General features: G+C 37.7%; 2 protein-coding genes across 2 annotated transcripts; both read left to right on the top strand.

Moving 5' to 3' along the window:
* Positions 1-73,661: 73,661 nt before the first annotated feature.
* Positions 73,662-264,979, top strand: ZDHHC15 (zinc finger DHHC-type palmitoyltransferase 15). The gene is made up of 12 exons (XM_004779927.3): positions 73,662-74,039; positions 121,957-121,983; positions 143,820-143,914; positions 178,574-178,694; positions 181,587-181,656; positions 186,235-186,267; positions 187,017-187,137; positions 192,096-192,228; positions 193,809-193,935; positions 195,625-195,728; positions 250,027-250,101; positions 260,627-264,979. Exons 1-11 carry the CDS (start codon positions 73,904-73,906, stop codon positions 250,071-250,073), a joined length of 1,014 nt encoding a protein of 337 aa, XP_004779984.1. The 5' UTR covers positions 73,662-73,903; the 3' UTR covers positions 250,074-250,101; positions 260,627-264,979.
* On the top strand, positions 174,145-174,866 carry LOC101676308 (60S ribosomal protein L15-like). The gene has a single exon (XM_045087340.1). It carries the CDS (start codon positions 174,193-174,195, stop codon positions 174,805-174,807), a length of 615 nt encoding a protein of 204 aa, XP_044943275.1. The 5' UTR covers positions 174,145-174,192; the 3' UTR covers positions 174,808-174,866.
* Positions 264,980-288,358: the final 23,379 nt, after the last annotated feature.

Here is a 288,358-nt window from a genome sequence, read left to right as displayed (position 1 = left end):
GACACTATATTATACTTAAAGGGTGTGTCCAACAAGAAGATCTAACAATTTTAAATATCTATGCCCCTAATATGGGAGCAACCAATTATATAAACCAATCAATTATATAAACCAATCAATAACAACATCAAAGAAATACATCAACAATATTACAATAATAATATGGGACTTACACCCCCCTGACTGAAATGGACAGATCATCTAAGCAAAAGATCAACAAGGAAATAAAGGCTTTAAATGACACACTGGATCAGATGTACATCACAGATATATTCAGAACATTCCATCCTAAAGTAACAGAATATACATTCTTCTCTAGTGCACATGGAACATTCTCCAGAATAGATCACATCCTGGGTCACAAATCAGGTCTCAACTGGTATGAAAAGATTGGGATAATTTCCTGCATATTTTCAGACCACTATGCTTAGAAACTAGACCTCAATCACAAGAGGAAAGTTGGAAAGAACTCAAATACATGGAGGCTAAGAGCATTCTACTAAAGAATGAATAGGTCAACCAAGAAATTAAAGAATAATTGAAAAAAAATCATGGAAGCAAATGAAAATGAAAACACTATTGTTTAAAATCTTTGGGACACAGGAAAGGCAGTCCTGAGAAGAAAGTATATAGCAATACAAGCCTTTCTCAAGAAACAAGAGAAATCTCAAGTACAGAACCTAACCCTACACCTAAAGGAGCTGGATAAAGAACAACAAAGAAAGCATAAACCCAACAGAAAAGATAAATAATAAAAATCAGATCAGAAATCAATGAAATAGAAACCAAAAGAAGAGTAGAACTGATCAATGAAACTAGGAGCTGGTTCTTTGAAAGAATTAATGATATGGATGAACCCCTGGACAGACTTCTCAAAAAGAAAAGAGAAAGTATCCAAATAAATAAAATCATGAATGAAAGAGGAGAGATTACAACCAACACCAAAGAAATACAAACAATTACAAGAACATATTATGAGCAAGTACACACCAGCAAATTTGACAATCTGGAAGAAAGAGATGCATTCTTAGAGACATATAAACTACCAAAACTGAACCAGGAAGAAATAGAAAACCTGAACAGACCCATAACCAGCGAGGAGACTGAAGCAGTCATCAAAGATCTCAAAAAAAAAAAAAAAAAAAAAAAAAAGAAAGAAAGAAAAGAAAAGAAGGCAAGAGCCCAGGGCCAGACGGCTTCCCAGTGGAATTCTACCAAACACTTAAAGAATTAATACCTATTCTCCTCAAACTGTTCCAAAAAATACAAGTGGAAGGAAAACTTTCCAAACTCATTTTGTGAGGCCAGCATTACCTTGATCCCAACATCAAAGACAGACCCCATCAAAAAGGAGAATTACAGACCAATATCCTTGATGAACACAAATACAAAAAATCTTACCAAAATACTAGCCTATAGGATCCAACAGTGCATTAAATGGATTATTCAGCACGAGCAAGTGGGATTTATTCCTGGGCTGCAAGTTTGGCTCAACATCCACAAATCAATCAATGTGATACAATGCATTCATAAAAGAAATAACAAGAACCATATGGTACTCTCAATAGACACTGAAAAAGCATTTGAAAAAGCATCCTTTTTGGATCAAAACTCTTCAAAGTGTAAGGATGGGGGTATATAACTGAATACCATAAAGCCATCTATGTAAACCCACAGTGAATATCATTCTCAATGGGGAAAAACTGAGAGCTTTTCCTTTAAGGTCAGGAACATTGACAGGTCTGTCCATTATCACCACTGTTATTCAACAAAGTACTAGAAGTCCTAGCCTCAGCAATCAGACAACAGAAAGAAATAAAAGGCATCTGAATTGGCAAAGAAGTTAATCTCTCACTCTTTGCAGATGATATGATACTTTATGTGGAAAACCCAAAATATTACATTCCAAAACTGCTAGAACTCATACAGGAATTCAGTAAAGTGTCAGGATATAAAATTAATGCACAGACATCACCACATTTCTATTCACCAACAGCAAAACAGAAGAATGATAAATAAAGGAGTCAATTCCATCTACAGTTGCATCCCAAACCATAAGATACCTAGGAATAAACCTAACCAAAGACGCAAAGAATCTGTATTCAGAAAACTATGACATACTCATGAAAGAAATTGAGGAAGACACAAAGAAATGGAAAAACGTCCCATGCTCCTGGATTGGAAGAACAAATATTGTGAAAATGTCTATGCTACCTAGAGCAATCTATACATTTAATGCAATCCCTTTCCAAATACCATCAATTGCTTTTCAAAGAAATGGAACACATAATCCTAAAATTTATATGCACCAGAAAAGACCCCAAATAGCCAGAATAATGTTGAAAAAGAAAACCACAGTTGGTGGCATCACAATTCCAGACTTCAAGCTCTATTACAAAGATTTAATCATCAAAATAGTATGGTACTGGCACAAAAACAGACACATAGGCGTTGGAACAGAATAGAGAGCTCAGAAATGGACTCTCTTAACTCAATCAACTCTATGGTGAACTGCTCTTCAACAAAGCAGGAAAGAATGTCCAATGGAAAAAAGACAGTCTCTTCAACAAATGGTGTTGGGAAAATTGGACAACCACATGCAGAAGAATGAAATGGACCATTTCTTTATACCACACAGAAAAATTGACTCCAAATGGATGAAAGACCTCAATGTGAGACAAGAATCCATCAAAATCCTTGAGGAGCACACAGGCAGCAACCTCTTTGACCTCAGCCACAGCAACTTTTTCCTAGAAACTTCACCAAAGGCAAGGGAAGTAAGGGTAAAAATGAACTCTTGGAACTTCATCAAGATGAAAAGCTTTTACACAGCAAAGGAAACGGCCAAAAAAAAAAAAAAAAAAAAAAAAAAAGACAACCTACAGAATGGGGGAAGATATTCACAAATGATGTATCAGACAAAGGGCTAGTATCCAAAATCTATAAAGAGCTTATCAAATCCAACACCCAAAGAAAAAATAATCCAACCAAGAAATGGGCAGAAGACATGAACAGTCAGAATGACTAAAATTAACAAGTTGGGGAACGACAATGTTGGTGAGGATGCGGAGAAAGTGGAATCCGCCTTCACTGTTGATGGGGATGCAAGCTGGTGCAGCCACTCTTTAAAACAGTATAGAGGTTCCTCAAAAAGTTGAAAATAGAACTACCCTATGACCCAGAAATCACACTACTGGGTATTTACTGTAAAGATACAAATGTAGGAATCCGAAGGGGCATGTGCACCCGTTTATAGCAGCCATGTCCACAATAGCCAAACTATGGAAAGAACCTAGATGTCCATCAACAGATGAATGGATAAAGGCATATGCTAAGTGAAATAGGTCAGAAAAAGACAATTATCAGAGAAAGACAATTATCATATTATCTCTCTGATATGAGGAATTTGAGAGGAAGGGTGGGGGTCGTGGGGGTTAGGGATGGAAAAAAATGAAACAAGATGGCATCGGGAGGGAGACAAACCATAAGAGACTCTTAATCTCAGGAAATAAACTGAGGGTTGCTGGGGGTGGAGGGGAAGGGATAAGGTAGCTGGGTGATGGACATTGGGGAGGGTACCTGCTATGGTGAGTGCTGTGAATTGTGTAAGACTGATGAATCACAGACCTGTACCCTTGGGGCAAATAATACATTATATGTTAACAAAAAATGTAAAAAAATAATCAATAATGAGGAGATATCTATATAATTTCCAAATATTAAGAAATTTAGTAACATACATTGAAATAACAAAGGGTCAAGGAAGAAATCCCAAGGGAAATAAAATATTTCACACTAAATGATAATGAAAAAAAAGTCAGAATCTGATGTCACTGTAGTAGCTCCTAGAGGAAAAAGTATAGCTATCATTCATATACTGGAAAGGGAAAAATGTTTAAAATCAAAGAACTAGGCTACCTCCATAAGAAGGTGAAAAAAAGAACAAATAAGTAGAATGAAAATTTGAGGTGGAAATACTTAAAATGTAAAGAAACGTTCCAAAAAATCAACAAACTCATAGAAGTAGAGAAAGTTATCCTCATCAAGCTGTTTCTTACATATCACAGCAGCCACCATGATGGCCTGATATTTGATCATTTTTAGTTATTTCATCCTAGGAGATTCCATATTGTGCCATGGGCCTACCAGTCAGGTCCTGAAACTTAAATATTTTCACAGGATAGCCTAGCCATACAGAATTGTCTAATAAGAAAAACTCAAAAATTTTTCCAGAATTGGGCTCTACCTGCAGTAGAGGTGGAAGTAATTCATGCAAAAAAAACATTAGAGTAACATGCATGGAATTTTTCTCCATGTTTTCTCTTTCTGAATTCTTTCTATTGATGGCTCTAGCAGTCACCCATTCACCTCTTTTTGTGGGAGATTAAACCCCACGTCCTCAAAACCCAAACATCAGGCTAGTTTTATAAAACTCCTATGAAACTAGTAACTCTCTAATTGACTGACCAGTGTCTGATTTTACTGATTTAATCAGATCATCCCCTTGTCACTTCCTGAAGAAGAATGTCCTTATGCTTTCTGCACAAAATCCCAAACTCTCAAAAAAATAATTCCAAGCTTTCAGGCCACTAACAGCTTCCTGCCAAATGCTGATCTATCCAAACTACTATAATTCAGGGTGCTTATTTTTCAGTGTTCTCTGAAGAACAGGTGATTGTCACTCCAAATTCAACATTCTCACCTTCACCTGCTTGTATTTCTTCAACCTTTAGATCCAGTTTATATTTAATATCCTCCAAAAAGCCTTCTTTGAACACGTAAATCCATCAGATAAGTTGCCCTCTTCACGTGCTCCCACTACACCATCTTCCACTAAAACAATATCTGAATTTAAGTGGGCTAGTTAACTTCTCAATGTCTCATTTTTGTAGATTCCATGGGAATTTCTATATAGATAATAATGTCATCTGTTACATGATTTATATTTACCTTTCTAATATTTATGCATTTTACCTCCTTTTATTGCTCATTATATGGGTAGGACCTAGAATACAAAAGAGAATAGAGAGGATATTTCTGCTTTATCCTAATTTTACTGGAAAGATGTTCAAGTTTTCAACATGTTAGGTTTGATATTAGTTGCAGGTTTTTCATAAATAACCTTTATTGGGTGAAGAATATTTTCTTATATTTCTAATTTGCTGAGAGTTTTTGTTATGAATGGTTATTAGATATTGTCAAATACTTAATGTGTATCAATTGAGATAATCATATGGTTTTCACTTTTAGTTTCTTAATATGGTGAGTTATATTATTTATCTAATGTTAAACCAACCTTGGAACTCTGGGATAAACCACACCTAGTCATGAGTAATTTCCTTTTTATTTATTTCTGGATAGGACTTACTAATATTTGTTAATGATTTTGGTATCAATATTCTTGGTGTATATTGATAAGTACTTTTTTGTAATATTTTTGGCATTAGGTTAGTGCTAATCTCAAAAAATCAGTTAGGGAGGATTATTCCTAGAAAAAAATTCATGTAGAATTTTATTTCTTCCTTAATGTTTTATAGAAGTCAGCAGCAAAGGCATGGGGTTTGTTTTCTTTCTGTGAAACTTACTGTTAATTACATTTTCCTTAGATATATGGCTTTTCAGATTATTTATTGAGGAATTTTTGATGGTACATGTCTTTCAAAAAATCCTATTTCATCTAAGTACTATAATACATTGATATAAAGCTGTTAATAACAACCCCTTATTATCTTTCTAATATCACTATTCTATATAGTGATGTCCAATTCTTCATTCCCCTTATTGGTAATTTGTGTCTTCCTCTTTTTCGTTATCAGTCTGTTTAGATGTTTATCAATTTTAGCGACAATTACAATAACCTCTGTTTAGCATTAAAGGATTTCTCTCAATGTCTCAGTTTTTAAACTGTGAAATGGGAATGAAAACAATATGACATCATAATTTTGTGAGGAATATAAAATGAGAAAATCCATTTAAAGCACTTAGCTCCTGACACCTATGTAGCATTTAATAAATATTATTTAATATTATTAGAATGTATAGGTTACTGTTTTTTTAAGTTTTTACTTATTTTTTAAATTTATTTTAAGCATTCCAGAATTCATTGTTTATGCACCACACTAGAGCTCCATGCAACACCTGCCCTCCATAATACCCAAAACCAGGCTCACCCAACCTCTCTCCCCTGCCCCTCCAAAATCCTCAGATTGTTTTTCAGAGTCCACAGTCTCTCATGGTTCATCTTCCCCTCCAATTTCCACCAACTCCCTTCTCCTCTCCAGCTCCCCATGTTCTCCATGTTATTTTTGTCTTTTTAATATGTTATTTATTTATTTGAGAGAAAGAGACAGTGAGAGAGAGCATGAGAGGCGAGAAGGTCAGAGGGAGAAGCAGAGTCCCTGTGGAGATGGGAGCCCCATTTGGGACTTCATCCTGGGATTCCAGGATTGTGACCTGAGCTGAAGGCAGTTGCTTAACCAACTGAGCCACCCAGGCGCCCCTCCGTGTTATTTCTTGAGCTCGACAAATAAGCGAAACCATATGATAATTGACTTTCTCTGCTTGACTTTTTCACTCAGCATAATCTCTTCCAGTCCTGTCCATATTGATCAAAAAGTTGGGTATTCATCCTTTCTGATGGAGGCATGATACTCCATAGTATATATGAACTATATCTTCCTTATCCATTTGACCATTGAAGGGCATCTTGGTTCTTTGACAGTTTGGTGACCGTGGCCACTGCTGCTATAAACATTGAGTTACAGATGGCCCTTCTTTTCACTACATCTGTATCTTTGGGGCAAATACCCAGTAGTGCAATTGCAGGGTCATAGGGAACCTCTATTTTTAATTTCTTAAGGAATCTCCACACCGTTTTCCACATTGGCTGCACCAACTTGCATTCCTACCAACAGTGTAAGAGGGTTCCCCTTTCTCCACATCCTCTCCAACACACACTGTTTCCTGTCTTGCTAATTTTGGCCATTCTAACTGGTGTAAGGTGGTATCTCAATGTGGTCTTAATTTAATCTCCCTGATGGCTAGTGATGATGAACATTTTTTCATGTCTGATAGCCATTTGTATGTCTTCATTGGAGAAGTGTTTGTTCATGGCTTCTGCCCATTTTTTGACATGATTATCTGTTTTGTGTGTGTTGAGTTTGAGAAGTTCTTTATACATCCTGGATATCAGCTCTTTGTCTGTATTGTCATTTGCAAATATCTTCTCCCATTCCATGGGTTGCCTCTTTGTTTTCTTGACTGTTTCCTTTGCTATGCAGAAGCTTTTGATCTTGAAGAAGTCCCAAAAATGCATTTTCGCTTTTGTTTCCTTTGCTTTGGAGACATATCTTGAAAGAAGCTGATGTGGCTGATGCCGAAGAGGCTCCTGCCTATGTTCTCCTCTAGGACTCTAATGGATTCCTGCCTCATGTTGAGGTCTTTTATCCATTGTGAGTTTATCTTTGTGTATGGTGTAAGAGAATGGTCAAGTTCCATTCTTCCACACATAGCAGTCCAATTTCCCCAGCACCATTTATTGAAGAGACTGTCTTTTTTCTACTGTATTTTTTTCCTGCTTTGTTGAAGATTATTTGACCATAGATTTGAGGGCCCATATCTGGGGTCTCTACTCTGTATCACTGGTCTATGTGTCTGTTTTTATGCCAGTACCCTGCTGTCTTGGTGATCACAGCTTTGAAGTAAAGCTTGAAATCAGGCAATGTGATGCCCCCAGTTGTATTTTTGTTTTTCAACATTTCCTTAGCAATTCGGTGTCTCTTCTGATTCCATACAAATTTAGGATTGTTTGCTCCAGCTCTTTGAAAAATGCTGGTGGAATTTTGACCAGCATGGCAATGAAAGTATAGCTTGCTCTAGGCAGTATAGACATTTTAACAATATTTATTCTTCCAATTCATGAGCATGGAACGGTCTTCCTTCTTTTTGTGTCTTCTTCAATTTCTTTCATGAGTGTTCTGTAGTTCCTTGAGTACAGATCCTTTACCTCTTTGGTTAGGTTTATTCCCAGGTATCTTATGGTTCTTGGTGCTATAGTAAATGGAATCAATTCTCTAATTTCCCTTTCTGTATTTTCATTGTTAGTGTATAAGAAAGAAACTGATTTCTGTACATTAATTTTGTATCCTGCCACATTACTGAATTGCTGAATGAGTTCTAGTAGTTGGGGGTGGAGTCTTTTGGGTTGTCCATATAAAGTATTATGTCATCTGAGAAGAGAGTGAGAGTTTGACTTCTTCTGGGCCTATTTGGATATCTTTTATTTCTCTTTGTTGTCTGATTGCTGTTGCTAGGACTTCTAATACTATGTTGAACAGGAGTGGTGAGAGTGGGCATCCTTGTCGTGTTCCTGATCTCAAAGGGAAGGCTGTCAGCTTTTTCCTATTGAGGATGATATTCACTGTGTGTGTTCAATAGATAGATTTTATGAAGTTGAGGAATATTCCCTCTATCCCTGTACTTTGAAGTGTTTTAATCAGGAACAGATGCTGGATTTGTCAAATGCTTTTTCTGCATCCATTGAGAGGACCATATGGTTCTTTTCTCTTCTCTTATTGATTTGTTCTATCATATTGATTAATTTGCAAATGTTGAACCACCCTTGCAACCCAGGGATAAATCCCACCTGGTCGTGGTGGATAATCTTTTTAATATACTGTTGGATCATGTCAGCTAGGATACTGTTGAGAATCTTAGCATCCATATTCATGAGGAATATTGAAATTCTCCTTTTCGTGGGGTCTTTGTCTGGTTTGGGGATCACGGTAATGCTGGTTTCATAAATAGAGTCTGGAAATTTTCCTTCTGCTTCAGTTTTTTGAAAAAGCTTCAGGAGGATAGGCATTATTTCATCTCTGAATGTTTGGTAGAATTCCCCAGGGAATCCATCAGGTCCTGGGCTCTTGTTTTTGGGGAGGTTTTTGATCACCACTTCAATCTCGTTACTAGATATTGGTCTACTCAGGTTGTCCATTTCTTCCTGATTAAGTTTTGGAAGTTTATAGTTTTCGAGGAATACATCCATTTCATCTAGGTTGCTTAACTTATTGGCATATAACTGTTGATAATAATTTCTGATGATTGTTTCTATTTCCTTAGTGTTAGTTGTGATCTCTCCCTTTTCATTTATAATTTTATTAACTTGGGTCTTCTTTCTTTTCCTTTGGATTAGTTTGGTCAATGATTTATTGATCTTATTGATTCTTTCAAAAAACCAGCTTCCAGTTTCATTGATGTGTTCTACTGTGTCTCTAGTTTCTATCTCATTGATCTCTGCTCTAATCTTGATCATTTCCCTTCTTGTGTGTGGAGTTGGTTTGATTTGTTGTTGATTCTACAGTTCTTTAAGGTGTAGCGACAGCTGGTGTATTCTGGATTTTCAATTTTTTTGAGGGAGGCTTAGATGGCTATGTATTTCCCTCATAGGACTATCTTTGCTGTATGTCATAGGTTTTGGACGGAAGTGTCTTCATTCTCATTGGTTTCCATGAATTAAGTTCTTTGATTTCATGGTTGGTCCAAGCATTCTTAAGCAAGGTGGTCTTTAGCTTCCAGGTATTTGAATTTCTTCCAAACTTTTCCTTGTGGTTGAGCTCCAGTTTCAAAGCATTGTTATCTGATAATATGCAGGGAATAATCTCAATCTTTTGGTATCAGTTGAGCCCTGATTTGTGACCCAGTATGTGGTCTATTCTGGAGAAGGTTCCATGTGCACTTGAGAAGAATGAGTATTTTGTTGTTTTAGGGTGGAATGTTCTGTATATATCTATGAGGTCCATCTGGTCCAATGTGTCATTCAATGCTCTTGTTTCTTTATTGATTTTCTGCTTCGATGATCTATTTCTGAGAGAGGTGTGTTAAGATCTCCTATTATTAATGTATTCATATCAGTATGACTCTTCATCTTGATTAAGAGTTCTCTTATGTAATTGGCTGCTCCCATATTGGGGGCATGCATATTTACAACTGTTAGGTCTTCTTGGTGGACAGACCATTTAAGAATGATGTAGTGTCCTTCTGTATCTCTGACTACAGTCTTTAGTTTAAAATCTAATTTATCTGATATTAGAATTACTATGCCAGCCTTCTTTTGAAGCCCACTGCCATGAAAGATGCTTCTCCATCCCTTCACTTTCAGGATGGATGTATTCTTAGGTTCAACATGGGTCTCTTGTAGACAACATATGAATGGGTCCTGTTGTTTTATCCAATCTGCAACCCAGTGTCATTTTATGGGTGCATTTAGGCCATTCACATTGGGAGTGTTTATTGAGAGATAATTTTTTATTGACATTGTGTTACCTGTGAAGTCTTTGTTTCTATAGATTGCCTCCATAAATTTCAGTTCAAGGATATTCTTAGGATTTTTCCTCTTTTATAGAACCCCCCATTAATATTTCTTGTAGTTCCGTCTTGGTGGTCACATAATGTTTTAAAACTTGTCAGCCTTGGAAGCTCTTTATCTCTCCATCCATTTTGAATGTCAGTCTTGCTGGGTAAAGTATTCTTGGCTGCATGTTCTTCTCAGTAAGTGCCCTGAATATATCTTGCCAGCCCTTTCTGGCTTGTCAGCTTTCTGTAGACAGGTGTGACATTCTGATGGGTTCAGTAGGTAAGGAATCTCTTCCCCCTAACTGCTCTCAAGAGCTTCTGTCTAAAATTATGATTCATCATTTTCACAATCAGGTGTCTGGAGGTCTTCCTAGATTCTATGATCTTGGGGGGATACCCTTCTGTCTCTAGGACACAAACGCTGGTTCCATTTGCCAGATTGGGAAAATTTTCATGGAGAATTTGTTCAGCTATATACTCTATTCTTCTTTCTTTCACCTGCCCCTCAGGGGTTCTGATAATTCTGACGTTGGAATGCTTCATGGCATCATTTATTTCCCTAATTCTGTTTTCATGGCTTCTAAGCTATTTGTTCCAGGCTTCCTTCTGATCCTTTTTCTCTATCAGTTTTTCCTCTAGATCACCAATTCTTTCTTCTGCCCCAGTTATCCTAGCTGTTAGAGAATTTAGATTATATTGGAACTCATTGAGAGCATTGTTAACATCATCCCTAGTGGCTTCCACTTCTGCCGTAATGAATTCCATTTTGTCATTAAAGGCTTCCTCCAACCTAGCCATTGCCTGGATAATTGTTAGCCTAAATTCCCTTTCTGACATACTGTTTATGTTCATATCCAATAGCTCTGATGGAGAGGGCACAGTTTCTGGATTTTTCCTCTGTTGGGCATTCCTCCTCCTAGTCATTTTGGTGAGAGATGGCTGAGGTAATGTGTAGCTGAATTTATCAACCGTGGTGCAGGCAAGGTGCACTCTGGAATGCTTCTGAGCAACTGGGAGTCCCCCCCTCCCCAAAATGAAAGAAAAAAGAAAAGAAAGAGAGAGAGAGAGAGGAAAAAGAATAAAAAAAGAAAAATAAAAAAGAAGACCCATCCCAAATGGGCCCCAAAGGTAATATTTATAAAGTATACAAACAAAAGTGACCAAGGCCTGGCTTCTTTGCTGCACTCTCTGTGGCTCATCGTCAGTGGTGGCCATACTGGTTTTGTGGTCTTAAGCCCCTGTCACTAACCACCTGATTCCACCAATTTCCCCTTAAGATCTTTTGCTCTTTTGGGGTACTTTCAACCAGACTCCAGGTTAATGCTGGTCCCCAATCATAGGGCACTCTTGTATTGGGGTATTACTTTCCAATGTGTCACTTCTGGTGGCTCCCTCCCCCTTTTGTTTATCTTCCCATATCATTCCAATGTTCCCACTCTACTTTACTGTCCACTGGTATCTTCTGCCCCCATAGAGATCCAGATATGTGTAATTCTAATCTTAGGCTGATTTCATGGGTGATCACAGTTCTTTGGTAGATAATCAGTTCACTTTAGGGGACCGGTTGAAACAGTGCCTCCTACTCTGCCATCTTGTCTCCCCCTAGGTTACTGTGTGTTAAAAATACTTTTGACTCTCCCTCTCCACAAGTTAATGTCCGTGAAATGATAAATTGTCTTATATTTAATGACAGTATCTAACATAAAACTTTGTAGAATTAATGAATAAAACATATAAATAAGTAATTAATATAGCCCTCTTTTGTAGAACCACCCTATATTCTCACACTCTATGCATCAGTCTTCCCAAACCACTGAATATGCAACAATAGTCCCTGCCCTTAGTGTCTACTCCAGATTTCCTCCTCATAGTATCTGCAACATATGAGATGATTTTCCCCAGCTTTCCCTAGAGTTTATTGTCTGGACCACCTGTCATTCTCCTTGTAGGCACAACATGTTCATAATAGGACCCAGAGAACAAACAATCTAGGGGTCTTGAGGCTTGAGAGGAATGGGTGATGGGTGCAGGTGGTGATCAAATAAATAACTGAACCCACTGAGTCTAGAATGAAGGAGCAAGCCTCAAGAAGAAAAAAATTACCTAATTTATACTCCTTAGGAACCTTTCCTCAGAAGTTCTAGCCTACATAAAAGGAATTGTGCTGTGGACACAGACTAGGAAGTTTATAGACAGTGGGGAAATTTGAAAAGGGTGAGAGAAGAAATCAGAAAAAAAAAGAGAACATCAAACTCCTTTAAAATCCTTTAATTCCCTTATAAACACTTAAAGTTAGAGGAGTTACAATGGCAGTATAGGAGGAGAATCCTAAGCCACTAAGCTCTTCTTGTTCCTCAAGCACAACTAAATAAATATTAAGTCATCCTGAACACCCCAGAAATCAACTGGAAAACTGACAGAACTAACTCCATGACTAAAGGGAGAGAAGGAGCCACATCGAAGAAGAAGGAAGGACAGAGAGTGTTTGGGGTAGAAACAGATCACAGGTCCTGTGGAGGGAAGGGAGTCATGGTGGCAGAGAAATGCACTAGAGAGATAAGCACATAAGGGAATGCACAAGGAGAAACAAAGCCATTGGCTGGTAAAATGAGAGGGGCTGATTTTCCTGAGTTCTTGCAACCAGTAGGGCTTAATAATAGAGTTTTAAAGGTTGGTAGGCTTGGCTGGGATAGAGCCTTGAGTGCACTGCCCTGCTCCTGGAAAGAAGGCAAGCAAATAAGCCAGGGGCAGATAGCATGGAAACAGCTTTCTGAAGAACCCCTGGGGCACACAGGGACAAGATTGGTCACTTTTCTGGGAGTGCATCCCTGAGAGGTAGCTTTCACAGAGACACAGCTCCAGGGACAAAGGACCTGGCTGGCAACATTACCCTCCCCCAACCCTCAGCATAAATGCAGAGTCGCTTGCAGAAAGCTGCTCAGCCACCCCCAAATGGCTGCCTAATTACGCCAAGTCCCACATGTCTGTCCTCTGGCAGACTGCACTTCTAGGTCAAACCTGCCTAAGTCTCAGCATGGTGAGAACCTCCTCCAGGAGAACAGCACAGGCCCCTGGAATACCAACTCCCTAAAGCCTGGAGTTTTAAAAGTCACTAGTCATGGCTGGGATAGGACCTGGAGGGCACTGTGTTACTCCTGGAAAGGAAGCAGGCAAACAATGCAGACAGAGACAGTGTGGAAACACCAATCTGAAAAATGCTTGGGAAACACAGGGGGGAGATTATTCCATCTTCTCAGAGTGCCTTACTGAAAGCAGCATGCAAGGAGACCACTCTCTGGGGACAAAGGTGGTGGCTGGTGCCATTTCACTTCCCTGTCCATCAGCATAAACACAGAATAACCTGCAGTAAACAGCACACACCAACACTACCTGCCTAACCAGCTCAAAAAAGGTTCAACACCCTTGCCTTTCTTGGTCAAGTGTGCCTCGGGCCCAGCTTGGGGATCCCATCCCCTAGATAAGACCAGCAGAAATCCATGCCCACACCACATAAACTGACCAGCAAGTTCTGCAGGGCTACAGTTCTAGTGGAAATAATATCAAGTCTCATTTGACAAGCAGGCAGGAGAACACCTAGTTAAAAACTCACCACATTCTGGCCAACCATCAAACACTGAATGGGTTAACCAGAAAATGTAAAAGAAGAAACAAAAAATACATGGAAGCAAACTAAAATGAAAACACAATAGTCTAAAACCTTTGGAACCAGTAAATGCCGTCCTAAGAAGGAAGTATATAGCAATATAGGCCTTCCTCAAGAAGCAAGAAAAGTGTCAAACACATAACCTAACCTACACCTAAAGGAGCTGGAAAAATAGAAGCAAATAAAGCCTAAACCAGCAGAAGAAGGGAAACAGTTACATTTAGAGCAGAAAAAAATGACATAGGAAAAAAAAACAGTAGAACAGATCAATGAAACTAGGAGCTGGTTCTTTGAATTAATAAAATTGTTAAGCCCCTAGCCAGACTTAGCCAAGAGAAAAGAAAGGACCAAATAAATAAAATCACCATGAACGAGGAGAGATCACAACCAACACTATAGAAAGACAAACAATTATAAGATAATATTATGAGCAAGTATATGCCAATTAAATAGGCAATCTGGAAGAAATGGATGCATTCCTAGAAACATATAAACTACCAAAACTGAAACGGGAAGAAATAGAAAATTTGAATAAACCCATAACCAGCAAAGAAACTGAATCAGTAATCAAAAATCTCCCAGCAGGGGCATCTGGGTGGTTCAGTCAGTTAAACACCTGACTTTGGCTCCCATGTTGGGCTCAATCTCTCTAATAAATAAAATCCTTTAAAAAAAACTCCCAAAAACCAATAATCCAGGGTCAGATGGCTTCCCAGGGGAATTTTACAAAACATTCAGAAAAGAATTCATATCTACTCTTCTCAAGCTGTTCCAAAAAATATGTAAATGCAAGGAAATCTTCCAAGCTCATTCTATGAGGCCAGCATTACCTTGATTCCAAACAAGTAAGACCCCACTAAATATCAGACTTATAGACCAATATCCCTGATGAACATGGATGTAAAAATTCTCACCAAGATACTAGCTAATTGACTCCAACAGTAAATTAAAAGGGTTATTTACCATATCAAGTGGGATTTATTCCTGGGCTGCAGGTGTCGTCAATATGCAAAATCAATCAATGTGATACACCACATTAAGAAGAGAAGGATAAAAAAAGTGATCCTCTCAACTGTTGCAGCAAAAGCATTTGACAAAATACAGCAACATTTCTTGTTAAAAACCCTTGAGAAAGTAGAGATACAAGGAACATACTTCAATCATAAAGGCCATATATAAACGACCCACAGCTAATATCAGCCTCAATCAGAAAAACTGAGAGCTTTTCCCCTAAGGTTAGGAACATGACAGGGATGTTCTCTCTCACCACTGTTGTTAAACAGTACTGGAAGTCCTAGCTTCAGCAATCAGACAACAAAAAGAAACAAAAGGCATCCAAATTGGCAAGGAAGAAGTCAAACTCACTCTTTGCAGACAAAATTCTCCTCTGTGTAGAAAGCCTGAAAGTCTCCACCAAAAAAATTGCTGGAACTGATCCATGAATTCAGCAAAGTCATGGAATATAAAATCAATGTACAGAGAACTGTTGCATTTCTATACAACAATAGTGAAGCAGCAGAAAGAGACATTTACAATTGTACCAAAATGTATAAGATACCTAGGAGTAAACCTAACCAAAGAGGTAGAAGATCTGCACTCCGAAAACTATATAACACTTACAAAAGAAACTGAAGAGGACACAAAGAAATGGAAAAACATTCCATGCTCATGGGTTAGGAGAACACAACATTGTTAAAATGTCTATACTACCCAAAGCAATCTACACATTAATAAAATTCCCATCAAAATACCATCAGGATTTTTCATGGAGCTAGAACAAACAATTCTTAAAAGTTTGTTTGGACCACAGAAGACCCCTAACAGCCAAAGTAATCCTGAAAAAGGAAAGCAAAGCTGAAGGCATCACGATTCTGGACTTCAAGTTATATTACAAAGATGTAGTAATCAAGACAGTATGGTACTGGCACAAAAACAGGCACATAGACCAATGGAACAGAATAGAAAACCCAGAAATGGACCCACAACTATGTTTTTGACAAAACAGGAAAGAATATCCAATGGAAAAGAGACAGTTTCTTCAATAAACGGTGCTCAGTAAAGTGGATAGCAATATGCAGAAGAATGAAACTGGACCAGTTTCTTCCATCATACACAAAAATAAATTCAAAATGGATGAAAGACCAAATTGTAAGATAGGAAACCATCAAAACCCTAGAGGAGAACACAGGCAGTAACCTCTTTAACCTTGGCTGCAGCAACTACTTATTAAATACATCTTTGGAGGCAAGAGAAACACAAGCAAAAATAAACCATTGGGACCTTATCAAGATAAAAAGGTTTTGCACAGTGAAGGAAACAATCAACAAAACTAAAAGGCAACTGATGGAATAGGAAAAGGTATTTTCAAATTACATATCAGATAAAGGAATAGTATCTAGAATCTATAAAGAACTCATGAAAACCAACACCCCTAAAATAAATAATCCTGTTAAGAAATGGGCAGAAGACTTGAACAGACATTTCTCCAAAGAAGATAATACAAATGGCTAACAGATACATGAAAAATTGCTCAATATCACTCAGCATCAGGAAAATATAAATCAAAATCGCAGTGAGATACCACCTCACACCTGTCAGAATGGCTAAAATTAACAAGTCAGGAAACAGCAGATGTTGGCAAGGATCTGGGGAAAGGGCAACACTTTTGCACTGTTGGTAGGAATGCAAACTGGTGCAGCCACACTGGAAAACAGTATGGAGGTTCCTCAAGAAGCTAAAAATACACAATGGAATACTATGCAGCCATCAAAAGAAATGAAATCTTGCCATTTGCGACAACATGGATGGAACTAGAGCATATCATGCTTACTGAAATAAGTCAAGCGGAGAAAGACAACTATCATATGATCTCCCTGATATGAGGAAGTGGTGATGCAACATGGGGTGTCAAGGGGGTAGGAGAAGAATAAATGAAACAAGATGGGATTGGGAGGGAGACAAACCACAAATGACTCTTAATCTCACAAAAGAAACTGAGGGTTGCTGGGCGGAGGGGGGTTGGAGAGGGGGGTGGGGTTATGGACATTGGGGAGGGTATGTGCTATGATGAGTGATGTGAAGTGTGTAAACCTGGCAATTCACAGACCTGTACCCCTGGGGATAAAAATATATGTTTATAAAAAATTAAAAATTAAAAAAAAGAAGAAGCTAAAAATAGAAGTATCCTACAACCTAGCAATTGCACTACTGGGTATTTATCTAAAGATACAAAAATGCTGATTAGAAGGGCCACATTCACCCTAATGTTTATAGCAGCACTGTTAAAAAGAGTGAAATTGTGGAAAGAGCCCAAATGTCCATTGACTGAGAAATGGATAAACATGATTCGGTATAGAGATCTACAATGGAATATTACTCAGCCATGAAAAAAATGAAATCTTGCCATTTGTAAGAACCTGGATGGGGCTAGAGTGTATTATGCTAAATCAAAAGAAAGGCAAATATTATATAATTTTACTCATGTGTGAAATTTAAGAAATGCACAAATGAACATAGGGAAAGGGAAGGAAAAATAAAGATAAAAACAGAGAGGGAGACAAACCATAAGTGACTCTTAACTATAGAGAACAAACTGAGGGTTGCCAGAGATGAGGTGGGTGGCGGATGGGTTAAATGGTGATGGGCAGCAAAAAGGGCACTTGTGATGAGTACTGGGTGTTGTTATATGTTATATGATGAATCACTAAATTCTACTCCTGAAACCAGTACTACACTATATGTTAACTAACTTGAATTTTAAAAATAATTTGTCATTCTACTATCAAGTAACTCCCTAAAAACTTCAGTAAGCATAAAAAAACTTTAGTAAGCATAAAATCATATAGAGAGCTTATTATTTAATATATATTTTTATGCTTAAATCATGCACCTCAAAACTCTTCTAGCCTCTATCCATTTCCCAGTTCCAAAACCACTACCACATTTTTAGGTACTTGTTACAGCAGCATCCCACTTCTCAGTACCAGTTTTTGTCTTAATCAGTTCAGGTTGTAGCAACAAAAATACCATAGAATAGGTTACTTAAACAAACCTTTCTCACAGTTCTGTAGACTGGGAAATACAAGATCAAGGCAACATTAGATCTGTTTTTTGGTGAGGGTACTCTTCTGGTGTGCTAATGGCTATCTTCTCATATTCTCCCACGGCAGAGAAAGCAGAGGGAGACAGCAAGGTCTCTGGTATCCATTCTTATAAGGGCATTAATTCATTCATGAGGGTTCTATCCTTATGACCTAATTACCTTTCAAAGGCCCTACCTCTTTTTTTAAAAAAAAAGATATTATTTATTTATTTGACAGAGAGAGAGAGAGAGATCACAAGTAGGCAGAGAGGCAGAAAGAGGGGGGAAGCAGGCTCCTTGTTAAGCAGAGAGCCCGATGTGGGGCTCGATTCCAGGACTCTGAGACCATGACCTGAGCTGAAGGCAGAGCCTTAACCCACTGAGCCACCCAGGCACCCCAAGTCCCTACCTCTTAATGATTAGGATTTAAACCTATGAACTGTGGGGCAGAGGGAGGGGGACACAAAATTCAGTCAGTAACATTAAATTCCCAATTGCAGAATAAAATACATGATGAAGTGACCTTTGTTTAAAATATTTGTTTATATCTTGATCATGATGCCAATAGACGCCTTAAGCAATAGCAAGTCCACTTCTGACAGCGCATGGTAGGCACTTCATTTGCTCACATGGTCACTGGCTTTCTCAGGTTCCAGACACCTTCCCTCATTGTGAAGAGCAGAGAGAGTGTGGTCTAACAATATATAAGCCCTCACTAGAAGTCCTGGAGAAGGTTTATGGAATAGGTCTAAAGGTATAGTAGGGAAGAAAGTGGCCCATGGGACAAATCTTGGAACAATGGGAAGGTGGTTTTTACCACTTTCTCCCCTTTCTACTGACCCTCATTCTCTTTCTCCTTCTCCTCAACCACAGTTTCTTCTTCTGTAAGACAAACTTCCTTTTCATCAGTCACTGAGGCTGGATGCCATCTATCACACTCCACTCCTATCCAATATCGTTGTATAATACTGAAATAAAGTTCTCAGACACCAGTCTGAGCGGCGGTGCAGGGCTGCCTCTGTAAGGGAGAGCAGCAGCAGCTGAATCCTGCACATAGCTTTTATTTTGTTTTGTTTTTACCAGAAAAGCAAGGACAGATGTCTCCAAGCGTGGGAAAGGAGTACAAAGAAATGGCAAATATCTTGAAGCAGGCTTGCATATTCCCCTACATGTAGGCACGCAGGGAGGCAGTCATGGGATAAGGGAAGGGCAGGATGTTTGGTCTGGCAGTCTCCAGATGCAGAAAGGGGAGACTGAGGGTTACATTCTTTTATAGCTCCTCACTTATGCCCTGTCCCTGGGGATCATGGGATCCTGCTCCTACAGGCACATTGGGTTTAACAGCCTGAGAGCAGGAATGCTGGTGACGTTTTGACTGCTTCCATAGTTACTCCTTGGGGCTTATAATATTTTTTCTAAGAATAATTCCACATCCAATTCTACATTTTTAACCTCTGGAAGGCAACCCCATGCTGTCCATCCTTTATTCACATGGCTCCTCTCCTGGTGTAATCCCTTATGTGTGTCAATTAGATTGCCAGGTGAGACTCACAAATGACCCACACATCACCAATCTCTCTTCTCTTAATTCATCTGCAAGGTTTTATCACTCCTGGAATAATCTGTCTAGTGTACAAATATGAACTCTCTCTTATTCCACTATTCCAAATCTCAATCGTTCATTTAAGAATTATTTATTAATGTCTATTATGAGCCAGGCATTCTTCTGGGAAGTTGAGAAAATTGTTTTATCTTCTCCAACATAAACTTAAAGCCCTTTAATTAAACAGATCAGAACCATCAAGGTCTGGCTTTTGCTTGCTTTCTAGGCCAAAGACATCCCTATCACATATGTTCCAGGTACAGCTGATTCTTGAATCTAACCCACAAAAAGAACTTACAGATTCTTCGATTACTTACTAATCTCCTTCCATTATTTCACCATTCAAGATAATGTTCATCATTCAACACCACCTTGAAGCAAGCTTGAAATTTTTTTATCTCCCTCCACCCCATCCCACCATTCTATCACTGAAGTTAATAATTTCATTATAGCACAGATCACTCACTGGCTTTCTATATATTAAGATCATCTGCACATATATGGGCTTTACTTTTTTATGTAGTATTCCAAGATTCATGGTTTATGTACAACACCCAGTGCTCCATGCAATACATGTCCTTCTTAATACCCATGACTAGGCTCATCCATCCGCCCACTCCCCTCCCCCTCTAAAACCTTCAGTTTGTTTCTCAGAGTTCACAGTCTCTCATGGTTTGTCTCCTCCTCCGATTTCCCCTAACTCACATTTCCTTTCCTTCTCCAAATGTCCTCCATGTTATTCCTTATGTTCCACAAGTAAGTGAAATCATATAATAATTGACTTTCTCTGCTTGACTTATTTCACTCAGCATAATATCCCCTGGAGGGTAGCAACAGTGGCCCCCCTTTTTTTCATTTTTTTAAAATTTCTTTTCAGAGTAACAGTATTCATTGTTTTTGCACCACACCCAGTGCTCCATGCAATACGTGCCCTCCTTAATACCCACCACCTGGCTCCCCCAACCTCCCACCCCCGCCCCTTCAAAACCCTAAGATTGTTTTTCAGAGTCCATAGTCTTTCATGGTTCACCTTCCCTTCCAATTTCCCTCAACTCCCTTCTCCTCTCCAGCTCCCCATGTCCTCCATGTTATTTGTTGTGCTCCACAAATAAGTGAAACCATATGATAATTGGCTCTCTCAGCTTGACTTATTTCACTCAGCATAATCTCTTCCAGTCCTGTCCATGTTGCTACAAAAGTTGGGTATTCATCCTTTCTGATGGAGGCATAATACTCCATAGCATATATGGACCACATCTTCTTTATCCATTCGTCCTTTGAAGGGCATCTTGGTTCTTTCTACAGTTTGGTGACCGTGGCCAGTGCTGCTATGAACACTGGGGTACAGATGGCCCTTCTTTTCACTACATCTGTATCTTTGGGGTAAATTCCCAGTAGTGCAATTGCAGGGTCATAGGGAAGCTCTATTTTTAATTTCCTGAGGAATCTCCACACTGTTCTCCAAAGTGGCTGCACCAACTTGCATTCCCACCAACAGTGTAAGAGGGTTCCCCTTTCTCCACATCCACTCCAACACACGTTGTTTCCTGTCTTGCTAATTTTGGCCATTCTAACTGGTGTAAGGTGGTATCTCAATGTAGTTTTAATTCAAATCTCCCTGATGGCTAGTGATGATGAACATTTTTTTATGTGTCTGTTAGCCATTTGTATATCTCCATTGGGGAAATGTCTGTTCATATCTTCTGCCCATTTTTTGATATGATTATCTGTTTTGTGTGTGTTGAGTTTGAGAAGTTTTTTATAGATCCTGGATATCAACCTTTTGTCTGTATTGTCATTTGCAAATATCTTCTCCCATTCCATGGGTTGCTTCTGTCAACAAAACAAAGAGGGAACCCCCCCTTTTCTTAAAAGATTTACTGATTTATTTTAGAGAGAGAGAGAGCATGAGTGGGGGAGGGAGCAGAAGGACAGGGAGAGTGAGATAGAAGCAGACTCCCCACTCAGTGTGGAGACTAATGCAGGACTCAAACTCATGACCCTGAGATCATGAACTGGATGCTTAACCAACTGAGCCACCCAGGCAACCCACAACAGTGCCTTTTTTACCCACGCATTCCCTACAGTACAAAGGATACTGCCTTGCACAAAATAAGGACTCAAAACATGTTCATGGACAAAATGGTTAGAAATGGGAAAACAAGATCTGAGAGTCCAGTAGTCCTTCTAAGTTGTGCATGTTATACATTATACTAGGTATTGGGGTTTAAAGTAGTGTAGTGCCAGAGGCAGGGAAAAAGGAGACAATAATCTTTCTTTCACCAGTGTCCTGAAATCCTCAGCCTTTTTTCCAGATCTGGTTATGGAGCTGAAAGTCCACAGGCTGTTTGCTTGAGCACATTCAAACTACTCCTGGTTTATCCAGTCCCTAGTAAAGGTCCCATGATGATTCTTCATCCTTTAAATTCTGAATGAAAAAGGAGAATGAACAAAAAACAGAGGGGATGAGGGCATTGTAGTTGTTTTGGTTTTTTTGTTTTGTTTTATTTTCTGATTACAAACACGCTCACAATGCAGTCCCCTTATTTAGCTAATTTCAAGGTTTACCTTGGGTTAAGAACAAGATTTCTTCTAGCCCTGGGAATAGAGTTAAAATGTGTACCTGGGAAATAAAGTCCTATGTTACCTATTTCATGATGGAGAACTGTGGTCATTTCCTAATTAGTGGTAGTGGTGGGATATTAAAAAGCCACTGAGGATCAGGATATCTAGCATCCTGAATGATGGGGGTTAAAAAGCCAGGGCAGAATGGTCCCTTAGCATCTTTCTTATCTCCATCCCCCTACATAGGGCACAGCCATGTTGCCATGGGATTTCAAGAGGAACATACCAGTGCCTACTTTATTTCATGCTCATATTATAAATTACCCAAGAGATTACAGGGTGCATTGACTTCTGTTAGTGAAGGTTTTCCCTTTGATGGAAGGATGGCAAAGAACAAATATGATAAACTGGGAGGAGGCAAATCCAGAAGAAGGACAGATTACCTCAACAGTTTCTGACCTGGTCTATTCAAAATTTGAAGTTCAAGACAGACTCAATACATTTGTGTGGTAATAGGCCAAGTCCATGTGAATGAGTTTCTCAAGCATGAAAACAAACAAACAAAAGCCACTTTTTCTCACTGAATGTGTTCTTCACTCCATTATTTTGTGTTAAATACAGACAATGTGGAAAGAGATATGGTGGTTAAAGTACACCATCTTAAATAAAAGCACCCAGATTCTCTAGGCTTTCTAGTATTACCTATCAGGGAATAAAAAGTCCTAGGCAAACTTTCTGGAAATACTAAAGTAAGAAGAGAATTCACCTTGTCTCAAATAGAAATTTGTAGTTACAGAAAGGGTTTTTTCCCACTCGCTTCCCTTCACTAACTTTATTGTGCACATATCTTATTTCATCCATTATAAAATGTACATTTCCCCCCAGAGTTTAACATCTATTAAATCAGGATGAGTCTTGGGATACCTGGGTGGATCAGTCGGTTAATTGTCTGACTCTTGGTTTTGGCTCAGGTCATGATCTCAGTGTTGTTAGACCAAATTCTGCATTAGGCTCCTCACTCAGCAGGGTGTCTGCTTGAGATTCTCTCTCTTCACCTCCTACCCCTCCCCTAATTCTCTTTCTCTCTCTCTCAAATAAATAAATATAAGTCTTTAAATCAGGATGAGTCTTATGTTTAATGGTAAGATACAGTTCAATTGGCAAAGTTTTTAATTTCCTGTTATTCCATGAAGTAAGGGTGTAATTGATAGCATCTTAGACAGGGTGGTAAATGCTATGTTGAGTAACTCCTATAGATTCTAAAGACCATATATTAGATATTTCATCTCTAAATAATGACCCATACTTTTGGTTCCTACCAGCATTATCTAGACCACACTTTGTCCTCTCCCATATGTAGTCTTAAAATAACTTTCTGTCTGGTTCCTAGCTCTAACTTCTATCTTCAATAATACCTACAAGAAACTCTATCTATAGAAAGGTTTTCCTAGTCTCCAAGCATGTCTCTGTACAGAAACATTACCACGATACATTGTTCTAAGAACTTTATATATGTGAACTCACGTAATCTTAATAAATTACCATTTATCCTCAATTTTAAAGATGATAAAACTGAGGCTTTGAGAAGTTAAGTAGCATTCCCAAGATGGTATAGCTGCTAAGTGGTAGAGCTTGGATTAAAACCCAGGGAGTCCTGCTCCAAAGCTTGTTTCTCTAATGATTCAAGACTCAAACTCAAACATCTAAAACTGAAATCATTTACCCCTATATTCAAATCATGCTCAGTTATCACCTTGTACTAGAGGCCTCCCCAGATATCATAGGTTAGAATTAACTCCTCTCTTCCCTCCTCTCTCATTGAGCCATCTCTGCTCATTAGAGACCTTATCACGAGGCCTCTGCTCATCAACCCTCCTATCTTCCTCTTTCTTCCTTTTCCTTTATTGTAAACCCTAAAAGATATCTCTGTATCTTTTCAGAGAAATATTGGGAGCTGCAAACAAATGTGTTCATGGATTCGAAGGCATCTTAAATGGATTTTGGGTAACCTAGAGTTCATCTGATTCTACCTCTTAATAAAGATGAGAAAATTAGAGATCAGACACATTAAGCAATGGGTCCCAAGCCATTCAGATACTTAATTATAAAGCCATAGCTCCGGGTCTAGAAGAATCTTTTCATAACTCTTGTTGTAGAATTATTTCTAATCTACATGTCATTCCAGATTACACCGGTGATAGTGTTACAAGATTGACAGGACTCCAGTTCAGGAAAGAAAGAGAAAAGGAAATAGTGAAAACAGAAACAAAGGAAGTGGGAAGAGCAATCTCACTTGCTACTCCCCAGTACCTTAGAATTTGTGACCTCTTTAGGAAATTTCTAGGCAGGGCCAGAAGCTAGTGCCCTTCTGAGTAATAAGACCATAAAATCTGTGCTTGAGCATGTGCAACCTACAACAAACACAATGACATTATTACAACTAGTCATTTACTCTAATTGTACCATGCCAAAATAATTGGTGACTGAGAGTAAAACAAAGGTCATAGCAGACTTGCCCCATTATACTCTTTTCATTTACACTTTCAGTTTAGTTCTGTGATGCACAGGCCATGGCTGTCTGCCATTCCTGTCTTCTTGAGGCTGGTTGCAATAGAGTCAAGTCTCCCCCAACAAGGTGTAATGGAGGACTATGTACTTAATTGATAGTTCATGGAGGGGAGTAAAATCTTATGATTGGGAATTACAGTCATCCCCTGGAGGGAAAAGGATTGTCCTAGGGACTAAGACACATAACCTTTTTTGTAATAGGGGTGGTGCTTTGCATAGCCAGATTTGAATACTGACTTGGCATATTTTTCTGATTTTACATCTTCATAGAGCTTCAGCAGGAAGGAAGCAACCCTCTGTAAGATGGCAAGTTGGGAGAGTGCATGAATTCAGTAGTTTCTGCCCACAACTACCCAAAACAAATGACCTTCAAAATTTCTTAAGGTGTTTTTCTTAGTCCATGGTCTTATAGATATGGTAGAACTTGAGGAAGTTTCTTAAGAATAGATAATAGTATTTTTATATTTTATATTTACATGAATTTTTCTCACAAGGGAAAAAAAAGACACATCCTTCACAGCTTCTCTCAATAAGCAGATTTTAACAATGTATTTCTACTGAGAGTACATCTGGCTAATATATCAATTTTGATAAAAAAAAAAAAGGAAAAACTGAATAATGTGATCTTTGTAATTAGTCCTGATATATCATTTTAATCCCTGGTCAAGTAAGCTTCACAATTCCTTCATACGAATGATAGCACAATGCAGCCATGTAAAACAATAAGGCCAATGTTGCCTAAAAGATACAGGCTTGGAAAACCAGACCTATAGAAATTTTCTAGAAATTTGGGGCGCCTGGGTGGTTCAGTAGGTTAAGCCTCTGCCTTCAGCTCAGGTCATGATCTTAGGGTCCTGGGATCGAGCCCCACATCAGGCTCTCTGCTCAGCAGGGAGCCTGCTTCCCCCTTTCTCTCTGCCTGCCTCTCTGCCTACTTGTGATCTCTTTGTCAAATAAATAAATAAAATCTTTAAAAAAAAAGAAATTTTCTAAAAATCTTTCTGCAGCAAGGAATATAGTGGACACTTCAGATACAAATTAAAGAAATAGGAGGGTATTTTTCTCTCTGCCTGTTTTTATATTGTCTTTCTCTCTCTGTCCTCTTTTTTGCTCAGAATAAAGACACTTCCTCCCCAACAGACACATGCACACATAGACACACACAGACATACCCACACTTCAACTAAATTCTGGAGAACTTATCTCTATTGGCATCTCTAAAAGCTGATAACTTTTATCTGTTTACACTAAGCCTTCCCTAGTTCTTTCTAATCCTGTTTTGTTAACTTCCTTTCTGGTGCCTGCATCTAGTTTCTTCCTCTAAATGTTCCCAGATGTCTTTATTTAAGACAGATTTAATCTTGGAGCGCCTGGGTGGCTCAGTCAGTTAAGCATCTGCCTTCATCTCAGGTCATGATCCCAGGGTCCTGGGACTGAGCCCCACATTGGGCTCCCTGCTTAGCAAGGAGCCTGCATTTCTCTCCTGCTCCCCGTGCTTATGTTCTCTCTCTCTGTCAAATAAATAAATAGAATCTTTAAAAAATAAATAAAATATAGATTTAATCTTAGTATTTCCCTACACAAAAATCTCCAATCACTCAGGATGTTCCATCCTTTATACCAGGAGTTGGCAAATGTTTTTTCTAAAGGGCCAGATAGCAGATATTTTAGGTTTTATAAGCCATATGATCTCTATTGTAATGACTCAACTCTGTTGTAGTATAAAAGCAGTTATAGACAAAACATAAATAAATGGGCATGGCTAGGTTTCAATAAAATTTTACCTATGAAAGCAGATAATAGCTAGATTTGACCTGCTGGCTGTGGTTTGTTTGACCCACTACTAACATGCACAGCCTCCTTTTAGCAAAATTTGTTCCCTCCTCCTGGCTCCCTGATATCTGCCTGTGCTTAAGATAAGACTTCCGTATTCTACATGCTTGTGAACTGACTCAGAATGCAGGCCTATTCAGTTTATTCCAGTAGTCCCTCAGCCCCACCTACTTTCTGCCTTAAAACACAGAGTTGCCTATCAAGGTAAACTAGGAAAAAGACTCACCAAGAGTCACCAAATACCTACAATATTTACACCAAAATATCTACAATAGAGACAAGGAAATGAACTACCAGGAAGAGTTTTTCTACCAAGTGACTGTGAGGGAACTGATTATAGGGCAGTAATATTTTATGATAGAAAAAGGGAAGAAAAATAACAATAATAGTTTTCTCAGAAAGAAGAAACAATTAGAGGGAAGCTGTCAAGGCAGAAAAAGCAACCAAAGAGGTTCTCTCTTTCTGTTCACCTGCTTTTAAGGATCTCTGGCAAGTATAACATTCAAGAAATTGGGCCTTACATCAGGCTGCCTACATTTCAAATACTGGCTCAATCACTTATTTTCTGTGTGAATTATAAGCAGGTCTGGGTCATATTTTTACATGCTGAAACAGAGAATGATAATTGTACATTTTTAAAAAAAATTTATTTTTTATAAACATATATATTTTTTAATTTTTAAAAATTTTTTAAATTTATTTTTTAAATTCAGGTATAATTAATAAACATATATTTCTATCCCCAGGGGTACAGGTCTGTGAATTGCCAGGTTTAAACACTTCACAGCACATACCCTCCCCAATGTCCATAACCCTACCCTCCTTCTCCCAACCCCCCTCCCCCCAGCAACCCTCAGTTTGTTTTGTGAGATTAAGAGTCACTTATGGTTTGTCTCCCTCCCAATCCCATCTTGTTTCATTGATTCTTCTCCTACCCCCTCAACCCCCCATGTTGCATCACCACTTCCTCATATCAGGGAGATCATATGATAGTTGTCTTTCTCCGCTTGACTTATTTCGCTAGTCATGATATGCTCTAGTTCCATCCATGTTGTCACAAATGGCAAGATTTCATTTTTTTGATGGCTGCATAGTATTCCATTGTGTATATATGCCACATCTTCTTGATCCATTCATCTGTTGATGGACATCTAGGTTCTTTCCATAGTTTGGCTATTGTGGACATTGCTGCTATAAACATTCGGGTGCACGTGCCCCTTTGGATCACTACGTTTGTATCTTTAGGGTAAATACCCAGTAGTGCAATTGCTGGGTCATAGGGCAGTTCTATTTTCAACATTTTGAGGAACCTCCATGCTGTTGTCCAGAGTGGTTGCACCAGCTTGCATTCCCACCAACAGTGTAGGAGGGTTCCCCTTTCTCCACATCCTCGCCAGCATCTGTCATTTCCTGACTTGTTGATTTTAGCCATTCTGACTGGTGTGAGGTGATATCTCATTGTGGTTTTGATTTGTATTTCCCTGATGCCGAGTGATATGGAGCACTTTTTCATGTGTCTGTTGGCCATCTGGATGTCTTCTTTGCAGAAATGTCTGTTCATGTCCTCTGCCCATTTCTTGATTGAATTATTTGTTCTTTGGGTGTTGAGTTTGCTAAGTTCTTTATAGATTTTGGACACTAGTCCTTTATCTGATATGTCGTTTGCAAATATCTTCTTCCATTCTGTCAGTTGTCTTTTGGTTTTGTTAACTGTTTCCTTTGCTGTGCAAAAGCTTTTGGTCTTGATGAAATCCCAATAGTTCATTTTTGCCCTTGCTTCCCTTGCCGTTGGCGATGTTCCTAGAAAGATGTTGCTGCGGCTGAGGTCGATGAGGTTGCTGCCTGTGTTCTCCTCAAGGATTTTGATGGATTGCTTTCTCACATTGAGGTCCTTCATCCATTTTGAGTCTATTTTCGTGTGTGGTGTAAGGAAATGGCCCAATTTCATTTTTCTGCATGTGGCTGTCCAATTTTCCCAACACCATTTATTGAAGAGGCTGTCTTTTTTCCATTGGACATTCTTTCCTGCTTTGTCGAAGATTAGTTGACCATAGAGTTGAGGGTCTATTTCTGGATTCTCTATTCTGTTCCATTGATCTATGTGTCTGTTTTTGTGCCGGTACCATGCTGTCTTGATGATGACAGCTTTGTAATAGAGCTTGAGGTCCGGAATTGTGATGCCACCAACTTTGGCTTTCTTTTTCAATATTCTTTTGGCTATTCGAGGTCTTTTCTGGTTCCATATGAATTTTAGGATTATTTGTTACACTTCTTTGAAAAAAATGGGTGGGATTTTGATGGGGTTGCTTTAAATATGTATATTGCTTTAGGTAGCATAGACATTTTCACAATATTTGTTCTTCCAATCCAGGAGCATGGAACATTTTTCCATGTCTTTGTTTCTTCCTCAATTTCTTTCATGAGTGCTTTATAGTTTTCTGAGTATAGATTCTTTGCCTCTTTGGTTATGTTTATTCCTAGGTATCTTATAGTTTTGGGTGCAACTGTAAATGGGATAGACTCCTTAATTTCTCTTTTTTCTGTATTGCTGTTGGTGTAGAGAAATGAAACTGATTTCTATGCATTGATTTTATATCCTGACACTTTACTGAATTCCTGTACAAGTTCTAGCAGTTTTGGAGTGGAGTCTTTTGGGTTTTCCACATATAGGATCATATCATCTGCGAAGAGTGATAGTTTGACTTCTTCTTTGCCTATTTGAATGCCTTTATTTTCCTTCTGTTGTCTGATTGCTGAAGCTAGGACTTCTAGTACGATGTTGAATAGCAGTGGTGATCATGGACATCCATGCCATGTTCCTGACCTTAGTGGAAAAGTTTTCAGTTTTTCTCCATTGAGAATGATATTTGCAGTGGGTTTTTCATAGATGGCTTTGATGATATTGAGGCATGTGCCCTCTATTTCTACACTTTGAAGAGTTTTGATCAGGAAGGGATGCTGTACTTTGTCAAATGCTTTTTTGGGATCTATTGAAAGTATCATATGGTTCTTGTTCTTTCTTTTATTGATGTGTTGTATCACATTGATTTGCAGATGTTGAACCAACCTTGCAGCCCTGGAATAAATCCCACTTGGTTGTGGTGAGTAATCTTTTTAATGTACTATTGAATCCTATTGGCTAGTATTTTGGTGAGAATTTTCGCATCTGTGTTCATCAAGGATATTGGTCTTTAGTTCTCTTTTATGTTGGGATCCTTGGTCTGGTTTTGGGATCAAGGTGATCCTGGCCTCATGAAATGAGTTTGGAAGTTTTCCTTCCATTTCTATATTTGGAACATTTTCAGGAGAATAGGAATTAGTTCTTCTTTAAATGTTTGGTAGAATTCCCCCGGGAAGCCGTCTGGCCCTGGACTTTTGTTTGTTTGGAGATTTTTGATGACTGTTTTGATCTCGATTATGGGTCTGTTCAGGTTTTCTATTTCTTCCTGGTTCAGTTGTGGTAGTTAATATGTGTCTAGGAATGCATCCATTTCTTCCAGATTGTCAAATTTGTTGGCGTCGAGTTGCTCATAGTATGTTCTTATAATTGTATATCTTTGGTGTTAGTTGTGATCTCTCCTCTTTCATTCATGATTTTATTTATTTGGGTCCTTTCTCTTTTCTTTTTGATAAGTCTGGCCAGAAGTTTATCAATCTTATTTCAAAGAAACAGCTCCTAGTTTCGTTGATTTGATCTATTGGTTTTTTTTTGGTTACTATTTCATTGATTTCTGCTCTGATCTTTATGATTTCTCTTCTCCTGCTGGGCTTAGGGTTTCTTTCTTGTTCTTTCTCCAGCTCCTTTAGGTGTAGGGTTAGGTTGTGTACCTGAGACCTTTCTTGTTTCTTGAGAAAGGCTTGTGCTGCTATATATTTTCCTCTCAGGACTGCCTTTGCTGTGTCCCACAGATTTTGTACCATTGTGTTTTCATTATCATTTGTTTCCATGAATTTTTTCAATTCTTCTTTAATTTCCTGGTTGACCCATTCATTCTTTAGAAGGATGCTGTTTAATCTCCATGTATTTGGGTTCTCTCCAAATTTCCTCTTGTAATTGAGTTCTAGCTTCAGAGCATTGTGGTCTGAAAATATACAGGGAATTATCCCAATCTTTTGATACCTGTGAGACCTGATTTAGGACCGAGGATGTGATCTATTCTGGAGAATGTTCCATGTGCACCAGAGAAGAATTTGTATTCTGTTGCTTTGGGTCAAATGTACTGATTTGTCTGCGATGTCCATCTTGTCCAGTGTGTCATTTAAGGCCTTTATTTCCTTGTTGATCTTTTGCTTGGATGATCTGTCCATTTCAGTGAGGGGAGTGTTAAAGTCCCCTACTATTATTGTATTATTGCTGATGTGTTCCTTTGGTTTTGTTATTAACTGGTCTATATAGTTGGCTGCTTCCATGTTAGGGGAATAGATATGTAAAATTGTTAGGTCTTTTTGTTGGACAGATCCTTTGAGTATGATATAGTGTCCTTCCTCATCTCTTATTATAGTCTTTGGCTTAAAATCTAATTGATCTGATATAAAGATTGCCACCCCTGCTTTCTTCTGATGTCCATTGGCATGGTAAATTGTTTTCGACCCCATCACTTTAAATCTGGAGGTGTCTTTGGTTCTAAAATGAGTTTCCTGTAAGCAACATATAGATGGTTTTTTTTTTTTTTTATCCATTCTGATACCCTGTATCTTTTGATTGGGACATTCAGCCAATTAACATTCAGGGTAACTATTGAGAGAGATGAATTTAGTGCCATTGTATTTCCTGTAAGATGACTGTTACAGTATATTGTCTCTGTTCCTTTCTGGTCTACTACTTTTAGGCTCTCTCTTTGCTTAGAGGACTCCTTACAATATTTCCTGTAGAGCTGGTTTGCTGTTTGCAAATTCTTTCAGTTTTTGTTTGTCCTGGAAGCTTTTTATCTCTCCTCCTATTTTCAATGATAGCCTAGGTGGAGATAGTATTCTTGGCTGCATGTTTTTCTCGTTTAGTGCTCTGAATATACAATGCCAGCTCTTTATGGCCTGCCAGGTCTCTGTGGATAAGTCTACTGCCAATCTAATATTTTTTCCATTGTATGTTACAGACTTCTTTTCCAGGGCTGCTTTCAGGATTTTCTCTTTGTCACTAAGACTTGTAAATTTAATAAGGTGACGGGGTGTGGAACTATACTTGTTGATTTTGAGGGGGGTTCTCTGCACCTCCTGGATTTTAATGCTCGTTCCCTTTGCCATATTGGGGAGATTTTCTCCAATAATTCTCTGTATTATACATTCTGCTCCCCTCTGTCTTTCTTCTTCTTCTGGAATCCCAATTATTCTAATGTTGTTTCGTCTTATGGTGTCACTTATCTCTCGAATCTCCCCTCGTGGTCCAATAGCTGTTTGTCCCTCTTTTGCTCAGCTTCTTTATTCTCTGTCATTTGGTCTTCTATATCAGGAATTCTTTCTTCTGCCTCATTTATCCTAGCAGTCAGAGCCTCAAATTTTGATTGCACCTCATTAATAGCTTTTTTGATTTCAACTTGGTTAAATTTTAGTTCTTTTATTTTTCCAGAAAGTGCTTTTAGCTCTCTGGAGAGGGTTTCTCTAATATCTTCCATGCCTTTTTCGAGCCCGACTAGAACCTTGAGACTCGTCAATCTGAAGTCTAGAGGTGACATATTACTAATGTCTGTATTGATTAGGTCCCTAGCCTTCAGTACTGCCTCTTGTTCTTTTTTTGTGGTGAATTTTTCTGCTTTGTCATTTTTCCAGATAAGAGTATATGAAGAAGCAAGTAAAATAGTAAAAGGGTGGCAAAGACCCCAGGAAAATACACTTTAACCAAATCAGACGAGACCCCAAATTGGGGGGGGGGGGAGAAAGGGGATAAAAAGAGGTTCAGAAAAAAAAAGAAACAATTCAAAAAAGAAAACAAATAAAGAAGAAATATAAAAAAGAAAAAAATATATATATATTATAAACTAGTTAAGAAACGCTAAAAAAGAAAAGGTAAAACTTAAAAAAAATTATCAACAGAATAAAAAAAATTGAAAAAAAATTAAATTAACTGCAAGACTGAAAAAGCATGGGGCGAAAGCCATGAGTTCCGTGCTTTGCTTTCTTCTCCTCCAGAATTCCGGTGCTCTCCTTGTATTGAACCTGAACTCCTTGGTAGGTGAACTAGGTCCTGGCTGGATTTCCTGTTGATCTTCTCGGGGAGGGGCCTTTTGTAGTGACTCTCAAGTGTCTTTGCCCCAGGCAGAATCGCACCACCCTTACCAAGGGCCAGGCTGATTAATCCGCTGTGGTTTGCTTTCAGGAGGTTTTGTTCCCTGAAGAGTTCTGGAAGACGGTAATGAAATCCCGGCCTCCTGGTTTCCATCCCAGAGGAGCCAAGAGCTCGGGGCCCCACTCCTCAGTGCGCCCTCAGAGAACAGTCCTGATTTAGGGGGAGGAGTCAAGATGGCGGAGACTAATTCAGCTAGAAGGAGATCAGCTAGATAGCTTATCTAAAGATGGCAAACACCTGCAAATCCATCGGCAGATCGAAGAGAAGAACAGCAATTCTAGAAACAAAAAAAACAACCACTTTCTGAAAGGTAGGACTGGCGGAGAAGTGAATCCAAAGCGACGGGAAGATAGACCCTGGAGGGAGGGGCCGGCTCCCGGCAAGCGGAGGAGCAACGGAGCACAAAATCAGGACTTTAAAAAGTCTGTTCCGCTGAGGGACATCTCTCCAGAGGCTAAACCGGGTGAAGCCCACACGGGGTCAGCGTGGCCTTAGGTCCCGCAGGGTCACAGAAGGATCGGGGGTGTCTGAGTGTCACAGAGCTTATAGGTATTAGAACGGGGAAGCCAGCTACAGACACAGAGCTGTGAGTGAGCTCACAGCTCGGGTATACCTTGAACCAGTCGCAGGCTTGGTGAGCTCAGAGCGCGCCCGGAGGTCAGGCAGACAGGAGTTACTGGGCGCTGTTCTCTGAGGGCGCACTGAGGAGTGGGGCCCCAGGCTTTCAGCTCCTCCGGCCAGAGCTCAGGAGGCCGCCATTTGTATCCCTGTCCTCCGGAACTCTACAGAAAGCGCTCAGGGAACAAAAGCTCCTGAAAGCAAACCCGAGCGGAATACTCACCCCGGCCCCAGGTAAGGGCGGTGTAACTCCGCCTGGGGCAGACACTTGAGAATCACTACAACAGGCCCCTCCCCCAGAAGATCAACATGAAATCCAGCCAAGACCAAGTTCACCTACCAAGGAGTGTGGTTTCAATACCAAGGAGAGCAGCAGAATTCCAGAGGAGGAGAAAGCAAAGCACAGAACTCATGGCTTTCTCCCTGTGATTTTTTAGTCTTGCAGTTAATTTATTTTTTTTCTTTTTCATTTTTTTTTCTCTTCTTCTGCTGAATTTTTTTTTAACTTTTACCCTTTTCTTTATTAACGTTTTTTAACTAGTTTAATATATATATTTTCTTTTTTAATACTTTTCTTTATTCGTTTTCATTTTTAATTCTTTTCTTTTTCTTTCTTTCTTTTTTTCTTTCTCTCTTTTTGTACCTCTTTTTATCCCCTTTCTCCCCCCTCAGGATTTGGGATATCTTCTGATTTAGTTAAAGCACATTTTCCTGGGGTTGTTGCCACTCTTTTAGTATTTTACTTGCTCCTTCATATACTCTTACCTGGACAAAATGACAAGGCAGAAAAATTCAACCACAAAAAAAGAACAAGAGGCAGTACTGAAGGCTAAGGACCTAATCAATAAAGACATTGGTAATATGTCAGATCTAGAGTTCAGAATGACAATTCTCAAGGTTCTAGCCGGGCTCGAAAAAGGCATGGAAGATATTAGAGAAACTCTCTCGGGAGATATAAAAGCCCTTTCTGGAGAAATAAAAGAACTAAAATCTAACCAAGTTGAAATTAAAAAAGCTATTAATGAGGTGCAATCAAAATTTGAGGCTCTGACTGCTAGGATAAATGAGGCAGAAGAAAGAATTAGTGATATAGAAGACCAAATGACAGAGAATAAAGAAGCTGAGCAAAAGAGGGACAAACAGCTACTGGGCCACGAGGGGAGAATTCGAGAGATAAGTGACACCATAAGACGAAACAACATTAGAATAATTGGGATTCCAGAAGAAGAAGAAGGAGAGAGGGGAGCAGAAGGTACACTGGAGCGAATTATTGGCGGGAATTTCCCCAATATGCCAAAGGCAATGAGCATCAAAATTCAGGAGGTTCAGAGAATGCCCCTCAAAATCAATAAGAATAGGCCCACAGCCTGTCACCTAATAGTAAAATTTACAAGTCTTAGTGACAAAGAGAAAATCCTGAAAGCAGCCCTTGAAAAGAAGTCTGTAACATACAATGGTAAAAATATTAGATTGGCAGCTGACTTATCCACAGAGACCTGGCAGGCCAGAAAGAGCTGGCATGATATTTTCAGAGCACTAAACGAGAAAAACATGCAGCCAAGAATACGATATCCAGCTAGGCTATCATTGAAAATAGAAGGAGAGATTAAAAGCTTCCAGGACAAACAAAAACTGAAAGAATTTGCAAACAGCAAACCAGCTCTACAGGAAATATTGTAAGGCGTCCTCTAAGCAAAGAGAGAGTCTACAAGTAGTTGATCAGAAAGGAACAGAAACAATATACAGTAATCACCTTACAGGCAATACGATGGCACTAAATTCATATCTCTCCATAGTTTCCCTGAATGTTAATGGGCTAAATGCCTCAATCAAGAGACACGGGGTATCAGACTGGATAAAGAAACAAAAGCCATCTATATGTTGCCTACAAGAAACTCATTTTAAAGACACCTCCAGATTTAAAGTGAGGGGGTGGAAAAGAATTTACCATGCTAATGGGCATCAGAAGAAAGTGGGAGTGGCAATCCTTATATCAGATCAATTAGATTTTAAGCCAAAGATTATAATAAGAGATGAGGAAGGACACTATATCATACTCAAAGGGTCTGTCCAACAAGAAGATCTAACAATTTTAATATCTATGCCCCCAACGTGGGAGTAGCCAACTATATAAACCAATTAATAACAAAATCAAAGAAACACATCAACAATAATACAATAATAGTAAGGGACTTTAACACTCCCCTCACTGAAATGGACAGATCATCCAAGCAAAAGATCAACAAGGAAATAAGGGCCTTAACGACACACTGGACCAGATGGACATCACAGACATATTCAGAACATTTCATCCTAAAGCAACAGAATACAAATTCTTTTCCGGTGCACATGGAACATTCTCCAGAGTAGATCACATCCTCGGTCCTAAATCAGGACTCAACTGTTTTCAAAAGATTGGGATCATTCCCTACATATTTTCAGACTACAATGCTCTGAAGCTAGAACTCAATCACAAGAGGAAGTTGGGAAAGAACCCAAATACATGGAGACTAAACAGCATTCTTCTAAAGAATGAATGGGTCAACCGGGAAATTAAAGAGGAATTGAAATAAATCATGGAAACAAATGATAATGAAAATACAACGGATCAAAATCTGTGGGACACAGCAAAGGCAGTCCTGAGAGGAAAATATATAGCAGTACAAGCCTTTCTCAAGAAACAAGAAAGGTCTCATGTACACAACCTAACCCTACACCTAAAGGAGCTGGAGAAAAAACAAGAAAGAAACCCTAAGCCCAGCAGGAGAAGAGAAATCATAAAGATCAGAGCAGAAATCAATGAAATAGAAACCAAAAAAACAATAGAACAAATCAACGAAACAAGGAGGTGCTTCTTTGAAAGAATTAGTAAGATTGATAATCCCCTAGCCAGAATTATCAAAAAGAAAAGAGAAAGGACCCAAATAAATAAAATCATGAATGAAAGAGGAGAGATCACACTAACACCAAGAAATACAAACTATTATAAGAACATACTATGAGCAACTCGACGCCAACAAATTTGACAATCTGGAAGAAAAGGATGTATTCCTAGAAACATATAAACTACCACAACTGAACCAGGAAGAAATAGAAAGCCTGAACAGACCCATAACCAGTAAGGAGATTGAAACAGTCATTAAAAATCTCCAAACAAACAAAAGCCCAGGGCCAGACAGCTTCCCGGGGGGAATTCTACCAAACATTTAAAGAAGAACTAATTCCCATTCTCCTGTAACTGTTCCAAAAAATAGAAATGGAAGGAAAACATCCAAATTAATTTTATGAGGACAGCATCACCTTGATCCCAAAACCAGACAAGGATCCCATCAAGAAAGAGAGCTATAGACCAATATCCTTGATGAACACAGATGCGAAAATTCTCACCAAAATACTAGCCAATAGGATTCAACAGTACATTAAAAGGATTATTCACCACTACCAAGTGGGATTTATTCCAGGGCTGCAAGGTTGGTTCAACATCCGCAAATCAGTCAATGTGATACAACACATCAATAAAAGAAAGAACAAGAACCATATGATACTCTCAATAGAAGTTGAAAAAGCATTTGACAAAGTACAGCATCCCTTCCTGATCAAAACTCTTCAACGTGTAGGAATAGAGGGCACATACCTCAATATCATCAAAGCCATCTATGAAAAACCCACCGCAAATATCATTCTGAATGGAGAAAAACTGAAAGCTTTTCCGCTAAGGTCAGGAACACAGCAGGGACGTCCATGATCACCACTGCTATTCAACATAGTACTAGAAGTTCTAGCCTCAGCAATCAGACAACAAAAGGAAATTAAAGGCATCCAAATTGGCAAAGAAGAAGTCAAATTATCACTCTTCGCAGATGATATGATCCTATATGTGGAAAACCCAAAAGACTCCACTCCAAAACTGCTAGAACTTGTACAGGAATTCAGTAAAGTGTCAGGATATAAAATCAATGCACAGAAATCAGTTGCATTTCTCTACACCAATTACAAGACAGAAGAAAGAGAAATTAAGGAGTCTATACCATTTACAATTGCACCCCAAACCGTAAGATACTAGGAATAAACATAACCAAAGAGGCTAAGAATCTATACTCAGAAAACTATCAAGTACTCATGAAAGAAATGGAGGAAGACACAAAGAAATGGAAAAATGATCCATGCTCCTGGATTGGATGAATAAATATTGTGAAAATGTCTATGCTACCTAAAGCAATCTACATATTTAATGCAATTCCTATCAAAGTACCATCCATCTTTTTCAAAGAAATGGAACAAAGAAACCTAAAATTTATATGGAACCAGAAAAGACCTCGAATAGCCACAGGAATACTGAAAAAGAAAGCCAAAGTTGGTGGCATCACAATTCTGGACTTCAAGCTCTATTACAAAGCTGACATAATCAAGACAGCATGGTACTGGCACAAAAGCAGACACAGATATAAATGGAATAGAATAGAGAGCCCAGAAACTAACTCTATGGTTAACTAATCTTCGACAAAGCATGAAAGAATGTCCAATGGAAAAAAGACAGCCTCTTCAATAAATGGTGTTGGGAAAATTGGACAGCCACATTCAGAAAAATGAAATTGGACCATTTCCTTACACCACACAACAAAATAGACTCAAAATGGTTGAAGGACCTCAGTGTGAAAAAGGAAATCATCAAAATCCTTGAGGAGAACACAGGCAGCAACCTCTTTGACCTCAGCCGCAGCAACATCTTTCTAGGAACATCGCCAAAGGCGAGGGAAGCAAGGGCAAAAATGAACTATTGGGATTTCATCAAGACCAAAAGCTTTTGCACAGCAAAGGAAACAGTTAACAAAACCAAAAGACAACTGACAGAATGGAAGAAGATATTTGCAAACGACATATCAGATAAAGGACTAGTGTCCAAAATCTATAAAGAACTTAGCAAACTCAACACCCAAAGGACAAATAATCCAATCAAGAAATGGGCAGAGGACATGAACAGACATTTCTGCAAAGCAGACATTCAGATGGCCAACAGACACATGAAAAAGTGCTCCGTATCACTCGGCATCAGGGAAATACAAATCAAAACCACAATGAGATATCACCTCACACCAGTCAGAATGGCTGAAATCAACAAGTCAGGAAATGACAGATGCTGGCGAGGATGCGGAGAAAGGGGAACCCTCCTACACTGTTGGTGGGAATGCAAGCTCGTGCAACCACTCTGGAAAACAGCATGGAGGTTCCTCTAAATGTTGAAAATAGAACTACCCTATGACCCAGCCATTGCACTATTGGGTATTTACCCTAAAGATACAAACGTAGTGATCGGAGGGGCACATGCACCCAATGTTTATAGCAGCAATGTCTACAATAGCCAAACTATGGAAAGAACCTAGATGTCCATCAACAGATGAATGGATCAAGAAGATGTAGTATACATACACAATGGAATATTATGCAGCCATCAAAAAATGTAATCTTGCCATTTGCGACAACAGTAATGGGACTAGAGCGTATCATGACTAGCGAAATAAGTCAAGCGGAGAAAGACAACTATCATATGATCTCCCTGATATGAGGAAATGGTGATGCAAAATGGGGGGTTAAGTGGGTAGGAGAAGAATCAATGAAACAAGATGGGATTGGGAGCGAGACAAACCATAAGTGACTCTTAATCTCACAACACAAACTGAGGGTTGCTGGGGGGAGGGGCGTTGGGAGAAGGGGGGTGGGGTTATGGACATTGGGTTGGGTATGTGCTTTAGTGAGTTTTGTGAAGTGTTTAAACCTGGCGATTCACAGACCTGTACCCCTGGGGATAAAAATATATGTTTATTAAAAAAAAAAGTCCTGATTTAGTGCTCCGTTGCTTCACCGCTTGCCAGGAGCCGGCCCCTACCTTCACAGTCTATGTTCCCATCCGTTTGGATTCACTTCTCTGCTAGTCCTACCTTTCAGAATGTGGTTGATTTTCTGTTTCTAGAATTGCTGTTCTTCTCTTCGATCTCCCGCTGGATTTGTAGGTGTTTGCAATCTTTAGATAAGCTATCTAGCTGATCTCCTGCTACCTGAAGCAGTCTCAGCCTGTTACTTCTCAGCCATCTTGACTCCTCCCCCCCCATTCTAACAATTCTATGTATGTATTTATTTTAAGAATATAACAGCTTGGGGAGCCTGGGTGGCTCAGTTGGCTGAGTGTCTGCCTTTGGTTCAGGTTGTGATTTCAGGGTCCTAGGATCGAGCCCTGCATCAGGCTCTCCCCTTAGTAGGGAGTCTGCCTCTCTCTCTCAAATAAATAAATCTTTAAGAATATAAAAATAAACTAAAAACTACTGCTTTATTGAGGTATAATTCATATTTCATATAATTTACCTACTTAAAATGTACAAATCAGTTTTTTTTTTTTTTTTTTGTTTTTAGTAAAGTCACAATATTGAACGACCGTACTACAATCAATTTTGGATCATTTTCACCACCCCAAATAGAAATTCCACACACATTAACAGTCACTCCTCATTTCCCCTCATAGCACTCCTCACCTCTAGCCCTACACCATCACTAATATCTAATTTTTTTTGTAGATAGCAAAAAGGTATATATGGGATAGAAGATTGAACATTTACAGAAATAATGGGAAGAATACTGAACTTGCCTAGGTTGTGAAATTCAGGATTCAAGATACATTTACCTAAATTTCCAAGGAAAAGGTAATTCTGAGAGATATCTGTATTAAAAGTGAATAACACTATTGATTTACACCAAGTATAGCCCTACCACCACTAAGTTAAACCTGCTTTCAAATCCTGAAGGAGCAGTTTTTGAACTATGTTGAGTCAAGGTATTCACATGATTTCAGGAAAAATTTCACAAGTTCTGTACTGAGAAACCCTCCAGATAATCAAGGAAATTTAGCAGTTCCTACAGTTTCTGGATATTATTGATAGTTTCTCTATCATCATTGCATAATGATTACTTTACTAAATGACTTATCCAGGAAAGGAAAAAGTTATACAGAACAGCCACATTTTAGGAGATAAACTATTTCTTCCATAATATTGGCTAAAGAGATCCATCCATTTACCCTGGCAAACTCCTCCTCTCCCTCTAATTCTCAAAAAAAGGCTGGTCGTGGACAAAGGCAGCTACCCAATATAAGAAAAAAGACATGGATACACTACCTTATAGGATCCCAAAATTTCATGGAAGTCTAATGTAATCATCACAATTCAGAACAGTAGATACCAGAAAAACTGTCTATGCTAATGAAAGTAGAATCTCTTTTACCAAGATTTTAACTTATCCTTTTCCTACGACCCTAGAGACCAAACAGCCATGAATATCAGAGAAGTGGCAGAGGACTCCTGTCCTGCAAGATTATCTGGCTTGGGATTATTCTGGTATCAATGTCAGTTGGAACACAGTAGATGGGTACTGTGCAGAAAAGAGTTAATGTAGGAGATCGGAGATTGGTATTCTTAGAAAAAGTCTACTTACCAGGTCGGCCTTTGGCTGGCATCTGATAACTTGGTTTTTTGAAGTACTTCCAGTCAATAATTAACTGATTAGGGTTGATCATGGTGCCTAGACTATTTGTGCAAGCAATGTCGTTTAAGCCTAAACATCTTCTTTCCTTTTTGGAGGCTGGAGTTTTGGTATGTGCTAAAAAGAGAGTGCTTATGTGACTAGATTCCAATATAAATCTTGGGCACTGAGTCTCTAATGGGTGTTTATAGTAGACAATATTTCACATATGTTGTTGCAGTTTTGTTGAGTGAAGAGTGCAACTCTGTGTGACTCCTCATAGGCAGAAAAGAGCATATGGAAGCCCACACAAGGATTCATCCAGATTCCACCTGTGTCTTTTTCTTTTATGGTTTGTGTATCCTTACTGCATCACTGTAATAAATCTTAACCACAAATAAAACTATATATTGAGTCCTGTGAGCTTTTCTACCAAACTGCCAAACCTGAAGATAGTTTTGAGGATCTCTGCCATATAACACTTATTCATCTAGCCACTCACAGGTAACACCGATGGTCAAAGAGTGGTCTAAGTCTTGGGGAAGTGGCCTCTACTTCAGGTATGTGGTTCTTCCATACTACCCTAAAGGGCCATGGTAACCCATTCAAAACTCTATGTCTAGTAAGTTAATAATTCATTTATGGAACAAATACTTATTGAGTACTTATTGTATGCCAGGTACTACAGTCTCAGACGGAGGACAGGACTGGAAGGGCCAAATTATTACTATATCCTATGCTGACCATCAGATTCTTCATGTAATACCATTTTATTGGACATTAACATGGATTTTTCTCCTTCCTGAAGTTTTTTAAAAATTATTTATTTATTCATTTATTTATTTGAGAGAGAAAGTGAGCAAGCGAGCACAGGGTGGTAAATCAATAAGCATGCTTTATACAAGTTCTGGAAATGCATGCACACTGTTACACATCCTCAAACAATATGACTAATTCTACTCTGCTACACTCATTTTCTTTATAATAATTCATTACATTGTTCACCCAAACACCTATCCACAACTGTGGTTTTCACCCCACACCTTCCCAATGTCATTAAGCAAATACCACAACCCTGGCAGTCTGCTTAATATCAGAAAAGGTAAAGGCAACTCAAGAAGATCTATGAGACAGAATGAGGAATAGCTCCAGGAGAAATATAAAAGTGTGACATGTTGTCTTCTTGTCTTTCAGACACATCAGCATCACCCCAGCCCTATAAATAATAACTGTAGCTATTTAAGACCATGCTAGCCTTTTAATTTCCAATTGCTTTCCACCCAAACATTCTTTTAATTTTTTCAAATTATTTATTTTCAGAAAAACATTATTCATCATTTTTTCACCTCACCCAGTGCTCCATGCAATCCATGCCCTCTATAATACCCACCACCCGGTACCCCAACCTCCCACACCCCCGCCACTTCAAACCCCTCAGATTGATTTTCAGAGTCCATAGTCTCTTGTGATTCACCTCCCCTTCCAATTTACCCCAACTCCCTTCTCCTCTCTAACACCCCTTGTCCTCCATGATATTTGTTATGCTCCACAAATAAGTGAAACCATATGATAATTGACTCTCTCTGCTTGACTTATTTCACTCAGCATAATCTCTTCCAATCCAGTCCATGTTGCTACAAAAGTTGGGTATTCATCCTTTCTGATGAATATGAATACTCCATAGGGTATATGGACCACATCTTCCTTATCCATTCGTCCGTTGAAGGGCATCGTGGTTCTTTCCACAGTTTGGCGACCGTGGCCATTGCTGCTATAAACACTAGGGTACAGATGGCCCTTCTTTTCACTACATCTGTATCCTTGGGGTAAATACCCAGGAGTGCAATGGCAGGGTCATAGGGAAGCTCTATCTTTTTTTTTAAAGATTATTTATTTATTTATTTGACAGAGAGAGATGACAAGCAGGCAGTGAGGCAGGCAGAGAGAGAGGAGGAAGCAGGCTCCCCGCTGAGCAGAGAGCCTGATGTGGGGCTCGATCCCAGGACCCTGGGATCATGACCTGAGCCGAAGGCAGCGGCTTAACCCACTGAGCCACCCAGGCGCCCCGGGAAGCTCTATTTTTAATTTCTTGAGGAATCTCCACACTGTTCTCCAAAGAGGCTGCACCAACTTGCATTCCCACCAAAAGTGTAATAGGGTTCCCCTTTCTCCACATCCTCTCCAACACATGTTGATTCCTGTTTTGTTAATTTTGGCCATTCTAACTGGTGTAAGGTGATATCTCAATGTGGTTTTAATTTGAATCTCCCTGAGGGCTAGTGACGATGAACATTTTTTCATGTGTCTGATAGCCATTTGTATGTCTTCATTGGAGAAGTGTCTGTTCATATCTTCTGCCCATTTTTTGATATGTTTGCCTGTTTTGTGTGGGTTGAGTTTGAGGAGTTCATTATAGATCCTGGATATCAACCTTTTGTCTGTACTGTCATTTGCAAATATCTTCTCCCATTCCGTGGGTTGCCTCTTTGTTTTCTTGACTGTTTCCTTTGCTGTGCAGAAGCTTTGGATTTTGATGAAGTCCCAAAAGTTTATTTTCGCTTTTGTTTCCTTTGCCTTTGGAGACATATCTTGAAAGAAGGTGCTGTGGCTGATATCGAAGAGGTTACTGCCTATGATCTCCTCTAGGATTCTGATGGATTCCTGTCTCACTTTGAGGTCTTTTATCCATTTTGAGTTGATCTTTGTGTACGGTGTAAGAGAATGGTTGAGTTTCATTCTCCTACATATAGCTGCCCAGTTTTCCCAGCACCATTTATTGAAGAGACTGTCTTTTTTCCACTGTATATTTTTCCCTGCTTTGTCGAAGATTGTTTGACCATAGAGTTGAAGGTCCATATCTGGCAGCTTGAATTCTACCACTGAACCACCCATGCGAGGGTCCATATCTGGGCTCTCTACTCTGTTCCACTGGTCTATGTGTCTGTTTTTATGCCAGTACCATGCTGTCTTGGTGATCACAGCTTTGTAATAAAGCTTGAAATCAGGTAACGTGATGCCCCCAGCTTTATTTTTGTTTTTGAACATTTCCTTAGCGATTCGGGGTCTCTTCTGATTCCATACAAATTTTTGGATTATTTGTTCCAGCTCTTTGAAGAATACCAGTGGAATTTTGATCAGAATGGCATTAAAAGTATAGATTGCTCTAGGTAGTATAGACATTTTAACAATGTTTATTCTTCCGATCCAAGAGCATGGAATGGTCTTCCATCTATTTGTGTCTTCTTCAATTTCTTTCATGAGTGTTCTGTACTTCCTCAAGTACAGATCCTTTAGCTCTTTGGTTAGGTTTATTCCCAGGTATCTTATGGTTCTTGGTGCTATAGTAAATGGAATCGATTCTCTAATTTCCCTTTCTATATTTTCATTGTTAGTGTATAAGAAAGCCACTGATTTCTGCACATTGACTTTGTATCCTGCCACGTTGCTGAATTGCTGTATGAGTTCTAGTAGTTTGGGGGTGGAGTCTTTTGGGTTTTCCAAATAAAGAATCATGTCATCTGCAAATAGAGAGAGTTTGACTTCTTCTGGGCCTATTTGGATACCTTTTATTTCTCTTTGTTGTCTGATGTCTGTTGCTAGGACTTCTAATACTATGTTGAACAACAGTGGTGAAAGTGGGCATCCTTGTCTTGTTCCTGATCTCAATGGGAAGGCTGCAAGATTTTTCCCATTGAGGATGACATTTGCTGTGGGTCTTCCATAGATAGATTTGAGGAGGTTCAGGAATGTTCCCTCTATCCCTATACTTTGCAGTGTTTTGATCAGGAACGGATGCTCGATTTTGTCAAATGCTTTTTCTGCATCAATTGAGAGGACCATGTGGTTCTTCTCTCTTCTCTTATTAATTTGTTTCATCACATTGATTGATTTGCGAATGTTTAACCATCCTTGTAGCCCAGGGATGAGTCCCACCTGATCATGGTGGATAATCTTTTTAATGTGCTGTTGGATCCTGTTGGCTAGGATCTTGGTGAGAATCTTAGCATCCATATTCATCAGTGATATTGGTCTAAAATTCTCCTTTTTGGTAGGGTCTTTGCCTGGTTTGGGGATCAGGGTAATGCTGGCTTCATAGAAAGAGTCTGGATGTTTTCCTTCGGCTTCAATTTTTTGAAACAGCTTCAGTAGAATAGGTGTTATTTCCTCTTTAAAGGTTTGGTAGAATTCCCCAGGGAATCCGTCATGTTCTGGGCTCTTGTTTTTTGGGAGGTTTTAGATCACTGCTTCAATCTCGTTATTAGATATCGGTCTATTTGGGTTGTCGATTTCTTCCTGGTTCAATTTTGGTAGTTTATATTTTTCCAGGAATGCATCCATTTCATCTAGGTTGCTAAGCTTATTGGCATATAACTGTTGATAATAACTTCTGATGATTGTTTCTACTTCCTTGGTGTTCGTTGTGATCTCTCCATTTTCATTCATAATTTTATGAATTTGGGCTATCTCTCCCTTTTCATTCATAATTTTATGAATTTGGGCTTTCTCTCTTTTCTTTTGGATTAGTGTGGCCAATGGTTTATCAATCTTATTGATTCTTTCAAAAAACCAGCGTCTAGTTTCATTGATACGTTCTACTGTATCTGTGGTTTCTACTTCATTGATCTCAGCTCTAATCTTGATGATTTCCCTTCTTATGTGTGGAGTTGGTTTGTTGTTTGGAGTTGTTGATTCTCCAGTTCTTTAAGGTGTAGAGACAGCTGGTGTGTTCTGGATTTTTCAATTTTTTTGAGGGAGGCTTGGATGGCTATGTATTTTCCCCTTAGGACCGCCTTTGCTGTATCCCATAGGTTTTGGACCGAAGTGTCTTCATTCTCATTGGTTTCCATGAAGTGTTTCAGTTCTTCTTTGATCTCCTGGTTGATACAAGCATTCTTAAGCAAGGTGGTCTTTAGCTTCCAGGTGTTTAAGTTCCTTCTGAACTTTTCTTTGTGATTGAGCTCCAGTTTCAAAGCATTGTGATCTGAGAATATGCAGGGCATACTCTCAGTCTTTTGGTATCGGTTGAATCCTGATTTGGGACCCAGTATGTGGTCTATTCTGGAGAAAGTTCCATATGCACTTGAGAAGAATGAGTATTTTGCTGTTTTAGGGTGGAATGTTCTGTATATATCTATGAGGTCCATCTGGTCCAATGTGTCATTCAATGCTCTTGTTTCTTTACTGATTTTCTGCTTCCATGATCTGTTTCTGAAAGAGGCATGTTAAGATCTCCTACGATTAGTGTATTCATATCAATATGACTCTTTATCTTGATTAACAATTTTCTTAAGTGATTGGCTGCTCCCATATTGGGAGCATAGATATTTACAATTGTTAGATCATCTTGGTGGATAGTCCCTTTAAGGATTATGCAGTGTCCTTCTGTATCCCTGACTACAGTCTTTAGTTTAAAGTCTAATTTATCTGATATGAGAATCGCTACCCCAGCCTACCTTTGAGGCCCATTGGCACGAAAGATGCTTCTCCATCCCTTCACTTTCAGTCTGCGTGTATCTTTAGGTTCAAAATGGGTCTCTTGTAGACAACATATGGATGGGTCTTGTCGTTTTATCCAATCTGCAACCCTGTGCCATTTTATGGGTGCATTTAGGCCCTTCACATTGAAAGTGATTATTGATAGATACGTTTTTTTGCCATCGAGTTGCCTTTGAAGTCTTTCTTTTTGAAGACTGTCTCTATATTTCTGTTCAATGCTATTCTTGGGATTTTTCCTCTTTTATAGAACCCCCCTTAATATTTCCTGCAGTGTCGGCTTGGTGGTTGCATAGTCTTTTAAGCCTTGCCGGTCTTGAAAACTCTTTATCTCTCCATCCATTTCGAATGTCAGTCTTGCTGGATAAAGTATTCTTGGCTGCATGTTCTTCTCATTTAGTGCCCTGAATATATCTTGCCATCCTCTTCTGGCTTGCCAGGTCTCTGTGGACAGGTCTCACGTTATTCTGATGGGCTTCCCTCTGTAAGTATGGAGCCTCTTTGCCCTGGCAGCTTTCAAGAGATTATACCTACAATTATAATTCCTCAATTTGACTATCAGGTGTTGTGATTTTTTTTGGAATGTATAATCTTGGGTGGAGACCGTTCAGCCTCTAGACATGAACGCTGGTTCCATTCGCAAGATTGGGAAAATTTTCATGAAGGACTTGTTCTACTATATCTTCTAGACTTCTTTCTTTCTCCTCTCCTTCAGGGATTCCAATAATTCTGATGTTGGAACGCTTCATGGCATCATTTATTTCCCTGATTCTGTTTTAGTGGTTTCTAAGCTGGGTGTTCCAGGCTTCCTCCTGATCCTTTCTCTCTGTTTGTCTTTCAGATCACTAATTCTATCTTCTGTCTCAGTTACCCTAGCTTTGAGAGAGTTTAGATTAGATTGGAACTGATTGAGAGAATTGTGAACCTCCTCCCTGGTAGCTTTAAGCTCCGCCCTAACATTGTGAACATTCTGTCTGGTCGCTTCCAGTTCGGCCCTAATCAATTCTGTTTGGTCATCCATGGCTTTTTCCAACCTAGCTATTGCCTGGATAATTGTTAGCCTGAATTCTCTTTCTGACATATTGTCCATGTTGATAGCCATTAGCTCTGTTGTAAAAGGTCCATCCTCTGTATTTTTCTTCTGTTGGGCATTCCTCCTCCTAGTCATTTTGGTGGGAGATGACTGAACAGATGTAGCTGGATGTATCAACTGTGGTGCAGTCAAGGTGCACCCTGGAACACTTCTGAGCAATCAGGATTCCCCACCCAAACGAGAGACAAAAGAAAAGAAAAAGAAAAAGAAAAGAAGAAAAAAAAGAGAGAGAGAGACAGGAAAGAAAGGGAAGATCAAAAAGAAGGTTCAGCCCAGATGGGCCCCAAGGTAAGATTTATGAAGTAGGCAAACAAAAAGAGATAAAAAGACTGATACAAGTATTTGACAAGAGAAAAAAATATATATGCAAATAAAGAAAGTACCTCGTCAAAAAGAACCACAAGTGTAAAATTTATATGCTATCAGGACAAACATAAAAAACACTGAAACACTGGTGGAAGAAAATGGGAGAGTTCTTATAAATTCTCACTGTGTGCGAGGAAGGTTGTTTTGATTCTTCCTGGATGTATCTTGATATCTTTGTTAAAGGACTCAACTTCCCTAAGATAAAGGGTATTAAAAATTGGTTTACTGGGACACCTGGGTGGCTCAGTGTGTTAAAGCCTCTGCCTTTGGCTCAGGTCATGATCCCAGGGTCCTGGGATCGAGTCCCACATCGGGCTCTCTGCTTGGCAGGGAGCCTGCCTCCTCCTCTCTCTCTGCCTGCCTCTCTGCCTCCTTGTGATTTCTGTCTGTCAAATAAATAAATAAATCTTTAAAAAAATTTGGTTTACCTATAGGGGTTGTACTGATTGGGGAAAGGGGATAACTTTGAATTTTAACTCTATATGAATACTAGAGGATAAAAATAAAAAGGAATAAACTAGACTAAACTAAAATTTAAAAAACGGAATTCAAAAAATAAAAATGCAAAAGAAAAACATAGGTGTATGTATCAAAAAGTTCAGGTTAGGAAGGTATTATGGAATTTGGTGTACTGTACAACTCGCTGTGATGGTAAATAGGTTAAAAAAATTACCTATGTGTAAAAAAAAAAAAAATGAACCAGAATAGTGGGAATGAGTGAACAATACAAGTTTTCCTTAGTTGTGGTTGATCTCTTGTAGTCCTTTTTTTTTTTTTCTTGGTTTGTTTTCTGGGGGATGGGCCTGCCACGTGGGTTGTCAATGATGTTTCCTGAGTTAAGTCCTCCAGCCCCCCTTAAGGGGGTGGGCTCTGAGGAAACTGTTTTTTTTCAGGCTTTTGTTCTCTGGCAGTTTTTATGCTTGTTCACTTTTTTTTTTCTCTCACCTTGACTGCCTTTGATGGTTTTTGTAGTTTTAGAGGAAAACAAACCACACCCTGATCTCCTTCCCAGAGAGAAGCCTCAGTCTGGGTGCAGAGCCTAAATAAGTTTCCCCTTGGCCGCTGGCAGAGCAGGCCCCAAGTTGCAGACCCTGGGGGCGCAGGATCTTTTGCTGGTACCCAAAGCCAAGGCAGTGGCAGCTGTCTTGGAGCTCCGGACCACCAGAGAGGTTCCAAGCAGCAATTGCACACTGAGATTTTGCTGCTGGCCCGGGCTGGGAGTGCCCGGCTTGCGCGCACCTCTTTCAGGGGCGGCTATGGGTCAGGCGCACGTCTCTGGCACTGAGAACGGGGCGCTGGTCCTTAAGCACCAGGCTGGGCTTTTGCGCACCTCTGTCAGGGGAGCGTTTGGGGCGCGCGGCTTAGGCTTTGAAACAATGGCGCGGGTCAAAGAGTGCTGGCCGGGCCTTTGTAACTCAGGGGAGCTTGAGGGACTCGCGCGCAGATCTCAAGCTTTGTGGTGGGGCTCGCGCGTTCTGCCAACCGGGCGCACTGGCGGCTTAGGGACCAAGAGCTGGTTTCTCTGCCGCACTCCCTCTGCCTCAGCGCCAGGGAGGCTGTCCTGGGACCGGGGACCCAAGCCCCTATCCCTAGCCGCCCCGATTCCCACAATTTCCCCCCCGTGATCCTTTGCTCTTTTGGAGTGCTTGCAACCAGTCTCCAAGTTAATGCTGGTCCCCAGACGCAGGGCACTCTCGCTCGTATTGGGGTATTACTTTCCATCTGGTCGCCTCTGGTGGTTCCCTCCCCCTTTTGTTTATCTTCCAATATCAGTCCGCCGTTCCCATTCCGCTTTACCTGCCCACTGGCATCTTCTGCCCCTGTAGAGATCCAGATGTGTATAATTCTGATCTCAGGCTGATTTCATGGGTGATCGGAGTTCTTTGGTAGGTAATCAGCTCACTTTGGGGTACTGGCTGAAAAGGCGCCTCCTCCTACTCCCCCGCCGTCTTGTCCCCCCCACCCAAACAGTTTTAATATCTCTTTCCTCACTCCCTGCTAGGTCCAGCACATCAGAGCCATCCCATGCCTCTCCACCTGCTTGGGAAACTCCATATGGGAACCAAAATGCATGGTAAAACAATAACTAGACTCCCACTGTTAGTAATAAGCCCCAATACTTGGTACAATTGGATGGGTATCAGCTAGAAGAGCAGTTGTAGGAGCTTTCTTGTCAACATAAAACATTCCACAAGGGTGCCTGGACAGCTCAGTCAGTTAAGTGTCTGACTCTTGATTTTGGCTCATGTCATGATCTCAGGGTGGTAAATCAAGCCCCATATTAAGCTCCACACTCAGCATGGAGTCTGCTTGAGATCCCCTCCCTCTGCCCGCTCCCAACCGCTCATGTTCTAAATACATACATACATACATGCACTCTAGAATATGTCATAAGTTTCCCTCAGGCAAACCTGGGAACAATGTGCCCAAACCCAGGAAAAAGTAATATCTATTCTGCCATTGTTCCTTTATCCTGACTGATACACCAAAGTATCACACCTCAACCAACTCCTAAAACCAAGCTACAAACACTAACAGGTGTTTTATCAATCACCTTAGTCTTCCCTCACTACTTCTCAAAACACACTGTAATTTTGACATTCTTTTTCTCTACCCCATTCACCCATCCACCCAACTCCCTGCTGCCATTGATCCCAACTCATTTGTATTTGTTCCTGCTCTCACCGTTTAATGTCTTTGGCTCTGGGTGTCTGGTTCTGTTTTGGCTTCAAATTCCTGCCTCTAGCACTCTTTTATTTGAAATAACCTCCAGTCAATTTGCCCTCCTTCTTAGTCCTCATCCTTTATACATTGTTTTTAGCTTGATTTGTCTTCTGGTTTGGGCATCCCAAGATGGTAGTGGGCATCCCTCCTACCACTGGGCCCCATGAAACCCAATAAAACCCAATCTCCACTTATTTCCATATAGAGGCTGGATGTGATTTGGATCTTCTAGTTTTTATGTCTGTAGTTAGACTCGGGTATTTGAACTTTGTCTTTCTCCTAGACCAGTAGATGGCACATATCTTACACAGAGTAAAAACTTCAGACCAATAAATTTTAGGTCATATAATCTCTGTCACAACTACTCAACCATGCTATTATTGTGCAAAAGTAGCCAGAAACTATAGGTTAAAACCATGAATGAGTTCCAATAACAATTTATTTTTAAACAGTCAATAGATTGTCTCTCTGGCTCTTGACCTCCCATGTTACTCTGGATACTATCTATCCCTATCATAAGCCTTCTGCCCCAGGCTATTTGACTGATGCCTAGGCTACCATATGAGAGGAAGACTTATACAAAATTTATCATGTCTAGAAATTAAAGTTATCTTCCCCCACCAAAGCTGTTCTCCTCAGACCCCTAGCATGGTTACTCACAAACACTGTTCATTCAGGCATTGAACTTAGAAATGTGGTAGCTTTGACCTATCCCCTTTCTCACTTGCCAATTTGTCAACAAGTTCTGTTGAGTTTTTCCTCCAAAACACTCTTATATTTGCCCACTCTACTTCCTCCGCACTTCCTCTTTGACCCCTCTTGATTTAGTCCACTGTAATATATTACGGCAAGACCAGATTACTTGCAATATACTGTGATGTTTCACAAATCCCGTACCTACTCCTTTTTTCCTAGAATCCCCTCCGCTTTAACTTCCACCTTTTATATTCTTGGTGAACTTTTATTCAATATTCAAAATGTAGCTCAGACTTTCCCTAATACATGTAACCACTGCCTCTTCAAGTTTACTTGTTTAAATAGCACAATTGATCTAAGAGATATATTCCAAAAGCCAAAATTCTTGAATAATGGAAAATTTAGATTAAGATGGTAGAATAAGAGGTTCTCCACACATATCCCTTTAAAGTGACAATAAATTGATAGCAATCCACACACAGGAGTGCTTTTGAGACAAATTTGACATCCAGGTAAAAGATGCAAAATCCCAGTAGAGTCCAACACTAAGAAGGGTCATTTTGAGAAGGCAGTCATATGCCCACAGGGCAGGTTTGCCAACTGTGGTCTTGGATACAGAAATAGAAACAAACTTATCCCCCTGGGGACTCAGCTACAGCCCCATTTGGCCTTGGTCCTATCTTCTGCACCATCCGCCAAGGGAACCAGGAAAAGATATGCCCACCAATGCCTTAGGTAACAGGCTTACCAACATTGGTCCAACTCTCAACATTGAAGATGCCTTGTGGTTAAGCTCCATCCTCTCTCAGCAATGGTCTGAGAGCAATCCTGTCCACTGAGGGATCTGGCATGTGGCACACCCATCCATAATCCCACAAACAGGTCTAAAGGCTTTGGACCTGGCTGTGGACATAGAAGCAGCACTGTGACTTGGTTCCAGTCCTTCTCAGGTACAGTCCAGAGCCATTCCTGCCCATCCAAGGAACTTCCCAGTAACCTGGTAGGAACTCTCTACAATTTCCAGCAGGAGTTACATCTATCCATATACCTGATAACAGGCCTACCAAGCCCTGAAAAAGAATGTTATCCTAGCCCCAGTCCTACTGAACGAGGACCTGGAGGCAGTCCTACCAGCCCAGGTACTAGGCAGGGTTCACAGCTGCCTAAGCCACTGGTAACAGAACCACCAACCAGTACCCATGATAAACCCAGCATCAGTCACATGACTCACATCAATGCTACTCAACTGAAGTCCCGGATGCAATACTGTCAGTGCAGGGACCCAACAGGAAAAGGTCTAATCTTCCAAAATCAGTCTGTAAAGACTGTAAAAGAGGTTTGGTCCTTTACGTGCACAGATACCAAACAAGGCTGCAAGAATAATGAAGAATCAAGCAAATATGATACCACCAGAGGGAAGTAATAAATCTCTAGAAACTGATCCCAAAGAAATGCATTTCTATAAATTGACTGATAAGGAATTCAAAATATTCATCTTAAAAAAGTCAAACGAGATGCAAGAGAAACAGATAACTAAACAAAATCAGAAATAACTGCATGAAAATGAGAATTTTAATAAAGAAATAGAAACAATTGAAAATGAACCTAAAGCTAATCAATAAAAGATCAAAACTGAAAAATTCAGTATAGTGCTTCAGCAGCAGACTCAATCATGCAGAAATAAGAAAGAGCAAACTTGAAGAGAGGTCTTTTGAAATTAGTAATTAATGGAACAACAACAACAAAAAAGAATGCAAAAGAGTGAAGAAGGCCCACAGGGCCTATATGACAATACAAGGATACAAAGGTTATATACATTATAAAAATCAAAGAAGGAGAAAAGAAAGAGAAAGGGGCAAAAAAGTTTATTTAAAGAAATAATGGTTGAATGCTTCCCAAATTGGGGGATGGATATGGATATCCACATTCATGTAGCTCAAATATCCCCAAATAAGATCAAACCAAAGATTATCCAAAGACACATTATAAACAAATTATAAAAAGTCTAAGACACAAAACTTTGAAGTAGCAAGAGAAAAGCAACTTGTCACATAAAAGGGAACCCCCCATAAGTCTACCAGCAGAGCTCACAGCAGAAACCTTACAGGACGGGGATGCCTCACTTGGTTGAATGTCTGCCTTAGGCTCAGATCATGATCTCAAGGTCCTGGGATTCAGTCCAACTTTAGGCTCTTTGCTCAGCAGGCAGCCTGCTTTGCCCTCTGCCACTCCCCCTGCTTGTGCACTCTCTCTCTCTGACAAACAAACAAATAAACAAATAAATAAAATATCTTAAGGGGAAAAAAAGAAACCTTATAGTACAGGAAGGAGTGGAATGGCATGTTCAAAGTACTCAAGGAAAAAGGTGCCAATCAGAAATACTATATCCAGAAAAGCTATTGCTCAGAAGTGGAGAGATAAAGACATTCTCAGACAATTTAGAGCTGAGGAAGAACATCACTACTAGACCAGCCTTACAACAAATGTTAAAGGGAGTGTTTCAAGTTGAAATGAAAGAAAGCTAAGAAACAACATGAAAACATATGGAATCATAAAGTAAAAGTAAATATATAGTCAAATTCAAAACACTCTAATAATGTAATAGTGGTATGTAAATCACTGAACTCTAGAAAAATGTCAAAAAACAAAAGTATTAAAAATTTACCATGGGGCACCTGGTTGGCTCAACTGGTTAGGCATCCTACTCTTGATATCAGCTCAGGTCAAGATTTCAGGGTTGTGAGATCAAGCCCCATGTGGGACTTGGTGCTTGGTGGGGAGTCTGCTGGAGATTCTCTCTCTCTTCCCCCAACTCATGTTCTCCTCTTTCTCTAAAATAAATAAATAAATCTTTAAAAAATAACTATAGCTACAATAATTGTTAATGGATGCCCAATATAAAAAGATGTGAAGGGTGATATCAATAAAATGTGGGAGAGGAATAAAAGTATTAAGTTCCTTCAAGTGGCTGAAGTTCTTATTAGTTTAAAACAGAAGTGCTATAATTATGTTTTATGTAAGCACCATGGTAACCACAAAATAACCTCTAGTACATACACAAATGATAAAGAAAATTAAAGCATATTACTAGAAAAAATAAAAAAGAAGACAGCAAGAGCAAAGGACAGTCAGAAAACAATGAACAAATTTGCAATAGTAAGTTCTTATCTATTAATAATTACTTTAAGTACAAATGGATTAAATTCCTCAATCCAAAGACACAGAGTGGCTAAATGCATTTTTAAAAGTTCTAATAATATGCTGTCACCAAGAGATTTATATTAGCTTTAGGGGTATAAGAAAAAGCAGGGATGGGGCTCGAGATTCCTAACCCAGAAACTCACAGAAAAAAAAATCACAACAATCCAGTTCTCTAGCCCAGCTTGCAGGTGTTGCTGGACATCAGGAAGCCAGAAGCCACCGGCTCCAAGCAACCCCCGTGGCTAAGGCTACAACCAATTCTGCTCCTGCAAAAACTAGACCAGAGCAGCCTGAGTAACAGTGGACCCCAGCAACTGACCTTTCATCGACTTTTTGCCTGATTATAACGTGAAAAATCATGCCCAGCAGTAGAGATTTAACATGCTAATTAGACATGCAATAGATAATAAAACATGATCTTTAAGTGTGCAGTGTTGATAAGTCCCTCCCTGCAGAGTGAGTCTTAGAAAATATATTATAAGCCCCAAGGAGTGACTGTGGAAGCAGTCAAAGGTCACCAGAATTCCTACTCTAGGGCTGTTGAACTCAACGGCCGGTAGGAGCAGGATTCCAAGATCCCCAGGGGCAGGGCATAAGTGTGGAGCCATGAAAGAATGTGACCCTCAGTCTCCCCTTTCTGCACCTGGTGATTGCCAGCCCAAACACCCACCCCTCCGTTATCCCATGACTGTCTCCCTGCGTGCCTTCACGTAGGGGAAAATGCAAGTCTGCTTCAAGATATTTGCCATCCCTTTGTACTCCTTTCCCATGCTTGGAGGCATCTGTCCTTGCTTTTCTGATAAAAACAAAACAAAATAAAAGCTATGTGCAGGATTCAGCTGCTGCTGCTCTCCCTTGCAGAGGCAGCCCTGCACTGCCATTCAGATTGGTGTCTGAGAACTTTATTTCAGTGTGTGACCACACCTGTCTCTACATGCTTAAACATCACCTTCTTCCCTGCCTAAGCCTCTTTAAAACCTTTCCTACCAGCCAGCCTGAGAACAATTCCCTTTGCGCTTTCTCTCTTGTGCTCAAGCATAAGCCCCAATACCTTTGTCTGGAACTCTCTTTAAGCATCTTGTCAATTTATATTGCTTGGAGAGCCCAAGGGCCCAGTTCAGTAACAGGCACATGTTGGTTGAAAGTGAAGGGATGAAAAAAGTTATTCCATGCAAACAGTAACCAAAACAGAGCAGAAGTGACTGTACTTAGCAGGCAAAATGGGCTTTCACTCAAAATCTGTCACAATAACCAAAGATCACTAGACAGTGATAAAGGAGTCAGTTCATCAAAGGATATAGCAATGTAACTATAAATGCTTTCCATAGTGGAGCACTTGAATATGTAAAAGATATATTAACAGAACTGAAGGGAAAATTAGACAGCAGTTCAACGACAGTACAGGACTTTAATACTTCACCTCAGGGACCTAAAACAAACTAAGACCAGGTTAGCAAAAGGAAGGAAATAATGAAGATTAGAACAGCAAAAACTACTAGAAACTGAATAAACAATAGAAAAGATCAGCAAAACTAATAATTGAGTTTTTGAAAAGATTAAGCAAGCTTGACAAATTTTTAGTTACACTAAAAAAGGAGAGACTTAAATAAACAAACTTATAAATGAAAGAGGAGACATAACAACTGATACCAAGAAATAAAAAGGATCATGACAGATTACTATGAGCAGTTATACACCAACACTTCGGATAACCTAGAAGAAATGGATAAATTTCTAGAAATACACACCCAACTAAGGCAGAATCATGAAGAAATAGAGAATCTCAACCAGTAAAGAGTAAGGATTTTTGAATCAGTAATCTAAATCTGTCAACAAAGAAAAGTCCAGGGCCAGGTGGCATCACTGGTAGATTCTAACAAACATTTAAAAAGTACTATGCCAATTGTTTTCAAATTTTTCTCCAAAAATTGAATAGAAGGGAACACCTCCAACTCATTTTACAAGGCCAACATTACCCTGAATCAAGGCCAAAGGAGGACACTAAAAGAAAAGAGAACTACAGGGTAATATCTCCGATGAACATGGATGCAAAAGTCCTCAGCAAAATACTAGCAAACCAAATTTAACAGCATATAAAAAGGATCACATACTATAATCAAGTAAGATTTATTCCTGGGATGCAAGGATGGTTCAATGTATGCAACTAATAAATGTGATATACTGCAGTAATGGAATAGCAAATAAAAATCATATGGCCATCTCAATAGATGTAGAATATACATTTGACAAAATTCAACATCTTTTCATGATAAAAACTTCTAACACATAAGGTATAATAAAAATTCCTTCAACATAATAAAGACTGTTTATGATAAGCCCACACTTAACATCATAGTCAATGATGAAAATCTAAAAGCTTCTTTAAGAAACAAGACAAAGATGCCCACTTTCACCACTTCTATGCAAAACCGTGCTTAAAGTCCTAGCCAGATCAACTATGCAAGAAACGGAAATAAAAGGCATTCAAATCATAAAGGAAAAAGTAAAATTGTTGTTGTTTGCAGATTACATGGTTTTACATAGAGAAAACTCTAGAGATTCCACCAAAAACCTGTTAGAAGAAATAAATGAATTTAGTAATGTTGCAGGATACAAAATCAACATACAAAATCAGTTGCATCTCTATATACAAATAATAAACTATCTGAAAGGGAAGTTGGGAAAATCGTCTCAATTATAATTGCCTCAAAAAGAAAAATAGAAATAAATTTAACAACAGAAATGAATAATCTATACACTAAAAACTATAGGACATTGGTGAAAGAAATTGGACAAGACACAAATAAATGGTAAGGTATTTAGTGGTCATGAATTGGGAGAATTACTATTGTTAAAATGTCCATATTACTTAGAGTGATCTATAGATTAAATGCAATCTCTATCAAAATTCAAGTGGTATTTTTCATAAAAATAGAAAAATTATAAAAATCATATGAAACCATAGAAGACTGAATAGTCAAAGGAATCTGGGTTAAGAAAAAACTGGAAGCATCACACTGCCAGCTTTCAAAGTCTATACAAAGTTCTTTTAATAGAAAACAGAATGGTACTGGCATAAAAACAGATACATAGGTCAATGGAACAGAATAGAGTCCAGAAATAAACTCATACATATGCAATCTACTAATATTTGACAAAGGTGCTAATAATACATAATGGGAAAGGATAGTCCCTTTAATAAATGGCACTAGGAAATCCAGATATCCACATGCAAAAGAATAAATTTGGAACCTATCTTGCAACATACACAAAAATCAACTCAAAATGGATTAAAGGCTTAAATGTATAATCTTAAACTGTAAAACTTAGAGAAGAAAACATAGGGAAAATGTTCCTAGACACTGATCTTAGCAATGATTTTTCTGGATAGGACACAGAAATCAAATATAACAAAAGCAAAAATAAACATGTGGAATTTTATCAACTAAAAACTCCTCCACAGCAAAGGAAACAATCAACAAAATAAAGCAGCAACCCACAGAATGGGAGGAAAAATACTTGAAAATCAGTATCGAGGTTCCCCTTAATAAGGGACTAGGCTTCCTTGAAAAGGGACTTACCCAATTATTCAATAGCACAAAGTAACCAAAAAATGTAGAAAGGATCTTAATAGTCATTTTTCCAAGGAGGACATACAAATGGCCAAGAAGTATATGAAAAGGTGCTAAGCATCAGGGAAAGCAATCATCAAGGAAATATAAATTAAAACCACAGTGACATATCACCTCACAGACATTATAATAGCTAATATCAAAAAGAAAAGATAACAAGTGTTTCATTTATCTATCCACCCAGCAACAAAGATTTTGAGACTATTTATGAGACTATTACTCTTTTTGTTACTCTTTGTTCTTTTGTTCTATTTTTTAGATTCCACGTGTATGTGAAATCACATGTTATTTGTCTGAATGTCTAACATTCCAATATTGTAATAATTTTATATGGTTACAAATGGTAACTGCACTTATCATCATGAGAACTTCATATTTAAGTAATTATCAAATCAATATGTTGTATATGTAAAACTAATATATTATATGTCAATAATTATATTAATTGAATATATAAAAATATATTCAATTTCAAATTATGTTTTTAATTTAAAATAGATAAATGTTGGCAAGGGTGTGGAGAAGAGGGAACACTTGTCCACTGCTGGTAGGAATGTAAATTGGTAGAGCCATTATGGAAAACAGTACTGAGGTTCCTCAAAAAATTAATGATAGAACAACTATGTGACCCAGCAATCATACTTTTGAGTACATATCCAAAAGAAAAGAAACTTGTATCTCAAAGAGATATCTAAGCTCGTGTGTTCATTGCTGCCTTGCTGACAGTCTTCAATATAAGGAAACTACCTACTGTTTGTTAATGGATACAAAAATATAATGGAATATTTTTCAACCATGGAAAAAAAGAAATACTGTCACTTGCAACAACATGGATGTACTTGTAGGACATTATGCTAAGTGAAATAAGCCAGGCCCAGAAAACATACTATATGATCTCACTTATATGTGGAACAAAAAAGGTAAATTCATAGTAGCAGAGAGTAGAAGGTAGTTGCTATGGGCTGGGGTCCAGGGGAAGGAATAAAGAAATGCTGATGAAAGGGTACAAACATAGTGTCATACGATGAATAAGATATGGAGATCTAATTCACAATATGACTATAAATTAATAATATTGTATACTTGAAATTTACTAAGAGTGTAGAACTTAAGTGTTTTTACTATATATACAGATACACACAATGGTAAGTACAATGACATATCACCTCATACCTGGAAGAATGGCAATCATCAAGTGTTGGAAGAATGTGAAGAAAAGGAGATTATTTATGCACTGTTGGTAGGACTATAAATTGGTTCAGCCACTAAGGAGAATACTATGGAGGTTCTTCAAAAAAATTATAACCTACCATACACTCCAGAAATCCCCCTTTTGGATATATATACAAAGGAAATCAATGGGGTTACCAAAAAGACATACACACTTCCCACGTTTATTGCAGCATTCATAATAGTCAAGAGAGGAAAACAACCTAAGTGCCTGTCAATAGATACATGGATAAATAAGTAAATAAGACTGGATTTTATTAATATATATACATATATGCGTGGGTATGAATATATATGTGTGTGTGTGTGTGTGTGTGTGTGTGTAATACTGTTCAGCCATGAGAAAAAAGAAGTTCTGCCAATTTTAACAACATGGATAGATCTTGAGGATATTATGCTAAGTGAGATAAATCACACAGAAAGACAAATACTATGTAATATCTTTGATATATGAAATCTAAAAGAACTGAAATCATAAAAGCAGAAAGTAAAATGGTAGTTACCAGAGACTGGGAGTGGGGAATAAGAGAGATGTTTAAGGGTACATACTTGCAACTAATAGATAAATAAGTTTCTAAAAACCCAATACACAACACAGCGATTATAGAGGACAAAACTATATTGTAAATACTAAACTTACTAAAAGAATAGACCATAAATGTTCCCATCACTAAAGAATGATAATTATATGATAAGATAGAGGTATTAGCAATGGCAATCAAACTACAATAGGAATGTATCAAATCAATATATTATACACCTTAGGGGTAGAGGAAGATGGTGGTGGAGCAGGAAGACATTAGGCTTGCCTCATTCTACAAAAACAACTAGGTAACTATCAAATCATCCTAAATACTCCAGAAATCAACCTGAAGGCTGAAAGAACAAATTATACAACTAAAGAGAGAGGAGAGGTCACATCAAAGAAGGTGGTTCAGGAAGTGCAGAGACATGCTTTAGGAGGGAGCTCTGGTTGCAGAGAAGGGCAAGAGAGAGAGGAGCCTACAGGAGAATGCATAAGGAGAGCATCTCCCCAAAGCCATATCTTGGAAAACAAGAAAGGCTGAATTTTATTAGTTCTTACAAGCGGCAGGGCTTAAAGTCTGGAGTTTTAAAGGTCAACAGATTTGGCTAGGGTAGAGCCCTGAGGGAACAGCCCTGCTCCCAGAGAAAAGGCAAACAAACACCTGGGGGGCATACAATACAGAAACAGTAATTTGAGGAACCCGTGCTACAAACCAGGGATAGGGGGTGGGGGTAGAGTGGGGAGCAGGGGGGGGTTGGGGGAAGATTATTCTCTCCTCTAGGAGTGCTTCACTGGGAGGTGGCTTTCACAGAGATTCCTCTCTGAGAAGAAATGAACTGGCTGGTACCATTTCTCTCCTCCGCCCTTCAGCATAAACACAGATGCATAGGCAGGAAGCAACCCAGCACCATCATTGTCTGCCTAACTTGCTTACACCAAGACCTGCCCTGCTGAGCTCTGGCTGGACTGCCCTTCTCAGTCATCTCTGCCTCAGTCCCAAAGAGAGAGACATTTCCTTTGGAAGACAGCACACACCCCTGACCCCACAACATATCCCAACCAGAGAGTTCTCCAGGGCCTCAGTTCTCATGGAAGTGGTGTCAGGTCTCATTTCACAAGCAGACCAGAGCACACCTAGTTAAAACTCTTCACAGTCAGTCCAGGGACCAAACACTGCACACAGCAGGCAAGGACAGACTCTATGGACGACTGGCCTGAAGGATAGAGCAGACAAAACACAATAGCAGAGTGCAAACAGCACATACCAGAGACACTCCCTGAAACATGAAGCCCCGGACACTACATGACCTCTTCTTCATAAGGCCATTACTTTCAGGAGCAGGAGACATAACTAGCTTTTCTAACACAGAGAAGAAGGCAGAGACAGACAAAATGTCAAGACGGAGGAATTTATCTCAAATGAAAGAACAAGATAAGGCCATGACCAGAGATGTAACCAAAATAGATGTAACATACCTGATGGAGAACTTAAAGCAACAGTCATAATGTTACTCACTGGCCTGAGGAAAAAAAAATAAGGTATCAGTGAGACCCTTCCCACAGAAATAAAAGTTAAAAAAGACTCAGTCGGAGATGAAGAATGTGATAAACAAGATTGGAAATAGGCTTGATGCAATGAACAGCAGGCTAGAAGAAGCTGGGGAATGAATTAGTGACCTAGAAAACAAAACGATGGAAAATAATGAAGCTGAACAGAAGAGAGAAAGAAGAATTATGTAACATGAGACTAGACTTAGGGAACTCAGTGACTCCATCAGATGTAATAACAATTATATTATAGGAGTCCCAGAAGAAGAAGAGAGAGAAGGGGGGCAGAAAATTTATTTGAAGAAAGAAGACTTGAATATTTCCCTAATCTGGGGAAGGGAACAGACAACCATATCCAGGAGGAACAGAGAACTCCCTTCAAAATCAACAATAGCAGGCCAACATCAAGACATATTATAGTTACATTTTCAAAATACAGTGATAAAGAAAACATCTTAAAAGCAGGAAGACATAAGAACTCCTTAATTTATAAGAGAAGACCCATAAGGCTAGCTGGAGATTTCCCAATAGAAACTTGGCAAACCAGATGGCAGTGGGATGATAAATTCAAAGTGCCAAACAGAAAAAATCTGCAGCCAACAATACTCTATCCACCAAGGTTGTTATTCAGAATAAATTAGAGATAAGGAGTTTCCCAAAGAAAAAACTATAGGAGTTTGTGACCACTAAAGCAGTCCAGCAAAAGATATTAAAGGGGACTCTCTGAGGGCAAAGGAGAGACCAACAGCAACAAAGACAAGAAAGAATCAAAGAAAATCTCCAGAAACAATTACAAAACAAGTAATGAAATGAAAATAAATATATATCTATCAATAATTACTTTGAATGTAAGTGGACCAAGCACTCCAATCAAAAAACATAGGGTTGGTACCTGGGTGGTGTAGTTGGCTGAGTGTCGAACTCATGATTTCAGCTTGGGTCATAATCTTGGGGTCCTGAGATCGAGCTCTGCATTGGGCTCCATGCACAGTGCAGAGTCTCCTTGGAATTGTCTCTCCCTTATCCCTCTGCTCCTCCCCGCTGATCCCTCCCTCTCTCTCTCTCTCTCAAATAAATGAATAAATCTTAAAAAATATATATATATATAGGGTGTCAGAATGGATAAAAAACAAGATCCACCCACATGCTGACTACAAAAGACTCACTGTTGACCTAAAGATATCTTCAGAATGAAAGTGAGGGGGATGGAGAAACATTTATCACTCAGAAGAATTTCAAAAAAAAGCCAGAAGCAGTATTATATTGGACAAACTAGACTGTAAAACAAAGCCTGCAAAAAAGAGACAAAAAGCTGTCATCATCCAGACAGCATGGTACTGGCACAAAAATAGACACATAGATCAATGGAACAGAATAGAGAGCCGAGAAATAGACCCTCAAGTCTATGGTCAACTAATCTTCGACAAAGCAGGAAAGAATGTCCAATGGAAAAAAGACAGCCTCTTCAATAAATGGTGTTGGGAAAATTGGACAGCCACATGCAGAAAAATGAAATTGGACCATTTCCTTATACCACACACAAAAATAGACTCAAAATGGATGAAGGACCTCAATGTACGAAAGGAATCCATCAAAATCCTTGAGGAGAACACGGGCAGCAACCTCTTCGACATCGGCCGCAGCAACATCTTCCTAGGAACAACGCAAAAGGCAAGGGAAGCAAGGGAAAAAATGAACTACTGGGATTTCATCAAGATCAAAAGCTCTTGCACAGCAAAGGAAACAGTGAACAAAATCAAAAGACAACTGACAGAATGGGAGAAGATATTTGCAAACGACATATCAGATAAAGGACTAGTGTCCAGAATCTATAAAGAACTTAGCAAACTCAACACCCAAAGAACAAATAATCCAATCAAGAAATGGGCAGAGGACATGAACAGACATTTCTGCAAAGAAGACATCCAGATGGCGAACAGACACATGAAAAAGTGCTCCATATCACTCGGCATCAGGGAAATACAAATCAAAACCACAATGAGATATCACCTCACACCAGTCAGAATGGCTAAAATCAACAAGTCAGGAAATGACAGATGCTGGCGAGGATGCGGAGAAAGGGGAACCCTCCTACACTGTTGGTGGGAATGCAAGCTGGTGCAGCCACTCTGGAAAACAGCATGGAGGTTCCTAAAAATGTTGAAAATAGAACTGCCCTATGACCCAGCAATTGCACTATTGGGTATTTACCCTAAAGATACAAATGTAGTGATCCAAAGGGGCACATGCACCCGAATGTTTATAGCAGCAATGTCCACAATAGCCAAACTATGGAAAGAACCTAGATGTCCATCAACAGATGAATGGATCAAGAAGATGTGGTATATATACACAATGGAATACTATGCAGCCATCAAAAGAAATGAAATCTTGCCATTTGCAACAACATGGATGGAACTAGAGCGTATCATGTTTAGTGAAATAAGTCAAGTGGAGAAAGACAACTATCATATGATCTCCCTGATATGAGGAAGTGGTGATGCAACATGGGGGGTTGAGGGGGTAGGAGAAGAATCAATGAAACAAGATGGGATTGGGAGGGAGACAAACCATAAGTGACTCTTAATCTCACAAAACAAACTGAGGGTTGCCGGGGGGAGGGGGTTTGGGAGAAGGGGGTGGGATTATGGACATTGGGGAGGGTATGTGATTTGGTGAGTGCTGTGAAGTGTGTAAACCTGGTGATTCCCAGAACTGTACCCCTGGGGATAAAAATATATGTTTATAAAAAATAAAAAATTTAAAAAAAAAAGAGAGACAAAAAGGGCACTATATACTCATAAAGGGAAAATGCAAGAAAATGATATAACAATTGTAAATATGCACCCCATATGGGAGTGCCCAAATATATAAAATAATTAATAACAAACATAAAGGAACTCATTGAAAATAATACAATAATAGTAGGGGAATATAACACCCCATGTATGTTAATGGATAGATCAACTACACAGAAAATGAAAAAGAAAAAAAAAATGGCTTTCAATGACATCCTGAACGAGATGGACTTAATAGATATATTCAGAACACTCCAGACTAAAATAGAAAAATACACATTCTTTCAAGTGCACATGGAAATTTCTGAATAATAGATCATATGTTTGTCAAATGGTTTTGATACACCCATTGAAATAATCATATGGTTATTGTCCTTTCTATTATTAGTGTGGTATATCATGTTTATTGATTTGCAAATATTGAACCACCCTTGTATCCCAGGAATAAATCTCACTTGATTGTGGTGAATGATTTTTTTAAAAATCTATTGTTCTTTCAAAGGCCATCTGTGAAAAATCCACAGCTAATATCATACTCAATGGAGAACAACTGAGAGCTTTTCCTCTACAGTCAGGAAGAAGACAGGGATGTCCACTCTCAACACAGTTATTTAACAGTACTGAAAGTCCTAGCCACAGCAATCAGACAACAGAATGCAACAAAAGGGGAGGAGTCAAGATGGCGGAGAAGTAGCTGGCTGAGACTGCTTCAGCTAGCCGGAGATCAGCTAGATAGCTTATCTAAAGATTGCAAACACCTGAAAATCCATCGGCAGATCGAAGAGAAGAAGAACAGCAATTCTGGAAACAGAAAAACAACCACTTTCTGAAAGGTGTTTTCTTTTTTTAATTCTTTTCTTTTCTTTTTTCTTTTTTCGTTCTTTCTTCCTTTTTGAACCTCTTTTTATCCCCTTTCTCCCCCCTCACGATTTTGGATCTCTTCTAATTTGGTTAAAGCATATGTTCCTGCGGTTGTTGCCACCCTTTTAGTATTTTACTTGCCCCTTCATATACTCTTATCTGGACAAAATTACAAGACGGAAAAATTCAACACAAAAAAAAGAACAAGAGGCAGTACCGAAGGCTAGGGACCTAATCAATACAGACATTGGTAATATGTCAGATCTAGAGTTCAGAATGACAATTCTCAAGGATCTAGCTGGGCTCGAAAAAGGCATGGAAGATATTAGAGAAATATTAGAAAATACAACGGTTCAAAATCTGTGGGACACAACAAAGGCAGTCCTGAGAGGAAAATATATAGCAGTACAAGCCTTTCTCAAGAAACAAGAAAGGTCTCAGGTACACAACCTAACCCTACACCTAAAGGAGCTGGAGAAAGAACAAGAAAGAAACCCTAAGCCCAACAGGAGAAGAGAAATCATAAAGATCAGAGCAGAAATCAATGAAATAGAAACCAAAAAAACAATAGAACAAATCAACGAAACTAGGAGCTGGTTCTTTGAAAGAATTAATAAAATTGATAAACCCCTGGCCAGACTTATCAAAAAGAAAAGAGAAAGGACCCAAATAAATAAAATCATGAATGAAAGAGGAGAGATCACAACTAACACCAAAGAAATACAAACTACTATAAGAACATACTATGAGCAACTCTACGCCAATAAATTTGACAATCTGGAAGAAATGGATGCATTCCTAGAAACATATAAACTACCACAACTGAACCAGGAAGAAATAGAAAGCCTGAACAGACCCATAACCAGTAAGGAGATTGAAACAGTCATTAAAAATCTCCAAACAAACAAAAGCCCAGGGCCAGACGGCTTCCCTGGGGAATTCTACCAAACATTTAAAGAAGAACTAATTCCTATTCTCCTGAAACTGTTCCAAAAAATAGCAATGGAAGGAAAACTTCCAAACTCATTTTATGAGGCCAGCATCACCTTGATCCCCAAAACAGACAAGGATCCCATCAAAAAAGAGAGCTATAGACCAATATCCTTGATGAACACAGATGCGAAAATACTCAACAAAATACTAGCCAATAGTATTCAACAGTACATTAAAAGGATTATTCACCACGACCAAGTGGGATTTATTCCAGGGCTGCAAGGTTGGTTCAACATCCACAAATCAGTCAATGTGATACAACACATCAATAAAAGAAAGAACAAAAACCATATGATACTCTCAATAGATGCTGAAAAAGCATTTGACAAAGTACAGCATCCCTTCCTGATCAAAACTCTTCAAAGTGTAGGGATAGAGGGCACATACCTCAATATCATCAAAGCCATCTATGAAAAACCTACCGCAAATATCATTCTCAATGGAGAAAAACTGAAAGCTTTCTCTACACCAACAGCAAGACAGAAGAAAGAGATATTAAGGAGTCAATCCCATTTACAATTGCATCCAAAATCATAAGATACCTAGGAATAAACCTAACCAAAGAGACACAGAATCTATACTAAGAAAACTATAAAGTACTCATGAAAGAAATTGAGGAAGACACAAAGAAATGGAAAAATGTTCCATGCTCCTGGATTGGAAGAATAAATATTGTAAAAATGTCTATGCTACCTAAAGCAATCTACACATTTAATGCAATTCCTATCAAAGTACCATCCATCTTTTTCAAAGAAATCGATCAAATAATGCTAAAATTTATATGGAACCAGAAAAGACCTCGAATAGCCAAAGGGATATTGAAAAAGAAAGCCAACGTTGGTGGCATCACAATTCCGGACTTCAAGCTCTATTACAAAGCTGTCATCATCAAGACAGCATGGTACTGGCACAAAAACAGACACATAGATCAATGGAACAGAATAGAGAGCCCAGAAATAGACCCTCAACTCTACAGCCAACTAATCTTCGACAAAGCAGGAAAGAATGTCCAATGGAAAAAAGACAGCCTCTTCAATAAATGGTGCTGGGAAAATTGGACAGCCACATTCAGAAAAATGAAATTGGACCATTTCCTTACACCACACACGAAAATAGACTCAAAATGGATGAAGGACCTCAATGTGAGAAAGGAATCCATCAAAATCCTTGAGGAGAACACAGGAAGCAACCTCTTCGAACTCGGCCGCAGCAACATCTTCCTAGGAACAACGCCAAAGGCAAGGGAAGCAAGGGAAAAAATGAACTACTGGGATTTCATCAAGATCAAAAGCTTTTGCACAGCAAAGGAAACAGTTAACAAAATCAAAAGACAACTGACAGAATGGGAGAAGACATTTGCAAACGACATATCAGATAAAGGACTAGTGTCCAGAATCTATAAAGAACTTAATTAGCAAACTCAACATCCAAAGAACAAATAATCCAATCAAGAAATGGGCAGAGGACATGAACAGACATTTCTGCAAAGAAGACATCCAGATGGCCAACAGACACATGAAAAAGTGCTCCGTATCACTCGGCATCAGGGAAATCCAAATCAAAACCACAATGAGATATCACCTCACACCAGTCAGAATGGCTAAAATCAACAAGTCAGGAAATGACAGATGCTGGCGAGGATGCGGAGAAAGGGGAACCCTCCTACACTGTTGGTGGGAATGCAAGCTGGTGCAGCCACTCTGGAAAACAGCATGGAGGTTCCTCAAAATGTTGAAAATAGAACTGCCCTATGACCCAGCCATTGCACTATTGGGCATTTACCCTAAAGATACAGACGTAGTGATCCAAAGGGGCACGTGTACCCGAATGTTTATAGCAGCCATGTCCACAATAGCCAAACTATGGAAAGAACCTAGATGTCCATCAACAGATGAATGGATCAAGAAGAGGTGGTATATATACACAATGGAATACTATGCAGCCATCAAAAGAAATGAAATCTTGCCATTTGTGACAACATGGATGGAACTAGAGCGTATCATGCTTAGCGAAATAAGTCAAGCAGAGAAAGACAACTATCATATGATCTCCCTGATATGAGGAAGTGGTGATGCAACATGGAGGCTTAAGTGGGTAGGAGAAGAATAAATGAAACAAGATGGGATTGGGATGGAGACAAACCATAAGTGACTCTTAATCTCACCAAACAAACTAAGGGTTGGTGGGGGGAGGGGATTTGGGAGAAGGGGGGTGGGGTTATAGACATTGCGGAGGGTATGTGCTTTGGTGAGTGCTGTGAAGTGTGTAAACCTGGTGATTCACACACCTGTACCCCTGGGGATAAAAATATATGTTTATAAAAAATAAAAAATTAATTTAAAAAAATGTAAAGAAAAAAAAAAGAATGCAACAAAAGACATCCAAATCTGCAAGGAAGAAGTCAAACTTCCACTATTTACAAATGATTGATTTGATACTTTATATTGAAAACACAAAGGACTCAACCAATAAACTGTTTGAACTGATACACAATTCAGTAAAGTCACAGGGTACAAAATCAATGTACAGAAATATGTTGCAGCTTTCTATAGCAATAATGGAGCAGCAGTGAGAGTAAATAATGAATCAATCCCATTTACAATTACACCAAAAACAGTAAGATACCTAGGTTTAAACCTAACCAAGAGGTAAGACACCTGTACTCTGAAAACTAGAAAACTCTGATGAAAGAAATTGAAGATGTCACAAAGAAATGGAAAGGTATTCCATGCTCATGGATCAGAAGAACAAATATCTTAGAATGTCTATACTACCCAAAGCAATCTACACGTTTAATGCAATCCTTACCAAAATACCACTAGCATTTTTCACAGAAATAGAAAAAACCGTCCTAAAATTTGTATGGAACCAGAAAAGACTCAGAATAGACAAAGCAACCTTGAAAAAAAAAAAAAGCAAAGCTGGAGGCTTCACAATTCCAAACTTGAAGTTATATTACAAAGCTGTACTAATCAAAACAGTATTGTACTGGCACAAAAGCAGACACATAAAACAAAAGAACAGAAGAGAAAACCTAGAAATGAACCCACAATTATACGGTCAGCTAATTTTTGACAAAGCAGGAAAGAATATCCATTGGATAAAGCACAGTCTCTTTTCAATAAAGGGTGCTCAGAAAACCAGACAGCAACATGCAGAAGAATGAAACTGGACCACTCTTTCTTTTACCATACAGAAAAATAAATTCAAAATGCATTAAAGATCTAAATGTAAGATCAGAAACCATAAAACCCTACAGGAGAACATAGGCAGTAACTTCTTTAACATTGGCTGTAGAAACTTCTTTCTAGATATGTCTCCTGAGGGAAAGGAAACAAAAGCAAAAATAAACTATTGGGACTTTATCAAAATAAAACTACGGGAATGGGAGAAGATATTTGTGATGGCTTATGTGATAAATGGTTAGTAATTCAAATATATAAAGAACTTATGTATAACCCCCAAAATAAATTATCCAATTAAAAATGGGCAGAAGACATAGACATTTTTCCAAAGAAGACAGCCAGATGGCCAACAGACACATGACAAGATGTTCAACATCCCTGATTATAAGGGAAATGGAAATCAAAACTACACTGAGCTATCACCTCACACCTGTCAGAATGGCTAAAATCAATAGCTCAAAACAACAGGACAAAACTGAAAGGGAAACCCTCTTGTGCTGTTGGTGGGAATGCAAACTGGTGCAGCCACACTGGAAAACAGTAGGGAGGTTCCTCAAAAAGTTGAAAATAGAACTACCCTAAGATCCAGCAGTTACCCTACTAGGTGTTTACCCAAAGAATACAATACTAAGTGAAAGGGAGACATGCACCCTAACGTTTTTAGCAGCATTATCCATAATAGCTAAATTACAGAAACAGCACAAGTGTCCATCAACTGATGAATGGATAAAGAAGATTGTATATATTTGTGGTATATATATATATATATATATATATGCACCACATACACATATAATGAAGTATTATTCAGCTATAAAAAATGAAATCTTGCCATTTGCAATGACATGTATGGAACCAGAATATCATGCAAAGGGAAATAAGTCCATCAGAAAATGTCAGACACCCTATGGTTTCATTCATATGTAGAATTTAAGAAACAAAACAAATGAGCAAAGGAAAAAAAAAGAGAGAGAAACAGAGAGACAAACTACAAAACAGACTCTTAACTACAGAAAACAAACTGATTGTTACCAAAATGGAGTTGGGTGGGTGGAATGGTTAAATAGGTGATGGGGATTAAGGAGTGTGCTTGTTATGATGAGCACCTAGTGTTGTATGGAACTGTTGAATCACTACATTGTATACCCGAAACTAATATTACACTATATGTTAAGTAATTGGAATGTAAATAAAACTTCGAAAAATGTACACCTTACATTTACACAATGTTGTATGTAAAATAAATCTCAATAAAAATATTTATCAAAAAATGGTACCTGTTACTGGCATAAAAACAGATACATAGATGAGTGGAACAGAGTAGAGAGCCCAGATATGGACCTTCAACTCTATGGTCAATCTTCGACAAAGCAGGAAAAAACATACAGTAGAAAAAAGACAATCTCTTCAATAAATGGTGTTGGGAAAATTGGACAGTTATATGTAGAAGAAAGAAACTCGACCATTCTCTTACACCGTACACAAAGATAAACTCAAAATGGATAAAAGACCTCAAAGTGAGACAGGAATCCATCAGAATCCTAGAGGAGAACATAGGCAGGAACCTCTTCGATATCAGCCACAGCAACTTCTTTCAAGATATGTCTCCAAAGGCAAAGGAAACAAAAGCGAAAATGCATTTTTTTGGACTTCTTCAAGATCAAAAGCTTCTGCACAGCAAAGCAAACAGTCAACAAAACAAAGAGGCAACCCACAGAATAGGAGAAGATATTTGCAAATGACAGTACAGAGAAAAGGCTGATATCCAGGCTCTATAAAGAACTTCTCAAACTCAACATACACAAAACAGATAATCATGTCAAAAAATGGGCAGAAGCCATGAACAGACACTTCTCCAATGAAGACATACACATGGCTATCAGACATATGACAAAATGTTCATCATCACTAGCCATCAGGGAGATTCAAATTAAAACCACATTGAGATACCACCTTACACCAGTTATAATGGTCAAAATTAGCAAGACAGGAAACAACATCTGTTGGAGTGGATGTGGAGAAAGGGGAACCCTCTTACACTGTTGGTGGCAATCCAAGTTAGTGAAGCCAATTTGGAGAACAGTGTGGAGATTCCTTAAGAAATTGAAAATAGAGGTTCCCTATGACCCTGCAATTGCACTACTGGGAATTTACCCCAAAGATACAGATGCAGTGAAAAGAAGGGCCATCTGTACCCCAATGTTCATAGCAGCAATGGCCACGGTTGCCAAACTGTGGAAAGAACCAAGATGCCCTTCAGCAGACGAATGGATAAAGAAGATGTAGTCCATATACACTATGGAATATTATGCCTCCATCAGAAAGGATGAATACCCAACCTTTGTAGCAACATGGACGGGACTGGAAGAGATTATGCTGAGTGAAATCAGTCAAGCAGAGAGAGTCAATTATCATATGGTTTCACTTATTTGTGGAGCATAAGAAATAACATGGAGGACATGGGGAGCTGGAGAGGAGAAGGGAGTTGAGGGAAATTGGAAGGGGAGATGAACCATGAGAGACTATGGACTCTGAAAAAAAATCTGAGGGTTTTGAAGGGCGGGGGGGGGGGCAGGAGCTGGGAGGTTGGGGGAGCCAGGTGGTGGGTATTAAGGAGGGCACGTATTGCATGGAGCACTGGGTGTGGTGCATAAACAATGAATTCTGTTACACTGAAAAGAAATTAAATAAAAAAATTTAAAAATGGTACCTATGAGATAACAGAGGCATTGATTAGCTTGTCATAATCATTTCATAGTCTATATACCTACCAAATGATCACATTATACACCCTAAATATATGCAATTTTTATTTGTCAACTATACCTCAATAATGATGGAAAATAATATTTAAATATTTATGTCTGAACCTTTGGACTCAAATAATCAATTAACTTATTAAGATAAATACTGCAACCGAAATGAGTCTGTGTTTCACTACATCATTAATTTAGTAGTATCACCATGAACTTGTCTGAAAAGAAACAAGAAAGCTCTTATTGCTTCAGGAAATCACAGCATATATAACCATAAAGAATAGAGCACAACCCTGTTGAAATCCTTGTTCCCACTACAGAATGTGAATAAGGCATGGTCTCAGCAAAATCACAAATTTCTCCATGTCATAGACTTTTAGAAATCATTCAACAGTGAGTTTCAAATCCATAAGTGTCAAAATCTTACTATACTTCCATTATTATGCTTATGTCATTGAACACCTGAAGAGAAGATGAGCTTCATGGGAACAGGCCTCCTGTTTATTCATTCTTTTTATACCAAAGTTGACCTACACAAAGCAACCATCCCAAAGCATTTGTTGAATTAAATTGCTTGCTAACTGGGCTTCCAGGCCGTCCTCCTCTCCCAAATCCTGCCAGTTCTTTCACAAAAATACATCTCCGCTAATGTCATTCCATTGTCCAAACCTTTAATGGCTGTTCATAGTAACCTGCTTTATAGGATTATGTTCACACACCCTGGCAGGGCGTATAAGGACCCTCACACTGTTCCCTCAGCCTCTATTCCCAGTCTCAGTCCAGCCTCTCATCTTCACACACCCTCTCCAGCTATATTAGTTGTTCCTTGGACACTTTTGGATTTTTATGACTCTATGCTTTTGCAAACGTTACTTCCTCTATCTGAAAGATCCTTCCCCTCTCGTCTGACTAGCAAACATTTGCTATTAAAGCTGTTTAAATATTACTACCTTTGCATCTTTCCCTGACCCCTCACAGAATTAAAGTTCCCTTAGTTCGTTTTTCCATACCAAAATGGACGAAGCTAAACTCAGGGGTAAGGGAGGAGAAGGAAGGAGAGAGCGTCCTGTGAACTGACTTACCTAAGCAGTGATTGCGGCACTACGCGTTAAGCACATTGTTCAAGCGGCAGTGGGAGGATGGGGTTGGTTAACCTTTCAGTCTTGAGAGGCTATGGCTGGCATCTTTCGTACAGCGTGTACGTGTGCTCCCGCGTTTGTGTTGGGGGGGGGGGGGGACAGAGAGACCAAAAACAAAACAAACAAACAACAACAACAACAAAACCCAACAACAACAACAAAACCAGAAAGAGATCAGAAAGGAGATGGGGGGTGGGGGGACGCAGTGCAGTAAAAGCGGATGGGCGGACCCAAATTTCTTGCGCTTCACCGTTTTGCAGAGGTCTAGCTCTGCCTGTATCGCTGTGGCAAGGGTGTGGAGAAGGGGGAAAGGGGAGGGGCTGCATTCCCTCCCAGCGTGCCCAGCCTCGACTGCCGGGCGGATCACCTTCCGCTCCAACAAGGCCAGTTCCTCCTCGCCAAGACTCACGCCCGTCGTGCCAGGCAGGGCGCGCTCTGCCCCGCAGCCTTACAGGTGGTATCTGCTCCTTGAGACGGTTCCCGCCAGGCTAGGCAGTGGAGCGCCGCACAGCGTGCCTCCCTGCCTCCCAGCTGTCTGCCGGGCAGTTCAGACTCAGCGCTGGCAGGCCTGCTCGGTCGATCTTCGATCCAAAGATGCGGCGGAGCTGGAAGATGGCTCTGTCCGGGGGGCTACGGTGCTGCCGCCGAGTACTTTCCTGGGTGCCAGTGCTCGTTATTGTCCTCGTTGTGCTTTGGTCCTACTACGCCTACGTCTTTGAACTCTGCCTGGGTAAGTGGAGCTGGGCACCTACGGTGGGGAAATTATGCTCCAACATAATTGTCTGTTGTACCCTTCACACTGGCGTCTCCCTCCCCGTGTTCTTAGCCCTCACGCTGCAGGGCTTTTTTTTTTTTTTTTTTTTTTTTTGAGGGGAGGGGGTTGTTTGTTCTTAGCTCTCGGGAGAACTCCTCGTCTTCAGCCTTGACCTCTCACAGTATTTCTTCACAGTCTTCCCACGAGTGTCCCAGCATGTTGCCATCGCTTCCCACTGAGGGTTTTTTCCCTTATTCCCTGGCCATACCCACAAGAATCTCCTGGCACTTTCCACTAGAGCCCCCTTTTCTCATACAGGACAACCACTTGTGCCTGGTGTTCTCGTTCTGGGGGCTCCCACCCTACAGAATTGAGAAAAAACACCCTGTATCGTTAAACTGCTTGCACTATGAATACCACCAAAGTATCCAACTAGGAGCCCCACATTTTCGCATTCCTTCCTACTAAGGAAGCCCAAAACATTTCCTGTACTCTCTTACTAGCACTCTTTTTTCCAACACTGGAATTCATCCTTTTTCCATGATCCTCTCACACTGGCTGAAGTGCTTCACAGCTTCTCCCACTTAAGACCCCACAGTATGCCTTGTTTTATCCCACTGTCTCCCCTTTTCACAAAATGAAAATGGCCCTTTTATTCTCTTTCCCTGGGGGGTTTACCATTTTGTCATCTTCTCCAGTGGAATGAGAGTCCTACAATACAACTTGTCCTGTCCTCTCACATTAAAGCCCCTGATTTTATCAGAATAAAAGGGGTTCCTTTTAGTCTTCTGCTCTCCTGTTTTGAGGAGCATTCACTCTTTTCCATTAGGGTCCTCACATTATTTTCTCACATCTCATACTAGGCACCCTGCTTTTATCACAATATAGTCATGCCTGTCCACTCTCTTCTCATATTAGTGTCCTCTTTACCTTCCCATAAGACTTTCCACAACATCTCATACAGCCCCCCAAGGGCCACTACTTTTCTAATGATACTCCCCCCTTGTTATCTTTTTTGAAAACTACTCCCCACCTCCTGCAGTTCTCTTTTATTGTTAGCCCCACATTTTGCCATCCTCTTTCTCTAAATTATTATTATTATTATTATTATTATTATTATTTTATCTTATTTCCCTCTAGGGTTGTCTTTCCCCTGTCTTCTCAAACTAGGAAAACACCATCCTTTTCTACTGGGATTTCTAATATATCCTTCCCAGTCCATGGGAGCCTCATGTCTTGTCCTGTTTTATTAGACCATCCCTTTTATAAATCTAGAATTCCTCTTGTACCCTGTCCTGTCACATTATAGAGCGTTCCATCCCCTTATCTAGAAAATGGTTCCCACATCATATCTTGTGCTTTCAAACTTAGAATTCCACAGTATTTCCTGACACTTAACCACAACATCCTATCCTGTATGTTCCCCAGTTGTATCACCCCAGTCACCTATCCTTATCACTAAAGGTTTTATGGTGTTCTTACAAATTCACAATGGAGCTTTTTTTTTTTAAGATTTTATTTATTTATTTGAGAGAGAATGAGTGAGAGAGAACATGCGAGAGGAGAAGGTCAGAGGGAGAAGCAGACTCCCCAAGGAGCTGGGAGCCCGATGCGGGACTCGATCCTGGAAGTCCAGGATCATGACCTGAGCCAAAGGCAGCTGCTCAAACAACTGAGCCACCCAGGTGCCCTGGAGTTTTTATATTATATCCTGTCTCCTCACAACAGACCTTCTCTTTTGCTCAACTGAGATCTCCCCTTGCCTCTATCCTCTCCCACTGAAGAATTTCCATCTCTTCTCAAAGGAGATTCACTAATAGTTATTGTCAATTCAGTATAAGAAATACAACTTCTAACTTCACAATTTGTGTCCTGCAATGATCCCCATTCATTCAGTATGAAGTTCCAACTTATTTCTGGTTCCCTCACACTAGGAATCTTATTTGTCCCATTTGTCATCTATGCACTGTCAAGTCCTTCCACAATATCTTTATTTCTTTATACTAGGCTCTTAACATCTTAAAAATTATGATTAGGGTGTTGTTTTATCCAACCCCAGGACCTGACCCTTCTTACAACTTCCTTCTCTTACATATTTGACAAAATAATAGTTTACTCCACGTAGGTGGAGATTAAGTAGGGAGCCAGGAGTTAACTGTGTTTCCCAGTATAAAAATTTCTTCTAACTGTGCATGGGAGTTTGAATTTTCTATCTCTCCTTCTTAGATTTATTACTGAAAATGTACTGAGGGGCACCTGGGTGGCTCAGTGGGTTAAAGCCTCTGCCTTTGACTCAGGTCATGATCCCAGGGTCCTGGGATCGAGTCCTGGGATCAAGCCCTGCATTGGGCTCTCTGCTCGGCAGAGAGCCTGCTTCCTCCTCTCTCTCTCTGCCTACCTCTCTGCCTACTTGTGATTTCTGTCTGTCAAATAAATAAATAAAATTTTTTTAAAAAAGAAAGAAAATGTACTGAGATGTTAAAAAATAAATTCAATTAGTTGCCTTTATAGATGCAAATTTAGGCTTTTTCCTTTTTATCTCAAAGTTTATTTCAAACTTTACCTCAACAATAAACCTCAGCTTTATTGATGAGTATTAAGTGGGCTATGCAATGGTTGGGAGGTTTTACTGTTCTCAGACTTCACCACTAAGCTTTTTTGAATGATTGACTACTGGGGTAAAATTTCAGCTCCAGTATTATCCTATGGGCTTTGCTTCTTAGGATCAGTGCCATCATGTAAACACTACTAAGCATATTTTAAAGTTGTGCAGTACTGACTTACATGAGCTTAGCCAAGCATTCATTTTAAAAATTAATAATAGTAATGGCTGACAATTACATAGTGCTTAATCCGTTCTAGACAATGTAAATACTGTAGATATCTAATTCTCTCTATATTAAATTACTTAGTCCTGATAATAACCATACAAAGTAGGTACCTTTATTGTCCCCATTTTACAGATGTGCAAACTGAGGCAAATATCAAACTGGAATTAGTGAAAATAGTTAAAGGAAGCTTAGAGCTTTTAAATTTTGCTTTATTTAACATATTTGCATATCGGTTGTTATATGCCAGGTGGTGTTTTAAATGGTGCCTGTGCACGTACACCCGCCCATGCCTCCCCCCCCCACCCGCCGACACACACAAACTCAATTCTCATAACGACCTTCTAAGGTACATTCCCATTTTAAAGACAAGAAAACTAAGGTACAGACAGATGAAAAAGGTTGCCTAGGGTCATAGAGCTAGTAAATGGCCCAACTTGGGTGGCAACCCAGGCAATATGGTTCCATAGTCCATGCTTTAACCACTATAGTGTCCTAACTCTCTGCCTTCTCTTAACAAATAGAGAAGGCAGGGTGCCTGGGTGGCTCAGTGGGTTAAGCCTCTGCCTTTGGCTCAGGTAATGGTCTCAGGGTCCTCGGATTGAGCTCCAAATCAGGCTCTCTGCTCAGTGGGGAGCCTGCCCACCCCCCGCCTACTTGGGCTCTCCCTCTCTGTGTCAAATAAATCTTTAGAAAAAAAACAAATACAGAAGGCAAAACTTGCAACTAGTGGGCCAAATGTCGCCTGCAGATGTATTTTATTTGGTCTGCACAGTGTTTTCTTAACATTTTGCATCAGTTACCATTATTTAAAAACCAGGAGAGTAAGGTAGCCTTCACTTCAAATTCTGGCCCCACCTTCATTCTGTCATCTTCATTTTACAATTTTCTGAAACCTTGGTTTCAGAGAGGTTAAATCAAATCTTCCTAAGTCACTTGTTTAAGAAATAGTGGGGAATTGGGTGTCAAGGCTGTTTAAAACCAAAACAACACAACGAAATTAACAGTTTAAATTTCAATATGACTCAAAAAGTAATATTAAGGACCTTCTTTCTAGAAATAGAACCTGATGTCTTTATCTGTAATTTCAGGTTAGAACTCAAGCCAAAAGTGGTAATTTTGTCTTTCAAAGTTTGAATTCTGCCACTTACTAACTAGGAGATCTGCAGCAATTTGCCTACTCTTTCTCAACCAAGGTTGCCTCACATGGTTCCTTCCTTATATGGTTGTTCATTTATACCACAAATATTTCCTTAGCATCTACTATATGCCATTTAGAGCATTGTTGTGAGAGTTAAAGAATATGATGCATCTGTATATCTTCTTTGAACAATGTCTGTTTATGTCTTTTGCCCATTTTTAAACATTTTTTATTTAAATTTAATTAATTAACATAAAATATATTATTGGTTTCAGAGTTACAGACCTGTGACTCATCAGTCTTATATAATACCCAGTGCTCATTACATCACATGTCCTCCTTAATTTCCATCACCCAGTTACCCCATCTGTGCACCCCCATCCCTTCAGCAATGCTTTTGTTTCCTATCCTTAAGAGTCTCCTATGATTTGTCTCCCTCTCTGGTTTTGTCTTCTTTTATTTTTATTTTTATTTTTTTCTATCTTCCCCTATGATCCCATTTTGTTTCTTAAAGTCCACATACCAGTGAGATCCTATGATAATTGTCTTTCTCTGACTGACTTCTTTTGCTTAGCATAATACCCTCTAGTTCTATCCATGTCATTGCAAATAGCAAGATTCCATTCTTTTTGATGGCTGCCTAATATTCCATGCATGTATGTATATATGTATATATATACACATATATACACATCTTCTTTATCCATTCATCTGTCAGTGGACATCTGGGCTCTTTCCAATTTGGCTATTATGGATAATGATGCTATAAACATTGGGGCGCAAATGCCCCTTGGGATCACTATATTTGTATCTTTGGAATAAATAACCAGTAGTGCAATTGCTGGGTCATAGGGTAGCTCTATTTTAAACTTCTTGAGGAACCTCTGTACTCTTTTCCAAAGTGGCTGCTCCAACTTGCATTCCTACCAACAGTGTAGGAAGGTTCCCTTTTTTCACATCCTTACCAACATCTGTCATTTCCTGACTTTTTAAAAAAATTTTAGCCATTCTGACTGGTGTGAGGTGTCGTCTCATTGTGGTTTTGATTTGTATTTCCCTGATGCCAAGGGGTATTGAGCATTTTTCATGTGTCTGTTAGCCATTTGTATGTATTCTTGGGAGAAATGTCTGTTCATGTCTTCAGACCATTTCTTGACTGGATTATTTGTTCTTTGGTTGTTGAGTTTGATAAGTTCTTTATAGATTTGGGGTACTAGTCCTTGATCTGATATGTCATTTGCAAATATTTTGTCCCATTCTGTTGGTTGTCTTTTGGTTTTGTTGACTGTTTCCTTTGCTGTGTGAAAGCTTTTGATTTTGAAGTCCCAAAGTTCATTTTTGCCTTTTTGTTCCCTTGCCTTTGGAGACATGTCTAGCAAGAAGCTGCTGCTGCAGAGGTTGAAGAGGTTGCTGCCTGTGCTCTCCTCTAGGATTTTGATGGATTGCTGTCTCACATTTAGGACATTCATCCATGTTGAGTCTATTTTTATGTATGGTAGAAGGAAATGGTCCAGTTTCATTCTTCTGCATGTGGCTGTCCAATTTTCCCCAACACTCTTTGTTGAAGAGACTGTCTTTTTTCCTCAGTTATTCTTTCCTGCTTTGTCAAAGATTAATTGAACATAGGGTTGAGGGTCCATTTCTGGATTCTTTCATTCATCTATGTCTGTTTTTGTGCTAGTATTATACTGTCTTGATGATTACAGCTTTGTAAATACAACCTGAAGTCTGGAATTGTGATGCTTCAAATTTTGATTTTCTTTTTCGACATTCTTCTAGCTATTTGGGGTCTTTTCTATTTCCGTACAACTTTTAAGATTGTTTTTTTCCAGGTCTGTGAAAAATGCTGATGGTATTTTCCATCATTCCATCCATTGGAATCATTCCATTTCATCCATTGAATGGATGATTTGTTTTGGGTCGTATAGACATTTTAACATTATTCTTCCAATCCAGGAGCATGGAATGTTTTTCTATTTCTTTGTGTCTTCCTCAATTTCTTTCATAAGTATTCCATAGTTTTCAGAGTACAGATCATTTACCTTTTCGGTTATGTTTATTCCTAGATATCTAAGGGGTTTTGGTGTAATTGTAAATGGGATCAATTCCTTGATTTCTCTTTCTTCTGCCTTATTGTCATTATATAGAAATGCAACTGACTTCTGTGCATTGGTTTTATGCCTTACTAATTTGTGGAATTTCTGTATCAGTTCTAGAAATTTTTGGGTGGAGTCTTCTTGGTTTTCTGCATAGAGCATCACATAGTCTGGGAAGAGAGAAGGTTTGACTTCTTCTTTGCCAATTTAGATGCCTTTAATTTCTTTTTGTTATATGATTGCTAAGGCTAGGCCTTCCAGTACTGTGTTGAACAGCAGTGGTGAGAGTGAACATCCTTGTCATATTCCTGACCTTAAGACAAAACTTTCAGTTTTTCCCCATTGAGGATGATATTCACGGTGGGGTTTCCATATATGGTTTTTATGATATTGAGGTATGCTCCTTCAATCCGTACACTACAGAGGATTTTTTATCAAGAAAGGATTCTGTATTTTGTCAAATGCTTTTTCTGCATCTATTGAGAGGATTATAATGGTATTGTCCTTTCTTTTGTTAATGTGGTGTATCACACTGATGGATTTGTGAATAGTGAACCACCTCTGCAGCCCAGGAGTAGATCCTATTTGGTGGTGGTGAGTAATCCTTTTAGTGTATTATTGGATCCTATTAGCTAGTATCTTTGTAAGAATTTTTACAGCCATGTTCATCAGGGATATTGCTTGTAAATCTCCTTTTTGCTGGGCTCCTTTTTTGGTTTGGGGATCAAGGTAATGCTTCTCTTGTAGAAATTTTCCTTTTTTCTTTTTTTTGAAACAGTTTCAGAAGAAAAGGTATTAATTCTTCTTTAAATGTTTTGTAGAATTCCCCTGGGAGGCCATCTGGCCCTGGACTCTTGTTTATTGGGTGATTTTTGATTACTGTTTCAATTTCTTTTTTTTTAAGATTTTATTTATTTATTTGACAGAAAGATCACAAGTAGGCAGAGAGGCAGAGAGGCGGGGCGGGGAGGGGAGGCAGTTTCCAATGTAGGACTTGATCCCAGGACCCTGAGATCATTACCTGAGCAGAAGGCAGAGGCTTAACCCACTGAGCCACCCAGGCGCCCCCTACTGTTTTAATTTCATAGCTGATTAGAAGTCTGTTCAGGTTTTCTGTATCTTTCTATTTAAGTTTTGGTAATTTGTATGTTTGTAGGAATGCGTCCATTTTTTCCAGATTGCCTAATTTGTTGTCATATAATTGCTCATAATATTCTCTTACAGTTGTATTTCTTCAGTGTTGGTTATGATTTCTCTTCTTTCACTCTTGATTTTATTCATTTGGGTCCTTTCACTTTTCTTTTTGATAAATTTGGCTAAGGGTTTATCTAATTTGAAAGAACTAGCTCCTAGTTTCTTTGATCTGTCCTTTTTTTTTCTTTCTGTATCATTGATTTCTGCTCTAATCTTTGTTATTTCTCTTTTCCACCTGGATTTTGGCTTTATTTGCTGTTCTTTTTCCAGCTCCTTTTTGTATAAGTTTATGTTGTATATTTGAGACTTTTCTTGTTTTTTGAGAAGGGCCTTTATGGCTATTTATTTCCTGCTTAGGACCACCTTTGCTGTATCCCAAAGGTTCTGAACTATCTTGTTTTCATTTTCATTTGTTTACATGTATTTTTTAATTGTTCTTTTATCCCTGGTTGACCCATTCATTCTTTACTAGCATGCTCCTTAACCTCCATGTGGTTTTGTTCTTTCCAATTTTTCTCATGTGATTAAGTTCAAGTTTTAAAGCACTGTGGTCTGAAAATATGCATGGTATGATCTCAGTCTTTTTGTACCAGTTGACATCTGATTTGTGATCTATTCTGTAGGATATTTCATGTGCACTGGAGAAGAATATGTATTCTGTTGTTTTAGGATGAAATGCTCTGACTATATCTGTAAAGTCTATCTGGTCCAGTGTGTCATTTAAAGCCCTTGTTTCCCTGTTGATCTTCTGCTTAGATAATTTGTCCATTGCTGTGAGTGGGGTGTTAAAATCCACTACTAGGATTGTATTATTATCAAAGTATTTTTAAAAATTTTATTAATTGGTTTATACAGTTGGTTGCTCCCTAGTTAGGGACATAACTATTTAAAATTCTTAGATCTTGTTGGATAGACCCTTTTATTATGATATAGTGTCTTTCTTAATTCCCTATTTCAGTCTTTGGTTTGAAATCTAGTTTGTCTGATATAAGTATGGCTACTCCAGCTTTATTTTGATGTCCATTTGAATGATAAATTGTTCTCTACCCCCTTACTTTCAATCTGAAAGTGTCTTTGGTTATAAAATGAGTCTCTTATACAATGCATTTCGATGGGTCTTGTTTTTCAATCCAATCTGATACCCTGTGTTTTTTGATTAGAGCTTTTTGTCCATATTCATTCATAGTAATTATTGAAAGATATGAATTTACTGTCATTTTATGACCTGTAAAGCTGTTTCTGTAGATTGTATCTGTTCCTTTCTGGTCTTTGTTACTTTTGGGCTCTCTCTCTGCTCAGAGGATCTCCTCTAATATTTCTTGCAGGGTTGGTTTAGTGTTCACAAATTCCTTTAGTTTTGTTTTTCCCAGAAACTATCTCTCCTATTCTGAATGACAGGCTTGCTGGATAAAGTATTCTTGGCTGCATAGTTTTCCCACTTAGCCAGTCCTTCCTGGCCTGGCAGGTCTCTTTGGACAGGTTTGCTTCCAGCTTTATCTTTTTACCCTTGTCGGTTAAGGATTTTTTTCCAGAGCTGCTTTCAGGATTTTCTCTTTACTTCTGAAATATTCAAGTTTCACTATTGTATGTCAAGGTGTTGACCTATTTTTATTGATTTTTGAGGGGGGTTCAGTATGCCTCCTGGACTTGAATGCCTGTTTCCTTCCCCAGATTAGGGAAGTTCTCAGTTATAATTTGTTCAAATAAACCTTCTGCCCCCCTTCATCTTCTGGGACCCTTATTATTTGAATATTATTTTGCTTTATGGTATCTCGATTTCTCTCATTCTCCCTTCATGTTCTAATAGCTGTGTTTCTCTCTTTTCTCAGCTTCCTTGTTTTATATATCCCTGACTTCTATATCCCTGACTCTGTCTTCTGTCTCATTTATACTAGCTGTTAGAGCCTCCATTTTTTACTGCATCTCAGGAATTGCATTTTTAATTTCGACCTGATTAGATTTTATTTCTACAGTGAGGGATTTTCTGCTGTCTTCTGTGCTTTTTTCCATCCCAGCCAGTGTCTTTATAATTTTTGTTCTGATTTCTAGTTCTGATGTCTTACTTATAACCATATTGATTAATTCCCAGAAGTGAGTACTTCTACCTGTTCTTTCTTTTGGGTTGAGTTTCTCCATCTCATCAGTATGTCCAGAAATGAATAAAAGAAAGAGAGAGAAAAAGCAAAATTAATAACAACACCAGAAAAATACAAACAAAACTAACCAGAAGAAAATGGAACCAGATCAAAATAATAAAAAAGCCAAAAAAGAAGTAAAGCAAAACAAGACAAACTAGATCCTGGGGGATTTTGGTTTGTTTGGTTTGTTTGATAAAGGAAACTAGACCTCAAAGTAGAAAAGAGAGAAAAACTTATATATACAAAAACACAGTAAAATACAATGAAGGAAACCAAAAATTTTATATATATATGTATATATATATGTATATATATATATATAATGTTAAGATAAACATGAAAAAGGAATTTAAAAAATAAGAAAATAGCTGGAAAAATAAAACTAAAAGACAAAAGATAATAGTAAAAATAGTATATATAGTAATAATAATAGTATATATGTATATATGCTATATATATATAAGAATAATAGTAATAGTGATTAAAAAAGTAATAAAAAATGAATGCTATATTCTGTTTCCCCCAAGTACTGAAGGATTGCCATTCTCTATGATCAGTAAACTTCATGCCAGTGAATTGTTCCTACTGTTCTTGTGGGGGGAGGGACCTGTTACACTGATTCTCAGACGTACATGCCCAGGTAGAATTGCATTCCCATTGCCAGAGGGTGGGCTCAGTGTAAGGAGCTGCAGATTGTACTATGCGGTGCTGTTTTCCTCCCTGAGGGCTTTCAGCACCAAAGGGGGAGATTAAAATGGCAGCACCCAGACCTCTAGCCCCGGAGCTTAAATATTGCTACCTGACTCTTCAGTGAGCCCTCACAGATAAGCAGTCAATCTCTCTTGTCTCCCTGGTTTCTGCTTGAACTCTGTGTTCACCCAGCCTGTGACTGGGCATTTTTATCTCAGGCACATGTCACAGTTTCTAGTCTTCGAACTTTATGGACTCTTGTGGTGTGAACCCACACCATTCCTCCTGGGGGAGGGAGGGGAGTCTCACTGCACTTCTGCCTTTTGCTGGGCCTCTGCCTGGAGAATAGCTTCTTGACCTTGTAGCAGTTTGCAGCTTCTGGCAACACTGAGCAGAAAGTTGGTGCCTAGACCCTCCATTTTCAACTGGTTTCCCCACTCTGAAGCCTGGAAACTGCCACATTCAGTCACCCCTGTTCTTGTGATCCCAGGGATCATGATACCACACTGTCCCACCTGAGATTCTGCTCTGCTTCACCACCTGCTCACCTTTAAGCCATGGATGCTCCACACTGTAGCAGACTTCTAAAAGTTCTGATTTTGCACTCCACTGCTCAAATACTTTGTAGTGGTTTCTTTAAGCTAGCTCCTGCCCCTCTTCTGTATCTTCAGATGTATCACCCCAGATTCATAGCTCCAGACCTCCTACTTTCCAAAAAGTGGTCACTTTTCTATTTGTAGAATTACAGAAATTCTGTTCTCAGATACCTGATTTATTTTACATTTGTTCAGAATGATTTGGTAACTACCTAGCTGAATTACAGGGATCAGGTGAAATTAAGTTTCCTTATTCCTCTGCCATCTTAACTCCTGGGATCTCAATTCAGAATCTTTTTAAAAATTTCCTTTTCTGGGGGCACCTGGGTGGCTCAGTGGGTTAAGCCACTGCCTTCAGCTCAGGTCATGATCTCAGGGTCCCGGGATCGAGCTCCGCATCGGGCTCTCTGCTCAGCAGGGAGCCTGCTTCCTCCTCTCTCTCTCTCTGCCTGCCTCTCTGCCTACTTGTGATCTCTCTCTGTCAAATAAATAAATAAAATCTTTAAAAAAAAATTTCCTTTTCTGATTTTTCTTTGCTATTGCACAGAAATAAAACTATGTACTCTTGATCTTATATTCTGTAATTTCACTGAATTTGCTTATTAGCTCTAAGAGGTTTTTCAGTTGTTCCTTAGAATTATTTATACAGTAGGATCACATCATCTGTGAATAGAAATAATTTCATTCCTTCTTTCCAATTTTTTTTTTTCTTTTTCTTGGTCTTATTGCACTGCCTAAAACTTGAAGTACAACATGAACAGAAGTGGTAAAAACAGGTATCCTTTCCTTGTTTCTTATCTGAAGCAAAAACTTTTTAGTCTTTTTTCATTGAGTATACTGTTAGCTGTGTGTTTTTCATAAATGCCCTTTATCAAGTTAAGAAAGTTCACTTCTATTCCTAATTTCTTTTTTCAAAAACACATTTATTTCTAGTATAGTTAACATGAAATGTTATATTAGTTTCAGGTATACAATATAGCGATTCAATAATTCTATACATTACTCCATGCTCATCATCACACTTGCACTCCTTAATCCCCATCACCTATTTCACCCATTTCTCCCCCCAGCCTACCCTCTGGTAACCATCAGTTTGTTATCTTTAGTTAAGAGTCAAGTTTCTTGGTTTCTCTCTCTCTCTCTTTTTCCAGTGCTTGCTAACTCTGTTTCTTACATTCTACCTATGAGTGAAATCATAAGGTATTTGTTGTCTATCTCTTACGTGTTTTGCTTAGCATTATATTCTCTACCTCTGTCCATTTTGTTGCAAATGGCAATATTTAATTCTTATTTATGGCTGAATAATATTCCATTGAACAAATATATACCATATCTTTAGCTATTCGACTATTGATGAACACTTAGGCTGCTTCCATAGTTTGGCTGTTTTAAATAATGCTGCAATAAACATAGGAATGCATGTATCTTTTTGGATTAGTGTTTTTGCATTTTTGCTGTCAATATCCAGTAGTGTGCTTACTGGATCACAGTGTAGTTCTATTTTAAACTTTTTGAAGAACTTCCATACTAGATTAAAGGCCTAAATGTTTTTGTTTCACTTGCCTTTGGAGACATGTCTTAAAAGGACTTCAACATAAAAAGCTTCAGCACACCAAAGTAAACAGTCAACAAAACTAAGAGGCAGCCCATGGAATGGTAGAGGATATTTGCAAATAACATTACAAAGGGCTGATATCCAAGATCTATAAAGAACTTCTCAAACTCAATACTCAAAAAACTAATAACCCAGTAAAAAAAATGGATAGAAGACATGAACAGACATTTCTCCAAAAAAGACATAGAAATAGCTAACAGACACATGAAAAAATAATCAACATCACTAGCCATCAGGGAGATTCAAATCAAAACCACAATGAGATACCACCTTACACAGATTGGCCAAAATTAACAAAACAGGAAACAGTTAATATTGGTGAAGATATGGAGAAAGGGGAACCCTCTTACACTGTTTGTGGGAATGCAAGCTGGTGTAGCCACTCTTGAAAACAGCATGGAGTTTCCTCAAGATGTTAAATAGAGCTACCCTACGACCCAGCAATTGCACTACTAGGTATTTACCCCAAAGATACAGATGTAGTGAAAAGAAGGGCCATATGCACCCCAATTTCACAGTAGCAATGTCCACAATAGCCAAATTGCAGAAGGAGCCAAGATGCCCTTCAACAGACAAATGGATAAAGAAGATGTGGTCCATATCTACAATGGAATATTACCCAACCTTCAGAAAGGATGAATACCCACCATTTGCATCAACATGGATGGAACTGGAGGGGATTATACTAAGTGAAATAAGTCAAGCAGAGAGAGCCAATTATCCTATGTGGAACATAAGGAATAACATGGAAGACATTAGGAGAAGGAAGGGGAAAATGAAGGGGGGGGGATTCAGAGAGGGAGATGAACCATGAGAGACGATGGATGCTGGGAAACAAACTGAGTCTTTCGGTGGGGGGGTAGGGGGATGGGTTAGCCTAGTGATGGGTATTAAGGAGGGCATGTATTGCATGGAGCACTGGGTGTTATACGCAAACAATGAATCATGGAACACTATATGAAAAACTAATGATGTACTACAGTGACTAACATAACACAATAAGAGAAAAAGAAAAGCCTAAATGTGAGGCCTGAAGCCATAAAAATCCTAGAAGAGAACACAACCAATAATTTCTCTGACATCAACCATGGCAACATTTTTTTAGATCTGTCTCCTGAGGCAATAGAAATAAAAGCAAAAATATGCTATGGGACTATGTCAAAATAAAAAACTTCTGTACAGCAAAGAAAACAACCAACAAAACTAAAAGGCAACCTACTAAATGGGAGAAGATATTTGCAAATGACATATCTGATAAAAGATTAGTATCCAAAACATATAAAGAACTGATACAACTCAACACCCACAAAACAATCCATTTAAAAGACGGGCAGAAGACATGAGGAGACATTTCTCCAAAGAAGACATCCACATGGCCAACAGACACCTGAAAAATGGTCAACATCACTCATCATTAGGGAAATGCAAATCAAAACCACAATGAGATATTACCTCACACCTGTCAGAATAGCTAAAATCAAAAACAGAAGAAACAACAAGCATTGACAAGGATGTGGAGAAAAGAAAACCTCGTGCATTATTCCTAGTTTCTTGACTATTTTTTATCCCTAAAAGTTTGTGGTATCTTGTCAAATACTTTTCTAGCATCAATGGAGATGATTGTATTTTTTTTCCTTTATTCTCTTAATGTAGGGTATTACATGATTGATTTTCATATGTTGAAGTAGACTTACATTTCTTGGATACATCTCACTTGACCATGATGTATAATCCTCTAATAGGCCGCTGAATTTGGTTTGCTGGTAATTTTTCAGTAGTGTTACATCTGTATATTCATGAGATGTTTGTAAGTTGTTTCCTTTTCTTGTGATATCTTTATCCACCACAGGTATAAGGGTAATGCTGGCATTATAGAGTAAGCTAGGAAGTGTTCTGTCTTTGATTTTTTTTTAACAGTTTGAGAAGGATGGATGTTTATTATTCTTTAAGTATTTGGACAATTTACCACTGAATCTATCTGGTCTTGGATTTTTTTTTTGTTGGGAGGTTTTTGATTATTGATTCAATCTTTTTACTTTTTGTGTCTGCTCAGATTTTCTTTCTTCTTAACTCAGTTTTGGTAGTTTCTGTGTTTTCAGGAATTTGTCCATTTCATTTAGGTTACCCAATTTGTTCATGCATAATTGATCCTATTCTATTATAATCCTTTCTATTTATGTAACTTCTCTATTACTATCTCCACTGTATTTCTGATATTAGTAACTCGAGTCCTCTCTCCCGACCTGGCTAGTTGAAGGTTTGTCAATTCTGTTGATTTTTTTCAAGGTCCCAACTTTCAGTTTCATTGATTCTATTGTTTTTGAGTTCTCTATTTTGTTTTTCTCAAGTCTTCATTATATCCTTCCTTCTGCTAGCTTTGAATTTAGTTTTCTCTTCTGTTTTAGTTTCTTAAGGTATAAAGTAAGATGATTGATTTTATATTTTTGCTCTTTAATAATGTAGGCATTTAAAGCCATAAATTTGGGGCACCTGCCTGGCTCATTCGGTCGAGCATCTGCCTTTGGTACAGATCATGACCCAGGGTACTGGGACTGAGCCTTGCATCAGGCTCCTGCTCAGCAGAGGTCTGCTTCTCCCTCTCCCTCTGTGCTCTCTCTCTCTCATGTAAATAAATAAAATCTTTAGAAAAAAAATAAAGCCATAAATTTACCTCTTGAGTACAGCTTTTTACTGTATATCCTGTTAGATTTGGTATGTATGTTGTGTTAATATAGTCATTCATCTCAAAGTATTTTCTTTATCACTTGTCATTTATTCCTCGATCCATTGCTTAATAGTATATTTTTTAGCAAAACATACACTTGTTGAGTCACAATGTATGCCTGCGTCTGATAAAACATTGTGTCAACCATACTCAAATTAAAAAAAATTAAGAATACATGAAGTAAATATAGCAAAATATTAAGACCTTCATACGCTGATTAGATATAAATTTTAAAATGAGCTTATTGTTTAATTTCCCCATATTTTAAATTTTATAGCTTTTACTATTATTCATTTCCAGTTTAATTCCATTGTGTCATAAAAGAAACTTTGTATCATTTCAATTTTTAAATTTATTGAGATTTGTTTTGTATTCTATTATATGGTTTAAAATGGAAAATGTTCCATGTACATTTGAGAAGAATGTGTATTTTTCTGTTGTTGGGTTCAGTGTTTTCAGGTATCTGTTAGACTGATTGGTTTATAATGTTGTTCAAGTCCTCTATTTTCTTACTGATCCTCTCTCTAGTTTTTCTTTAGTCTCAAGGTAAAATTTTAATACAATCTGCTGTTCCCTTAAATTATGTTACATGTTACATTCCTCATCCCAATCACCTATTTATCCCATCCCCTCCCACTTCACCTCTGGTAACCTTTAGTTTCTTCTCTATAGTTAAGAGGCTGTTTCTTGGTTTGCCTCTATATTTTATTCCTCTTTGCTCTTTTGTTTTGTTTTTTAAATTCCACATATGTGTGAAATCATATGGTATTTCTCTTTCTCTGAAAAACTTATTTTGCTTACTGTAATACTCTGTAGTGCTATCCATGTTGTTGCAAATGTCACAGTTTCATTCCTTTTTATGGCTGAATACTATTGCATTATGTATATATACACACCACATCTTCTTTATCCATTCATAAGTTGCTGGACAATTGGGCTGTTTCTATAATTTTCCTATTCTAGATAATGCTGCTATAAACATCAGTGTGCCTATATCCCTTAGAATTAGTATTTTTGTATTTTGGGCATAAACACCTAATAGTGTAATTGTTGGATCTTTGTGTAGAACTATTTTAAATTTTTGAGGAACCTCCTTCTGTTTCCCAGAGTGGGTGCACAAGTTTGCATTTCTACCAGCAGTGCAAGAGGGTTCCCGTTTCTCCACATCCTTGCCAATACCTGTTGTTCCTTGTGTTGTTGATTCTAGCCATTCTGACAGGTGTGACATACACCATTGTCATTTTAATTTTCATTTTCCTGATAATTAGTGATGTAAAGCATCTTTTCATGTATTTGTTGGCCATCTGGATGTCTTCTTTGGAAAAATTTCTGTTCATGTTCTTTGCCCATTTTCTAATTGGATTATTTATTTTTCAGTGTTGGATTTTTTATATATGTTGGATACGCTTTATTACAAATGTCATTTGCAAATATCTTCTCCCCTTCCACAGATTGCCTTTTAGTTTTGTGGATTGTTGCCTTCACTATGCAGAAGCTTTTTATTTTGATGAAGTCCTAATAGTTTATTTTTGCTTTTTTTCCCCTTGCCTTGATTTTAGTCATTCTGAAATGTGTGAAATGGTATCTCATTGTAGTTTTGATATGCATTTTCCTGATGATGAGTGATATTGAGCATCTTTTCATGGGTCTGTTGGTCATCTGTATGTCTTCTTTGGAAAAATGTCTATTCATGTTTTCTGCACATTTTAAAATCAGATTATTTGGTTTTTGGGTGCTGAATTTCCTGAGTTCTTTATATATTTTGGATATTAACCCTTTATCAGATATGTCGTTAGCAAATATTTTCTCTCATTCCATAGGTTGCCTTTTAATTTTGCTGATTATTTCCTTCATGGTGTAGAAGCTTTTTATCTTAATGAAGTCCTGGTAGTTTATTTTTGCTTTTGTTTTCCTTGCCCCAGGAGACATATCTCGAAAGGAATTGCCATGGCCGATATTGAAGACATTACTGCCTGTGTCCCTTTCTAGGATTTTGACGATTTCAGTTTTTTCATTTAGATCTTTAATGAATTTTTAAAAGATTTATTTATATTAGAGAGAAAGAGAGAGCAGGGAGAGGGGCAGATAGAGAGAGTCTTAAGCAGACTCCACCTTGAACATGGAACCCAACATGGGGCTCAGTTTCATGACCCTGAGATCATAACCTGAGACAGATGCTTAACATAACAAGAGTCAAATGATTAACCAACTGAGCCATTCAGGTGCCCTAATCTTTAATGCATTTTGAATTTCTTTTCGTAAATGGTGGGAGAAAGTTGTCCAGTTTCGTTCTTTTGTATGTTGCTGTCCAGTTTTCTCAGCACTATTTGTTGAAGAGACTGTCTTTTTCCCAGTGGATATCTTTTGCTGCTTGGTCAAAGATTAACTGGCCATGGATATGTGGGTTCAATTCTGGTATTTTTATTCTGTTCCATTGATCTATGTGTCTGTTTTTGTGCCAGTACCATACTGTTTTGATCACTACAGCCTTGTAATATAACTTGAAGTCCAGAATTGTTATACCTCCAGCTTTGATTTCCTTTGTCAGGGTTGCTTTGGTTATTCAGGGTCTTTTGTGGTTCTCTGCAAATTTTGAGATTATTTTCTGTATGTCTGTGATAAATATCTTTGGTATTTTAATAGGGATTGCATTGAATGTGTTGATTGCTCTGGGTACTATAGCCATTTTAACAATATTTGTTCTTCTAATCCATGAGCATGGATGTCTTTCCATTTTTTTATGTCATCTTCAATTTCTTTCATCATTGTTTTCTAGTTTTCAGAGTACAGGTATTTTACCTCCTTGGACAAGTTTATTCCTAGGTATTTTATGGTTTTTTGGTACAATTGTAAATGGTATTGATCCTTTGATTTTTCTTTCTGCTCATTCATTATTACTGTATAGAAATGAAACATATTTCTGTATGTTGATTTGGTATTCAATTTTGCTGAATTTGTGTATCAGTTCTAGCAATTTTCTGGTGGAATGTTTTGGGTTTTCTATATAGAGTGTTATGACATTTGAAAATAGTGAAAGTTTCACTGTTTCCTTGCTGATTTAGATACCTTTTATTTATTTTTGTTGTGTGATTGCTGTGGCTATGACTTCCACTACTCTGTTAAACAATAGTGGGGAGAATTGACATCCCTGTTTTCTTCCTGACTATAGAGGAAATGCTCTAAAGTGTTACTCATCGAGCATGATATTAGCTGTGGGTTTTTCATATATGGCCATTCTTTTGTTCTTTTTTTTTTTTAAAACATTTTATTTATTTATTTGACAGACAGAGATCACAAGCAGGCAGTGAGGCAGGCAGAGAGAGAGGGGGAAGCAGGCTCCCCACTGAGCAAAGAGCCCGATGCGGGGCTTGATCCCAGGATGCTGGGATCATGACCCGAGCCAAAGGCAGAGGCTTAACCCACTGAGCCACCCAGGTGCCCCAGTATATGGCCTTTTTATGTTGAAATATGTTTCCACTAAACCTACTTTGTTGAGTATTTTTATCATGAATGGATGTTGTACTTTGTCAGATGCTTTTTCTGCATCTATTGAAATGATCTTATGGTTCTTATCCTTTCTTTTATTAACGTGGTATATCATGTTGATTGATATGTAAATATCAAATATCTAGTCTGACTAGAGGCTTATTAATTGTATTAGCTTTTTTCAAAGAACCAGGTCTTGATTTCATTGATTTTTCTTTTTTTTAAGTTTCTGTATCATTTATTTCTGCTCTAATCTTTACTATGTCCTTCCTTCTGCTAGATTTAGGATTCATTTTTTGCTCTTTCTACCTCCTGTAGGTGAGATGTTTTAAGCTGTTGATTTCAGGTTTTTCTTGCTTCTTGATTTAGGCCTGTATTGCCATATACTTCCCTCTTAGGACTACTTTTTTACATCCCAGATGTTTTGATTGTTGTGTATTCATTTTCATTTGTTTCCACAAACTCTTTAATTCCTTAGTTGATTTCCTGGTTGACCCATTCATTGTTTAGTAGCATGTTGTGTTGCCTCCATGTATTTGTGATATTTCCATAGTTTTTCTTGTGATTGACTTCTAGTTTCAAAGTGCTGTGGTTAGAAAAGATTCATAGTATGATTTCAATCTTTGTATTAGTTGCTGCCTTATTTGTAACCCAATACATGATTTATATGGGAGAATATCCCATAGAGTCTTTAAAAGAATGTGTGTTTTACTGTTTGAGGATAGAATATTGTGAATATATCTGTTAAGACCATTTGGTTTAAAGCCATTATTTCCTTGTTGATCTTCTGTTTAAATGATCTTTCTATTGATATATGTGGGTTGTTAAAGTCCCCTACTCTAATTGTATTACTGTCAGTAACTTTCTTTATGTTTGTTATTAATTGTTTTATATATTCAGGTGCTTCCATGTTGGGTGCATAAATATTTATCATGGTTTGATATTCTTGTTGGATTGTCCCCTTTATTATGACATCATGCCCTTTTTGCTTGCCACTAGATGAAACACAGGACCTTATATTTTTTTATTTATATTGTTATATTTTAGCTATATTGTTCTGGATGTTTTAGATATTGTAATAAGCCAAGAAAAGGAAATATGAGACTTGCATATTGGGAAGGAGAAAAACTCATTATTTGTTATTGCTATATCTGCCATCTTGGAAAAAATCTAAGAAAATCAACTAGAAAACTATGAAACTAAATAAGTTTAATAAAGTGACCTGGTTTCAAAATATCTAGGTGAAATAAAAAATATATATGTATTGACATACATAAATGGAAACACGGGATTTTCTTATTCCCATTACAAAGGCATATCTTTGTAGGATAAGCAAAGATATTCTTATGGTGGGGAGGAGGCCCCTACTTGCCTGGAGTTGAGATTCTGCAGAACCATGAAGTCCAATTTTTATATATCAATTGGGGAATCAGGAACATTTTTGAGATGTAGCAGTCTTTATTTACTGGCTTGTACTGCTTCCCCTTGCCACTCTTGGGGACCTTGGTCCATAGCTCTTTGACATGCTCTGCCACCATGTTGCAGTGCCTGTCACTGCTTTCACATGACCCAGGAGCTTCTTACTGTTATGCCAATTCATGATCACATGAAGAGTGATCACTACTGCATTAGCACAGAGAGTGGATCCATGCTTACTTCTTCCTCCTGCCACTCCTGCAGTGCCTCCATGGTCATCTCAGTTTTGGACTTTTTGAGGAGGCTCATGGTAGTAGAGGCTGTGCCCCCAGATTAGTGCTGTCCCTCCATGTTGCTTCTATTTCTGTCTTCTGTATCTCTTGTTATAGTCTTTCTTTAAAGTCTAGTTTTTCCAAAACAAATATTGCCACTTCCACTTTCTTTTGATGTCCATATGCATAATAAATATATTTCCATCCTCTCATTTTCAATCTGCAGGTGAGTAAATGAGTCTATTATAGGCAGCATATAGCTAGGTCTTGTATTTTATTCATTCTGACACCCTATATATTTTTAAAAAGATTTACTTATTATTTGTGAGAGAGACTGGTAGGAGGGAGGAGAAAAGGGAGAGGGGAGAGAGAAACCCAAGCAGACTCTGTACTGAGCATGGAGCCCAATGCAGGGCTCAATCTCATGACCCCAAGATTATGACCCAAGCTGAAACCATGAGTTGGACACTCAACCAACTACACCACCCAGGTACCAACTCTATGTTTTTTCATTGGAGTGTCTGGTCCACTTACATTCATAATAATTATTGATAGATACATATTTATTTCCATTTCATTACTTCTTTTGTAATTGTTTCTGGAGATTTTCTTTGATCCTTTCTTGTCTTTGTTGCTGTTGGTCTCTCCTTTGCCCTGAGAGAGTCCCCTTTAATATCTTTTGCTGGACTGCTTCAGTGGTCACAAGCTCCTTTAGTTTTTGCTTGTCTGGGAAACTCTTTATCTCTCATTTATTCAGAGTAAGAGCCTTGGTGGATAGAGTATTGTTGGCTGCAGATTTTTTCCATTTGGCACTTTGAATTTATCATCCCACTCCCACCTGGTTTGCCAAGTTTCTGTTGAAAAATCTCCAGCTAGCCTTATGGGTCTTCCCTTTATGTTAAGGAGTTCTTATGTCTTGCTGCTTTTTTTTTTTTTTAAAGATTTTATTTATTTATTTGACAGAGCTCACGAGTAGGCAGAGAGGCAGGTAGAGAGAGAGGAGGAAGCAGGCTCCCTGTGAAGCAGAGAGCCCCATGTGGGGCTCGATCCCAGGACCCTGGGACCATGACCTGAGCCGAAGGCAGAGGCTTAACCCATTGAGCCACCCAGGCGACACTGTCTGGCTGCTTTTAAAATGTTTTCTTTATAACTGTATTTTGAAAATGTAATTATAATATGTCTTGATGTTGGCCTGCTATTGTTGATTTTGATGGGAGTTCTCTGTGCTTCCTGGATGTGGACATCTGTTCCATTCATCAGATTAAGGAAGTTTTCAACTCTTCTTTCTTCAACTAAATTTTCTTTTTTGTTCATAGGATAAGACAAGCCTAGGGTCCTCTTATTCACTGCCATCTTCCCTCTCTCCTCCATCCTTTGTATCAATTTTTAATTTAAAGCTTTTTTTGTCTGATATTAATATAGCTACCATAGATCTTTTTTAGTTTTTATTTACATGGATGTGTTTGAAAAGCTGTCTTCTAAATTGTACCATTTTGCATTCCCACCAGCAATGGGGGAGATTTCCTGTTCCTCCGCATCCTTATCTGCATATAAGTTGTCAGTATTTTAGAGTTTTGTCTTTCTAATATATGTGTAGTGATGGCCTATTTTACTTCACTGTTATTTAGCTACTTTTTATTTTTATTTTTATCTTATTTTTTTAAATTTCTTTTCAGGATAACAGTATTCATTGTTTTTGCACCACACCCAGTGCTCCATGCAATACATGCCCTTCCCAATACCCAACACCTGGTTCTCCCAACCTCCCATCCCCGCCCCTTCAAAACCCTCAGGTTGTTTTTCAGAGTCCATAGTCTTCCATGGTTCATCTCCCCTTCCAATTTCACTCAACTCGCTTCTCCTCTCCATCTCCCCATGTCCTCCATGTTATTTCTTATGCTCCACAAATAAGTGAAACCATATGATAATTGACTCTCTCGCTTGACATATTTCACTCAGCATAATCTCTTCCAGTCCTGTCCATGTTGCTACAAAAGTTGGGTATTCATCCTTTCTGATGGAGGCATAATACTCCATAGTGTAAATGGACAACATCTTCCTTATCCATTCATCCATTGAAGGGCATCTTGGTTCTTTCCACCGTTTGGCGACTGTGGCCATTGCTGCTATAAACACTGGGGTACAGACGGCCCTTCTTTTCACTACATCTGTATCCTTGGGATAAATATCAAGTAGTGCAATTGCAGGGTCATAGGGAATCTCTATTTTTAGAGATTATCCACACCGTTATCCAAATTAGCTGCACCAACTTGCATTCCCACCAACAGTGGAAGAGGGTTCCCCTTTCTCCACATCCTCTCCAACACATGTTGTTTCCTGTCTTGCTAATTTTGGCCATTCTAACTGGTGTAAGGTGGTATCTCAATGTAGTTTTAATTTGAATCTCCCTAATGGCTAGTGATGAACATTTTTTCATGTGTCTGATAGCCATTTGTATGTCTTTATTGGAGAGCTGTCTGTTCATTTCTTCTACCCCTTTTTTTATATGATTGTCTGTTTTGTGTGTGTTGAGTTTGAGAAGTTCTTTATAGATCCTGGATATCAACCTTTTGTCTGTACTGTCATTTGCAAATATCTTCTCCTATTCCGTGGGTTGCCTCTTTGTTTTGTTGACTCTTTCCTTTGCTGTGCAGAAGGGTTTGATCTTGATAAAGTCCCAAAAGCTCATTTTCGCTTTTGTTTCCTTTGCCTTTGGAGACATATCTTGAAAGAAGTTGCTGTGGCTGATATTGAAGAGGTTACTACCTAAGTTCTCCTCTATGATTATGATGGATTCCTGTCTCACATTGAGAAATCTTTTATCCGGGGCGCCTGGGTGGCTCAGTGGGTTAAAGCCTCTGCCTTCAACTCAGGTCATGATCCCAGGGTCCTGGGATCAAGCCCCACATCGGGCTCTCTGCTCAGCGGGAAGCCTGCTTCCTCCTCTCTCTCTGCTTGCCACTCTGCCTACTTGTGATCTCTGCCTATCAAATAAATAAAATCTTAAAAAAAAAAGAGAAATCTTTTATCCATTTTGAGTTTATCATTGGGTATGGTGTAAGAGAATGGTTGAGTTTTATTCTTCTACATATAGCTGTCCAATTTTCCCAGCACCATTTATTGAAGAGACTTTTCCACTGTATATTTTTTCCAACTTTGTCGAAGATTATTTGCCCATAGAGTTGAGGGTCCATATCTGGACTCTCTAATCTGTTCCACTGGTCTATGTGTCTGTTTTTATGCCAGTACCATGCTGTCTTGGTGATCACAGCTTTGTAGTAAAGCTTGAAATCAGGTAACATGTTGCCGCCAGTTTTATTTTTGCTTTTGAACATTTCCTTAGCGATTTGGGGTCCCTTCTGATTCTGTACAAATTTTAGGATTATTTGCTCCAGCTCTTTAAAAAATACCGGTGGAATTTTGATTGGAATGGCATTCAAAGTATAGATTGCTCTAGGCAGTATAGACATTTTAACAATGTTTATTCTTCCGATCCAAGAGCATGGAATGGTCTTCCATCTTTCTGTGTCTTCTTCAGTTGCTTTCATGAGTGTTCTGTAGTTCCTAGAGTATACTTCCTTTACCTCTTTGATTAGGTTTATTCCCAGGTATCTTACGGTTCTTGTTGTTATAGTAAATGGAATCAATTCTCTAATTTCCCTTTCTGTATTTTCATTGTTAGTGTATAAGAAAGCCACTGATTTCTGTACATTGACTTTGTATCCTGCACGTTACTAAATTGCTATGTGAGTTCTGGTAGTTTGGGTGTGGAGTCTTATGGGTTTTCCATATAAAGAATCATGTCATCTGCAAAGAGAGAGATTTTGACTCCTTCCTTAACAATTTGGATACCTTTTATTTCTCTTTGTTGTCTGCTGTTGCTAGTACTTCTAATACTATTTTGAACAAGAGTGGTGAGAGTGGCCATCCTTGTCGTGTTGCTGATCTCACCGGGAAGGCTGCAAGCTTTTTCCCATTTAGGATGGTATTTGCTGTGAGTCTTTCAAAGATAGATTTTATGAAGTTCAGGAATGTTCCCTCTATCCCTATACTTTGAAGCATTTTAATCAGGAACGGATGCTGGATTTTTCAAATGCTTTTTCTGCATCCAGTGAGAGGACCATGTGGTTCTTCTCTCTTCTCTTATTGATTTGTTCTATCACATTGATTGATTTGTGGATGCTAAAACATCCTTATAACCTAGGGATGAATCTCACCTGCTCATGGTGGATAATCTTAATGTGCTGTTGGATCCTGTTTGCTAGGATCTTGTTGAGAATCTTAGCATCCATATTCATCAGGGATATTGGTCTGAAATTCTTTTTGGTGGGGTCTTTGCCTGGTTTGGGGGCCAGGGTAAGGCTGGATTCATAAAAAGAGTCTGGAAGTTTTCCTTCTGCTTCAATTTTTTGAAACAGCTTCAGGAGAATAGGTGTGACTTTTTCTTTGAATGTTTGCTAGAATTCCCCAGGGAATCCATCAGGTCCTGGGCTCTTGTCTTTTGGGAAGTTTTTGATCACTGCTTCAATCTCATTGCTAGATATCGGTCTATTTGGGTCAATTTCTTCCTGGTTCCATTTTCAGAGTTTATAGTTTTCTATGAATGCATCCATTTCATCTAGGTTGCTTAACTTATTGGCATATAACTGTTGATAATAACTTCTGATCATTGTTTCTACTTCCTTGGTGTTCGTTGTGATCTCTCCCTTTTCATTCATAATTTTATGAATTTGGGCTTTCTCTCTTTTCTTTTGGATTAATGTGGCCAATGGTTTATCAATCTTACTGATTCTTTCAAAAAACTAGCTTCTAGTTTATTGATACGTTCTACTGTATCTCTAGTTTCTACCCCACTGATCTCTGCTCTAATCTTGATTATTTCCCTTATGTGTGGAGTTGGTTTGATTTGTTGTTGATTCTCCAGTTCTTTAAGGTGTAGAAACAGCTGGTGTGTTCTGAATTTTTCTTTTTTTTTTTTGAGGGAGGCTTGGATAGCTATGTATTTCCCTCTTAGGACCGCCTTTGCTGTATCCCATAGGTTTTGGACCGAAGTGTCTTCATTCTCATTGGTTTCCATGAATTGTTTCAGTTCTTCTTTGATCTCCTGGTTGATCCAAGCATTCTTAAGTAAGGTGGTCTTTAGCTTCCAGGTGTTTGAGTTCCTTCCAAACTTTTCCTTGTGATTGAGCTCCAGTTTCAAAGCATTGTGATCTGAGAATATGCAGGGAATAATCTCAGTCTTTTGGTTTCGGTTGAGTCCTGATTTGTGACCCAGTATGTGGGAACGTTTGAGAAGGTTCCATGTGCACTTGAGAATAATGAGTATTCTGTTGTTTTAGGGTGGAATGTTTTGTATAAATCTATGAGGTCCATCTGTTCCAATGTGTCATTCAATGCTCTTGTTTCTTTATTGATTTTCTGCTCCGATGATCTGTCTATTACTGAGAGAGGCATGTTAAGATCTCCTACTATTAATGTATTCATATCAATATGACTCTTTATCTTGAGTAATAGTTTTCTTATGTAATTGGCTGCTCCCATGTTGGGGGCATAGATATTTACAATTGTTAGATCATCTTGGTGGATAGTCCCTTTAAGAATGATGTAGTGTCCTTCTGTATCTCTGACTACAGTCTTTAGTTTAAAATCTAATTTATCTGATATGAGAATCACTACCCTGGCCTTCTTTTCAGGCCCATTGGCATGAAAGATGCTTCTCCATCCCTTCTCTTTCAGTCTGGGTGTATCCTTAGGTTCAAAACGGGTCTATTGTAGACAACATATGGATGGGTCCTGTCGTTTTATCCAATCTGCAACCCTGTATCATTTTATGGGCGCATTTAGGCCATTCACATTGAGAGTGATTATTGAGAGATAATGTTTTTATTGACATCATGTTACCTTTGAAGTCTTCCTTTCTGTAGATTGCCTCTATATTTCTGTTCAATTATATTCTTATGATTTTTCCTCTTTTATAGAACCCCCCTTAATATTTTCTGCAGTGTAGTCTTGGTGGTCACATGTTTTTTAAGCCTTGCTGGTTGGAATCTCTTTATCTCTCCAACTATTTTGAATGTCAGTCTTGTAGGATAAAGTATTCTTGGCTGCACGTTCGTCTCATTTAGTACCCTTACTATATCTTGCCAGCCCTTTCTGGCTTGCCAGGTTTCTGTGGACAGGTGGGGCGTTATTTTGATGGGCTTTCCTCTGCATGTAAGGAGCCTCTTTGTCCTAGCAGCTTTCACGAGATTGTATCTCTTCCTTGCCATCTTGTCTCCCTTTATCCTTATTTTTTAATTGATATTTAATGCATCCATTTCAATTTTTTATAATTTCATTATATATGTATATATTTTTTCATAGTGCTTACCCTTGATAATATAATTAACATATTTATAATAATTAAGTTCAAATAATTAATTTGAATCAATACTAGCTTAGTATAACAGTATACGAAACTGTACTACTTTTCAGCTCCAGTCCCCACTTTTAACTCTTCCATATTGTGTCTTCATAAATTGTGTCCCTGTTAACGCAAATTTATTATTATTGTCTTATGGATTTATCTTTTTTAATTACATTGATTTATTTATTTTCAGAAAAACAGTATTCATTATTTTTTCACCACACCCAGTGCTCCATGCAAACTGTGCCCTCTATAATAGCCACCACCTGGTACCCCAACCTCCCACCTGCCCCACCACTTCAAACCCCTCAGATTGTTTTTCAGAGTCCATAGTCTCTCATGATTCATCTCCCCTTCCAATTTCTCCCAACTCCCTTCTCCTAACTCCCCTTGTCCTCCATGCTATTTGTTACGCTCCACAAATAAGTGAAACCATATGATAATTGACTGTCTCTGCTTGACTTATTTCACTCAGCATAATCTCTTCCAATCCTGTCCATGTTGCTACAAAAGTTGGGTATTCATCCTTTCTAATGGAGGCATAATACTCCATAGTGTATATGGACCACATTTTCCTTATCCATTCTTCCGTTGAAGGGCATCTTGGTTCTTTCCATAATCTGGCGACCATGGCCATTGCTGCTATAAACATTGGGGTACAGATGGCCCTTCTTTTCACTACATCTGTATCTTTGGGGTAGATACCCAGGAGTGCAATGGCAGGGTCATAGGGAAGTTCTATTTTTAATTTCTTGAGGAATCTCCACACTGTTCTCCAAAGAGGCTGCACCAACTTGCATTCCCACCAACAGTGGAAGAGGGTTCCCCTTTCTCCACATCCTCTCTAGCACATATTGTTTCCTGTTTTGTTAATTTTGGCCATTCTAACTGGTGTACGGTGATATCTCAATGTGGTTTTAATTTGAATCTCCCTGAGGGCTAGTGATGATGAACATTTTTTCATGTGTCTGATAGCCATTTGTATGTCTTGATTGGAGAAGTGTCTGTTCATATCTTCTGCCCATTTTTTGATATGTTTGCCTGTTTCGTATGTGTTGAGTTTGAGGTCTTTTATCCATTTTGAGTTTATCTTTGTGTACGGTGTAAGAGAATGGTCAAGTTTCATTCTTCTACATATAGCTGCCCAGTTTTCCCAGCACCATTTATTGAAGAGACTGTCTTTTTTCCACTGTATATTTTTTCTTGTTTTGTCGAAGATTAATTGACCATAGAGTTGAGGGTCCATATCTGGATTCTCTACTCTGTTCCACTGGTCTATGTGTCTGTTTTTATGCCAGTACCATGCTATCTTGGTGATCACAGCTTTGTAATAAAGCTTGAAATCAGGTAACGTGATGCCCCCAGCTTTATTTTTGTTTTTGAACATTTCCTTAGCGATTTGGTGTCTCTTCTGATTCCATACAAATTTTTGGATTATTTGCTCCAGCTCTTTGAAGAATACCGGTGGAATTTTGATCAGAATGGCATTAAAAGTATAGACTGCTCTAGGCAGTATAGACATTTTAACAATGTTTATTCTTCCGATCCAAGAGCATGGAATGGTCTTCCATCTATTTGTGTCTTCTTCAGTTTCTTTCATGAGTGTTCTGTAGTTCCTTGAGTACAGATCCTTTACCTCTTTGGTTAGGTTTATTCCCAGGTATCTTATGGTTCTTGGTGCTATGGTAAATGGAATCGATTCTCTAATTTCCCTTTCTGTATTTTCATTGTTAGTGTATAAGAAAGCCACTGATTTCTGTACATTGACTTTGTATCCTGCACGTTACTGAATTGTTATGTGAGTTCTGGTAGTTTGGATGTGGAGTCTTCTGGGTTTTCCATATAAAGAATCATGTCATCTGCGAAGAGAGAGATTTTGACTCCTTCCTTGCCAATTTGGATACCTTTTATTTCTCTTTGTTCTCTGATTGCTGTTGCTAGGACTTCCAATACTATGTTGAACAAGAGTGGTGAAAGTGGGCATCCTTGTCTTGTTCCTGATCTCAACGGGAAGGCTGCAAGCTTTTTCCCATTGAGGATGATATTTGCTGTGGGTCTTTCATAGATAGATTTGATGAGGTTCAGGAATGTTCCCTCTATCCCTATACTTTGAAGCGTTTTAATCAGGAACGGATGCTGGATTTTGCCACATGCTTTTTCTGCATTGATTGATAGGACCATGTGATTCTTCTCTCTTCTCATATTAATTTATTGTTTCACATTGATTGATTTGCGAATGTTGAACCATCCTTGTAGCCCAGGGATGAATCCCACCTGATCATGGTGGATAATCTTTGTAATGTGCTGTTGGATCCTGTTGGCTAGGATCTTGTTGATAATCTTTGCATCCATATTCATCAGTGATATTGGTCTGAAATTCTCCTTTTTGGTAGGGTCTTTGCCTGGTTTGGGGATCAGGGTAATGCTGGCTTCATAGAAAGATTCAGGATGTTTTCCTTCTACTTCAATTTTTTGAAACATCTTCAGTAGAATAGGTGTTATTTCTTCTTTGAAAGTTTTGTAAAATTCCCCAAGGAATCCGTCAGGTCCTGGGCTCTTGTTTGGATTTATCTTTTAAATCACATACTAAATAGAAGTACTATAAACCAAAAATACAATCCTAATAGCTTTTATATTTATATACGTAGTTTCCTTGACCAGTGTTCTTGGTTTCTTTTAATGGTTTCCGTTACAGTTAGTGCCCATTCATTTCTTCCTGCAGAACACTGTCATTTCTTAAAGGACTCTTCTACCAGTGATGAATTCAATGATTTTTTATCTGTGAATGTCTTATTTTATCCTTCACTTTTTGAAGGATAGTGTTTTATGTTATCAGAATCTTGACAGATATTTTTCTTTCTATACATTTTTTTTAATTTTTAAATTTTTTTTTATAACCATATAATGTATTATTAGCCCCAGGGGTACAGGTCTGTGAATTGCCAGGTTTAAACACTTCACAGCACTCACAATAGCTCATACCCTCCCTAATGTCCATAACCCCACCACCCTTTCCCGAGCCCACTCCCCCCGGCAACCCTCATTTAATTTTTTGAGATTAAGAGTCTCTTATGGTTTGTCTCCCTTGTGATCCCATCTTGTTTCATTTATTCTTTTCCTACCCCCCAAATCCCCTACATTGCATCTCCACTTCCTCATATCAGGGATATCATATGATAGTTGTTTTTCTCCAATCGACGTATTTTGCTAAGCATAATACCCTCTAGTTCCATCCACGTCATCACAAATGGCAGGATTTAATTTCTTTTGATGGCTTCATAGTATTCCATTGTATATATATACCATATCTTCTTTATCCTTTCTGTCCATCTCTTGATGGACATCTAGGTTCTTTCCATAGTTTGGCTATTTTGGACATTGCTGCTATAAACATTTGGGTGCACGTGCCCCTTCGGATCACTATGTTTTTATCTTTAGGTTAAATACCCAGTAGTGAAATTGCTGGGTCATTGGGTAGCTCTCTTTTCAACTTTTTGAGGGACCTCCATTCCATTTTCCATAGTGGCTGCACTAGCTTGCATTCCCACCAACGGTGTTGGAGGGTTCCCCTTTCTCTGCTTTCTCGCCAGCATCTGTCATTTCCTGACTTGTTGATTTTAGCCATTCTGACTGGTGTGAGGTGGTATCTCATTGCGGTTTTGATTTGTATTTCCCTGATGCCGAGTGATATGGAGCACTTTTTCATGTGTCTGTTGGCCATCTTGACGTCTTCTTTGCAGAAATGTCTGTCATGTCCTCTGCCCATTTCTTGATTGGATTATTTGTTCTTTGGGTGTTGATTTTGATAACTTATTTATAGATTTTGGCTACTAGCCCTTTATCTGATATGTCATTTGAAAATATCTTCTCCCATTCTGTCAGTTGTCTTTTGGTTGTGTTAGCTGTTTCCTTACTGTGCAACATTTTTCATCTTGATGAAATAATAGTTCATTTTTGCCCATGCTTCCCTAGCCTTTGGCAATGTTCCTAGGAAGAAGTTCCTGCAGCTGAGGTCGAAGAGGTTGCTTCCTGTGTTCTCCTCAAGGATTTTGATGGATTCCTTACTCACATTGAGGTCCTTCATCCATTTTGAGTCTATTTTCGTGTGTGGTGTAAGGAAATGTTCCAATTTCATTTTTCTGCATGTAACTGTCCAATTTTCCCAACACCATTTGTTGAAGAGGCTGTCTTTTTTCCACTGGACATGCCTTTTTCCTTTGTGAAGATTAGTTGACCATAGAATTGAGGGTCTATTTCTGGGCTCTCTATTCTGTTCTAGTGATCTATGTGTTTGTTTTTGTGTCAGTATCATACTGTCTTGATGATGACAGCATTGTAATAGAGCTTGAAGTCTGGAATTGTGATGCCACCAACTTTGGCTTTCTTTTTCAATATTCCTTTTACTATTCGATGTCTTTTCTGGTTCCATATAAATTTTAGGATTATTTGTTCCATTTCCTTGAAATAAATGGATGGGATTTTTATAGGGGTTGCGTTAAATGTGTAGATTGCTTTAGGTAGCATAGACATTTTCACAATATTTGTTCTTCTAATCCTGAAGTAGGAAACACTTTTTCATTTCTTTGTGTCTTCCTCAATTTCTTTCATGAGTACTTCATGGTTTTCTGAGTATAGATTCTCTTCCTCTTTGTTTAGGTTTATTCCTAGGTATTTTATGATTTTCGGTGCAGTTGTAAATGGGATTGACTCCTTAATTTCTCTTTCTTCTGTCTTGTTGGTGAAAAGAAATGCAACGTATTTCTGAGCATTCATTTTATATCCTGACACTTTACTGAATTCCTGTACAAGTTCTAGCAGTTTTGGAGTGGAGTCTTTTGGGTTTTCCACATATAGGATCATATCATCTGCAAAGAGTGATAGTTTGACTTCTTCTTTGCCGATTCGGATGCCTTTAATTTCTTTTTGTCTGATTGCTGAGGCTGGCACTTCTAGTACTATGTTGAATAGCAGTGGTGATAATGGACATCCCTGCCATGTTCCTGACCTTAGCGGAAAAGCTTTCAGTTTTTCTACATCGAGAATGATATTTGCAGTGGGTTTTTCATAGATGGCTTTGATGATATTGAGGTAGGTGCCCTCTATTTCTACACTTTGAAGAGTTTTGATCAGGAAAGAATGCTGCACTTTGTCAAATGCTTTTTCAGGATCCATTGGAAGTATCATATGTTTCTTGTTCTTTCTTTTATTAATGTATTGTATCTTATTGATTGATTGGCAGATGTTGAACCAACCTTGCAGCCCTGGAATAAATCCCCCTTGGCCGTGGTGAATAATCCTTTTAATGTACTGTTGAATCCTATTGGCTAGTATTTTGGTGAGAATTTTCGCATCTGTGTTCATCAAGGATATTGGTCTGTAATTCTCTTTTTTGATAGGATCCTTTTCTCATTTTGGGATCAGGGTGATGCTGGCCTCATAAAATGAGTTTGGAAGTTTTCCTTCCATTTCTGTTTTTTGGAACAGTTTCAGGAAAATAGGAATTAATTCTTTAAATGTTTGGTAGAATTCCCCTGGGATGCTGTCTGCCCCTGGGCTTTTGTTTGCTTGGAGATTTTTGATGACTGTTTCGATCTCCTTACTGGTTTTGGATCTGTTCACGTTTTCTATTTCTTCCTGGTTCAGTTGTGGTAGTTTATATGTCTCTAGGAATGCATTAATTTCTTCCAGATTGTCGAATTTGTTTGCATAGAGTTGCTCATAGTATGTTCTTATAATTGTTTGTTTTCTTTGGTGTTGGTTGTGATCTCTCCTCTTTCATTCATGATTTTATTTATTTGGGTCCTTTCTGTTTTCTTTTTGATAAGTCTTGCCAGGGGTTTATCAATCTTATTAATTCTTTCAAAGAACCAGCTCCTAATTTCGTTAATTTTTTCTCTTGTTTTTATTGGTTTCTATTTCATTGATTTCTGCTCTGATCTTGATGATTTCTCTTCTCCTGCTGGGCTTAGGGTTTCTTTCTTGTTCTTTCTCCAGTTCCTTTAGGTGTAGGGTTAGGTGGTGTATTTGAGACCTCTCTTGTTTCTTGATAAAGGCCTGTACCACTATATATTTTCCTCTCAGGACTGCCTTTGCTGTGTCCCACTGATTTTGAACCATTTTATTTTCATTATCATTTGTTCATGAATTATTTCAATTCTTCTTTAAATTTCTGGTTTACCCATTCATTCTTTAGAAGGATGCTGTTTAGTCTCCATGTATTTGCGTTCTTTCCAAATTTCCTCTTGTGATTGAGTTCTAGCTTCAGAGCATTGTGGTCTGAAAATAGGCAGAGAATGATCCCAATCTTTCCATACTGGTTGAGACCTGATTTATGACCTAGGATGTTATCTTTTCTGGAGAATGTTCCATGTACGCTAGAGAAGAATGTGTATTTTGTTGCTTTAGGATGAAATGTTCAAAATATATCTGTGATGTCCATCTGGTCCAGTGTGTCATTTAAGGCCTTTATTTCCTTGTTGATCTTTTGCTTGGATGATCTGTCCATTTCAGTGAGGGGATTGTTAAAGTCCTTTACTACTATTGTATTATTGTTGATGTGTTTCTTTGTTATGTTATTAATTGGTTTATATAATTGGCTGCTCCCATGTTCGGGGCATAGATATTAAAAATTGTTGGATGTTCTTGTTGGACAGACCCTTTGAGTATGGAACAGTGTCCTTCCTCATCTCTTATTATAGTCTTTGGCATAAAATCTAAGTGATCTGATATAAGGATTGCCACTCCTGCTTTCTTCTGATGTCCATTAGCATGGTATATTGTTTTCCACCCCCTCACTTTAAATTTGGAGGTGTCTTCGAGTCTAAACTGAATTTTTTGCAGGCAGCATATTGAAGGTTTTATTTTTTTTATTCATTCTGATACCCTATGTCTTTTGATTAGGGCATTTAGCCCATTAACATTCAGGGTAACTATTGAAAGATAGAATTTAGTACCACTGTATTGCCTGTAAGGTGACTGTTACTGTATCTTGTCTATGTTCCTTTATGATCTACTACTTGTAGGCGTCTCTCTTTGCTTAGAGGACCCCTTTCAATATTTCCTGTAGCGCTGGCTTGGTGTTTGCAAATTCTTTCAGTTTTTGTTTGTCCTGGAAGCTTTTTATCTCTCCTTCTATTTTTAATGATAGCCTAGCTGGATATAGTATTCTCGGCTGCATGTTTTTCTCATTTAGTGCTCTGAATATATCATGCCAGCTCTTTCTGGCCTGCCATGTCTCTGTGTATAAGTCCGCTGCCAATCTAATGTTTTTACCCTTCTATGTTGCAGACTTCTTTTCCTGGACTGCTTTCAGGATTTTCCCTTTTTCACTAAGACTTGTAAATTTCACTTTTACGTGATGAGGTGTGGACCTATTTTTATTGATTTTGAGAGGCGTTCTTAGCATCTCCTGAATTTTGTTGCTTGTTCCCTTTGTCATATTAGGGAAATTCTCTACAATAATTTTCTCCAATATGCCTTCTGCTCCCCTCTGTCTTCTTCAGGAATCCCAATTATTGTAATATTGTTTTTTCTTTTGGTGTCACTTATTTCTTGAATTCTCCCCTTGTGGTCCAGTAGTTGTTTGTCTCTCTTTTGCTCAGCTTCTTTATTCTCCAGCCTTTGGTCTTCTATATCACTTATTCTTTTTTCTGCCTCATTTATCCTAGCAGTAAGAGCCTCCATTTTTTATTGCACTGCATTAATAGCTTTTTTAATTTCAACTTGGTTAGATTTTAGTTCTTTTATTTCTCCAGAAAAGGCTTTTAGCTCTTTGGAGAGGGTTTCTCTCATATCTTCCATACCCTTTTTGAGCCCAGCTAGAACCTTGAGAATTGTCATTCTGAACTCTAGATCTGACATTTTACCAATGTCAATATTGATTAGGTATGTAGCCTTTGGTACTGCCTCTTTTTTTTTTTTTTTTTTGAGGTAAGTTTTCCTGCCTTGTCATTTTGTTCCGATAAGAATATATGAAGGAGCAAATAAAATACTAAAAGAAAATACTAAAAGGGTGGCAAGGACCCCAGGAAAATGTGCTTTAACCAAATCAGGAGAGACCCCAAATCATGGTGGCGGGGGGAGAAAGGGGATAAAAAGAAGTTCAGGAAAAAAATCAACTAAAAAAAAACAAGTAAAGAAAAAATATAAAAAATATTATATATATATTATATATATATATATATGTGTGTGTGTATGTATGTATGTATTAGACTGGTAACTAGAAAAGGGTCACCCACTTAATTTTGGGTGTATTTTGGTCTTTAGAAGAAACTACCTCCCAATATTTTAAAGAATGGAAAACATATATAAGGGTAAACACAATGAAGGGGTGAAATATGCCTATAAAGATGAACATTTTTTTTTAATTTTTAAAAATGAGTTTATAAATTAAGTTTGTTGGGAGAATAAAGAAAAGGAAGTGGAGAGAATTTGCTCTGGCTGGAAACTAGAACAAGCCCAGAGCTAGATTTAGGGTATATTTTGATATATTAGAAGAAGTTGTATCCCAAAATTTTTAGAAGTAAAAACCCTATGGGTTTGCAAAATATAAAGTTAGATACAATGAACGATATAAGAATTAAGTTTCAAAAAAGATTTTTTTATGAAAGGTATTGTTAAGATAAACTAGTTAAAAAACATTAAAGGAGGAAAGGGTAAACGTTAAAAAAATTAGCATTAGAAAAGAAATAAAATTAAAAAAATTTTATTGCAAGACTGAAGAAAATTTACTGCAAGACTAAAGAATCATGGGGAGAAAGCCATGAATTCCATGCTTTGCTTTCTCCTCCTCTGGAATTCCGCTGTTCTCCTTGGTAAGTCAGCTTGGTCTTTGCTGGATTTCTTGTTGATCGTTTTGGGGAAGGGCTTGTTGTTTTGACTCTCAAGTGTCTTTGTCCGAAGTGGAATTACACCGCCCCTACCAGGGGCCAGGCTATGTAATCCACTCGGGTTCGCTTTTGGGAGCTTTTGTTCCCTGAATGCTTTCCGTAGAGTTCCAGAGGACAGAAATGAATATGGCGGCCTCCCAATCTGCAGCCCCAAGGAGCTGAGAGCTCAGGGCCCCACTACTCAATGCGCCTTCAGAGAAAAGCGCTGAATCACTCCCATCTCTCTGGCCTCTGGCTGCACTTGGGGAAAAATGCTCAATCACTCCTGTCTCACTGCCTCTGACCACGCTCCCAGCTCACCTAGCCTGTTACCAAGCTTCTCTGTCTCTGGCATACAGCTCCAGCTGGAGTCTCCAAACCCCACAGATCCTTGAGCTCTTCCAGGGAGTGTCTCCCCAGATCTTGTGGTGACCCCACTCAAAGAGCAGTGGCCTGTGCCACAGATTACGGTTCAAGGTAACCCTGAGTTGAGAACTCACTCCTTGGCTCTGTCTCTGTAGCTGGCTTCCCCGCTCTAATACCTGCAAGCTCTGCAACACTCAGACACACCCGATCCTTCTGTGACTCCGCGGGACCTGGGGCCATGCTGATCCGGCGTGGGCTTCACCCCGGTTTAGCCTCTGGAGCGATGTCCCTCAGTGGAGCATACTTCTAAAAGTCCTGATTCTGTGCTGTGTTGTTCTGCTGCTTACCAGGAGCTGGCCCCTCCCGCTGTGGTCTATCTTCCTGTCACATTGGATTCACTTCTCTGCCAGTCCTACCTTTCACAAAGTGGTAGATTTTCTGTTTCTAGAGTTGCTGCTCTTCTTCTCTTTGAGCTCCTGTTGTATTTGTAGGTGTTCGCAATGGTTTGATAAGCTATCTAGTTGATCTCCTGCTACCTGATGTAGTCTCAGCCTGCTACTTCTCCACCATCTTGACTCTTCCCCCTCTTTCAATACTTTAAAGATGGCATCTCACTCCCTTCTGGCCTCCATTGTTTCCAAGGAGAAATCAGATGTTAATCTTATTCTTACATGTGGAGTTGCTTATTTTTTCTTGATTTTAAAGATTTTATTTATTTGACAGAGAGATCACAACTCTGTTGTTGTGAGGCAGAGAGGCAGGCAGAGAGAGAGGGGGAAGCAGGCTTCCTGCTGACCAGAGAGCCCGATGCGGGGCTCAATCCCAGGACCCTGAGACCATGACCTGAGACGAAGGCAGAGTCTTTAACCCACTGAGCCACCCAGGCGCCCCCATTTTTTTCCTCCTTTTAAGATGTTTCATTTGTCTTTGATTTGTCAGTTTAATTATAATGTGTCTTATTGTGGATATCCTTTAGTTTATGCTATGTGTAGTTTATTGAGCTTCCTGGATGTTTAGATTCATGTCTTTTAACAAATTTGTGGAGTTTTCAGTCATCATTTCTTCAAAAATTCTTTGTTCTTCCTTTTTCTGCTCTCTTTCTGAACTCCCATTGTGCATGTGATATTATATTTGTTAGTGCACTACAAGTCTAATGGGCTTTGTTCATTTTTCTGTCACTTTCTCAATTTGCTCTTCAGACTGGATAATTTAAGTCAACCTGTCTTCATATTCACCAATTCCTTCTTTTGCCTGCTCAGATGTGCTGTTGGATTCCTCTAGTCAATTTTTTTATTTCATGATTTTCCTTTTCATCTCCAGATTATCTATTCAGTTCCTTTCTCTGTTTTTTAATCTCCTCATTTATATATCTTATTTTCATTCTTCTGATCATTTTAATTTTTTATATGCTGCCACCTCCTGACAGCACATGGGAGAAGAATGAGGTACAAACAAGTCAGCTGCAAGAGAATGGGAACAGGGAGTGACAGTAGAAAAGACTGTCACCCTGAACAACTCCTCAGTCTCATATTTATTAGAAAGTAAGTAACAACCAACAAAGAAGCCATAGTAAATTACACATTGACCATGAGTCTTGTAGATACATTAGAAGAAAGGCAAAATATGCCTGTCACATAGTACATGACCTATAGTGGACAAACCCAAACTAAAGGATTGTCTGACTAACTGCTGATGCTCTCAGGGCAAGGGGAGATAATGGTAAAATGAAGCAGGCAGCATTCCAGCCTGAGCAAGCCGGGTATCCCCAGCTGGTTGACTTCAAGGATGCATATTGTTCTCTCCCACAGAGGCCTGTTGCCAGTGCATGTTTTTCTTAAGGCTATACCTAAGCATCTTGGTAACTAGTATACTTTCTCATAGGTTATATTTTAAGCAGTACATTATTCTGAGGGACAGTTGTAATACACAGTTTCTTTTAGCCCTTTGAGCATCTTTACGACAGTGCATTTAAAGTCTTTGTCTAATAAGTTATTGACTGGGCTTCCTGGACAGTTTCTATTAATTTTTTCCCATTAATAAGCTATACTGTTTTGTTTCTTTGTATGCCCTGTACTTTTTAAAAATATTTTATTTATTTATTTGACAGTGAGAGACACAGCAAGAGAAGGAACAGAAGCAGGGGGAGTGGGAGAAGGAGAAGCAGGCTTCCTGCCAAGCAGGGAGCCCAAGAAGGGCTCAATCCCAGGACCCTGGGATCATGACCTGAGCCAAAGGCAGACATTTAATGACTGAGCCACCCAGGCCCCCCTGCCCAGTAATATTTTGTTGTTGAAAAACATACATTTAGAATATTATAAAGTAGAACTCTAGAAATTAGATTCTCTACCTCTTTATGGTTTGTTTTTGCTACCTGTTGTAAGTTGGTTTTGTTTGCTTCTTTAGTGATTTTTCTAGATTAAGGAATGTATTCTTTGTTATATGTGGTCTCTAAAGTCTTTGTTTCTTAACCTTGTCGTAAGTTAGTTGATAAAGGCTTCATGAGTGTCTGGAGTCAGAAATAGAAAAGAAGAAAAGTATACTTCCCCAGCCTTTGCAGATTAGCTCTGTGTTGGTGCAGTCCTTTACTCTTTCTACTCCTTCCATCCAGTTTACAACTCTACTTTAGTCTTTCCCTACTTTTTAAATGCCTGAAGGCCAGTTAGAAGTGGAAGCTTAAGGTCTTCTCTGGCCTTTTCTGAGCATGCATTCCACCCTGCATGTGTGTACCCTTCTTAATTTTATGGTACACAGTGTAGCTTTTAAATACTTATTCTCCTACCTGTTTTGTTGATCTCTTCATTCCCACGCTTTTTTATTCTGTTAATTGCCTGTCTCAAGTGTTGTCTTTTGCCCCAGGCTGCTGCATTGAATACTTGTGCCTATAAATGCTTTCAACAAAGGCCACCCAAGAAGGTGCCTCAGACCTGGGAATACTCTGAGTTATATATACAGGGAAGCCTTTGTTTTGGCCTTTGAAGGAGCTGTAAGACTCAAAACCATAATTCTTTGATAATAAGGTCTGTATCGCTACTTCTGGCATTTGTAAAACCATACCAGGCTATTCTCACAGCCCCTTCTGATCTTGGATGTGGAGAATGGTAAGAGAAAATTTAAAATGCCACAGCATTCCCTTACCCCAAAGCAACAACTCCTTTCTTTACTAACTGCACCCTCTTGATTGTTGTACATTTTTTATTAAAATTACAGAATTCTGTAAAAATTGATTCTAACAGTGTTTGCCACTTCATTTATAACTTCTTGTTGAAAGACAAAACCCTGGGATTCCCTACTCTACCATTTTTGGTGACCAACAGTGACCATTTTGAGATCTAAAAAGATCCAGAAAATAATTCTTCTGAGAATTAGAAATCCTTCAAAAAGATTCAAAAGAAATGAAAAAATAAGGCAAATAAGGCAAAAAACCCAGAAGGAATATTTCCTGGAAACCAAGTTTCTGAATAAGTAAAAGTTACCCATGTAAGCTTGTGTAAATGCCTATGTCAATAAAGGTATTCTCATATCTAAAATAGTTTTTTGTAAGTCTCCCACATGCAAAACAGTTAAATGTATCACACCTGACTACTAAGATAACAAACCAAACATCTAAAAATAACTCCAATAGTTCTTATACCTAGCTGATAATCAGAATCACCTACTGAGTATTTAAAGTAAAAACTCCTGTAATTTCACCCAGAGATTTGTTATATGAAGAGGACCCTATAATCTATATTTTTATTAGTTCCCTACGTGGGTATTGAAATTATCCATATTTGAAGATAGCTGCCTAAACAAGTAAAAGAATGGCTGGTATGAGTAACTTTTACAGAAGAGTAAATGAAATCTGGTGTGACTAGTTTGCTCTCAACAAGCAGAACACAATGAGAAATATATCTAGGTTCTACATTTTAAATTTTTTTCTCTGTCTACAGTCTAAGAAACATGAAATGGAAAAAGAAGGCATCAAATATATTCACTTTGACATTGAATACATTATTCTAAAACCATAATATGAAACTTTGGGATTGCTATAATAAACAATATTTTTAAATAAGACATTTTTTTTTATCCTGAACTATTCTAAAACCTAGCCTTACTGAAAGGGTTATCTTTCTCAGAAAAATAATAAAGAGCTGACAATAATTAAGTACTTATTATATACCAGACACCTAAGTACTTTACACATATTTTGTCATTTAATTCCTATAACAACCTTATAATGTATATAATTTTATCCTCATTTTACAGGTGAGGAAACTGAGGCCCAGAGAGATTAAATAATTTGTTTAGGGCCACAGAACAAGTAAGTGGCAGAGCCACATTATTAGTACATGCCAAAGTAAATTTAATACTTCACTGCAATAAACTCACCTCCCAAATGAGTCATTAATTAAAAGAGAATTTCATATTGTGAGTGAACATTCATCTCAATAGACTCAATTTTCAACCTTCCCACTTTTCTTTTACAAGTCCTTTTGAGCTTTACTATCTACTTTGGAAGCTACTAGCCACATGTGGCTATTAAACACTTGAAAATGGCCTCTGAATTGAGATGTGCTGAAGCATAATGTATGCAGCAGCTTTCAAAAGCTTCATACAAAAATAAGAATGTAAAATGTTAATAATTTTATGTATATAACATGTTGAAATGATGTTTTTGATATATTGGACTAAATAAAATATTGAAGTTAATTTCACTTGGTATTTTTTCAATGTTTGAAATGTTCTTGTTAGAACAATAAACTACATGGCTTGTATTATATTTTTATTGGCTCGCACCATTGTGGAATTTCTTCCATGTCCTTCCTGCTATGTTTGCTGACCATCTCCATCTAGCCTCAAATTAGGATTACTCTAACATTCCCATTTTGGGAACCCTACAATATGCATCTGCTGAAAGGAAGTTATGAGGTATGCTTTGTTTTTTTTTAACACCAATTATCTGTGATGAAAAGTCCTTACATGTACTCCACATTTCCATATCTTTTCTCCATACCTAGTTGCAAAGAAACAGTAATTAGTTGAAAGAAAAAAGGAGAAACAGTACAAAAATTTATTTGACGATAATTCCAAGTACTTCCCAGTAGTGAGCTAAAATTTGAAGGAAAAAAGCAGGTATATAATTACACATATCACCACATCACTTTACAGTCATGCACAGCAACTTACCCATAGAATGACTAAGTGTACACTTATCCAAGAGATTCATGATAAAAGATTAATTTTGTAAAATTTTATAATGATGTTTTAACATTTTTATTTTATTATTTTTAAACAGCTTTATTAAAGTATAGATTACATGCCTTAAAACCCACCCATTGCAGGTATGTAGTTCAGTGATTTTCATAAATGTATAGTGTTGTACAACCATCAGCTGGTATATTTATAAAACATTTCTATCACCCCCCCCCAAACTTTCTTCATGCCCATTTTCAGTACCTCACTTTTTCAGCTCTAGGCAACTACTGATCTGCTTTCTCTTTTTTTTTTTAATTTTTAAATTTTTTTATAAACATATAATGTACTATTAGCCCCAGGGGTACAGGTCTGTGAATTGCCAGGTTTACACACTTCACAGCACTCACCATAGTACATACCCTCCCCAATGTCCATAACCCCACCCCCCTCGCCTGACCCCCCTCCCCCCAGCCACCCTCAGTTTGTCTTGTGAGATTAAGAGTGTCTTATGGTTTGTCTCCCTCCCAATCCCATCTTGTTTCATTTATTCTTTTCCTACCCCCGAAAACCCCCTATGTTGCATTTCTACTTCCTCATATCAGGGAAATCATATGATAGTTGTCTTTCTCTGATTGACCTATTTCACTAAGCATAATGCCCTCTAGTTCCATCCACATCGTCACAAATGGCAAGATTTCATTGCTTTCTCTTTCTAAAATTTACCATCTTTATAAAAAAAATTAAAAATATAAATAAATAAATAAATTAATTAATTAAAACTTACCTTTTCTAGGCAGTTGTAAAAATGGAATTATACAATATATACAGTCTTCTTTATCTGGCTTCTTCACTGTACATAATATTTTTGAGCTTCATCCATGTTATAACATTCTATTAGAGTTCTTCAAAGAAACAATACCAGTAAAATATGTATAATGATATAGAAAGGGATTTATTACAAGGGCTTAGGCTTATATGATTACTAAGGTTAAGTTCCATGATCTACCTTCTGAAAGCTGGAGGCCCGGGAAAGCCAGTGGTGTAATTTCAGTACAAAGCTGAGGGCCTGAGAACCAGGGGAACCAATGGTGTAAGTTTTAGTCCAAGTCCAAAGGCCTGAGAACCAGGAATACCAATGTCTGATTACAAAAGAAGATAGAGGTTTGAGGTCATTCAGACAACAAATTTGCCTTATTTCTGCATTTTTGTTCTATTCAGGTCCTCAAAGGATTGGATGATGCTCATGCCAAATTGGTGAGGGTAATCTTTACCGTCTGCTGCTTTAAATGCTAATCTATTCCAGAAATACCTTCACCGATGCACTCAGAAATAATGTTTTATCAGCTATCTGGGCATCCCTTAGCCTAGTCAAGTTGACACATAAAATTAAACATCACAAGCAATAATATTTTCATTTTAAATATGACTGACATATTATTAATCTCTTCCTTTAATAGTGAAAAAGGCAATATTACAAAGATCACTAGAGGAAAGGCAAAACTTCCAAGATAAGTGCCCAGTGTTTTATAATAAAGGTCCTTATTTTTTTCTTCAGAAGTATGTAAGTTCCAACAGGGAATTTTGCAAGAAAATATCTTTTCCCTTAGATTTATTGAATCCTTACAGATTCCAGGAATATAAGGAACTTTAAAAGTCAAGTCCACTGTCTAACTAATGTGTAAATGTCCTCTACAACATTTCGAAGTGTGTGTAATGGGAAACTCAGTCCTTTCCAATGCTGCCAATCCTTCATTGTCAGTCATCACTGTCATCATCATCATCATCAGAATCATGATTTTTTTTTCTTATATTGAGCTAAAATGTGTTGACCTGTAGCTTTTAACCATTGATTCTATTTCTGGCCACTGTTCTTGATTGTATGAACTAGTCCCACTTGCACCATGACAGACATAAAATTACTTAAAGATAGCTGCTCTCCACCTGGAAACTTCACTGGTTTCCACTCATTTTTCTGTATACACATTGTCTCGTTCCAACATCTTCAAAGTGCTGAATGATTGCCTTCCCTCACCCACAAGTACTATAGCAAGTGGTCAAGCAAATGGTAGTTAGGACCTTCACTTTTTGCTTACCAGTGATTGTTCAGCCATAGAGATAGAAAGCGATATACCAAATAGCAGTTTGTCAACCACTCTTTAAGATTGGTCTGCAAGCAGCTCTGCTCTCCCCCACTCCATTTTAAGGATATGTTATTTACCCAGTTCAGAGCCTAGTTCAGCTGATTCAATCATGCAACATGTACGTGAGAAATCATGCATCCTAGGTTGACCCACAAAGGCTTCTTGTTTCCATTTCCATTTGCATTGTCAAAGTAGAGCATATGCTTCTTTTAATCATTCTTAACCAGGATTTTTTTAAACTGGAAAGGGAAAAAAAGTTAGTATCCATCTCTAGGCAGGTATATTATAAAAAAAGAGTACATTACCTGGTCATATTTTTGCACTAACAGAAAACAGTTTTTTAAAATAACATATAATGTATTATTTGTTTCAGGGGTACAGGTCTGGGATTCATCAGTCTTACACAATTCACATCATTCACCATAGCACATACCCTTTCTAATGTCCATCACCCAGCCACTCCATTCCTCCCACCCCCCTTCCCTCAGCAACCCTAGGTTTGTTTCCTAAGATTAAGAGTTTCTTATGGTTTGTCTCCCTCTCTGGTTTCTTCTTGTTTCATTTTTCCCTCCCTTCCCCTATGATCCTCTGTCTTGTTTCTCAAATTCCACATATCAGGGAGATCATATGATAATTGTCTTTCTTTGATTGACTTATTTTGCTTAGCATAATAGCCTGTAGTTCCAACCACATTGCAAATGGCAAGATTTCAAATTTTTGATGGCTGCATAACATTCCATTGTGTATATATACCACATCTTCTTTATCCATTCATGTGCTGATGGACCTCTAAGCTCTTTCCATAGTGTGGCTATTGTAGACATTGCTGCTATAAACATTAGTGTGCAGGTGCCCCTTCAGATTACTACATTTGTATTTTTAGGGTAAATACCCAGTAGTGCAAAATTGCTGGGTCGTAGGGTAGCTCTATTTTCAATTTTTGGAGGAACGTTCATACTGTTTTCCAGAGTCGCTGCACCACCTTGCATTCCTACCAACAGTGTAGAAGGGTTCCCCTTTCTCTGGATCCTCACCAACACATGCCATTTCCTGACTTGTTAATTTTAGCCATTCTGAGTGGTGTGAGGTGGTATCTCACTGTGGTTTTGATTTGCCTTTCCCTGATGCTGAATGATGTTGAGCACCTTTTCACATGTCTGTTGGCTATTTGGTGTCTTCTTTGCAGAAATGTCTGTTTATATCTTTTGCCCATTTCTTGATTGGACTGTTTTTTCCTTGGATGTTGAGTTTGATAAGATCTTTATAGATTTTGGATACTAGCCCTTTATCTGATATGTCATTTGAAAATATCTTCTCCCATTCTGTCAGTTGTCTTTTGGTTTTGTTGACTGCTTCCTTTGCTGTGTAAAAGCTTTTGATCCTGATGAAATCCCAAGCGTTCATTTTTGTTTTTGCTTCTCTTGCCTTTGGTGGTTTCTAAGAAAAAGTTGTTGCAGCTGAAGTTAAAGAGGTTTTTGCCTGTGTTCTCCTCAAGGATTTTGATGGATTCCTGTCTCACACTGAGGTCTTTCATCCCCAAATAGAATAGTTCATTCAAATGATTATTAAAAGGATAAATTTTTAAGACTCAACAAAAGTAGACCTGGAAATGAAGAGAAAGAGGAAGTATAACTGATGAATGCCTTGAGGAAATAGCCCCTAGAATAGAATAGAATAGCCCCTATCACTCTCTGTTTGGATTTTTCCCCCATTTTTCTGACCATAAGTATTTATCTATGTGTATGAAAACCATTTGTTTTTTTAATTTAAAGAAATTTTTTTCTCTTCTAAAGAGAGTGCACATGCAAGTGGTGGGGGAGGGGAAGAGAAAGAGAGAGAGAGAGAAACCCAAGCAGGCTCTATACCCAGTGCAGAGCTCAGTTCAGGGCAGGATCCCAGGATGCTAAGATCATGACCTGATCCAAAATCAAGAGTCAGATGCTTAACCAAGTGATCCACCCCAGCTCCCCTGAAAACCATCTTAACTGAATAATTTCTCAAGATTGAAAGCCATGCCTTATAGTTTCACTTTGCCTTAACACTTAGTATAAATGCTCACAGATGGTGGTGACTAAAGAAAGGCCTCACTTTGCTCAAATGACATTTTGAGCAAAAATTATGTATATATCACATAAGGCAGTGCACCCAAAACCATAAGATACCTAGGAATAAACCTAACCAAAGAGACACAGAATCTATACTCAGAAAACTATAAAGTACTCATGAAAGAAATTGAGGAAGACACAAAGAAATGGAAAAATGTTCCATGCTCCTGGATTGGAAGAATAAATATTGTGAAAATGTCTATGCTACCTAAAGCAATCTACACATTTAATGCAATTCCTATCAAAGTACCATCCATCTTTTTCAAGGAAATGGAACAAATAATTCTAAAATTTATATGGAACCAGAAAAGACCTCGAATAGCTAAAGGGATATTGAAAAAGAAAGCCAACGTTGGTGGCATCACAATCCCGGACTTCAAGCTCTATTACAAAGCTGTCATCATCAAGACAGCATGGCACTGGCACAAAAACAGACCCATAGATCAATGGAACAGAATAGAGAGCCCAGAAATAGACTCTCAACTCTATGGTCAACTAATCTTCGACAAAGCAGGAAAGAATGTCCAATGGAAAAAAGACAGCCTCTTCAATAAATGGTGCTGGGAAAATTGGACAGCCACATGCAGAAAAATGAAATTCGACCATTTCCTTACACCACACACGAAAATAGACTAAAAATGGATGAAGGACCTCAATGTGCGAAAGGAATCCATCAAAATCCTTGAGGAGAACACAGGCAGCAACCTCTTCGACCTCAGCCACAGCAACATCTTCCTAGGAACAACGCCAAAGGCAAGGGAAGCAAGGGCAAAAATGAACTATTGGGATTTCATCAAGATCAAAAGCTTTTGCACAGCAAAGGAAACAGTGAACAAAATCAAAAGACAACTGACAGAATGGGAGAAGATATTTGCAAACGACATATCAGATAAAGGACTAGTGTCCAGAATCTATAAAGAACTTAGCAAACTCAACACCCAAAGAACAAATAATCCAATCAAGAAATGGGCAGAGGACATGAACAGACATTTCTGCAAAGAAGACATCCAGATGGCCAACAGACACATGAAAAAGTGCTCCATATCACTCGGCATCAGGGAAATACAAATCAAAACCACAATGCGATATCACCTCACACCAGTCAGAATGGCTAAAATCAACAAGTCAGGAAATGACAGATGCTGGCGAGGATGCGGAGAAAGGGGAACCCTCCTCCACTGTTGGTGGGAATGCAAGCTGGTGCAGCCACTCTGGAAAACAGCATGGAGGTTCCTCAAAATGTTGAAAATAGAACTGCCCTATGACCCAGCAATTGCACTATTGGGTATTTACCCTAAAGATACAATCGTAGTGATCCAAAGGGGCACGTGTACTCGAATGTTTATAGCAGCAATGTCCACAATAGCCAAACTATGGAAATAACCTAGATGTCCATCAACAGATGAATGGATCAAGAAGATGTGGTATATATACACAATAGAATACTATGCAGCCATCAAAAGAAATGAAATCTTGCCATTTGCGACAACATGGATGGAACTAGAGCGTATCATGCTTAGCGAAATAAGTCAAGCAGAGAAAGACAACTATCATATGATCTCCCTGATATGAGGAAGTGGTGATGCAACATGGGGGCTTAAGTGGGTACGAGAAGAATAAATGAAAGAAGATGGGATTGGGAGGGAGACAAACCATAAGTGACTCTTAATTTCACAAAACAAACTGAGGGTTGCTTGGGGGAGGGGGTTTGGGAGAAGGGGGTGGTATTATGGACATTGGGGAGGGTATGTGTTTTGGTGAGTGCTGTGAAGTGTGTAAACCTGGTGATTCACAGACCTGTACCCCTGGGGATAAAAATATATGTTTATAAAAAATAAAAAATTATATTTAAAAAAATATGCTGATAAAAAAAAACAATAGTTACACGCATTAACTCATTTGAATCTCAAGTAACCTTGTAAGGTAGGTAATATTAGGGAAGTTAAGAAACCTGCCTAAGGTCACAAAATAGTGCAACTGGGTTTTTAACCCAGGCAGTTTGACCTCAGAGATGGCATGCAACCTCCACACTAAATTAACTCTAAATATATAAGAGAAGCTTGGTATTTAAAGATGTTCTCCAGTGACTACTTTGAGAAAATGAATGGTCATCTCCTAATTGATTGGCTTTTAAGCTCTTACATAGGTCAAGATTTTCCGATAGGTAGAATTTTTAAAAATCTGGTTATATCTGTATTTATTGAATGAGTACAAATTCTTAATTAGCTCAAACTTAAGATGAAGAAAGATAGCAAAGGATGGAATTTAATCATGCTTGCCTTCCCTCATCTTAGCAGGCTGCTTGTTTTCCTAAATTTTTATTCTACTGAATACATAGCTCAAAAATGATTCTGTGGAAAGATGGACTAGAAAAATGATGTTTGGGGGCACCTGGGTGGTGCAGTGGTTAAGCATTTGACTCGGTTTTGGCTCAGGTCGTGATCTCAGGATTGTGAGATCAAGCCCTGCATCAGGCTCCATGCTTAGCATGGAGTCTGCTTAAGACTCTCTCTTTCCCACTGCCCTTTCTCATTCTCTCTCTCTCTCTCTCAAATAAATAAATATATCTTAAAAAAGGAAAAGAAAAATTGTTTTTAAATATCACTAATTTTGACCTTTCTATTTTCTTTTCACAGTGACTGTATTGAGCCCAGCAGAAAAAGGTAAGATAATGTTGTAAATTGTATTTGTCAGAGTTGTATCCCTCTTTCTATCTAAAAGTGAATTACATAAAAGCCTATAAATTGAGCAACTTTCCCAGAAATATTGAACTGAGTGGAAAGTTTAGGTTAACATTTTTTCAGGAGGCATACCCGGGGCTTACCCAGAGATAAAGCAGAACATATTTTCAGTGACCCCTTTTGCTATAGGATAGGAATTTGGAAGTTACCAGTATTTATGATAGAGAAAGACATAGGCAACCATATTGTTGGCCATAGTGACCCTAGGCTCCTGCTTCATAACTGTTGTCCTAGGTACCTTGCTTTCCTGAGCAATTCATTCCTTCTTAAAGGTGTGGGAAAAGGGTCCCACAAGGAAATTTAAAAGGATAAGTCCTTCACCATCACAGTTGCAATAAATTTACTTATTCTCCATTCTTCACCCCTATCTGTCTTAATCTGCAATTTATACTACTACTGTGAAGAGACTGAGGAATTTTCCATTAAAAAATGTGTAAACTAAGCATGAGTCTTAACAAACATAGTCTCATGTTCTTTTTTCAGGCATAACCATAAGTATTTATATAGCCACTTTTAATTCTCACTTCATGAGATTAACTTGTAATTCAGTAATTACATAATGTTTATATTATGCATTTTTGTTTATCTTAATGAAGTATACTTAACATAGAGTATTATATTAATTTCAGATGTACAATATAGTGATTCACAATTCTATACATTACTCAGTGCTCATCATAAGTGTACCCATTATTCGCCATCACCTCTTTCACCATCCCCCAAACTAACTGCCCTTTGGTAACCACTAGTTTGTTCTCTATAGTTAAGAGTCTGGTTTTTTTTTCCTTTTTTTTTTTTTCAAAGATTTCATCCACTTATCTGACAGAGAGAGAGAGATCACAAGTAGGCAGAGAGGCAGAGACAGAGAGAGGAGGGAAGCAGGTTCCACACTGAACAGAGAGCCTGATGTGGGGCTTGATCCCAGGACCTCGAGATCATGACCCGAGCTGAAGGCAGAGGCTTAACCCACTGAGCCACTCAGGCGCCCCAAGAGTCTGTTTTTTGGTTTGTCTCTCTTCATCTTTTTTTTTCTGTGCTTGTTTTCTTTCTTGTTTTGTTTCTTAAATTCCATATAAATGAAATCATATGGTATTTGTCCTTCTCTGACCAACTTACTTCACTTAGCATTATACTCTCTACCTCCATCTGTTTTGTTACAAATTTCAAGATTTAATTTTCTGGAGCTGAGTAATATTTGATTGTATATATTCACCACATCTTCTTCATCCATCAAGGTATACTTGGGCTGCTTTTACTTTTGCCTCTTTTGAATAATGCTGCAATAAATATATGGGTGCTTGTATCCCTTTCAACTACTGTTTTGTATTTTTGAAGTAAGAACACAGTTGTGTAATTACTGTATCATAGAGTAGTTCTATTTTAATTTTTTGAGGAATCCCCATAATATTTTCCATAATATTGACTGTACCAGTTTGCATTCTCACCAACAATGCGAGAGGGCTCCCCTTTCTCCATACCCTCACCAACACTTGTTGTTTCTTGTGATTTTGGTTTTAGCCATTCTGCAGATGTGAGGTGATACTTCATTGTAGTTTTGATTTGCATTTCCCTGATGATAAGTGATGATGAGCATCTTTTCATGTGTCTTTGGACCATCTGGATGTCTTCGTTGGAAAAATGTCTGTGAATGACTTCTGCCCATTTCTTAATTGGATCATTTGTTTTTGGGGTGTTGAGCTGTATAAGTTCTTTATGTTTTGAATTCGAGCCCTTTATCTGATATGTCATTTGCAAGTATCTTCTCCCATTCTGTCGGTTGTCTTTTGGTTTTGTCAACTGTTTTCTTTGGTATGCAAAAGGTTTTTATCTTGATGAAGTCCCATTAGTTCATTTTCGCCTTTGTTTCCCTTGCCTTTGGAGACATGTCTAGCAAGAATTTGCAGCGGCTAAAGTGGAAGAGGTTTCTGCCTGTGTTTTCCTCTAGGATCTTAATGGATTTCTGTCTCACATTGAGGTCTTTCATCCACTTCAAATTTATCTTTGTGTATGGTGTGAGAGAATGGTCGAGTTTCATTCTTCTGCATGTGGCTGTCCAGTTTCCCCAACACCATTTGTTGAAGAGTCTTTTTTCCATTAGATATTCTTTCCTGCTTTGTTGACCATGAGTTGAGGGTCCATTTTTGGATTCTTTATTCTCTACCATTGATCTATGTATCTGTTTTTGTGCCAGTACCATACTCTCTTGATGATTACAGCTTTGTAATAGAGCTTGAAGTCCAGAATTGTGATGCCACCAGCTTTGGTTTTCTTTTTCAACGTTCCTTAGGCTATTCAGGGTCTTTTGTGGTTCCATACAAACTTTAGGATAGTTTGTTCTAGCTCTGTTAAAAATGTTGGTGGTATTTTGGTAGGGATTGCATTGAATGTGTAGATGGTTTAGGGTACTATAGACATTTTAATAATATTTGCTCTTCCAATCCATAAGTGTGGAATATCTTTCCATTTCTTTCTGTCCTCTTAAATTTCTTTCATCAGTGTCTTCTAGTTTCCAGAGTACAGTTCTTTTACCTCATTGGTTAGGTTTATTCCTAGTTATCTTCTTTTTTTGGTTGCAGTTGTAAATAGAATTGTTTTCTCAATTTCTCTTTCTGCTGCTTCATTATTGCTATACAGAAATGCAACAGGTTTCTCTATGTTGATTTTGTATCCTGGAACTTTACTGAATTCATATATCAGTTCTAGCAGTTTTTTGGTGGAATCTTCGGGTTTTCTATATAACACTTCATATCATCTGCAAATAGTGAAAGTTTTACTTCTTCCTTGCCAGTTTGAGTACAATTCTTTTCATTGTTTGCTGTGGCTAGGCCTTCCGTTACTATGATAAATAACAGTGGTGAGAGTGGACATCCTTGTCTTCTTCCTTACTGTAGAGAAAAAGTTGTCAGCTTTTCCCCACTGATGATAATATTAGTTGTGTGTTTTTCACATATAGTCTTTATGATGTTGAGGGATGTTTTCTCTTAACTTACTTTGTTGAGTGTTTTTATCATGAATGGATGTTGTACTTTTTCAAATGCATTACCCTGTTACTAAAGCCAGATAAGGACTCCACTTAAAAAGAGAACTAGAAGCCAATACTCCTGATGTACACGAATGCAGAATTCCTTAGTAAGGGGTGCCTTGATGGCTCAGTCATTAAGTGTCTGCCTTCAGCTTAGGTTATGATCTCAGAGTCCTGGGATCGAGCCCAGCAATAGGCTCCCTGCTCAGTGGGAAACCTCCTTCTCCCTCTCCAACTCCCCCTGCTTGTGTTCCCCCTCTCAATGTCTCTCTCTCTGTCAAAATAAATAGATAAAATCTTTTTTAAAAAAGAATTCCTCAGTAAAATACTACCAAACCAAATCCAACAATATATTTAGAAATCATTCCTCATGGTCAAGTGGGATTTATTCCTTGGTTACAAGTGTGGTTCATCATGTGCAAGTCAGTGTGTTATACCACATTAATAATAGAGTAAGAACCATATAATCATTTCAATAGATGCAGATAAAGCATTTTACAAATAAGCCTTCATGGTATTAATCATTGAACAGAGGGATTGGCTATAGAGGCAACAGAGTAGAGTGGTGGGAAGACAGTAGAACACGGTAGTTAAAAGTATGGGTTCTGGAGCTATCCTCACTAAATTCTGGTCCTGGTACCACTACTTCTTAGTAAATTATTCAACCTTTTTGTGTCTATCTTATCATTTCTGGAATAGAAATACTAATACAACCTATTTCATAGAGTTGCTATGAAAATTTAATGTGTTCATACATGCAAAACACTTAGAATAGTGGTAAGTAAAGCCATACTATGGCCTAACCAATATTTGCTACTATTATTGTAGCCTTAGAGCAAGTCTTAAGTTGTCTCTTTTTCTCACGTATGGTTCCTCAGGTCAGAGATCACTTTATGTATGTGCATAAACATAATATAAACATAATTTTCCACAATACACTTTGAAGACAAGTTGAGCTGGGGCTTTACTTATGCTCTATCATAATAAGAATAATGACAATTATCTTATTATTGGAAACTATCACTTATTGTGTTGGGTACCCTACTAAGTTTTATATGTACATTAAGTCCTTCAATATTTACATAAATGCAGTGATACAGGCACTCTTGTATCCATTTTATTGTGAAGGAAACTGAAGTTTAGAAAGGTTAACTAAATTATCCCAGGTCATCTACCTAGTAAGTGGGAGAATTTACACCCATACCTGTCTGACTTCAAAGTTTGTACTCTTAAGTAAACTTGTACTGGTCTTTTACTTTTCAATTTACAGCTTCCTTATTTGCTTAGCTGAGCTCCTTAATGAGAAACCTGATGCTCAATTGCTGTTTAATCTAGTATCCAAAGTTCTGTATCTTCATTTTATGTATATTACCAGTGAACTCAATCACACCAGTGTGGAGTGTCATTTGTAAGCTTGACTATTCAGAGCCTTCCTAGTAGCATCAGTCCAGTTACCAGGATTTAAATTCTTTAGATTATGTTACCACAGTGTATGATTTCTTCTTCTTTTATCAACTATTTGACAAATTCCCATTCCTCTCTTGTAACCATCAGTTTGTTCTCTATAGTTAAGACATTGTTTCTTGGTTTTTCTCTCTTTTTTCTTTTTCAATATTCTTTCTTGCTTTGTTAAAGATTAATTACCCATATAATTTTGGGTTTAATTCTGGGCTTTCTATTCTGTTCTATTGATCTATGTGTCTATTTTTGTGCCAGTACCATACTGATTACTACAGATTTATAATATAATTGAAGTCTGGAATTGTGATACCTCCAGTTTTGTTTTTCAAGATTACTTTGTGTATTCAGGATCTTTTGTGGTCATAATGTATGATTGTTTATTTGTTTCAAGTTTTTATTTAAATTCCAGTTAGTTAATATACAGTGTAATATTAGTTTCAGATGTAGAATTTAGTGATTCATCACTTACATACAACAACCAGGGCTCATCTCAACAAGTGCTGCCCTTAATGCCCATCACCTGTTTAATCCAACCCCTCTGTCCACCTCCCTTCCAGCAACCCTCAATTTGTTCTCTATAGTTAAGTCTCTTCTATGTTTTGCCTCTCTCTTTATCCCCTATGTTCATCAGTTTTGTTTCTTAAATTCCACATATGAGTGAAATCATATGGTATTTATCTTTCTCCAAATGACTTATTTCACTTTGTATAATGCACTCTAACTCCATCCACATCGTTGCAAATAGCAAGATTTCATTCCTTTTTATGTCTGAGTAATATTCCACTGTAGATAACTACCACAGCTTCTTTATCCATTTGGACCACTTTCTTACACCACATACAAAAATAAATTTAAAATGGGTGAAAGACCTAAAAGTGAAACAGGAAACCATCAAAATTCTGGAGAACACAGACAACAAACTTTTTTTTTTCAATTTATTTATTTTCAGAAAAACAGTATTCATTATTTTTTCACCACACCCAGTGCTCCATGCAATCCATGCCCTCTATAATACCCACTACCTGGTACCCCAACCTCCCACCCCCCCGCCACTTCAGACCCCTCAGATTATTTTTCAGAGTTCATAGTCTCTCATGATTCACCTCCCCTTCCAATTTACCCCAACTCCCTTCTCCTCTCTAACACCCCTGACAACAACCTTTTTGACATCATCCATAGCATCTTCTTTCTAGATAAATCTTCAGAGGCAAGGGAAACAAAAGCAAAAATGAACTATTGGAACTTCATCAAGATAAAAAGCTTCTGCAGAGTGAAGGAAACAATCAACAAAACTAAAAGGCAACCATTGGAATGGGAGAAGATATTTGCAAATGACATACCTGATAAAGGTATGTCAATAGCTGATAAAGGTATTGGAATGGGAGAAGATCCTTGCAAATGATATACCTGATAAAGGTATAAGTATCCAAAATCTATAATGATCTTATCAAACTCAACACCCAAAGAACAAATAATCCATTTAAGAAATGGGCAGAAGTCATGAATAGACATTTTTCAAAAAAAGACATATAGATGGCCAATGGATACATGAAAAGTTGCTCAATATCACTCATCATCAAGGAAATACAATGTATGATTTTTAAGCTCCTTCCTGACATTAGGATTCCAAGCAGTTTTTTCCTGATAGCTCTCATATTTATCAATATAATAAAGAATTAGATTTTGCTTCTTTATTCTGCAGTGGGGCATAATGGGACAAAGCACAGAATTTAGGCACAGAAGATCTGAATTGGACTTACAGCTCTATCATTTACTAGCCCTATGATTTTTAGTAAGTAACTCAACTTCTCTGAACCTCAAGTTCTATAAAAGGAGATGAGTTTAGTAACATGTTACAGATTTATTGTAAGTTAGCAAGCATGAAATTATATGGGAATTGAAGTATACAGTAGTAAACTGCTTTGTAAATGTTAAGTATGAACAGTATCAGTTATAACATTTTTATGTGAGGGCTCTCAAAGACAGTGGGATAAATAAGCTGAAATTAGATTTGATTGTAACCAGAAGAGAGAAAGTTAGACTTATAAGGAACTTCTAAAGACTAGAGTTGGTTACTGGGAGATGCCATAAAATTTATTCAGAAAGTATTAGACATCCAAGTATCTGGCATAAATTGGTAAACCTTGCCTAGAACCTGACCAATAGGCCTAATAAATATCTGTGTCCCTTATAACATGAGGAATTTGTGTCTTGTTTCAATTTACACTGCACTATTAAAGTAGTGTAGGAACTGCCAGTAGGAATATTATTTGGGATCGGCAAAGAAAATATTATTGCCAAATAAATGAAGACCTCAAATCACATAACCTTTTATTCAGTCTCCACAGCTCATGAAAACCATAATCAAACATACTGCAAAAGTTTTTCCATTTCTTGTCTGCTTAATGGTTCTTTTACTTATTTGAAGAGCTCTCTCCAAATTTATAACCACCTAAAACCTAGATACTTTATTTAAAAATATGGTCCTTTGCAATAAAGAAGATGTGAGATACACACACACACACACACACACACACACACATGCAGTGGAATCAAAAAGTGGAATCAGCCATCAAAAAGAATGAAGTTTTGCTATGTGCAATGATGTGGGTGGAACTAGAAGGTATTATGCTAAGTGAAATTGGTCAGTCAGAGAAAGACAAATACCATATGATTTCATTCATATCTGAAATTTAAGACAAAAGCAGATGAATATAGGGGAAGGGAAAGAAAAATAAAATAAGATGAATACTGAGAGGAGGCAAACCAAAAGAGACGCTGAACTCTAGGAAACAAACAGGGTTGCTTCAGGGAGGTGGTTGGAGAGACGGGATAATTGGGTGATGGGCATTAAGGAGGGTACATGATATAATGAGCACTGAGTGTTATATGCAATGAGCGAATCACTAAATTCTACCTCTAAAACTAATAATTTGAGAGAGATAGCATGAGTGGAGTGGGATGGGCAGAGCAAGGAGAGGGATAAGCGGAATTCCCACTGAGCAGGGAGCCCAATGCCAGGCTCAATCCCAGGACTGGACTTGATCTCAGGAACCTGAGATCATGACCTTGCTGAAGTCAAATTTTAACTGACTGAGCCACCCCTGTGCTGCAATATAATATTCTTTTAGAAGTAGGTTAGCCTCTAAAGAGAGATTCATTTGGTTCCCCAAATCCACATTATATAGTAATTTTACAGTAATAAGTATAAAATAGTCTATTATTAAGAACATCGAGATAAGTGCTCAAAACCTAACTGAAGATTTCCTGTGCTGTATGAATGTGAGTATAATAGATCATACCGTGGCCCAAACTGTTTCCTCCCAGTGCCCTTTCAGCTTTCTGATGTCTCATATATGACCAATAAGTCAAGATTAATATAATCAAGAAGTAGACACAAAGCAAATACTTCTATGCTCTGGATTTTTTTAAAGATTTATTTATTTATTTATTTGACAGAGAGAGAGAGATCACAAGTAGGCAGAGAGGCAGGCAGAGAGAGAGAGAGAGAGAGGAAGGAAGCAGGCTCCCTGCTGAGCAGAGAGCCCAATATGGGGCTCAATCCCAGGAGCCTGGGATCATGACCTGAGCCGAAGACAGAGGCTTTAACCTGCTGAGCCACCCAGGCACCCCTATGCTCTGGATTTTTAATTGGGAACCTAAATCATTCTTATATTAACTTGCTAGGGCTGCAATAACAAAGTACCACAAACTGAATTCTTAAAGAAATTTACTTTCTCACAGTTTTTGAGGTGAGAAGTCCAACATTAAGATACTATCATGGTTAGTTTCTCCTGAGGCTCTTCTTTTTGGTTTGTAGATGGCCATCTTTCTGTGTCCTTACATGGTCTTCATTCTCTGTGTCCTAATATCCTTTTTATAAGGACACCAGTCATAATGATTAGGGCTCACCCTAGGGACCTCATTTTAAATTAAGTTCTTCTTTTAAAAACCCCTATCTCCAGGGTTTAAAAAACCCTCAGTCACAGTCTGAGGTATTGGGGGTTAGGATTTCAACATGTAAATCTTGGGGGAACACAATTCAGCCCACAGAAGTTCAATATTTAGGAATGACATCTTTTTCTAAAAAGGTAAATAGCTACAACTCTTTTTAACTTGAAAAGGGAAACCAGAGAATTTAGTATGAAACTAGTATGCAAATGAATTCTCAAAGGATGAGTGAAACTTTTACTTAAAATGATTAATGGCCCTTTTTGATGATAAGCAACTATGGTCAGTATGTTATTCTTGATTATATTTGGGTTTTTCTGACATATTGTGCGTGATGTCTTTCCTAAATTCATCTCCTATCCTCACCTATCCTTGAACCCTATTAAATTGCTAACATCAGGTGCATCCCAGATCCTCATATCAAGATCTTCAAAATACTGATACTATGATGCTGAATAAGATCATCTATGTAAAACAGTATTATGAAAGCAAAATTATTATTATGGACTTTGTTTCTATGATCTATAGAAAAAGACATGTACTCATGTCTTAAAAAAGAATTTGTGAATCCTGTGTAGCAAGGATTATACAATATATAATATTCAGGACTGTGGTTCAGATTATCTAGGCTTTAGTTCCTTCTGTTCACTGGATTCAGCATGACTAGGTCAACATATGCTACTTCTTTTGATCTCAGTTGCTCTACTTACAAAATATGAATGCATGACTTTTGACAATATATTTATAAAGGTAGTAGTAGGAATTATAGTCCTAAAATATATTATACTTCTTAGAAGAAAGACCTTTAAGTCCTTTCCAATGTTAATAACAATAATAATATCTACTACTATTTATTTTGTACTTATCATAGTGCCAGGTACTATGCCAAGAGACTTACATACATCATCTTATTTAGTGCTCTACACACCATGTAGAACACGTACTTTTATGACAATTTTATAGATGTAGAAAGTGAAACTTAGTGACATTAAATTCCCAAAGGAAATATATATATTAAGTGGCAAAGTCAAGATTTGATCCTGGGTACATCTGACACCAAAGTCTGTGCCTATTTGCTACTGTTATAATGTTCTTAGAGCATTAGAGATTGGAATTTATCAGGAACTGTTTTAATTGTCCAAGTTTGTCATGACAAGTTACCACAAACTGGGTGTCTTTAAGAACAGAAATTTATTCTCTCATAGCTCTGGAGACTAGAAGTACAAAATTAAGGTTTAGTCAAGTTCATATTCCTTCTGAAGTTTTCAGGGGAGACTCTTTCCTTGCCTTGTCCTAGCTTCTGGTGATTCTTGGCAATACTTTGTGTTTTTTGGTTTGTGGCAACATAGCTCTTTTCTTGTGCTGTCTTTGCATGACCATCTTCTCTTTGTTTGTATTTGTATCTAAATTTCCCTTTTCTTATAAGAACACCTGTCATAGGGCCTACCCTAATGCAGTATGATCTCATCTTGACTTGACTACTTTTGTAAGGACCATCCTGAGAAAGAAGAACAAAGCTTGAAGTATCACAATTCCAGATTTCAAGTACTCCAGTATTTAAGATGAACTACACAGCTATAGTAATCCAAATAGTATGGTACTGGCACAAAAGTAGACACAATGGAGCAAAAATAGATCAGTGGAACTGAAGAGACACCAGAAACAAACCCACAATTATATGATTAATTAATCTATGATGAAGAAGACAAGAACATACAATGAGGAAAAGACAGTCTGTTTATTAACCGGTGCTGGGAACACTGGACAGCTATATGCAAAAGAATGAAACTGGACTACTCTTTTATACCATAAACAAAAATAAACTCAAATTGGATTAAAGACCTAACTGTGAGATCTGAAAGAATAAAATTCCTAGAAGAGAACACAGGCAGTAATTTCTCTGGCATCAATTATAACAACATGTGTCTAGGTATGTCTCCTGGGGTAAGGGAAACAACAGTAAAAGTATACTATTGGGACTACATCAAAATAAAAAAGCTTTTGCATACTGAAGGAATCCATCAACAAAACAAAAAGCAACCTACTAAATGGGAGAAGTTATTTTCAAATGATGTGTATGATAAGAGGTTAATGTCTAAAATATATAAAGTACTTAAACATCACAACACCAAAAAAATGTCTTTTTGGAAAGACAATCCAAATAAAAAATGGACAGAAAACCTGAATGGACATTTTTCCAAAGAAACCATACAGATGACCTACAGACATATGAAAAGATGCTCAACATCACTCATCAACAGGGAACTGCAAATCAAAACTATAAGGCATCACCTTATATCTGTCAGGATAGCTAAAATCAAAACCACAGAAGTAACAAGTGTTGGCGAGATTATGGAGAAAAAAGAACACACAAGAACTGCTGTTGGGAGTGTAAATTTATTATAGCCACTGTGGAAAACAGTATGGAGGTTAAAAAAAATAGAAATACCATGTGAGCCAATAATTTTACTAATTGGTATTTACGCAAAGAAAATGAAAACACTAATTTGAAGATATATGGACCCTTATGTTTACTGCAGATTTACATACAGTAAACAAGATATGGAAGCAATCTAAGTGTCTGTCAATTTACAAATGGATAACAAAAAATAGTGTGTATATATACAGTGGAAAATTATGCAGCCATGAAGGAAAGTGTTGGGTCCCCCAATAATAGGTCCATGGTTAAAGGAGTGAGACTGATACAAAGCAAAGGTCAAGCAAAGCTTTATTTCATGCCAAGCATCGAGAATCAAACCGACTGTCAAACGGACCGGTCGGGGACGTGCCTTTCAGAGAGGGTGATGACCCCTCCCTGCCTTACAGACTAACTTTTATAGAGCAAAGGCCATGTGGTTGGGCTTGGCCACACATAGGTGGCCAATGAGATTGTAACACACAGAGAAAGCTGCACAGTCATACTAGGTCCCACATGGGTGGCCAATTGAATTACAATTCACCCCATAGTAGCTATTTGAACTAGCCTATCACCTTGGTCAGAATTGGCGCCCAAAAGGCATGGCCCACACTCCTTGGTAGCTAGGGAGACAGTATGTGCTCTTTACTGATTGGATGTCTCCACCTGACCCGACTCATCCCTGCATTCGGACTGTTATCTCCACCTGACCTGACCCACCCTTGTATTTGGGCTTTGTTACCTGGGACTGGTTTCCTGGACTTGCTTTTTAGTAAGTTCCCCTCGGGGGGCCAGGGTCCATCTAAGTTTTACTGCATAAACAACAAAATGACTGTTCAACTGGGGAGGGGCCGCTCTGGCTGAATAGGCCTTTACAAAAGAATGAGATCTTGCTATTTGTAACCACATGGATGGACCCACAGAGTATTATGCTAAGTGAAATAAGTCAGACTTTGAAAGACAAATACCATATGATTTCACTCATATGTGGAGTCTAAATAACAAATCAAATGAATAAACAAAAAAAGAATCAGACATATAAATACAGAGAACAAAATGATGGTTGCCAGAGGGAAGGGGGTTCAAGGACAGGCAAAATGGGTGAAGGAGAATGGGAGATACAGGCTTTCAGTTATGGAATGAGTAAGTCACAGGGATAAAAGGTGCAGCATAGAGTATACAGTAAATGATATTGTAATAACATTGTATGGGGACAGATGGTAGCTACACTTCTGATGAGCATAACATGATATATAGAGAAGTTGAATCACTATGTTGTATATCTGAAACTAATCTAATGTGTGTCAACTATACTCAAATGAAAAAAAAAAAACTAAAAAAAAACCTAAAAACTAAAAACTAAAAATCCAGTGATGTCTATTGTAACTTGGTAAAAACTTTAAAAAGTAATTTTGCTCCTTCACATTTTGACAAGTCTCTTTTGATATAGCTACATCTAAATGTACATTTCAAAGCTATTACTCCCCTGCTTTTATCCTTCCCCAGAGGCCTGAGCTAGAACTTACATGCTCCTTTGTACTTCCCAATATGACTCCTACAACACCCTCTTGCAACAGTTTACGCCTTAGTGGGGGCATATATGGAACTGAAATGATGAGATCTATATGTGTGAGGAAAGATCAGCAGAGTGCAGCCAATGCTGTTTCAGAGTCATGATTTTGTTTCCTGCCATTGTTGCATACCACTTGGTTTCTATCATACAGACTAGAATTCCCAACACATTTAAATATGACTATCAGAAAAATGAAAATGTTAGGCTGGGAAGTCAGAATAAATAGCTACCTGTTGTGCTAAATGTTAGAAAACCTAAAATGAAAAGATAGCAAAGGAAGAGGCCCATTTCTGTTTGTTTGTTTAGAGGTTGTTGGTCAATATTTTTATTTTTACCAGTTAACAGATAAAGGGACTGGAGACTAAAAGATAACTAAGGTTAGAGAATTATAATACATTCTATTTCAGAGGTGCCTGAGTAGCTCAGTCGGTTAAGCATCTGACTCCTGATTTCAGCTCACATCATGATCTCAGTGTTGTGGGACTGAACCCAGTGTTGGGCTTTACACTCAATGTGGAGTCTCCTTGAGAGTCTTCCTTTCCCTCTGCCCTCCTTACTCCCCTCCACTTGTGCACTCTTTCTCTCTAAAATAAATAAAATCTTTTTAAAAATACCATTTCAAATCCACTTATGTGCCAGCTACTGCTTTAATGTACCTTAGGGGTATTGATTCATTTACTTCTCATCACAGCCCTATGAAGTATTATCATAGGCTCGTTTATGGATGAAAAAACAGTATAGACTGTATTCATTTTCTAGGGCTATCATAACAAATTATGACAAACATGGTGGCATAAAACAACCAGAATTTATTCTGAAATGGTTCTAGAGGGCAGAAGTGGGAAAATATATCTACAAGCCATGTTCCTTCCAGAGGCTTAAGGGAAGATACAAAATCTTATCTCTTCCAGCTCCCAATGACTGCCTTTGTTCTTTGGCTTGTTAGCTGCATAACATCACCCCAGAAAAAGGACTCATTTTTAGACCTCCTTGGGGTTTTTCTGGTCATGTTTATTGAGATATAATTTACATACAATAAGAATCATTCTTATAAATATACAGGCTGATGAGTTTTGACAAATATATACAGTGATGTAAACACCACCACCATCGAGATAAAGAATATTTACATTATCCTCAAAATATCCCGCTTCCCTATTTATAAGCTGTCATCACTTTTCACCTTGGCAACCAATTACCTGTTTTCTCTTTATATAGTTTTACCTTTCTTAGAATCTCCTATAAATTGAATCATAACCCTTTGTATCTGGCTTCTTTCACTTAGTAATGTGCATTTAAGGTTCATCCATGTCAGTGCATATATGAGTGATTTCTTTTTATTTTTACTGCTGAGTGATATTCTATATTATAGATGTACCTCAGTTTGCTTATTTATTCACAAATAAATGAACATTTGGGTTTTTTTTCCAGTTTGGGGCTATTATGAATCAAGCTGATAAGAATATCAATGTACAGGCCTTCACAGAAATGTATATTTTTATTTCTCTTGGGTGAATACCTGAGAGTGGATTGCTAGGTTGTATAGTAATTGTATGTTTAACTTTCTAAGAAACTGTTAAACTGTTTTGCAAAGTAGTTCTACTATTTTGCATCTCCATCAGTGATATATGAGAGTTCTAGTCATTCTACATCCTCACTGTCACTTGGTGCTGTCAGGGATTTTAAAACATTTTATTGTGCATAATGTGGTATCTCCTTGTGGTTTTACTTTGCACTTATGTAACGATTAATAATAAGCACCTTTTCATGTGCTCGTTTGCCATCTTTCTTTTTTTTTTATAAAGTATCTCAGTCTTTTACTTATTTTTTATTGAGTCTTTTGTCTTATTATTGAGTCGTAAGAGATCATTAAATGTATAGATACCAGTCTGTTTTTAAGCAAATATGATTTCTTTCCAGGGACCAAAGTTAGGAACAATGGGAGAGAATTACCAGGAGGCATATTTCCGCTTAATATGAGGAAGATATGCCTAAAATCTAACAATAGCATGGGCTGCCCTAAGAGTTAAGTTTCCCATTACTTCAGGTATTCAAACAAAAGCTGGATGAACAATTGTTAGCAACAGTGCAAAGCAGATTTATACATTTATACATCATGAAGACTGTTGATCTAAATGGTGTCTAAGGACTTTTCCAAATGTAAAATTTTATATTAAAATAAACCAAGCCAACATTATGTTAATGAGGTACAGAATTTATTGGTTGCATCAAAAAAAGGGAAATACACTCTGAGGGAACCAAGCTAGGATTGTGATAACCCCAGCCACTTTCCCAGCCAGTGAAAAATTGGCTTACAAATCCCTAGCTACTATGTGGAAAGTAGAGATTCTCTGTTCTGCTTTGGTGTTGACTGTGAGTATCCCTGACAACATGGAGGCATTGGGCTATACTTAATCCAAATGATACATACAGAATGGTGGCATTCCAACTATCAATTTTAAACCGGGAAAGTAGCCAAAGGTTATTCCCTAAGTGATGTTGCCTTGTATACTTATTTATTTCCACAATCAATGAACCAATGAAGCGTTAAGTAAACATTATCAAAAAGAGCACTGGGAACAAACCACTTTACTCTTTTTGAACAAAGCCATTGTGTGTCTTCCTCTGAAGTCTGTGTAGTTTTTACTACCATATCTCAGAACACAAACCACTAAGACTTAAGAGGAAGGAAAGAGAAGAAGAAAACTTATGTCAACTAAGTCCTAAGAGTATATGAGATCCTTTTACATTTAAGTCAATTAGTTCTCTAAACTTTGTCAGGCAAATTGATAAGGTTGTTTGTGTGTGTGTGTGTGTGTGTATACATATATCATGAGATCAGCAAAGTTAACCAGCTTCTCAGGAACGCATACTTATTAAGTGGCAGATCTAGAATTCAAACCCAAATAATCTGAATCCAAATCCATTGTAATTTTGCATGGCATTTCAGGGCTCAAAACAGCATAGAAAAACAGAAGGGCTATAATCCAAGTTTATAAATACACATAGCCTATGTGTTTTGTTAGCTTTGTGTTGTTTACCAAATTCCAATATGCTGGGACTAGAAAACTCTTTGAAATTGAAGAAAATATTGAGTTTAAGACAATTAAAATAAAGCCCTCCTTTACAAAGGGGCTAGAAAACGTATGAAACTCATTACCTCCCAGAATTGGTATAGATTGAAGATATAACCAGCTTCATAAAAGGTTTTTATAATTTGATAGATGGTAGATACCAAATAGATAATTAAGGGAATACAGGATACTTGAGAGATAACCCTAACTTTTGAAATTGATATCAATAAGGAAAATGATGCTCTTTTAAAATGTGATGCCATATATTGGCACTAGAATTTGATGCTACCATCAGACAGACTTCTAAGGAGTAGCTGACTAAACCTTGAAAGCCACTCTTTGGGTGCCTGAGTGGCTCAGTAAGTTGAGTGTGCATCTGGCTCTTGGTTTTGGCTTGGGTCATGATCTCAGGGTTGTTGGATCGAGCCCTGTGGCTGCACTCAGCATTAAATCTGCTTAGGATTCTCTCTCTCCTCACACTCTCTTTTCCTCTCACTCTATTCTCTTTCTCTCTCAAATAAATAAATAAAATCTTTTAAAAAAACAACTTGAGAAAATCTTATATTCTTCTGGGGCAGAGGGTAGCTAAATAATGGGAACAACTCTTGGACAAGTTTTGTGTTCTCATGAATTATCCTTAGCTCTTTGGCTACAATCTATGGGCCTCCAACCCCATTCTCTCCAAATAATCCTTCAAATAGCTTGGAGAGAAGGTACAACTCTTTGTTCAAGTTTTTAAGGCAGTGAAAGGAAGTTAAGGCAGTGAACTCAAATATTAGAATCAAAACCTCATTGATAGGTGTCTACTACTCAGAGAGAGAGATGACTGTCTCACTGACAAATTTCCCCCTGGTAATAATCTGGGAATTTCTATCTTGGGCCAAAAATGGGGATTTTAGTGAGGATTCTTTTAATTGCTAAAGCTATAGCTGCTGTTCCTATAGGAATGATGGTATGTAGTTGAAAGGTATACCCTCCTCCCCATTACCCAACTCTACCAACTCAAATGCTTTTTGTCATTAAATGTTATAAAAGATATTAGAGAAAATATCGTTTTAACTAAAACAGTTTCAACAATAGCTTTTAAGAAAAGAGGTATGTTGGATAATTGCCACATTAACAACACATTTATTTAACACACATAACAACACATTAATAACACATTTATAACACATAATAACACATTTTTATAACAACACATTAATAACACATTTATTTGTCTAAATATATACAGTAAAATATCATTATTTTCCTCTTTTCCCCATTTTGGTGCTCATCTTGCTGCGTTTAGAGCAGCTTATCTGCTGCATTCCTTCTTATTCACACAAGAAAGTGTATGCATGTGCATACACACACACCACATACACACACACAAAATCACTCATTTTCCATTAGTCCCTGGGAGCAACAAATAGAAAGGCATCCTGCGGGCGAAAGATGTTGCTAATAACAACTTTATGATACTTCCACCATGTGGTTTCAGATTCCATCATTTTTATCAAGATGTTTAGGAATTATTATTTCAAGAAAAAAGTTCAAGTAGCTTTGTCATTTCAGAAGCTGCTTCCATAATGGAATATTCACAGTGCAACACAGTGACTAAATTCAGAAAAACTGTATGCTTAAGAATTTTTCTTTGACAATTGGTCATGTTCCTTATGGCTGATTTCTTCTTCTCCTGAAAACATTTGCACATGTGGAAGGGGGAAAAAAACACTTGAAAGGTTTCGACTTTCATGTGGTAATCACAGCTCCAGCTGCTTCCAATGCCCCATGACTATGATCACTACCAGATAAGAAAAAGACTCTACCCCGCCTGTTTGCTTTAGAAAAAGATGTTTTCCTGTTTCATTCCAATGTCAATGACTAGTGGCAATTCAGGAATACTGTTCACAGGCCCTTTGATATTTCTAGTGATCTGGAATCTCATTAGAGCATCACACTTAAAAAAGTCATTGTCCCAACAGTTTATAAGAATAATTATAGTTACAAAATAATTAATTATAAAGAAATATGTCTCTCACTTTTTAAAAAGATTTTATTTATTGATTTATTTAAGAGAAAGAAAGAGCAAGCACAAGCAGAGAGGAGAGGCAGAGGGAAAGAAAAATGGAGAATCAGACTCTCTGCTGAGCATAGAGTCCAATGTGGGACTTGATCCCAGGACCCCACGATTATGACCTGAGCTGAAGGCAGACACTTAAACAACCGAGCCACTCAGGGGTCCCTAAAGCTCTAGACTTTAAGCCCTGCTAGTTGCATGAACTCACGAAACTCAGCCCCTCTCGTTTTCCAAGCCAATGGCTTTGGGGAAACCTTTTGTATCCCCCTATGTGCTTCTCTCTCTCTCTTTCTCTCTCTCCCTTTCTCTCTCTCTCTTCCTTCCTCTCTCTCTCCCTCTCTCTAATTCTCCATGACCACATCTCCCTTCCCTGCATAGCGTCCACAATCCTTTTTCCCCTAAACTATATCTCCACACTTACTACCTCCTTTGATGTGGCCTCTTCTCTCCTTATAGTTCTCTAGTTCTACCAGTCTTCTGGTCTTTATCTGAGCTATTTATGATTATTTGATTGTTATTTAGCTGTGTTCATGAGTTGAAATGAGCTTAGGGTCCTCCTACTCCACCACCATCTTTCCTCTTCCCTATTAAGAAGAAAATTCTTCTAGTTTGTGGGGTGATACATATGGAACTTCGATACCTTCACTCTGGTGTGACCGGAAACCACAAGGGAGATGACGAAGTGTAACAGACCCTTGTAGGTACCTTAATTGAACCTTTGAAATAAGTGTTGGAGCAGGTAATGTCTGAGGTCCCTTCTAACCACAGTCTTGCTCACTGTACCACCCCAACACTGATCATAGGACTCGGGGAGCCACAACCCAGTGAGTGGCCATGTGGAACCTTCTGGTGCCTAGCCACAGAATAGGTGTGGGAAAGTGCATGGGTGGGGCAGCAGCAGGAATTATCAGTGGATAGGTGGCTGGAAGTTTGGTGGGTTAAGTGTGAGCAGGATCCCTATGCTCCCCTCATGTGAGTGCTCTCCTTGAGTTCTGCCCTGCAATCCCCAGGCATGCCTGTCCTGAATCTCACCTGAGTGACCCTGTGGAACCTTATGGTTCTCCTACACCAGAAGAAAAAAGAAACTTTTCTTTTTTTTAAGGGTAGTTTGACCTTATCTGCCAAAAGATCTATGTTTGAGCCTACCAATCCCACTTTAAGGAATTGACCCTATAGATTTAGTATATGTGCCACAGACATATACAAAATTTTTTATTACAGCATTGTTTGTAGTAGCAAGAGAAGAATTAAAAACTAAATTTTCATCAGAAACACTTCAGTTAAATTATGGCACATTGATGCAATGAAAACCCATGCAACATTTTAAAGAGTGAGGAAGCTTATTCTTTGCAGGTTATATTAAATAGAATGATCTACAACTTATAGAAGGTGAAAAAGAAATTGGTACAAAACTATATATAGAATACTATTTCTGTGGGTAAAAAACACACTGTTTCAGTGTTTTTATATGTATAAAATCCTAAAGGGTACACAGCATGAAGTCATGAAACTAATATTTGTTGTTTTCAGGAAGGAAACTTGGTGGCTGAAGGACAGAGATGGAAGGGAAACTTTTCACTGTGTACTGTTTTATGCCTTCAAATTTTGAATATTGTGAATGTATTACCTTTCAAAAGAAATACAATGAAAACACTTTTAAATATTACAAAAATTCCATGTTTATATTGTGTTCATATATTCATATAAACACATAAAAATCAGAAGATCTGTAATGATACGCAGCAAACAGCAAACGGGTATTAATACCCTAGGAGGGGAAGTGGGAGGCTAGATGTCTGTGTGTGGTGGATCTTACTTTTTACTTTATTGCTTGAATTTGAAAATGAGATTTCATAATTACACTAGTGCAGCACATAAAAAAGGACTTGCAACATAAGACTAGGAGCACTGGGCCAAGAGAGTACAGTTTTCTCAGTTCAGCCATATATGCATAAGGCACTCAGAACTATTAACTTGGTCTTGAATCATCAATCCCTTGAGTCTTTCTGATTGATTGAGGTAATAATACTTTGCCACACGAGCACTCACAGTGAAACAGCAACATGACTATCAGCTTATAATGGCCTCTGTGGAGAATAGTGAATTTTTTTGATATCAGAAGAGCTATCCAAGAGGCAAAGAATATGAAAGAAAAGCAATGGAAGCAACTTTTACAACTATTGCAGATACAACTCCCATTTCAAAAGTATATAATCTGAAGACGTTGTCATGTTCTATTGGTTTAACAAAGTTGAAAGTGACTGCTTTGTACATAATGACCTTGACAATGTTGATGCTGTAAGTGCAAGTTCACTGTCATCTTTATATTAAGTTTAATAGTGTTTCTTATGTAAAATTAGGACTTGCAGATTATTCCCCTACCAACCTTTATCCTGGGATGTGACTCTAACCAGATGCAGTTATGCAGTCATGTGGAACCTTGCTTTCTAGTGCTAGAAAAGATGTCTCTAATTACTGGATTCAATAAATATGAATCCAGATTGCTTGCAAAAAAATGAATATGTAGTCTTTGAGGATACTTAAAAGAACTTGTGATTTATAGTTAGTAATCCTGTGTTTAAGACCTGGATACATTGTATGGTAGCGGTATCACTTTGGATAATTAACTATTTCTAATAGTTAATCAACTGTCCTTACCCTTTTACCTGTCATACAAAGTTATTGAAACAATAAAATGAGATAGTATTATGAAATCATTTTGTAAACTCTATAGTGTTGTGCGAATACTATCATTGTCATCTTTTAGCGCATACAATGACAGATAATGATAAGTGGCTATAGTAGCTTCCCTCACATTGTCATAAAGAACATTTTCCATTTAGTTTTAGAATCACATGGTAACTTTTAAAACATACAACTTCCAGAAGGTCTCACTTAAAATTTGGCACTGTAACTTATTTCTGTCACTTCATGGGGAAAAGTAAAAATTAACATTTTATAATAATACTAGAAGGCAAGGGAAGCAAGGGCAAAAATGAACTATTGGGATTTCATCAAGATCAAAAGCTTTTGCACAGCAAAGGAAACAGTGAACAAAATCAAAAGACCACTGACAGAATGGGAGAAGATATTTGCAAACGACATATCAGATAAAGGACTAGTGTCCAGAATCTATAAAGAACTTAGCAAACTCAACACCCAAAGAACAAATAATCCAATCAAGAAATGGGCAGAGGACATGAACAGACATTTCTGCAAAGAAGACATCCAGATGGCCAACAGACACATGAAAAAGTGCTCCATATCACTCGGCATCAGGGAAATACAAATCAAAACCACAATGAGATATCACCTCACACCAGTCAGAATGGCTAAAATCAACAAGTCAGGAAATGACAGATGCTGGCGAGGATGCGGAGAAAGGGGAACCCTCCTACACTGTTGGTGGGAATGCAAGCTGGTGCAGCCACTCTGGAAAACAGCATGGAGGTTCCTCAAAATGTTGAAAATAGAACTGCCCTATGACCCAGCAATTGCACTATTGGGTATTTACCCTAAAGATACAAACGTAGTGATCCAAAGGGGCACATGCACCCGAATGTTTATAGCAGCAATGTCCACAATCGCCAAACTATGGAAAGAACCTAGATGTCCATCAACAGATGAATGGATCAAGAAGATGTGGTCTATATACACAATGGAATACTATGCAGCCATCAAAAGAAATGAAATCTTGCCATTTGCAACAACATGGATGGAACTAGAGCGTATCATGCTTAGCGAAATAAGTCAAGCAGAGAAAGACAACTATCATATGATCTCCCTGATATGAGGAAGTGGTGATGCAACATGGAGGCTTAAGTGGGTAGGAGAAGAATCAATGAAACAAGATGGGATTGGGAGGGAGACAAACCATAAGTGACTCTTAATCTCAGAAAACAAACTGAGGGTTGCTGGGGGGAGGGGGTTTGGGAGAAGGGGTTGGGATTATGGACATTGGGGAGGGTATGTGCTTTGGTGAGTGCTGTGAAGTGTGTAAACCTGGTGATTCACAGACCTGTACCCCTGGGGATAAAAATATATGTTTATAAAAAATAAAAAAATAATTTAAAAAAATACTAGAAAATACCTGGTAATAAAACATAACAGAAATTTGTTTAGTTTTACATCTTTTTGAACTGCTAGAAATAGATAAAAAAGATAATATAAACATTGATTTTTTTTCTTTTAAATTTCAGTTATCTACCTCATATTCTACCATGCCATCTTTGTGTTCTTTACCTGGACCTACTGGAAGTCTATATTTACACTCCCACAACAGCCAAATCAGAAGGTAAGAATCCTGGTTACTTCCCAAAGGCTAAAGAGACAGGAAAGCAGAAATACAAACAAAAAACAAACAAACAAAACCCCCAAAGAACAGAAGAAGATGAGAATAGAAACAAATAGCCTTCATTTAAGGAGAAGAGATTCAAGGTAATTTTTTAAAAGTCCTCTTAGTGATAAAGGCAAATTAAGGGTAGGCAAATTAAGGAATATAGTGTAATGCCAGGGGAGAGAGTTGGAAAGAACCTGACAGGCAACAGATCCAGAGAAAGGCTTCCTGCAGAAAGATATAGAAGGATAATCTATTGTAAAATCACTGGCCATAGATACATTGAAAACTAAGAAACCATTATTTGAATTAATGATATAATTATTTTTTAAAATTTTTATTTCAATTCAATTTAGTTAACATATGTTATTTGCTTCAGGAGTAAAATTTAGTGGTTCATTAATAGCTTATATCACCCAGTGCTCATTACATTAAGTGCCTTCCTTAAGGCCCATCACCCAGTTACCCCATCTCCCAGTCACCTCCCCTCCAATAATCCTCAGTTCATTTCCTATAGTTAAGAGACTCTTATGGTATGTTTCCCTTTCTATTTTTGTCTTATTTTCCCCTCCCTTTCCCTATTTTCATCAGTTTTGTTTCTTAAATTACACATGGTGTGAAATCACTTGGTATTTGTCTTTCTCTGACTTATTTTGCTTAGCATAATACTCTCTAGTTCCATCCACATCATTGCAAATGGTAAGATTTCATTTTTTAGGATGGCTGAGTAATATTCCTCTATGTGTGTGTGTACACCACATCGTCTTTATCCATTCATCTATCAATGGACATCTAAGTTCTTTCCATATTTTGGCTATTGGGGTCATTGCTGCTACAAACATTGGGGTGCATGTGCCCCTTAAAATCAATATTTTTGTATCACTTGGAATAATACCTAGCAGTACAATTTCTGGGTAGTAGGGTAGTTCTATTTTTAACTTTCTGAGGAACCTCCATACTGTTTTCCAGAGTAGCTGCGCCATTGTGCATTCTTCCAGTAGTATAAGAAAGTTCCCCTTTATCTGCATCATTACCAATATATGTTGTTTCTTCTGTTGTTAATTTAGCCATTCTGACCAGTGTGAGGTGATATCTCATTGTGGTTTTGATTTGTCTTTCCCTAATGCTGAATGATGTTCAAAATTTTTTCACGATAGTCATTTGCATGTATTCTTTGGAGAAATGTCTGTTCATATCTTCTCCCCATTTCTTGACAGATTGTTTATGGGTGTTGAGTTTGATAATTTCTTTATAGATCTCAGATACTAACCCTTTATCTGAGATGTGATTTTTGAACATCTTCTCCCATTCTGTCTATTGTCTTTTGGTTTTGTAGATTGTTTCCTTTACTGTGCAAAAGCTTTTTATCTTGATGAAATTCCAATAGTTCACTTTTGCTTTTGTTTTCGTTGTCTTTGGAGATCTGCCTAGCAAAAAGTTGCTGTGACCAAGGTCAAAGAAGTTGCTACCTGTGTTCTCTAGGATTTTGATGTATTCCTGTGTGACATGTAGGTTTTTCATCCATTTTGAGTTTATTTTTATGTATGGTATGAGAAAGTGGTCAAGTTTCATTCTTCTGCATGTGGCTATCCAATATTCCCAGCACCATTTGTTGAAGAAACTGTCTTTTTTCCAATGGATATTCTTTCCTGCTTTAGCAAACATTAATTGACCATAGAGTTGAAGATCCATTTCTGGGTTCTCCATTCTGTTCCATTGATCTATGTGTTTGTTTTTATGCCCATACCATACTGTCTTGATGATTACAGCTTTGTAATAGAGCTAGAAGTCTGGAATTCTGATGTCACCAGCTTTGGTTTTCTTTTTCAACATTGCTTTAGCTAATTAGGGTCTTTTCTGGTTCCATACAATTATTAAGATTGTTTGTCCTGGCTGGGACAAAATGCTGGCAGTATTTTGGTAGGGATTGCACTGGATGTGCAGATTGCTTTGTGTAGCATACACATTTTAACAATATTTATCTTTCCAATCCATGAGCATGGAATGTTTTTCCTTTTGTGTTTGTGTGTGTTTTCCTGAACTTCTTTCCTAAGTATTCTATAAATTTCAGAGTACAGATCTTTTATCTCTTTGATTAGGTTAATTCCTAGGTATGCAATGGGTTTTGGTGCAGTTGTAAATGGGATTGATTCCTTGATTTCTCCGTCTGCTGTCCCATTGTTAGTGTATAGAAAAGCAACAGACTTCTGTGGGTTGATTTTATATCTTACAACTTTACTGAATTTCTGTATCAGTTTTAGTAATTTTGGGGTAGTTTTTAGGGTTCTCTAGATAGATTATCATGTTGTCTGTGAAGAGTAAAAGTTCGACTTATTCTTTGCCAGTTTGGATGCCTTCTATTTCTTTTTATTGTCTGATTGGTGAGGCTAGGACTTCCTGTACTATGTTGGACAACAGTGGTGGCAGTGGACATCCCTGTCATATTCCTGACCCTAGGGGGAAAGCTCTGTTTCCATTGTGGGTCTTTCGTATATGCCTTTATGATGTTGAGGTTTGTTCCCTCCGTCTCTACATTTTGGAGACTTTATCAAGAGAGGATGCTGTATTTTGTCAAATGATTTTTCTGCATCTATTGAAAGGATCATATGGGGTTCTTGTCCTTTCTTTTATTAATATGTTGTATCACTATGATTGATTTGTGGATGTTGAACCACCCCTGAAACCCAGGAATAAATTCCACCGGGTTGCAGTAAATAATCCTTTTAATGTATTGTTGGATCCAAATAGCTAGTATCTTAGTGAGAATTTTTGCATCCATGCTCATCAGGGATATTGCCCTGTAATTCTCCTTTTTGGTGGGGTCTTAGTCTGGTTTGGGGATCAGGGTAATGCTGGCCTCATAGAATGAGTTTGGAAGTTTCCTTTTTATTTTCCTTTTTTGGAAAAGTTTCAGATGAATAGGTATTCTTCTTTCAATTTTTTGGTAGAATTCCCTTGGGAGGCCATCTGGTCCTAGACTCTTGTTTCTTGGGAGATTTTTGATGATTGATTCAATTCCTTTCCTGGTTATGGATCTGTTCAGGTTTTCTATTTCTTCCTGTATCAGTTTGGGTAGTTTATATGTTTCTAGGAGTGCATCCATACTTTCCAGGTTGTCTAATTTGTTGGCATATAATTGCTTATAATATGCTCTTATAATTATATTTCTTCAGTATTGGTTGTGATCTTTCCTCTTTCATTCATGATTTCATTTATTTGGGTCCTTTTTCTTTTCTATTTGATAAATCTGGCTAGGGGTTTATCAATATTATTAATTCTTTGAAAGAACAAGATCCTGATTTCGTTGATCTGTTCTACTGTTTTTTAATTTCTATATCTTTGATTTTTGCTCTAATCTTTAATATTTTTCTTCTGCTGGTTTTAGGCTTTATTTGTTTTTCTTTTTCCAGCTCCTTTAGGTGTAAGGTTAGGTTGTATATGTGAGACTTTTCGTATTTCTTGAGAAAGGCCTGTATTGCTATATACTTCCTTCTTAGGACCACCTTGGCTGCATCCCAAAGGTTCTGAACTGTCATGTTTTCATTTTCTTTTGCTTCCATGTATTTTTAAATTGTTCTTTAATTTCCTGGTTGACCCATTCATTCTTTAGTAAGATGTTCATTAACATCCATGCATTTGTGCTCTTTCAAAATTTCTTCTTGTGGTTGACTTCAAGTTTCATAGCATTGTGGTCTGAAAATATGCAAGCTATAAGCTCAGTTTTTTTCTACCAGTTGAGGCTTGATTTGTGGCCCAATATGTCATCTGTTCTGGATAATGTTCCATGTACTCAAGAAAAAATTTTGTTCTCCTGCTTAAGGATGAAATTCTCTGAATATATCTGTGAAGTCTACCTGTTTCAGTGTGTCATTCAAAGACCTTATTTCCTTGTTGATCTTCTGCTTAGATGATCTGTCCATTGCTATGAGTGAGGTATTAATGTTCCCTACTATTTTTGTATTATTATCAATGTGTTTCTTTGATTTTGTTATTAATTGGTTTATATACTTGTCAGCTCCCAAGTTGGGGACATAAATATTTACACTTGTTAGATCTTCTTGTTGGATAGACTGTTTATTATAATATAGTGTCCTTCTTCATCTCTTACTACAGTCTTTTGTTTAAAATCAGTTTGTGTGATATAAGGATGACTACTCCAGCTTTCTTTTGATGTCCATTAGAATGATAAATTTTTCTCCACACCCTCACTTTCAATCTGGAGGTGACTTTGGGTCTAAAGTGAGTCTCTTATTGATGGGTCTTATTTATTTTATCCATTCTGATACCCTGTTTCTTTTGATTGGAGCTTTGGGGCCATTTACATTTGGATTAATTATTGAAAGATATGAATACAGTTCCATTGTATTAGCTATAAAGTCACTGTCCCTGTAGAATGTCTCTGTTCCTATCTGGGCTCTTTCTGTGCTCAAAGGATCCCCTTTAATATTTCTTGCAGCACTGATTTGGTGTTCACAAATTCCTTTAGTTTTGGGGGTGCCTGGGTGGCTCAGTTGGTTAAGTATCTACCTTTGCTTCTGATCATGGTCCCATGTCCTGAGTTCGAGCCCTGGTCAGGCTTCCTGCTCAACAGGGAGTCTGCTTTTCCTTCTCCCTATGCCCCTCCCCCACACATGCTCACTCGTTCTCTTTCTCGCGCGCGCGCGCGCTCTCACTTTAGTAAATAAATAAAATCTTTAAAAAATATAAAATCCGGGAGGAGTCAAGATGGCGGAGAAGTAGCAAGCTGAGACTGCTTCAGCTAGCCGGAGATCAGCTAGATAGCTTATCTAAAGATTGCAAACACCTGAAAATCCATCGGCAGATCGAAGAGAAGAAGAACAGCAATTCTGGAAACAGAAAAACAACCACTTTCTGAAAGGTAGGACCGGCGGAGAAGTGAATCCAAAGCGACGGGAAGATAGACCCCGGGGGGGAGGGGCCGGCTCCCGGCAAGCGGCGGAGCAACCGCGCACAAAATCAGGACTTTTAAAAGTCTGTTCCGCTGAGGGACATCGCTCCAGAGGCTAAACCGGAGCGAAGCCCACGCGGGGTCAGCGTGGCCTCAGGTCCCGCAGGGTCACAGAAGGATCGGGGGTGTCTGAGTGTCGCAGAGCTTGCGGGTATTGGAACGGGAAAGCCGGCTACAGAGACAGAGCTGACAGTAAGCTCGCAGCTCCGTGTTACCTTGAACCGGTCGCAGGCTCGGTGAGCTCGGAGCGCGACTGGAGGTCAGGCAGACGGGAGTAACTGGGCGCTGTTCTCTGAGGGCGCACTGAGGAGTGGGGCCCTGGGCTCTCGGCTCCTCCGGGCCGGAGACCAGGAGGCCGCCATTTGTATTCCCGTCCTCTGGAACTCTACGGAAAGCGCTCGGGGAACAAAAGCACCTGAAAGCAAACCCGAGCGGATTACTCACCCCGGCCCCGGGTAAGGGCGTTGTAATTCCGCCTGGGGCAAAGACACTTGAGAATCACTACAACAGGCCCCTCCCCCAGAAGATCAACAAGAAATCCAGCCGAGACCAAGTTCACCTACCAAGGAGTGCGGTTTCAATACCAAGGAGAGCAGCAGAATTCCAGAGGAGGAGAAAGCCAAGCACGGAACTCATGGCTTTTATCCTGTGATTTTTTTTTTAGTCTTGCAGTTAATTTAATTTTTTCTTTTTCATTTTTTTTTTCTCGCCTTCGGGTAAAATTTTTTTTTTTTTAACTGTTACCTTTTTCTTTTTTAACGATTTTTTACTAGTTTATCTAATATATATATATATATATATTACATTTTTCTTAGGTGTTTTCTCTTTTTAAAAATTCTTTTCTTTTCTTTTCTTTTTTTTTCTTTTTCTTTTCTTTTTGTTTTTTTTTTTTTTTTTTTTTTTTTCTTTTCTTTTTTTTTCTTTCTTTCTTTGAACTCACCTTTTTTTTCCTCTGGATCTCCTTCTAACTCACGATTTTGGATCTCTTCTAATTTGGTTAAAGCATATTTTCCTGGGGTTGTTGCCACCCTTTTAGTATTTTACTTGCCCCTTCATTTACTCTTATCTGGACAAAATGACAAGACGTAAAAATTCAACACAAAAAAAAGAACAAGAGGCAGTACCGAAGGCTAGGGACCTAATCAATACAGACATCGGTAATATGTCAGATCTAGAGTTCAGAATGACAATTCTCAAGGTTCTAGCCGGGCTCGAAAAAGGCATGGAAGATATTAGAGAAACCCTCTCGAGAGATATAAAAGCCCTTTCTGGAGAAATAAAAGAACTAAAATCTAACCAAGATGAAATCAAAAAAGCTATTAATGAGGTGCAATCAAAAATGGAGGCTCTAACTGCTAGGATAAATGAGGCAGAAGAAAGAATGAGTGATATAGAAGACCAAATGACAGAGAATAAAGAAGCTGAGCAAAAGAGGGACAAACAGCTACTGGACCACGAGGGGAGAATTCGAGAGATAAGTGACACCATAAGACGAAACAACATTAGAATAATTGGGATTCCAGAAGAAGAAGAAAGTGAGAGGGGAGCAGAAGGTATACTGGAGAGAATTATTGGGGAGAATTTCCCCAATATGGCAAAGGGAACGAGCATCAAAATTCAGGAGGTTCAGAGAATGCCCCTCAAAATCAATAAGAATAGGACCACACCCCGTCACCTAATAGTAAAATTTACAAGTCTCAATGACAAAGAGAAAATCCTGAAAGCAGCCCGGGAAAAGAAGTCTGTAACATACAATGGTAAAAATATTAGATTGGCAGCTGACTTATCCACAGAGACCTGGCAGGCCAGAAAGAGCTGGCATGATATTTTCAGAGCACTAAACGAGAAAAACATGAAGCCAAGAATACTATATCCAGCTAGGCTATCATTGAAAATAGAAGGAGAGATTAAAAGCTTCCAGGACAAACAACAACTGAAAGAATTTGCAAATACCAAACCAGCTCTACAGGAAATCTTGAAAGGGGTCCTCTAAACAAAGAGAGAGCCTACAAGTGGTAGATCAGAAAAGAACAGAGACCATATACAGTAACAGTCACCTTACAGGCAATACAATGGCACTAAATTCATATCTCTCAATAGTTACCCTGAATGTGAATGGGCTAAATGCCCCTGTCAAAAGACACAGGGTATCAGAATGGATAAAAAACACAAAACCCATCTATATGTTGCCTCCAAGAAACACATTTTAAAGCCCGAAGACACCTCCAGATTTAAAGTGAGGGGGTGGAAAAGAATTTACCATGCTAATGGACATCAGAAGAAAGCAGGAGTGGCAATCCTTATATCAGATCAATTAGATTTTAAGCCAAAGACTATAATAAGAGATGAGGAAGGACACTATATCATACTCAAAGGGTCTGTCCAACAAGAAGATTTAACAATTTTAAATATCTATGCCCCCAATGTGGGAGCAGCCAACTATATAAACCAATTAATAACAAAATCAAAGAAACACATCAACAATAATACAATGATAGTAGGGGACTTTAACACTCCCCTCACTGAAATGGACAGGTCATCCAAGCAAAAGATCAGCAAGGAAATAAAGGCCTTAAATGACACACTGGACCAGATGGACATCACAGATATATTCAGAATATTTCATCCCAAAGCAACAGAATACACATTCTTCTCTAGTGCACATGGAACATTCTCCAGAATAGATCACATCCTCGGTCCTAAATCAGGACTCAACCGGTATCAAAAGATTGGATCATTCCCTGCATATTTTCAGACCACAATGCTCTAAAGCTAGAACTCAACCACAAAAGGAAGTTTGGAAAGAACCCAAATACATGGAGACTAAACAGTATCCTTCTAAAGAATGAATGGGTCAACCGGGAAATTAAAGAAGAATTGAAAAAAATCATGGAAACAAATGATAATGAAAATACAACGGTTCAAAATCTGTGGGACACAACAAAGGCAGTCCTGAGAGGAAAATATATAGCGGTACAAGCCTTTCTCAAGAAACAAGAAAGGTCTCAGGTACACAACCTAACCCTACACCTAAAGGAGCTGGAGAAAGAACAAGAAAGAAACCCTAAGCCCAGCAGGAGAAGAGAAATCATAAAGATCAGAGCAGAAATCAATGAAATAGAAACCAAAAAAACAATAGAACAAATCAACGAAACTAGGAGCTGGTTCTTTGAAAGAATTAATAAAATTGATAAACCCCTGGCCCGACTTATCAAAAAGAAAAGAGAAAGGACCCAAATAAATAAAATCATGAATGAAAGAGGAGAGATCACAACTAACACCAAAGAAATACAAACTATTATAAGAACATACTATGAGCAACTCTACGGCAATAAATTTGACAATCTGGAAGAAATGGATGCATTCCTAGAAACATATAAACTACCGCAACTGAACCAGGAAGAAATAGAAAGCCTGAACAGACCCATAACCAGTAAGGAGATTGAAACAGTTATTAAAAATCTCCAAACAAACAAAAGCCCAGGGCAAGACGGCTTCCCGGGGGAATTCTACCAAACATTTAAAGAAGAACTAATTCCTATTCTCCTGAAACTGTTCCAAAAAATAGAAATGGAAGGAAAACTTCCAAACTCATTTTATGAGGCCAGCATCACCTTGATCCCAAAACCAGACAAGGATCCCACCAAAAAAGAGAGCTATAGACCGATATCCTTGATGAACACAGATGCGAAAATACTCAACAAAATACTAGCCAATAGGATCCAACAGTACATTAAAAAAGATTATTCACCACGACCAAGTGGGATTTATTCCAGGGCTGCAAGGTTGGTTCAACATCCGCAAAATCAGTCAATGTGATACAACACATCAATAAAAGAAAAGAACAAGAACCATATGATATACTCTCAATAGATGCTGAAAAAGCATTTGACAAAGTACAACATCCCTTCCTGATCAAAACTCTTCAAAGTGTAGGGATAGAGGGCACATACCTCAATATCATCAAAGCCATCTATGAAAAAACCCACCGCAAATATCATTCTCAATGGAGAAAAACTGAAAGCTTTTCCGCTAAGGTCAGGAACACGGCAGGGATGTCCATTATCCTCACCACTGCTATTCAAACATCGTACTAGAGGTCCTAGCCTCAGCAATCAGACAACAAAAGGAAATTAAAGGCATCCAAATCGGCAAAGAAGAAGTCAAATTATCACTCTTCGCAGATGATATGATACTATATGTGGAAAAACCCAAAAGACTCCACTCCAAAACTGCTAGAACTTATACAGGAATTCAGTAAAGTGTCAGGATATAAAATCAATGCACAGAAATCAGTTGCATTTCTCTACACCAACAGCAAGACAGAAGAAAGAGATATTAAGGAGTCAATCCCATTTACAATTGCATCCAAAACCATAAGATACCTAGGAATAAACCTAACCAAAGAGACACAGAATCTGTACTCAGAAAACTATAAAGTACTCATGAAAGAAATTGAGGAAGACACAAAGAAATGGAAAAATGTTCCATGCTCCTGGATTGGAAGAATAAATATTGTGAAAATGTCTATGCTACCTAAAGCAATCTACACCTTTAATGCAATTCCTATCAAAGTACCATCCATCTTTTTCAAAGAAATGGAACAAATAATTCTAAAATTTATATGGAACCAGAAAAGACCTCGAATAGCCAAAGGGATATTGAAAAAGAAAGCCAATGTTGGTGGCATCACAATTCCGGACTTCAAGCTCTATTACAAAGCTGTCATCATCAAGACAGCATGGTACTGGCACAAAAACAGACACATAGATCAATGGAACAGAATAGAGAGCCCAGAAATAGACCCTCAAATCTATGGTCAACTAATCTTCGACAAAGCAGGAAAGAATGTCCAATGGAAAAAAGACAGCCTTTTCAATAAATGGTGCTGGGAAAATTGGACAGCCACATGCAGAAAAATGAAATTGGACCATTTCCTTACACCACACACACAAAATAGACTCAAAATGGATGAAGGACCTCAATGTACGAAAGGAATCCATCAAAATCCTTGAGGAGAACACGGGCAGTAACCTCTTCGACCTCTGCCGCAGCAACATCTTCCTAGGAACAACGCCAAAGGCAAGGGAAGCAAGGGCAAAAATGAACTACTGGGATTTCATCAAGATCAAAAGCTTTTGCACAGCAAAGGAAACAGTTAACAAAATCAAAAGACAACTGACAGAATGGGAGAAGATATTTGCAAACGACATATCAGATAAAGGACTAGTGTCCAGAATCTATAAAGAACTTAGCAAACTCAACACCCAAAGAACAAATAATCCAATCAAGAAATGGGCAGAAGACATGAACAGACATTTCTGCAAAGAAGACATCCAGATGGCGAACAGACACATGAAAAAGTGCTCCATATCACTCGGCATCAGGGAAATACAAATCAAAACCACAATGAGATATCACCTCACACCAGTCAGAATGGCTAAAATCAACAAGTCAGGAAATGACAGATGCTGGCGAGGATGCGGAGAAAGGGGAACCCTCCTACACTGTTGGTGGGAATGCAAGCTGGTGCAGCCACTCTGGAAAACAGCATGGAGGTTCCTCAAAATGTTGAAAATAGAACTGCCCTATGATCCAGCAATTGCACTATTGGGTATTTACCCTAAAGATACAAATGTAGTGATCCAAAGGGACACATGCACCCGAATGTTTATAGCAGCAATGTCCACAATAGCCAAACTATGGAAAGAACCTAGATGTCCATCAACAGATGAATGGATCAAGAAGAGGTGGTATATATACACAATGGAATACTATGCAGCCATCAAAAGAAATGAAATCTTGCCATTTGCGACAACATGGATGGAACTAGAGCGTATCATGCTTAGCGAAATAAGTCAAGCAGAGAAAGACAACTATCATATGATCTCCCTGATATGAGGAAGTGGTGATGCAACATGGAGGCTTAAGTGGGTAGAAGAAGAATAAATGAAACAAGATGGGATTGGGAGGGAGACAAACCATAAGTGACTCTTAATCTCACAAAACAAACTGAGGGTTGCCGGGGGGAGGGGGTTTGGGAGAAGGGGGTGGGATTATGGACCTTGGGGAGGGTATGTGCTTTGGTGAGTGCTGTGAAGTGTGTAAACCTGGTGATTCACAGACCTGTACCCCTGGGGATAAAAATATATGTTTATAAAAAATAAAAAATTTAAAAAAAAAAAAAAAAAAAAAAAAAAAAAAAAAAAAAAATATAAAATCCTTTGGTTTTTTATTTTCCTGGAAACTATTCATCTCCCCTTTTATTCTGAATGACATTCTTCCTGGATAAAGTATTTTTGGCTGCATATTTTTTCCCATTTAGCACACTGAATATGTCATGCCAGTCCTTTCTGGCCTGCCAGCTCTCTGTGGACAGGTCTTTTGCCAGCCTTTTGTGTCTACCCTTGTGTGTTAAGGACCTCTTTCCCCAAGCTGCCATCAGAATTTTCTCTTTGTAGTTTATAAGCTTCACTATAATATGTTGAAGTGTTGACCTATTTTGTTGATTTTGAGCGGGTTCTCTGTGCTCCCTGGACTTGAATGCCTGTTTCCTTTCACAGATTAGGAAAATTTCAGCTATAATTTGTTCTAATAAACCTTCTTCACCTTTATACCACTCCTCATCTTTTAACATTCCTATAATATGGATATTATTTCACTTTGTTGATTCATTGAATTCCCTTAGTCTACCTTCATGATTTAATGGTTTTCTTTCCCTTTTCTTTGCAACTTCCTTATTTTCCATCATTTTGTCTTCTACATCACTGACTTCCTCTTCTGCTTTTTTCATTCTCATTTGTATGGTGTCCACTTTGGACTGTAATTTGGTAATAGCATTTTTAAATTTCAGCCTGACTAGATTTTAGTTTTTTTATCTCTATAGTAAGGGATTCTCTAGTATTTTGTATGCTTTTTTCAAGCCAAGCTAGTATCTTTAAAATTATTTTTAATTCTATTCAGACATCTTTCTTATATCAGTATTCATACCTGGCAGTGAGTACTGCCTCCTATTCTTTCTTTTGGTGTGAATTTCTCCATTGTGCCATTTTGTCCAGGAAAGAAAAGAAGAAAGACATAGAAAACAGCAAAAACTTAGAATTAGATCCTGAATGTGTTTTGGTCCACTTGTTGAAAGAAACTAGACCCCAAAGTCAGAAAGAAAGAAAAACATATATATATATATATATATATATATATATATATATATATATATATATATATTTCCTTTCATTGTATATATATATATATATATATATGAAAGAAAGAAAAACATATATATACATATATATATATATAATGAAAGGAAACAAAAAATAATATATCTAAGCTACATATAAAATTTTTAATTATAAAAGATTTTAAAAAGAATTTAAAAAATAAATAATGGAAAAAATAATACTAAAAGACTAAAGAATGAAAATGCAAAGAATGCTGTATATTGTTTACCCCAGGAGGTAAAGCTTTCCAGCCCTCTATAAACAGTAATTTTGCACCACCTGGGTGGCCCAGTGGGTTGGGCCTTTGCCTTCTGCTTGGGTCGTGATCTCGGGGTCCTGGGGTCCTGGGATCGAGTCCCATGTTGGGCTCTCTGCTTGATAGGGAGCCTGCTTCCCTTTCTCTCTCTCTGCCTGCCTCTCTGCCTGCTTGTGATCTCTGTCTGTCAAATTAAAAAAAAAAAATCTTAACAGGAATTTTGGTGAGAGTGAGTTGTTTGTTCTGCTCTTCTGGAGGAGGGCCTGTTCCGCTGATTCTCAGGTTGACTTACCCTAGTGGAAAAGCACTTGCCATCCTAAGAGAAGCAGGATTTAGTGTAAGCAGCTCTAGACTCAACTAGGTGGTGCTGTTTTGCTCCCTGAAGGCTCTCAGAACTTGTGGGTGGATTGAATACTGGCTATGCCCTACCTTCTAGCCCCCAAGCTGAAAATTCTTGCCCTCCACTCTTCAGTAAGCCCTCACAGAACAGTACTCTTGTCTCCCTATTTTCCATCAGAACTGTATTCACCTGGCCTGTGAGTAAGTGTTTTTATCTCAGTCACATGACTGAGTTTCAAAACTCAAAATTTATGGCCTCTTACAGCTTGGACCACTGCTTTTCCTCCTGGGGGAGGGGGAACTGTCTCACCACGCTTCAGCATTTTGCTCATCCCTTCCCAGGAAAGGAGTCACATGACCATCTAGCAGTTTGCAGTTTATGACAACACAGAGCACAAAGGGGGCACCCACACTCCCTCTTCACAAATGGCTTCCCTGCTGCCAGTTAGGCATCACTGATTCTTCTTATAAACCCAGGGATCCTCCAACCATGCTGTCACACCTGGGATTCTGCCCAACTTCTCCACCTGAACACCTTTAAGCCAGTCACATCCCCCACTGTAGGAGACTTCTAAAAGTTATGATTTTTCACTCTACTGATTTTTTTATGTTCAATTAGCTAACATATAATACATCATTTGTTTTTGATGTAGTGTTCCATGATTCATTAGTGGCATATAACACCCAGTGTTCATCAACATAGGTGCCCTACTTCATACCTGTCACCCAGTTACTCCATCCCCCTACCACTCTCCCTTCTGTAACCCTCAGTTTGGTTCCCAGAGTCCAGAGTCTCTCATGGTTTGTCTCCCCTTATTTTTTCCCCATTCAGTTTTCCCTCCCTTCTGCTAAGGTCCTCCATGCTATTCCTTATGTTCCACATATGAGTGAAACCATATGATAATTAACTTTCTCTGCTTGACTTATTTCACTTAGCATAATCCCCTCCAGTTCCATCCAAGTCGATGCAAATGGTGGGTATTCATCCTTTCTGATGGGTGAGAAATATAGAATATTATGTCACCTGCAAATACTCAAAGTTTTACTTTATCCTTACCAGTGTGGATGTCTTTTATTTCTTTTTGTTGTCTGATTGCTATAGTTAGGACTTCCAGTAATGTGTTGAATAAAAGAGGTGAGAGTGGACGTCCTTGTCCTTTCCCGGTCTTAGGGGGAAAGCTTTTAGTTTTTCCCCACTATAATATTAACTATGGGTTTGTCATAGATGGCCTTTATTATGTTGTGGTATGTTCCCTGTAAACCTACTTTCTTGAATATTTCAGTCATGAAGGGATGTTGTTCTCTGTCAAATGCTTTTTCTGCATTGAAGTGATCATATGTTTTTTATCTTTTCTCAATGTGATGTATCATATTGATTGATTTGCAAATATTGAACCACCTTTTTATTCTGGGAATAAATCCCAGTGAATGATTTTACTAAAATATTATTGTATTTAATTTTGTTATAATTTGTTGAGAATTTTCGCATCTCTTTTCATCAGAGACAGTGACCTGTAGTTCTCCCTTTTTGTAATGTCTTTATCTGGTTTTGGTATCAGGGTAATGCAGACCTCATGAAATGAATTTTCAATTTTTCCTTCCTCTCCTTTTTTTGGGATTATTTGAGAAGAATACATAGTAACCCTTTAAATGTTTGGTAAATTTCACCCGTTAAGCCATCTGGTCCTGGACTTTTATTTGTTGGGAGTTTTTTGATTACTGATTGACTTTTGTTGCTGCTAAATGGTCTGTTCAAATTTTCTCTCTACCTGATTCAATTTTTGGAGGTTTATATTTGTAGAAATTGATCTGTTTCTTCTAGGTAATCCAGTTTAATGGCATATAATTTTTCATGAGATTCTTTTATAATCCACTGTATTTCTGTGGTGTCAGTAGTTATTTTTTCTTTTTCATACATGATTTTGGTTGTTGTTGTTTTTTTTACTTCTCCCTCTTTCATCAATCTGGCTAAAGTTTTATCAATTTTGTGTGTCTTTTCAAAGAACCAGCACCTTTCAGTGACCTGTTCTATTTTTTTTAGTACTTCCTTCATTTAATTCTCAAATCTTCATTATTTCCTTCCTTCTATAGGTTTTGAGTTTTGTTTATTTCTCTTTTTCTAGTTCCTTTAGATGAAACATTTGGTTTGAGATTTTTCTTGCTTCTTGAGGTAGGACTGTATTGCTATAAACTTCCCTCTTAACACCGCTTTTTCTGTGTCCCAAAGGTTTTGCATGATTCTGTTTTCATTTTGATTTGTCTCCATGTATTTGTTTTTATTTTCTCTTTGATATCTTGGTTGTCCCATTCATTGTTTAGTAGCATGTTATTCAACCTCCATGTATTTCTAGACTTTCTAATTGTTTTTTCTTGTTGATTTTTCATTTTATAGCATTTTGGTCAGAAAAGATGAGTGGTATTACTTTGACCTTTTTTAATTTGTTGAGACTTGTTTTGTGGCTTAATATGTGATCTGTTCTGGATGTTCCATATGCATTTGAAAAGAATGTGTATTCTGCTGTATTAGGATGGATTATTCTGAACATCTTTTGAATCTATCTAGTCCAATGTGTCATTCAAAGCCAATGTTTTCTTGTTGATTTTCTGTTTGGATGATCTGCCCATCTATGTCAGTTGGATGTTAAAGACCCCTACTATTATTATCTATTACTTCCTTTATGTTTGTTATTAGCTACTTTAAGTATTGAATGCTCCCACGTTGGGTGTATAAACAATGGTTATGTCTTCTTTTTTAATTCTCCCCTTAATGATTAATGTTCTTCTTTGTCTCTTATTACAGTCTTTATTTTAAAGTCTGTTTTTTCTGATATAAATATTGCTACCCTGGCTTTCTTTTCACATCCATTTGTATGTTAAATACTTCTCCATCCCCTCAATTTCTATCTGCATGTGTCTTTAGGTCTGAGATCAGCCTTTCACAGGCAGCATATAGCTGGGTCTTCTTTTTTGTCCATTTTGTCACCCTATATCTTTAGATTATTTATTCTATTTACATTCAAAGTAATTATTGATAAGTATGTATTTGTTGCCATTTTGTTACTTGTTTTATCATTGTTTTTGTAGTTTTTCTCCATTCCTTTCTTCCCTTGCTCTCTTCTCTCAATATTAGTTGGCTTTCTTTAGTGATTATACCTGGATTCCTTTCTCTGTATTTTTTGCGTATCTATTGCTGGTTTTTGAATTTTGGTTAACATTTGGATTGTATATAAGATCTTCTGTATATGGCAGTCTATACTAAGTTGATATTTGGTTGAATTTGAACCAATTCTTAACTTCTCTCCTCCATACCTTTTTTTTTTAAGTATATAGTGTCATACTTTACATCCTTTTATTTTGTGAGTCCCTTTACTGATTTTTATGTATACTTACTTTTACTGCTTTTGTGTTTCCTACTTTCCTTTCCACTTAAAGATTCACCTTTAACAACTCTTGTAGGACTGGTTTAGTGTTCATGAATTCTTTTTGCTTTTATTTGTCTGGGAAGCTCTCTCTTTCTATTCTGAATGACAGCCTTGCTGGATTGAGTATTCTTGGCTGAAGTTTTTTCCCATTCAGCACTTTGAATATATCATGCTACTCCCATCTGGCTTGCAAGTTTCTGGTGAAAAATCAGCTGACTGCCGTATGGGGGTTTGTTTCCCTTTTATGTAACTCTCTTTTCTCTTGCTGATTTCAAAATTCTATCACTACTTTTAGCCATCTTAGTTACTATGTTTCTTGGTGTGGACCCCCTTGGGTTGATTTTATTGTGGATCTCTCTCTGCCTCCTGAATCTGAATTTCTGTTTTCTTCTCCAGATTCAAGAAATTATAGGCTATTATTACCTCAAATAAATTTTCTGCCTCTTTTCTCTCTCTTCTTCTGGGATCTGTATAAATCAAATGTTATTACACTTCATAGCACCACTGAGTTCCCTATGACTATTCTTATTTTGCACATTCTTTCATCTCACCTACTCAGCTTGATTACTTTGCGTCACTTTCTCCTCCAGGTCACTGATTCATTCTTTTTTTTTTATATTTTTTAAAATTTATTTTACAGAGAGAGTGAGAGAGATCACAAGTAGGCAGAGAGGCAGGCAGAGAGAGAGAGGGGAGGAAGCAGGCTCCCTGCAGATCAGAGAGCCCGATGCAGGGCTCGAACCCAGGACCCTGGGATCATGACCTGAACACTGATTCATTCTTCTTGCCTCATCTAGTCTGCTATATAGTTCACCTAATGTATTTTTAATTTCATGTTCTTCATCTCTGATTGGTTCTTTTATGTCTTTTTTTTTTTTAATATATTTCATAAGGGTCTCACTGATGTCTTCCACTGTTCTCAAGTCCAGTGAGTACCTTTATAATCATTTCTTTAAACTCTCTATCAGGCATATGACTTATCTGTGTTTCACTTTGGTCTCTTACTGTAATTTTATTCTGTCATTTTATTTGGGACATATTCATCTGTATCTTCATTTTGTCTTACTCTCTGTGTCTGTTTCTATGTGTTAAGAAAGACAGCTATGTCTCCTGCACTTGAAAGTAATGACCTTATGAAGAAAATGTCCTGTAGTGCCCTATGTACTGTATCCCCTGTTCAGAATCTGGCACTTCAGGGATGTCTTCAATATGTAATTTATACACCCTGCTGTTGTGGCTGAGCCATTTTATCCCTCAGCCCAGTCATCCCCAGTGGCTCTCTTTGCCTGTTATAGACAGTGTTTTCTCCCTGTGGTGTATTTGGGCAGTCTGGGGACACCCTGGGCTTGGTTAAGTCAGACCAGGCATTTGCCAGAGAAGTAGTAGCAAGTAACCACAAGGTGCTGTCCTCGTGTTGTCCCCTGAGAAGCTTTCATTTGTGGGCAAAGCCTGAAGTCAGACCAGTTGTCTGCCTCCAGCCCTCTGCTGGGGTCTCAGTCTAAGTGGTTTGTGGGATTATCTTTCCCTCTCTCCAATGCCGAAGTCACTTTGGTGTGGTGCTATCCACTGTAGGGGTTGATTGCATACTCCCAAACCTGAGACACCACTGTGTATGGACTCTGGCTGACAGCATATTGGAGAGTACACATCCACTGAAGCATAGTGTGGGGGGTTGGTTGGTAGGGTGATGGTGCTAGCAAGCTTTGTGTGCCCCCTGGTCTTCTGTGTGAGGGGCCCTGCAGCGATGGACTGAGATGGGCTGTCTGGAGCAGTGAATTGGTAGAAGCACTGCATAGGAGCTCAAGGCGGCATTGCTAGCAATTTAGAGTCCAACTCTAGGGCTGGGGAGGGAAATGGCATCTTGGCTGATGGACTTTCCTGGATTTGTTTCCCTATTAGTTCTCTCCCTCCAGGCCTTGCTCTGAGATTAGCAAATAACTCCTTCCCATATGCCCCAGGTACCTTTCAGACTGCTGCTTCTATGCTATATCTCCACAGGCTGTTTATTGTGCTGTCCTTTTATGAGTGGGGACTCAGTTTCTTCTTGCCCACCAGCTCTCCCAAAGCTGAGCCTGCTGATACTTTAAAATTTCAGGTTTTAAGTTCTGCAAGTTATAAGAGCTCATGAAATTCAGCCCCTCTGGTTTTTAAATGCAAATGTTTTAGGAGTTTGTGTTCCCTATGCAGACTTCCTAGTGTGGGGGTTTGTTTCTCACCCCTTTTCAGGCTTACACTGTCCTTCTGTCCTGCAAACAGTCCCAGGAGTCCCTTTAGTTCCTACCATGTCTCCACCCTTCCTACCCTCTTTGACATGGCTTTTTCCTGCATTTAGTTGTGGAGTTTATTCCACCAGTCTTCAGGTCATTTTCCAGGTTATTTATACTGATATGACTGTTACCTAGTTGTATCTGTGGGAAGAGCTGAGCCTAGGGTCCTCCTACTCTGCCATTTTCTCTGGAAGTCCCCTTATCAACTGTTTTAATGCTATCTACAAACAACTTATTTTAGAACCAAAAGTAAATGGGACAAATGTGAAAGGATGGAAAAAGTTATTCTAAGCAGATAGTAATTAAAAGAGATCAAGGGTACATATACTAATATCACATGAAATGAGGTTTTAAGCCAAAAAATGTTACAAGATACAAGAAAGAAAAAGACCATATTAGTGATGTCAGAAAGACGCAGAGAAGAAAAGACCAGCTTTTGTCCCCTCACAAGCCAGATGGCTTCACTTGGTGAATTCTACCAAACATTTGAAGAATTAACATCAGTCGTTCTCCAGTTCTTCCAAACTACTGGAGAAAGCAGTACACTTCAAAACTCATTTTACAAGGATGGCATTAATCATGATACCAAAGCCAGACAAGGCCATTACAAGAAAAGAAAAATACAGGCCAATATCCTTGGTGAACAAAGATGCAAAATCCTTAACAAAATACTAGCAAACCAAATTAAACAGCATATTAAAAAAGATCATTCACCATGGCTAAGTGGGATTTATACTTAGGATACAGGGATGGTTTAACATATGCAAATCAATATATATGATATACCATATTTATAAAATGAAGAATAAAAGTCATATGATTATCTCAATAGATGCAGAAAAACCATTTGACAAATTTCAACATCATTTCATGATTAAAAAAAGAACTCTTAACAAATTACGTGTAGAACAAATGTACTTCAACGTTATAAGACCATATATGACAAACCCACAACTAATGTCATATTCAGTCATGAAAATCTGAAAGCTTTTTCTCTAAGATCAGGAACAAGGACAAGAATGCCCATTCTCACCACTTCTCTTCAACATAGTACTGGAAGTGCTAGCTAGAGCATTTAGGAAAGGGAAAGAAATAAAGGCATACAAATCAGAAAGGAAGAAGTTTTCTGTTTGTAGATGACATGATTTTACATATGGAAACCCTAAAAAGCCAACCAAAAAATAACTTTTAGAACTAATAAATAAATTCAGTAATGCTACAGGGTAAAAAAGTGAAAAACAAAAATCAGTTGAATTTCTATACCATAAAAACAAACTATCCAAAAAAGAAGTTAAGAAAACAATTGCATTATAGTAGCATCAAAAAGAATACATACTTAGGAATAAATTTTACCAAAGAGTCGCAGGAACTGTACAAGAAAAACTATAAAACAATGATGAAAGAAATTGAAGAAGACACAAATAAATGGAAAAATTTTCTATGTTCATGAATTGGAAGAACTAATATTGTTAAAATGTCCATACACCTACAGCTATCTACAGATTCAGTGTAATACATCTCAAGATTCCAATGGCATTTTTTTGACAGAAATATAAAAAACAATCCTACAATTCACTTGGAATCACAAGAGAACCTAAATAATTAAAGCAAGTTTGAACAAGAAAAAAAAGCTGGATGCATTACCTTTCCTGATTTCAAATTATTTTATAAATTTATAGCAATCAAAACAGTACTGCACTGGTATAAAATGAGACACATAAACTAGAACAGATTCAAGAGTTCAAAATAAACCCATGCATATGCAGTCAATAGATCTTTAACAAAGTTACCAAGGATACACAATGGGAAAATGATAATCTCTTTAATAAATGTACTGGGGAAATTGGATATTCACATGCAAAGGAAAGAAGTTAGATCTTTATCTCAAAAAATTCATTTCAAATGAATTAAGGACTTGAACAAAAGACCTGAAACCATAATAATCCTAAAAAAAAAAAAAGGGTAAGAAAAGCGGGGCACCTGGGTGGTTCAGCTGAAAGCAACTGCCTTCATTCAGCTCAGGTCATGATCCCAGGGTCCTGGGATCGAGTCCCACATCAGGCTCCTCCTGCTCTGTGGGAAGCCTGCTTCTCCCTCTTTCTGCCTGCTGCTACTCCCCATCTTGTGCTCTCTCTGTGTCAAATAAATAAGTAAAATATTTTTAAAAAGAAAGGAAAAACAGAGGAAAACTCTTTGGCATTGGTCTTGGCATAATTTTTTTGATTTGATGCCAAAACCAGACATAACAAAGGCAAAAATAAGCAAGTGGGACTACATCAAACTAAAAAGTTTCTGCATAGTAAAGGAAACAATCAGTAAATTATAAGACAATCTATGGAATGGGAGGAAATATTTCCAAATTACCTGATAAGCAGTTATTATATAAAGTTATTATTGTTTATATGTAACTCATATAACTGAATAACAATAGTAATATACAAAACAAAAAGGACATACAAATGGCACACAAATATTTGAAAACATGTTCAACCTCACTAATTGTCAGAAAAATATGACTCAAAACCACAATGAGATATTACCTCACAACTGTTAGGATGGCTGTTATCAAAAAGTCAAGGCATAGGGGCGCCTGGGTGACTCAGTGGGTTAAAGCCTCTGCCTTCAGCTCAGGTCATGATCCCAGGGTCCTGGGATCAAGCCCCACATCCCCTCTCTGTCTGCCTCTCTGCCTACTTGGGAAGCCTTGTATGGAAAACAGTGTCGAGATTCCTCAGAAATTAGCAATAGAACTACCATATGATCAAGCAGCCCCACTTCTGGTGTATAACCAAAGGAAATGAAAACAGATTACTGAAGAGACATATGCACTCCCACTATTTGTAGCCATAAAGATATAGAAACAACCTATGTGTTCATCAGTGCATGAGTAGATAGAGAAAATAAGGAATGTATGTATAATTGAATATTATTCAGTCTATCAAAATAAAGAAATCCTGCCATTTGCAACAGCATGGATGTACCTAGAGGATGTTATGCTAATGAGATAAGCCAGACACAGACAATTACTGCATGATCTCTCTTATATGTTGAATCTTAAAAAAAAAGGCAAATTCATAGTTATAGAACAGAATGGTGGTTATCAGGAACTGGGAAGTAGGAGTTAGGGGACGTGTTGGCAAAAATGTACAAAATTTCAGCTATAAAATGAATAAATTGTGCAGACCTAATGTATAGCATGGTGTCTATGGTTAATAAAAATGTGTTAATAATGTATTATGTAATTAAAATACTAAGAGAATAATCTCAAATGCTGTACCACAACAAAACAGTAACTATGTGAGGTGGCAGATATGTTAATTAGCTTGACGTGGTAAACATTTCATAATTTATATGTTTATCAAAGCATCACATTGCATATCTTAAATATATCCAATTTTTAACTGCCAATCATACCTCAATAAATCTGAAAAAAATGAATAAAATAAAATATTTAACCCACAAGAAAAGAGAGATGGACATTAGATATTGATAAGATTGTCAATTCATCAAGAACATTCTGTGGTTATAAACATAGAGTCCCCCAAAATGTAGGAAGTAAAAACTGGCAGCACTGAAGGAAAAAATACACAGTCCTACAATAATTGGAGATTTCAATAACCCATTTTCAGTAATGGATAGAACACCTAGACAGAAGATCAATACAGAAATGAAAAAATACACAGTCCTACAATAATTGGAGATTTCAATAACCCATTTTCAGTAATGGATAGAACACCTAGACAGAAGATCAATACAGAAATGAAGGATTTCATAACACTGTAAACAAACTAAATGTAATACACATGAACAGAACACTCCACCCAAAAATAAAAGAGTATAAGTTTTTCTCATGAGCATGCAGGACATCCTATAACATAGATCATATGTTAGTGATGAAGTTCTAGAACCTAAGTGAGGTTCAGTGGGCTGAGGTCCAGAGCCGATGACCAAGAAAGAATTCTTGAGACATCTTTGGTGCAAAATGGTGGTTTATTAAAGCACAGGGACAGGACCAATGGGCAGGAAGAGCTGCTGCCCTGGGTTGTGAGGGATGGCAGGTTATATACCTTGCTGTTGGGGGAAGGTGAGGGGAAGGGAGGTTTCAATGGAGTTTTCATATGTTAAAGAGGGCCTACAAGGTGCCAGGAGGAGGCCTTGCCCTTGTGGCTTGATCAATGTCTTCTTTAGGCCAGCCATTAACATCAAGATAGTTGGGAGATTCTTGGTGGGGTGTTATGATCCTGCTATCATTTACATTCCCTTCTACCTCAGCCTCCGCCAGTTTCCTTTATGGTGGGAAGGGAGACATTAGGGCTTGAGGAACTGAGAGTTATTTGCCTCTGGAAATTTGTGCTATTGATAAAGTAAACTCCCTGTTTGTAGATCTCCAGGACATTTGTAGAGCAAGGGAGATTGCTGTCTTGCAGGATTGTGATCTCTGCAAGTTAACTATTTGTTTATTGTCTATGGCAGTCAGGGGTGCCTGAGGAATGCTACACATATCACGGAGGGGAGCGGGTGGAGAGAGGGGTGCAAGGTGCCAGCTTTTGCTTTGTCTTCAGCCCGCCTCCTGTTCCCTCATCATTAGGATGCAAAACAAGTCTCAATAAATTTAAAAGACTGTAATCATACAAAGGATTTTCTCCAACTTCAGTGAAATGAAACTAGAACTCGATAACCAGAGGAAAACTATAAATTCACAAATTTGGGAAATTGAACAACACTCTTAAACAACTAATGAATTGGAGGAACTGGCAAGATGGCAGAGAAGTAGCAGGCTGAGACTACTTCAGCTAGCAGGAGATCACCTAGATAGTTTATCTAAAGATTGCAAACACCAACAAATCCAATGGGAGATTGAAGAGAAGAAGGACAGCAATTCTAGAAACAGAAAATAAACCACTTTCTGAAAGGTAGGACTGGCAGAGAAGTGAATCCAAAGCGACGGGAAGATAGACCCCGGGGAGAGGGGCCAGCTCCCGGCAGGCGGTGGAGCAACAGAGCACAAAATTGGGACTTTTAAAAGTCTGTTCTGCTGAGGGACATCACTTCAGAGGCTAAACAGAGGTGAAGCCCATGCCGGGTCAGCGTGACCTCAGGTCCCGCAGGGTCACAGAAGGACCAGGAGTGTCTGAGTGTCGCAGAGCTTGCAAGTATTAGAACGGGGAAGCCGGCTACAGAGACAGAGCCAAGGAGTGAGCTCTCAGCTTGGGGTTACCTTGAACCGGACGCAGTCTTGGTGAGCTCGGAGTGTGGCTGGAGGCCAGTGAGACGGGAGTGATTGGGCGCTGTTCTCTGAGGGCGCACTAAGGAGTGGGGCCCCAGGCTCTCAGCTCCTCTGGGCCGGAAACCAGGAGGCCACCATTTTCATTCCCGTCCTCTGGAACTCTACGGAAAGCACTCAGGGAACAAAAGCTCCTGAAAGCAAACCAAAGCGGATTGCTCAGCCCAGCCCTTGGTAAGGGCGGTACAATTCCGCCTGGGGCAAAGACACTTGAGAATCACTACAACAGGCCCCTCCCCCAGAAGATCAACAAGAAATCCAGCCAGGACCAAGTTCACCTACCAAGCAGTGCAGTTTCAATACCAAGGAGAGCAGCAGAATTCCAGAGGAGGAGAAAGCAAAGCACGGAACTCATGGCTTTCTCCCCATGATTCTTTAGTCTTGCAGTTAATTTAATTTCTTTTTCTTTTTCAATTTTTTTTCTCTTCTTCTGCTAAATTTTTTAACTTTTTCCCTTTTCTTTTTTAACGTTTCTTAACTAGTTCATCTAATATATATAATTTTTTTCTTTTTTATACTTTTTAAAATTCGTTTTCTTTTTTTAATAGTTTCTTTTTTTTTATTATTCTTTATGAACCTCTTTTTATCCCCTTTCTACCCCCTCATGATTTGGGATCTCTTCTGATTTGGTCAAAGCATATTTTCCTGGGGTTGTTGCCACCCTTTTAGTATGTTACTTGCTCCTTCATATACTCTTATCTAGACAAAATGACAAGGTGGAAAAATTCACCACAAAAAAAAAGAACAAGAGGCAGTCCTGAAAGCTAGGGACCTAATCAATACAGACACTGGTAATATGTCAGATCTAGAGTTCAGAATGATGATTCTCAAGGTTCTAGCCAGGCTTGAAAAAGGCATGGAAGATATTAGAGAAACCCTCTCCAGAGATATAAAAGCCCTTTCTGGAGAAATAAAAGAACTAAAATCTAACCAAGTTGAAATAAAAAAATCTATTAATGAGGTGCAATAAAAAATGGAGGGTCTGACTGCTCGGATAAATGAGGCAGAAGAAAGAATTAGTAACATAGAAGACCAAATGACAGAGAATAAAGAAACTGAGCAAAAGAGGGACAAACAGCTACTGGACCATGAGGGGAGAATTCGAGAGATAAGTGACACCATAAGATGAAGCAATATTAGAATAATTGGGATTCCAGAAGAAGAAAGACAGAGGGAGCAGAAGGTATATTGGCGAGAATTATTGGAGAGAATTTTCCCAATATGGCAAAGGGAACAAGCATCAAAATCCAAGAGGTGCAGAGAACCCCCCTAAAAATCAATAAGAATAGGCCCACACCCCGTCACCTAATAGTAAAATTTACAAGTCTTAGTGACAAAGAGAAAATCCTGAAATCAGACTGGGAAAAGAAGTCTGTAACATACAATGGTAAAAATATTACATTGGGAGCAGACTTATCCACAGAGACCTGGCAGGCCAGAAAGAGCTGTCATGATATATTCAGAGCACTAAATGAGAAAAACATGCAGCCAAGAATACTATATCCAGCTAGGCTATCATTGAAAATAGGAGTAGAGATTAAAAGCTTCCAGGACAAACAAAAACTGAAAGAATTTGCAAACACTAAACCAGCTCTACAGGAAATATTGAAAGGGGTCCTCTAAGCAAAGAGAGAGCCTAAAAGTAGTAGATCAGAAAGGAACGGAGACAACATACAGTAACAGTCATCTTACAGGCAATACAATGGCACTAAATTCATATCTCTCAATATTTACCCTGAATGTTAATGGGCTCAATACCCCAATCAAAAGACACAGGGTATCAGAATGGATAAAAAAACAAAACCCATCTATATGTTGCCTACAAGAAACTCATTGTAGACCCGAAGACACCTCCATTTAAAGTGAGGGGGTGGAAAAGAATTTACCATGCTAATGGACATCAGAAGAAAGCAGGAGTGGCAATCCTTATATCAGATCAATTAGATTTTAAGCCAAAGACTATAATAAGAGATGAGGAAGGACACTATATCATACTCAAAGTATCTGTCCAACAAGAAGACCTAACAATTTTAAGTATCTATGCCCCCAACGTAGGAGCAGCCAACTACATCAACCAAATAATAACAAAATCAAAGAAACACGTCGACAATAATACAAAAATAGTAAGGGACTTTAATACTCCCCTCACTGAAATGGACAGATCATCCAAGCAAAAGATCAACAAGGAAATAAAGGCTTAAATGACACACTGGACCAGATGGACATCACAGGTATATTCAGAACATTTCATTATAAAGCAACAGAATACACATTCTTCTCTAGTGCACATGGAACATTCTCCAGAATAGATGACATCCTTGGTCCTAAATCAGGTCTCACAGGTATCAAAAGATTGGGATCATTCCCTGCATATTTTCAGACCACAATGCTCTGAAGCTAGAACTCAATCACAAGAAGAAATTTGGAAAGAACACAAATACATGGAAACTGAACAGCATCCTTCTAAAGAATGAATGGGTCACCAGGAAATTAAAGAAGATTTGAAAAAATTCATGGAAACAAATGATAATGAAAACACAATGGTTCAAAATCTGTGGGACACAGCAAAGGCAGTCCTGAGAGGAAAATATATAGTGGTACAAGCCTTTCTCAAGAAACAAGAAAGATCTCAGGTACACAACCTAACCCTACACCTAAAGGAGATGGAGAAAGAACAACAAGGAAAGCCTAAACCCAGCAGGAGAAGAGAAATCATAAAGATCAGAGCAGAAATCAATGAAATAGGAATCAAAAAAACAATAGAACAAATCAACGAAACTAGGAGCTGGTTCTTTGAAAGATTTAATAAGATTGATAAGCCCCTGGCCAGACTTATCAAAAAGAAAAGAGAAAGGACCCAAATAAATAAAATCATGAATGAAAGAGGAGAGGTCACAACTAACACCAAAGAAATACAAACTATTATAAGAACATACTATGAGCAACTCTACGCCAACAAATTTGACAGTCTGGAAGAAATGGATGCATTCCTAGAGACATATAAACTACCACAACTGAACCAGGAAGAAATAGAAAGCCTGAACAGACCCATAACAGGTAAGGAGATCAAAGCAGTCATCAAAAATCTCCAAACAAACAAAAGCCCAGGGCCAGACGGCTTCCCAGGGGAATTCTACCAAACATTTAAAGAAGAAGTAATTCCTATTCTCCTGAAACTGTTCCAAAAAATAGAAATGGAAGGAAAACTTCCAAACTCATTTTATGAGGCCAACATCACCTTGATCCCAAAACCAGACAAGGATCCCATCAAAATATAGAACTACAGACCAATATCCTTGATGAACACAGATGCAAAAATTCTTACCAAAATACTAGCCAATAGGATTCAACAGTACATTAAAAGGATTATTCACCACACCAAGTGGGATTTATGCCAGGGCTGCAAGGTTGTTTCAACATCCGCAAATTAATCAATGTGATACAGCACATCAATAAAAGAAAGAACAAGAACCATATGATACTCTCAATACATGCTGAAAAAGCATTTGACAAAGTACGGCATCCCTTCCTGATCAAAACTCTTCAAAGTGTAGGGATAGAGGGCACATACCTCAATATCATCAAAGCCATCTATGAAAAATCCACTGCAAATATCATTCTCAATGGAGAAAAAGTGAAAACTTCTCCGCTAAGGTCAGGAACACGGCAGGGATGTCCATGATTACCACTGCTATTCAACATAGTACTAGAAGTCCTAGCCTCAGCAATCAGACAACAAAAGGAAATTAAAGGCATTCAAATCGGCAAAGAAGAAGTCAAACTATCACTCTTTGCAGATGATATGATCCTATATGTGGAAAACCTAAAAGACTGTACTCCAAAACTGCTAGAACTTGTACAGGAATTCAGTAAAGTATCAGGATATAAAATGAATGCTCAGAAATCCGTTGCATTTCTTTTCACCAAAAAGAAAGAAGAAAGAGAAATTAAGGAGTCAATCCCATTTACAATTGCACTGAAAATCACAAGATACCTAGGAATAAACATAACCAAAGAGGCAAAGAACCTATACTCAGAAAACCATAAAGTACTCATGAAAGAAATTGAGGAAGACACAAAGAAATGGAAAAATGATCCATGCTCCTGGATTGGAAGAATATTCTGAAAATGTCTATTCTACCTAAAGCAATCTACATATTTAGTGCAACCCCTATCAAAATCCCACCCATTTTTTTCAAAGAAATGGAACAAATAATCCTAAAATTTATATGGAACCAAAAAAGACCTCGAAGAGCCAAAGGAATATTGAAAAAGAAAGCCAAAGTTGGTGGCATCACAATTCTGGACTTCAAGCTCTATTACAAAGCTGTCATCATCAAGACAGCATGGTACTGGCACAAAAACAGACACATGGATCAATGGAACAGAATAGAGAGCCCATAAATAGACCCTCAACTCTGGTCAACTAATCTTCGACAAAGCAGGAAAGAATGTCCAATGGAAAAAAGACAGCCTCTTCAACAAATGGTGTTGGGAAAATTGGACAGCCACATGCAGAGAAATGATATTGGGCCATTTCCTTACACCACACACAAAAATAGACTCAAAATGGATGAAGGACCTCAATGTGAGAAAGGAATCCATCAAAATCCTTGAGGAGAACACAGGCAGCAACCTCTTTGACCTCAGCCACAGCAACATCTTCCTAGGAACATCACCAAAGGCAACAGAAGTAAGGGCAAAATGAACTATTGGGATTTTATCAAGTTCAAAAGCTTTTGCACAGCAAAGGAAACATTTAACATAACCAAAAGACAACTGACAGAATGGGAGAAGATATTGGCAAACGACATATCAGATAAAGGACTAGTGTCCAAAATCTATAAAGAGCTTAGCAAACTCAACACCCAAAGAACAAATAATCCAATCAAGAAATGGGCAGAGGACATGAACAGACATTTCTGCAAAGAAGACATCCAGATGGCTAACAGATACATGAAAAAGTGTTCCATATCACTCGGCATCAGGGAAATACAAATCAAAACCACAATGAGATATCACCTCACACCAGTCAGAATGGCTAAAATTAACAAGTAAGGAAATGACAGATGCTGGTGAGGATGCGGAGAAAGGGGGAACCCTCCTACACTTTTGGAGAGAATGCAAGCTGGTGCAACCACTCTGGAAAACAGCATGGAGGTTCCATAATATGTTGAAAATATAACTACCGTATGACCCAGCAATTGCACTACTGGGTATTTACCCTAAAGATACAATCGTAGTAATCCAAAGGGGCATGTGCACCTGAATGCTTATAGCGGCAATTTCCGCAATAGCCAAACTATGGAAATAACCTAGATGTCCATCAACAGATGAATAGATAAAGAAGAAGTGGTATATATACACAATGGAATACTATGCAGCCATCAAAAGAAATGAAATCTTGCCATTTGTGGCAACATGGATGGAGCTAGAGGGTATCATGCTTAACGAAATAAGTAAATTGGAGAAAGACAACTATAATATGATCTCCCTGATATGAGAAAGTGGAGATGCAAAAAAGAGGGTTTAAGTGGGTAGGAGAAGAATAAATGAAACAAGATGGGATTGGGAGGGAGACAAACCATAAGTGACTCTTAATCTCACAAAACAAACTGAGGGTTGCTGGGGGGAGGGGGGTTTAGGTAAGGGGGGTGGGGTTATGGACACTGGGGAGGGTCTGTGCTATGTTGAGTGGTGTGCAGTGTGTAAACCTGGTGATTCACAGACCTGTACTCCTGGGGATAAAAATACATGTTTATAAAAAATTAAAAATTAAAAAAAACACTAATGAATTAAATGAAAAATCACAAGAGAAATTTAAAAAATCAAAAATAAACATAAATAAATGTAAATATAAATTAAAATAAACATAAATAAAAGTAGACATAAAATGAAAAAGAATATACCAAAAATTTTAGGATGCAATAAAACAGTATTTGGAGAGAATTTATAGTTATAAATACTTACCAAAGGAATAATATGCCTGTTCAATATTCTTTACACCTTAAAGAATGAGAAAATGAAGAGCACTCTATCCCCAAAGTTAGCAGCATAAATAGGGATGATTATAGCAGAGGTAAAACCAAATGAGGAATAGAAAACAGTAGAAATAATCAATAAGACCAAAATTGGGACTTTGAAAAGATCAACAAAATAAAGAAACTTTTAGCTAGACTGAACAAAGACAGAGAGAGAGGACACAAAGTACAAATATCAGAAATGAAAGTGGAACATTACTACAGACCTTATAGAAACAGAAGGAATTATAATAGAAGCATTGTGTGTCAACAAATCAGAAACCTAAATGAAATGGAAAAATTCCTAGAAATACAGAAACTATCAAAACTGACTCAAGAAGAAATTTTTAAAATTTTGAATATACCCAAAATAAGTAAAGAGATTTACTAATCAAAAACCAGTCAAAAGGCTCTTTCCTTTCCGTCGGGCGGCAGCCATCAGCTCAAAGGTAGGCCAAGATGGGCGCTTACAAGTACATCCAGGAGCTATGGAGGAAGAAGCAGTCCGATGTAATGCGCTTTCTTCTCAGGGTGCGCTGCTGGCAGTACCGCCAGCTCTCTGCGCTCCACAGGGCCCCCCGCCCAACCCGGCCCGATAAAGCGCACAGGCTGGGGTACAAGGCCAAGCAAGGTTATGTCATATATCGGATTCGTGTGCGTCGTGGTGGCCGCAAACGCCCGTTTCCTAAGGGTGCTACCTACGGCAAGCCTGTCCATCATGGTGTTAATCAGCTCAAGTTTGCACGAAGCCTTCAGTCTGTTGCAGAGGAGCGAGCTGGACGTCACTGCGGGGCTCTAAGAGTCTTGAATTCTTACTGGGTTGGTGAAGATTCCACATACAAATTCTTTGAGGTTATCCTCATTGATCCATTCCATAAAGCTATCAGAAGAAATCCTGATACCCAGTGGATCACCAAACCAGTCCACAAGCACAGGGAGATGCGAGGGCTGACATCTGCAGGCCGAAAGAGCCGTGGCCTTGGAAAGGGTCACAAGTTCCACCACACTATTGGTGGTTCTCGCCGTGCGGCATGGAGAAGACGCAATACTCTCCAGCTTCACCGTTACCGCTAATCAAAGTAATGTTTGTAAAATTCTTACCTAATAAACAATTTAGGACAGTCAAAAAAAAACAGTCAAAAAAGAAAAGCTCAGGACAAGATGGTTTCACAGGTAAATTCAATCAGAAGAATAATTAACATGAGTCCTTCTCAAAATCTTCCGAGAGAGAGAGAGAGAAGTGAGGAACACATTATCTAACCAGTGCAAATAGGCAAGAAAATAAAGCATTGAAATTAGGTAGAAAAAAGTAAAATTACCTCTGTTCACACACAGTATGATCTTATATGTGGAAGACCCTAAAGATCCTCCCCCAAAATCTGTTGCATTTTACAGTTTCATGAAAAAGAATAAAATACTTAGGAATAAACTTCATCAAGGAAGTGAAAACCTCAGTACACTGAAAACTAAAATCTTTTGCTAATAACAATTAGATACAAATAAATGGAAAGACAGTTCATGTTCATGGATTGAGAAAATTAATGTTAAGAATGTTATCACTACCCAAGGTAGTCTACAGATTTGTTGCACTCTCTATCAAATTCCCAATATTTTTTGTATAAGTCGAGAATTCCATCTTAAAATTCATATGAAATCTTAAGGGATCCCAAATAGCTAAAATAATCTTGAAAAAGAACAAAGTCCTAGGTCTCATTTATTCATTTCTAAATTTACTACAGAGTTACAGTAATCAAAACAGTGTGCTACAGACACAATGGAATGTGTCTATGGAACAGAAGTAAGAGCCTACTAATAAATCCTCACATATATGTAACCATATATAACCTCACATATATGGTCAGGTGATTTTTGAAAAGGGTAGTAAGACCATTCAATGGAGAAAAGATGGTCTTTTCAACAAATGGTATTGGGAAAATTGGACATGCACATGCAAAATAATGAAGTTGGACCCTTACACCATATACAAAAATTAGCTCAAATGGAAAGCTACAGAACCTTTAGAAAAAAAAATACAGAGGCTGGTACCTAGGTTGCTCAATTGGTTAAGCATCTGCCTTTGGTTTAGGTCATGATCTCAGGGTCCTGGAATTGAGCCCAGCACTGGGCTCCCTGCTCAGCGGGGAGTCTCCTTCTCCCTCTCCTTCTGCTCCTCCACTCCCCAATTCATGCTGTCCTGCACATGTGCTCTCTCTGTCTCTCAAATAAATAAATAACTAATCTTTAGGAAAAACCATAAGCAAAAAGTTTCATAACATTGGATTCTGGCAATGATTTCTTAGAGATGACGTCAAAAGCAGAGGAAACAAAAGTAAAGGTAAACTGGACTACATTAAAATTTAAACTTCTGAGCATCAAACCACAACCAACAAAGTGAAAAGGCAACCTATGGAATGGGAGAAAATGTTCATAAATTAAATATTCAATAAATGTCAAGTATCAAGTATCCAGAATATATAAAGATTCTTTCAACTGAACAAGAAAAAGACAAATAACCCAACTACTAAATGGGCAAATGACTTAACTAGACATTTCTCTAAAGACTATATGTGAATGACCAACAAGCTCATGAAAAGATGATCGACATCATTAGTCAACAGAGAAATGTAAATAAAGACTACAGTGAGATGCCACTTCACACCCACTAAGAAGTCCAAAATATAGATACATACATATGTACATACATACAGAAAAGAGAGAGAGAGGAAGGAAGGAAGGAAAAGAATAAGTGTTAATGTGGATGTGGGAAACTGAATCCTCATATATTGCTACTGGGAATGTAAAATGATACAGATGCCGTGGAATATAATTTTTCAGTTTCTCATAAAGTTAAACATAAAATTATCTTGTGACCCAAGAATTCTATTCCTAGATATATACTCAAATTAAAAGCAAGTGTTCAAAAGTTATACACCACTGTTCATAGAGCACTAGCCATTATAGTCAAAAGATGGAAATGGAATATCCATCAACAGATGAAATGGGTAAATCACGGGTGTTATGTCCATAAAGGAATATTATCCAGGTATAACAAGGAGTGCATTACTGATACATGCCACAGCATGGATGAAAACTTTCTGCTAGAAAGAAAACTTTCTAGCAGACCATATATTGTTAGATACCATTTGTATGCAATATCCAGAAAGGAAAGAAATCTAATGAGATAGAAAGTAGATTAATTGTTGCCTGGATCCAGGGGTGGGGGAAATAAGGAATTATTACTTAATGCAATATGGAGTTTCCTTTTGAGGTGATAAAAATACTCTGAAAGTAGATAGTGTTAATGGCTGCCCATCACCTAATATACCTAATGCCACTATCTACACTATGAAATGTGCATTTTAAAATTAAATCTTATGTTATGTGAATTTTAGCTCAATAGAAATAATTGTCCCCTCCACCCTATTAGAAAGCTTGTAGGCCAATAGAAAGGCTGAGTGGTTGGGAATTTTGTAGAATTTTGGTAAGATTTAGATAAGAATTGCAAATGTCTAACACTTAAGACCATGTTTTCAGCATTTTTAATTGGTAAAAAGAAAAGGTGTGTCTTTGGGTCCAATTTGATAGCCATGATACTCATTTCTTGAATACCAAATACATCCCAATCTATCATCAGTTGCCCACCTAAAATGTGTTTACTGTTTCATTGCATTCTAAACCTCAAAAAAGCTTAGTTAGTGCCAAAAAGAGGGCCTCCAAACATGACATCTTATTCCAATCCAGAACTTTCTTGTTGAATAACCACAAGGTTTTCATCACATACTACCAGTAACAACTCTGCCTCTGCTTTTCAGGCAGGTGTAGTATGCCACACAAAAGTTATTTCCCAGGACAGCCCCCAAATTAAAAGACTGTCCGAAGTGCTACTTTTAATTATCAAAATTAAATAGAATTGTTTAAAACTTTATACTAAAAACTAGAAAAGCTAAAATTTAAGATGATAGTATCAAATATTTTTAAATGACTTAAGAAATTGAACTTGTAAAGGAAACTTTAGTTACTTATTAGCCAGTACTTTTAAACTAATCACATAAGTAGGTATTATCTCCTCTGTTTTACAGATGAAGAACCTTGGGCTAAAAGTATCTGATTTTCCAAAGTAATTTCTTCACTATTAAATGGAAGAGATGAGGTTTAAAGCCCCAAAATCTGATCACAGATCCTTCTCCTTTTCACCTTTGCTTACCTTTTAGCCCAGGCAAAAGAAAGCTTTCAAGTCTATTACTTTTGGAAAATTGTTGACATATCTTTTGCAAGATTAGCCAAGTGTGATGCCAACATTGGCAAGAAGCTTAATATCAGACTAAAAATTTCTGAAATAGTAAGAATACCCAAACTTCTACTTATTTGCAAGATTAGAATACAGTGTCACAAGCAGTCTCATCCAGCTTCTCTAAGAGTGTAACCTAGGAGAAATACAACTTAATAACATTCATAGTTAATCATCAACATGGTCCTGGCAGCAAGCTATCATACATCTGTACGTAACATTATTATGGTATAATGGAGTGGAAAGGGCACAAGTCTTGGAATCAGGTGAACTGGGTTTACCTTAGTTTTGCTACATACTAGTTAGTATAAACATAAGACAAAGTACTTGCTAAGTTTATTTATAAAACAATACTACCCTATCACATGGACTTATGAAGATAGAGATAAAAGCCAGATAAAATAATTAAGATAATTATGCTGAGAAAGTTATAAACCAAATTGATACCTACACTTCAACGGTAGATAACAAATATCTTCATCTAAATTGTTGTTTTTAACGTTTTCTTTGAACCTTGGAAAATAAAGTCTCACCTCTCACTTCTGCTTCTAGTTCCACTTGTCCTATTCAGACAAGGAACGCTATGAAAATGAAGAGAGACCTGAAGTCCAGAAGCAGATGCTCATCGATATGGCCAAAAAGCTACCGGTTTACACAAGAACTGGGAGTGGAGGTCAGTTCATCCAAAGTCACCTACAGAAGGGTCAAGTCACATTTTGAGATCAGCAAAGACCTCAAAAAGGCTAAGTCATATATATCCACAGGCTCATCTGTATGGCCTGTAGCACTGGAGTCTATGACTAACATTTTGCTATGTTACTTTATCATATATCTGGCCACAAATCTATCTCTCATCCCTTATTCATCAAGCCATCTTATTTTTTCATACATTTCAAACTAAGTAGCAGATATCAAATACACATCTACCTAAATATTTTATCATTCTTTTTTGAGTGAAATTTGCATACAAAAACACAAATCTTAAGTTTGTCATTCAGTGTTTTGACAAGTGTACACATCTGTGTAACCGAAACCTCTATAAATAGTACCACATCCCCAGAAAGTTCTCTCATGCTCCTTCCTAGTACGTCCCATCAACCACCACCAAGGCAACCACTATTCTGATAGTTTTCCATCATAGATTAGTTTTACCAGCTCTAGAATTTTATATAAATGTAATCATATACTATGTACTGTTGTGTCTGGCTTCTTTTATTTAATATAATATTTTGAGATTCATTCACATTGCTGTGTACTTTATTCCTTTTATTGCTGAGTAGTATTTCATTGAGTGAATATATTATATTTTACCCATCCACTAGTTGATGCACATTTGGTGTTATCAGTGCTTAGCTATCATGAGTAAATCTGCTATGAATATTCTTGTGCAAGTATTTGTGCAGAGATGTGTCATCTTTCTTGGGTAAATGTCCACTATGGAGTCCTAACTCTTAGTTTTCATCTGTATGATATAAGTACTATTCTAGTACTAGTGGAACCAGTTTTCCACCATTCAAAATTTGAAAATCAAACCTCTTTTGACAAGTCATACTAATGTTTCTAATAAGGAAGATTGCGTTTCAAGGCTTTGGGCATTATACTGTTAGAAATTTATGTTCATCTGTTTATCATTCATTTATTCAGTAATCATTTATTAAGATCCTATTTGGTGATTTGGAAAATTTTAGTATGGTCTGGGTAATAGATATTAAGGACTTATTATTCATTGTGTTAGAGCATTGATGGTATGGTGGTCATGATTTTTTAAAATCTTCATGCATACTGAAGTATGGTGAAAAGTAGACAGGAACTTATTTGTATAATTTCTCACAGTAGTAAACAGAGTAATGTGACATAACAGAGATTGGCTACAAACTAAAGGTATATGGGATGAATTGGACCCAAGATAAATTTTGTTTGATCTCTAATGTATCTTTAAACCTTAATATTTGTTACTGATTTTTAATAATTAGAATATTTCCACATGAAAGTCCTTATTTCTGGCTTCTCCTTGAAAACTCGGACTCTTTGGCAACATTCAGTCTACATTTTCACATGGCAAAAATTAGCTAAAGCTGAGTAGTAGCCACACTCTTTAAATAAGGCATACATTCTCAGGTTCCCTCAGTCTCCAACTGGCTGCTTCACTCACTACTCACTATTCTCTGGACCCTTGAATCATTTGTTTGTAGCCCTATGATACAGAGAAGGCTTCTCTTAGGAAACATCCTTTGGTTTGAGACCTGAAGAATAAAAACCAGCAGGAAGTAAAGACCAGAGGGACTAGCATCCCAGGCAGAAGGTACTGTAGATACAAAAGGCCCTTAGATGGGAACAAGCTTGCAGTATTAGAAGAGTGGACAGGCAGCCATGTGACTGGAGTATAGCAGGTGGAGAGTGATACTAGTTAAAACTGAAGAGGCAAGCAAAGGCCAGATGATGCAGGTCATGGTAAGGAGTTCGGATTTTATTCTAATGGTGTTGGAAGTCCACTGAAGGGTTTAGGTAAAAAATGATATAATCTGATTTACATTTTAACAGATAATCTGGCTATTCTGCAAAGAATATATTATGGGGAGCAAGAATGAAAGCAGGGTAAATACTTAGGCATCTATTACAGTCACCTAAATGAGAGATAATGATGGCTTAAACTGGGTAATGGCATTACTATATCTTTAAAAAACATGCTGAATGAATTAAACATGCATGTCCCTCTCCCTTTTTCATTGTGTCAATTATAAGCATACTTTTGTCATTCCCCATTGCTAGACATAAACATAAACTGCTGAATTAGCAGTCCATTATGCTAAATCAATTACATGTGCTTAATGTATACTTCAGTTGTAATTATTGTAGCTCAAATTATTCATGATTTTAGTTGTTTCACTTAATAATAATTACATTAAACGTAGTTATACTTCATTGATGAACAGAGAGAAAATGGGAAGAAAAAATGCCTTTAATTAAGGGAAGGAAAGAAAGAAAGAAAGAAAAAGAAAGAAAGAAAGAAAGAGAGAGAAGAAAAGAGGAAGGGAGAATATATATATATATTTTACTATCAGACTTAGAGTGAAGAGAACCCTGAATGAACTAAGGGGTTAGAAAAATTATAGTAGTCACAGTCCTGCCACTCACTTGCTGTGTGATCTTGTATAAGTCACTTGATATGTCTCAAGTCTTTACTTCTTCATCTGTGAAATGGTCAATTGAATTAATTGTTTTTATATAGGAAAGTTTGAGTAAATAGAATCTAAATGATTTTCCCAAGATCATTCAAGCAGTTGACAGCATTGTTTGTTTTATAATACCAAATCTTATTATCAGATATCCAGATATGAAAACTTTTCCCTTTATCTTCATCACCCAAAGGGTGCCTTCAAGATTGATTTAACAGGGGAAAGAAATATGTACACAATTCTCTTCTGTGATTTGCCTTTTTCTTGGTAACTTGAGATGAGTTTGACTACCTGTAATCAATTTATAACAAGCCATCCAAATAGGCTACTGAGATATATGGTGTCACAGTGAGTCCTAACCAATGCTAACCACCTTATTTTTCGTATAGCTGTTAGATTCTGTGACCGGTGCCATTTGATCAAGCCAGATCGCTGCCACCACTGCTCTGTCTGTGCCATGTAAGTGACATCCACATTTCCTCTGGGCTGAGCTTAGACAGCAAAGTGACTGATCCTAACATGTGACCATGCCTAGATAAGAGCATTTCCTTTCAATCATAATGAATACATGCCACACATCCTCTTAGAATGATGATGATTCAAACTATTCTAAAAATAGGAAGGAGATATAAAACCCCATTTTATTTTTTTAATTTTAATTTTTAAAAATTTCTTTTCAGTGTTCCAGAATTCATTGTTTATGCACCATACCCAGTGCTCCATGCAATATGTGCCCTTCATAATACCCATCACCAGGCTCAACCAATGTCCCACCCCCCCGCCCCTCCAGAACCCTCAGATTGATTTTCAGAGTCCACAGTCTCTTATGGCTCGTCTCGCCCTCCAGCTTCTCCCAATTCCCTTCTGCTCTATATCTCCCCATGTCCTCCGTGTTATTCCTTATGCTCCACAAATAAGCAAAACCGTATGATAATTGACTCACTCTGCTTGACTTATTTCACTCGGCATAATCTCTTCCAGTCCCATCCATATTGATCAAAAAGTTGGTCAAAAAGCTGATGGAGGCATAATACTCCATAGTATATATGGACCACATCTTCCTTATCCATTCATCTGTTGAAGGGCATCTTGGTTCTTTCCACAGTTTGGCGACTGTGGCCATTGCCGCTATGAACATCGGGGTACAGATGGCCCTTCTTTTCACTACATCTGTATCTTTGGGGTAAATACCCAGTAGTACAATTGCAGGATCATAGGGAAGCTCTTTTTTTAATTTGCTAAGGAATCTGCACACTGTTCTCCAAATTGGCTGCAGCAACTTGCATTCCCACCAACAGTCTAAGAGGGTTCCCCTTTCTCTACATCCTCTCCAACACACGTTGATTACTGTCTTGTTAATTTTGGCCATTCTAACTGGTGTAAGGTGGTATCTCAATGTGGTTTTGGTTTGAATCTCCCAACTAGTGGTGATGAACATTTTTTCATGTGTTTGTTAGCCATTTGTATGTCCTCATTGGAGAAGTGTCTGTTCATGTCTTTAGCCCATTTTTTGACATGATTATCTGTTTTTTGAGTGTAGAGTTTGAGGAGTTCTTTATAGATCATGGAAATCAGCGCTTTGTCTGTATTGTCATTTGAGAATATCTTCTCCCATTCGGTGGGTTGTCTCATTATTTTGTTGACTGTTTCCTTTGCTGTGCAGAAGCTTTTTAGATGACATGATACTTTATATGGAAAACCCAAAAGACTCCACCCACAAACTACTAGAACTCCTTCAGCAATTCAGTAACGTGGCAGGATACAAAATCAATGTATGGAAGTCAGTTGCTTTCTTATACACTAACAACGAAAATACAGAAAGGGAAATTGGGGAATTGATTCCATTTACTATAGCACCAAGAACCATAAGATACCTGGGAATAAACCTAACCAAAGAGGTAAAAGATCTATACTTGAGGAACTATAGAACACTCATGAAAGAAATTGAAGAAGACACAAAAATATGGAGGACCATTCCATGCTCATGGATCAGAAGAATAAACATTGTTAAAATGTCTATACTGCCTAGAACAATCTATATTTTCAATGCCATTCCAATCAAAATTCCACCGGCATTTTTCAAAGAGCTGGAGCAATCAATCCTAAAATTTATATGGAATCAGAAGAGACCCCAAATTGCTAAAACCCCATTTAAAAAATAAATGTTCAGGGTGCCTTGATAGCTCTGTCGGTTGAGCATCTGACTTTTGATTTCAGCTCACGTCATTATCTCAGAGTCCTGGGATGGAGCCCCATATCAGGTTCCACACTCAACGAGGAGTCTGCTTCTCCCCTTCTCTCTCTACCCATCCCCTTGCTCACATTCTCTTTGTAAAGGAAATACATATTTTAAAAAAATTTTATTTATTTTTTAAATTTCTTTTCAGTGTTCCAGAATTCATTGTTTATGTACCAAACCCAGTGCTCCATGCAGTATGTGCCCTCCATAATACCCACCACCAGGCTCACCCAACCTCCCACCCTCTACCCGTCCAAAACCCTCAGATTGTTTTTCAGAGACCACAGTCTCTCATGGTTTGTCTTCCCCCTCCAATTTCCCCCAACTCCCTTCTCCTCTCCAGCTCTCCATGTCCTCCGTGTTATTCTTTACACTCCACAAATAAGCAAAACTGTATGATAATTGACTCTCTGCTTGACTTGTTTTTTAAAAAAAATTAAAAATGGGGCACCTGGGTGCCTCAGTCAGTTACTCATCTGCCTTTAGCTTAGATCATAATCCTGGGGTCCTGGAATCAAGCCCTGCATCAGACTCCCTGCTCACTGGGGAGCCTGCTTCTCTCTCTACCTCTGCTGCCTGCCCTGTTTATGGTCTCTCTCTCTTAACGCTCTCTCTCAAATAAATAAGTAAAATCTTTAAAAATAAATAAATAAGTAAAAATTTTAAAAATAAAAAAATAACAATAAATGGGGTGCCTGGTTGCTCAGTGGGTTAAAGCCTCTGCCTTCCACTCAGATCATGATCCCAGGGTCCTGGGATCAAACCCCGCATCAGGCTGTGTCAGCAGGGAGCCTGCTTCTCCCTCTCTGTCTGCCTACCTCTCTGCCTACTTGTGATCTCTGTCAAATAAGTAAATAAATAAAATCTTTAAAAACAATAAATAAAATAATTAATCAATAAAATTTTTTAATAAAAAATAAAATAACAATAAAGTGTTCTATTTCAGAACAGTTTTAGATTTATAAAGTTATTGTGATGATAGTTCTTATGTGTCCTACATCCAGTTCCCCTGTTATCAAACTCTTACATTAATATGATACATTTGTTACAAATAATGAACCAACACCAGTACATTATTTTTTTGAAGTCTGTGCTCTGGTTAGAATTCCTGTTTTTCTCTAGTGTTCTTTTTATTTTCTAAGATCCCATTCAGGATACCACATTACATTTAGTTGCCATGTCTTCTCAGGCTCTTTTAGCACTTTCAGTTTCTCAGGCTTTACTTGTTTTTGATAACCATGACAGTTTTTAGGATTTCAGGATTAATGATGGGGTATTTTGTAGACTATCCCTCAGTTGGGATTTGTCCAATATTTTTCTCATGATTAGACTTGGATACTGCATTTTGGATAGGAAGAGCATAGAGGTAAATTACCATTATCATTGTATTCTATCAAGGGCACATATTATGAACATGACTTATCACTGTAATATTAATCTTGATCATCTGGCTGAGGTAGTGTTTGTCAGATTTCTCTAATGTAAATTTGCTCTTCCTCTGCTGCTCCTTTACCCTTTAGAAAGAAGTCAATATGTATAGCCCAAATGAAAGGAATGGGAAATTATGCTCCCCCTCCTTGAAGTCAGAATATCTACATAAGTTTTTAAAATTCTTCCACATGAGAGATTTGTCTCTTCTCCCTTGTTTGTTAGTTTGTTTGTTTACTATTCATATAATTATATAGGCATGGATAATCACTTTATATTTTGGGTTATACCTCAGTACCACTTTATTTTGGTACTCAAATTATTTTAGCTTTGTAGAGTCACATCTTTATGTTAATATAATCTTCATGTCCTTCTTGGGTATATGTTCCACTCATATTTCTCTTATTAATGATTGAAAGAAATCTGTCAAAATATCAGAAATAGCCAAAGTAAAACAATCACCAGAGTAGTAATTGGTAATTTTTAAATATTTTTAAAAGATTTTATTTATTTATTTGAGAGAGAGAGAACACAAGCAGGGGAGGGGCAGAGGGAAGGAGAGAAGCAGGTTCCTGGCTGAGCAGGGAGCCTGAAGCAGGGCTTGATCCCAGGTTCCCAGGATCATGACCTGACCCAAAGGCAGACAATGAACTGAGCCAACCAGGGACTCCTAATTAGCAAAATTTTATAGCGTACACACCAAAAAGACAGTTTGCAAACCAGGAGCACTCAAACCAAAACAAAAAATGAGGCTTGAGATATATTGTTATAAAACAGCTTATATAGTGAGAAAACAATTATTATGAGAATATACAATTATTCTTTATAATGATTAGTTAGAATAGTCAGAATTTTCTTAAATGATAGAGAATTGGTCAGTGGTTACTTTATGTCAACTTTAGAAAACAGATTAAGCTTTACTAAAAATTTCCAGAGGCATAAGCAAGAAATGACCCAGGTCCAGTCAGTCTAATAAAATAAGCCAAATTAAGCTTTATTTGTATGACTAAACTGGTTTTGTCAGCTTGGGAAATTTTCAAGGGTGGTCTCCATTGGTCTTTTATTTTAACAGACTGTAGCCCTATGTTTTTTTTTCTATACTTTTATTAATCTGCATATTGAGCAAAATGAGGGGAGATATCTTAGACTTCCCAGCATGTAACTTGCGGCCAGCATAATCCTGTAAAGTGTTGTGATTGGCTCATACTAGAAATAACTGAGAACAAAATAATTTTGTGGTAGCTTATAGTGGAAATCTAGGAATGAGTGTACCGATACCATGTAATTATACTGGTGAGACAAGTTCAATTATGAGGTGTTATTTCATTTCCATAGCTCTACTTATCACATGTATTTTGTTTCTTTTGTAGGTGTGTATTAAAAATGGATCATCACTGCCCTTGGTATGTCCCTTTGATTCATTTCTTTACTCTGAAAGGGTCAAAGTTGCTCAAAATGCCTACTCTCCTAAGCATAGTTTTAACATGTTTGTTTCTCTAACCATAAATCACTGGGTCTTGTATGTACATGGGGGACAGGGGAGGCATAACATTTTAAAGCAAAAATAAGTAATACCACCAAAGGTATGGTAGTAAATTCCTAGGCTCACAAAACTAATGGTCTTTTGTCTGTTGGCTTTAGTAGTTGAGTATAGTAATGAAATCAAGTACAAACAGTTCTCTTCTTTGACATTATACAATTCATTCTGTTTTTAGTTATCTTGATGTTTAAAATATTATTAGATTATTAACTTCAGCAATTCTTCTCCAAATTTTGAATGTCTGACTTAGAGAACAAATCTGAAACCATCTAACTACAGAGAATATGTCATTCTATACTAAGTGTAGCTGTTAAGATTGCAATATGTTTTCAGCATCCAAAATTCAGGTTTTCTTGGGTGGATCAGGAACTAGTCCAGAACTATTAAGTAGGCCAGGTGTCTACACCTGTAAATGAAAAGAAAAACAAATGAGACATGAACTTGTTTTTCCAGTCTGTTTCTATTAAGGGGCTTCTGTTTCTGTTGAGTTTCTACACAGCACATAATGAAGCAGCAGGAGTAACGTACTTCCATTGCTGTGTTCACTTATGTATCCATGTGTTCTCAATCAATGGATCCTGATTTCAAATTACTTTTTCTTTTTTTTTTTAGGGTTAATAATTGCATTGGATTTTCCAACTACAAATTCTTTCTTCAGTTCTTAGCTTATTCTGTTCTCTACTGCCTGTACATTGCTACAACAGTCTTCAACTATTTCATCAAATATTGGAGAGTAAGTTAAATAACCCTGAAAGATCACCCCCAAAACACATACCTACTCCAATCTGTGATGTTTTCCAACTTTTCTTTTTACATTTTGAAATAGCTAAGGTAACCAGAAAGGAAGGCACAAAACAAGTTTCCCCATGTTGAATATTCTGAGATTTAGGAGTTAGTTAATTTAAGGATTCTGCTAAAACAAATTACTGTCATACAGGAGAATCTTGTTAAGATCTTTAGGAACCTAACCCCTTGACTCTTAGTGATTCTTTACAATGTACTTACCTAGTCAAGTTTAAAAAATTCACTTCTTCCCGGGGTGTCTGGGTGGCTCAGTGGGTTAAGCCGCTGCCTTCAGCTCAGGTCATGATCTCAGAGTCCTGGGAGCCTGCTTCCTCCTCTCTCTTAGCCTGCCTCTGCCTGCTTGTGATCTCCGTCTGTCAAATAAAATCTTTAAATAAATAAATAAATAAAAATAAAAAATAAAAAATAAAATAAAAAATTCACTTCTTCCCAATTATAGATTTTAAAAATGTTGAAACTGATTTTGAATCTCTAGTTTTCTAAGAAAAAGGATACTAAAGTATTCCCTCATTGTCAGAAAAGACTTTCTTACTTCCTGTTTAAAGGAGAGTTGCAAAATTCCTACTGGACAGAAAGATTCATTGACTCATCTTCACACATGACCAAACTGAAATGGGAAGTCTTATTTGAAATTTGTATGACAAACACTGGGTTGGGAATTAGGAAAACTGAGTTCTAATACTGGCTCTGTTACCTGCTTCACTGGCTCATCGCCAAGATCAAATGAAATATGATTTTGATGATTATAGGGAAATCTAAAAGAGAATTTCACATTTCTTCTACTAAATTTCAATCATATCCCATCTATTTCCAAAAGAATTGAAGGCAGATTTTTACTTTACGTATGTGTGTTGGGTCTGGCAGCAATATAGTGAATTTTTTTTTTAATTTCATGCCAATGGACTCCAGAGGTTATCCCCCTCCCCACAATTCCAGTACAGTAGTTAAAATATCATAACCTTCTATGATGGAGGTTGTCCAAACTGAACCTAAATAGCAAAAGACAGATGTAGGCAGAGCTATTAGTTATTACTGTGGGAATTGTACAAGAGCCCATATATTAGGAATATCTCACATTAAGTGAAGAGATAAAGCAGCAAGGAAAGAATGTGAATCCTGTGACCAGGATAGGCGGAGCTATTAGTTATTACTGTGGGAATTGTACAAGAGCCCATATATTAGGAATATCTCACATCAAGTGAAGAGATAAAGCAGCAAGGAAAGAATGTGAATCCTGTGACCAGATTAAAGATTATAATAAACTGGAGAACAATGGAGAAAGACAGGCAGTGAGAACCTAAATACCTGAGAATAGTTAAATTATTAATTAGTGCTTTGATCCTGACTAGTATAGAAAATACAGGATAAAAAATTATAGTGAGTTAGAGAGGAGAAGGGAGTTGGGGGAAATTGGAAGGGGAGGTGAACCATGAGAGACTATGGACTCTGAAAAACAATCTGAGGGGTTTGAAGCATTGGGGGATGGGAGGTTGGGGGATCCAGGTGGTGGGTATTAGAGAGGGCACGGATTGCATGGAGCACTGGGTGTGGTGCAAAAACAATGAATACTGTTATGCTGAAAATAAATAAATAAATAAATAAATTCTCATGAATTCATACACGGGAAAAAAATTATAGTGATATGTGCTTTCCATTTTCCCAACTTTCTTAATCAATTCAGATATTTAATGACTTTAAGAATCAGGAATTATGGGGTACCTGGGTGGCTCAGTCGGTTAAGCATCTGGCTTCAGCTCAGGTCATGATCCCAGGGTCCTGGAATCAACCCTACATCAGGCTCCTTGCTCAGCTGGAAGCCTGCTTCCCCCTCAGCCCCTTCCCCTGCTCATGCTCATTCTTTCTCTCTCTCTCTGACAAATAAATAAAATCTTTTTTTAATTCTTCAAGATATAAAAGTATAAGCAGAAATGAAATTTTCTCATAAATTTTCCCCAAATACAAAATATTTCATTATCTTGGCATCTCTTCTTTGGCTCCTTTTCACATCACAGGATCTCTTATCTATTGTTCAGGTTTTCATGAGCTGTTTGACATCCCATTCACACTGAGCTACTACCCTGAATGTAAAGAAAATCTACCGTATCCAATTCAGCAGGGAAAGTGTCAACCTTGGTCATCACTACAGTCCTTACTTGGTCTTCACAGTAGGGTAGTGTTTAAGAACTCATAACAGAGTAAACAATGTTGCATTTTACACATTTTGCCTTGGTCCTCCAAGCCAGTCAGTCATCAAATACCACAGTGCCAGCCATCCAGGTGATGTATGTTTTTTTTTTCACTCTTGAAATATAATATTTGGATGTGAATTAATTACCAAAAATATGTCAGTATTCACAAGCACAAGATGAACATGGGCTTGTCCTTTTCTTATTCCTTCATTTTTCTCTACAGTAGATTAGCTCATGCCTGACAAATGGGACATAAAAGAAACTGTCTTGGCTTGCTCTCATAATGAAAAGGGTATTGACAATTCAGAAAAATGCTTCTTTGCAGTCTCTCCATTCAGAAAGCACTTTGAGGTGGTTTAGAGAAGGCTTTCTCAGTTTAAATTGAGTCTCACCTTAAAATAAAAAGAAAACACTTCCATGTATTCTATAAACCATGTATCAAGGTGACTAGTGGTTCTCCTAAGAACAGCAACCTCTATTTGTAGGATACTTTACCATTTTCAGAGCACTTTCATATCTATTGTCTCATCTTCTTCTTACCACAACTTTATAAAGTACACAAAACAGGAATTGTTAGTCTCATTTAAAAATGATAAAACTGAGGCTCATAGTAGTTAAGTGACTTGCTCAGGATCACCCAGCTTTAAGTTTCAAAATCAGGACTGGAAGCTATCTGATCCTAAGCCCAGAGATCTTAAACACTATACCATACATATCCGCCTGCCCTTTATGGTCCTGCTATGGAGAAGCTATAGCTCCTTTGGAATAAAGAATTTAGAACACAATCATCGGCCATTTTTTCCTCTATATATTATCTTGAAGAGTAGCTACTTTGATAGGAAATTGATCTTTTGCTTTATGAAAAAAGTAGTAATATACACCTTCCACACTGGGCCATGAATCTCCACATAGAGACTATTAATTATTTTAGAACCAAGATAGTAGTATTATTCTACCAGTATTCCCCTGAATGTTTCTAGTGGTTGTTGCTTTGAGTAATTTAGGTTAGTTATCTCCTGGGAAGGTAATTTTGAACACAGGGCCATCAACCTCTTCCAACAATAAAAGGGGGGGGGGAGACTTTATCAAGAGATACCCTTTAGCAGACAAAAGACTATAAGAGTAATTACTATAAAAGTAATTAGGAAAGGGAAAGAATCCCAGCTTAGCTACCCAAGGTCTGAACTGAGTTTCTATCAGCCCCTCTTGCCTAGACATTTCCTATTACCCATTCAACCTGAAAGACAAGAAGTAAAGTAAATGTAAGCTGTAAAAGCTTTAACAAACATACTCAAAAAGTAGAGATTATGAAAGCAAAAACCCAGCTAGGCAAAAACCACTACAAAACTGTACATTAATTTTTTCTATAAACTCAAAAAAAAAAAAAAAACACAAGCCAATCAAATTCAGTTTGGGTGCTTAGGCCAAGATTTTGTGGAGGGATCATTTCAGAAAGGAGCTTCAGATGAAGTTTTCTGAAGGTTGAAGTCCTTGAGATGACTGTGTCCTGGGTGCTCTGTCCCTATGCAAATTTTACCCAGAATACTTGTCAGCTGAAAACATCTGACTAACTGACTTCCCCTAATCTTCATCCTTCAAACATATATACTGTGAAAGATCCCCAAAATTTCCTTACATCAAAATGATTAAAAATCTTCTCTAAGAAAAAAAAAAAATCTGTGCTATCTGAATTTTCCAAGTGTTTCCAAGTCTTAATTTTTTCCTTCCAAACTGAAGTAGAACTAGATCCTAATGTTAACACCCACTTCAGTCAAGAATCACCTTTAACTTTACTGCTCAAAGCATATGGAAATTCTTTAATGCAATTAATCATGCCAAAACAACGATCAGCACAGGAAAGAGGGGAATAAAAAACTTCTTACTCCAAAACTGAAAATGTTTTCTAAAGTTCTCTTTAGAAGATAAAATGTTACACAGTATGCATGCTGGTTTATGGCTGCATGTAAAAGAAGAAAGCTGGTACTACATGGAAAATAAGATGTCCCAAATAACTATAAAAGTGTTTAGCTACCTACTTTTACAATTGCCTGTCAAATCCTGCTTGATTTTACTGTTTAAAGAGCAATCTCACCGGTTGTGATATACCAACACATTCTACTTCAGCTATAAAAAACAACCACACAAAATTTTCAGTAGCTTTAAAGTCAGATTATAGCTTATAGGTAGAGCATTTTGAAATTGTACCTATGTGTTTTAACTTCCTATGTGTATTATTGTGCTGTTTTCAATATACATATATCCAAAGAAATATGACATATAAAGTATTTCAGAATAACCCATTTTGAGACAAGAGGATGAACCATATAACCTCAAAATCACCTCTGCCCAGTGACTCATAATTTGCAAACTAAATGGAGTACAAGCTTTAAGAAGTTGCATACCAGTTATGGCCTGAATATACCCTTTTTATACTACTATTTTCTAATTTTTGCAGTATATACTGTGTTTTACACTGAACTTAATCAAGGATCCAATTTCGGCTTTGTAAGCTGAAAGTATAACCATAATGAGGTATGGTAATCAACAGAAAGAACTTTTATAAAAATTTTATAAAATCTATTTTTTAATTATAGCTAGACATTTTATACATATGAGAAAAGTGCTAACATATAGAAAAACTAGCCAAGCTGTATCACTTTAATTCGTTGTTTTTATTTGTTTATTATTTCTGTTCTAGGGGGAATTGCCCAGTGTTCACTCAAAGTTCCATGTTCTTTTCCTCCTCTTTGTGGCCTGCATGTTTTTTGTCAGCCTTGTGATTCTCTTTGGTTACCATTGTTGGCTTGTCAGCAGAAACAAAACCACCTTAGGTAAGACTGGTTATTAAGATGAGGGAAGAAACACATTAATGTATATAATAGTGACCTACAAATTATTCCTAAGGAAGAGAAAAAGTCCCACTGAAGCATTTTATTTATAGTGACATTCCTTTGCTTCCAAACTGAGACAGATGTAAACATGTTTAACCAAACTGGAGAGCCATAATGAATAAATAAAGCATTATTAAATGAAACCTCACACAAAACCAAAATGGATCATTGCTCTTTACAATTCACATTGGGTAATAACTCCCCAAATTCATGGCTTGAAAAATTTCTGAAAGGTGTTCACATGAGGAAGTGGAGGAAAAATCAGTACAGAAGGGAACATCAAAAGAGAGAGGTGAAGGTTAATAAAGATAAAAGAATCTAAATTATTGAGGGCATCCAAAGATAGAGTGCTGAGAAAGAATCTAAGCCGAAAAATCACGATATCTACAGTCATCAAGGGGCTTTGGAGGACTGGGAATATGATAAATACACTGAATAAGCAAGTTTCTAGAAAATGAGTACAAGAGATGAACATTTTTTTGGTTACTCTACACTCCAGGCTGTTATTTGGAGAATTATATTTCTGATGGATTCCAATGAAACAACTTTATTTCATGTATAGTGAAACAAATATTTACATTGTATACAAATAAATGCAGTAGGAGTGAGGAGAAAGTGTTGAATGTTTAGCTAAGATAGATTGATTGAACAAAGTTTAGTACAAAAGCCAGTATACATTTGAAACTCATTCACTAATAATGCTAACAGCTAAAAAAATATTTACATTCCTTTTCTAAACCAGATATTTGTAGCACTTAGTTGCTAGGTGGTAGATGAACACATTTGACTTAGACATAACTGCAAAGTAGAGAAGTACTAAAGACTCCACGATAACAGAATCTGAAAACAAAGAACAAATGGGAGAAGGCTAGATGCAGCCTGTCCAACAGTGAAAGTATTTTTTGCTTAATGGGATAAATATGTGTCTAGAAATAAGGGGCACTAACATGGTCTAATTCCTCAGTCTTTGAGTTGATTATAGTTCACCTGTTGACATTTTTACTGGAATAAAACTCAATTTCTTACATTGCACGTTTTAGTGTGAACATCTTCATTTCTGAAATGTTTCAAAACAAAATCAATGTTATTACCAACTCTTCATGCTTCTTTACTTTAGTCCCAGCTCTAAAAATGGAGACCATTGGGCAGCTGTTTCCACTTAGATTCAAATAAATACTGTTCAGATTGTTCTTTCACTCCTTAAATGCAGCCACACAAAATATATAGTTACCCCATGGCTCCTTATAATAATTTCTACCATTATGTGTTTCCTCTGTCTTTTAAAAAAACAGAGTATCAATTCTTTGCATTTAATGACAAAATTACTTTGTATTAAGTAATTAAACTGGTTGTTTAAGTAATTTAGCAATAACTAAGAATAAGAGGCCCATGCTACCACAACAAAAAGATATTGTAACATCAAATCACATTCATGGAGAACTGCAAGATCATGATAGTCCTGAAATTTGTTCCTTTATTGCTTTCTTCCTCTTTTCTTCAACTCCCCTATCCTGCCCTAGAGGCCTTCTGTACTCCAGTGTTTACAAGTGGCCCAGAGAAAAATGGGTTCAACCTTGGCGTCATCAAAAATATCCAGCAGGTGTTTGGCGATAACAAGAAGTTCTGGTTAATACCTATTGGGTCCAGGTAGGTAATTATTACCACTGAAAGAAGTTGATGCTGGACCATGCCTTGAAGTAGGAAATTCAGTTTTAATTGTAGTTTGCAGCAAATGACAGTCCAGTAAAAACTCTTTCCCCCAAGTTGTTATTTCTAGGTTAATAAAGAGAAATCAGGAGGTGAGGGTATGATAAATGGACATTCTTATGCTTTGTGGCAGTGTAAACTGGTAGTACTCTTTATAAATAGATTTAGTAGTATGTATCAAAAATCATAATAATCCACATATCCATTGTCCAGTAATTCCACTTCTAAAAATCTATCCTAAAGACAAACTAGGCATAAAAATGTTCATCACAACAATATTTCCAGCCAATAATTAGGAAACATCCAACCTAAATATTCAACAATATGATATATATCCCCATTGACTAGAATATTATGTAGTCTTAAGTAATAGTTATTAAGACTGTCACAATAAAGGGAAATGATCACTCTATTTTAAATGAAAAATGTAGAATTCAAATGGTATGTACTCTGTAATTAAAAATATATACAAAGATATGTACAAGTCTATACAGAAGAAAACAACAGAGGGGAGATATACCCCCAAAATGCTCTAAGTAGATAAGTGGTACCAGTTGGTGTTTCACAGGCTCATTTATTTAAGGTCTATGGTATATCCTACTATCCTGGCTATAAAGTACAAGACAAAACTGTGTTGGTGGGCAATGTTGATTAATAACCATTACCAGCAATTATTTGCACCCCACTAACACATACACACACAAATATACGCACACTATCACTACATCAAAGATCTAAAATGGTCTTCTGTGAAATAAAAAAACAAAAACAAAAAGCCCATTCACTTATAATCAGTATACTTACATCCTCTGTAGACAACTTTCAATAAAATCTGTCAACTTCCAGTTAACCACAATTATGAGTAGAAGAAAAGGCATAGGAAATAGAAAATGAGTAATCCAAAAGTCACTCATATATAAATTTGCAATGGATTCAGGTATATATACTCAAATGTTCAAACTGTAGCCCACTCTAGCCAGAACTAACATAGTTCCCTCCAATGCATCCCATCTGTTGGTGGACGGAGTAATTAACCAAGGAGGTAGCCCTAGATTACCACAGATATCCATGAAGTGGATCCCACCTGAGGGTAATTGTGCCCCAAATCTTCACACCTAGAGATGCTTCACTCTGGCTGTTTCCCATAGTTCCTATTAACCTTTCTGCCATAACAAGCCAAATAATGGGGCATTCAGACATTAATATCTATCACCAATTCATAGCAACTTATCTCCAATATATCAATGATTCTGAATCTCCTAATATTTGTTGAAAACTTAGAACCAAAACAATAAGATAGTTTGATATAAATTCAGGTGATCATCATTAAATTATAATTATAAAGCCTGCAGTGTGTGCATATTGCCATAACTGGACATTGTGGGAAACAAGTTAAACAGCTGTTTACAAACCAAAACAGTTAACACTGGTGCAAACAAGATATAGAAATTGAAAGCAATACAGCAACTAAATGATGCTATTGTAAAACTGTATTCCACCATGGTTTTAATAAATAAACTAAATGGTTTAAATCTTCCTAAGAACCCCCTTCTATTTGTAAGAGATTTATTACATTCATAAAAGGTCTGTGTCAGCTGCAGGAGCTCATTGCCTTTCTTTCCCCAACAGCCCTGGTGATGGACACTCCTTCCCTATGAGGTCTGTGAATGAGTCACAAAACCCACTGCTAGCAAATGAAGAGCCCTGGGAAGACAACGAGGATGAAACACGAGGTAAGGAGGCTCAGAAGGAAGCATTTTCTCCACCTAGCAAAGCAAGTACCAATATGGACCATGTTAATGCAACCAAAGTAGTGTAATGAGAATATAGTATCCAGAAAGATTATATAAGCTTGTCAACCTTATAAGTGCCCATTAGATAGAAAAGGGCAAGTATAGCCAGATTTGTGTAGCATATACAGGTGGCTTAGGTTGGAAGATGGCAGCTTGAAGGTCTCTTAACAGTTTTGTGATACCTTGATTTATAACCAGTCAGATGTCAGGAAACATAATAGAGTGCTATATATATTTATAAACAATTCTGCCAGTTGGTGACTCATGGTGCTTTGCTTGAGTTCATTTAATCAGTGGACAGTAGCTCACCTTTCTCTGCCCTTATTTATATTGGTTAAATTTTCTACATTTTATTCAAGATTTTATTTATTTATTTGAGAGACAGAGTGAACAAGAGAACATGAGCAGAGGGAGAGGGAGAAGCAAACTCCCCTGCTGAGCAGGGAGTCTGATATGGGGCTTGATCCTAGGACACTGGGATCATGACTTGAACCAAAGGCAGACACTTAACCAACTGAGCCACACAGGGCCCCCTAAATTTTCTTTAAAATCATTTGCATTCTCTCTTAGAATGGTTTAAATAGGGCGCCTGGGTGGCTCAGTGGGTTAAGCCGCTGCCTTCGGCTTGGGTCATGATCTCAGGGTCCTGGGATCGAGTCCCGCATCGGGCTCTCTGCTCAGCAGGGAGCCTGCTTCCTCCTCTCTCTCTCTCTCTCTGCCTGCCTCTCTGCCTACTTGTAATCTCTGTCTGTCAAATAAAATAAATAAAATCTTTTAAAAAAAAAGAATGGTTTAAATACACAAAGAAATATATATATATATATATATATATATTTGGTATATGGTATACATATACCATATATGGTATATGTAGGCAAGCCTACATAGGCATGTAGTCTACTTTTCTAAAAGGCAGAGTGGTAAAGGAAAAATGAGAAAGTAGAACTTTGTCCTTCCACCTTTCTCCCACTAGACTTTCGGATCATAATGAGGTGTGTGTGTGTGTGTGTGTGTGTGTGTGTGTGTGTGTGTGTAAAGCTAAAAGTTAAGTTCTCATGTCATATACCTATCACCTGTTCTTTGTCTCCACGTGATGTTATGTTTTCAACTGTGCCTCCAGCATGTGTTTATGTTGCTAATATCAGGCATCAGTGTATAATTTTTAGCAGCTGATCCCAATAATAAAACAACTGACAAAAATTTTGAGAAATTGTAGTACTTGTCAAAAACTGTGCCTGGGGTGAATGCAGCTGATGAGGAAACAGAAAATCACTGATGTGAGGAACAGAGATGGGAAACATGCCTTTATAAGTGTTAACCCTGTTAAATTATCTAGGTCCAGGGTTTCTATCTTAAAGTCCAGTTTTCAAATAAGGCAGCTTACTAGAACTGAGGAAGATAAATCATTCCAAACTTCATAGTTAAAAAGGGAAAGACTTCTTGCCCAGCCACCTGGGAACTTCCTGTATTGACTCCTGCTGACCTTTTATAGAAAAACTGACTATTTTGACTCATCTTCCTTCAACTATCATTCTTTCCATTTTTCTCTTTCAAGTTTTTATTTAAATTCCAATTAGTTAATATACAATGTAATATTAATTTCAGGTATAAAATTTAGTAATTCAACAATAAATAAGGTACAGGGTGCTACCACAACATGTGCCCTTCTTAATCCCTATCAACTATTTAACCCATCCCCCAAACACCTCCTCTCTGGTAACCATATTTGTTCTCTATAGTGAAGAGTTGGCTTCTTGGTTTTTCCTCTCATTTTTCACCCATGTTTGTTTGGTTTCTTAAATTCTGCATGAATCAAGTCATATGGTATTTGTCTTTCTCTGACTGACTTATTTCACTTAACATAGTACTATCTAGCTCTATCCATGTCCTTGGAAATGGCAAGTTTTCATTCCTTTATATGGCTGAGTAGTATTCCATTGTATATACATGCCACATCTTCTTTATCCAGTCATCAGTCAGTGGGCACTGGGGCTCTTTCCATAATTTGGCTCTTGTGGATAATGCTGCTATAAACATCAGGATGCATTTATCCCTTCAAATTAGTATTTTTACATCCTTTGGGTAAATACCAAGTAGTATAATTACTGGACTATAGGTAGTTCTATTTTTAACTTTTTGAGGAACTGTTTTCCAGAGTGGCTGCACCAGTTTGCATTCCCATGAACAATGTAAGAGGGTTCCATTCTCTGCACCCTCACCAACACCTGTTGTTTCCGGTGTTGTTCATTTTGGCCATTCTGACAGGTTTGAAGTAATAGCTCACTGTAGTTTTGATCTGTATTTCTTTGATAATGAGTGATATTAAGCATCTTTGCCTGTGTCTGTCTTCTTTGGAAAAATGTCTGATCCTGTGTTCTGCCCATTTCTTTTTTTTTTTTTTTTTTGATTTCCACACTGCTTTTACTGCAGCTCATATATTCCATATGTTGTACTTACTTCTTACTTTTTCACTTGTATCAAGATATTTTCTATATATTTTTTATACTTTTTTAAATATACTTTTTTAAATTTGACCCATTGTTTAAGTATGTGTTTTTTTGTTTGTTTTTGTTTTTTTAATTTTTTATTTTTTATTTTTTTTTATTTTTTATAAACATATATTTTTATCCCCAGGGGTACAGGTTCTGCCCATTTCTTAAATGGATTATTTGTTTTTTGGGTGTTGAGTTTTATAAGTGTGTTATGTGTTTTAGATACTAACCCTTTATAAGATAGGTCATTTGCAAATATCTTCTCCATTCCATATGGTGCCTTTTAGTTTTGTGGATTGTTCCTTTCGATGTGCAGAAGTTTTTGGTTTTGGTTTTTGGGTTGTTTTTTTTTTTTTTTTTTTTTTTTTTTTTGTTTTGGTTTGGTTTGATTTTGGTTTTTTTTTGTTTGTTTGTTTTGTTTTTTTATTTTTTTTTTTTGTTTTTTTCATGAAGTCCCAATAGCTTATTTTTACTTTTCTTTCATTTCCCTCAGGAGGCATATCTAGAAAGAAGTTGCTTCAGCTGATGTCAAAGAGGTTGCTGCCTGTGTTCTCCTCTAGGATTGTAATGGCTTCCCATCTCACATTGAGGTCTTTCATCCATTCTGAATTTAGTTTTGTGTATGGTGTAAGAAAGTGGTCCAGTTTCAGTCTTCTGCATGTGGCTGTCCTATTTTCCCAATACTCTTTGTTGAACAGACTGTCTTTTTCCATTGGATATTCTTTCCTACTTTGTCAAACATGAGTTGACCGTATAGTTGTAGGTTCATTTCTAGGTTTTCTATTCTATTTCATTCATCTATGTGTCTAATTTCTGTGCCAGTAATATACTATTTTAATCACTACACCTTTGTAATATAACTTAAAGTCCTGAATTGTGATGCCTCTAGGTTTGCTTTTCTTTTTCAAGACTGTCTTGGCTATTCTGGGTCTTTTATAATTCTATATAAATTGTACGATTTTTTGTTTTAGCTCTGTGAAAAACACTGGTGTTATTTTCAAAGGGATTGCATTAAATGTGTAGATTGCTTTGGGTACTATAGACATTTTAAAATACTTGTTCTTCTGATCCATGATCATGGAATGTCTTTCTATTTCTTTATGTCATCTTCAATTTCTTTCATCAGGGTTTTATAGTTTTCAGAGTACAGGTCTTTATGTCTTTGGGTAGTTTTATTCCTAGTTATCTTACGGGTTTTGGTGCAATTATAAATGGTATCGATTCCTTGATTTCTCATTCTGTTGCTTCATTATTGGTGTATGGAAATGCAACAGATTTCTGTACATTGAGTTTGCGTCTTGTGACTTTATGGAATTCATGTATCAGTCCTAGCAATTTTTTGGTGGAGTCTTTTGGGTATTCTATACAGAGTATCATTTCATCTGCAGAGAGTGGAAGTTTTACTTCTTCCTTGCTGATATCAGTGCATTTTAATTCTTTTTGTATTCGGATTGCTGTGGACAGGACTTCCAGAAGTATCTTGAATAACAGTGGTAAGAGTGGACAACTGTGTGTTTGTGAATATGGAGAAAAAATTCTCAATTTTCCCCAGTTGGGGATAATATTAGCTGTGGGTTTTTTATATATGGCATTTATTACATTGATGTATATTCCCTCTACACCTATTTTATTGAGGGATTTATCATGAATGGATATTATGCTTTGTGAAATGATTTTTCCATGTCTATTGAAATGATCATATGGTTCTTATCCTCTTTTTAAATTACTGTGGTATATCATGTTGATTGGTTTTCTAGTAATGAATCAGCCTTGCAGCCCAGGAATAAATCTCACTTGATTTTGGTGAATGATTCTCTTAATTACTGTTGAATCTGATTTCCTCGTATTTTATTGAGAATTTTTGCATCCATGTTCATCAGGGATATTGGCCTGTAGTTCTGTTTTTTTTTTGTTTTTTTTTTTTAAAGATTTATTTATTTATTTATTTATTTGACAGAGAGAGAGATCACAAGCAGGCAGAGAGGCAGGAGAGAGAGAGGAGGAAGCAGGCTCCCCGCTGAGCAGAGAGCCCGATGTGGGACTCGATCCCAGGACCCTGAGATCATGACCTGAGCCGAAGGCAGCGGCTTAACCCACTGAGCCACCCAGGTGCCCTGTAGTTCTGTTTTTTGATGGAGTCTTTTCTGATTTTGGTATCAGGATAATGTTGGGCTCCTAGAATGAATTTGAAAATTTCCTTCCAGTTTTTTTTTTTTTTTTTTTTTTTTGAGTAGTTGGAGAAGAATAGGTACTAACTCTTCGTTAAATGTTTGGTGAATTCCCCTAAGAAGCCATCTGACTCTGGAGTTTTGTTTGTGGGGAATTTTTTTAAATGCTGACTCAATTTATTTGTTGGTTATTAGTCTGTCAAGTTTTCTATTCCTTCCTGTTTCAATTTTGGTAGTTTATATGTTCCCAGGAATTTATCCATTTCTTCCAGGTTGTCCAAACTGTTAGCATATAGTTTTTTATAATTCTCTTATAATTGTATTTCTGTGGTATTTGTTGTTATTTCTCCCGTCTCATTTGTGCTTATATTTACTTGGGTCCTTTCTCTTCTTTTTGCTAAGTCTGGTTAGGGGTTAATCAATTTTATTGATTGTTTCAAAAAATCAACTCCTGGTTTCATTGATTTCTTCTTTTGTGGTCTTTTTTAGTTTCTATATCATTTATTTTGCTCTAATCTTTATTTTCCCTTCTTCTGCCTGCTTTAGGCTTCCTTTGTTGTTTTTTTACTAGCTTTTTTATGTGTAAGTTTAGTTTGTTGCTTTGAAATTTTTGTTCCTTCTTATGGTAGCCCTATATTGCTATATACTTCCCTCTTAGGACCACTTCTGTAGCATCCCAAAGGTTTCCAACTGTCATGTTTTCATTTTCATTGGTTTCCAGGTAATTTTTTAAAAATTCAATTAGCCAATGTATAGTACCTGATTAGTTTTGACAGAATGTTCAATGATTCATTCTTTGCATATAACACCTAGTGCTCATTACATCATGTGCCCTCCTTATTGGTAATCACCAAATTATCCCATCCCTCCACCCAGCTTCCCTTCCACAACCCTGTTTATTTCCCAGAATCAAGAGTAGACTCTTTCCCATGTAATTTTTTATTTCCTCTTAGATTTCCTGGTTTATCTATTCATTGTTTGGTAGCTTACTGTTTAACCCCCATGTATTTGTGGTCTTTCCAAATTTTTTTCTTGTGGTTGACTTCAAGTTTCATAGTGTTATAGTTAGAAAAGATGCATGGTATGATGTCAATCTTTTTTAATTTGTTGAGGCCTAATTTGTGATCTTTTCTGGAGAATGTCCCATGTGCATTTTAAAGATTTGTTTATTTATTTGAGAGAGAGAGATTGAATGCAGTGGGGAGGGGCAGAAGGACAGTAGAGAATCTCAAGCAGGCTCCCTGCTATGTACAGAGCCTGATTCAGGACTTGATCTCACAACCTTGAGATATTACTGACCCGAAATTAAGAGTTGGACACTTAACTAACTGAGCTACCCAGGTGTCCCTGTCCCAAGTGAACTTTAAAAGAATGTGTGTTCTGCTGCTTTAGGATGGAATGTTGTAAATATATCTGTTGAGTCCATCTGATCCAGTGTGTCATTCAAAACCATTGTTTCTTTATTGATTTTCTGCTTAAATGACTCGTCCGTTGCTGTAAGTCCATTGCTGTAAATTTCCCATTGCTATAAGTTGCCGAGAGAACAATTAGTTCCTTCATGTTTATTATTTACATTTTTATACATCTGAGTGCTCCCATGCTGGGTGTATAAATATATAGAATTGTTATATATTCTTGTTGAACTATCCCCTTTATTATGATGTAGTGTACTTCTTCATCTCTAGTTACAGTGTGTTTTAAAGTCTAGCTTGTTTGATGTAAGTATTGTTATTCTGGCTTCTTTAACATCCATTTCAAGAAAAATGTTTGTCCATCCCCTCACTTTCAATCTGCAGGTGTCTTCAAATCTAAAATGAGTCTCTGATAGGCAGTGTATAGATGGGTCTTATTTTTTTATCCATTCTGACACCCTAGCTTTTGATTGGAGCATTTAGTCCATTTACATTCACGGTAAGTATTGAAAGATATGTATATAGTGTCATTTATTACTTGTTTTGACATTGTTTCTGGAGATTTTCTCTGTTCCTTTCTTGTCTTTGTCACTTTTGGTCTTTTCTTTGCACTCAAGGAGTCCCCTTTAATATTTCTCACAGGACTGGTTTAGTGATCACAAACTCCTTTAATTTTTCTTTGTTTGGCACACTCTTTCCCCTTTTATTCTGAATGATAGGCTTGCTGGATAGAGTATTCCTGGTTGCAGGTTTTTGCCATTCAGCACATATATATCATGCCACTTTATTCTGGCTTGCTGCATTTCTATTGAGAAATCTTCAGCTAGCTAGTCTTCTTTTGTAGGTTAGGGACTTTTGTCTTGCTGCTTTTAAGATTTTTTTTTCTTCATCACTATATTTTGCAACTTTAATTACAGTATGTGTTGGTGATGGTCTGCTTTTTTGGATCTCTGTGCTTCCTGGATCTCAATATCTGTTTCCTTCCCCAAACCAGGGAAGTTTACAGCTATTATTGGCTCAAATAATTTTTTGGCCCCCTTTTCTCTCTCTTCTTCTGGAACTCCTATAATATGAATGTTATTACATTTGGTGGAGTCACTTATTTTTCATTATTGTATCTTTTATACCACTTATTCATTCCTCTGTGTCTTTATTCCTTGTGTTCATTGCATCAAATCTGTTTCTAATCTTAGTTATATCATTCTTCATTTCTGACTGTTTTTTAACTCTTTCATCTCTACCTTAAGGGCCACCCTGAAGTCTTCCATTCTTTTCTCAAGCCCAGTGTGTATCCTTATGATTATTGCTTTAAATTTTCCATCAGGCATGTTACACTGTTGGGAGCCTCGTGCCTAGAAGGGGTTAACCCAATAGAGCAACAGTTCTTGGGAACCTCTTCAACCAAGGAAGTTCACGGGTGGTGAGCTAGAGTGCTACCGTTTTCCCCTGGTGATTGTTATGAGAACATTGTAAGGTTTGGCATGTTGCCATTGCAGCTGCTGTCTCAAGACTAAGTTAATAAGGCTCCTGTGTTTTGTGAATATTGAGTTATGGCCTAAGTGTACAAACCACGAAGGTCAAGGCTGTCTGATATCTCTGCATGGCCAGCTACTCTCAGGCCAAAATAGAAACTAGCACCAGATGTACAGGAGGTGATTCCCTTACTGTGTGGTATAAATCAGAGCTCTGCAAAATAAACTTGGGCACTATGGGACATCCTCCTTGGTGCTCCTCCTGCCCCCATCTCTTTGTCTCTTAATTTCTTTTCACCATCCTTTTACCCTCATGTTCCCGGTCGGTTTGTCGCGCCGGCCGCAACATTACACGTATCTGTACTCCTTAGATCTCTGTTCATGACTTTATCTTGTTCTTTATTTTAGGATGAATTCCTCCAACTTTACATTTTGTCTAAGCCTCCACCTTCTTCTCTGTGTTAGACAAGTTATCGTTCTTGCTCCTGTGTAATAGTTTTATGAGGAAGAGGTCATGTAGTGTCCAGAGCCTGACACCTCAGGCAGTGTCTGGTGTTTACTGGGTGCACTCTGCTGTTGTGTTTTGGCTGTTATATTCTTCAGTCCAGTTATGTGCACTGGCTCTTGCCTGTAGTTGACAGTGTTTGGTCCTTGACCAGAATGTGGTGAGTTCTAAGTAGGTGCGCTCTGGTCTGCTTGTGAAATGAGACCTGATACTATTTCCACTAGAATGGAAGCCCTACAGAACTCTCTTGTTGGAAGACATACTGTGGGCTAGGACTTCCACTGGTGTTCTGGGGAAGGGGTCCTCTGTGCTGGGACTAAGGCTAACTTTACCAAGTAGGGCAGTAGTGCCAGAGCACAGGGTGTGGGACTTGGAATAAGCAGGTTAGGTAGCTAATGTTGGAGTTGTGCTGTTTGCCATAGGTGGCTCTGTGTTTATGCTGAGGGAGAGGGAAGGGAAATGGCACCCATAGGCTCCTTTGTCTCTGGAGAAGCATATCTGTGAATCCACCATCTCAACAATGCACTCCAAGAAGACCAAACAGTATCCCCCGTGTGCCTCAGGCATTCTTCAGATCACTATTTCCATGCCATCTGCCCCACAGGTTGTATGTCTGCCTTCTCCTCAGGAGCAGGGCAGTGCCCTCAAGGCTCTATCCATCCAAGCCTGCCAACCTTTATTTTTTTTATTATGTTCAATTAGCCAGCATATAATGCATCATTTGTTTTTAAAAATTTTTTATTTCTTTTCAGTGTTCCAAAATTCACTGTTTATGCACCACACCCAGTGTTCCATGCTATATGTGCCCTCCATAATACCCACCACCAGGCTCACCCAAACTCCCACTCCCTGCCCCTCCAAACCCCTCAGATTGATTTTCAGAGTCCACAGTCTCTCATGGTTCATCTCCCCCTCCAGTTTCCCCCAACTCCCTTTTCCTCTCCATCTCCCCATGTCCTCCATGTTATTCCTTATGCTCCACAAATAAGCAAAACCATATGATAATTGACTCTCTCTCCTTGACTGATTTCACTCAGCATAATCTCTTCCAGTCCCATCCATGTTGCTACAAAAGTTGGGTATTCATCCTTTCTGATGGAGGCATAACACTCCATTGTATATATGGACCATATCTTCTTTATCCATTTGTCCGTTAAAGGTCATCTTGGTTCTTCCCACAGTTTGGCAACTATGGCCATTGCTGCTATGAACATTGGGTCCAGATGGCCCTTCTTTTCACTGCATCTGTATTTTGGGGGTAAATACCCAGTAATGAAATTGCAGGATCATAGGGAAGCTCTATTTTTAATTTCTTAAGGAATCTCCACACTGTTCTCCAAATTGGCTGCACCAACTTGCATTCCCACCAACAGTGTAAGAGGTTCCCCTTTCTCCACATCCTCTCCAACACATTATTAGTTTTTGATGTAGTGTTCAACAATTCTTTAGTTGCTTATAACACCCAGTGATCATTACTACACATGCTCTCCTTAATACCTGTCACCTGGTTACCCCTTCCTACCCCCCTCCCTTCTGTAACCCTCAGTTTGGTTTCCAGAGTACAGAGTCTCTCATGGTTTATCTCCTTCTCTGATTTCTTCCCATTCAGTTTTCCTGACCTTCCCCTGTGGTCCTCTGTACTATTCCTTATGTTCCACATATGAGTGAAACCATATGATAATTGTCCTTTTCTGCTTGACTTATTTCACTTAACATAATCCCTTCCAGTTCCATCCATGTCTATGCAAATGGTGGGTATTCATCCTTTCCTGATGGCTGAGTAATACTCCATTGTATATACAAACCACAACTTTTTTTTAAAGGCAAAGGAAGCCAGTTCTTTTTTTTTCTTTCAATTTATTTATTTATTTATTTGACAGAGAGACAGACTGAAACAGAGAGGGAACACAAGCAGGTGAAATGGGAAAGGGAAAAGCAGGCTTCCTGCCAAGCAGGGAGCTCCATGAAGGGCTCAATCCCAGGACCCTGGGATCATGACCTGAGCTGGAGGCAGACGCTTAACAACTGAGCCACCCAGACACCTATTTTTTTAAAGATTTTATTAAACCACAACTTCTTTATCCATTCATCTGTTGAAGGGCATCTCAGCTCCTTCCACAATTTGGCTATTGTGGACATTGCTACTATGAACATTGGGGTGCATGTGCCCCTTCTTTTCCCTACGTCTGTATCTTTGGGGTAAATAAATACCTAGTAGCACAGTTTTTGGGTTATAGGATAGCTCTATTTTTAACATGTTGAGGAACCTCCATATGGTTTTCCAGAGTAGCTGTACCAGCTTACATTCCCACCAGCAGTGTAGGAGGGTTCCCCTTTGTCCACATCCCTGTTGTTCCTTGTCTTACTAATTTTTGCCATTCTAACTGGTGTAGGGTGGTATTTCATTGTGGTTTTGAATTGAATTTCCCTGATGGCTTGTGATGTTAAACATTTTTTCATGTGTCTGCTAGCCATTTGTATGTCTTCTTTGAAGAAGTATCTGTTAATGTCTTCTGCCCATTTTTTGACTAGGTTATTTGTTTTGTGGGGTGTTAAGTTTGAGTTCTTTATAGATCTTGGATCCCAGCCCTTTATCTGTAATGTCATTTGCAAATATCTTCTCCCATTCAGTGGAGTGCCTCTTAGTATTATTGACTGTTTCCTTTGCTGTGCAGAAGCTTTTGATCTTGATGAAGTCCCAGAAGTTCATTTTTGCTTTTGTTTCCCTTGTCTTTTATAGACATGTCTTGAAAGAAGTCACTGTGGCCAATGTTGAAGAGTTTACTGCCTATGTTCTTCTCTAGGATTTCGATGGATTCCTGTTACACATTGGAGTCTTTTATCCACTTTGAGTTTATCTTTATATATGGTGTAAGAGAATGGTCCAGTTTCATTCTTCTGCATGTGACTGTCCAGTTTTCCCAGCACCATTTATTGAAGAGGCTGTCTTTTTTTCCACTGGATATTCTTTCCTGATTTGTCAAAGATCAGTTGACTATAAGGTTGAGGGTCCATTTCTGGGGTCTCTATTCTGTTCCACTGATCTATGTGTCTGTTTTTATGCCAATACCATGCTGTCTTGATGATAACAGCTTTGTAATATGGCTTAAGTCAGGCATTAAGATGCCCCCAGCTTTGGTTTTCTTTTTCAACATTTCCTTGGCGATTCGGGTTCTTTTCTCATTCTATACAAATTTTAGGATTGTTCCAGTTCTGTGAAAAATGTCAATGGTATTTTGGTCGGGATTGCATTGAAATTTTAGAATTTTCTGGGCAGCATAGTCATTTTTACAATATTTAGTCTTCCAATCCAAGAGCATGGAATATTTTTCCACCTCTTAGTGTCTTCCTCAATTTATTTCATAAGTGTTCCATAGTTTCTAGAGTATAGATCCTTTACCTCTTTGATTAGGTTTATTCCTGGGTATCTTAGGGGTTTTGGTACTATTGTAAATGGAACCAATTCCTTAATTTCTCTTTCTTCAGTCACATTGTTAGTATATAGAAATGCAGCTGATTTCTGTATTGATTTTTGTATCCTGCCATGTTGCTGAATTGCTTTATGGGTTCCAATAATTTGGGGGTGGAGTTTTTTGGGTTTTTCACATAAAAGATCATGTCATCTGCAAAGAGAGAGAGTTTAACTTCTTTGCCAATTTGAGTCCAGGGCCAGAAGGTTTCCTGGGGAAACCTTTTTTTTTAAGATTTCATTTATTCATTTTTGTGAGAGAGAGAGTGCACATGAGTGTAGGGGAGGAGCGGGGGAGAAGCAGCCTCCCCACCAAGCAGGGAGCCCAATGTGGGACTTGATCCCAGGAAGCTGGGATCATGAAACCAAAAGAGCCACCTAGGTGCCTGCATGCCCATCTTTAAAACGCCAATCTTATGGCCTGCTGATTGCAAGAACTCAGGAAAATCAGCCCCTCTCATTTTCCCAGACAGTAGCATTGAGGAAGTCTTCTCCTTCGTGTCTCCCTGTGTGCTCCTCTCTCTCTCCTTTCTCCATGACCACTGCTCCCTCCCCTCCAAAGCAACCATGATCCATTTTTTCCCCAAACCACATCTCTGCACCTCCTACCTTCTTCAATGTGGCTTCTTCTCTTCCTCTAGTAGTGCAGTTTGTTCCATCAGTCTTCAGGTTCATGTGTAGGGTATTCAGAATGATTTCATAGCTGTCCAGCTATGTTCCAGGGATGAGACAAGTCTAAGGTCCTCCTACTATGCCACTGTATTAAATCCAGCTATCACTCTTTCTGAACAGACTTTTAGTTACAGCAGTTAGAAGTGATAAGAATTTTAGTTTTGTTTTAAAAAAAAAACAACTTCTAATAAAAATTAGAGACATATAGGTTGTTATTAACCGGTTTGAAATATTTCCACAATGGAAAAAGCTATTCACATTTTTGTCTTATATTGGTAAGCAGAACACTTTAATTACAAATGTAACACTACATTATAAAAAGGGTTTTGTTTTAAGTCAAACACCTTTATTGTCACCTCACTGCCTACTAAATAAAATCTAAGATCCTTAGGGCAAATTATCTAAGCCAGATTTTCCTCCTTAACATTATCTCCCATCTTTAAGGGCCTTGAGTTGCCCTCTTTTAGCACCTCCATCTCCTCTTGGGATTTTTCTCCATCAATTCTCACAGTGATCATCCCACCTGGCCACCAAGAATAGTCTTCCTCCATCAAAGGTATGGCAGTAGCAGATTCTATTCAAAAAGAACATTACTGAAACCTAAGGAAAATATAAAATGGAAATAAAATAGGCAAGTTTCTGAAATTGAAGTTTTACATTAACAGATCCAGTAAGTAAAGATGAAGTTTCACTGACAACTAACTGTATTTTAGCCCCAGGTCAGTTGGTAAACATTATAGATGTTTATTACTATTACTTAATTCTTTCTCCAGAACTTGCAAGTAGCATGTCTTACTGTTTTCCCGGATAAACTAAATTCTCAGACACAAACTTCCATACATTCTATAAACACCAATAATATATTTTTAAAGATTTTTATTTATTTATTTGATAGAGAGAGATCACAAGTAGGCAGAGAGGCAGGGGGAAGCAGGCTCCCCGCTGAGCAGAGAGCCTGATGTGGGGCTTGATCCCAGGACCCTGAGATCATGACCTGAGCTGAAGGCAGAGGCTTAAACCACTGAGCCACCCAGGCGCCCCTATAAACACCAATAATATTATCCTATATAACATTCAGAATATCACCAATTTCTTGGATTTGAGCAATTAAGAATTCTTCTATCTGTTGGGCGCCTGGGTGGCTCAGAGAGGCAGGCAGAGAGAGAGAGGGAAGCAGGCTCCCTGCTGAGCAGAGACCCCCCCCCCCATGCGGGACTTGATCTCAGGACCCCGAGATCATGACCTGAGCCTAAGGCAGCGGCCTAATCCACTGAGCCACCCAGGCACCCAGTAGGTTGCCTTTTTGTTTAGTTGCTAGTTTCCTTTGCTATGCAAAAATATTTTATTTTGGTGTAGTCTAAGTACTTTATTTTTACTTTTGTTTACCTTGCCTGAGGAGAGATATTAAACATATTGCTAAGGCTGAAGTCCAAAAAAAATCACTGTCTAAATTTTCTTTTAGGAGTTTTGTAATTGCGGGCCTCACATTTAGGACTTCAGTCTATTTTTTTAATTTTTGTGTATGGTGTAAGAAAATGGTCCAGCTTCATTCGTATGTAACTGTCTAGTTTTCCCAATACCATTAATTGAAGAGATTGTCTTTTCCCCATTGCATATTCTTGTCTCCTTTGTCATAGATTAATTAATAATATGTGTATGGATTTATTTCTAAGGTCTCTATTCTGTTCAACTGGTCTATGTGTCTGTTTTTGTCCAGTACCATACTGTTTTGATTACTACAACTTTGTAGCTTATCTTGAAATCTGAAGTGGTAATACCACAAGTTTTGTTCTTTCTCAAGATTGCTTTGACTATTCAAGGCTCTTTGTGGTTCAATACAGATTTTAGGATTATTTGTTCTGATTCTAGTTTTATTATATGTTGATAGGCACTCCATTGAATCTATAGATTGCTTTGAATAGTATGAACATTTCAACAATATTAATTCTTCCAATCCATGAGCATTGTATATCTTTCCATTTGTTTATGTTATCTTCAGTTTCTTTCACCAATGTCTTATAGTTTTCAGAATATACAACTTTCACCTCCTTGGTTAAATTTATTCCTACATATTGTATTCTTTTTGATGCCATTTTAAATGGGATTGTTTTCTTATTTTCTCTTTCTGCTACTTTGTTATTAGTGTATAGAAATGTAACAGATTTCTGTATATTAATTTTGTATCCTGCAACCTTACTGAATTCATTTATCAGCTCTAATATTTTTTTGGTGGAGTCTTTAAGAATTTCTATATGAAGTAGAGTGACCATTTAACTTCTTCCTTACCAATTTGGGTGCCTTTTTAAAAAAAAAAAAGTTTTTACTTCTTTATTTGTCAGAGAGAGAGAAGAAGAGTACAAGCAGGGAGAATGGCAGGTAGTGAGAGAAGCAGGCTCCCTGCTGAGCAAGGAGCCCAGTGTGGGACTCAATCCCAGGACCCTAGGATCACAACTTGAGCCAAAGACAGACACTTAAACAACTGAGCCACCCAGGTGTACCTGGATGCCTTTTATTTAATTCTGTTATCTGATTACTGCAGATAGGGATTCTCATACTATGCTGAATGTAAGTGGTAAGAGTGGATATCCTTGTCTTATTCCTGATCTTAGAGGAGATATTTTTAGTCTTTCACCATTGAGTATGCTGTTAGTTGTGGGTTTTTCATATGCGGCTAGTTGTGGGTTTTTCATATGCAGCTTGTATGTTGAGGGACGTTTCCTCTAAACTCACTTTGTTGAGAGATTGTAATCATGAAAGGATGTTGTATTTTGTCAAATGTTTTCATTCTTATTGAAATGATTATGCTTTTTAATCTTCCTCTTGCTTGATTTGCAAATATTGAGCCACCCTTACACTCTGGAATGAATCCCACTTGATCATAGTGAATGATCTTTTAATGTATTATTGAATTCAATTAGCTAATATTTTGTTGAGGATTTTGCATCTATGTTCATCAGAACTATTGGCATGTAGTTTTCTTTCTTTCATTTCTCTCTCTCTCTCTTTCTGTCTCTCTCATAGTGTCTTTGGTTTTGGTATCAAGTTTACATTGACCTCATAGAATATATATGGAAGCTTTCTTTCCTTCTCCATTTCTTGAAATAATTTGAGGAGAATAGGTATTAACTCTTCCTTAAATGTTTGGTAGAATTCACTTGTGAAGCCGTCCAGTCCTGGACTTTAATTTGTTGGGAATTTTTGGACTACTGATTCAATTTCATTACTAGTAACTGGTCTTTTCAAATTTTCTATTTTTTTTTTCTTATTCCGTTTTAGAAGATTTGATATTTCTAGTAATTTGTCAAATTTCTTCTAGTTGTCTAATTTGTTGGCATATAATTTTTTATAATATTCTCATATAATTGTTTGTATTCTATGGTGTTGATTGTTATTATTCCTCCTTCATTTCAGATTTTATTTATTTGAGTCCTCTCTATTTTTTTCTTAATTAGTCTGGCTAAAGGTTTATCAATTTTGTTTATCTTTTCAAAGAACTAGTTCTTGGTTTCATTGATCTCTTTTTATTGTTTTATAGTCTCTATTTTTTCTTTTTATTTTCTGGTTCTTTAGGTGTATAATTAGGCTGTTTATTTGAGATTTTTCTTGTTTTTTTTGAAAGAAGAGTGTATCGCTATCATCTTCCCTCCTAGAACTGCTTTGTGTCCCAAGGATTTTGAGTCATTGTGTTTTCATTTGTCTCCATGTATTCTTTGATTTCATTGTTGTTGTTGATAATTGGTTGTGTAGTAGCACATTTCTTAGCCCTTGTGTGGCTTTGTTCTTTCTAGTTTATTTTTCTAGTATTTGATTTCTAGTTTCATCGTTTGGTTTGAAAAAGATGGCTTACATGATTTCAGTCTTCTTGAATTTATCGAGAACTGTTCTGTGACTTAACAAGTGATTTACCTTGGAGAATGTTTCATGTATACTTTAAAAGAATTTGCATTCTGCTGTTTTTAGATTGAATGTTCTGAAAATATCAGGTCCATCTGGTCTAATGTGTAATTCAAAGCCATTTCTTTGCTGATTTTCTGTCTGGATGATATATCCAGTCACGTAAGTTGGTAGCTAAAGTCCCCTATTATTGTATTACTGTCAGTTTCTCCCTTATCTCTATTAATATTTTTTATGTGGTGCTTCTAGTTGGGTATATAAATATTATTTAATTATTATATTGTCTTATTGGACTGATCCTTTTATCATTATGTAGTGCCCTTTTTATTTTCTTTTTTTTTTTACTTTAGTGGAGTTGACACACAATGTTACATTAGTTTCAAATGTACAACTTAACAATTTGTCAGGTTTATGCATTGTACTGTGTTCACCACAAGTGTATTTTCATTTTAGGGGGGTAAATACCCAGTAGTGTAATTATTAGATCATATGATATTTCAATTTTTAATGTCTTGAGGAAACTCCATACTGTTTTCCATAGTGGCTATACCAGTTTACCACCAATTGTGAATGAGGGTTCCTTGCTCTCCACATCCACACCAACACTAGCCATTCTAAGTAGTGTGAGGTGATACCTCATTGTGCTTTTGATTTACATTTCCCTGGTGATTGGTGATATTGAATATATTTTCATGTGTCTGAGGCCATCTGTATGTCTTCCTTGGAAAATGTCTATGCAAGTCTTCTGTCCTTTTTTAAATTATTATTTTATTTATTATTATATTATTTTAAATTATTTATTTTATTTATTTATCATATTAGTCACCATATAGTGTGTCATTAGTTTTTGATGTACTGTTCCATGATTCATTGCTTATGTGTAACACCCAGTGCTCCATGCAGTACATGCCCTCCTTAAAACCCATCACTGGGCCAACCTGTCTCCCTCTTCTCCCCTCTAACACCCTCAATTTGCTTCTCAGAGTTCGCAGTCTCTCATGGTTTGTCTCCCTCTCTGATTCCTCCCTCCTTCATTTTTCCCTCCTTTGTCTTAATGTTCTCCATGCTATTCCTTATGTTACACAAGTAAGTGAAACCATATGATAATTGGCTTTCTCTGCTTGACTTATTTCACTCAGCGTAATCTCCAGACCCATCCATGTTGAAACAAAAGTTAGGTATTCATCATTTTTGATGGCTGACTAATATTCCATTGTATATATGGACCACATCTTCTTTATCTATTCATCTGTTTAAGGGGATCTCAGCTCTTTCCACAGTTTAGCTATTGAGAACATTGCTGTTATGATCATTGGGGTGTGTATGGTCCTTCTTTTCACTATACCTGTATCGTTGGGGTAAATACCCAGTAGTGCAATTGCCGAGTCATAGGGTAGCTCTATTTTTAATTTTTTGAGGAATCTCCACAAAGTGGCTACACCAACTTGCATTCCCACCAGCAGTGTAAGAGGATTCCCCTTTCTCCACATCCCTCTAACATTTGTTGTTTCTTGCCTTGTCAATTTTTGCCATTCTAAGTGGTATAAAGTGGTATCTCAGTATGGTTTTGATTTGAATTTCCCAGATGGCTAATGATGATGAACATTTTCATATGTCTGTTAGCCATCTGTATCTTTTTTGGAGAAGTGTCTGCCCATGTCTTCTGCCCATTTTTAACTTGATCATTTGTTTTTTGGGTGTTGAATTTGAGAAGTTCTTTATAGATCTTGGTTATCAACCCTTTGTCTGTAGCGTCATTTGCAAATATCTTCTCCCATTCCATTGGTTGTCTGTTTTGTTGACTGTTTCCTTTGCTGTGCAGAAGCTTTTGATCTTGATGAAGTCCCAAAAGTTCATTTTCACTTTTGTTTCCTTTGCTTTTGGAGACGTGTCTTGAAAGCAGTTGCTGTGGCTGACGTCAAAGAGGTTACTGCCTGTGTTCTCCTCTAGGACTCTAAAGGATTCCTGTCTCACATTCAGCTCATTCACCCATTTTGAGTTTATCTTTGTGTATGGTGTAAGAGCGTGGTCGAGTTTCATCCTTTGGTATATAGTTGTACAATTTTCCTAGCACCATGTATTGAAGAGACTGTCTTTTTTCCACTGGTTATTTTTTCCTGCTTTGTCGAAGACTATTTGACCATAGAGTTGTGGGTCCATATCTGGGCTCTCTACTCTGTTCCACTGATCTGTGTGTCTGTTTTTGTGCCAACACCACGCTGTCTTGGTAAACATAGCTTTGTAATAAAGCTTGAAATCAGGCATTGAGATGCCCCCAGCTTTGGTTTTCTTTTTCAACATTTCCTTCACAATTCAGAGTATTTCCTCGTTCCATACAAATTTTAGGATTGTTTGTTTTAGCATTTTGAAAAATGTCATTGGTATTTTGATTGGGATGGCATTGAAATATGGATTGCTCTGGGCAGCATAGACATTTTAACAATGTTTATTCTTCCAATCCATGAGCATGGAATGCTTTTTGATCTTTTTGTGTCTTCTTTAATTTCTTTCATGAGTGTTTTCTAGTTCCTAGAATATAGACCCTTTACTTATTTGGTTAGGTTGATTCTGAGGCATCTTATGGTTTTTGGTGCTATTGGAAATGTAACTGATTCTCTAATTTCTCTTTGTACAGTTTCATTGTTAGTGTATAACAAAGCAACTGATTTCTGTGTATTGATTTTGTATCCTGCCACATTACTGAATTGCTGTTTGAGTTCTAGTAATTTGGAGATGGAGACTTCTGGGTTTTCCAGCTAGAGTATGCTATCATCTGTGAAGAACAAGAGTTTGACTTCTTCTTGGCCAATTTGAATACTTTTTATTTCTTTTTGTTGTCTGCTGTTGCTAGGACTTCTTCTACTGTGTTGAACAATACTGGTGAGAGTGGTCATCTTTGTCATGTTCCTGATCTGCATGGGAAGGCTCTCAGCTTTGCCCCATTGACAATGATATTCACTGTGGGTTTTTCATAAATGCATTTTATGAAGTTGAGGAATGTTCCCTCTATCTCTATACTCTGAGGAGTTTTAGTCAGGAAAGATGCTGTATTTTGTCAAATGATTTTTCTGCATCCATTGAGAGGACCATGTGATTCTTGTCTCTACTCTTATTCATGTGTTCTATCACAGTGATTGATTTGCAAATGTTGAATGGCCCTGGCATCCCAGGGATAAATCTCACCTGGTCGTGATGGATAATTCCTTCAATGTACTGTTGAATCCTATAAGCTAGGTTCTTGTTGAGAATTTTGGCATCTTTATTCATCAGGGGTATTGGTCTGACATTCTCCTTTTGGATGGGGTATTTGTCTGGTGTTGTGATCAAGGTAATGGTGGCCTCATAGAAAGAGTCTGGAAGTTTTCCTTCTGTTTCTATTTTTTGAAACAGCTTCAGAGAAATAGACATTATTTCTTCTTGAATGTTTGGTATAATTCCCCAGGGAATCCATCGGCCCTGGACTCCTTTTTTGGAATGGTTTTGATCACTGCTTCAAACTCGTAACTGGTTATTGGTCTATTCAGGTTGTCAATTTCTTCTAGTTTCAGTGTTGATAGTTTATAGGTTTCCAGGAATACATCCATTTCTCCCAGGTTGCTTAATTTATTGTCATATAGCTATTGATAATAATTTCTGATCATTGTATTTATTTCCTTGGGGTTAGTTGTGATCTCTCCACTTTCATTCATAATTTTATTAATTTGGGTCCTTTCTCTTGTTTTGGATAAGTCTAGCAAGCAGTTTATTGATTTTATTGATTCTTTCAAAGAACCACCGTCTAGTGTAATTGATGTGTTACACTATATCTGTGGTTTTTAATTCACTGATCTCCACTCTAATCTTAATTATTTCCTTCTCGTGCATTGCTTAGGTGTAATTTGTTATTGATTATCCAGATCTTTAAGGTGTAAAGAGAGATTGTATATTTGGGATTTTTCTTTTTCTTTTTTTTTTAATTTTTTTATTTTTTATAAACATATATTTTTATCCTCAGGGGTAGAGGTCTGTGAATCGCCAGGTTTACACACTTCACAGCACTCACCAAAGCACATACCCTCGCCAATGTCCATAAGCCCACCCCCCTTCTACCAACCCCCCTCCCTCCAGCAACCCTCAGTTTGTTTTGTGAGATTAAGAGTCACTTATGGTTTGTCTCCCTCCCAATCCCATCTTGTTTCATTGATTCTTCTCCTACCCACTTAAGCCCCCATGTTACATCACTACTTCCTCATATCAGGGAGATCATATGATAGTTGTCTTTCTCTGCTTGACTTATTTCGCTAAGCATGATACACTCTAGTTCCATCCATGTTGTCGCAAATGGCAAGATTTCATTTCTTTTGATGGCTGCATAGTATTCTATTGTGTATATATACCACATCTTCTTGATCCATTCATCTGTTGATGGACATCTAGGTTCTTTCCATAGTTTGACGATTGTGGACATTGCTGCTATAAACATTCGGGTGCATGTGCCCCTTTGGATCACTACGTTTGTATCTTTAGGGTAAATACCCAATAGTGCAATTGCTGGGTCATAGGGCAGTTCTATTTTCAACATTTTGAGGAACCTCCATGCTGTTTTCCAGAGTGGCTGCACCAGCTTGCATCCCCACCAACAGTGGAGGAGGGTTCCCCTTTCTCCGCATCCTCGCCAGCATCTGTCATTTCCTGACTTGTTGATTTTAGCCATTCTGACTGGTGTGAGGTGATATCTCATTGTGGTTTTGATTTGTATTTCCCTGATGCCAAGTGATATGGAGCACTTTTTCATGTGTCTGTTGGCCATCTGGATGTCTTCTTTGCAGAAATGTCTGTTCATGTCCTCTGCCCATTTCTTGATTGGATTATTTGTTCTTTGGGTGTTGAGTTTGCTAAGTTCTTTATAGATTCTGGACACTAGTCCTTTATCTGATATGTCGTTTGCAAATATCTTCTCCCATTCTGTCAGTTGTCTTTTGATTTTGTTCACTGTTTCCTTTGCTGTGCAAAAGCTTTTGATCTTGATGAAATCCCAATAGTTCATTTTTGCCCTTGCTTCCCTTGCCTTTGGCGATATTCCTAGGAAGATGTTGCTGTGGCTGAGATCGAAGAGGTTGCTGCCTGTGTTCTCCTCAAGGATTTGGATGGATTCCTTTCTCACATTGAGGTCCATCATCCATGTTGAGTCTATTTTTGTGTGTGGTGTAAGGAAATGGTCCAAATTCATTTTTCTGCATGTGGCTGTCCAATTTTCCCAACACCATTTATTGAAGAGGCTGTCTTTTTTCCATTGGACATTCTTTCCTGCTTTGTCAAAGATTAGTTGACCATAGAGTTGAGGGTCTATTTCTGGGCTCTCTATTCTGTTCCATTGATCTCTGTGTCTGTTTTTGTGCCAGTACCATGCTGTCTTGACGATGACAGCTTTGTAATAGAGCTTGAAGTCCGGAATTGTGATGCCACCAACTTTGGCTTTCTTTTTCAATATCCCTTTGGCTATTCGAGGTCTTTGTTGGTTCCATATAAATTTTAGAATCATTTGTTCCATTTCTTTGAAAAAGATGGATGGTACTTTGATAGGAATTGCATTAAATGTATAGATTGCTTTAGGTAGCATAGACATTTTCACAATATTTATTCTTCCAATCCAGGAGCATGGAACATTTTTCCATTTCTTTGTGTCTTCCTCAATTTCTTTCATGAGTACTTTATAGTTTTCTGAGTATAGATTCTGTGCCACTTTTTTTAGGTTTATTCCTAGGTATCTTATGGTTTTGGGTGCAATTGTAAATGGGATTGACTCCTTAATTTCTCTTTCTTCTGTCTTGTTGGTGTAGAGAAATGCAACTGATTTCTGTGCATTGATTTTATATCCTGACACTTTACTGAATTCCTGTACAAGTTCTAGCAGTTTTGGAGTGGAGTCTTTTGGGTTTTCCACATATAGGATCACATCATCTGCGAAGAGTGAGAATTTGACTTCTTCTTGGCCGATTTGGATGCCTTTAATTTCCTTTTGTTGTCTGATTGCTGAGGCTAGGACTTCTAGTACTATGTTGAATAGCAGTGGTGATCATGGACGTCCCTGCCGTGTTCCTGACCTTAGCGGAAAAGTTTTCACTGTTTCTCCATTGAGAATGATATGTGAGGTGGGTTTTTCATAGATGGCTTTGATGATATTGAGGTATGTGCCCTCTATCCCTACACTTTGAAGAGTTTTGATCAGGAAGGGATGCTGTACTTTGTCAAATGCTTTTCCAGCATGTATTGAGAGTATCATATGGTTCTTATTCTTTCTTTTATTGATGTGCTGTATCACATTGACTGATTTGCAGATGTTGAACCAACCTTGCAGCTCTGGAATAAATCCACTTGGTCGTGGTGAATAATCCTTTTAATGTACTGTTAAATCCTATTGGCTAGTATTTTGGTGAGAATTTTCGCATCTGTGTTCATCAAGGATATTGGTCTATAGCTCTCTTTTTTGATGGGATCCTTGTCTGGTTTTGGGATCAAGGTAATACTGGCCTCATAAAATGAGCTTGGAAGTTTTCCTTCCATTTCTATTTTTTGGAACACCTTCAGGAGAATAGGAATTAGTTCGAGAATAGGAATAAGTTCTTCTTTAAATATTTGGTAGAATTCCCCTAAGAAGCCGTCTGGCCCTGGGCTTTTGTTTTTGGAGATTTTTAATGACTGTTTCAATCTCCTTACTGGTTATGGGTCTGTTCAGGCTTTCTATTTCTTCCTTATTCGGTTGTGGTAGTTTATATGTTTCTAGGAATGCATCCATTTCTTCCAGATTGTCAAATTTGTTGGCGTAGAGTTGCTCATAGGATGTTCTTATAATAGTTTGTATTTCTTTGGTGTTAGTTGTGATCTCTCCTCTTTCATTCATGATTTTATTTATTTGGGCCCTTTCTCTTTCTTTTTTGATAAGTCTGGCCAGGGGGTTATCAATTTTATTAATTCTTTCAAAGAACCAGCTCCTAGTTTCATTGACTTTATTAATTCTCTCAAAGAACCAGCTCCTAGTTTCATTGATTTGTTCTATTGTTTTTTGGTTTCTATTTCATTGATTTCTGCTCTGATCTTTATGATTTCTCTTCTCCTGCTGGGCTTAGGGTTTCTTTCTTGTTCTTTCTCCAGCTCCTTTAGGTGTAGGGTTAGGTTGTATACTTGAGACCTTTCTTGTTTCTTGAGAAAGGCTTGTACTGCTATATATTTTCCTCTCAGGACTGCCTTTGTTGTGTCCCACAAGATTTTGAGCTGTTGTATTTTCATTATCATTTGTTTCCATGATTTTTTTCAATTCCTCTTTAATTTCCCAGTTGACCCATTCATTCTTTAGAAGGATGTTATTTAGTCTCCATGTATTTGGGTTCTTTCCAAACCTCCTCTTGGTTTGAGTTCTAGCTTCAGAGCATTGTGGTCTGAAAATATGCAGGGAATGATCCCAATCTTTTGATACTGGTTGAGTCCTGATTTAGGACTGAGTATGTGATCTATTCTGGAGTATGTTCCATGTGCACTAAGAAGAATGTGTATTCTGTTGCTTTGGGATGAAATGATCTGAATATATCTGTGATGTCCATCTGGTCCAGTGTGTCGTTTAAGGCCTTTATTTCCTTGCTGATCTTTTGCTTGGATGATCTGTCCATTTCAGTGAGGGGAGTGTTAAAGTCCCCTACTATTATTGTATTATTGTTGATGTGTTTCTTTGATTTTGTTATTAATTGGTTTATAGAGTTGTCTGCTCCCACATTGGGGGCATATATATTTAAAATTGTTAGATCTTCTTGTTGGACAGACCCTTGGGTATGATATAGTGTCCTTCCTCATCTCTTATTATAGTCTTTGGCTTAAAATCTAATTGATCTGTTATAAAGATTGCCACTCCTGCTTTCTTCTGATGTCCATTAGCATGGTAAATTGTTTTCCACCCCCTCACTTTAAATCTGGAGGTGTCTTCGGGTCTAAAATGAGTTTCTTGTAGGCAACATATAGATGGGTTTTTTTTTTTTATTCATTCCGATACCCTGTGTCTTTTGATTGGGACATTTAGCCCATTAACATTCAGGGTAACTATTGAGAGATATGAATTTAGTGCCATTGTATTACCTGTAAGGTGACTGTTACTGTATATTGTCTCTATTCCTTTCTGATCTACCACTTGTAGGCTCTCTCTTTGCTTATAGGATCCCTTTCAAGATTTCCTGTTGAGCTGGTTTGGTGTTTGCAAATTCTTTCAGTTTTTGTTTGTCCTGGAAGCTTTTAATCTCTTCTATTTTCAATGATAGCCTAGCTGGACATAGTATTCTTGGCTGCATCTTTTTCTCGTTTAGTGCTCTGAAAATACCATGCCAGCTCTTTCTAGCTTGCCAGATCTCTGTGGATAAGTCAGCTGCCAATCTAATATTTTTACCATTGTATGTTACAGACTTCTTTTCCCGGGCTGCTTTCAGGATTTTCTCTTTGTCACTGAGACTTGTAAATTTTACTATTAGGTGACGGGGTGTGGGCCTATTCTTATTGATTTTGAGGGGCATTCTCTGAACCTCCTGAATTTTGATGCTCGTTCCCTTTGCCATATTGGGGAAATTCTCCCCAATAATTCTCTCCAGTATACCTTCTGCTCCCCTCTCTCTTTCTTCTCCTTCTGGAATTCCAATTATTCTAATGTTGTTTCGTCTTATGGTGTCACTTATCTCTTGAATTCTCTCCTCGTGGTCCAGTAGCTGTTTGTCCCTCTTTTCCTCAGCTTCTTTATTCTCTGTCATTTGGTCTTCTATATCGCTAATTCTTCTGCCTCACTTATCCTAGCAGTGAGAGCCTCCATTTTTTATTGCATCTCATCAATAGCATTTTGATTTCAACTTGGTTACATTTTAGTTCTTTTATTTCTCCAGAAAGGGCTTTTATATCTCCCAAGAGGGTTTCTCTAATATCTTCCATGCCTTTTTCGAGCCCGGCTAGAACCTTGAGAATTGTCATTCTGAACTCTAGATCTGACATATTACCAATGTCTGTATTGATTAGGTCCCTAGCCTTCGGTACTGCCTCTTGTTCTTTCTTTTGTGGTGAATTTTTCCGCCTTGTCATTTTGTCCAGATAAGAGTATATGAAGGAGCAAGTAAAATACTAAAAGGGTGGCAACAACCCCAGGAAAATATGCTTTAACCAAATCAGAAGAGATCCCAAATCGTGAGGGGGGAGAAAGGGGATAAAAAGAGGTTCAAAAAGAAAGAAAGGGAAAAAAAAGAATTAAAAAATGAAAACAAATAAAGAAAAGTAAAAAAAAGAAAAAATATATATATTAGTTAAACTAGTTAAAAAACATTAAAAAGGAAAAGGGTAAAATTTAAAAAAATTTTAGCAAAAGAAGAGAAAAAAAATTAAAAAAAAAATTAACTGCAAGACTAAAAAAATCACAGGGAGAAAGCCATGAGTTCCGTGCTTTGCTTTCTCCTCCTCTTGAATTCTGCTGCTCTCCTTGCTATTGAAACCGCACTCCTTGGTAGGTGAACTTGTTCTTGGCTGGATTTCTTGTTGATCTTCTGGGGGAGGGGCCTGGTGTAGTGAATCCTCTGGGGGAGGGGCCTGGTGTAGTGATTCTCAAGTGTCTTTGCCCCAGGCAGAATTGCACCACCCTTACCAGGGGCCAGGCTGAGTAATCCGCTCGGGTTTGCTTTCAGGAGCTTTTGTTCCCTGAGCGCTTTCTGTAGAGGTCCGGTGGATGGGAATAGAAATGGCGGCCTCCTGTTCTCCGGCCCGGAGGAGCCGAGAGCCCGGGGCTTCACTCCTCAGTGCGCCCTCAGAGAACAGCGCCCAGTAACTCCCATCTTCCTGACCTCCGGCCGCGCTCCGAGCTCACCGAGCCTGCGACCGGTTCAAGGTAATCCAGAGCTGCGAGCTTACTGTCGGCTCTGTCTCTGTAGCTGGCTTTCCCGTTCCAATACCCGCAAGCTCTGCGACACTCAGACACCCCCGATCCTTCTGTGACCCTGCGGGACCCGAGGCCACGCTGACCCCGCGTGGGCTTCGCCCCGGTTTAGCCTCTGGAGCGATGTCCCTCGGCAGAACAGACTTTTAAAATTCCTGATTTTGTGCTCCGTTGCTTCGCCGCTTGCCGGGAGCCGGCCCCTCCCCCCAGGGTCTATGTTCCCGTCGCTTTGGATTCACTTCTCCGCCAGTCCTACCTTTCAGAAAGTGGTTGTTTTTCTGTTTCTAGAATTGCTGTTCTTCTTCTCTTTGATCTGCCGATGGATTTGCAGGTGTTTGCAACCTTTAGATAAGCTGTCTAGCTGATCTCCTCATAGCTGAAGTAGTCTCAGCCTGCAACTTCGCACCATCTTGACTCCTCCCCCAGATTTTTCTATTTTTTTGAGTGAGGCTTGGTTGGCTATGTATTTTCCCCTTAGGACTGACTTTGCCATATGCTATAGGTTTTAGATTGATGTGTCTTTATTCTCATTGGTTTCCATTAATCGATTAAGTTCTTTGATTTCCTGACTGACCCAAACATTCTTGAACAGGATGGTCTTATCTTCCAAGTGTTTGAATTTCTTCCAAACTTTTTCTTGTGATTGAATTCCAGTTTCACAGCATTGTGGTCTGAGAATATACAGGGAATAATCTCAGTCTTTCAGTATCCATGGAGTCCTGATTTGTGATCCAGTATGTGGTCTATTCTGGAGAAAGTTCCATACTCACTGGAGAAGAATGAGTATTCTGTTGTTTTAGGGTGGAATCCTCTGTATTTATCTATGAGGTTCATCCTGTCCAGTGTGTCATTCAAAGCTCTTGTTTCTTGGTTGATTTTCTGCTTTGTTGATCTGTCTGTTGCTGAGAGTGGAGTGTTAAGGTCTCCTACAATTAATGTATTCTTATCAATATGTTTCTTTATTTTGGTTAACAGTTGGCTTATATATTTGGCTGCTCCATGTTGTGCAATTGTTAGATCTTCTCATTGGTAGACCTTTTACAAATGATATAGTGTCCTCTTCTATATCTCTAACTACAGTCTTCAGCTTAAAATCTAATTTGTCTTATATGAGAATTGCTACCCCAGCTTTCTTCTGAGGTCCATTGGCATGAAATGTAGTTCTCCATCCCTTCATTTCAGTCTGGATGTACCTTTAGGTTAAAAATGAGTCTCTTATAGACAGCATATGGTCCTATCTTTTTATCCAAGCTGCAACCCTGTGCCATGTTATGGGAGCTTTTAGGCCATTCTATTAAGCATGATTAATGACAGATAAGATTTTATTGACATCATGTTGCCTGTGAAGTCCTTGTTTCTTTGGATTATCTCTGTTCTGTATCACTTCTTGGGGTCTTTAGCCTTTTATGGAGCCCCCCCCCCTTAATATTTCTTGCAGGCCTGGCTTAGTGGCCTCATATTCTTTCAGTCTGTGCTGGTCCTGGATGCTTCTTATCTCTCCACCTATTCTGAATGACAGCCTTGCCAGTTAAAGAATTCTTCGCTGCATATTCTTCTCATTTAATACCCTGAGTATATCTTGACAGCCCTTTCTGGCTTGCCAGGTGTCTGTGAACAGGTCTGATGTTATTCTGATGTTCCTCCCTCTGTATGTAAGGAATCTCTTTCCCCGAACTGCCCGTAAAATGGTTTCGGTGTTCTAAGATTTGCGAGTTTTACTATTACATGCCTGGTGGTTTATCTGCCCCCATTGATCTTGGGGGGTGTCCTCTCTGCCCTAGGACAGGATTACTTATTTCATTCCCCAGATTAGGGAAGTTTTCAGTTACAGTTTGGTCAAATATATCTTCTACTCCTCTCTCTCTCCACCCACTCCGGGATCCCAATAATTCTGACACTGGAACATTTTATGGCATCATTTATTTCTCTAATTCTGTTTTCATGGATTTTAAGATGTTTGTTCCATGCCTCTTCCTGCTCCTTCTTTTCTATCAGTTTGTCTTCAAGATCACTAATTTGTTCTTCTGCCTCATTTACTCTAACTATTAGGATATCTAGATTGGATTGTATCTCACTGATAGCATTTTTAAGTTCTGCCTGATCTGTTCTCACTTCTGCCCCTAACGAATTTATGTTAACATTAATAGTTTTCTCCAGCCTGTTGTCTTCATATCTGCTTCCCCAAAGTCTATTTCTGACATCTTGCTTAGATCTATATCCATTAGATCTTCTGAAGAAGCCATTGTCTCTGGGTTTTTTCTTTTTTGGGAATTAATCCTCCTTGTCAATCTGTTGAGTTGTGGTTGAGAGGATATACAGCCAGAAATATCAACCACTATCCAGGCAAGGTGCACCCTGGAATGTTTTGGAGTGATTGGAAGTCACCACCAAAAAGGAAAGATAAAATAGCCAAAATGAGCCCCAAGAGTAAGATTTATAAAGTACAAAAACAAAAATAAACAAAAAGATTGACAAAAGAAAAAGGAAATAAATAAATAAGTAAAATAAGAAGGGGGGTGTTGATGGGAAGGTGGTTGTAAACCCTCAGTGTCAGTGAGGAAGGATATTTCAGTTCTTCCTGGGTGTATCTTGTTATCTTTGTTAGAAAACTCAACTTTCTAGAGATACAGGGAGATTAAAACTGATTATATATATAGATAGATCTATCTATAGATAGATAGATATCTATCTATAGATAGATAGATAGATAGTACTGAATAGGGAAAAAAAGATTTCATTGAAACTTATTTATATAAAAAAGAAAAAGGAAAATGGTATATGTATGAAAAAGTTCAAGTTTAAAAATTACTATAGGGATGCCTGGGTGGCTCAGTTGGTTAAGCTGGTGCCTTCAGCTCAGGTCATGATCCCAGGGTCCTGGGATTGAGTCCCACATTGGGCTCCTTGGGGAGCCTGCTTCTCTCTCTGCCTCTGCCTGCTGCTGCAGGCGCTTGTGTTCTCCCTCTTTCTTTCTCTCTGACAAATAAATAAATCTTTTTTTTAAGTTACTATGGCATATGTTGTATTAAACATCTAGTTGAGATGAAAAGGAGGTTAAAAAAAGAACAAAAATCATGAGAAAAAACTTTAAAGAGAGAGAGAGAAAAGTTGTATCCAAGAAATATACAGGCTGTAAAGCAATACCAGGAGCTTAATATACTGTTTTCCCCTGGTGTTGGGGTTTTATAGTTCTATGGGGACCCTGTGGTTGTTATCCTCTTGTTCTTTCAGTTGACTTCTGTTGGAGGGGCCAGCCACGTTGTTTTTCATTCAGTCCTGCTTGGGCGGCATTGCCCTGCCCCCTATCAAGGGGTCAGGCTCTGTGGAAACTGGTTTTTCAGGCTTTGTTCTCTAGAGGCTTTTGTTTTCTGGTGGTTTTTCTGGCCTTTTCCAAGGATCAGAGCAAACTGTCTGCACCCAGTCCTTGCTTCAGAGAGAATCCACAGTCTGCTTTTCTCTGTATCCTCCAGAACACACAGTCTCCCCCTCTGCAAGTCTGTACTGCAGCTTCCCACAGGCGGTACGCACCCCCAGCAACCCTCTCAGTGGTCACTTGAAGCCCCTGCTTGTCTCTGTACCCCATGCCACCAAAACCACAAGCAATGCTTATCCAGGGGAGCCCGGTCCCGTGGGCTGCTGTTCCCAGGACCGATGACTCAAGACCGCACAAGATCTTCTCAGCCACAGTGGAGGTGGGTGGTGGCTGCAGTGGTGGCAGCAGCCACCAGCCCCAGGGACCACTGAGTGGAGTCAGCAACAGGTCCTTTCATCTTTACATCTATACATGGCAAAGTGATTACCACCAAAAGCCTAGTTATCACCCTTCATACAGTTTACCCTCTTCATCTATTTCACCACCTTCCAAACACCTTTCCCTCTAGTAACCATCAATCTGGTCTCTATATTTATGAGTTTATTTTTGTGTTGTTTTGTTTTGCTTTAGATTCCACATATGAAAGAAACCATGTGGTGTTTTCCTTTGTCTGTATGACTTACTTCACTTAACATAATGCCCTTAAGGCCCATTCATGTCACAAATGGGAAAATTTCATTTTTATGGGTAAATAGTATAAATAGTATTATACTCTGTGTGTGTGTGTGTCTATGTGTGTATGTGTGTGTGTGTGTGTGTGTGTGTATCACACTCTTTTTATCCATTCATCTATCAATGGCCCCTTAAATAGTTTTCATATTTTGTTTGTTTGCTTTGTTTTGTTTTTTTTTAATAAACATATATTTTTAGTCCCCAGGGGTATAGGTCTGTGAATTGTTTGCTTTGTTTTTTAAGTAATCTCTGCACCCAATGTGGGGCTTGAACCTACAACCCTGGGATCAAGTGTCCCATGCACTACCAACTGAGACAGCCAGGCACACCATCCATCCTCTGTCTATTGCAAATAATGCTGCATTGAACATAGGGGTACATATATCTTTTTTAACTACTTTGTTAAAAATATTTCTCAGATAAATATCCAAAGTGGAGTAGCTGGATCATGTGGTAGAACTATTCTTAATTTTCTGACGAATCTCCATTCTGTTTTCCACAGTGTCTATACCAATTTATATTCTCACCAATAGTATACAAGAGTTCCCTTTTCTCCACATCATCTCCAGCACTTGTTATTTTTTGTCGTTTTGATAATATCCATTCTAAGAAGTGTGAGGTAATAGATGTGTCATTGTGGTTCTGATTTGTATTTCCCTAATAATGTTGGACATGTTTTCATGTGCCTGTTAGCCACCTGTATGTCTTCTTTGGAAAGATGTCTATTCAAGTCCTCTGTCCATTTTTTATCAGTTTGGCTTTTTATTGTTGAGTTGTATAGATTCTTTATGTATTCTGGATATTAACCCCTAATCAGATATATGATTGCAAATACCTTCTTCCATTCAGTTGGTTGCCTTTTTGTTTTGATGTTGATTTCTTTAGCTGTGCAGAAGCTTTTTAGTTCGATGTAGTCCCATTTATTTTTGCCTTTGTTTGCCTTGTCTTTGGCATCAATCTGCAAACACATCAATGAGACTGATGTAAAAGACCTTGCCACCTATGTTTTCTTCTACAGATTTAATGTTTTCAGTTATTAAATTCATTTTGAGTTATCTTTTGTGCATGGTGTAAGATAGTGGTCTAATTTCATTTCTTTGCCTGTGGCTGTCTGGTTTTCCCAGCACCACTTACTGAGGAGACTATTCTCTCTCCATTGTGTGTACTTGGCTCCTTTGTCATAAATTAATTATCCATATATGTGTGGGTATAGACTCGCAATTGTCTCGCATGGATCTCTGTGTCTGTTTTTATGCCAGTACCATAATGTTTTGGTTACCATAGCTTTGTAGTGTAGTTTTTAATCAGGGAGCATGATACCTCCACCTTTGTTCTTTCTCAAGATTGCCTTGGTTATTCAGGATCTTTTGTAATTTCACGAAAATTTTTAAATTATTTTTTCTATTTCTATGGAAAATGAAGTTGGAATTCTGACAGGGATTGCATTGAATCTGTAGATTACTTTATATAATATGGACATTTTAATAATATTAATTTTTGGAATCTATGAGCATGGAATATCTTCCCACTTTTTGTGTGTCTTGAGTTTCTTTTATCAGTGTCTTAATAGTTTTCAGTATACAGCCTTTTGCCTCCTTGGTTAAATTTATTTCTAGGTATTTTATTCTTTATGGTGCAATTATAAATGGGATTGTTTTATTTCTCTTTCTGATACTTAATTAGCATGTAGATATATCACACATTTCTGCATATTGATTTTGTATCTTGCAAATTTACAGAATTTGTTTACTATTTCTAACATTCTTTGGTGGACACTTTAGGGTTTTCTATATATAATATCATGTCATCTGCAAATAAGGACATTGATACTTCTTCCTTTACGATTTGGATTCCTTTTATTTTTTTTCCTTATTGTTGTGGCTAAGATTTCCAATACTATATTGACTGAAAGTGGTGAGAGTAAACATCTTTGAATTACACCTGATATTAGAGTGAAAGCTGTCATTTTTTTCACCATTAAGCATGATATGGCTATGGGTTTTTCATATATGACTTTTATGGTGTTGAGATATATTCCCTCCAAACCCACTTAGTTGAGAGTTGTTATACATGGATGTTGAATATTGTCAGATCCTTTTTCTGCATCTACCGAGATGATCAGAGGATTTTCATCTTTCATTTTTATAATGTGATATATCATGTTGATTTGTGGATGTTGAAACATCCTTACATCCCTGAAATCCCTTTTTTATGCCATATGATCTTTTTGATGTATTGTTGAATTCAGTTTGTTAAAATTTTCTTGAGGATTTTTGCATCCATGTTCATTAGGGATATTGACCCATAAATTTTTATCATTGTTATGTTCTTATCTGGTTTTGATATTGGGGTAATGCTGGCCTTTTAAGTGAGTTTGGAGCATTCTCTCATTTTCTATTCTTTAGAAGAGTTTGAGGATAGGCATTATGTTTTCTTTGAATGTTTCATAGAACTCACCAGTGAAGTTTTCCAGTCCTGAACTGTTGTTTGTTAGGAGGTTTTTGATTACCTATTCAGTTGGCTTCACAGTAATTGTTCTATTCAGATTTTCTGTTTCTTTATGATTCACTTTTTGAAGATAGCATTTGTAAGGAATTTATCTGTTTCGTCTAAGTTGTTCAGTTTGGTGGTATATAGTTGTTCATACTAGTTTCTTAAGATCCTTCCTACATCTTGTGGTAGCAGTTACGACTTTTCCTCTTTTATGTTTTTCTTAGAGAATCAGCTAAAAATTTGTCATGTTTGTTTCTTTTCAGAGAAACAGCTTTTCGATTCATTGATCTGTTGTATAGCTTTTTAGTCTCTATTTGTGCTTTAATCTTTGTTACTCATTCCTTCTACTAACTTAAGGCTTAATTTGTTCTTTTTCTAGTTCTTTAGGTGTAAAGTTAGGTTGTTTGAGACTTTTCTTGTTTCTTGAGGTAAGCTTGTATTTCTTTGAAATTCCTTCTTAGAAATGCTTTTGCTTTTCTTTTTGATAAGTCTTGTGAGAGGTATATCAATTTTATTAATTTTTTCAAAGAACCAGTTCCTAGTTTCAGCAATTGGTTCTATTGTTTTTTAGTTTCTATATTACTTATTTCTGCTCTAATATTTATTATTTCTTTCCTTCTTCTGGCTTCTTCATTTGTTGTTCTTTTTCAACCTCCTTTAGGTATAAAGTTAGGTTGTTGATTTGAAATTGTTTTTTTTTTTTGCTTCTCTAGATAGGTCTGTATTGCTATGTACTTCCCTCTGTGGACCACTTTTGCTGAATCCCAAAAGTTTTGGACTGTCATGTTTTCATTTTCATTTGTTTCCATGTATTACTATTTCTTCTTTGATTTCTTGGTTGATGCATTTGTTGTTTAGTAGCATGTAGTTTAACCTCTATGTATTTGTGGTCTTTCCATATCTGTTTTTGTGGTTGACTTTCTACTTTCATTTGTGGTCAGTAAAGGTGCATGGTATGATTTAAATCTTTTTATATGTTGAGGCCTGTTTTGTGACCTAATATGTGATCTTTTCTGGAGAATGTGCCATGTGCACTCGAAGGTAGTGTGTATGCTGCTCCTTTAGGATGGAATGATCTGAATATATCTGTTAAGTCCATCTGGTCCAGTGAGTCATTCAAAGCCATTGTTTTCTTGTTTATTTTCTGTATAGATGATCTGTGCATTGATGTATGTGGCGTGTTTAAGTCCCTACTATAATTGTATTGTTATCAGCGAGTTTCTTTATGTTTGCTATTAACTGTTTCACACAGTTGGGTGTATAAGTGTGTACAATGTTTAGATCTTCTTGTTGGATTTCCCCCTTTTTTATGATATAGTGCCCTTCTTCATCTCTTATTGCAGTCTTTGTTTTAAAATCTAGTTTGTCTATGCTAAGCAAAATAAATCAGTCAGAGAAAGACAAATACCATATGATTTCCTTCATATGTGAAACTTAAAAAGCAAAACAGATGACTATAAGAGAAGGGAAGGAAAAATAAAATAAGACAAAATCAGAGAGGGGAACAAACCATAAGATACTCTTAACTATAGGAAACAAACTGAAGGTTGCTGGAGGGGAGATAGGTGGGGTGATGGGGTAAACGGCTGTTGGGTATTAAGGAGGGCACTTGATGGAATGAGTACGGGGTGTATAGGCAACTGATCCATTCACTAAATTCTACCTCTGAAACAAATAATATACTATATGTTCATTAAATTGAATTTAAATTTAAAAAAATTAAAAATCAGTTTTGTCTGATGTAAATATTGCTACTCCACCTATCTTTTTCAATCCATTTGTGTGATAAATATTTTTCTCCACCCCCTCACTTTCAATCTACAGGTGTCTTTACATCTAAAATGAGTCTTTTGTAGGCAGTATGTAGATGGATCTTGTGGGTTTTTTTTTTTTTTTTTTTTTTTAGCCATTCTGACACCCTATCTTTTGATGGAAGCCCTTAGTCCATTTACATTCAGAGTAAATACTGATAGATATGTATTTAGTGCCATTTTATTACTTGTTTTGCCATTGGTTCTGGAGATTTTCTCTGATCCTCTCTTGTCTTTGACACTTTTCATCTTCTTTTTCACTCGAAGAGTCCCCTTTAATATTTCTTGCAGGATAGTTTAGTCATGAACTCCTTTAGTTTTTCTTTCTCTGGGACACTCTTTACTTCTCCTTCTATTCTGAATGATAGACTTGTTGGATAGACTATTCTTGGCTGCAGATTTTTCCCATTCAGCTCATTGAATATATCATGCCACTTCCTTCTGGCTTTCTGAGTTACTTTTGAGAAATCTCCAGCTAGCTTATGAATCTTCCTTTGTAAGTTAAGGACTTCTTTTAACTTAACTGCTTTTAAGATTTTTTTCTTGCCACTGGATTTTGCAATTTTAATTATGAAATGTCTTGGGCTTGGCCTTCTTTTTTGACTTTGATGGGAGCAGTCTTTTCCTCCTGGATCTAGATGTCTGTTTCCTTCCCCAGATTAGGGAAGTTTTCAGCTATTATTTTTCAAGTAGTTTTTCTGCCCCCTTTTGTTTCTCTTCTTCTTCTAAGACTCCTCTAATATGAATGTTATGTTTAATGGAGTCACTGAGTTCCCTAAGCCTATTCTCGTGTATAAGTTCTTTCTCTTTTTTGTTCAGCTTCATCATTTTCTATTATTTTTTCTTCTGTATCACTAATTCATTCCTCTGCTTCTTGCAACCTACTGTTCATTGCATCAAACCTATTTCCAATCTTATTTATTGTATTCTTTATTTCTTTTTTTTTTTTTTTTTTTTTTTTTTTTTAATTTTTTTTTATTTTTATAAAACATATATTTTTATCCCCAGGGGTACAGGTCTGTGAATCACCAGGTTTACACACTTCACAGCACTCACCAAATCACATACCCTCCCCAATGTCCATAATCCCACCCCCTTCTCCCAAACCCCCTCCCCCCGGCAACCCTCAGTTTGTTTTGTGAGATTAAGAGTCACTTATGGTTTGTCTCCCTCCCAATCCCATCTTGTTTCATTTATTCTTCTTCTACCCACTTAAGCCTCCATGTTGCATCACCACTTCCTCATATCAGGGAGATCATATGATAGTTGTCTTTCTCTGCTTGACTTATTTCGCTAAGCATGATACGCTCTAGTTCCATCCATGTTGTTGCAAATGGCAAGATTTCATTTCTTTTGATGGCTGCATAGTATTCCATTGTGTATATATACCACATCTTCTTGATCCATTCATCTGTTGATGGACATCTAGGTTCTTTCCATAGTTTGGCTATTGTGGACATTGCTGCTATAAAACATTCGGATGCATGTGTCCCTTTGGATCACTACATTTGTATCTTTAGGGTAAATACCCAGTAGTGCAATTGCTGGGTCATAGGGCAGTTCTATTTTCAACATTTTGAGGAAACCTCCATGCTGTTTTCCAGAGTGGCTGCACCAGCTTGCATTCCCACCAACAGTGTAGGAGGGTTCCCCTTTCTCCGCATCCTCGCCAGCATCTGTCATTTCCTGACTTGTTGATTTTAGCCATTCTGACTGGTGTGAGGTGATATCTCATTGTGGTTTTGATTTGTATTTCCCTGATGCCGAGTGATATGGAGCACTTTTTCATGTGTCTGTTGGCCATCTGGATGTCTTCTTTGCAGAAATGTCTGTTCATGTCTTCTGCCCATTTCTTGATTGGATTATTTGTTCTTTGGGTGTTGAGTTTGCTAAGTTCTTTATAGATTCTGGACACTAGTCCTTTATCTGATATGTCGTTTGCAAATATCTTCTCCCATTCTGTCAGTTGTCTTTTTATTTTGTTAACTGTTTCCTTTGCTGTGCAAAAGCTTTTGATCTTGATGAAATCCCAGTAGTTCATTTTTTTTCCCCTTGCTTCCCTTGCCTTTTGCGTTGTTCCTAGGAAGATGTTGCTGCGGCAGAGGTCGAAGAGGTTGCTGCCCGTGTTCTCCTCAAGGATTTTGATGGATTCCTTTCGTACATTGAGGTCCTTCATCCATTTTGAGTCTATTTTTGTGTGTGGTGTAAGGAAATGGTCCAATTTCATTTTTCTGCATGTGGCTGTCCAATTTTCCCAGCACCATTTATTGAAAAGGCTGTCTTTTTTCCATTGGACATTCTTTCCTGCTTTGTCGAAGATTAGTTGACCATAGATTTGAGGGTCTATTTCTGGGCTCTCTATTCTGTTCCATTGATCTATGTGTCTGTTTTTGTGCCAGTACCATGCTGTCTTGATGATGACAGCTTTGTAATAGAGCTTGAAGTCCGGAATTGTGATGCCACCAACGTTGGCTTTCTTTTTCAATATCCCTTTGGCTATTCGAGGTCTTTTCTGGTTCCATATAAATTTTAGAATTATTTGTTCCATTTCTTTGAAAAAGATGGATGGTACTTTGATAGGAATTGCATTAAATGTGTAGATTGCTTTAGGTAGCATAGACATTTTCACAATATTTATTCTTCCAATCCAGGAGCATGGAACATTTTTCCATTTCTTTGTGTCTTCCTCAATTTCTTTCATGAGTACTTTATAGTTTTCTGAGTATAGATTCTGTGTCTCTTTGGTTAGGTTTATTCCTAGGTATCTTATGGTTTTGGATGCAATTGTAAATGGGATTGACTCCTTAATATCTCTTTATTTCTGATTGTTTTTTAATTCTTATATCTTTGTGGTAAGGGTCTCCCTGATATCTTCCATTCTTTTCTCAAACCCAGCAGGTATCCTTATGAACATTGCTTGAAATTCTCCATCAGGCATGTTACTTATATCTGTTTCACTTATACCTCTGGCCATGACCTTATCTTGTTCTTTCATTTGGGAAGAATTCCTCTGTCATAGCATTTTGTCCATCTCTACTTTCATTTGTATGATAGAAAAACCGGTTGTGTCTCCCACTCCTGAGAGTAATGACTTTATGAAGAAGAGGCCATATGGTGTCCAGGGCCAGGTGCCTCATGGAACACTTCTGCTGTGTGCTGTGTGTGTTCTGCTGTTGTGTTTTGGCTGCTCTTTCCTTCAGGCCAGTTGTCTACAGAGACTGTCCTTGCCTGCAGTGGGCAGTGTTTGCTCTTTGGCCAGAATGTAGTGAATTTGTTTTTTTTAAAGATTTTGTTTATTTATTTGACAGAGGGAGAGATCACAAGCAAGCAGAGGGGGGTGGGAAGCAGGCTCCCCAGTGAGCAGAGAGCCCGATGTGCGGCTTGATCCCAGGACCCCAGGATCACGACCCAAGCTGAAGGCAGAGGCTTTAACCCACTGAGCCACCCAGGTGTCCCGAATGTAGTAAGTTTTAAGTAAATGTGCCCTGGTCTGCTTGTTGAATACTGATACTGAAACCTGATACTACTTCATCCAGAACTAAAGCCCTGCAGAACTCTCTCTTGGGAGACATGGTTTGGGCAGGGATTTCTGCTGGTCTTCTGGGGAAGGGCCCACCACACTGAGGCAGACTTGACTGAGAAGGACAGTCTCACCTGAGTGCAAGGGTACGGGACTTGGTGTAAGCAAGTTAGGCATCCTGTGTCATCGCTGCACTGCTTCCTGCAGTGGTTCTGTGTTTATACTGAGGGGCAAGGCAGGGAAATGGGGCCAAGTATCTCCCTTGTCCCTGGAGAGGCATCCTTGTGAACACTCCCTGGTAAGGGAAGCACTCTGAGAACAATATTATCCCCTCCTATGTCCAGTATTTTTCAGATCCTCTTTCTGTACTTTCTGCTTCTGGGTTGTTTTTTTTTTTTTTGTTTGTTTGTTTTTTGCCTGCCTTCTCTCCAGGAACAACGTGGTGCCTCAGGGCTCTATCCTACCCAAACCTGCTGACCTTCAAAACTCTAGGCTTTGGGACCCACTAATTGCAAGAACTCACATGAAAATCAGCCACTTTCATTTTCCCAGCCCATAGCTTTGGAGAAATGTTCTCTTTGTGTGTTCCCCTGTGTGCTCTACTCTCTCTCTTTCTCTCTCTCTCTCTCTCTCTCTCTCACACACACACACACATACACACACACACCTTTCTCTGTAACCACATATCTGTAACACCCAAGATCCATTTCTCCTCTAAACCACAACTCTACACTTCATCCCTTCCTCATTGTGAGTTCTACCTTGAGTTGTGGAGTTTTTTCTGTCAGTCTTTAGGGTGATTTCTATGGTATTTTTTTTCAAAGGTTTTATTTACTTATTTGACAAAGAGAGAGACAGCAAGAGAGGGAATACAAGCAGGGGGAGTGGGTGAGGGAGAAGCAGGCTTCCTGCTGAGCAGGGAGCCCAAACAGGACCCTAGGATCATGAACCAAAGGCAAAAGCTGAACTGCTGAGCCACCCAGTTTCCCTATTTCTGTGGTATTTAAAATGATTTGATTGTTATCTAGCTGTGTTTGAGGGATGATACGAGCCTAGGTTCTACCTACTCCACTGCGATCTTCCACCTAACTCCCTATTCTAATAATTTTAATAGAGTATATCCCAAAAGGGATATTTTGTCAAGAAAAATCTCTATGATACAAAAACAAAAATTTCCTTTAATTTGTTAATTCAACCTTCTGATACCCAGAGATTAGAAAAATTAGTCTTATCAAATACTGGATGCTTATCCAGAAATACATTGAATTAGACTCTAGCATATTATGTGTTTTATATAGAGCCCAATTTCCTACTGTTTTGTTTGGATAAAACCTTTTTGTTTGAAACCATTAGTAACTGTTTAAGTTAGAAAAGATTTCTGATTCATTTTCAATCTTGTAGTTTATGTTGCCATAATAAATAACCTATTAGGAAGAACAGAATAAATAAGCTAGTATTTGTTGAGAACATATTTAGGTTATGACATTAGAATCATAAGAGGCATTATGCATTATTATCTGTGAACTCAAGGGTTTTGCATTTATCTGGGGAGATAAGATACATATATATGAAAAGTTGCCTAACGAAACTTAATATAAGATATGTTATTGACCAAATAAATAGAACCATGAAGTTTATGCTGTGGTAATTCAAAGGAGAGAGTGATTCCTGTGGCTAGTCAGGAAATGCTTTACAGAATAGGCAGGATTTGGGCCTTAAAGATTAGATAGAATTTGAATTGGTAGCAAGGAATAAAAGTACAGTAGGTACAAGGAAAGTCACGGTTTACAATGCATGGGACCACAAGCTAAGTGAGAGGGACTTAAAAAAAGTAGCTTACCTCCAGCAAAGAGTTTGAATGGTGGGTGAGTGGATGGAAACTCCTTGAAGTCAGAGACCTAGTCAGCTTGATATCAGTATTCTCTGCATACCTTTCAAATTAGTGTTGCATATAGAAGATGATTGTTAGATTAAGTCAGCAAGTAAATTGGTATCAGATCGGGTAATCCTTCGATACAAGACTAAGAAATTTATTATGTGGGTGATGAGGAACTACTGATGGTTTTTGTGCAGGTTTTTGTGCATGATGTGAGAAAAATGTTGTTTTAGGAAGATGATGAAGTGACACTCCTATTGAAGCACACTTCCATCCTATGTCAAAGATTGCTCTAATTTCTGGACCTCCTGAGAGAATTGGTAAGAGCCCTTCTCTTCATGAGAACTCAAACCCTCCAAGTACATCCTATATATAAGAGCTCTGATTCTGAGACAAAGGGCCTTTCACATCAAGAACTGTGTTGTTAAGAAACATCTATGGGTGACTTTCTGTGCAATCATCTGCCAGTTAGAGACAGCCATTGTATCTTGCTTGAAGGAAAAAGAAATACCTTATCACATAGCTCTTTGGGCCTAACCAGACCTCTGTGATCATGCATGAGTAACTTTAAGACACTACCATAGTACTTAGACAAGGCCCTAAGTTAAATTCACATTTTCTACCTCAAAGAATATACTCCTTCAGGGTACCAAATTGTCCTTATTTATTCCCATGCAGAGTGGCAATAGGTAAGGCCGACTATGAAAGAGTCCATAATCTCAGTCAATTCTTTACCAGCTTTCTATATAGGAATTCAAGATATACAGGCCTATACTAATATTTTACCAACCTGGTCTTCCAGTAAGTTATACTTATGAATACACATTTGGGATGATTATTTGAGTGGCTCTATTCTAAAAGGCTATTTTGTATCATTCAGAATACATACAGTGGTTAGTGCCATTCTGGAGGAGAATGTCTGGTTAGTTGACCAAGAATATTTAGGTAAAGTACAGGGGAAAAGAGAGACACTAACATTTGTTAAATTTATTTGAGAGGATAAACACAAAATGAAAAATTGCTTAACAAAACACAATGCAGGATATAATGTTGACCAAATGAGTAGAATTGTAAAGTTCTATAGAAATTCAAAGAAGAGTGATTCTTGTAAGGCTGGACTGGTCAGAAAAGGCTTTACGGGGAGGTAGAATTTGGACCTTAAAATTACGTAGAATTTGGTTTGGTGGCAAGGAATGAAGAGGCAGAAAATATGTGTAAGTCACAAGTAATGAGTGAGACCCCAAGCTAAGTGATGAAGATAGTAACCTGGATTCAACAGAATTTGGATGACAAGGGACTGGATGGGAATTCCTTGATGTCAGAAACACTGTCACCTTTATTTTATTATTCTCTGAAGCCCTAACAAAATAAGGCTGCATGTAGATAACTGCTTGATTCTAAGGGTACAACTAACATTTGCTGAATGGCTATTTTATGCAGAGTGATTTATAGGCATTGTCACATTTAAGAGTCATAAACATTTTGTGAGTTGTAAATATTAAATAACCCCATTTTATAGACAAGGAAACTCAAGTGTAGAGAAGCCCAAAGTCACATAGCTAATAAGTGACAGAATCTGGCTCCAAAGTTCAAACCCTTAACCACCGTACCACCCAGGGTCTCTCCTTTGCTATTTACTTTTAATTTTTATAGACTTCTTTAAGGTCCATTAAAAAATTATCTCAGTTCCTATGCCTCTTTCATCAGAAAGAGAATGATGAAAAAACATGGATAAAGCTCTGGTGTGGAAACCATTTCCCAGCTTTGCCACTAGATTCAATGCATGAGTTTTGGAAAGTCCCTTCTCTTCTCTGGACCTCAATTTCAATTGCATGATCTCCAAGCTATCCTCAGCTCTAAGGTGTGATGTTCTGTGATCCCATCTGATATTGAGGAGTCAAAATAATAACCACAACGATATACCTATCACCAAATAGCTCTTTTTCTTTTTTTTGGAAGAAATATATCTAAGCAACCACTATAAATTCACATTATAAATATGCCTCCCTTATTCTGGAACAAAATTTCTTTGATCAAGTATTCTCCTAAGGATACCCAGTCATTACCTCTTATCACATCCACCTAGCATTCTGACCACCAGGCTATAAAACTATTCTCACACTCATCATTTGCCTTGAGAGTAGAAATTCTAGGTCTCATTCCTGAAAGTATCAAACATAACACACTAGGATAGGGAGAGGACTACGCTTTAGGTAGTTAGGCATTTTCCAAGTGATTTGTTTCTTATGTTTCTAGTTAAAAAGGATGTGACCACACCCACGGCTCCTGAAAATTTTACATCATGTAATAATATCATGGATGTTCATTTTACGGATTTACTTGAAGTATCCCAGCCTCAGCTCTAAATTGGCATATTTTCCTGAAATATTGAAGGTCTCCAATCAATCAGGTCAATTCAGAAAACATTTCATGAAGTTATACTCAGACAAGGTATTATAGAAGGATACAAAGATAAATAATAGGTGAGCTTTGCCCCCATGGAATTTGCAATTGTAAGGAAGGAAGGATAGGAAAAGTGCACAAGCTTAATGAGCACATTGCCATAAAAGTGATGATAGCAACTGCATACCTTATGTCGGCTTAGCCTCATGCTAAGTACTGTGTGGTACACATGGTAAATGTGTGATTGTTGGTGATGATTAAACACTGAGTATATTAATAAAAAAGGGAAAATTATATGATCTATAGTGGTGAACGTTTTGAGGAAGAGACAGGACTTAAGTGAGATGTTATTTGGATAAGTAACATCTGGATAGATGATAGATATAAGCAAACATTCTAGGTAAGAAGTATGACATGAATGTGGCTAGATCACCGAGGAGAATATTCATTTCTAACTACATTGTGGGTTGTGGAAAGTAAGATATGGACAGATGGTAGAGGGCTTTGTAGACTTTAAACAATAAGAAATCACTATTAACTTTTGGTCTTGAGTGATATTGATATAATGAAAGATACAGTTTTTAAAGAATACTTAGTTACTAGTACACAGGATGAATTAAAATTTAGAGAGACAAAAACCAGAAAGAGTAATAGATAGTTGGCCATATGTCACAATGGCTTCATGAGTGATGGTTAACACTAGAAATGAAGAGGAAGGATCAAAGCCAGGAGGCACTGTAATTAATTAGAAACAGTCCCAGTGACAAGAAAGATCTGGGAGTAATTCATATAAAGATAGCAGTTAAACCTATTAGAGGTGGAGGAGATCATCAAGGGAGAAAGTAAGTCTAGGGAAAGGAGATAAATGTGAAATTTGGAATCACCTAAGCAATGTTCAGATGCATACATAAGGACAAGGAAATGAATGGAAAAAGAGAACTTAAGAGTGTAAAGGTCAGATCCTTAGAGGATACTCATAATTTGGGTGAGAGTATCATTAAAATACTGTGAAGGAGAGAGTATTGCCCTATTTTACAGATAATAAAGCTGAGGCTGAAGAGATAAAATAACTTATATGAGGCCACGAAGCAGCAGCAACTCAACTGAAGTTCTTCCTGATTCCACATTGTGTCCATTTCTCCACACTTCCCTATCTCTGAAAACCAATGACTAGAAAGAAGTGTGCACATACTGTTCTGGTATCCAGGGTTTATATAGAAATATAGGATTTTAAAGGAAAGGAGGAGATCTAGAATGAGACAGAAAGAGAATGAATGCTGAGCATACACTAATACTGAAATTATATCATTCTTGGTATAAGTAGACATCTATTGAATAAATGATGAAATCACGATAATAGGCATCAAGAGCAGGTGGGAGTGGGGAAAGCAGTATAGGTGCAGATAGTAGAAAGCAAATTAACTTCCTAATTCTTCATTTGTCTTCTATTATGCAAAGCATGATTTTTTTAAGTTATCTGCATTTTTTCAACTTAGTCCTCACCACATGATGACTACCTTTCCTGCTTTAGCTTGATCTCTACCAGGAGTGGTACTTTGAAGTTGATAATCCAGTTTTTCAGCTCAGGCTTCAATGTCTACAAGCCCGATCAAATAAGTGCTGAGAGGAAGCATTCTGTGCCAAATAAGAATGTGGACTGCAGTGGTAAAAAGCTAAAGAAATGCATTTAGCGGAATACTAAGTCAATTTCTGAAAAGGTACATTGCCAAACCATAACTAGCAAATTTTGAGACATCCAGCCTTAGCAAGGAACAGAAAGGCAAATAGCACATTACAGTTCAGAATTTTCTTTCACACTATCAATAACCTTCTTGGTGGAAGTGTATAGGTGAGATAAGATACATGCTTAAGCACGTACTGTCTCTTTTTCTCTTTGAGATATTAGACAAACATGAGTTATATTCTGTATGTCCTTCACTGAAGAGCTGGGTAAATAGAGCTGCTTTCTGTTTGGACTTAAGGACAAGACCAACCTCACCCTGAGATTCCAGAAAAGAGAGAATATTGTGCCCACCATGGAGCCATGATCTGGAACTGTCTGGTTAACACAGTGGCATAAAAATTTTCCAGCCTCTTGTGGCAAGGGTAATCCATCCTGACTGACATCTGTACTCTGGGATCTAGACCTCACAGTTATGGAGTACTCTGAATGGCACAATAATTTCATAAAGAATATACTAACCAAAAACTGTAAGGGACAACTGCTGCCAACTTTTTATTTATTTATTTATTTATTTTAAGTTTTTTTTTATTACATTCTAGTGAAGATACAGTGTAATATTAGCTTTAGGAATATGATATAGTGCTTCAACAATTCTGTATATCATCCTGTGCTCATAACAAGAGTACTCCTTAGTCCCCACCACCTATTTAACCCATTCTCCCACCCACCTGCTTTCTGGTAACCATTAGTTTCTTCTCTTACTTAAGCATCTACTTCTTGGTTTGCCTCTCTCTCTCTCTCTCTCTCTCTCTCTTTTTTCTTATTTGTTTTCTTTCTTAAATTCCACATATGAGTGAAATCATATGATATTTCTCTTTCTCTGACAAACTTATTTCACTTACCATGATACTGGTCTAGCTCCATCCATGTCATTGCAAATGGCAAGATTTAATTCTTTTTTATGGCTGAGTAATATTCCATTGTACATGCGCGCGTGCACACACACACACACACACACTTCACATCTTCTTTCTCCGTTCATCTATTAATGAACCCTTGGGCTGTTTCCACTATTTCCATAATTTAGCTATTGTAGATTATGCTGCCATAAACATTGGGGTGCATGTATCCCCTTGAATTCCTATTTTTTGTATTCTTTGAGAAAATACCTAGGAGTGCAGTTGCTGAATTGTAGGGTATTTCTACTTTTAACTTTTTGAGGAACCTGCATATTCCTTTCCACAGTGGATGCAGCAGTTTGCATTCCTACCTGTGCTGCAGGAGGGTTCCCCTTTCCCACCTCCACACCTTTGCCAACATTAGCTGTTTCTCATGTTACTGATTTTAGCCTTTCTGACAGGTGTGAGGTGATATCTTATTGTAGTTTTGATTTTCATTTTCTGGATGATCAGTGATTTTCACTGATCATCATCTTTTCATGTATCTATTGGCCAACTGGATGTCTTCCTCAGAAAAAAGACCTACTCAAGCCTTCGGCCCATTTTTAACTGGATTCCTTGTTTCTGGTGTTATATTTTATAAGTTCATTATATATTTTGGATACTAATCCTTTATATGACAGTGATTTTGCAAATATCTTCTCCCATTCCATAGGTTGCCTTTTAGTTTTGTTGACTGTTGCCTTCATTGTGCAGAAGCTTATTTTGAGAAGTCCCAATAGTTTTGCTTGTTTGTCTGTTTTCATTTGTTTCCCTTGCCTCAGGAGACATACCAGAAAGAATTTGATACAGCTAATGTCAAAGAGGTTACTTCCTGTATTCTTTTCTATGATTTTTACAGTTTCAGGTCTCACCTTTAGGTCTTTAATCCATTTTTAATTTGTTTTAATTTTTGGTGTAAAAAAGTGGTCCAATTTCATTCTTTTGTATCTCTCTGTCCAGTTTTCCCAACATCATTTGTTAAAGGTGCTGTCTTTTTTTCCATTGGATAATCTTCCATGCTTTGTCAAAGATTAATTTACCATATAGTTGTGGGCTCATTTCTGGGTTTTCTCTTCTCTTCCATTGATCTGTGTCTATAATTTTGTACCAGTGCCATAGTGTCTGGATCACTACAGCTTTGTAATGTAACTTGAAGTGCAGAATTGTGATGCCTCCAACTTTGCTTTTCTTTTTAGATTTTTTCGGGTCTTCAGAGTCTTTCGTGGTTCCATACAAATTTTATGATTGTTGGTTCTAGCTCTATAAAAAATGCTGGTGGTGTCTTGATAAGAATTGCATTAAATGCATAGATTGCTTTGGGTTGTATGGACATTTTAAGAATATTTTTCTTCCAATCCAAGAGCATGGGATGTCTTTCTATTTCTTTGGGTCATCTTCAATTTCTTTCATTGGTATTTTCTAGTTTTCAGAGTGCAGATCTTTCACCTCTTTGGTTAGGTTTATTCCTAGGTATCTTACGGGTTTGGGTGAAGTTATAAATGGGATTGATTCCTTGGTTTCTCTTTCTGCTGATTCATTATTGTGTATGGGAATGCAATATATTTCTGTATATTGATTTTGTATCCTGTGTTTTGTGTATCAGTTCTAGTAGGTTTTTTTATTTTTTTTTGGGGGGGGGTAGAGTCTTTAAAGTTTTCTATACAAATTATATCATCTGTAAATAGTAAACATTTTACTACTTCCTTGCTGATATGGATGCCTTTTATTTCTTTCTGTTGTCTGATAGCTGTGGCTTGAACTTCGAATATTATGTTAAATTACAGTAGTGAGAATAGACATCCCTGTCTTTTTCCCCTCCATAGAAGTAAAGCTCTCAGTTTTTCCCCATTGAATATGATGTTAACTTTGGGTTTTTCATGTATGGCCTTTATTATGTTGAGGTATGTTATATATAAACCTACTTTGTTGAGGCTTGTTATCATGAATGGATGTTGAACTTTGTTAAATGAATTTTTATGCATCTATTCAAATGATCACATGATTCTTATCCTTTCATTTATTGTGGTGCATCATACTGATTGATTTGTGAATATTGAACCATCCTCGCAACCCATAAATAAATCCAAATTGATCATTGTGAATTATTCTTTTAAATTACTGTTGGATTTGCTTTGCTAGTATTTTATTGACAATTTTTGCCTCCATGTTCACCAGGGATATTGGCCTGTATTTTTCTTTTTCAGTGGTATCTCCCTCTGGTTTTGATGTCAGGGTAATGCTGGTCTCATAGAATGAGTTTGGAAGTTTTCCTCCCATTTCTATTTTTTTGAATAGTTTGAGAAGAATAAGTACTAACTATTCTTCAAATATTTGGTCGAATTCCTCTGGGAAGCCATCTGATCCTCAGCTTTTGTTATTTTTTTGATTACTGATTCAGTTTCTTTGCTGGTTATTTGTGTGTTCAAGTTTTCTATTTCTTCCTGTTACAGTTTTGGTAGTTTATATGTTTCTAGGAATTTATCCTCTTCTTCCAGATTGCCCAGTTTGTTGGCATTATTTTTTTCATAATATTCTCATAATTGTTTGGATTTCTGTGGTGTTGGTTGTTTCTTATCCTCTCACAATTGTGATTTTATTTATTTGGGTCCTTTCTCTTTTATTTTGGTAAGTCTAGCAAGACGGTTGTCAATTTTATTAATGTTTTCAAAGAACGACCTTCTGGTTTCATTGATCTGTTCTATTATTTCTTAGTTTCTATATCACTCATTAGTGATCTAATCTTTATTATTTCCTCCTTCTACTGGATTTAGGCTTCGTTTGTTGTTCTTTTTCTAGCTCCTTTAGGTGTAAGGTTAGGTTGTGATTGGATATTTTTCTTGCTTCTTGAATTAGGCCTTTATTGGTATACACATCCCTCTTGTGATCGCTTGTGATTGCCTCCCAAAGGTTTTGGACAGTCAGGTTTTCATTTTCATTTGTTTCCATGTATTTTTAAATTTCCTCTTTAATTTCCTTATTGGCCCATTCATTGTTTAGTAGCATATTGTTTAACCTCCATGTATTTGTGATCTTTCCAAATTTTTTCTTGTGGTTGACTTCTACTTTCATAGCATTGTGGTCAGTAAGGTTGCATGTAACCACTTCAATCTCGTAATATTTCTTGAGGCCAGATTTGTGACCTAGTATGTTGTCTATTCTGTTGGGCCCATGTGCACTTGAAATAATGTGTATGCTGCTGTTTTATGGTGGAATGTTTTATATATATATATATATATCTGTTGAGTCCATCTGGTCTAGTGTGTCATTCAAAACCATGTTTCCTGGTTTATTTTCTGTATAGATGATCTGTCCATTGATGTAAGTAGAGTATTAAAGTCCCCTAATGTTATTGTGTTTTTATCATTTATTTCCTTTATGTTTGATATTAAGTGTTTTATGCATTTTGGTACTCCCATGTTGGATGTATAAATACATCCAATTTTTGGATCTTTGTGTTGGATTGTCCCCTTTATGATTGTATAGGGCCCTTCTTCATCTTTTGTTACAGTTTTTCTTTTAAAGTCTAGTTTGTCTCGTGTCACCTGGGTGGCTCAGTCAGTTAATCATCTGACTCCTGATTTCAGCTCAGGTCATGATTCAGAGTCCTAAGATCAAGCTCCACATCAGGCTCCTCGCTCAGTGGGGAGTCTGCTTGAGATTTACTCTCTCCTTCTCCCTCTGGCCTTCTCAACCCGCCCCCCACTCATGCTCTCTATAAAATAAACAAATAAATATTGAAAAAAAATAAAGTCTAGTTTGTATGATATAAGTACTTCTCTTGGGGCACGGGGGTGGCGCAGTTGGTTAAGCATCTGATTCTTGATTTTGGCTCAGGTCATGATCTCAGAGCCATATGATTGGGCCTTGTGTCAGGCCCCATGCTCAGTGAAGAGTCTACTTGATATATTTTACCTCTGTCCCTACCCCACCGTCTCTCTAAAATAAATAAATAAATCTTTTAAAAATGTGTTTCTTTCCAGCTTTCTTTTGACATCCATTTGTGACATAAATTTTTCTTCGTCTCCTGACTTTCAATCTTCTTGTGTCTTCAGGTCTAAAGTGAATCACTTATAGCCAACAAATAGATAAGTCTTGTGTTTTTTTTCTCATCCATCTGACACCCTATGTCTTTTTTTTTTACTTTCTTTTAAATTTATTTTTTATTTATTTTCAGCATAACAGTATTCATTATTTTTGCACCACACCCAGTGCTCCATGCAATCTGTACCCTCTATAATACCCACCACCTGGTACCCCAACCTCCCACCACCCGCCCCTTCAAAACCCTCAGATTGTTTTTCAGAGTCCATAGCCTCTCATGGATCACCTCCCCTTCCAATTTCCCCCAACTCCCTTCTCCTCTCTAGCTCCCCATTTCTCCATGCTATTTGTTATGCTCCACAAATAACTGAAACCATATGATAATTGACTCTCTCTGCTTGACTTATTTCACTCAGCATAATCTCTTCCAGTCCTGTCCATGTTGCTACAAAGTTGGGTATTCATCCTTTCTTATGGAGGCATAATACTTCATAGTGTATATGGACCACATCTTCCTTATCCATTCGTCCATTGAAGGGCATCTTGGTTCTTTCCACAGTTTGGCGACTGTGGCCATTGCTGATATAAACATTGGGATACAGATGGCCCTTCTTTTCACGACATCTGTATCTTTGGGGTAAATACCCAGTAGTGCAATTGCAGGGTCATAAGGAAGTTCTATTTTTAATTTCTTGAGGAATCTCCACACTGTTCTCCAAAGAGGCTGCACCAATTTGCATTCCCAGCAACAGTGGAAGAGGGTTCCCCTTTCTCCACATCCCCTCCAACACATGTTGTTTCCTGTCTTGCTAATTTTGGCCATTCTAACTGGTGTAAGGTGATATCTCAATGTGGTTTTAATTTGAATCTCCCTGATGGCTAGTGATGATGAACATTTTTTCATGTGTCTGATAGCCATTTGTATGTCTTCATTGGATAAGTGTCTGTTCATATCTTCTGCCCATTTTTTGATATGATTGTCTGTTTTGTGTGTGTTGAGTTTGAGGAGTTCTTTATAGATCTTGGATATCAACCTTTTGTCTGTACTGCCATTTGCAAATATCTTCTCCCATTCCGTGGGTTGCCTCTTTGTTTTGTTGACTGTTTCCTTTGCTGTGCAGAAGCTTTTGATTTTGATGAAGTCCCAAAAGTTGACCCACAGCAAATATCATCCTCAATGGGAAAAAGCCTGCAGCCTTCCCATTGAGATCAGGAACACGACAAGGATGCCCACTCTCACCACTCTTGTTCAACATAGTATTAGAAGTCCTAGCAACAGCAATCAGACAACAAAGAGAAATAAAAGGTATCCAAATTGGTAATGAAGAAGTCAAACTCTCTCTCTTTGCAGATGACATGATTCTTTATATGGAAAACCCAAAAGACTCCACCCCCAAACTACTAGAACTCATACAACAATTCAGCAACGTGGCAGGATACAAAGTCAATGTACAGAAATCAGTGGCTTTCTTATACACTAACAATGAAAATACAGAAAGGGAAATTAGAGAATCGATTCCATTTACTATAGCACCAAGAACCATAAGATACCTGGGGATAAACCTAACCAAAGAGGTAAAGGATCTGTACTCGAGGAACTACAGAACACTCATGAAAGAAATTGAAGAAGACACAAAAAGATGGAAGACCATTCCATGCTCTTGGATCAGAAGAATAAACATTGTTAAAATGTCTGTACTGCCTAGAGCAATCTATACTTTTAATGCTATTCCAATAAAAATTCCACCAGTATTCTTCAAAGAGCTGGAGCAAATAATCCAAATATTTGTATGGAATCAGAAGAGACCCCAAATCGCTAAGGAAATGTTGAAAAACAAAAATAAAATGGGGGGCATCACGTTACCTGATTTCAAGCTTTACTACAAAGCTGTGATCACCAAGATAGCATGGTACTGGCATAAAAACAGACACATAGACCAGTGGAACAGAGTAGAGAGCCCAGATATGGACCCTCAACTCTATGGGCAAATAATCTTCGACAAAACAGGAAAAAATATACAGTGGAAAAAAGACAGTCTCTTCAATAAATGGTGCTGGGAAAACTGGGCAGCTATATGTAGAAGAATGAAACTCGACCATTCTCTTACACCGTACACAAGGATAAACTCAAAATGGATAAAAGACCTCAATGTGAGACAGGAATCCATCGGAATCCTAGAGGAGAACTTAGGCAGTAATCCCTTGGATATTAGCCACAGCAACTTCTTTCAAGATACATCTCCAAAGGCAAAGGAAACTTCTTTGAAGATATGTCACCCTATGTCTTTTGATTGGAGTGTTTAGTGCATTTACACTCAGAGTAATTATTGATAGATATATATTTAATACCAGTTTATTACTTGTTTTATCATAGTGTCTAGAGATTTTCTCTGATCCTTGTCTTTTTTAAAAGATTTATTTACTTATTTTAGAGAAAGCATGGAGGGGAGGGACAGTGGGAAAGTCTTAAACAGACTCTGTGCTGAGCATGGAGCCCAACACAGGGTTCCATCTCACAACCCTGAGATCATGACCTGAGCCATAACAAGAGTCAAATGCTCAACTGACTGTGCCCCCTCCTTTCTTATCTTTATCATTTTTGGCTTTTTCCTTTCCACTCAAAGAGTCCCTGTTAATATTTCTTGTGGGATGGGTTTGGGGTCATGAACTCCTTTAGTGTTGTTTTTTTTTTTTCCTGGGGAACTCCTTATCTCTTTGTTCTGAATGATAGCCTTCCTGGATAGAGTAGTCTTGGCTGCCAGTTTCTCCCACTCAGTACTTTTAATGTATCATGCCACTCTCTTGTCACTTGCCAAGTTTCTTTTTTGAGACATCCCCAGCTAGCCTTATGGTTTTTCCCTTATAAGTTAAGGACTTCTTTTGTCTTGTTGATTTAAGATTTTTATCTTTATCCCTGTATTTTGCAAATTTAATTATGAAATGAAAAGTGTTAGCATGCTTTTGTTGATTTTGATGGGAATTTTCTTAGCCTCCTGGATCTGGATATCTCATTCCTTACCCAGGTTAGAGACATTTTCAGCTATTATTTCTTCAAATAAATTTTCTGCCCCCTTTTCTCTCTCTTCTTTAGGACTCCTATAATAAGAATGTTGTTGTGTTTGATGAAGTCATGAGTCCCTTAAGTCTATTCTTGTGTTGCATAATTCTTCTTTCCCTCTTTTGTTCACCTTCATTACTTTTCATTCTTTTGTCTTCTAGGTCACTGATTCATTCCTCTTCTTTTTTTTTTTTTAAGATTTTATTTATTTGTGAGAGAGAGAGAGAGCGCACAGGCAGACAGAGAGGCAGAGGGAGAAGCAGGCTCCCCGCGGAGCAAGGAGCCCGATGTGGGACTCGATCCCAGGACTCTGGGATCATGACCTGAGCCGAAGGCAGCCGCTTAACCAACTGAGCCACCCAGGTGTCCCTCATTCCTCTTCTTCTTGAAGTCTATTGTTCATTACATCAAGCCTGTTTCCAATCTTATTTATTATATTTTTCCTTTCTGATTTTTTTTAACACTTTTCTCTGTGGTAAGGATTCCCTAATGTCTTCCTTTCTTTTCTCAAGCCCAGTGAGTATTCATATAAATAATTCTTGCTTCAAATTTTCCATCAGGCATGTTACTTATATCTGCTGTATTTACATCTCTGGCTGGCCTTATCTTATTCTTTCATTTAGGATAAATTCCTCCATGTTTGTGTTTTGTCTAAGTCTCTACCTTCATCTCTGTGTTGGAAAAGCCAGTTGTGTTTTCTTTTCCTGAATGTAATGGCCTTATGACAATGGGGTCATGTAGTACCCAGGGCCTGGGCCTTCAGGGAGTCCCTGATGTGTGCTTCATATATTCTGCTGTTGTGTTTAAGCTTCTCTATCCTTCAGGCCAGTCATCTGCAGAGGCTCTACTTACCTCCAGTGGGCAGTGTTTGATTCCTGTCCTGAATGAGGTGAGTTTTAAATAGGTATGCTCTGGTCTTCTTGTGAAATGAGATCTGAAACCACCTCCACCAGAACTGAGGCCCTGCAGAACTCTGTGGTTGAGAGACATGGTCTGGCTAGGGGTTTGTGCTGATCCTTTTGGGGAGGGGCTCGCTGCACTGGGACTGAGGCAAGTGTGACTGAGAAGGGTAGTCCTACCAGTATGCAAGTGTATGGGGCTTGTTGGCACTTCTGTGTTTACCCCAGGGGGCTCTGTATTTATGCTGATGGACAGGGTAGAAAAATGATACAGGCCAGCTCCTTTGTCCTAGAGAGGCACCTCTGTGGATGCTGGTGCTCAGTGTGGTGCTCTGAGAAGAGCAAATAATCTCTCCTCTATATGCCTCAGGTATTCTTCAGATCATTGTTTCCACACCCTCTGCCCCTGCATTGTTTGCTTGCCTCTCTCCAGGAACAGCAAAGTACGCTCCAGGCTCTATCTCAGCCAAGCTTGCTGACTTTTAAAATTTGAGGCTTTAAGCTCTACTCTTTGCAAGAACTCATGAAATTCAGCCCCTCCTCTTTTCCAAGCCAGTGGCTTTGGGGAAACATTCTTATGCATTCCCCTGTGTTCCTTTCTCTCTCTTCCCCTTCTCGATGACCATGACTCCCTCCCCTCTGCAGCACCTGTGATCTGTTTCTCCCCCATACCATGTCTCCCCACTTCCTACCTTTTTCAATGTGACATCTTCTCTTTCTTTAGTTGTGGAGTTTTTTCTGTCAGTCTTCAGTTCTACTTCTGGGGTACTTTGAATGATTTGTTATCTCATTGTGTTCATGGAATAAGACATGCCTAGGGTCCCCCTATTCCACCGCCACTTTCCTTCCCTCCATCAACTTTTTTTTTAAATCTCAAACTGCCAAGTATATTATTATGTAAAGAGTATAAAGAAAGTGATTATTTGTACATTAAGCTAGCTGATGCAGAGTATACTTTACTAACCCGAAATGCTCAGATAGGAGACAAAAACATTTGTACCATAAATGATGTTGCTTGTTAATTCCAAAGCCTCTTACTTTCTAGATGCCTCATTCCTTTTTGAAACACAACACCAAAGTACTTTAATAGCTATTCCAGTAACATCCAATTGAAAAACATGAGATAAGGCAATTTTGTGAGTAGCAAGACCCAAGCATCCCATTAAAGCCAGATGATGTTGAGTTGTTATCACAGCTATCTAATACCTGTCCGTATTATAGATCAGATAATGCTTATAAATAAAATAATCTTGTTTTATACTACATCAGCCTGACTGCTCTTAGAATGTGAATATCTCAACTGGTTACAAATGCTTTGGTATAACATACCAGTCTTTAGAGATCTCCAGATATCTGCTGTCTACAGGGATTGAACCAAAAGGAAATATACCAGTGAATGAATATCCACCAATATAAAAGAAAGGGTTATTTGATCACCTTCACTTTTCAACCTTACAGGTTATCCAGAAGCTTCATCATCTCTCACCGTGGAAACAGAAACATAGTGGTTTACACATTTCCTGCATCTCTCAGGTCAGTATTTTGAGGAAGGTACCTAGAGGGTTACCTGGACTGCTAAGAGACAGGCTTGGAAGCAGACTCGAAAAGAAGTAAGTTTTTACTCTGGTGAACAAGTTGTTAATTTCCTCACCCTCATATTATTCACATAAGTAGAAATTCTATATATAATTTATAAACTTGACTAATAGCCCTTATACTGTGTTTCCCTTTCTATAGACCTTATACTGTGTTTCCCTTTCTATAGACCTTACATAGAATTCATGTGCATAACACTCCATCTCCCCCAAATTTTTAAATACCCATTTATTTATAACTTAAAATTAACAAATTTTAACATATTTTTAAATTTTGCTTCAAGTTTTTGTAGGTAAAAAAGAAATTACTGCCTTAATTTTTACACAAAAAGCACTGATTCTAAATACTTCCTTCAAAACAAAAAAAAACAAACTAGTAAAAACATTTGCAAAACATATAATACACAAAATTTAATATCCTTAATTTACAAAGATACTGCAAATCAGAAAGGTAAAAAATAGAACCATTAGAAAATGGGCAATAAAAAATGAAAGTTTAGATGAAGAATAAACATGAAAATTGGTCAACTTCATTAGAAAGAACTCAAATTAAAATAGCCCAAAATATCAATTTTTGTCTACTAAAACAACCAATTTTTATAAATTATAGTACTTAGTATTGATAAAGACATGTTGAAACAGGTATCTTCTTTACTGCTGATATAAGTTTAAATTCATACATCATTTTTATGTTAATTTAATAACATTTATAAAAAGCACAAAATTGTAAATTTTATTTGGTAACCAAATTTTAGGAAAGTATTTTAATGAAATAATCCTAGATCTACAAAACTATGAATTATCAATTTATCATAATACCAGAAAAATAGAAACAAAACTAAATATCTAACAATAGAGGAATGGTGAAGTAAATTATTCCATTATTATGATGAAATAGTTTGCACCATTAAAACTAACTATTTTGAAGAACGATTAATAGAGTTACATTAAAAAGCAATATAATGCCAGTACCATGCTGTCTTGATGATGACAGCTTTGTAATAGAGCTTGAAGTCCGGAATTGTGATGCCACCAACGTTGGCTTTCTTTTTCAATATCCCTTTGGCTATTCGAGGTCTTTTCTGGTTCCATATAAATTTTAGCATTATTTGTTCCATTTCTTTGAAAAAGATGGATGGTACTTTGATAGGAATTGCATTAAATGTGTAGATTGCTTTAGGTAGCATAGACATTTTCACAATATTTATTCTTCCAATCCAGGAGCATGGAACATTTTTCCATTTCTTTGTGTCTTCCTCAATTTCTTTCCAAAAACAGACAAATAGATCAATGGAACAGAATAGAGAGCCCAGAAATAGACCCTCAACTCTATGGCCAACTAATCTTCGACAAAGCAGGAAAGAATGTCCAATGGAAAAGACAGCCTCTTCAATAAATGGTGCTGGGAAAATTGGACAGCCACATGCAGAAAAATGAAATTGGACCATTTCCTTACACCACACACAAAAATAGACTCAAAATGGATGAAGGACCTCAATGTGCGAAAGGAATCCATCAAAATCCTTGAGGAGAACACAGGCAGCAACCTCTTCGACCTCAGCCGCAGCAACATCTTCCTCGCCAAAGGCAAGGGAAGCAAGGGCAAAAATGAACTACTGGGATTTCATCAAGATCAAAAGCTTTTGCACAGCAAAGGAAACAGTGAACAAAATCAAAAGACAACTGACAGAATGGGAGAAGATATTTGCAAACGACATATCAGATAAAGGACTAGTGTCCAGAATCTATAAAGAACTTAGCAAACTCAACACCCAAAGAACAAATAATCCAATCAAGAAATGGGCAGAGGACATGAACAGACATTTCTGCAAAGAAGACATCCAGATGGCCAACAGACACATGAAAAAGTGCTCCATATCACTCGGCATCAGGGAAATACAAATCAAAACCACAATGAGATATCACCTCACACCAGTCAGAATGGCTAAAATTTACAAGTCAGGAAATGACAGATGCTGGCGAGGATGCGGAGAAAGGGGAACCCTCCTCCACTGTTGGTGGGAATGCAAGCTGGTGCAGCCACTCTGGAAAACAGCATGGAGGTTCCTCAAAATGTTGAAAATAGAACTGCCCTATGACCCAGCAATTGCACTATTGGGTATTTACCCTAAAGATACAAACGTAGTGATCCAAAGGGGCACGTGCACCCGAATGTTTATAGCAGCAATGTCCACAATCGCCAAACTATGGAAAGAACCTAGATGTCCATCAACAGATGAATGGATCAAGAAGAGGTGGTATATATACACAATAGAATACTATGCAGCCATCAAAAGAAATGAAATCTTGCCATTTGCGACAACATGGATGGAACTAGAGCGTATCATGCTTAGCAAAATAAGTCAAGCAGAGAAAGACAACTATCATATGATCTCCCTGATATGAGGAAGTGGTGATGCAACATGGGGGCTTAAGTGGGTAGGAGAAGAATAAATGAAACAAGATGGGATTGGGAGGGAGACAAACCATAAGTGACTCTTAATCTTACAAAACAAACTGAGGGTTGCTGGGGGAAGGGGGTTTGGGAGAAGGGGGTGGGATTATGGACATTGGGGAGGGTATGTGCTTTGGTGAGTGCTGTGAAGTGTGTAAACCTGGTGATTCACAGACCTGTATCCCTGGGGATAAAAATATATGTTTATAAAAAATAAAAAATTAATAAAAAAAAGCAATATAATGCTGATTAATTTTAAAATTACATTTTTATCAGCTTTATTGTGCTATAACTCACAATACCATATAATTTGATGACTTAAAATGTACAATTCACTGGTTTTTAGGATACTTACAGAGTTGTACAACCATCATTGCAATTAATTTAGAACATTTAGAAACTCCATACTCTTAAGCACTCATTCTTCCATTCTTCCATTCCCACTACTTGATAACTACTACTCTACCTTTCTGTCTCTATAGACCTATTTTGGACATCCCACATAATTCATGACCCCATGGTCATGATATATATATGGCCTTTGAGGAGAAAATATTTGTGAATCAAATATCTGATAAGAGACTTGTATGCAGAATATATATAAGAAATTTTACAATTCTATAATAAAAAGAAAAGACAATTTTTAAAAAATGACAAAGGATCTGAATAGACATTTCTCCATGTGTAATTGATCAATAAGCACATGAAAAATGCTTAACACTATTAGCCATTAGAGGAATTCAAATCAAAAGTGCAAGATACCACTTAATATCCACTAGGATCCAAAATACAGATAATAACAAGTGTTGACAATGATCTGGAATAATCAGAAACCTCATACATTACTGATTGGAATATTAAATGGTTAATTCACTTTAGAAAAGTTTCACAGTCTTTCAAAATGTTAAGCATCGAAATACCATATGATCCAGAAATTCTAGTCCTTGTATATAATGAAGAGAAATGAAAACATATGTCCACACAAAACTTCCACATGAATGTTCACAGCAGCTTTATTCATAGTGGCAAAAATGTGGAAACAACCCTAACATGAATCTGCTGATAAATAGATAAATAACATGTGGTATATCCATACAATGGAATACTATTTGGTAACCAAAACAATACATGTTACAGCATTGATAAACCTAGCTTTGACTGGAGAGAGCCTTCAACTTCTCTCTTACCAATATATTTTTGAAGTATAAAGTACAGTGTTCTATTACAGTATGGTTCAATTGTATACATTACTCAGTGCTCATCAAGATAAGTTGTACTCCTTCAATCCCATTTACAATTGCACCCAAAACCATAAGATACCTAGGAATAAACCTAACCAAAGAGGCAAGTAATATATACTCAGAAAACTATAAAGTACTCATGAAAGAAATTGAGGAGGACACAAAAAAATGGAAAAATGTTCCATGCTCCTGGATTGGAGGAACAAATATTATGAAAATGTCTATGCTACCTAAAGCAATCTACACATTTAATGCAACCCCTATCAAAGTCCCATCCATTTTTTTTTCAAAGAAATGGAACAAATAATCCTAAAATTTATATGGAACCAGAAAAAACCTCGAATAGCCAGAGGAATATTGAAAAAGAAAGCCAAAGTTGGTGGCATCACGATTCCAGACTTCAAGCTCTATTACAAAGCTGTCATCATCAAGACAGTATAGTACCAGTAAAAAAAACAGACACTTGGATCCGTGGAACAAAATAGAGAGACCAGAAATGGACCCTCAACTCTATGGTCAACTAATCTTCAACAAAACGGGCAAGAATGTTCAATGGAAAAAAGACAGTCTCTTCAACAAATGGTGTTGGGAAAATTGGATAGCCACATGCAGAAAAATGAAACTGGACCATTTCCTTATACCACACGTTAAAATAGACTCAAAATGGATGAAGGACCTCAATGTGAGAAAGGAATCCATCAAAATCCTTGAGGAGAACACAGGCAGCAACCTCATCGACCTCAGCCACAGCAACTTCTTCCTAAGAACATCGCCAAAGGCAAGGGAAGCAAGGGCAAAAATGAACTCTTAGGGCTTCATCAAGATCAAAAGCTTTTGCACAGCAAAGGAAACAGTCAAGAAAACCAAAAGACAACTGACAGAATGGGACAAGATATTTGCAAATGACATATCAGATAAAGGGCTAGTATCCAAAATCTATAAAGAGCTTATCAAACTCAACACCCAAAGAACAAATAATCCAATCAAGAAATGGGCAGAGAACATGAACAGATATTTCTGCAAAGAAGACATCCAGATGGCCAACAGACATGTGAAAAAGTGTTCCACATCACCCAGCGTCAGGGAAATACATATCAAAACCACAAAGAGATAGCACCTCACACCAGTCAGAATGGCTAAAATTTACAAGTCAGGAAATGACAGATGCTGGCGAGGATGCGGAGAAAGGGGAACCCTCCTCCACTGTTGGTGGGAATGCAAGCTGGTGCAGCCACTCTGGAAAACAGCATGGAGGTTCCTCAAAATGTTGAAAATAGAACTGCCCTATGACCCAGCAATTGCACTTCTGGGTATTTACCCTAAAGATACAAATGTAGTGATCCAAAGGGGCACGTGCACCCGAATGTTTATAGCAGCAATGTCCACAATCGCCAAACTATGGAAAGAACCTAGATGTCCATCAACAGATGAATGGATCAAGAAGAGGTGGTATATATACACAATGGAATACTATGCAGCCATCAAAAGAAATGAAATCTTGCCATTTGCGACAACATGGATGGAACTAGAGCGTATCATGCTTAGTGAAATAAGTCAAGCAGAGAAAGACAACTATCATATGATCTCCCTGATATGAGGAAGTGGTGATGCAACATGGAGGCTTAAGTGGGTAGGAGAAGAATAAATGAAACAAGATGGGATTGGGAGGGAGACAAACCATAAATGACTCTTAATCTCACAAAACAAACTGAGGGTTATTGGGGGGAGGGGGTTTGGGAGAAGGGGGTGGGGTTATGGACATTGAGGAGGGTATGTGCTTTGGTGAGTGCTGTGAAGTGTGTAAACCTGGTGATTCACAGACCTGTACCCCTGGGGATAAAAATATATGTTTATAAAAAATAAAAAATTTAAAAAAAAAGATGCAAACATAGTGATTCGAAGGAGCACGTGCACCCGAATGTTTATAGCAGTAATGTCCACAATAGCCAAACTATGGAAAGAACCTAGATGTCCATCAGCAGATGAATGGATAAAGAAGAGGTGGTATACACACACACACACACACACACGCACACACACACACACACATGCACACACACACACACACACACAATGGAATACTATGCAGCCATCAAAAGAAATAAAATCTTGCCATTTGCGACGACATGGATGGAACTAGAGGGTATCATGCTTATCGAAATAAGTCAATCGGAGAAAGACACCTATTGTGATCTCCCTAATATGAGGAAGTGGAGATGAAATGTGGGGGGTTTGAGGATAGGAAAAGAATAAATGAAACAAGATGGGATGGGGAGGGAGACAAACCATAAGAGACTCTTAATCTTACAAAACAAACTGAAGGTTGCCGGGGAAGAGGGGTGGGGAGAGGGTGGTGGGGTTATGGACGTTGGGGAGGGTATGTGCTATGGTGAGTGCTGTGAAGTGTGTAAACCTGGTAATTCATAGACCTGTACCCCTGGGGCTATTATTTATAACTTATATGTTAATAAAAATTAATAAAAAAATAAAATAAAATATTAGAGTCTTCTTCTTAAAAACAAACAAAAAGATAAGTTGTTCTTGTGCTCTTTATGTATTTCACCACTCCCCCCAGCCTTCCCTCTGGCAACCTCTTGTTTGTTCTCTGTATTTAAGAGTCTGTGTTTTTTGTTCATCATTTTCTTTGTTCATTTGTTTTGTTTCTTAAATTCCATATATGAGTGAAATCATATGGTATTTGTCTTTCTCTTATTTCACTTAGCACCATACCTTGTAGGTCTATCCATGTTGCTGCAAGTGGCATTTCTTGCCAATATTTATATTGCCCTAACTCTGTTGCCTCAGCCAGAAAAAAAAATCCAGATTCAATCTATCTGCCTTCCCCATTCCTATACTCAGGCTGCTGAGAATTACTACAAAAATAACAGAACTGATTATAAATACCGATTTCAACTTTTCACAATAAAACACAACTGAGTTTACATGTTTGTGATCTCCAGCCTAAACTGGCTTGAAAAATCTTCACTACTTACTTACTTACCAGTAGTTCTTTCCTCTATTAATCACAACTTCATACAGTTTCTCATATCACTCTTATCCATTATACTAAAAGTCCTAACATGAAGTAGCACTAGAAAAAGATATAAAGGCACTCTAGAAAAGAAAAAACTATCCTGATTTGCAGATGACTTGATTGTCTACATAGATAATTCAAAGAATCTATGAAAACTCTTAGAACTAATAAGTGAGTTTAGTTAGTTCACAGCAAATAAGATCAACACACCAAGCATCTATTGTGTTTCTATACACTAGTAATGTGCAATTGGGGAATGAAAATTAAAAGACACAGTACCCCTACAATAACTCCAGCAATTAAATAACCAGATATAAATCTAACAAATCGTATATAAGATCTGCATGCTGAAACATTCAGAACACTGATGAAAAAGACTGAAGAAGTCCTAAATGACACTGACAGGGAGAAAATACTTGCAAAACATGTATCCGCTAAAGGACTTGTATCCAGACTATATGTAAAGTCCTGTAAAAGCTCAAAAATAAGAAAACAAGCACAATAAAAATATTGGAAAAGGTTTGAATGGACACCTCACCAGAAAAAGTGGAAATAAGCACAAAAAAGGATGCACGACATCACTAGCTTAGGAGAATGCAAATTAGAACTGCAAGAAGAATTCTTTACACTCATACTAGAATGGGTTTGTTTGCTTATTTATTTATTTATTTATTTATTTATTTGTGTTATGTTAGTCACCATACGTACATCATTAGTTTTTGATGTAGTGTTTCATGATTCATTGTTCATATATAACATCCAGTGCTCCATACAATCCGTGCCTCCTTAACACCTACTAAGGCTCACCCATCCCGCCACCCCCCTCCCTTCTAAAACTCCATTTCTTTCCTGACATCCATAGCATCTCATGGTTTGTCTCTCACTCTGATTTCTACTCCTTAATTTTTCCCTTCTCATAATGTCCTCTATGCTATTCCTTTTGTTCCACAAATAAGTGGAACCATATGATAATTGACTTTGTCTGACTTATTTCACTTAGCAGAATCTTTTCCAGTTCCATCCAAGTTGATGCAAAAGTTGAGTATTCATCCTTTCTGATGGCTGAGTGATATTCCATTGTACATATGGACCACATCTTCTTTATCCATTTGTCTGTTGAAGGGCATCTTGGCTCTTTCCACATTTTGGCTATTGTGGACATTGCTTCTATGAACAGCAAGGCAAGAAACAACAAATGTTGGAGAAGTTGTGGAGAAAGGAATCCTCTTACACTGTTGGTGGGAATGCAAATTGGTGCAGCCACTTTGGAAAATGGTGTGGATGTTCCTCAAAAAACTTAAAAATAGAGCTACACTGTGACCCAGAATGGGTAAATTTTTAAAAAATAGTGGTAATTCCAAGTGTTGACAGGGATGCAGAATAATAGGAATTCTACATTTCTGGTGGGAATGAACAATAGCACAGGTACTCTGAAAAACAGTTTGGCAGTTTGTTATAAAGTTTATTATAAAGTTAAATATATATTTACTATATCACCCAGTAATCGCAACTTGAATATTTCCCCTAGAATAATGAAAACCAGTGTTCATACAAAATTAATATATGAAAATAACAGCTGTATTCTATCTGAGATGGTGGTTACAAGATTAGATGCCAAGTGTAAAAGTTCATAGTACACATATATACACACAATAACATATTATATATACACATACACACTCACACCACACACACACAGATAGAGAGAGAGAGAGACAACTTACTGAATGTGTTTCTCCAACCCAGGACTCTTTCCTGAACTTCAGACCTGAATCACCAAGTGCCTTTCAACTTCACCCATCTGAAACCTTTTTCCTATTTTGTTCCCACTCCTTTATCTCCCACCCACATCCAGTTAATCACCAAGGTGTGTTGACTGTGTTTCCTAAATATCTCTGGAAGCTATGAATTTTTTTTTATACCGATGACCATGATCCCAGATCATGTGTCCCCTGTATTGCTGTAGTAGCCTCTTAACTGGTTTCCCTGCCCCCATTCTTACCCCTTGTCCAATCCATTCTCCATATCACAACTAGAATGATGTTAAAAACTCAAATCTGTATAGTGACTTTCATTAGCCTCAGCATAGTCTGAACTCCTTAACACATTTTACAGGCCCTTTCATGATCTGGTCCTTGTTCATGTCTCCAGGTTCATCTCCCATAATTCTCAACTCCAAAGCTTCCTCTCCACTAGTTTTATCCCTACACCCTATGCTTGAACCACACTCTACTGCTTTCAATCCCTAAAACACACCCCTGCTCTTTTCCATGATTGGGATGCTTTCTTAGCAGCCTCCCACCTCCTCCATTCCACTGTCCTTCATCTGGTTGTATAATATTTATTTTCCAGGTTTCAGCTTCCACATCATTTACTCAGGGTACATCACTGACTAACCTACATAGCTGAGCTCTATGTCCATTCTGGACATAGTGTTATGTCTCATAATAACATGAGCACACTTTTATTCTGTTATAATAATTTATTTACATGTCGAGATTGAAAAGATTGTAAGCGCTTTGAGGGCAGGGACTATGTATTCTTTACATATTAGTGCCAGTCCCTAAGACAACACCTGGCATATGGTAAGTATTCAACAAATATTTATTGAATGAATGACGAGAAGGAGGGAGAATGATAAACAGTCTCTGAAATGATAGGTCATTATTTTTCTTTATTCTTCTCTATATTTTTCAGTTATTCTATGATGAATATGAATGGCTTTTATGATAAGTGCACTAGAATTAATTTTAAAGGTACATTAAACATAACAAGAAAAAACAATGAAGAAATGAAAATCACCTATAATTCCACCACCTAAGGATAACTTATGTTAATATTTTGTTGTATCCCTTCCAGTATTTTCTTTGAATATATTTTTTAAACATTGAGATCATATTGTGTTCAGTTTCGAATTCTGCATTTTCATGAATGCCAATAGTAATTTCTTATTATATTAAGGCACTGCTGCTAATTTAATCAGTTTCCTACTTTCCAACATTAAGATTTTATCCAATTTTTCACTATTATGAATAAGGTCATCAATAATATCATTGGATATTAATCTTTTTTCTCACTTATTATCATTTTCATAAGATAGAATCCTAGAAGCAAAGTTACTGGTATGAACTTAATTTCAAAGACTCTTAAAATATATAGCTGAATTGTTTTCCAAAAAGCTTATACTAATAAGAGTTACTTCAGCTACTTCAGTGCCTACAATATGCCAGATTTGATTCAGGTTGATTTTACTGTGCTTATTTTACAGATGAAGAAACTAAGGTCCATTGATATTATTTGTCCAGAGTCACAGAGATAACAAGTAGCAAAGCTAGGATTCAAATTCAGAATTACCCACTTTCAAAGATCATGTTATTTTCTTGTGAATTTCAAACAATAAATATTTTGTGCTATCAATTATATATTTACTTAAGAAAATGTGGAAAATACAAGTAGAATGTAAAGAAAATAAAAATAAATTAACCTGTGAACCCACCACTTTGAACAATTTTAGCATATTTCCTCAGGTTTTTGTTCCAGATCCAATTTCTGGGTTAAAAATAATTATAACATTGTATATATAATTTTTCATCCTGCTCTTTTCACTTAGCATTTTTCAATGTTAACTGAATAAACGTAATTTTAATGGTTGCATATTATTGTCAATGGATGTTACTATGTGGGTATTTACAGTTGTTCAGCTCACCTGTGAATTTATTTTTTTCATTCCCAGGACCCTCCATCTCCCATGAGGCTTACAGAATTCAATGTTGGGAACCATTTTAATCTTCAAAATAAGTCACCATGGTGAATTGAAAGCTTCACAATTCACAAGCATTCCATCAAATACTTGCTGTGCAGATAGATGTTGCAGGACTTTACAAGTTATTTAATTTACTAACTGAACTCATCAATCTGGTAGCAATTAACTCAAGCCAGTCTTCCTCTTTTTCTTCATTTTACCTCCCCAATCTGTAAAAACCTACAGGTAACATATATACCTTTCCAGAGGCTCTTTGTGTTCCACTTCACAGGTAAAGATGAATTCAAAAGACTTCCATGTAGTTCCTAACTTCCCTGAAAAGACTGTTAATTATATTTATAGGGTCTTTGTGGTATCAAGGGAAATCAGACTGTTTGCTGCTTGTGTGCCTGTGCATTTATAAGCATGCATATGTGCAGCATATTTACACAAAATTCTGCTGTGGTGTTGTGAAAATCAAGGTTTAAAAAAATCCAAGGTTTTTATTCAGTCCTACTTTTTTCCCTAAATAGCAATTTAAATATTTGCTGGGCTGTGAACACCATCCCTATATCAGGTATCTAAAAGCCAAGAGGCATAATCAACACACAATAATCAAGGTCCTCAAACTGGAAATTGAACAACAATGCAAAACCTGTTCTCTGTCATAAATGTGTGATGTTCCTGAAAGCCCCACAGCGTCTACGGCCATACCACCCTGAACGCGCCCGATCTCGTCTGAAAGCCCCACAGCTAATAGGGAAGATCAGATCAGATTTCAACTTTATTAAACATAAGTATTGGTGTTTTAAAGACTTTTAATGTCAGGCTATAGTAAAATTCTGTAGTTACTTTTATTATTTTCTCTGCTACTTAGCTTTATTTTTCCCTATATGAATTGTTCTTAGGATGAAAAAAAACTATAACCCTAAGTTATGCACCATAGATTTTGTTAAGGAGATTAAGGGTAATTTTCAGGTTTAATTATAATACTGGTCATAGGGTAACATTTCAAAGTTGAAATTAGCCTAAGGATTAGCATTTGAGATCTATGTTTTCATAGCAGGGGTTAGTGTAGAGATAATGATAACCTAATAGTAATATGCCAATACTTTCTTTCTTTCTTTTTTTTTTTTTAGCTTTAGTGGTAGTTGAACCATTAAGACAGTTTACATTCATTTCCCCATTTATTTATAATCAGCCTTTCTTTTAGTCCTAGTGCCTGAATCAACGAGAATGAACACTAATGCTGAGTCTTTATAATATATAACAATAATACCTAAGAGCATTAATGGTTTTCATTTATCAGCCATTGTTCTAGTGCCCAGCTTCCAGCAATAGAAGTCCCAGCTCTTTCAGAAATTAGTGAGAGTGAGAGGTATCTCACAGATATCAAGAATTGAACTCTTAGGACATTAGGTTTACTAAGGAATCCCCACTAAAACCTTTTTGAGTAAAAGAAAATTTGCCTACCAGAAACTATTTGGTGTTCAGGTCCCAGCGGAGCTGAGAAAGTGAACAATTCAGCTATTTAAAGAAACAAAAAATCTGTTCACTTGGATCCTCTAGGTGATTTGGGGCCAGGTAAGACTTTTAGCATAAATTAAATGCATTGTGCCAGCATTTCATTTGAGAAAATACTAGACATGACAAAATCTGTTAGGGTCAGGGACTATTTCTCAAGCTCAGATGCTAAGAAGCAATGTAGAAGACTATACACACCAGGTTTCACAAATGAAATCATGTATGTTCAGGTGGGAAGATTTTTTCCCCTTCCTCTCTCTCTCTCCAAAACACTGTCTGGTTTAGGTTTTTCTTGAAAGCTTATTTAGTCATTCACATGGTCTTATGATGGACAAACCTTGCGTTTTACTCATATAGTAATACACCTTTCTCTAAAGATAGAGCTATTACTTAACTCTACAGCCAGTGGGCCTCAAAGAAATCCTTCCCTTTCCCATCTATACTTTGCTGCGAAGGGTTTAGGCAGGGTAGCTTCTAACTATGATTCAAAGTCAGGAAGGAATCAATAACTTTTTTGATGTCTAGAGTGTATCAACACTTGGCACTGATACAAATCAGGTTATAAAAGACTTGGTCAAGAAACTACAGGGAAGCACTGGAAGGGTAAAGCTCAGGAGAACTATAATGCAAAGCTGATTGTTTAATGTCTTACAGATTTACATCATCTTCAGAAGGCCAAATAAATCAGTTTTAAGTGGGGGTGGGGGGTTGGAGAAAGAAACCTTATTCCTATCTCAGCACCTTTATTTCACTAGTTTATAGACTCTGATAATACCCCTATCCATACATAATTCAGTATTGACTACTGTACATATGCTTCCCCCCAACTGACTGACTATTGATTGACAGAGAGGCTCATTCAATAATTAGTGTATTCTGACCTGGCTCCATTGCCTGTTTTCCTTGGGGCCCTGTCAAATAACCTCTGTGGGATCTCATTCCCCAACTTTTGGTACCCATACTCACCTTTTGCAAAATAAGACACTCATTGTTAGGATCCTACAAATGAAAGGTGCTATGTAACTCCCTAGTGCTCTTATAAGTCTTTCATTGAAGGACTGGAATGAAAACTTGAACCATAACAGTATTTCTAAACAAACCAGTATGCTCCATTTTTTCTTCCATGCTCTCATTGCTGACTTGTTCTTGCAGAGTTTAGGTTACTTTAAGTTCTTCAATTCATTCCAACAATGTTCTTGAAATAGAAATCATTTTCTGTATAGTACAACTGGAAAAGGTGAGGGCAAAAAAATAATGAGGTGACTTCCAAAAGCACATAGCTGCCTGGAGCAGACCTCAGTTATCATGTCCAGTGCACTGTTAGACTGACTTGGCTTCCCAGTACTAGAATTATTGGGGAACAACTTAGAACACTGAGATCACTTTGGGCGGATCACATTTCAGAAAAGCTCCATTTTATCCAAAATCTAAAAGTATGCAATTAAGCAACTGTTATTTTCTATGTGATATAAATGTTACATGTCTTTCCCACATTGGTCCCATGTAGCACATGTATTTCACACTATGTGACATCAGCCAGTGCCATTCTCTCCTCTAGTACCCATAGAGCCCAATCTCAGGGCTGTCTTTGCCAGGGAAAATAATGTGCTTCCCTATGTTTATGCCAAATTGCACAAAGTGTTGTCATTGAGGCTAATGGAGATTAAGCACAATTCCAAGCAGGTATGTTTTAAGAATATTGAATGTACATTATTGTGACATGCACCTGAAATTTAACATGGCCCCAATTCATAGGAAAGTAACAGTCATGCAAAGCCTATCCCTTTTACCTCTCTTCACACATGTTTCTACATACAAGTATGCATACACATGTACACCACACACTGCCCCCAAAACAGGCTGCTTGGTCATCAGGAGCAAATACTTCAAAGGAATGATTCTTTGTCCTCTCCTTTTAGAAAAAAAGTCCAACACCCACTACAAATGAAGAACACTCCATTTATTCATTGTAAAACCTCTACTCCCAGAGTAGCTATGGTACTTGGTGCAAAAGACAAAATTGTTAGACCCTTTCACAAGTCCTACATTCTTAGAAAATTCATGCATTCCACCCAATAAGTAGGAAATGACTTATGAGGTATGGTACATCTGCATTTCATTAACTTTAATTGTTAATGAATTAATTACCATATTAAGTATGAATTGTACCATATTAATGAATTGTACCAATTAATCAATTGTACCATATTAATCAATTGTACCAATTAATGAATTGTACCATATTAAGTTGTAGTCTTTTGAATGCAGGGGTTATGTAATATAATAATGAAGAGGTGGCTCCTAAAAGCATGCAATCAACAGCTGTTTGTTTCCTCAGAAGGGCTAGAGCTGTGTCCTGCACAATGTTTGAAACTATTAAATTTGTTCTTTGTAGTGGGCTGGTATGTGGCCATCAGCAGAATGAGTTAAACTGGACAATGAATGCAATATATCAGGAAGCAGATTTTTAGTAGGGAATGGAATTAAAGATGGCAAAAAAAAAAAAAGCCAATAAGATAAGGCGCATTCAAAGAATGATTGCTGTCACCCTGCTGGCTAAATCAGCAAAGAGACACAGAAGGAAAGCTGGTACTTAGTCTTGGTAATATATTAAATGTATTGGAGAGCCAGAATATGAAAGGCACTTGGACCCTCTGCAGTTAAGCTGAACTTGCCAATTTGCTATAACTTTTTTCCCACCAATCTGCTCAAATTATTGTATATGGTATTCTTAAAATCATGTGTCTTGCTATAGAAACACCTGCAAATACTAATAAGCTTTATCTTCCTATGTCCTTTATTAAAAGAATATGCATAAAATTGTTGTTTCCTTTGTATATTATAGTTTTGTTAAACAATGTTGGCAAAGCTTAAAATTTCAGACCACTTTAATGGAAGTTTCTATACATCTGCTTTCACAGGATTTTGGTAGAGTTTATTTACTTACAGGTTGATTGGTATGTGTGTTATGTAGACTCTTCTGTAACATACGTAACTAAACAGCCCCCATCCCTGTGCTCGGTAATTCTTATGTTCCTACATGGGTATGAGTTGGGAATGTAGCAGCACTGGCTTTTAGGTAGAAAGCAGACTAGTCTAAATGGTACTTGATCATATTTGGTCTCTGCTCAGCCTCACATCTTTTGCTCTTTTGTTGTGGTAAGTAAAAAGAAAAAGAAAGAACTTATGTGACTAAGGGTGATGTGAAATCTGGTTTATTTTTTTCCTTACACTGAAGACTATGTTTATTATTCTCCAGATGCTTGTCACCTGAAAAAAGAACACAATGGTCCTGAAAAAAGAACACAGTGGCACACTTTCTCCTAAATTATAGATTACCCTCAGAGAAATAGTTGAAGAGACCCTCATTAAGTAAGTCCCAAGTAAAGTTCCCCTCAATAGGTGTACCATCTGCACAAAAATATCTTTTCAGACAAAATGAAGAAAAAGCCTCCCAGTTAGCCAGAAAGAAGGCGTAAGTCATTGAAAAATGCAAAGTATTGAAAGCTGAAGTTTGGAACAGTCATTGCTGACCTCAACTAAATAATAATGGAGAACATGAATTACTTGAGAGAAGCCCAGCCCATAGAGGTCAGGACTAACACAAAACTAGAAAAAAAGTCTTTTAATCCAATTAAAATATAAATAAGTTATAAATGTAATTATAAAATAGTACCTTATCTTAGGGAAAGACCTCAAACATCTCAGCTGAAAATCCCATTTCATTTATTCTAAGGCATCAGCTACAAACAGCTTATATTTGCCTCACACACAGTGTAAAAAAATTCAAATACTGCCAAACAAAAGATAATTAATTTCTTTCTGGATTAAAAAAGGAGGAATAAAGGAGGAGACCTTATAAGATTCCTATACAAGAATCTTATTTGAATAGAGGTTACTAAGAAAAAGGCATAGATGAATAAAGAAATTTTATTGATACAAGGAAATGTATAAACATATTGACAGAAATGTGTTTGTACAGAAATGTGTAAACATATTGATATGCATTTTCTTAATGTTATAAACAAACTTTTCAAATTTTCTCTCCATATGCAGGAACATTAAAAACTAATCAATTTCACTTTGAATATTAGAATATTCATTCTCACACAGTAGTTTAATGTTTCAGTATTTAGACTTCCAGCTTTATGGGATGGAGAAGTTATGACAGTGAAAAGTACAGTTTAAGCAAATTTTTAAAAATCTTTGTATATGTTTATGATTTGGAAAGAAATTTTACTCTAACCTTAACTGAAGTATTCAATCAGTTTTGCAAACTAGGGTAGTTTTAGACCCAGATCCTGACAGTGCTGACAAATTCTAAAATAAACCTGGTTGTGGCATAGAAGAATTTCAATAAAAATAAAATGCAAGACATACAAATGGCTATCAGACACATGAAATAATGTTCATCATCACTAGCCATCAGGGAGATTCAAATTAAAACCACATTGAGATATCACCTTACGCCAGTTAGAATGGCCAAAATTAGCAAGACAGGAAACAACGTGTGTTGGAGAGGATGTGGAGAAAGGGGAACCCTCTTCCACTGTTGGTGGGAATGCAAGTTGGTGCAGCCACTTTGGAGAACAGTGTGGAGATTCCTCAAGAAATTAAAAATAGCCTTCCCTATGACCCTGCAATTGCACTACTGGGTATTTACCCCAAAGATACAGATGTAGTGAAAAGAAGGGCCATCTGTACCCCAATGTTTATATCAGCAATGGCCATGGTCGCCAAACTGTGGAAAGAACCAAGATGCCCTTCAACAGACGAATGGATAAGGAAGATGTGGTCCATATACGCTATGGAGTATTATGCCTCCATCAGAAAGGATGAAAACCCAACTTTTGTAGCAACATGGACGGGACTGGAAGAGATCATGCTGCCAATCTACCAGCCAAAGTCATCAGAAACAATCTTGCCTTCATATGGCTGTTTTCAAAGAATGTGGACCATACAATCCTAGTTGAAAATTAACACACTGCATTTTTATTAAGTCTTTCTATTGTACCCAATCTAGCTTTTAAAACCACTTCTTCATGATAATAATTCTCACTGCCATGAGATATCATCTCTGTTTTTAAATTATTTTTAGTATAGTTGACATATAATGTTAATTTTAGGTGTTCAATGAAGTGATTCAACTTCTCCATATGTTGTGCTCTGCTTATGACAAGTGTAGCTACCGACTGTTACTGTACAAGACTATTACAATGTCATTGACTAGATTTTCTATATCTGTGTCTTTTATGCCCATGACTTATTCATTCCATAACTAGAAGCGTATATCTCTCTCTCCCCTTTACCAATTTTGGATACCCCCATCCCACTTCACTCTGGCAACCATCAGTTTGTTCTCTATATTTATAGGTCTGATTCTGCTTTTTGTCTGTTTGTTCCTCATTTGTTTTGTTTTTTAGATTCCACATATGAGTGAAATCATATGGTATTTGTCCTGCTTAGTCTGAATTATTTCACTGAGCATAATAAGCGCTAGGGCCATACATGTTGTTACAAATGGAAAAATCTCAGCTTTTTATGGCTAAGTAATATTCCATTATGTATATCCATTCCTTCTTCATCTATCATTGGATGCGTAGATTGTTTCCATATCCTGGCTATTGTAAATGTTCCTTCAGTAAACAAGAGTGCATATGTATTTCTAAATTAGTGATCTAGTCTTTGGGTTAAAAACCAATTAATGAGGGCGCCTGGGTGGCTCAATTGGTTAAGTGACTGCCTTCAACTCAGGTCACAATCCTGGAGTCCTGGGATCAAGTCCCACATCAGGCTCCCTGCTCGGCCCGGAGTCTGCTTCTCCCGCTGACCATGCTCTTTTTCCTCTCCACTCATGCTCTTTTTCTCTCTCTCATTCTCTCTCTCTCTCTCAAATAAATAAATAAATAAATCTTTTTAAAAAACCAGTTAGTGAAATTATTGGATCAACATAATATTTCTATTTTTAATTTTTTGAGGAACAGCCATACTGTTTTCTACAGTGGCTTCAGCAATTTACATTTCCACCAGTAGTGCATGAGGGTTCCTTTTCTTCCACATCCTTGTCAACACTTGTTGTTTCTTGTGTTTTTTTTTAATTATTTTACCCATTCTGACGGGTGTGAGGTGATATTTCATTGTGGTTTTGATTTTCATTTCCCTGATGGTTAGTAAAGTTGAGCATCTTTTCATGTGTCTGTTGGCCATCTGTATGTCTGTTTTGGAAGAACGTTCAGGTCCTCAGCATATTTTTCAATTGGATTGTTTATTTGTGTGTTGACATATATACATTCTATATATATATTGGACATAAACCCCTTATCAGATACATAGGGATTTGCAAATATCTTCTCCCATTCATTAGGTTGGCTTTTTGTTTTGTTGATGGTTTCCTTCACTGTGGAAAAGCTTTTTATTTTAATGTAGCTCCAAAATTTTAGTTTTGCTTTTATATCCTTTGTCTTAGGATACATATCTAGAAAAATGATGCTGTAGCCAATGTCAAAGAAATTACTGTCTATAGTTCTCTTTTGGGAGTTTTATGGTTTCAGGTCTCACATTGAGGTCTTTAATAACCATTTTGAGTTTATTTTTATGTGTAATGTTAGATAGTAGTCCAGTTTATTCTTTTGTATGTAGCTGTCCAGTTTTCCCAACATCATTTATTGAAGACTGTTTTTCTCTATTGTGTATTTTTGCCTCCTTTGTCGTAGATTAATTGAACATAAAATCATTGGTTTATTTCTGATTCTGTTCTATTCCATGGATCTATGTGTCTGCTTTTGTGCCAGTACCGTACTGTTTTGATTACTGCAGTATATCTTGAAATCCAGAATTGTTATACCTACAGCTTTTTTCTTTTTTCCTCAAAATTGCTTTGACTAGTCAGGGTCTTTTGTGGTTCCATACAAGTTTGGGGATTATTTGTTCTAGTTCTGCGAAAAATGTTGTTGGTATTCTGATAAGAATTGCACTGAATCTATAGATTTCTTTGGGAAATATGGAAGTTTTAACAATATATGTTTTCCTGATATTTGAGCATGGAATATCTTTCCATTTGCTTGTGCCATCTTCAATTTTTTTCATCCGTGTTTTATAGTTTTCAGAGTATAGGCTATTAACCTCCTTGGTTAAGTTTATTCCTAAATATTTTATTCTTTTTGGTGCAACTGTAAATTAAATTGTTTTCTTCACTTCTCTGCTGCTTTATTTTTACTGCATAGAAACACTACTGATTTCTGGGTATTGATATTGTATCCTGAAATTATACTGAATTCATATATTACTTCTCATGGTTTTCTGGTGGATTATTTTGGTTTTTCTATGTATAGTATCAGGTTATCTGCAAATAGTGACAGCTTGAATTCTTCCTTACCAGTATGGACGCTTATTTCTTTTTCTTGTCTGATTGCTGTGGCTAGGACTTCCAATATTATATTGAATAAAAGTGTCCTTGTTTTCTTGATTTTAGAGAAAAACTCTGTCTTTCATAATCAAGTATGTTAGCTATGGGTTTTTCATATATTTATTGTGTTGTGGTATACTTCTTCCAAACCAGATGTTGAATTTGTCAAATGCTTTGGGGACATCAATTGAGATGATCATATGACTTTATCCATTTTATTTTTGTGGTGTATCACATTGATTGGTTTGCAAATATTGAACCATCCTTGCATCCCTGGAATTAATACTACTTGACTTTGGTGAATGATCCTTTATTGTTGAGTGCAATTTGATATTTTTGTTGAGGATTTTTGCATCTGTGTTTATCAGGGATACTTGCCTGTAGTCTTATTTATTGTGTTGTCATTATCTGGTTTTGGTATGAGAGTAATGCTGGCCCTATAAAATGTATTTGGAAGTTTTTCTTCCTGTTCTATTTTTTTCTTAAATAGTTTGAGGAGAATAATTAGTAACTCTTTAAGTGTTTGGTAGAACTTATTTGTGACCCCATCTGATCCTGGACTTTTATTTTTTGGTAGTGTTTTGACTACTGATTCAATTTTGTTACTGGTAATTGGTCTGTTAGCTTTTCTATTTATTCCTGATTCACTTTTGGAAGATTATATGTTTACAGGAATTTATTCTTTTTTTTTCTAGTTTGTCCAGTTTGTTGCCCTGTAGTTTTTCATAGTATTCCCTGACAATCTTTTGTCTTTTTGTGGTGTTAGTTGTTTTTATTTCTGAATTTATTTACTTGACTCCTTTCTCTTTTTTCTTGATGAGTCTGGTTAAGGATTAATTTTGTTTATCTTTATAAAAAACCAGCTCTTGATTTCAGTGATACTTGTCTATTGTTCTTTTAGTCTCTATGGCATTTATTTCTCCTCCAACCTTTTTTATTTACTTATTTTGATTCACCTTGGGCTTTGTTTGTTCTTCTTTTTCTAGCCCCTTTAGGTGTAAGGTTAGATTGTTTATTTGTTTTGTTTGTTTGTTTGTTTCATGAGGTAGGTCTATACTGCTTTATATTTCCCTGTTAGAGCTCCTTTCATGGCATCCTAAAAATATTAGTCCATTTTGTTTACATTTTTGTCTTTATGTGTTTTTAATTTTTTTAATTTAAATTCAATTTAGTTAAGATACAGTGTATTATTAATTTCAGGGGGTAGAACTTAGTGATTAATCAGTTGCGTATAACACCCAGTGCTCATTCCATCAAGTGCCCTCCTTTTTGCCCATCACTCAGTTACCCCACCACCCACTCATCTCCTCTCCTGCAACTGACACTTTATTTCCTATAGTTAAAAGTCTCTTGTGGTTTTTCTTTCTCTCTTTTTATCTTATTTATTTTTCTTTCCCTTCCCCTATGTTCATATGATTTGTTTCTTAAATTCCACATTTTGATTTCTTCTTTGATTTCTTTATTGATCCATTTGTTGTTTAGTTACCATGTACTTTTGCCTCCACATATTTATGTTTTGTCCAGTTGTTTTTTTCTTGTGATTTATTTCTAGTTTCATACTGCTGTGGCAATAAAAGATTCATGGTATAATTTTAACCTTAAATTTTTTTAGTCTGTTTTGTGGCCAAACATATGATCTCTGTTTTCTTATTGATTTTTTGCCTGGATAATTTATCTATCCATCTATCTATCATTTATCTATCTATTGATGTAAGTGGAGTATTAATTTCCCATTTTATTTATTGCATTTCTCTCTTTATGTCCATTAATGTTTACTTTATCTATTTAGGTGCCTCTATGTTGGGTGCATAGATATTTACAATTGTTATATCCTTTTGTTGGATTGATCTCTTTGTCACTATGTAATACCTTTCTTTTTCGCTTAGTCCTGTCTTTATTTTAAACTCTGTTTCCTCTGATATAATTATTGTTACCCTACCCTTTCTTTTCTCTTCTATTTCCTTGTTAAATGTTTTTTTCACTCCTTCACTTTCAATCTGCAAGTGTCTTTAGGTCAAGGTATGTTTCTACCCTCTTTATCTGTAACATTTGACATTTTAACTATTATGTGTCATGGTATGGCCCTCCTTGGTTCATCTTGTTTGGAACTCTGTGATTCTTGAGCCTGGGTATATATTTCCCTCCCTGGCTTAGAGACATTTTCACCTATTGTTTCTTCAAAGAAGTTTTCTGCCCCATTCTCTCTTCTTATCCTGGGACTCCTATAATGTGAATGTTTGTTTCCTTGATATTATCCAAAATGGCCCTTAAACTATCCTCATTTAAAAAAATTTTATCTTTTTATTGTAAACTACTCTGTCTTGCAGATCACTGATACATTCTTCTGCATCCAGTCATCTGTTGATTCCCTCTAGTGTATTTCATTATTTCATTTATTGTGTTCAGCTCTGGTTCTTTTTCATATTTCTCTATTTTTATAAAGGTCTCACAGAGTTCTTCCACTCTTCTTACAACCAGGTGTGCATCATTAAGATCATTAAGATCTAAAGACTATTCTTTATCAGACATATTACTTATCTCCATTTCAATTAGTTTTTTTTCCTTAAGTTTTATCTTTTTCTTTGTTTTGGAGCATATTCCTCTAATTCCCCCATTTTAGTTTACTTTGTTTCTATGGATTAGGTGAAATAGGCACTTCACCTAACTTGAAGGAATGGTCTTGTGTATGGTCGTTTCCCATGGAGACTGCATGTGTTTGATGAATTTTGCTGGCTGGCTGAAACTGTAGCTCACATGGCCTGGTGGTCTAGAGATCGCCACACAGTTGGCATCTGGCCAAATAACTAAAGCAAATGTTGGTACAGGCCAGGGGGTCCTAGGGTTCTAAGTGCTGAAGGCACCCTAGCAGGATAAGTGAAGCTAAAATGGGTGCACTCTGTGCAATGGGCACCCAGTCAGGTCAACTAAGGCTGAAGTGGATGCTGGTCAGGTTGTCCCAGGTTTCTTTTACCTGGCATGAAAGCAAAAGGTGAAATGGGTGCAATCTCTGGTGCCTCAGGGTTCTCTGCATAGGAAAGGGAGATCCCTAGGGTCTCTGTTCAGTGGGTGCCCTGGCAGTGAAGCTTCAAATAAAGTAGGTACAAGCAAGCTTGTTCCAAGGCCCTTAACTAAAAGGGAAATTTAGCAGGATAGCTGAAGCTGAACTGGGTGTAAACCAGGGTTTCCAGGACTCCCACATACAGGATGCTCTAAAGGGGCAACAGGACCTGAGGTGGGACACAGGTCAGAAGGTCTTGGGGTACTCTGTAGTGGGCACCCTAAAATGACAGCCAAAGCTAAAGGGGGCATGGACCACTGTGATCTCTGGGCTTGCCATGTGAAATGTGCCCTGGAAGGACATATGAATCTGAATTGATTCTATACTGTGTTCTTTTGGGGCTCTCCACACTGTGGGTAACATGGCAATTTAGCTGAAAGTGAACTGGATACATGCTGGGTGTCTCAGGGTGCTCAGCTATATGGGGTGCCTTGACTGCATTACTGGTGCTAAGCCTGATATGGGCAAGTGTGTTCTGGGGTGCTCATGCAGGCTGGCTACATCCTTGTTTATTTTCTGTTTAGAAGGTATAACCATTTATTTAATTAGCATGTCTTTAGGTCTAAAGTGAGTCTCTCATAGATGGGTCATTTCTCTATCCATTCTGACACCCTATGTATTTTGGTTGGAGTATTTAGGGCATTTACATTCAGAATAATTATTGATAGAAACGTACTCAATGACATTTACTACTTGTTTTGCTATTATTTCTCAAGATATTCTCTGATCCTTTCTTACCTTTATCACTTTTTGACTTTCTTTTCCACTCAGAGTTCCCCTTAATATTTTTTGCAAGGCTGGCCTAGTGGTCACGATGTCCTTTAATTTTTGTTTGTCTGGGAAACTCTTTATCTGTCCTTCTATTCTGAATGATAGTTTTGTTGGATAGGACATTATTGGCTGCAGATTTCCCTTCTTCAGCACTTTGAATATACCATGCCACTCTCTTCTGTCTTGCCTACTTTCTTTTGGAAATCTCCAGGTATCCTGGGTCTTTCCTTATAAGCTGAGGACTTATTTTTTCTTGCTACTTTTAAGATTTTGTTTTCTTTATCAGTATATTTTGCAAATTTAATAACAGTATATGTCAGTATTGTCCTGCTTGTGTTGATTTTGATGGGAGTTCTCAGTTCCTCCTGAATCTGGATGTGTTTCCTTTCCCAGATTAGGGAAGTTTTCAGCTTTTAGTTCCCCAAATATTTTCTATCCCATTTTCTTTCTCTTCTTCTGACTTGATAATATAAATGTTATTACATTTGATAGATTCAGTGAGTTCCCTAAGTGTATTCTCATGTAGCATAAGTCTTCTTTCTCTCTTTCATTCAGCTTCATTATTTCCCATTATTTTGTCTTCTATATCACTAATTCCTCTTCTTCACCCTACTGTTCACTGTAGGTGTACTGTTTCCAATCTCATTTATTACATTCTTCATTTCTGATTGATTCTTTTTTAACTCCTTTATCTCTGCAATAAGAGTCTCATTGATGTCTTCCATTTTTTCGAGCCCAGTGAGTAGCCTTGTGATTTTTCCTTGAAATTCCCCATCAGGCGTGTTACTTATATCTGTTTCACTTAGATCTCTGGCTGTGGCCTTATCTTGTTCTCTCATTTGGGATGAATTCCTTCATCTTGGGATTTTGTCTAAGTCTCTACCTTCTTATGTGTTTTACAAAAGCCAGTTATGTCTCCTTCTCCTAAAAGTAATAACTTCATGAAGAAGAGGCCATATAGTGTCTAGGGCCTGACACTGTAAGAAGTGTCTCTAATGTATGCTGGATGCACTCTGCTGTTGTGTTTTGGCTGCTCTCTCCTTCAGGCCAGTCATCTGCAGAGATTCTCCTTGCTTTCAGTTGGCAATGTTTGGTACTTAACCAGACTATGGTGAGCTTTAACTAGGTGTGATATTTAACTAGGTTTTAACTAGGTCTGCTTGCTAAGTGAGATCTGATGCTACTTCCACCAGAACTGAGGCCCCGCAGAAATTGCTGGTCTGGAGATATGGTGTGAAAAAGGGTTTCTGTTGGTCTTCTTGGGAAGGGGTCCATAGCACTGGGACTGGGGCAAGCTTGACTGAGAAGGGCAGTCCCCCCAGAGTTCAGGGATGTGGAAGTTGGTGTAAGCAAGCTAGACAGCCAGTTTCAGCACTGCAGTGCTTCCCACAGGTGGCTCTATGTTTATGCTAAGGGCCAGGGGAGGAAAATGGTGCCAGCCAACTCTTTTTTCCCTGTAGAGGCATCTCTGTGAAAGCTGCCTCTCAAGGAAGCACTCCAAGAAGAGTGAATAATCTCACCCTTGTATCCCAACTGCTTTTCAGGTCACTGTTTCCATGCTGTCTGCTTCTGGGTTGTTTACTTTCCTTCTTCCCAGCAGGACAATACCCTCAGGGTTCTATTTCAATGTGGCCCACTGACCTTTTAAATTCCATGCTTTAAGCCCTGTTGTTTGGCAGGACTCTTGAAATTCAGTCCCTATTGTTTTCCTTGCCAATGGCTTTCAAAAATATTCTCCTGTGTATCCCCATGTGCTCTACTCTCTCTCATTCTTTGCAACCATGATTCCCTCCCTTCTACAGCACTTATGATCCATTTCTCCTCAAAACCACATATCCATATTTCCTTTTTTGATGTGTTTTCTCTTCCTGTAGTTGCAGAATTTGTTGTGTCTGTCTTTGGGTTGATTACTGGAGTATTTAGAATGATTTGATAGTTATCTAGTTGTTTTCATGGGAGGAGACAAGCCCAAGGTCCTCCTGCTCTGCCGCCATTTCTCCAGCCCCTCTCAGCTAGATCCAAAGCAGATTTCATTCAAGAGTTTCTTGAGCACTCTGCACTGGGCATTGTTTAGCAAGCCATCTGAGGACAAAGTGGTATGGGCCTTATGAGGTCTAGGATGTTTTGGTAGAAAGGCTGGAGCTATAGTGAGTGTTAACCAGACAAATCCCACTGTGCACCACACTGTGGCCACCTTAGACAATAGATGGGACTGCTGCATGCTAGGTGCCTAAGACGGAGGGGGCAGTCAAGTTAGGACGTCCAGACTGCATTGGTCTGTGCATTCAAGATGGAGGAGGAGTGTTGACTTTGTACCACCTTGGACTGGAACTGTATCCCCTCCCACCCAGAAAGAGTTCAGGCAGTTCCCTAGCTGTTTATTTCTAGGAATGGCTCATTTATATACTAGTTGTTCTTTTAAACCACAGCTTTGTTCCTGTGCCCCAGTGTATCTAGGGCTAAAGTGGGCTAGGATCTGAGGCTTGATGAAATGGCAAGCCAGCTATTGTATCTGGACCCTGCTCTGCTTTGTGCTTTCAAGGTAGAAGGGGAACATAAACTGTTGCTCTCTCCATTCCCTCTGACCCAGAGACACATCCAGCAGTTCCTCTGCCATCTGACCAATTTCTAGGGCTGGCTCCTTTTTAAAAAAATCAGTTAATTAATATATAGTCTATTATTAGTTTCTGAGGTAGAGTTCAGTGAGTCATCAGTTGCATATAATATCCAGTGAAATCTTACCATTTGCAATGACATGGATGGAACTAGAGGGTATTATGCTAAGCAAAATAAGTCAATCCAGGCCGGCTCTTTTATAAACCAGATGCTCTTTCAAACTGTCTTTTTTTTTTTCTCTTCCCCAAGGCAGATGAATCTGTTCCCAAACCTTTAATACTATCTTTCCCAACTACAGCTCAGTGTCAGCTGTGGAAGTTCCCGTTGTTACCATGTATTTGTCTCTCTTACTGTTCCACTTTCCTGATCTCTCTTTTGTCATGCATAAGCTGTTCCATCAGTCCTTATTTCTTTATCAGAAGGAACTTCAATATAAGTAGGTGTAATTTTGTATATTCCATAGAGAAGGTGAATTCAGGTCTTCCTACAGTACCACCTTGGACTGGAACTGTATCAATATTTTTTAAAGGTCACTGAACAGGGGCGCCTGGGTGGCTCAGTGGGTTAAGCCACTGCCTTTGGCTCATCATGATCTCAGGGTCCTGGGATCGAGCCCCGAATTGGGCTATCTGCTCGGCAGGGAGCCTGTATCCCCCGCTCTCTCTGCCTGCCTCTCTGCCTACTTGTGATCTCTCTCTCTGTTAAATAAAGAAAATTTTTAAAAATCTTTAAAAAAATAAAGGTCACTAAACAAATGGACTACTAGAGTCTTCAAAGAAAAAAAAAACCATGGTGTTATAGACAGAACTCTTCCACTTCCAAATTCATAGTTTGAAATCCTAATGGTATTTGAAAATAGGCTTATAAAGAGGTAGGTAAGGTGAAATGGGGGCATAAGGGTGGCTATCTAATTTAATAGCACTGCTGTCCTATGGAGATGAATAGATACCAGACATGCATGTGCCTAGAGGAAAGGCCATGTGAGGGTTCAGAAGGAAGTCTTTAAGCCAGGAAGAGAGGTATCACCAGTAACCAACACTTCCAACACCCTATTCTTGGACTTCCTTCTTTCAGAATTGTGAGAAAGCAAATTTCTGTTATTCAAGCCACCCAGTCTGTGAAATATTGTTATGGCTGCCTGAGCAGACTACTATACCTGAGAAGGGGGAGACTCTCACTTTCAGACTTGCCATATTATAATATTCTAATGTCCATCTTTTTTTTTAAGATTTTATATATTTATCTATTGTCCATCTTTAAAGGAATATCACAAGCTATATAAAATGCCAGAAAACTGTGGCCCAAAGGAAAAAATAAAATGACAGAAACAGACCCTGAAAAATTTGCCTTTGGTGATGTGTCTAGAAGAAGTTGCTGCAGTTGTGGTCGAAGAGGTTGCTGCCTGTGTTCTCCTTAAGGATTTTGATGGATTCCTGTCTCACATTGAGGTCTTTCATCCATTTTGAGTCTATTTTTGTGTGTGGTGTATGGAAATGGTCCAGTTTCATTCTTCTGCATGTAGTTCTGCATGTAGTTTTCCCAACACCACTTACTGAAGAGACTGTCTTTTTTCCATTGGATATTCTTTCCTGGTTTGTTGAAGATTAGTTGACCATAGAGTTGAGACTCCATTTCTGAGTTCTCTATTCAATTGATCTATGTGTGCCAGTACCATACTGTCTTGATGATTGCAGTTTTGTAATAGAGCATGAAGTCTGGAATTGTGATGCCACCAACTTTGGCTATCTTTTCAACATTCCTCTTGCTATTCATAGTCTTTTATGGTTTTATACAAATTTTAGGATTACTTGTTCCATTTCTTTGAAAAAATTGATAGTATTTTGACAGAGATTGCATTGAACGTGTAGATTGCTCTAGGTAGCATAGACATTTTCACAATATTTGTTTTTCCATTTCTTGGTATCTTCCTCAATTTTGTTCATGAGTATTCTACAGTTTTCTGAATATAGATCCTTTGCCTCTTTGGTTAGGTTTATTCCTAGCTATCTTATGGTTTTGGGTGCAATTGTGAGTGAGATCGACTCCTTAATATCTCTTTCTTCTGTCTTATTGTTGGTGTATAGAAATGAAACTGATTTCTTTGCATTGATTTTATATCCTGCCACTTTACTGGATTCCTGTTTGAGTTCTAGCCACTTTGGGGTGGAGTCTATATGTGGGTTTTCCACATAAATTATTATCATCTGCAAAGAGAGTTTGACTTCTTCTTTGCAGATTTGAATGCCTTTTATTTCTTTTTGTTGTCTGATTGCTGAGGCTAGGACTTCTAGTACTATGTTGAACAGCAGTGGTGATAGTGGCCATCCCTACCATGTTCCTTACCTTAGGGGAAAAGCTCTCAGTTTTCCCCCATTGAAAATGATATTCACTGTGGGTTTTTCATAGATGACTTTGATGATATTGATAATATTGAGGTATCACCTATGTACCCTCTATCCCTACACTGGGAAGAGTTTTAATCAAGAAATGATGCTATACTTTGTCATACTTTTTCTGAATCTATTCAGAGTGTCATATAGTTCTTGTTCTTTATTTTATTAATGTACTATATCACATTGATTGATTTGCGGATGTTGACCCAAACTTGCAGCCCAGGAATAAATCCCACTTGGTTGTTGTGAATAATCCTTTTAATGTACTGTTGGATCCTATTGGCTAGTATTTTGGTGAGAATTTTTGCATCCATGCTCATCAGGGATATTGGTCTGTAATACTCTGTTATGGTGGGGTCTTATTCTAGTTTTGGGATCAAGGTAATGCTGGCCTCATAGAAGGAATCTGGAAGTTTTCCTTCCATTTCTAATTTTTGGAACAGTTTCAGGAGAATAGGTATTAGTTCTTCTTTAAATGCTTGGTAGAATTCCCCTGGGAAGCCATCTGGCCCTGGGCTCTTGTTTGGTGGGAGATTTTTGGTTACTGTTTCAATTTCCTTGCTCGTTTTGTGTCTTGTTTTGGTTTTCTATTTCTTTCTGGTTCAGTTTTGATTGTTTATACGCCTCTTAGAATGTATCTGTTTCTTCCACGTTATCTAATTTGTTGGCATATAGTTGCTCATAATATGTTTTTTTAATTGTTTGTATTTCTTTGGTGTTGCTTGTGATCTCTCCTCTTTCGTTCATGATTTTATTTATTTGGGTCCTTTCTCTTTTCTTTTTGATAAGTTTGGCCAGGGATTTATCAATCTTATTAATTCTTTCTAAGAACCAGCTCCTAGTTTCATTGATCTGTTCTACTGTTCTTTTGGTTTCTATTTCATTGATTTCTGTTCTGATCTTTATTATTTCTCTTCTCCTGCTGGGCTTAGGCTTTATTTCCCCTTCTTTCTCCAGCTCCTTTAGGTATAGGTTTAGGTTGTGTATTTGAGACCTTTTTTGTTTCTTGAGAAAGGCTTGTATTGCTATATTCTTTCCTCTCAGGACTGCCTTTGCTATATCCCAAAGACTTTGAAGAGTTGCGTTTTCATTTTCAGTTGTTTCCATGAATTTTTTAAATTCTTCTTTAATTTCCTGGTTGACCCATTCATTGTTTAGTAGGATGTTCCTTAGCTCCCATGTATTTGAGTTCTTTCCAACTTTCCTTTTGTGATTGAGTTCGGGTTTCAAAGCATTGTGGTCATCTATTTAAAACCCACAGCTCAGTCAATGGGAAAAGCTGAGAGCTCTTTCTCTATGGTCAGGAACAAAACAGGGATGTCCACTCTCATCAGTTATTTACCATAGTATATGAAGTCCCAGCCACAGAAATCAGACAACAAAAAGAAATAAAGGGCATCTGAATTGGCAACAAAGATGTAAAATTTAACTATTTTCAGATGAGGTGATACTCTATATAGAAAACCAGAAGATTCCACCAAAAAAAAAAAAAACTGGTGGGAATAAGGAGGACCCTAGGTTTGATTCATCTCTTGAAAATAGATACATAAATATCAAATCATTTTGAATACCCAAGAGATCAATATGAAGACTGACAGAGCAAACTGCACAACCAGAGGGAGAGAGGTGGCCACATCATAGAAGTTAGGAGGTACAGAGATTGATTTGGGAGAGAAAAGGATCACAGGTGCTGTGGAGGTGAGGAAGCCCTGCTCATGGGGAGAGGCAATGGATGGGGGAGCATACAGGGGACTGCACAAGGAAAACACTTACCCCAAAGCCACTGACTGGGAAAACCAGAGGACCTGATTTTCATGAGTTTATACAAACAGCAGGGCTCAATGATGAGTTTTAGTAGTCCACGGCATGGCCAGTGGGTATTGCAGTGCTCCAGTGGAGAAGGGGGCTGATAGCCCAGTAGCAGAGGGCATGATCCAAAAATCCCGTGGGATGCACTGGGAGAGACAGTTCCTCCTTTCTGGACCACATCTGCAAAAGGTGGCATTGTATCTCTGGGGACAAAAGGTTCTGTGGGTTCCATTACACTACTTTGCCACTCAACATAGGTGCAGAGACATCTGCTTAGGGTGGCTAACCTGGAAACAGCTCTTTGCTACACTTTACTCCAAAATTCCCACCCCTACACTTTGGTGTGACTGCCCTTCTATGACAAACCTGCATCATTCTGAGCATAGCAAGACCATACCCCAGAGTAGGAGTGCCAGTCCCCACTATACCAGGTTGCTAATGTTTGTTGTTTTAAAACTCAGCCAGCTTGCCTGAAATAGAAAACAGGTGCACTGTGCTGCCAGGTGAGCAGACAGCCCAGACACAAAGAGAGTGAAGGCAGGGATATGAGGGATGCCTGGGACACACAAGAGAATGTTGTTCTAATAAGGCTACCCAGAGTGCAATGGATGCAATCTCCCATCTCTAGGACAAGGGAGGGCTAAAGCCATTTCCCTACCCTCCCCCTCAGGATAAACTAACTTTAGTAAGCAGCATAGCACCAACAGTGGTGACCTATAATGCTTACACCAAGCCCTGTCCCCTCACCACCCAGACCTCGGCAGTTGTATCTCAGAACCAGAACAGCAGGCCCCTCCCCAAGAAGACCAACACAACCCCACCCCACCCCACGGACACCTTGTCTAATGACCATAGTTCTGCAAAGCTTCATATCTAACAGAAATAGCACTGGGTCTCTTGTAACAAGCAGACCAGAGCACACCTAGTTAAAACTCACCATACTCTGGCCATGTCCAAACACTGCTCACTGCAGTCAAGGAGAAACTCTGCAGAGCACTGACCTGAGGGAAAGAGCAACCAAAATACAGCAGCAGAGCGCACACAGCATACAACAGAGATACTTCCTGAAGCAAAAGTCCCTAGCAGTATATGACCTCTTCTTTCTAAAGCCATTAATCTCAGGAGCAGGAGCCATAATAGGATTTTCTAACAAACAAAAGAATAGAGAGACCTAGACAAAATGCCATGATGGAGGCATTCATTCTAAAAGAAAGAACAAGAAAAGGTCAGAGCAAGGAATCTACTCAAAACAGATATAAGTACTATGCTGGATCCAGAATTTAAAGCAACAGTCATAAGGATGTTGGCTGGGCTTGAGGAAAGGATAAAAGGAAGGAGTCCCTTACTGTAGATATAAAAGACCTAAGATCTAGTCAGGACAAAATAAAAATCCAATAACCAAGATAAAAAACTGACTGGTGGTAATGACCACAAGGATGGAAGAAGAAGATGAAAGAATATGTGATATAGAAGATAAAATTATGGAAAATAATGAAGATGAAGAGGGAAGAAATATTGGATCACAAATGTAGAGTTAGTGAACTCAGTGACTCTGTAAAGCAAAATAACACTAGTACCAAAAGAGTCCCAGAAGAAGAGAGGGGAAAAGTGGCAGAAGGTTTATTTAAGCAAATTATAGCTGAAAATGTCCCCTAATCTGGGGAAAAAACAGACAACCAATCTAGGAGGTAGTGTGAACTCCCACCAAAATCAACAAAAGCTAGACACCACCAAAAGATATCATAATTAAATTTGCAAAATATAGAGTAAACAAAAATCCTAACAGCATCAAGGCAAAAAAAAAAAAAAAAAAGTCTTCAACTTAAAGGGAAGACAAATAAGCTTAGTAACAGGCCTCTCTATAGAAACTTGGCAGGCCATGGGCGCTTGGGTGGCTCAGTGGGTTAAGCCTCTGCCTTCAGCTCTGGTCGTGATTTCAGGGTCCTGGGATTGAGTCCCACATCGGACTCCCTGGGAGTCCGAACCAGGGAGCCTGCTTCCCACCCCCCCTCTCTACCTGCCTCTCTGCCTGCTTGTGATCTCTCTCTCTCTCTCTCTCTCAGTCTCTCCCTTTTTCTCTGTCAAATACATTAAAAAATTCTAAAAAAAAAAAGAAAAGAAAGAAACTTGGCAGGTCAGAAGGGGGTAGAATAATATATTTGATGTGTTGAATGGGAAAAACATGCAGCCAAGAATACTCTATCCAGCGAGGATGTCATTCAGAATAGAAGGAGAGATAAAGAGTTTCTCAGAAAAACAAACACCAAAGTAGTTCATGACCACTAAACCATCCTTGAAAGAAAAATTTTGAAGGGGACTCTGAGTGGGAAAGGGAAATCAACAGCTAAAAGGACTAGAAAGGAACGGAGAAAATCTCGAGAAACAATAACAAAACAAGTAATGAAATGGCACTAAATTCATAACTGTCAATAATTTCTCTGAATGTAAATGGACTAAATGTTCCAATCAAAAGACATAGGGTGTGAGAAGGAATAAAAAAAAAAAAAACAAACAAGATCCATGTCAATGCTACCTATAACAGATGAGAGAAAAATCAAGGAACTGATCCCATTTATAATTACAAACCATAAGATACCTATGTATAAACCTAACCAAAGAGGTAAAAGATCTGTACTCTGAAAACTACAGAATACTTAGAAAGAAATGGAGGAAGTCACCAAAAAAAAAAAAAAAAAAAAAAAGGAAAAACATTCCATGCTTATAGATTGGCAGAATAAATATTGTTAAAATGTCTATGGTACCTAGAGCAATCTACCATTCAGTGCAATTCCTATCAAAATACCATCAACTTTTTTCACAGAACTGGAACAAATAATCCTAAAATTTGTATGGAACAAGAAAAGACTCTAAATAGCCAGAGGAATGTGAAAAAAGGAAACCAAAGCTGGTTGATCATAATTCCAGACTTCAAGTTGTATTACAAGGCTGTAATCATTAAGACAATAGGGTACTGGCACAAAAACAAACACATAGATCAATGGAACAGAATAAAAGACCCCAGAAATGAACCCTCAACTCCATGGTCGACTAATCTTTGACCAAGAAGGAAAGAATACCCAATAGAAAAAGACAGTCTCTCCAACAAATGGTGTTTGGAAAATCGGATAGCCACATGTAGAGGAATGAACATGGGCCATTTCCTTACACCAAACACACACACACACACACACACACACACACACACACACACACCACAAAATGAATGAAAGACATAAATGTGAGACAGGAATCTACCAAAATCCTAGAGGAGAACACAGGAAGCAACCTCTTTCACCTCAGCCTCAGCAACTTCTTGCTAGACATGTACTCAAAGGGAAGGGAAACAAAAGCAAAATGAACTCTTGGGACTTCATCAAGATCAAAAACTTTTGCACAGCAAATGAAACAGTTGAAAAAATCAAAAGACACCCAACAGAATGGGAGAAGATACTTACCAATAAATGACATATCAGATAAAGGGCTAATATTCCAAATCTAAAAGGAACTTACCAAACTCAATACCCAAAGGACAAAGGATCTAATCAGGAAATAGGCAGAAGACTTGAATAGACATTTCTCCAAAGAAGACACAAATGGCCAATAGACACATGAGAAAATGCTCCACATAACTCAGCATCAAGGAAATACAAATCAAAACCACAATGAGAAAACACACACACACACACACACACACACACACACACAATGAGATACCACCTCACACCAGTCAAAATGGTTAGAATTAACAGGTCAGGAAATGACAGATACTGATGAGGATGTGGAGAAAGTGGAACTTTCCTACACTGTTGGTGTGAACGCAAGCTTGTACACCCACTCTGGAAAACAGTATGGAGGTTCCACAAGAAGTTCAAACAGAACTACTCTATGACTCAACAATTGCACTACTAGATATTTATCCAAAGGATACAAACATAATGATTTGAAGGGGCACATGCACCCCAATGTTTATAGCAGCAGTATCCACAATAGCCAAACTATGGAAAGAGCCCAGATGTCCATTGACAGATGAATAGATAAAGAAGAGGTGGTGTGGGGCGCCTGGGTGGCTCAGTGGGTTAAGCCGCTGCCTTCGGCTCGGGTCATGATCTCGGGGTCCTGGGATCGAGTCCCGCATCGGGCTCTCTGCTCAGTGGGGAGCCTGCTTTCCTCTCTCTCTCTGCCTGCCTCTCTGCCTACTTGTGATTTCTCTCTGTCAAATAAATAAATAAAATCTTAAAAAAAAAAAAGAAGAGGTGGTGTATATACCAATGGAATATTACTCATCCATTAAAAAGAAGAAATCTTGTCATTTGCAATGATGTGGATGGAACTAGAAGGGACTGTGCTAAGGGAAATAAGTCAGTCAGAGAAAGACAAATGCCATATGATTTCACTCATATGTGGAATTGAAGAAACAAAACAGATAAACATAGGGGAAGAGAAGGAAAAATAAAATAAGATGAAACCAGAGAGGGAGACAAACCATAAGAGACTCATTAACTATAGTAAACAAATTGAGGGTTTCTGGAGGGGAAGTGGTTGGGGGAGTGGGCATTAGGAGGGTACTTGATATAACGTCCACTCAGTGTTATATGCAACTGAAGAATCACTTAACTCCACCTCTGAAAGTATTAATTCACTATATGTTAATTAATTGATTTTAAATAAAATAAAAATTAAAAAATAAATGCTGCCTAGAAGAGACTCATTTTAGACCTAAAGAACACCTGTAGACTGAAAGTGAGGGGATAGAGAAATATTTACTACACAAATAGCAGTCAAAAGAAAGCCAGCATAGCAATACTTCAATCAGACAAACTAGATTTTAAACCAAAGACTATAACAAGAGATGAGGAAGGTCACTGTATCATGATAAAGGGGGGGGGGGAACTATCCAACAAGAAGATCTAACAATTGTCAATATTTATGTACCCCAAATGGGAGCAGCCAAATATATAAAACACTTAATATCAAACATAAGGGAATGCATTGATAATAATACAATAATATTAGGGGACTTTAACACCCCACTTACATCAATGGGCAGATCATCTAAGCAGAAAATCAACAAGGAAACAATGGCTTTGAATGACACACTGGACTAAATGGACTTAATAGATACATTCACAACATTATATCCTAAAGCAACAGAAACACATAACTTGTTAAATGCACATGGGCCATTCTCCAGAAAAGATCACATATTGGGCCTCAAATCAGGCCCCAACAAGTACAAAAAGATCGAGATCATATCATGCATATTTTCTAACCAGAACACTGTGAAAATTGAAATCAACCTCAAGAAAAAATTTGGAAGACTATAAATACATGGAAGTTGAAGAACATGCAACTAAAGAATAAATGGGTCAACCAAGAAATCAAAGAAGAATTTAAAAATATATATCACAACAAATAAAAATGAAAACATAGGGACACCTGGGTGGCTCAGTGGGTTAAGCCTCTGACTTCAGCTCAGGTCATGATCTCAGGGTCCTGGGATCGAGCCCTGCATTGGGCTCTCTGCTCAGCAGGGAGCCTGCTTCCCCCAACCCTGTCTGCCTCTCTACCTATTTGTGATCTTTGTTTCTCTGTCAAATAAATAAATAAAATCATTAAAAAAAAAAAGAAAACATGACAGTCCAAAACCCTTCGGATGTGGCAAAAGCAGACCTAAAAGGGAAGTATATAGCAATACAGGCCTACCTCCAGAAGAAAGCAAAATCTGAAATAAGCAACCTAACCTTACACCCAAAGGAGATAGAAAAAGAACAATAAATGAAGCCTAAAGCCACCAGAAGAAAGGAATTAATAAAGATTATAGCAGAAATAATTGATATAGAAATAAATGAACAAAAAAACAGTAGAACAGATCAATGAAACCAAGAGTTGGTTCTTCAAGATAATTAATGAAACTGATAAATCCTATAGCCAGAGTTATCAAAAAAGAAAAATGAAAAGACCCAAATAAATAAACTCACAAATGATACAGGAGAAATCACAACCAACACTACAGATTGTTCAATAGTTGCATACGAATGTGATATATCAAATCAATAAAAGAAAGGATAAAAAATATATGATCATTTCAGTAGACACATAAAAAGCATCTGACAAAGTATAACATCCATTCATGATAAAAACCAACAACAAAGTAGGTTTAGAGGAAACATCAATATAATAAAGGCCATATATGAAACACCCACAGCTAACATCCTACTCAATGGTGAAAAACTGAAAGCTTCCCCGCTAAGATCAGGAACAAGACAAGGATGTCCACTCTCACCATGTTTATTCAACATAGTATTGGAAGTCCCAGCCACAGCAATCATACAACAAAAATAAATAAAAGTCATCCAAATTAGCAAGGAAGAAGTCAAACTTGCACTATTTGCAGATGCCATGATACTCTATACAGAAAACCCAAAAGACTCCACCAAAAACTTGCTAGAATTGATACACAATTTCAGTAAAGTCACAGGATACAAAATCAACATAGAGAAATCTGTTGTACTTCCTATACACCAAGAATGAAGCACAACAGAAAGGGAAATCAAGGAATCAATCCCATTTGCAATTGCACCAAAAACCATGACACCTAAGAATAAACCTAATCAAAGAGGTAAAAGATCTGTTATCTGAAAACTAGAAAACACTGATGAAAGAAACTGAAGAGGACACAAAGAAACTGAAAGACATTCCATGATCATGGATTGGAAGAACAAATATTATTAAAAATCTCTACACTACCCAAAGCAATCTACACATTTAATGCAATCTCTGTCAAAATACCAACATCATTTTTTATAGAGCTACAACAAACAATCCTAAATGTTCTGTGGAATCTCAAGAGGCCCTGAATAGTCAAAGCAATCTTCAAAAGAAATGTAAATCTAGAGACATCACAGTTCCAGACTTCAAATTCTATTACAAAGGTGATCAAAATAATCAAAATGATCAAAACAGTTTGGTACTGGCACAGAAATAGACACATAGAGCAATAGAACAGAAGAGAAAACCAAGATATGAACCCAATCTTTGACAAAGCAGGAAAGAATACCTATTGGGAAAAATAATGTCCCTTCAGCAACTAGTGGTCTTTGATTTATAGTTACTATTAGTTTTGTATAAAATGTCTTCCATATATAGCAGTCTATATTAAGTTGATGGTCCCTGAAGTTTGAACCCATTTTTACTTCTTCCTCCCCATACACATTTTAGGCATATGGTTTCATATTTTATATTTTTATTTTTTGAATACTTTGATTTTTTCTAGAAATATTTATTTTTACTGCTTTTTTGTTTCATACTTTTCATACTGCCACTTTGGGTCTTTCCTTTCCACTCAGAGTATTCCCTTTAATATTTCTTTTAGGGCTGGTTTAGTGGTCATGGAATCTTTTATCTTTTGTTTGTCTGGGCAACTCTATTTCTCCTTTTGTTCTCAATGATAGTCTTGCTGGATAGAGATTCTTACCTGCAGATTTTTCCCTTTCAGAACTCCGATTGTATCATGTCACTCTCTTCTGGCTTGCAAATTTCTCCTGAAAAATCTGCTTAAAACCTTATTATGGAGTTTCCCTTGTGTGTAGTTGTCTTCTTTTCTCTTGCTGATTTAAAAATTTTTTCTTCATCACTATTTTTTGCCATCGTAATTACTATGTGTCTTGGTGTGGACCCCCTTTCATTGGTTTTGTTGGGGGGTCTCTGTGCTTTCTGGATCTGGATATGTTTCCTTCACTAGATTAGGGATATTGTTAGCTATTATATATTCAAATAAATTTTCTTCCCCCTTTTTTCTCTCTTCCCCCTCTGGGATCTCCATAATGCAAATGTTATTATACTGGATGCAGTCACCACATTCTCTAAGTCTATTCTCATTTTGCATAATTCATTTTTCTTCCATTTGTTCAGCTTTATTACTTTGCATTACTCTGGATTCTAGTTCATCAATTTATTCTGATTCTTCCAGCCTGCTATTTATTCTACCAACTGTATTTTTAATTTCATTTATTCTTTTCTTCATCTCTGATTGGTTCTTTATGTTTTCTACCTCCATCTTAAGGTCTCACTGATTTCCTTCACTCTTTTCTCAAATGCAGTGACTATCCCTATGATCATAACTTTAAATTCTCCATCAGGCATTTTAC

The sequence above is a fragment of the Mustela putorius genome, unplaced genomic scaffold (genome assembly GCF_011764305.1).
Source record: "Mustela putorius furo isolate JIRA1106 unplaced genomic scaffold, ASM1176430v1.1 tig00001114_pilon_pilon_pilon, whole genome shotgun sequence".
In the NCBI taxonomy this organism is placed as follows: Eukaryota; Metazoa; Chordata; class Mammalia; order Carnivora; family Mustelidae; genus Mustela; species Mustela putorius.
The sequence above is the reverse complement of the archived record's forward strand: the minus strand, read 5'-3'. Positions and strand labels throughout refer to the sequence as shown.

What these genes read in the sequence shown, in the direction of transcription:
- LOC101676308 (XM_045087340.1), top strand. Translation starts at nt 174,193, where the DNA reads ATGGGCGCTTACAAGTACATCCAGGAGCTATGGAGGAAGAAGCAGTCC.
- ZDHHC15 (XM_004779927.3), top strand. Translation starts at nt 73,904, where the DNA reads ATGCGGCGGAGCTGGAAGATGGCTCTGTCCGGGGGGCTACGGTGCTGC. An exon ending in CAGAAACAAAACCACCTTAG is followed by an intron (nt 192,229 to 193,808) that starts GTAAGACTGGTT and finishes ATCCTGCCCTAG; the next exon opens with AGGCCTTCTGTACTCCAGTG. An exon ending in CAACGAGGATGAAACACGAG is followed by an intron (nt 195,729 to 250,026) that starts GTAAGGAGGCTC and finishes TCAACCTTACAG; the next exon opens with GTTATCCAGAAGCTTCATCA.